This window comes from Maylandia zebra, linkage group LG3 (genome assembly GCF_041146795.1).
Source record: "Maylandia zebra isolate NMK-2024a linkage group LG3, Mzebra_GT3a, whole genome shotgun sequence".
In the NCBI taxonomy this organism is placed as follows: Eukaryota; Metazoa; Chordata; class Actinopteri; order Cichliformes; family Cichlidae; genus Maylandia; species Maylandia zebra.
The window spans coordinates 19,379,670-19,614,381 of record NC_135169.1 but is presented as its reverse complement, the minus strand read 5'-3'; the positions used below and the strand labels follow the sequence as shown (position 1 = coordinate 19,614,381).

Sequence of the window (234,712 nt, the reverse complement as noted above, 5' to 3'; positions counted from 1 at the left end):
CAAAAATTTGACATTCACAGCAGTGTAATCCCAGCTCTCAGTGCGATGCTCCACGTACAAAAACACTCCATCCACAGCTCCTCCAATTTACAAAGAGTCTCTAAGCTTTCTCCATCTCCACTCCACAGGAGAACACAGGTAAGTAATTCTCTTTTTTTTTTTTTTTTTTTTTTTGCCTGTCCCGTTTGGCTCGTTTTCCATCAGAATTATTGTCTAAAGGCAAAGAAAGATGCCCAACGGATTTACTTTACCAAATTGACCATCCCAGCCTTGCCATAATGGTCTATTTGATTCACCTTTTATTGTTTATTTTATTTTCACTTGCTGAATACGGGACAGATTTGACTGGGGGAAAGAAAGGGAGAAAGAAAGAGGGAAAGAGAAACAGCTGAGAAGAGGGACGGGGGAGAAGGGCAAAAAACAAAAACCAACAGAATGGGCAGAAAAAACAAAAAAAGAAAAAGAAAATGCATATATCGATCACCTGGATCACCTGTTGAGAAAGAAAAAGGAAAACAAGCAGAAGAGAACAAGAGTAATAGAATAAACAACATCACAATGATATATGGGAATATGACAGTAAATACTAAATATTAAACATTATTGTGCAGCACATAAGATCAACAGAACACAGTGTGCTTTGAGGTAGGAGCCAAAAAGGGTGTAGTTTGTGGGTGTGATCACCCGTGTGTACACCTGTGAGCATGGACGCGCTTGTTTTTAAAAGGTTCCTTCATGTAATGATCTGCTAGAGGGTGTGGGGGGGCCACAGCCCCGTCCTCCAGGGCATGAAGCAGGTATGGAGGAGATCAAAACTCCAGACATCCAGAGGCCCCCAGAACACAAGAGACCAAGGAAGACCAACAGAGGGGCAGCCGCGCCACTGTCCCAGAAAGAGCTGAGGAGAGTCCCAGATGAGGGCTCACTCAGCAGCCGCGGAGCAGAAGCCAGGGGGAGTTGCAGTGACGCGCCCGTGAGCTCCGCCGGCAGCCAGCCGTGCCTGAGTGACCGAGCCCCAGGCCAAGAGGCCGGGGGCACCCCACCTCCGAAGTGGCCCGAGCGAGCCCCAGGCTCCAGGCCCCGACAAGCGGCCGCCAAGGAGTGAGCCGGTGTGTACCTGGACGCCCATCCCCAGGTAAGTAATTCTCACATAACAAGACTGTCTGTTTGTTATACAACAACCCAGCGCTGACTACAACTTAGATACTCTCCTGAATATTGTCTCTTAACCAGGCAGGAACGTGCAGCCCCGAAACTGAAGCTCAAAGTCCTCAAAGTCCTGATGCTGCACAAAGACGAGAACACCGGAATGTGCACACACAAAGACACACAGATAGTGAAGGGAGAGAGGGAGAGCTTGAGGAGGACAGAAAGACAGAAATGGCAAGTCAGACCTGGAGAATGACAAAAATACAATATATAAAATACTGCAAAATCATGATGCATTAAAGTGGTGTTTGTGTGGTTGAGAAAGTGAAGACACATTAATGTGTTTGCTGTGATGCAATCAAGGTCAGCCGTTCCTGCCTCCCTCATGCTCAGTGTTACCTGATAAATAGATCATGGAATGTTAGAAACCTGCAGTGACTCGTTAATCCTTGTTTCAGTTTGTTACCTGCTCGGCTCCAGAGACACATTTCACTTTGACAACAACAGTTTGGATCACTGTGTCGGAATATGGGCTCTTTATCTGTGGTAAGACCTCTTTTTATTTATTTGGTGGGGGGGGGGGGGGGGGGGGGTTGTTTTGTTTTCTATATTTATGTTTATAAAGAACTGTTCTTGGAATCATGCAGAGACCTGCAGGACTTTGTCTCATTAAGGTGACTTAAAAGAAACTCTGAGCTTTCAGTTTCAGTTATGTGCTTAAGTTACACTGATATGGAGGATTGTAATTTCAAAATAAAAGATCATAACATAACTCTAACCCTGCTGACTAATCTCACGATCATCATTCAAATAAGTGAACATCGTATCTGATGCTTCTTTAGAAAAAGAAGTGCAACCTAATTATTTTGGATGCTGGTGTTTAGTGGTGTATGAGCTGATTGATGTTCCTGGTGAGTGTTTCATTATTCACCATTAAACACTTTTCTTTATTGTATTTGCCACATAGAGATACAACACAGCTGACTGCAGCAGCAAGGTTGTTTTTTTTTTCAGATTTTCTTTCTGTCATGACAGCTACATTAAAAAAGACTCATTGACACAAACTCAGGAGCCCAGCTGTCTGAAATGACAGAAGATGAAGCAGGTTTACTGAATTTATGAAACATAATTCTAAGCTTTAACTGAGTATGGACCTGTCTGTGCTGAATTGTGACAATCATCAGTTACACAATTTTATTTTAGCTTTTTTAGTTAAGACAATTATGGTTACATTCATCAACAAGTCATCAGGTTTGTTCTGCACAGGGGCGGATCTAGAAGGGTGGCATCTCTTGCCACCCCTAGTGCCACCTTTTTGCATATGACAGTGTAGTTTATTAATATAAGATTAGCATTAGCTTAAAGCGCATTACCACGTTGAGCTTAGCTACAGTTAACACTGAATATAAATTCTAAAATTGAATGTAATGCATAGTGCAGTGCTTCTTAAACTTTTCACAATGAGTACCACCTCATAAAATATATGGCTCTTGTATCATCTTTATGACCCACATTAAAGTGATTTGGTTGTTTAGGAAGAGGGGAAAGTTTTGGGAGTGACGGCAGCGGCCCATATTGCCCATATCACAAACCGCCACAAAGTAAAATACGAATGTAAAATCAAAAGTAGTCAAAATGGCCGATAACATTTTGGATCTCAGAGGGTTAACCGAACAACTCGTGAAAAAAGTAGGTTAGAATTTTAGTTCATGACAGATTTCTGACATTTTGTGCAAATTTAAGCAACAATTTGATTTTTTTCTAACAAAAACCAGTGAAAGTGAAGTTAGTTTTGTGTTTGTAAATGAACCACACCGTGTTGTGTAGCTTTCTGGATTTTATATTTATTAATAATACAGGCTAAACAAACACACACTGTCTCATAGCATCTATTGGTGTGGAGTCTTTTTGTGTCTCAGGAAGGCAAAAAGGAAAAAAAAAAAAAAAAAAAAAAAAATTATATATATATATATATATATATATATATATATATATATATATATATATATATATATATATTAATTAGTATATTTATCATCCAAATTAAAAAGTTGCTTTTCTTTTTACAGCATGTTAGTGATGGGTTATAGTGAGGATGGCGTCACTTCTCATTGAAAGCAGAGGCAGTTTTTAATTAGATATTAATAATTAGATATATTATTTATTTATTTATTTAGACTAATAATGGTGACCTGCTTGGACCAAAGCCTCCAGGCTGATTTTTTTTTGTCCCAGTACAAGCCCGACCAGAATATATCTAAAATCATTACTCTGTTATTTAATAAGTGACGATCTAAAGTTTCATAGTAACTATTTTTAAAAAATGCATAATTGCTCACTCCACCGCAATCCTGGAGAAACGCCCCTCTCTGTAGCTTTGCTTCAGCATTTAATAGTGAGTGAGTCCTGCTCCCATGTCATTCCCTCCATGTCTCGCCTCGACCTTCATGATCCCTGCTATAAATCAAGTTTTCATTCAAATCAAACAAACATGTACTGAGTCAGCTTTTGGCTCCAACCTCTTTACACCGGCTGCTTGGCCTTGACAGCACAAGGTCCTGGACCACGTTTACACGTCTTCATAAGTTAACAGATGTGAAGTATTTTCACATACGGCCCTTAAAGCTTCTGTTAAAACGTTCCACAAAACTTGGTTTAATCAATGTGTGATGTTAAACTGAACCATCAGCTGATGGAAATGTTCATTATTAAACTCCTCGCCTTCATCTATTTGAAGTTTAACAGGTACACGTCCTTCACTCAGAACATCCTGAAAAGCAGATGCAACAGATGCTGCTGCCTTGGTTTGAAGACACCTGCATGCATACTTGGAAAATCCATCTGTACATGTCAGTAAGTGTCTCACATTATCATTATCTGCTCAATATTCACCCATATCAGCCAAATCAGCCTCAAACTGTTTGTCAGTTCCACTAATCAAAACTCTGTTTCTGGGGAAAAGTCTACTTGCTGGTTAATAACAAAGAAATAAACTGTTGGTAGATCCACTTTTTACAACGAATCATCCATCAATAAAAATCTAACTCAGTTCCAAAACAACAAATTCAACATTCATATAAAAAATCCAGCCCAGCAGGGATCAAACAGCTGATCAAACACCAGGGTTGGACACAGACTTTCTAATCTGACATCACAAAGTTATTCTGAAGCTGTAAATCTAATTAAAAACTCCCCAAAACTACTAAGAGAAAACCCTTAAAAGGTTCAATGATAGAAGAAAAATCCTTTACATGTAAAATCAACAGAGGTTCCTGATAAACAGACTAATAAATGAAGAATAACTGAACAGTTTCTGAGCCATGAGTAAAATTTCAGTGAGTATGAATCATCTCCAGGAAGTAAAAAGGGTTGGAGCTCAGCATCAGTCAGAAGAGGAAGATGAGGTGATGAAGAAGAGAGCGTTCAGTGGAAAAAGGCCAGTGAGTTCATGTAAATGCTGCCTCTGCTGTAAGAAACAGACCTAAAAGTGAACAAATGCTTCATGATTCTCATTTCTATCCACCATCTTGAACACTGACTATAAATGTGTTCACTTCATTATTGTGTGATTTGGCTTCTTCACATGTCTCCTTCAGTGCAAATAAAGGACTGTTAGAGTGTGTGCTGTGTGTTTGTCTGAAGCATGACAATCCTTTCCAACAAGTATTTCCAGCTGTTTGTCTCCACTCTGCACTTTAGTCTTTCTTCCTGTCATGTCTGTGTTTGTCCACCAGGTGTCTCCCTCAGCTCATTTTCTCCAAATCAGAAGCTTCAGATTTGTGGAGACGCTCTGCCTGCCAGACACAGCTCAGGGCAAGAAACATGTCTATCCTCCACAACCAACACGTTCTCACTCCCAACTCGTCAAACGTGTGACGCATGGTCAGGCTCCCTCTGCTGCACTTATGGACGCGCAGGGTACCCCTCTCGCGTCGGGAATTGACGTGAAGGGTCCTCCGATTGAAGAGATTGCCGGGAAGTGCCTGTTGTCGGTATATTTAGACATTTTCCAAATCACATTGTAGTGACGTATACAGAACACAATAAATTATATAATGTAAACAACTACCTGAAAAACAGGTAGAACGATACTTTTGTATGGTTTATTGCATTTACGGAGGGAGTGATGTATGCTGGGTAATGGCACAGCTAGCTACTGGGTGACTTTATTCACCCGCTTCGGCTGTTATCAGTCCATACATTAGCGTTATTAGCACAAACCAGTCCCATAGATATGGGCCATCTCCTGCTAGATTGTTCAGAAGGTTGTTCTCATCCATCCAGATGGAGGATCACTAACAGGAGCGTGGGAAGACTCCAGAATCCACTCTGGCTGGAATCCGGTGGATATGCAGTGTGTACAGGTAAGACCATTTAAACGGACAGCATTTATAGAATGACTATTAAAAGGCAGCGAGTGTCAGTAATGTTAATGTGGTTATGTTAGTAATACACCGAGTGCTAATATAACAGCTTTAAGATGCATTTGTAGATGTTATTACGTGTTTTACCGTCTTTATGGTGCTAGCTTAAAGTTACGGTGTAAACGTTAGCTTATATTGGAGGAAAGCTGTTACTGGTTAAACGATGTTAGCACAGAAATATTAGCTTCTGTCATGACTGATGAAGTTACTAGTTAATAAAGTTTTCAGTAAAGTGTTTAATCGCAGCCACAGATTGACAGCAAATATCTCGGTTAGCTTCAGTGCATCTATAATAAATATGTGCAAGTTTCAGTGCTTCGTTTAAACTGTATGATACTTATACTGACCCAGGGTCAGTGTAAAATACAATCCTAGCTGTGTGAACAAAGCCTGGCTCCTTTAATCCTGCATGACAAACCTCAGGATGCAGGTTATTATTACTCTTTCCTGCTGGCACACCTGTCACACCTGAGAGTCAGCTAGAAACTTACAGTGACGTGGACATCATGCAAAGACTGCCAGACTCTGTAATACTGCAAATGATCAGTGACTCAGGTTAACACTAAACTTTAAACGGCACCTCTGTGTCTCTGTGTGCTGAACATCTAGGATTGAGTCAGGCTGCATTGACTGTGGGACTTTAATGTGTTAAAAGCAGGTTGAAGACGGCTCAGAAACATTTGAAGATTAAAATTTAGCATTATGGCTGCTGGTGGTTTGTAAAGCCTCTACTCAGCTGTATTTTTGTTACTAATTTATGTTTGTTGTTGTTTAACACAGATTTCAGAAGAGCAAATATGCTTAATAGTTTAACTAGATTTCATTTGTCAGTGTGGGACTGCTGAGTCACCTGAAGAACTCATTTCATTCATTCTCCACATGATGTTCATTTACAGAAATGTTTCACAGGAACTGATTCCTCCCAAAGGTTGAACTAGTGTGTTTCCATAGATTACCTCTGTATGAATGTACTTCTTAAATGAAGGCAAGTGTTTGTCCTGTTTTGTTCCTCAGGTACAGTACGTGATATCAAGGGCAGGCGGTCAACACTGGGGGTAGACAAGAAGCAGACGTACATCCAAAAGGGAGCTGCAGTGAGGTCAGAGGTCAGAATCTGAAACAGCTCAGGTTTATATTTTAGAGGTTATAAAAAATCAAAATGTATTTATAAAGAAACCTTTAAATAATAGTCATAATTATGATTATTATAAGAAATATCAAACATTTAAGTGGATTTTCTGTTACACATATTGTGTTAGCCCTGCAATAAACTGGCAGCCTGTCTTTGTCCTGTATCAGCTGGGATAGGCTTCATCCTCCCGCAACCCTGAATTGGATACATTGTATTCCAATTATGTAATCTGATCATTTACAAACTCAAGGTTTATAATCAAAATGTAAGTAATAATTATAAAATGGGAAAGCAGAAATAAGTGTGACATAAATATAAATGTGTGAGCTGACATAGAGGACAGCTACATGTAGTCTGAAAAACCTTTGTTGTCAAGTTTGCTGGTATATCAGCACGAGACATTCTTACATAGAAGAGACATTAAAGTCTCTGACTCAGTGAAGCATTATTGGTCCCGTCTGTTTGGATAAATATAGTAAGTTGATGTATGTCCATTTATTGACACATTTTCTTAAGTGCTTATCCAGCTCAGGATCACAGTGGAGCTGCAGCTGGATATGTTCACTAAATAAACCTTACAAAAGTCAACAATAAACCTGCATCCATGTACGTTGTTGTCCACAGGATGAGAAAATCAAACTGGAAGACTGTGGAACATGTTAATAAATGTTTGTGTGTTTATGCCTGTGTCTTTCACAGGAGGCGCTGGAAGGTTTCCCTAATAGTTCCTGGTGAATCAAAGCAGAACCATAAAGGTTGCTGGACTGCATGATGGCCTTACCCCTGAGCAGTCATCCTGTTACAGGAGGAACCAGTTAGAAGCTGTTTTCAAAGTAGCTGAGCAGATTTCATCTCAAGTAAGCAATTAAGTGTTTGTTCGTTTGTTCTGCCACTTAAAGAGCATTTAAGGACGTCTTTCGAGTGTCCAGTTGAATTAATTCTACTGGCTCTCATGGTCATTTGTGATTATAGACATATTTTTCATGTTCATCCAGCTATTTAGTAAATTCTATCTATTTAGTAATATCCGTCAGCTATAAAATGTAATATAAATATAAAAATATCTAAATATCTGCTGTCCTTTATGTTTTAATGATGTAAGTCTGTTTACATTAGCATTCCTCACATATCAATGAGATGCTGTACAGTACAATCCTGCTGACACAGCAGAGGGATAACGACGGCTATTCAACATCGTTACACGACACATTCGAGCTGCATGATGCAGACAAAGTAACTAAATCATCTTTTTTGTGGTTTATTGTCTTCAAACCAGCAGACAAAGCTGATGGCAGAAGATGTCGGAGAAGAACTTCAGGCCGTGGACTGAAAAGGTATTTTTTTCTTGTTATCAAAAGACATTTGGAGTGGCAGCTTCTACAACTGGTTGTGCTAAAGTAAAGCTTACAGTCTAAGAAACCACAGTGTTGATATTCAGCACAAAGAGAAAAGCTCACTTGTTTGAATTTATTTACAATCATAGTTTTATAAATTCTGACTGTAAACAGCTTTTACAGCTTTGATATTGTTTGACACTCGATATCAGGTGATGGGTTTAATTTAAAGGTTTCTGTGTCCCAATGAGCCATTCACACTGATCAGTGTCAGTTTAACTGTAACACATTCATTATTTAGATTCAACAAAGAAATAACTGAATGTAAAAAAATGGCAGCCCTCAGGCAGGTTTATAGAGATATATGCATGCATTATGAAATTTATGTATCCCAGATAATTGTTATACATCTAGTCATGGCAGACCTACCTCTTCCTCCCAAGTTAACTGCAACCCAAAAGAACTAGTGGGGCTATTTACACACTCACAACCAGTGTGGGGTAAAAAGAGCCACCAAAAAGCTGTCAGCCACAGATGTGCTAGAAGAGTTAGAAACTCTACTTATGGAGAAACTTTCTAAGTCTAACAGGGGACAGGTACTCCTGCCCAAATAACATGATATAACCCCACATACAGCCCAGCCATAAAGTGAACCAAGTCATTTAGTTAAAGACAGCATGGGACCAAATGCATGTAACCAGCCTGCACCCACCTGACATTTCTTCCTCCTGAATTAAATGAATGAATGGATGAAAGTTAAATGACTACAAACCTAAAGCCACTAGTTCCCACACTGGAGCTCCCTGACACTGTGTGTTAACCGTATTTAGCTTGTATCAACAGTTGTAACAGGCTAAGCCACCTGAGACACTGCATTGAATTTGTTCCTGTCTTAATGATTTCAGCTGACTGGTTTCAGCTCAGATGTTCTGCTTTTTCCTTTCAGTAGATCAAAGCAGCTCGTGCTCCTTCTGCTTCCAATTTAGAAGAAGAAGAAGAAGAAGGCGAAGGCTTCAGCGAAGTGGCGTTCATGGTCTCAGTGAACAGTCATGGTCACACACTGCATGTGGTTTTAAAAGCAACATGTCTGTTCACCACAACAATGGAGATGTGTAATATTAGTGCAGCTACGGTTTGTTTTTGAACATCAGTTCTGTTTTCTACTTTGATCACTTAGACCAAAAAAGTGTTGTTTTCAGATTCTTTCTTTTAAATCTATAAACCACCTGTTCATTTTTTTATTACAATTAGTTTCACATGAATGTTAGTGTTTCCTTTATGATCTTTTAATGCTTACACTACACTGTACACGTCTACATTAGAGACATTTCTGTTGACTCAGAGTTGTGAAATGTTCTTTTGTTTGATGCACAATATGAAGTTCATAGTTTTCTTACAAATAAAACTCTAATGACAAACATGAACAGCTGTGCTTATTTCTGAGACATGAGTTTTTGAGTGTGTTCATATTTAGACAGTGTGCATCTGTCTGCTGAAACTGTAATGGTGAACCTGAGGTGATGGTCAACAGAAGGCAAATATAAAACAATATTGAAGTAATGTCTTTACCCTCTGCAGCGTGTGGACGCTGTGCACACAATCACCTTATTCACTGTAGTAAACGTGCACCGCTAGCTCACGTGACTGACTGTCTCCATGGTTACATCGTATATTATTAGCTATGCAAACAGCTTCCAAAGATACCGCCATAGCTCTCTGCAGCTGTAACACTTAAACACTTTGCAAATCATTTCATGTTTTTGATAGTTATGAAGACAGAATATGTTTTTAAGGTCATGCTAGGCGGTTGCTGTGGTGGTTGCTGTGGACTTGGCTGGACCGCGTCCGATTCCTGTTATTAGCTGTCCGCCGCAGGAAGGCTGCGTTCCATTTACAAGTAGTGACAGTCTGCCGCAACTCGAACTCAAACCCCGCTTTGTTCTTTAATTATAGGCCTTTTATAGCCGTTCATGACACGCACACACACACATAAAGCACTTTGCCTCACCATGAGAATGCAACTTTACCTAACCTAACCTTAAAGTATCTGATATAGGATAGAAAAATGAAGCAACCAGAGATTTAATGATGAAGACTCTGGGTTCTGTAGTTCACGTTTTACAGTCCTGAATGACTCTTTGCATATGATTTATTGAAGAGGACTTTAGAATGCACTTTACATTTAGACTGTTGCTGTTTAATTTTTTACATTGTTGCCGTGTTATGTCATGAATAAGGTTCACCTGCTGGGGGTTTGATGGATCAGCTGGACAATACAGTCAAAGACAGACTTCATTCATCATATGCAAGAATCCTAGTTGGATTTTTGTTGTCACTCGTGTTTTTGAACCAAATATTGAAAACAATTCTGACAGACTGGATACCTGGTCAGGTGTACATTACCTTGTACTCAAGCATCCCAGGACAGAGCCCTGCCCCACCATGAGCCTGGGTGGATACGTGGTTATAATATAAAAGGACCGATACTGAATATGAATATTTCATGAAAATTGAATTATAATACAAATTAGTAATAAGGGTTTCTCTGCGCCCTTATCTACACCATACTCAAAGAGCTGCGGGCAGAGAGGGTGACAGGCGAGGATGGCACTGAAGAGAACATGCTCGGTTTCTGGAGTCTCCTGGTCCTGTCAGTATTAGTAGGATGCATCTGCTGTGTCTTCTTGTGGATGCTCACCTACCTTGACTCGTTCCAGCCTGGTATGGATTTCCCAACACTGCAGACAGTGGCCCACGTCAGAGACGTTTAATATTGATTACATATGTCTGAATTGCTAACCCTAACCCTAGCTCAACAGACCACAGTGCCCTGGACTGTCAGTATTATTACATGCTGTGAACATAAGTAGCTTTGATCACAGTTTGTTGTAAAAGAGAAGGAATATTGGAAAAAAGATCAACATTGTGATATTATTTCTTCCAAACTGACCAGAAACATGCTTGTCAGACTCTCACAGCAAAGGATCAGACTCACTGTGCATGACAGCTCAGGCCAATGATGTCTGTTAGATTGTCAGCTGTTTAGTGCTTCTGTACAGTTAGGGTCACCGTCTCTATTTCAGAATAATTAATATGCGGAAAACACTAAAAGTTGATTGTCTTCCAATATTCTAGCATAATTAAAAAACTTTGACTTTAAGTACATATTATTAGTCCTAATGCCAGCATGATTCTTCATAACTCCTGCTTTGAAATACTGAACTTTAAAATTTACCTGATGAAAGATCATTTACAGTGGCACTCTGTCAGGATCATTCTGACTGTAAGATCACTGTATTAATCTGAATCCTTCTGAAATGTGCTGTGAATGAATGCTGATGCAACTCACTGTGGGAAAGCTGTTAATAAAAGGAATCTGTGACACATGCAACACATTCACAGAGGAAGAGGACACAAAGGGAGGACACGCAGAGGCTGTGTTAAAGTCAGAAATCCAAATCTTTATTAAAAAACAGGCGGCGGTTACAAACAGGAAGACAAGCAGTCCATCAAACAGTCTACAGGGTCAAACATACAGAGAATTCAAACAGCAGTAAAAAATAACTGGACACTGAAAAACATAAAGCAATGTGTGACGCAATAGAAGGAAGCAGCGCAGTATATTCACTGAATTATCATCAATTACAAAAGAGAAAAAGGACGATTTCTAAGGATCATTTTCTTAAATGCAGTTAGAGTGTGGCTGGTAAAGATGGAAACATACAGAATGTAAACTGTGTGAGTTTGTGAACTTTGTTAGTAACAAATGAGGTAAAAAAAAACAAAACAGACAAAACACAGAAAGAGGCTCTCAGTATTCATTAATAATTAGAAAGAAACATTCTGGTCGTGGATTTTTACAGTCTTAGTTCCGCTCGCTGTCATCATTATAATCATCATGATCAATGGCGAGGTCCTGAGGTGGGTGGGGCTGTCTCTGGTGATGTCACCATGAAGGAACAGCATCTGGCACGTGTTGGTGAAACATCCCAGTACACTGGTGTAGTTTCCTCTCCAGCTGTTTGACATGTGACACTTGAACATTAAGGGGAAGAAGAAGAAACAGTGTTATGTCAGGTGACCACATGGTTTCTAAAGTAACTGACAGGAAGTAACCAGGCCGTTAGAAATGGATGGCATGTGTTTAGAGTTACTGTAGTTGGGTAACTCTACTTACCAAAAGCAGCAGCACACAGATGAAGGATCAGATGCTGAATGTTGCAGGAACATGCTCATGTGTGGTGGTCATTCAGTGCTGCAGGTTAGACAGTCCAAGACTGATATGCTGCCCATCTGAGAGTTTGAAAACACACATGCAAAGATTTATTTTGTATTACAGTCAAAGTTGGATGTTCATTTTTGTCCTTTAAAAATGTTTGTGTATTTGAAAGCACTAACATTTAAGGATGACTCTAATCGTCTCTCTCTAAGAGTGTCTCCTTTAAAGGGGAGACAAGTGTATCCACTGATCCACGTCACTTTACCTGGATAATGACTCCTCCCCCCTCACTCAGAAACACTCCTAATATAACCAAGCAAATAAATAATATTGAAGATTTACTTACATCATTACAAAAACAGCAAAAACATCTCCCTTTGATTCTATTTCTCCATTCCTGCTGAACATCAGGCAACAAATATCTCAATAAATCACAGTAAAATGTAAAGCACATGTTTTCTCTGCTTTGTCTAACCTCTGCAGAGCCTCTGTCAAGAAAAACATATCTGTAAGCATAAAACAAATATACATTCATAACACGTCACTGGACAAACCTCGGTCAGTTGATTTCCTCTGTGCAGTGCAGACGAGCATCAGTCAGCGAGTGACTCTGCTGGTTCTTCTGAGGAAACACCACCGTCTCTCCACACCGTCACCATCTGTGAGCACAAACTGCTGCTCTGCCAGCATGTAGGAATCACATATCACACACACAAGGGTGAAGAAACATCAGAGCTCAACTTTGGATACTTTAGATCTAAACAGATCAAAGCAACTCTTAGTTTCAACAATCAGTGAAAAGACAAACAATGATACCAAACTGATTCTGTATGAATACAATATGGTATTTTCAATACAGGTGTCAAATTAATTTATTAAAACTAATACAGATATATGTATATTTCTTTTGATAAATTAGTTTGCTAAATTATAAGAATATATTTTTATTTTTTTTTTCATTTAACAATTGCAACTGAAAGAAATTAAATATTGAACAAAAATATATTGTCACATTCTGAGCATGCTCAGCACGCTGACAGACTTGAAGTTGCTACAGATTTTAAGAAGTGATAATTATAGGGAAGAAACTTCTCTTTTTCATCCGTTTAATCAAACATTTGATGCCTCAGCTGTCTCAGTCTATAGCGTTCTGCAACTACAACTAACCTGAAGCTTGGATTTGGCTGCAGGTGCCCCTGTACATCCTTCTCAGCAGCACACATGTGGGTACCATTTAATCACACTTCTTCCTGAGCTTTGCTTCATCACAAGACCAAAGGTGGCATCCCGTGTCACAGTCTTATCATCATCCAGAAGAAACATTTGAAGAAACATCATGGAAAAGAAACATTTACGCGCCTCCTGGTTTTGTTTTCTGATCCTGCAAAAAGACTGAGGACAACAAAGCCCAGAAAACACGAGATACACAACATCCAACATTCAGACTCAACAGCCTCCATAAATGAAGAGCACCAGGTTGGTTCAGTTATAGTAGATATGAGCATACTTCACATTACTGGGTATGAATAATAATGAGGAGGCAAACTTTGAAGATGCAGAGCATGATGTCCCACCATCAGACTGTAAACAAACATCCACCAGGCTTCTTTGTTGCCAAAATTGATGATTCTCCCATCAGGGATCAGTAGAGTGTAGAAGCAGCAGTCACTGAAATATTACCGTTTCAGATAAGAAATCTAGCACATAAAAGCCAGGGTGGGAGGGATCTCTGCAAACTGACTTACCTCTGCAAGTGTGAAGCTCAACAAAAATCTGACTCTCCAGTCACAGACAAACAAAAAACTCCAGCTGGGAGATAGAAAACGCTGTCTGGGTCTTGCTGGATGTTGCTGGTCAGAGTCCCACATTAGCAGAGTGCTTCTTGGTCCCACTGACCCATGTGGACAGCGACTGTGGAGAACTGTTCTGGAAAACAGAGAAGAGAATTAAAATGACAAAAAGCCAAACAGGATTTCCACAAAGACTATCTTGGAATCAGCAATCAAAAAAATCACTGGTTCATATTTCAATTAAATATGACCAGGTTCCTCAAATGTACGCAGTTCAGATCTGATTTAATTTAATTTCCTTCACACAGCACATTCGTCCAGGCTGACAGGTAAACATAGAATTAATCTCAGGTAACATGACTCATAGTAGAGATTCAGTAAGAAAGATTGCAGGCTCTAATATTATTACCACACAATCCAAGGACACACCAACAGCTCAGATTTGTAGAACTATTTAAACAAATGTCTTCTGAATATTCAATTCAGGTTCACAGTGGGAGGGGGGGGGGGGGGGGGGGGGGGGGGGGTCGTGGAATTTTTGAAATAAAGTCTGCAACACAGAAAGAGCTGTGATCAAGCTATTTATTACTGCACCAACACACATCAAACATCACAGTTCAGTCATGTCAGCGCTGCCACAGAAGTTGTGCTCCTCCTCCTTTATGCATTCCAAGGAAGAGGGAGGAAGTTACAAACTGATCCTACCACACTTCAACGGATCAATGGTTAAGCTGTTTTGTGCCCTTGGCCTTATCAGCACCTGTAAAGGGAGTTGTTTTCTCAAACTGCTGACGCTGAAGTAAGTTCATCTAGTTTTAGAAACTTTCACTGAACAGTCTATAACAGTGTCACAACTAAGCATATGCATAAGCACTTAAATACTTAAAATGAGAATAACAGAAAATTTCTATTACAGAGGCTAGAGCCTGTCCCAGTAGTCACAGGTAGAGCACACCTGGACAGGTCACCAGTCTGTCAGAGGACTAACACAGAGACAGACATCAGAGTAACAAATCTATTTAAAATTAATGTAAGTTTGCTGCAGCTGTATGTATGAACATGTGTTTCTGTGCTCACAGTCCACCTCTCAGGAACCTGCAGTTCACTTTTAGTCTACTTTAAACAGACCTCACAAAAGGCTGATGTGGCTGGATCAGTAGTCTGATTTAAGTACGATACCTTTGGCCAGGGATTAATCTGGTGCATCGCTTCACTGCAGTCTTACGTATTTTCCCCACACCTGAATAAAAAATACTGATATATACAAATAACAGCTTCAGCTGATGCAGCCTGACTCAATCCTAGATGTTCAGCACACAGAGACACAGAGGTGCTGTTTAAAGTTTAGTGATAACCTGAGTCACTGATCATTTGCAGTATTACAGAGTCTGGCAGTCTTTGCATGATGTCCACGTCACTGTAAGTTTCTAGCTGACTCTCAGGTGTGACAGGTGTGCCAGCAGGAAAGAGTAATAATAACCTGCATCCTGAGGTTTGTCATGCAGGATTAAAGGAGCCAGGCTTTGTTCACACAGCTAGGATTGTATTTTACACTGACCCTGGGTCAGTATAAGTATCATACAGTTTAAACGAAGCACTGAAACTTGCACATATTTATTATAGATGCACTGAAGCTAACCGAGATATTTGCTGTCAATCTGTGGCTGCGATTAAACACTTTACTGAAAACTTTATTAACTAGTAACTTCATCAGTCATGACAGAAGCTAATATTTCTGTGCTAACATCGTTTAACCAGTAACAGCTTTCCTCCAATATAAGCTAACGTTTACACCGTAACTTTAAGCTAGCACCATAAAGACGGTAAAACACGTAATAACATCTACAAATGCATCTTAAAGCTGTTATATTAGCACTCGGTGTATTACTAACATAACCACATTAACATTACTGACACTCGCTGACTTTTAATAGTCATTCTATAAATGCTGTCCGTTTAAATGGTCTTACCTGTACACACTGCATATCCACCGGATTCCAGCCAGAGTGGATTCTGGAGTCTTCCCACGCTCCTGTTAGTGATCCTCCATCTGGATGGATGAGAACAACCTTCTGAACAATCTAGCAGGAGATGGCCCATATCTATGGGACTGGTTTGTGCTAATAACGCTAATGTATGGACTGATAACAGCCGAAGCGGGTGAATAAAGTCACCCAGTCGCTAGCTGTGCCATTACCCAGCATACATCACTCCCTCCGTAAATGCAATAAACCATACAAAAGTATCGTTCTACCTGTTTTTCAGGTAGTTGTTTACATTATATAATTTATTGTGTTCTGTATACGTCACTACAAAGTGATTTGGAAAATGTCTAAATATACCGACAACAGGCACTTCCCGGCAATCTCTTCAATCGGAGGACCCTTCACGTCAATTCCCGACGCGAGAGGGGTACCCTGCGCGTCCATAAGTGCAGCAGAGGGAGCCTGACCATGCGTCACACGTTTGACGAGTTGGGAGTGAGAACGTGTTGCCACAACATACAGGCCTGTGTTATTTAGTTCAACAGTCCCCAACCTTTTTGTGTGTCACCGACCGGCTATTAAGGTGTTGTTGATAAATACAACAAAATAAAACCAGTATCGGTACAAAAAAATGTTTTCTTCTCTTGCTGCCTGGTCTGTCTGGGGCCCGGGGGTTGGGGAACACTGATTTGGTTTTTTATATTTAAATGTATAAATAAGTGAGTGTGATCAAGCTTTTCATCTCAAAAAGACATTAAATGTCATCACTGTAGATACAATAATAATAATAATAATAATATAATATCAAAAACCTCAAGGATTAATTTTTTTGTTGCATTTTAAAAGTTCAAACCTCAAAGACATTAAGTTTACAGTCATATATGATCAAGAAAACCAACAATCTTCACATTTCAGAAACTGGAACCAGCTTTAAATGTGACTAAAATAATGATAAAACAATCAATTCTCTAATCATTGACTAACTGATGAATCACTGCAGCTCCAATATATTGTTGCATTTGACAACCCACTACAGCAACTACAGAATAAAACCACTAACCAGACTGATGACAGATTTCAAACATGCTGAATATGAAGAGTAGTATCATTTAAACTCACATGATTATCAGCCATAAGAACAAATTCAGATTTATATTGATGTAAGGTATATAAATGTAAGTACAGTTTGAATCAGTGCAATATTATTTTCACACATCAATGGACCACTGAACTTCTCAGCTTCTAAAATGTAAAGCCTCATTTAGAAACTACACAAGTACATATAATGGTCAGGGATCAACATGAACCTGTCTTCTCTGTTTGACTTTAATCAACTCTGCAGTGGCTTCAACTCCATAAAGCCAAAGTCCAGCATAGAGCGGCTGAGTGAATGTGGTCTGGACTCTGTGGAGGAGAGTCATGGTTTCAGAGACGCTGTAGAAAGACAGAATACCTGCTCTGTCATCCAGGTACACTCCTACTCTGGAGGACCGAGGACCTGAGAGGACAGTGTGGACTTTGTTGTGCAGAAATTTATAACTGTCTGTGTAACAATCTAATGCCCAAGATTTGTCATTGTATCCAAATAAACATTCATCGCCCCCCCCTGCTCTGCTGATATTCTTGTATGCGACTGCTACATAAACTTCTCTCCACTCCACCTCCCAGTAACAACGTCCAGTCAGACTCTCTCTACTCAGGACCTGAGAATAATCAGTGAATCTGTCTGGATGATCAGAATAAGACTGTTGTTGATTCATAAATGTTACTTTTCTGTTCCTCTCAGATAATAACAGACGTCTGTTTGCTGTGTTTGGATCCAGTGTGATTTCACGTGAATATTTTAAGAATCCAGCTCTGGTCTTTGGCTCTGCTGGTGACAGTAAAACATCCTCTTCAGTGGCTGTCAGTGAGATGTTTGTCCATTCCTCTCTCAGAATGTCCTGTAGTTTATCTCTGGTCTCTGACACAGCTGCTGTCACATCCTCAAAGTAGCTCAGAGGACGAATATTGATGCTGGATGAGTGTGTAGACTCACTGAGTGCTGACAGTGAGGGGTAGTTGTGTAGAAACTGGTTGTGATCCTCTGTGTGTGAGAGCTGCTCCAGCTCGCCGTCTTTCCTCTTCAGCTCAGCGATCTCCTGCTCCAGCTTCTCCTGAAGCTCTTTGACTCGACTCACTTCAGTTTCCTGCTGGGATCTGACCTGCTGCTTCACATCAGAGCTTCTTTTCTGGAGGAGACGGATCAGCTCAGTGAACATCTTCTCACTGTCCTCCACTGCTTTATCAGCAGAGCCATTGATGGCCTCCACCTCCTGTTGAAGCAGCTTCACATCTTTCTCTCGCTCCTGGATTCTCTGCTGGATGTTTAGTCGTCTCACCTCGAGCTCCTTCTGCTTCTCAGTCCTTTCTGCTGCAGCTGGGACTGTTTCATGGCCTTTATGTTCATCCATCAAGCAGAGATAACAGATACTCTGCTGATCAGTACGACAGAAAATCTTCATCACCTCATCATGACGAGAGCAGATGTTCTCCTGGAGCTTCTTGGAGGGGGCCACCAGCTTGTGTTTTTTAAATGAAGGTGAATCATAGTGAGGTTGGAGGTGTTTCTCACAGTAGGAGATCAGACAGACTAAACAGGACTTGATGGCTTTCAGCTTCCTCTCAGTGCAGACATCACAGGCCACATCTTCAGGTCCAGCATAGCAGTGATCAGCTGGAGCAGCTTGGAGTCCAGTCTTCTTCAGCTGCTCCACTAAAGCTGCTAACATGGTGTTTTTCTCCAGGACAGGCCTCGGTATGAAAGTCTTCCTGCACTGAGGGCAGCTGTGGATTCCCTTCCTGTCCTCTTCATCCCAGAAACCTTTAATACAGTTCCTGCAGTAGCTGTGTCCACAGGTTGTAGTCACCGGATCCTTCAGTAGATCCAAACAGATGGAACAAGAGAAGGTTTCTCGGTCCAGCTGAACTCCTTTCTGCGCCATTTCTCCTCTCAGTGTCAGTGACTGTGTGAGTTTCTCTTCCTTATAACTGAAACTAGTCTGAGCTCTGATCTCAACAACATGTTTCTGCAGTGAATGGAGCCTGTCAGCTCTTACATGTCACCACATGTTGGTTACACCCATCTTCAAACTGCAGATCTGAAGGGGAGGGAACGAGGAAACACGTGGACAGAGAGGAGGTGCTGTGTTTAAGAGCAGGAAGAAGAGGGAGGGTTATCAGGCTGTGCTTCACTCCAGGAAGAGGAGCAGTTAGAGAGTGAAACTGTGTGTTTAACCCTTTTATTTACTGCTCACATCAACTTAAGCTTGTTAACCCTTTCTTCTATATAAATAAATCACACTTTGTGTGTTTTTCTTTCTGTGATTTGAGATCATCACATATTTATTTCATAATTTTTATATGTTATACGCACAAAAGAGCACTTTTTAAATGTTCAATGTTCAGCTGGAAATGAATGTGAAACTTTGATGATCTCAAATCACAGAAAGACACAAAGTTCTGCTCTCTAGGTGAACCAATCCTTGTCCACCTTCCTCTTGGGCAAAAAAAAAGTACTGCCTGGAGTACCCAGTGTCGATTGTCCCAAAAGAAATAAACCAACAAAACTTGAAGGTCATGTATCACACCAGGAGGGGGTTCTATACAAGCTAATTGATGCCATAAAACAGAAGTGGCCAAGTTATTTATAATCAATACTCTCCCTCTATATGACATTTGGGGCAACAGCCACCTCCACTTTTCCCCCAACTTTCTCCACCACCCCTTCCCAGTTCTTACATTCTGTAGCCTCATCTCCCACGTACACACCCAGATACTTCAACCCTCCCTTTACCACTTCAGCTCACCTGGAAGTCGTGGGAGCCCAGTAAGCCAATCACCCACCGCCAGAGCCTCACTCTTAGCCCGATTCACCTGTGCAGCTAAAAATCTGCAAAAGTTCCCAACAATTATTCCCAACTTATTCACATCTTGGTGACTCCTAACAAATACAATAATATCATCAGCATACGCAGACAAACTAAAAGACATATTGACATCAGATAAAACCAACCCAGTAATGGATGACCTCACATTGTGCAACACTGGTTTGATAGACAGAGCATACCCGACAGTGGACAGCCCAGCCTAATGCCTCTAGTTACTTTAAAAGGTTTACACAAACGACCATTTATTTTCAGTACACTTTCAATTTCCTCGTACAAAACCATAATCTTAGTGATTAAACCAGAGCAACTCAGCCAAAAGCTTTTTCTTGGTCCAGAGAAATCAGACCAGTATCATAACCCAGTGAACTGGAGACTTCCAAAACACCTCTAACTAATGACACATTGTCGACCCGGCACACAGTAAGTTTGCCCTGGATGTAACATTTGATCCATCACCATCTTCAGCCTGTTTGCCAGCACCTTTGATAGCAACTTACAAATATTTACAAATATTTTAACAAGACTTCTGATGTTTGTTTATAAACACTCCCCCACATGTCGTTACATCAGGTCCTACAGATACAGTCACTCACTTTTAATACGCAGAAGACTTTACAGGTGAAATTAAAGGTAACATCCTTATTGTTGTGGTTACTGTGTTGCTTCAGCCACTCGCAGCATTGCGATCATAAAGCTAGTAAAAAGTTCTAATAACAGCACGAAATTTAACTCTGCTCAATATAATGTTAATTTCAAAAAGGATGGTTGGATGACTTGTTGTAGAGTCTGACAATGATTCAGAATGAATGATCCCAGTTTTAATTATAATGCACATATTTTAAGATGAACCCTTCAGTTACCAAACCTGAGGCAAAGGTACTTTCCAGAGTTAAAGACGTATTTGCAGCAAAGAAAGTAAAATGTAACACGTGGAGCATTGTTTCAGTTTCTTAATATCCACATAGAGGCAATATGTTTCACTTTAAGCAATTAGAGCAGCATTATTCAGTACAGACATTAAAAAATAAAATCATCACATTGCTGACTGGAAAGTCCTTCAGGGCCTGAAGCAGCAAAGCAGCCCCAGAACAAACCTAAAAAGTTCATCTTTTGTTAGTCCACAGAACATTTTCCTAAGAGTCTTGCTGATCATAAAGGCCTGCAGTTCTTTACATGTTGTTGTCGGTTATTGTGACCTTGTAAGGAAGAGGACTCCCTTACTGCGTTTATTTATATTATATGTATAGCACTTTAGAGCACACCTTTCACTTTATTAAAAGCACCTTATCAAGAACTTTATTTAGCATTGCACTTTAAGCATGGATTTGCACACAAGAAGTTTAAATATTTATTGACTATTTATTGGGAATTTTAAAATCAGTTGGTGGCCTTGTTTCAGATCCTGCACAGCTGCTCCTCATCAAGGAATGTGGTGGTTGTCTGTCAGGAGAGAAGAATGGTGATTGAGATTGTGATTAAGGTTTACCAATAAGGAAAACTAATGCAAATGTGTGTGTGAAATCTAGGGATAAAAGTGGTGCAAATAAGTGTTTGTAAGTTAATGATTACTCACCTTTCTTGCCTGTGTCCTCTTCAAGGTGTTTGGGCAAATGTTTCCCCGGGGGTCCAGACACCATTTAAAGGTTCCGGGAGAGACCATTGGTAAAGAGAGTGTGGTGAATCTTTTTGTGCTTGGGTTTCTGGGTTTTTATAATATTGGGTTTTGTGTAACATTAAAGTGTGAAATATTTATTAATATGTAAATGTGAAGATGTATTTATGTATTTATTTATTCTTATTGATATATTGTATACTGTGGTGGAAGGTTGGGATTTAAGAATTTACCTGAGAGTGGAATAATGGTTAAGTCTGTGACAGCTGAACATATTTAAGGCTGCCAGTTGTCATTAGAGGTGGATTTTTGTGCTGTGAAGAAGCTCGACAAGTTAATTGTTTTAAGGAGAGCCATATAGCAAATAAATACTTTGTTCCACTACACTTGCCTTGGTCTGTCTCACTGTGTTTCCAGCCGCTAAGGGCTGCCCTGTTACAAAGAGGGAAAAGAAAATCACACCAGACAATATAAACCACATATTGTGGAATTTCTATCAACAACTAACAAACTAATGAAGTCAGCAGGGTCTCCATGATTGATAAAAAGATAAAGTCCAGCACAGAGCAGCTGAGTGCATATGGTCTGGACTCTGAAGAGTCATGGTTCAGCTGTAGAAAGACAAAATACCTGCCAAGTATTTTATGAATGTAACCAGTTTGAGACATTATGTGAGAAGAGCATAATAATTATCCATCCATCCGCTTCTCCTTTCCAGGGTCGCAGTGGGCACTGGAGCCTATCCCAGCTGTCATAGGGCAAGAGACAGGCTAACACATAGAGACACAGACAAACATTCACTCACAGATTCACACCTATGGGCAATTTAGATTGACCAATTAACCTATCCCCCCTATTGCATGTTTTTGGACTGTGGGAGGAAGCCGGAGTATCCGGGGAGAACCTGCACAAACACGGGGAGAACATGCAAACTCCACACAGAAAGCACCCGGCCTGATGGTGGAATTGAACTCAGGACTTTTTTGCTGTGAGGCAACAGTGCTAACCACCGTGCCACCGTGCTGACCGCATAATAATTGTTTATTTAATAATCATTAATCAATTTAATTCAATTTTTTAATAAGCAAATGAACACAACAGCAGTTGCGTCATGGTGCTTTATGCAGGCCTGGGGATCTGAAGACCATTTAAAGGTTCCTGGATGAACACTTCTTGTTTTTTAGGAATTTAACTGAATTTTTAGGATTTTACTGTACTAATAAATTATGTTCGTGTGTTTTTGTAGATTTTTATTATTTTTATTAAAAAACTTGTGGTGAAAGCACCATGAGACTCATCAGTAGCAGAGTGTGAAATGCTTCCCGTTTCCCACTTATTGATTGTAAATCTCTAAAATGGTCAGTAAATACAATCAGATGACACTGTGTTTAAAGAAGAGATTTAAGAAAGTTCAACAAATCAACCAAGTGAAAAATTCCACTTTAATTACCACAAGTCAAAGTGGACACAATTCTATCCCCAGAGACGAAACCAAGTGTTATACCAGGCAGTAAACATGTTTATTTAACCTGCAGACCGTATTATCATCAAACATTATATAGTGTTATTTACAGCGATTCTTTTCCATGTACATTATTTTCCAGTCCCCTTCAGCCTCACCACTGTTGTTATGGAGGAGCAGTGGTGATGAGCTACTGGGTCTGCTGAGCTCTAAAACTAAAACTGGTACTCGGAACCTGAAGTTTGAACAGTGGGGCAGCCACACAGCTTGTTATGTCCAGGCTAACAGTCCTCACAGCTGCAGAAAAAACAGCGAACATGTTCCCCTTGTGTGAATCTGTTGGACTGTTTCTTGTAAGTGAATTCAGTGCCTGAAGATGAACACTAACAGCTAAGTGTGATTTAATTAAGACGAACACTTACTGACTTTTGTAGATTCAGTTACTACGGCAACAGTCCCTCCTCCTCCCCCTCTGCCTGTTAGTGTTGAATTCAAAACAGCTTATCTGGCTCCCTCTGCTGGTTAAACTGTTGAACTACCACATTAACTTGTTACCAAAAAGTTGATTCTGTGACCTGTGAGGTCAGTTCCTTCATCATTAATATGCAATAATACTAATAATACCAATAATAACAACTTTTTCTAATGATTTTTCTTATCTCTATATTTAAAATATAGATATAATATGTATAATACAATATATATTACAAGTAAATAAAATAAATAAAATAAAATCATTTAAAGTAATTAAATATTTAGAATAATGATCATCTGAACCTTTGCATTAAGAAGTAAGAAGTCTTTTCATTTTTGTTGAATACCCCCGATTTAAAGCAACACTTACTGTTGGCTGCATCAGAAATTCCAGAGCATTCCTAATATTTTTGGCCAGAGGGTTTAACATGCAAAAAACAGGAATACATTTTTATTCAAAAACCCTGAGATAAAACACACTTATAGAATACAAGTAAGTTACAAAAAAAAACAGGAATACACTTTTATTCAAAACCCTGAGATAAAAGACAGTTATAGAATACAACAACTCTTTTTTTTTTTTTTTTTTTTTTAAATTCAAAACCAGAAGGTTTAACATGCGAAAAAAAAACAGGAATACATTTTTATTCAAAACCCTGAGATAAAACACACTTATAGAATACAAAAAAACTCTTTCTTTTTTTTAAAAACATGAGGTAAACATGTTAAAAGGTTACAAACAGGATACTTTTTTTTTAAAGCATACACGATTAAAAAACGAGGTAGTTTTTTTTTTTTGTTTTTTAAAAAGAAACAGAATACATGATTAAAATAAAGCAGAATTAAAAAACGAGGTAGTTTTTTTTGTTTTGTTTTTTAAAAAGAAACAGAATACGCTTTTATTCAAAACCCTGAGATAAAACACAGTTATAGAGTCAAACGGTTACAAAAACTCTTTTTTCATTTTTTTTTTTTTTTTTTAAAAACATGAGGTAAACATGTTAAAAGGTTACAAACAAACAGGATACTTTTTTTTTAAAGCATACACGATTAAAAAAATGAGGTAGGATTTTAAAAAACAGAATACACGATTAAAAATGAGGTAGGATTTTGTTTTTTGTTTTTTTTTTAAAAAGAAACAGAATACATGATTTAAAAAACAAGGTTAAATATAGGAAGCATGCAGGATAAGAATCAGCAACCTTTGTAAAACTCCGTAACCAAACGGAGTTCCCCGATTTTAACCACATCTTGCCCCACCAAATTGTCATAAGCGTCTGTGATGGCGTCAAAGACTTTCCTCACCGATTTCAGCTCATGAAGTAGGGTCTCCGCAACCATCCCGACTTTAACATCCTCAGTTTTGATGTTGCGAGCAATCAACAAACGTTGAATGGAAGGGACAAAGCGAGGAGTGAGCAGTTTCTTTCTGATGTTATAATAATTGTCGGAATAAAAATCATCCTCCAGAATTTGCAGGCACTCGTGTTGTCTCTGGCTGGGATGGTCTATCTTACATCCATTACATTCGTCGGTGCGGTGCTTGTTTATCACCAAGTTGACCAGATGATACACAGCCGTTTTCACAGTGTCGATGAATAAAGAAGACGCCCAGCCGTCCATCTCGTCGGTATGCTGCTGCCGCCTCTGGCGCTTCAGAGGCCAGTAACCGGGAGTGTCGGGTACCAGCTCGCCCTCGTCAGAAAAACAATCGGTGGAGCCGGTCTCCTCATCGCGAAGCAGGGGTGCAGAGTCCATCTCTCTCTCTGAGCTAAAAAAGGCTTTTTGATCGGACTTTTAAAACAGAAGGAAGGGGGGCGTGGTCCGGGAGGGGCGGGGATTTTCAGAAGCTGAGACATTTCCTTACTCCTACGGCATCCCTCCAGCAGCGGCAAGTTTGAAAAAGAATTGTAATATCCTTCCTCACTTGCAGCATTCTTACGACCCACTCTTTGGCTGGTATAACCATCATGCTGCGAAATAATCCGCAGTCGGGGTTGAATTTTTCCATGACAAAAATGTCAGGCGCATCAGACTCGTCAGTCGAACGCAGACTAGCTCTCATTCTCCATCTCCCCGTGGCTGTGGTTCCTGAAGACCAGACGGTTGACAAGATTGTTTTAGTCTTGATCAGCTGCTCATCGTTGAAGCGTATGCCTCCGTTCCGCGGCGGGGGAGGGGGAATAGCTTCTATTTCTTCTTCCGTAGCTTTTTCTGGAGCCGGGGGAATGTTTTCTTTATTCTCAGCGGCTGCTTTCTCCTCTTTTATTTCTGGAGCTGGGGGAATGTTTTCTTTATTCTCAGGAGCTGCTTTCTCCTCTTTTATTTCAGGAGCTGGGGGCTCATCATCTTCTTCTGGAAGTTTTTCAGCCAGGGGCTCATCATCTTCTTCTTCTTCTTCTTCTTCTTCTGTAACTGTGTCGAGAGGATGATCATCATCATCATCAGCTGATTCAACAGCTGATTCATCAGGGGAGGAAACATCCTCTACAGAGGGGGTCTTTTCTTTATCCTCATCATTCTCAACAGCAGTATCCTCTTTTTCATCAGAGGAGACAGAAGGAGGGGAAGGAGGATCTTTTTCATCATGCTCTTCTTCATCACCGAAGCCGGAAGGAGAAGGAGGAGGAGGGGGAGGAGAATCTACCTCTCTCCGGGGTCTTTTAGCGGCAACATCTTCCTCTTCAGGAATGGGAAAATCCTCATTTGCCTCTCCGATAGCCATCGCAACCAGCAGCTTCAGCACGGCCCAGTCATTGGGAGTCAGCTTCACAATGCTGCTCGATTCCGTCAAGCTTTCTCCTTCGTTCAACTGATAAAACCAGAGCTCCCCCGACTCATATTTGAATATGTAGCCCCACTTTCCACAACCCTCAGCAGGCAGAGTCCATTCTCCTCGCAAGTTTCTCGGTGCTGGAATTTGGCTGCGGAACATGAAGACGCTCTTACTTCTTCCTTCTTTCCGCGGAGTGTCGGTTGCTTCGGGTCTGGTACTGTAGACAGAGATGGGCGTATCGTTGATAATCGACGAGGCCCACTCGCTGCTGCTGCCGCCCATGCTCGAGGAGGGTTCTGCGGGAGAGCAGATTTCTTCACCGTCCAAGTAAACAGGACCGCTGGAGGGCTGCAGAAGGAAAGAATCCATCTTGTGTGTGAGACTTAGAAATTGTGACGGGGCTCCACCTCTCTGGTTTTTATTCTCCTCCCTCGCTGCAGTCCCTCCCACTAAAAACTTTTTTTCCCAACAACAGATGACGCTCTTCCGGGGGTTCACCCCTCCTTTTTCAGGATGCAATTCGACACGGTTAGCAACAGATGGCGCGCTTCCGGGGTTCGCCCCCCCCTTTCTCAGGATATAATTCGTCACGCGGGGGGTTTCCCACCCCCCTTCTCCGGATACGATTCGTCACGCTCATTACACGCTTCCGGGGGGGGAGGGGCGGGAGGTCAAAAGGTCGTGATTAGGGCCATCAATCACTTCGGATCAAATTTTGTCATAAGCTGTATGGGATTATCTCTCTAATACTTTGTTCCACTACACTTGCCTTGGTCTGTCTCACTGTGTTTCCAGCCGCTAAGGGCTGCACTGTTACAAGTGGTGTCAGGAGTGTGTCACTCATGCCACAGTGAGAAGATGATGACAAGAGGTGGAAGAAAGCCAGGCCAAGAGGAGCAGCCTGATGAAGGAGTTGGAGCTTCATCTGAGCTAGAGGCCATGGCAGCAACAAGCCCTGAGGACAAATTGGAGGAGTTAACAGGGTTGGTGAAATCTCTTATGCGGTCTCAAGCAGCCAGAGACCAAAAGTGGGAGAAGGATTTGTCACGTCAGGAGCAAAGGTGGAAAGGCATGCAGCATCAATTTCAGCAAATCCAGCTACAAGTTAACGCTGTAACTGATAAGCCTGACCCACCAGAGGCGCCAGCGCCCCCTACAACATCTGAAGAACAAGAACTTGGATTCAATGGTGAAGACATTCCAGTGGCCAGTGGGTCCAGGTCTTTAATTGAACCAAAACTTTTTCCTCTGTCACCAGAAGATGACATTGAACATTTTCTGACTACGTTTGAAAGAATGGCAAACGTGTGTCGATGGCCCAGAGATGAGTGGGCTATTCGTCTGGTTCCCCTGTTGACAGGTAGAGCCCGCACAGCCTACATTCTTATGGATTTAACAGACTCTGAGAATTATGATAAGGTGAAAGAGGCAATTCTGGCAAAATATGAGATCACTGCTGACACCTACAGACGCCGCTTCAGATCTCTGAAAGTTGAGCCAGGTGAGACGCCACGTGAACTTTATGTAAGATTGAAAGACCTGTTTTCAAGATGGATTAAACCTGAAAAATCAACTGTAGAAGAAATATCTGAGCAGATAATTCTGGAGCAGTTTTTGAGAATGGTTAATCCAGAGCTGGAGATTTGGATACGTGAGCATGACCCGAAGACTGCAAAGGAAGCAGCTAGCCTCGCAGAGGTTTTCACTTCAGCCAGAAAAGGAAGCAAGAGCACCTACTTCAGCCGGGAGACCCACTACGCCCAACCAAGTAAGTCCACTGGGGGTGAACAGGGTTCTGGTCAAGTTCAGGCTAGAAATCTTTCTAGTTCTAGGCAGCTCCCTTCCCATAGACCTCACAATGTGAAGAAATCCTTTAAGTCTTCAGTTCAGGATATTAAATGTTATCACTGTCATAACTTTGGCCATACACAACAATTTTGCCCTGCCCTTAAGTCAAAACCATCTCTTTTATGTGCAGTTCCAAGACCAGCCACAGAGCCAGTAGGAAAGGAAGCTTGTACTGTCCCTGTTTTAATTAATGGGCGTAAAGAGGAAGCTTTGCTTGACTCTGGGTGCTTCCAAACTCTTGTACACTCTAGCATAATTTCAGGAGAAAAGCTAAGTGGGGTTGGGGCTACAATAAGTTGTGTGCATGGAGACGAACACAGGTACCCCACTGCTGAGGTTTACCTGACAGTAGGAGGTCAAACCTACTTGTTAGTGGTAGCTGTTGTTCCCAGTTTGCCATATTCAGTGATACTTGGTAATGACATCCCCACTCTTTTTGATCTAATACATCAGTCGGATTATGACCCTCAAGTGAGTGCTGAGAAAGACATTCAAGGCTTAGGTGATGAATCTGGAAGCTCACTTCCTCTAGATATGACAGTTGAACCATTTAAACCCTGTCATGTAGTCACAAGAGCACAAAGTGCAAAGGAAAGGATGCAAGAACTGCCCTTTTTTGAGGAGTCTCTCGAAACGGAGCCAGGGAAGATTAGGAAGTCTAGGGCTCAGAAAAGAAGAGAAAAGTTCAAAGGCTCAGGGGAAAAAGGTACAGCATTGTTCCCTAAGCCAAATAACCAACTTGAGTTTGATGTTCCCTCAGATTTAGGTGCACTCCAAAGAAGCGACCCTACTCTAAAACCCTGGTTTGAGAAGGTAACAGAGGTAGAGGGGGCTAGTCAAGGTCAGGTAAGCTGTCTTGCAGACACTGTTTACTTGATTAAAGGAGGCATCTTGTACCAGAGAAAGGGGAAGTGCGAAGCTGTGGCACTCCCACAACAGTTCAGAGACAAAGTTACGGATTTGGGTCATTCAATTCCATGGGCAGGTCATATGGCTTTTCACAAAACACTGAATAGGATCAGCAGCCGTTTTGTTTGGCCAGGGATGTATGTCCAGGTTTCTGAGTTTTGCCGTTCCTGTGAAAAATGTCAGTTGACCTCAGGCAAAGGAGTAGCGCGAGCCCAGTTGCAACCACTGCCAATTATTGAAACACCATTTGAGAGGCTAGGCATGGATATTGTGGGCCCTTTAGAGAGGAGCTCCACAGGTCATCGCTACATATTAGTCATATGTGACTATGCAACACGGTTTCCTGAGGCCTTCCCACTCAGATCAATTAAAGCTCGTCACATTGCTAATTGTCTTCTGCAGCTTTTCTCTAGGGTAGGCATACCAAGAGAAATTCTGACGGACTGTGGAACGAACTTTCTATCCAAGTTGTTGCAGCAGGTTTATAAGCTGTTAGGGATAAAGGGACTTAAGACCACCCCGTATCACCCCCAAACGGACGGGCTAGTGGAGAGATACAACCAGACTCTCAAAAGTATGCTGCGCAAGTTTGTCTCTGACACAAGTTCTGACTGGGATCAATGGCTGCCCTACCTTCTGTTCGCCTACCGGGAGGTCCCGCAGGTTTCCACTGGCTTCTCGCCTTTTGAACTTTTATACGGTCGCCAAGTGAGAGGCCCCCTGGATCTGCTTAAGGACTGCTGGGAGGAATCCAAAGCAGAGGGCGAAAACATCGCAGCCTACGTCATCACCATGAGAGAGAGGTTGGAGAAAATGGCATCATTGATGCAAGACAACATGAAAGCTGCACAAAAACATCAAAAGACTTGGTATGATCAGAAGGCCAGGGATAGGGTCTTCCTTCCAGGTCAGAAAGTACTGTTATTGCTTCCCACTAGCGATAACAAGTTGCTGACAAAATGGCATGGACCATACGAGATCGTCAGACAAGTGAGTAAAGTCACTTATGAGCTGAATATGCCAGAAAGAGTTAAAAAATATCAGACATTTCACGTGAACTTGTTGAAGGAATTCCACAGCCGACAAGAGCCGGTCTATCAGTTACTGGTGCGTTCAGTTAAGGATGAGGAGGTGACTGAGAAGTTCTTTCCAACTAACATTCAAGTTTGTGCTTCAGTTGACCTTTCTCATTTGTCTCCTACTGAGCAGGCTGATATAAAACCACTCGTGGACCCACAGCTCTTTCGAGAGACACCAGGTTTCACATCACTGGTTCAGCATAAGATACGGGTGAAGGAGGATGCACCCGTTCGACAAAAGAGCTACAGAATTCCAGAACGGTTGGTGCCAGTGCTGCAGAAAGAAATAAAACTGATGTTGGACCTGGGAATCATTGAGGTGTCAAGTAGTGAGTGGTGCAGCCCGATTGTTTTGGTACCAAAGAAAGATGACATGTACTGAGAGATGTGTCAGCATTCTCTGCAGCATATCTGGATGACGTGGTGGTGTACAGCCAGTCCTGGGAAGAGCATGTCATTCACCTACAGAAGGTGCTACACTCCATCAGAATGGCTGGACTGACTATCAATCCCAAGAAGTGCTCCATAGCCAAGAGAGAAGTGGAGTACTTGGGCTTTGTAGTTGGCTCTGGGAAGATAAAGCCGCAGGTTGGAAAGATTGAAGCAATTCAGTCCTTCCCAGTTCCGACAACAAAAAGGAAGGTGAGAGGTTTTCTGGGTCTAGTAGGCTGGTACCGGAAATTCATACCTTCTTTTGCAGAGCGATCCACTGTACTTAATAACCTCACAAAAGGCTCAGCCCCTAACAAAGTGCGTTGGACGGAAGACTGTGAGCAAGCATTCAGAGACCTCAAGGAAGCAGTTTGCACACATCCAGTTCTACACAGTCCAGACTTCAACAAGCCATTCATCTTGCAAACTGATGCTTCGGGAGTTGGCCTTGGTGCTGTCCTTCAGCAAGAGGTGGATGGTGAAAGAAGGCCTGTGGTGTTTCTGAGTCGGAAACTACTCGACAGGGAGACGAGGTATTCGACGGTAGAGAAAGAGTGCTTGGCCATGAAATGGGCTATTGAGGCCTTGAGGTATTATCTTCTGGGACGTCACTTCACTCTGGAGACTGATCATCGTGCCCTCCAGTGGTTGAACCGCATGAGGGATGCGAATGCCCGCATTGCAGGATGGTACCTGTCTCTGCAGCCTTATGACTTTACGGTCCAGTATAGGCCGGGGAAGTCAAATGTGGTTGCTGATTATCTAGGATGACAGAGGACTGAAGCACTTCGTGCTTAAGAGAGGGAGGAGGAAATGTAAGGAAGAGGACTCCCTTACTGCATTTATTTATATTGTATTGTCTGTATAGCACTTTAGAGCACACCTTTCACTTTATTAAAAGCACCTTATCAAGCACTTTATGAGCATTGCACTTTAAGCATGGATTTGCACACAAGAAGTTTAAATATTTATTGACTATTTATTGGGAATTTTAAAATCAGTTGGTGGCCTTGTTTCAGATCCTGCACAGCTGCTCCTCATCAAGGAATGTGGTGGTTGTCTGTCAGGAGAGAAGAATGGTGATTGAGATTGTGATTAAGGTTTACCATAGTGATGGCTCGCTTGAAGCTGAAGCTCCGGTGCGTGTGTCAAATAAATCAACACACTGCTTCAGAAGCACTGTGTCGAAGCTTGATTCGCTTGGCCAGAGTCACGTGATCAGTGACGTCCGAAGCTTCATTTAGAACCTAACTGCTTCGGTATCTGATTCAATGGTTTATAAGGAAGCGAATCATTCGCGGGATTTGTGGAGTGTTTTGGTGGTGACAGATAGCGAACCACTGATCATCCACTGAGAGATTTGGAACCACCAAGGAATAGAGGAGGTTCTGTTGTGTGGGAGTATTTTGAGTTGATTTTGGTCAATCGGGTGGGTTTTCCAGCTTTGTGTTCTGGCTGTTTGCTTTTGTTTTGTGCGTGTTTATTATATCTGAAAACGGGAAAAAGGTAAAATGTCAAACATCTGCTTCCATAATATAAATAACTTTAGAAAAACTTCCACTTGACTCTTTACATGTAATGTTGTAAAAATATATATTTTATTGTTTAATTAATCTGAAAATGTTAGTCTGCCAAATGTGCAGCAACTTAATGTATTTATTCTCTTTAGCTGATAGTTTGTGGGGCCCAGGTAGACTGTATAACTGCATCTCTACCAGTTTCTCTGCACTCCAGCCTCCTCTGTGCCATGTGAAGGGATTTTCCTTAAGGCAGGAGAAATTATCTCCACGAAAAGGAACAGGTTCGGCCATCGACACTAGAACAAATTCTCTTTTTAAATAAAAATGAAAAAGGGTTACCGTCAATGCATCATGTTTTTAATTTGCAAGTTCATAAGCATTTTCCTTTTCCATTTCACAATCATTTCTACCCCCAGGTCAAAAATATGTCTGGGAAAATTTCCTTAATATAATATTATTTATAAATACACCCCTCCGGCGATTAATTGCATACCTGCATGGAGGCAAGACCTCACAGCAGAAGCCTACTCCATAATGTGTTTTACATTATTATATGTATATATATGTAACGTGGTATTTTTCAATTATTGTATTTACCAACATCAAGAAGTCACAAGCAAAGAAAGACCACACCATGGTGCATATTTAAACAAGGAGAGTTTACTGGTCAAAACTATTTATTAAACACATAAAACACATTTTCTTAACCACCAAAAAATACACGTTCAAAGCAACACAACGGAGGCCCAATATCAGACAGGATTCCACTCTGTAGAGTGGGCAATCGTAATGAAGCGGTTGGTTTTATTTTGTGGATTCAAGCTGCTCTTTGTATTTTTGGCCACCAGATGTCACCAGAGAGGACTGTGTTGAAAAGCTTCGAGTAATGAACCGTTTTTCAATACAAGCTTCAGTGCTTCAGAAAGCTTCATTTGGCCATCACTAGTGAGATGGACCAAGGCAAGCGTAGTGAAAGCAAAAAAGCATTTATTTCCTATACAGCTCTCCTTACAACAATTAATTTGTCGAGCTTCTTCACAGCACAAAAATCCATCCTCTAATGACAACTGGCAGCCTTAAATATGTTCAGCTGTCACAGACTTAACCATTATTCCACTCACAGGTAATTCTTAAATCCCAACCTTCCACCACAGTATACAATATATCAATAAGAATAAATAAATACATAAATACATTTCACATTTACATATTAATAAATATTTCACACTTTAATTTTACACCAAACCCAGTATTATAAAAACCCAGAAACCCAAGCACAAAAAGATTCACCACACTCCCTTTACCAATGGTCTCTCCCGGAACCTTTAAATGGTGTCTGGACCCCCGGGGAAACATTTGCCCAAACACCTTGAAGAGGACACAGGCAAGAAAGGTGAGTAATCATTATCTTACACTTATTTGCACCACTTTTATCCCTAGATTTCACACACACATGCATTAGTTTTCCTTACTGGTAAACTAGTGATGGGCAGATGAAGCACTGAAGCTTTTCATCCAATTGGTTCACCCCAGCACAAAGCTTCTTGAAGCTTCATTTGCTCTAGTAGGACACCTACTGGACATAAAAATATTAGTTGGCATGAATTTGAAGAGTGTGGCCTTTTGCACACAGCCTGTAAATGTCAACAACAAAAGGAGTGTGTAAAACATGTATATTGTAGTGATTAGAGCAGGGCGATATGGCCAAAAATATTTATCACGATATATATTTGAAAATTTGCGATAACGATATAACCGACGATATAATTGATGCGAGACAAAATACAACTCCACAACATTACTAGCGCAAAAAGACAACCTTCCATTTATTTTCACTTAAACAAGAAGCTGGTTTTTATGTACATTAAAGCTTTATAAAAATGTAACAGTGCAAATGCAAATTCCTTGCTGAAAGTTTAACCAAAAGGCATTTCCAGTAGAAATGGGCTGACATATCCTGAGCATAACCATGTATAATATCCACTGAAGTTAAAAAGAGGTGCTTTGCAACATTAAACTGCAGTGTGCAGTACGTATTTTTCGCACCATAAGGTGCACGGGATTATAAGGCACATTAAGCGAAACAAAGCAGTCAGATAAATCAAACTTTATTAAACTCATTCTTCTTGCTTCCTCCACTTCTGTACCATTGATTCATTAATGTTGAATTCTCTGGCAGCTGCTCTATTCCCATGTTGTTGCAGTATATGAATGACTAACCTCGTATTGTGGATGGATTATCTCAGTTGTTCTCCTGACTGAAGTTTGGTCCGTTTACAGCATCCTGCCATGCGATTGCATTTGTCTCTAACCATGAAGAACCTTCACGTTAACTTTTATAAGTGGAAAAGTGTTAGTGTTCGTCCTCCAGCTTCACTGTTTATGTTATGCTAACATAGCTGTGTCGCTAGCGATCACGTAGCACATCATTATATACCAGCTAGCCCAACTTCAGTAACCCTACAAACGTCACTGCTGTTTAGTTTCCTGTCTTCATTTATGTTGGAAGTGATAGCAGAGCTGTACGTTTGATTTTTTTCAGAAATCTCTCAGTCAGAACATGCAATATCATGCTTAGGTAACTAGCGAAACTAGCGAGCTAACTTCCACTAGCTTCCTGCTAACTTCTAACTCCGTTAAATGTAATAACTTTTGTTTTCATGGATGCCTGGAAGTTAAACTTTATAGTTACACCTGGTAAAGCAGCAATGCTGATCGTTTTATTAAAGATGAAAGAATTTAGACAGTTTTTAACTCTAAGTGATGCTGCAGTGTTGTTTGACCTGAAGAATACGGAGTTTAGGACCCAGATTACTCCCAGATTTAAGAGCATCTTAGTCCGACAAATATGACAATAACAACGGCCGCTTACATGTTCTGCAAAAAAATGTGCTTTGTTGTGTATCTGACGGACAAACACCAAACCAGTTCCACATCACGGAAGTTGCACCATTTTTACAAACCAATTCTGGTTCATCTGTTTCACTCAACAATCGGCCATGTGCGTATGAAAACAAAGGCACTGCGCATGCGCGTTTTACTCCCATTCTATCGCGATATTTCATTTTCCTATCGTTGCCTAACATTATACCGGTATTACCGTGAACGGTATAATATGGCCCAGCCCTAGTAGTGATGGCAGTATACTGTGTATATTTATACTGGCAGTATGGAAAATGATCATTTGGAAATGCTTAAAATGGAAATGATCATTTACTGTGAGGTGAGGTGTGGTTGGGGTGTGGACAGTGGTTGTGCTTTTGTAACGTTGAGGTATGGACAGCTACACACTGAGCCTCAGTCCTGCCTGTTCACATTTTATTCTGTAAAAACTAAATTTTCACTGCTTTTATGACCTTTTTAGTGGGGAGAACATAGCTAGGATTTAATGATTTAACAAATCTTTTGAATCCTTTGTCCTCCACAATGCTAAATGGCTGGGAGTCCTCAATCACCATGCTAACCAGGTCTTCATCTATTTGAGATTGTTCTCCTGAGGAAAGACAATAAAGACAAAGCACAAATATAAATATCACACACGTAACTTATTACAGCTGTATAATATTGTTATATCATTTAGTAACATTACAGCATGCTATATTATCATGGCATTTGATGGCTCACCTGGTCTTGCTCCACAATCGCTGTTCCCCTTATTCTCATGCAAAGCTCTGTAGTGCCTAAGCATGGATGAGGTGTTGTTGTTATATCCCAGCTCCCTGGCACAGAGCAAACACTTCACCTTGTACAAAAGTCAAGACAGCTTAACATAAATTGTATTGCACCATCAGTATTATGAAAATACATCTTCTGTAGAAATTTACATACCTTGTTGGGAGGAATAAGATCAAAATGTTCCCACACAGGGGAGGACATCCTCCTCTTCTTAGCTGGCTCCATTCTCTCCTGACTTTCTCTCCTCACTCTCATAAACCTCCAAACTGTCTCCAAACTCTCACTAACCGCAACTCTCCATCAAACACCCACATTTTGAATGAAGTCTGAGGGGTTTATATCGCTGTCATATCTCGCGGCAAAGTTCGAACCACTTCATGAACCAGTCACGTGTGTTACGTTTCGGTGTTGTCAGTGTTTTGCTTTTGCGGGACTGTTATGTGTTTCCTGTTTTACGTTGAAGGTCTGTTGTATCTCAGTGTGCAGTTCACCCTTTTTTGTCTCGTCAGGTCTAATTTGCCCCAGCTGTGTTTCCCTCCTGTGGTCCATTCCCTGATTGCTCCTTCTATGTATATAAGCCTTGTGTTTCAGTTTGTCATGGTCGCGATCTCTCCCCCCCGGTTGTAAATAGTTTGGTGTTTGGTGATGTAAATGTCCTGTTTTGCTTTAATGTAAATAGTTGTCGGTACTTTCGTTTTTGGGATTTTTGGTGGAGTACCTTAGTGGGTTTTTTTTGTTTGTTTTCCTGTGTTGCTAGTTGCCGGTTGCCTAGGCCGGGGTGTAACACGTGCTACAGCCGGGCAGCGAGGCGTTGGACGTCATCATTTTCAGCTCCTCCCATAACTGAAGCAAGGCATCGCGGACGCCCCCTCCATTACTCGACACAAGCTTCGAAGCCTCGATACAGAACATCACTGCACTTGTTGTTATGTCCCGGCTCAGCTCGTCTTCTTACACTTTTCCACTCTGGACTTTAATCTTGTGCTCGGCTTTCTTAATCGCACCTGTTCAAGGTAAACCGATGTTTTACTTAAACTCTGCTTTCAGCTTAAAGCTAACTTTAGTGGGTACTATGACTGTCGTGTCTGCAAGGAGTGGGTGAAATAATCGCTGGTTTGTCACAGCAGGTTGGTCCAGAGTTAAACTATTCTCAGCTATGCTGCAAAATATTACTGACGCTTTTAACTTCTAATAGCAGCCCATGCACTTTGAGTGGAAGAAGACTGTCACGATTTATGATGTTAATACATATTACAGTAGCTAAATCATAAACATTATTAATGACCAATAAATGACTGCGGGTAAAAAGTCATATACTGTTAGTCAACCCCTAAAACAAGACTATAAAATGTGATGTACTTCCAGAGTTCAGTCAGCTACAGTCACTATCATTGCTTACAATAGTGATATTACACACATAAAATATAGCTACAGTATAACATGGATAGATAGGATTTAGTGAGCTGCAGTCTATACTCCCATGATATCCCAATATCATGTAATAGAGATTTCAGACACATACTTTTATTACCGTAAGGAAATAAATCTGCAAACATAAAATCTGCTCAGAATTATTTCTGGACAACAGCTGATGTTTTAAAACTTACATTCTTCTTTCCTCAGTCTGAGGATCTTTGTTCAAAAGCAATAATAATGACAGATGTGTCTTGTACTGTAGTTTGTGTGTCGACAAAGTTGTGAAAACCCCGATCTTCCACACAGACAAAGGCTGCAGGTGATTTGCAGTTATTTCAATGTGAACTGCTCTGGCTGCTGAGAGGCCAAGAATTCATCTATGAACTATTTATGCAAATTATAGTATAGAATGTGAAGTTATACTGTTGGCTGCTGTTGTATCTCAGAATGGTTTTAACCTTATTGTAATCTGTACTGATCTGATGCCATGCATCAGCTCACCTGTGTTTGTAGTGTGCTGAAGAACAAATGCTTTTACAAGCTGATCAGACCGGAGCATCTGGTTTGACTCACTGCCATACTGCCTCTGTCTCAGCTCCAGCAAACTCTCATAATCTTGAACAAGCTGAACTATAAATTATTGATGCATGCCTCAGTCTTCACTGCTGTTTTGGTGCTTGTAACTTTTCTGTCCTAGAGATAAATACCTATACAGACGTCACTGGATTCAACTGAATTCCAACCATTTGTTTAAGCTTTTCCCACTAATGTGCTGTTTATCAGAGATGAAGACGTCAGCTGCTCCTGCAAACACAGTTGGTAAAATCTTCACTGCTGGAAAACCGTGATGATGTTTCCATGTAACAGAGGTTCAGTCAGTTTTACACAGAATTTCATTTAGAAAAGAAAAACTTAGTTTTTTTTTAAATCCAGCAACATTTGATTTTTGTCTGATTTTGCCAGATTTGACCACACTTTCCTGTTCAGAATAAATAAAAACAGATTTATGATGGTTTGTGGGGATTTCTAAAGCATGTTCCTGTAAATTATCTCTGCATGCTGCTCACTGTGTTGTATTTTTCTGATTTCAGTTTAGTTTTCAATCGTTTTAGAGATTTTTAGGTGTTGCTCAGGATTCCCCTCACTCTTGAACTTGGTAGATTTCTGTTGGTTGTTGGTGTTGTTGCTCGCAGCCACCAGCTAACATTAGTAGTTGGTCAGTATCGTAGCGGCTGACATGCTGCTGAACATGCAGCATGTCTGTGTGTTGAGACGTAACAGTTATATTTTTGTCTGCAGCCTGAATGTGAAAATGAAGAAGATCTGGATCCCCACAGATTGTTAAGAAGATGACATCATGGATTTCATGCCTTTCCTTGTGGTCCCACTGTGGACTTCAATTCTTCACTTGGATTTTGTTAAAGGTAAATAACGTTTCTATTACGTTCTAGTTCATTGGTATAGCACAGACTCTGTGTTTACCTTATTTACTGTATTTCCATGAATGTTAGCACACATTTCAATAAACCACTGCATCCATTTCACATTTTCCTACAAAGAATTGAAAGCAATGAAATGCAGCTCAATGCTTCCACAGCTTTGTATTCACAAGCTGCACGGTTTATTTCGCGGACCAAATTTAATGCTGGGATATTTTAATTTAGTCCTTGCTACTGTCATGCTTAACATAAGCATTCCTACCAGGTCATGAGTATTTGGTCTTATTTGGAACAAGTTCTGAATGTTGTGGGACAAAGATTTATTTGCTGCTTTGTACATTGTGCAGTTCTGACGTCAACCAAGTCTTTAAATTTAAGAATATTACATTTAAGGAAAAGTGGATTTGCTGGTTCTCTTGAAGTGGTTTTACTTATTATCCTTATTGCTCTTCTTTGCAGAATGTATGTGTTTCCCCACATGTACACAATATATAATTCAAGGAAGTCTAATGGGACAATACTGTGTGTGTGTGTGTGTATATGTGTGTATATGTGTATATATATATATAGATATATAGATATATAGATATATAGATATAGATAGATATATAGATATAGATAGATATATATAGATATATATATATCTATATATATCTATCTATAGATCAGCCAGTAGATGGCAGCATCTTGTTAAATCTACCTGCATGAGTTTACAGTATGATAATAATAGCTGAACTGTCTGTACAGTTGTTGTATTGTTTGAGTTTAGTATCAGGTAATTATGATGACAAATAAGAACCAGTTTCCTTATCTGCATGAACTTGGCCACCAAAACCACTTCAGGTGTTTGATGCATAATAACTTCGACATTTTTAATCACTTGTTGTGCTGCTATTTTTAAATGTGTGTGTTTTTGTTTTGTTTGTTTTTTGTGAAGATTGCACAAAGACAAAATATCAAATGTTTGTAGATGTTTATAGTGACGTTTATGCTGGAAACAAGGCAGTAACAGGCTCTGTGCTGCACTGGGTCCGCTCTGATCACATCTGAGGGCAACATTAATTTTTTTTCACATTGCGTGACTTGATTTTATATATTCAGATGTAACTAACCATATAAATGTGATGTTGATGATTTTTTCATGTGAGCTGGTGATGATATAATGTATGTTTCTTTTTATCTGTGTCAGAGGTTGTGTGTGGAGGCGTGGAAGAGATGACCCAAACGCTGGACTCACGGTGCAGAAATGAAGAGGATTTATTGGAGGGTGAGTGAACAAAGCAGGACAGATGGAGTGACTGGCTGGCTGAAAGACTGGAAGAATGGCTGGCTGACTAACTGAACATGCAGACGGAGGGACGACATGAACATCAACATCAATGACACGACAGAGAACTGGTGAAACCGAGGAACTTAAATACACAGGTTGAATGATGACAATGATTGGAAACAGGTGAGTACAGGGCTGAACATAATCTGACTAATAACACGGGAGACAAGCTGACACGGGAAAAAACAGGAAGTGAGAACATTAATGTGGCGAACTAAACTGAACATGAACAAACTGAAATCACTGGGTCAACGACCCAGGAACCCTGACAATCTGTTTTAGCACATCATCTTAAATCCAACCTGCTTTTCATCATACATGTTGAAACAATGAGAATAAGACAAATTAATCTTTAAATGTTTATTTCTGTAGAACACAACACGACTAAATAGAGTTTAGAAAAATCCACAAAGCAAACAGAGATGTTAAAACAGATGTTAAAATAGACACAGGTTATTGCAGCGGCCACAACAGCTGCAGCGTCACTGTCTCTGAGAACTGAAGGCAGTGGAGCTGCTTTATGGCAGAAATGTGTTAAACAACGAAGCATGACACAAACAATATAAACGGACATGACTCAATATCTGTGCCACTTACATCAATATATACAGATATCCATTGATCTTTGATTACTTAACTATACACCTTTCCAAAACTGTTTGTTTATAAAATCTATAATTATACACAATAAGCACATAAATATTTAATGCCCCACTTCATCCCTTGTTTATTTTAAATACAGCTCAGCTCATCCCTGAACTCATAACTGTCATGTGACAGCTGCGTGCAAGCAAGATAGGACCCAAAGTGCAGACTTATAGAGGAGGAAGGTAAATTCAAACTTAGATTTACTGCAAACACAACCAAAAAACCTAAACTGAAAACTGCAAAAACCAAACAGGCTGACAGGCAGATGACACAGCATGGTAAGATGGTAGATCGCAACACAGACAGAGGAAAACACAGGGCTCAAATACACAGAGGGAGCAATCCGTGAATGAGAGACAGGAGGGAAACACAGCTGGGGCAAATCAGGGCTAACAAGACAGGGGAAGCAAAACCTGATACATTAACATGAGACAGACTTCAAAGTAAAACAGGAAACGTAACACAGATGCGGACTTGATAAGGGGATTCACAGCAACTAAGGAACACCTGTTGGGAAGAGTGTGAGTGAATGAGTGTACAGTAGACCAGCAAACTGCCCACAGTGTATGCCAGCTTTGCCCCAGTGTGAGAGCTGGATTAGCCCTTAAAAATATTGCTTAAGAATCTGTTTTTTTTTTTATTTAGTCCATGTAAATAATTGCATATTCATCTGGACACAAACTGTCAACCTGCAAAACAGATTGTCAAAAATTAGTCTAGTTTTACCAAATACAATATATAACTGTTTCATCTACTTTCAAAAGCACTTCATCAACAGCTTTTTACAAATAAAGTTATTTTCCTGAAAGTTTTACACATTGCAAAGTCAGCCAAGTTGGAAAGGCTTGGAACGGAAAAAAGCCATTAAAGCAATACTGTCGCATTTGCTCTTCATGGATGACATCACTGTCGGAGCCAGAATGCAACACAACTGGTTTTCAACCTGCGGTTAGAGAGTCTTTCAGAAGGAGTGAATAAACTTTGGCAGGTGATATCAATCTGGATTCCTCGCTGGGAGTGTCAGCCGCAGTAACTGCATAGTTTTATTAACAGCTTTTTATAACTCAGAGTGGTAATAAGTCATTCCTTCAACTTTGCAACCATAGGGCACTGCGTGCTTCATGTAACTGAAGGAAGGGTGAATGGAAAAATGCACTGAAACATTCCTGATAAAAATCTGCTGCCATCCACCAGGACGATGAAGATGAAACCAGAGTGGATGCTTCAGCAGGACGATGATCCCAAATAGGATTTGAAGACAGTTTGTGTGGAAGAATGGGCCAAAATCACACCCAAGTAATGCACCCACTAGTTTCTCTATAGAGGAGCAGGTTAAATACTTTTCTTAAACTCTTTTATGTTTTACGTCTATGTTTTAATTTCTTTGCATGTTTGGATTGGAATGGTTGTTACTGACATCTGGTTAGAATTTCATGTCAGTAGAACCTTTAGAAATATATTTACTTACAAACTTGGTGTTCAATGCTTATTTTACCTGCTGTATAAATGTAAACTATTTCAAGATCTCTTTTTTGGAAGTAGCTCCACTGTGGTCTGTACTGCTTCAATGACAGCAGATTAAATGTGGAAAAAACAGGCAATAAATAACACCTTCATCTCTTAATCAGCTGTTTGTGAATGGATGCGTCTGTGTTTATTTAATGTGTGTGTGCTCAGAGTTCTGTGGAAGTAAAAACTACTTTAACATCTTTCCATCTTTTTTCTTTTTTTCCTTGTCATCATTAAGACTTTCTGCAGCTTCACTTTAGCTTTGATTGCTCCACTTCCAGTGTATTTCAAACAACTGGATGGGGTGGGTACAGTATACTCTGCGGTGGGGTTGGGTGGGCTGCCCCAAGTTCTGTGGGACTTGGTGGTGTTGCTATACTGTGGGCCTGGGTCTGGATGGGACTGGGCCCCCTGGGGGAGATGGCCCCAGGGAGGGGCTGCCTGGCACCTTCCTTCCCTCCCCATCCCCGACTGCCTCCCTCTTCCCACTCCACCACACCCACCCACACATGCAGGGCCTTGGGGTGCAGGTGTGTCACCAGGGTGCAGGGGAGGCATTCTGGCTGCCTGTGCCTCAATTTTATTTCACAAACTAGACATCCACATTACTCACACTCTCATAACACATACATATAGGACCTTGGGGGTGGGCACGTATGCATTCAACCTCACCTCTCAGTTTTAAATGCATGTAGACATTGAGGGTTGTCGGGAGTTTGAAAAACTACAGTGCATTTAAAACCCACTCATGTGTAGTGTCGCTGTGTGTTGTTCTACAACGCATTTAAAATCCATGTTTTAGTAGCAATAGTTGCCTTGTGATGTAATTCACCTGCAGTGACAAGTGTCGGGCTTGTTTACGTTACCTCAGCAGACAATTGAATCTATCTTTATCCTTGTCTTATCTGCACACAGTCTAACAGTCCAAACTCGCAACTGTTTAAAGCCCAAACTGGCTAAACTGGTCTTGCAGCAGCTCACAGATCAGTTTATCAAGAGAAAAGTGCATCTTTGAGTTTGTGAATCAGCCGACTGCAGGTGTGTAATTTCCTATTTTTATTTCCACATGACATCTTTATAAGCTTTTAAGCAGTCTGTTATCACTGCTTTCGCAGCTTTTGTGTGTTGCTGTACTAACAGCAGTGCGTGGAATCCTTTTTCGTTGTCCAGTATCTATTCTAGTCAACTTTTTTTACTTCATTAATGTTCAATAGTAAAAACACATAAATGGAAATGAGCAAACAACCAAAAAAGAAAAACTGGCATGTAAATGTGAATGAATTATTGTGTCCATTGCAGATGCAAATAATAAGATATTAATTCATTTTGTCCGCTCAGTCGTTACAGTCTCATAGAGAGAGGCGTCACAGACAAAACGATCAAAGAAGAGACTACAAGCACTGTTTCCATAGCAAACTGAAACCTTGACTTCAGCAGACTCCTTCAGCTTAAAAGCTCTTTAGAAAGTTTCTGTGTAGAAACTGATTGGATCTTATTATGACATATGTACCTGTATACACTAGACATGTAATCATAGTTACCTTCATAAATTGTGTGTAATCATATACACTCGTATATACCGTATTTCCCGGACTACAAAGCGCACCTGAATATTAGCCGCACAAGCTAAAATCAGGGGAAAATCCTGTTTTGTACATGCATTAGCCGCACCTGACTAAAAGCCGCAGGTGTTTCAATGTTGACTTATCATATGTAAGAGAATATGCACAAAGGGAATTGTCAGGAAAGAGATGGCTGTTTGGAGACACACCCCTTTTATTAATATTTTGAAAAACAAGTTATGGGTACATATTTGCACATGTAGTACATAACAGTAACCTACAGCACACCAGAAAATAGATTCGGCCTACCTTTTAGGCTCAGGTGCAGTGACACGGCTTTAACAAGAAGAAAAGTCAGTCATTCACCATCTTTCTCTTCTTCCTGCGCTCTAAAACCACCAAAGTCCTCTTCTCCAATGTCGGAAACGAACAGGCTCAGGATGGCTTCGTCATCCACTCTCCGCTTCTCTCCTTCGTTGTCACTTTCAAAACCAAAGAAATCCTCGTTGTCAGTGTCAGAGTCGAACACCCTCTGAAGGGCCGTGGCGGTGTCCTCCTCTTCATCATGCAGCAGTCCAGCCCTTCAAAATCCGTTGGTGATCGTGGATGTTTTCGCACTTTTCCACGCTGTCAGAATCCACCGGTGGAGTTGGGCATAACTTGCTTTTCGCAAGTTTTTCGCCGCTCGTCATCCACGACTCCCGCTGAATGCGTAGCGCTACTTTGAAGTTTGTTTTTCGCGCTACTTCGTACGGCACTACGTTGCCTGGCGGACGGACATGTGACTAACATACCACTCTTGAACCCCGATCCTTCCGCCAGGCAACGTAGTGCCGTACAACAGCGGAACAAACAAAACAAATCGTCTTATGATATGACAAAAATCATGGAAAATCCATAGAAAAGCCGCACCTGACTAAAAGCCGCAGGGTTCAAAGCTTGTGCAAAAAGTAGCGGCTTATAGCCCGACAATTACGGTACTATGCATGCTCACAATGAAGTGTTTATATATGGAGTCACTGTGTTAAGCATTTAACCTGCATGTTCAAATCACATGACCCATATATTTAGGTCATATATATCTCCCAGTATGTTACAAAAAATTTGTGCCACTTGTTGTATGACCAAATGTTGATTAATACTAGAGATGGACCGATCCGATATTACGTATCGGTATCGGTCCGATACTGACCTAAATTACTGGATCGGATATCGGAGAAAAATAAAAAATTTAATCCGATCCATTAAATATCACGAAAGCACCTCACAAAACTTGCAACACGCCGTAACTCACCTCAGAACGTTAGCACGTCGGAGCAGTATGCATCAGGTGATAGAGCGGCTGTGGCATGCGGGACCTGTCGGTGGTCTGGATAGCATGTGGAGCTTCGCTAGCAACCCGGCATTTCATCTCCGACAAAGTTATCCCCGAGAGAAGTAAAGCAAGTGTGTAAGTCCATCTCTGAATGTTTGTAAAGCATTCCTGCGTTAAGCTTACCAAACGATATATGGAGCGACTGCTTCTTCTGGCTGCTACTTCAATCATGAAACTGCTTAACGATCAGCTGATCGGCTTTTCTGTCGCGAGTCCGTCTCTCTGGTTTGTTTTTGGCCCACTTTGCACCAGAAAGAGGAAACCATCGGCTGAACAACAGCAGCACGTTTAAGCTTGATCAGCTGTTGTTAGAATTTATTTATTATTACTTTCTACTCGAGGATCTTTTTCTACGTAGCTGACGGCTGGTAACTGTGCAGGGGCGGATCTAGCAAAGTTTAGCCAGGGGGGCCGATAGGGCATTAACAGGGAAAAGGGGGCACAAAGACATACTTTTCTTTCTTATTCTCATTTAAAATGTCTAGCTTTTAATAAATAATTATCTGACACCCAAAGTTTTAATTTGATGTAAAATGAATAGAAGTCCATTACTGTATATAGTGACTATTAAGTCTAATATATATACCCTAGTAAGCTATAGTACTTTTTCCTTTGGGAAGGTACCATCTGTGCAGTCTGCAATTTTGTTGAAGAAAGATGTTGAATCTATTTAATATTTCTTGAAAAATAATTGATTTCTGTGCATTTTTTTTCACACTGCATCAAATTAAGGTTGATTACGTTGATTAAGCATCATGAGGTGGAGCGTGAGGGGTGGTTCCCTATTTTTTATTTATTTATTTTTGTTGTTGCTGGGAGTTGGAACCCTATTAGTTAGGCTGCTTAATATTTACGCTAAGTACTCTTTAAAATACCAGAATAGGGAGGATGGTGTAGGTTTAAGTTTATTAGATTGATCAGTATTGCTGAACTATGAAATATTTTTTTTTTGCATATAGGTATAACAGAATAGCTTTAGTGTAGTTGTTGTTTTAAACTTGAGTATGAACTTATACAAAATGCAGCAAGATATTTAAAAAAAAAACAGTTTTGTTGATTAAAAAACATTATATCGGATTCATATCGGTATCGGCAGATATCCAAATTTATGATATCGGTATCTGTATCGGACATAAAAAAGTGGTATCGTGCCATCTCTAATTAATACTGCTTAAAAATGTAACCCTTTATGACCTACTGTCACTAGTCCAACAAATGGTTAATTCAACTTGGTACTGCTAAGGTATGTGCATATGACCCTTCTTGGCATGCAGCTGCATCTACAGTAACTGTACAGTAGAAGCACGCAGTGGTTCGAGATGGCTGTGCAGCAGAAGCAGGCAGCGGGGTTTGACTGGACTGCTTCATGGCGTGGGCCGCTCTTTAGTTGGCTGTACAACAGAGGCATGCCGTTGTTTGGATGGCTGCCAAGCAAGGGCCTGCAACCTTCTCAAGTAGCTATAGGGAAAAACATAAGCCCCTTGAACACCTATAAGAAAAAAAAACAACCCTTACTCAGCATGGATAGCAGCTTATGTCCAGCATGCGTGCCCAAGGAAAGTGTTAGATGGATTAACTGCCTTTCTGTAGACTTTCAGACTCACTTTGGCCATGAAACTGTCAAACGGGCCAAATGCAGTGATGGATGAGAGATTGTTCTGCAAGAAGTTATGGTGTCATTTTGTCATGTATATCATAAGTGGAAGATGAAGAGGGAAAAAAAGAGGATGAAATGATACAGGAGGGTGATCCCTGTTCCTATATAAGATGAGTCTGATATGCATTGTCTCTCTCTCTCTTCTTTCTGCTGCTTCTTTCCTGTCTGTCTTTTGTGTGTGTTTGTGCTTTAAGGCTCGACACCCTGGGGTTGCTTCGCTTTTTGGTTGCTTGCTTTCTATGTGTTATTTCCGCTTTTAAATGTACTGTTCTGCTGTTCGTATGATGATGTTTACTAAACTCTGTTCTAAGAATTCTGCTCTTTTCCAGAGGATCATTTTGAGTGATTTGATTGTAATTGGATCTGAAAAGTTGGACCTCCACAGCGTTGGTGGGATAAGGTTATCATATTGGCTTCAAAATTTGCGACCTGACAAAACCGACAAAAATATTAACTCGCTCAGTGAAACAGGAACTGAATGAGAGCAGAAAAACAAGAGGGCAGACTTTTGAGCTCATGTTTAAGGGTTCATATGTTTGTAATGCAGCCTTCTGTTTGCACTGCTTATCCTGTGAGTGTTTATACGGCTGTTTTGTTGTAACTTGTTGTAAATGTCTGGTTCTGTCAAACTGTCATCAACTCACTGACAGCAGCAGTTTCAGCTTTGACAGTCATATTTTAATTTAAGTTCCTGCTTCTAGTTTCAACAATGTCAATTCTTTCCCCTCACTTTATCCTGCCTATCTGCCTCTGTATGTTTGAGTCTTCCTCTTGGTGAACTCTAACATAAACACAGGTTGTGTTATTTATTAAGTAGAGTCATTAAAATGTGCTGGATACAATGGTCTAATGGCATTGATTTAAATTTGTAGATATTTTTGAGCAGGAGTGGTTCTGTTTGGGTGTTGCTGTGAATTTGGAGTGAAAAAACAAACAGAAGATTTCAAAATTAACTGGAATGACATCTGACTTGATTAAGCTAAAAATAATACAAATGATGGACGGATACCTATGAGGGGCCGTACAAGCCAAAATTCATTCTTTCACTCTCACACACATATACTTTATACTTGCATTCCTACATTTTGTTCTCATTTACATGCATTCAATATGCATTTAATCTCACAAATAATATATGTATGTAAGAAGAGAATGCATACATGCCTGAAGAAAATATATGTATGCAAGAGAATAATGTATGTGAATGAAAGAGTGTAGTGGAAACGGAAGCAGTTTAATGAAAACGGAAGAAGAAAAGCTGAATTTGAGTGAACAAAATTCATTGCTGCGTGCAAAAAATATGTGATGTGTTGATGAATCGAGCAGGTATTTGAAGTTTACACAGCGTCATTATCGCATGAAAATATCTTAAAAGTTTATTTTGTGACCCAGAAAGAGTAATATTTCAAACTCCGCCACTCTGTGTTCCTCCACCACTGCCTCGTTTGAGTTTTGGACGAAATGGATTCTGGGATATTGCATTTCGTCATTTCGAGCTGATTGGAGACCAAAACAGGTAATCAGATAGTTTTGCATCCAAGTCTGTGGTTGGCTGGTTTTGTGGCAAAAGTTGAAGTTTCTTCTCCCCCCCTCCATGCTCTCAGACACTTGAAAGTGACCCGCGTGTGCTTCTCAGCCAATCACAGCGGTACAGACACCCAGCCTTCCGTTTCCACTATACTCTTTCATTCACATACATTATTCTCTTGCATACATATATTTTCTTCAGGCATGTATGCATTCTCTTCTTATATACATATATTATTTGTGAGATTAAATACATATTGCATGCATGTAAATGAGAGCAAAATGTAGGAATGTATAAATGAAAATGCATGTATGTTAGAGTGCAAATGTGTAAATATGTAGATTAAAATACATGTATAAGAGAGCACAAAATTGCAATGTGTGTGTTAAATATGTGTAAACATGAGAATAAAAATATCTAAATATTTAAATTTTAATAAAACTATGTGAGAGTGAAAGTATATGTGTGTGAAAGAAGAATGTATGTGTGTGAGAGAGAAAGAATGAAATTTGGCTTGTACGGCCCCTCATAGGTACCTCTGACATAGATAAACTTCTACAAAAAATACAACTATGAATAGTTGCAATGTCATGTAGGTAATTTGCAGTAATAAATCTGTCTGGCTTTTTTTATTTGACCTCATCACAGTTTAAGGTGCCAAACTTGCCATTGTTTTAACCCCACCTGACCAGTTTATTCAAACAAAAGTGCAAATTTGTGAGATTTTGATGAAGTTTGAATGTATCCCAACTGCAGATTCCTTGAGTTCGTAGATCAGCTGACTGTAGGTGTGTAATGTCACATTTTGTTTCCACCAGACATCTGTGACCTTCTAGCACTCACCTCAACATCTCAAAAGTACTGTTTCAGTAAGAATCCCGGATCATAGTTTTGCCACTTTTGTTCATTTCTTCATTAGTCACAGATGATTTTCTTACAACATGTACCAGTTTTCTTCCTTTACTTAAGACTGAACAGGGGTAACAGGGGGAGAGAAGCTGCAGAGAGGCATGTAAGACTGCAACTCAGCCTCCTGGTCCCAAATCTGGATAGTCATATTTTGGGGGGTTTAATAAATTTGTCCATGTTTCTAGAAATGAGAGCTGCTCCATCCAAAGTGGGATGGATGCCGTCTCTCCTAACAAGACCAGGTTTACTCCAGAAGGTTTGCCAATAGGGCTTTGGAGTTGACGTCACACATCTATGAAGCCCACATCGTTTCTGGGACACCACTCAGACAGACAGCAATTTAAGGAGAACATGTGACTAAACATGTCGCTCCTGGTCTGATTGGGGAGGGGACCAGAGAAAACTACAGAGTCCGACATTGTTTTGGCAAAGTTGCACACCGATTCAATATTGATTTTAGTGACCTCCGATTGGCGTAGCCAGGTGTCATTACTGCCAACGTGAATTATGATTTTACTGAATTTACGTTAAATAAATAACGTAAATTCAGTAATAAAATAAAATAAATAAAAACACTATTTCATGTCTGTCAAACCCTGTCATCTTTGGCATTTTTCATAGGATCAACCAAGGGAATGTTGACAAATGATGTATTTTGACAGTCTGCTAGTAACAAAGCAACTAAAGAAACATATTAAAATTGGTTCTTCACTCAGAAAAATAAAGGTGCCAACTGGAACCAAAAGTGGTTCTTTAGACTGATGCCATAAAACAAGTGGTTCCCAAACTTTTTTTGCTAGCTCCCCCTTTGTTTTACAAGAAAAATGTTCGTGCCCCCCCCCTCCTGCGCGTGCACGCGCACAAACACATCCTCCAACCACACACACCCTTATTTTGCTCCATTGCGGTTTATTTCACACCTCAAACATTTAGTAAACAATTAAGCAAATACAAGTAATCTGCAATAAATTACAGGTAATAATGAAATAAACTACTAACTCTTTTATGCTGCGTTCACACCTACGCAGGTGTTTTTGAAAACGCAGCTGTTTCGTCCTCACGTAAACGGCGTTTCGAGTCACAGAAAACGGAGATTTATTAAATCTCTTTTTTTGCGTTTACTTGTGGACGAGGAATACAGAGTTGGTCACGCAACGTCAAAGGTATGTGCCTTTTTTTCACGTCATGCTGTGCGCCACGTTATTGTTTACATGAGATGAATTGCAGATAGAGACAAAATACTGTAAATCTGACTATCTTTGGTTTTACACGCTTATATATACACATGCAGTTACTGTCCCTCCATTAACAAAGGCAGAGGCGTCACGGTGTGATTAGTTGTTTTTTTTTCCTGTGTAATAATATTCAACATTGCAATCAAATCAAAAAATGCCTCTGTGTGCAAAATGGGTCGAAAAACATAAATGACTGTGAGATACTGTTAGTCTGGGATTTAGACAGGGGGAACAAATCATGGCAGGATCAGCCTGATCTTATTTGTATCCCACTGTGACTTTACTGTATAAAGCGCTAACATCTCCAAAATGTCAGGAGTAGTTAGTCATTACAACGAGTGTTTGAACTAAAAATCAAGAATGTGGGATTCTGTTTGTCCGTGATTTGAAGAGCCCAGCGAAAACCAATTCTGCAGGGGAGACCTACCTCGGCACTTGTGCAGGTGAAACCAAAGGGCAGACATGCTTCACCATATTTTCTAGTCTTTGGCTTAGAATGAAGTTGGTTTGGAAACATATTCAGCCATGCTTCATCTCCTGCTTTGCGTTTCTGTGGCCGCCCCGTGCAAGCAGTGTCCTGGATGATTGAGAATGCATCGAGACACATAGCCATTTATTATTGGTTTATTGTAATTTTCGCAGGTGAACTACAAGGTCGTCGAGACCATTCCCCACACCAGAAACATAAACTACAGTCTTTTTATACTGCAGACACTTTACTCACTTACAGTTGTTTATTCACCTTTCAGTCACTTTAATTGTAAAACTGTGTAATTTGAGCATATACTGTATATTCTGTGTATTTATTATCTCACTCTTATTGCCTGTTTATGTCATGTCCTTATCTTCAACGCCATGCTGCTCTGTTGTATGTTAATTGCCCCTTGGGGATAAATAAAGTCTTTGTGATTCTGATTCTGATCCTGACTTCCATCCAATTGTAATTCAATCTAATTGTTTTTCTCCCTCCTCTTCCTCATTTTGTTGGAGCTGTGAACAGAATTAGTGTGAATCTGAATTAATTTGTGCAAACAAGAAAAATCTACAGCTTTTCAGTCAGAGGTGGTCTTGTGATTTAAGCGGGGTAGAGTAGATTTATGTGTTGATGCTTCCTGCTTCAGCTCTACGACTGGCTGCTGAGTGATATTTACACCCTGGCTGGATTACAAACTTTAACCACGTGCTGAACTTTGGCCCAGCGTTGATGCGACTTGTTAGTATAATGAACTCTAAGCTAAAAATAGAACAAAATCCTCTAAAAATAACTATGACAACGTCATCTTCAGGTGCTCATTTTAACATTCTTATATTAACAGGATTTCAACATTCACGTCAATCATTCACATAGATATAACTTACCACGTCCTGGTATCTTTCCGTTGTATAGTTCTTGGTGCAAAGGTTATCACGTCATCCAAATCAGTTGGTTGTTTTCTGAACAGACCCAATTCAACGCGTCTTTATAAACACCGGATCTTTATGATAATGTGGCGATACTAAGCTAAAAATCACAAGTATTTATTTGCCTTAAATTTGCCACTTTATTGTCAAAATTGTGTATTTTATTCTCGCAATTTTACCTTCCAGGCTTTGCCGCTGATTGTTTTCTACCTTCAGTGGTAGATCTAATAGTGTAAACTATTAGATCAAGGCGCATAGAGACCACTTTGATTTTGTTGTGTAATGTTCATTAACAATGAACAAAATTATAAACATTTACAAAGATATCAAAGCGAATTTCTAGATGTTGAGCCCACAGCCTCAAACTGGAGCTGTGGGACTTCATAAACTGGACCAACAAGAAGAAAATGATTTAAAATTAAGAAGAGAGCAGGTATTTTTGCGGTTACAAGTATTTCCAAACAGTTTTTCTGAAGAGTATTACGCACGTGGCATGGCGCGTTGTGACGTGTATAAAAGAGCCATCTGAGAGCCGCTCAGCAATCGCTTCGAAGAAAAGAGACCGAGTCGCTCTGTCAGTCTCTGCACCTGTTACTATGTGCGGGTACAGCTCGCTCTGTAGGGAGTCTTCTTGCACCTTTCTACTCGTGACTTTAATCCTGTGATCTGCCTTCATCTTAATCACACCTGTTCAAGGTAAACCGACCTTTTACTTCAACTCTAAGCTCAGCTTAAGGCTAAAACTTTGACTCTTAAATGCCGTAAAAATCTGCAACACGTTCTCACTCCCAACTCGTCAAACGTGTGACGCATGGTCAGGCTCCCTCTGCTGCACTTATGGACGCGCAGGGTACCCCTCTCGCGTCGGGAATTGACGTGAAGGGTCCTCCGATTGAAGAGATTGCCGGGAAGTGCCTGTTGTCGGTATATTTAGACATTTTCCAAATCACATTGTAGTGACGTATACAGAACACAATAAATTATATAATGTAAACAACTACCTGAAAAACAGGTAGAACGATACTTTTGTATGGTTTATTGCATTTACGGAGGGAGTGATGTATGCTGGGTAATGGCACAGCTAGCTACTGGGTGACTTTATTCACCCGCTTCGGCTGTTATCAGTCCATACATTAGCGTTATTAGCACAAACCAGTCCCATAGATATGGGCCATCTCCTGCTAGATTGTTCAGAAGGTTGTTCTCATCCATCCAGATGGAGGATCACTAACAGGAGCGTGGAAGACTCCAGAATCCACTCTGGCTGGAATCCGGTGGATATGCAGTGTGTACAGGTAAGACCATTTAAACGGACAGCATTTATAGAATGACTATTAAAAGGCAGCGAGTGTCAGTAATGTTAATGTGGTTATGTTAGTAATACACCGAGTGCTAATATAACAGCTTTAAGATGCATTTGTAGATGTTATTACGTGTTTTACCGTCTTTATGGTGCTAGCTTAAAGTTACGGTGTAAACGTTAGCTTATATTGGAGGAAAGCTGTTACTGGTTAAACGATGTTAGCACAGAAATATTAGCTTCTGTCATGACTGATGAAGTTACTAGTTAATAAAGTTTTCAGTAAAGTGTTTAATCGCAGCCACAGATTGACAGCAAATATCTCGGTTAGCTTCAGTGCATCTATAATAAATATGTGCAAGTTTCAGTGCTTCGTTTAAACTGTATGATACTTATACTGACCCAGGGTCAGTGTAAAATACAATCCTAGCTGTGTGAACAAAGCCTGGCTCCTTTAATCCTGCATGACAAACCTCAGGATGCAGGTTATTATTACTCTTTCCTGCTGGCACACCTGTCACACCTGAGAGTCAGCTAGAAACTTACAGTGACGTGGACATCATGCAAAGACTGCCAGACTCTGTAATACTGCAAATGATCAGTGACTCAGGTTAACACTAAACTTTAAACGGCACCTCTGTGTCTCTGTGTGCTGAACATCTAGGATTGAGTCAGGCTGCATTGACTGTGGGACTTTAATGTGTTAAAAGCAGGTTGAAGACGGCTCAGAAACATTTGAAGATTAAAATTTAGCATTATGGCTGCTGGTGGTTTGTAAAGCCTCTACTCAGCTGTATTTTTGTTACTAATTTATGTTTGTTGTTGTTTAACACAGATTTCAGAAGAGCAAATATGCTTAATAGTTTAACTAGATTTCATTTGTCAGTGTGGGACTGCTGAGTCACCTGAAGAACTCATTTCATTCATTCTCCACATGATGTTCATTTACAGAAATGTTTCACAGGAACTGATTCCTCCCAAAGGTTGAACTAGTGTGTTTCCATAGATTACCTCTGTATGAATGTACTTCTTAAATGAAGGCAAGTGTTTGTCCTGTTTTGTTCCTCAGGTACAGTACGTGATATCAAGGGCAGGCGGTCAACACTGGGGGTAGACAAGAAGCAGACGTACATCCAAAAGGGAGCTGCAGTGAGGTCAGAGGTCAGAATCTGAAACAGCTCAGGTTTATATTTTAGAGGTTATAAAAAATCAAAATGTATTTATAAAGAAACCTTTAAATAATAGTCATAATTATGATTATTATAAGAAATATCAAACATTTAAGTGGATTTTCTGTTACACATATTGTGTTAGCCCTGCAATAAACTGGCAGCCTGTCTTTGTCCTGTATCAGCTGGGATAGGCTTCATCCTCCCGCAACCCTGAATTGGATACATTGTATTCCAATTATGTAATCTGATCATTTACAAACTCAAGGTTTATAATCAAAATGTAAGTAATAATTATAAAATGGGAAAGCAGAAATAAGTGTGACATAAATATAAATGTGTGAGCTGACATAGAGGACAGCTACATGTAGTCTGAAAAACCTTTGTTGTCAAGTTTGCTGGTATATCAGCACGAGACATTCTTACATAGAAGAGACATTAAAGTCTCTGACTCAGTGAAGCATTATTGGTCCCGTCTGTTTGGATAAATATAGTAAGTTGATGTATGTCCATTTATTGACACATTTTCTTAAGTGCTTATCCAGCTCAGGATCACAGTGGAGCTGCAGCTGGATATGTTCACTAAATAAACCTTACAAAAGTCAACAATAAACCTGCATCCATGTACGTTGTTGTCCACAGGATGAGAAAATCAAACTGGAAGACTGTGGAACATGTTAATAAATGTTTGTGTGTTTATGCCTGTGTCTTTCACAGGAGGCGCTGGAAGGTTTCCCTAATAGTTCCTGGTGAATCAAAGCAGAACCATAAAGGTTGCTGGACTGCATGATGGCCTTACCCCTGAGCAGTCATCCTGTTACAGGAGGAACCAGTTAGAAGCTGTTTTCAAAGTAGCTGAGCAGATTTCATCTCAAGTAAGCAATTAAGTGTTTGTTCGTTTGTTCTGCCACTTAAAGAGCATTTAAGGACGTCTTTCGAGTGTCCAGTTGAATTAATTCTACTGGCTCTCATGGTCATTTGTGATTATAGACATATTTTTCATGTTCATCCAGCTATTTAGTAAATTCTATCTATTTAGTAATATCCGTCAGCTATAAAATGTAATATAAATATAAAAATATCTAAATATCTGCTGTCCTTTATGTTTTAATGATGTAAGTCTGTTTACATTAGCATTCCTCACATATCAATGAGATGCTGTACAGTACAATCCTGCTGACACAGCAGAGGGATAACGACGGCTATTCAACATCGTTACACGACACATTCGAGCTGCATGATGCAGACAAAGTAACTAAATCATCTTTTTTGTGGTTTATTGTCTTCAAACCAGCAGACAAAGCTGATGGCAGAAGATGTCGGAGAAGAACTTCAGGCCGTGGACTGAAAAGGTATTTTTTTCTTGTTATCAAAAGACATTTGGAGTGGCAGCTTCTACAACTGGTTGTGCTAAAGTAAAGCTTACAGTCTAAGAAACCACAGTGTTGATATTCAGCACAAAGAGAAAAGCTCACTTGTTTGAATTTATTTACAATCATAGTTTTATAAATTCTGACTGTAAACAGCTTTTACAGCTTTGATATTGTTTGACACTCGATATCAGGTGATGGGTTTAATTTAAAGGTTTCTGTGTCCCAATGAGCCATTCACACTGATCAGTGTCAGTTTAACTGTAACACATTCATTATTTAGATTCAACAAAGAAATAACTGAATGTAAAAAAATGGCAGCCCTCAGGCAGGTTTATAGAGATATATGCATGCATTATGAAATTTATGTATCCCAGATAATTGTTATACATCTAGTCATGGCAGACCTACCTCTTCCTCCCAAGTTAACTGCAACCCAAAAGAACTAGTGGGGCTATTTACACACTCACAACCAGTGTGGGGTAAAAAGAGCCACCAAAAAGCTGTCAGCCACAGATGTGCTAGAAGAGTTAGAAACTCTACTTATGGAGAAACTTTCTAAGTCTAACAGGGGACAGGTACTCCTGCCCAAATAACATGATATAACCCCACATACAGCCCAGCCATAAAGTGAACCAAGTCATTTAGTTAAAGACAGCATGGGACCAAATGCATGTAACCAGCCTGCACCCACCTGACATTTCTTCCTCCTGAATTAAATGAATGAATGGATGAAAGTTAAATGACTACAAACCTAAAGCCACTAGTTCCCACACTGGAGCTCCCTGACACTGTGTGTTAACCGTATTTAGCTTGTATCAACAGTTGTAACAGGCTAAGCCACCTGAGACACTGCATTGAATTTGTTCCTGTCTTAATGATTTCAGCTGACTGGTTTCAGCTCAGATGTTCTGCTTTTTCCTTTCAGTAGATCAAAGCAGCTCGTGCTCCTTCTGCTTCCAATTTAGAAGAAGAAGAAGAAGAAGGCGAAGGCTTCAGCGAAGTGGCGTTCATGGTCTCAGTGAACAGTCATGGTCACACACTGCATGTGGTTTTAAAAGCAACATGTCTGTTCACCACAACAATGGAGATGTGTAATATTAGTGCAGCTATGGTTTGTTTTTGAACATCAGTTCTGTTTTCTACTTTGATCACTTAGACCAAAAAAGTGTTGTTTTCAGATTCTTTCTTTTAAATCTATAAACCACCTGTTCATTTTTTTATTACAATTAGTTTCACATGAATGTTAGTGTTTCCTTTATGATCTTTTAATGCTTACACTACACTGTACACGTCTACATTAGAGACATTTCTGTTGACTCAGAGTTGTGAAATGTTCTTTTGTTTGATGCACAATATGAAGTTCATAGTTTTCTTACAAATAAAACTCTAATGACAAACATGAACAGCTGTGCTTATTTCTGAGACATGAGTTTTTGAGTGTGTTCATATTTAGACAGTGTGCATCTGTCTGCTGAAACTGTAATGGTGAACCTGAGGTGATGGTCAACAGAAGGCAAATATAAAACAATATTGAAGTAATGTCTTTACCCTCTGCAGCGTGTGGACGCTGTGCACACAATCACCTTATTCACTGTAGTAAACGTGCACCGCTAGCTCACGTGACTGACTGTCTCCATGGTTACATCGTATATTATTAGCTATGCAAACAGCTTCCAAAGATACCGCCATAGCTCTCTGCAGCTGTAACACTTAAACACTTTGCAAATCATTTCATGTTTTTGATAGTTATGAAGACAGAATATGTTTTTAAGGTCATGCTAGGCGGTTGCTGTGGTGGTTGCTGTGGACTTGGCTGGACCGCGTCCGATTCCTGTTATTAGCTGTCCGCCGCAGGAAGGCTGCGTTCCATTTACAAGTAGTGACAGTCTGCCGCAACTCGAACTCAAACCCCGCTTTGTTCTTTAATTATAGGCCTTTTATAGCCGTTCATGACACGCACACACACACATAAAGCACTTTGCCTCACCATGAGAATGCAACTTTACCTAACCTAACCTTAAAGTATCTGATATAGGATAGAAAAATGAAGCAACCAGAGATTTAATGATGAAGACTCTGGGTTCTGTAGTTCACGTTTTACAGTCCTGAATGACTCTTTGCATATGATTTATTGAAGAGGACTTTAGAATGCACTTTACATTTAGACTGTTGCTGTTTAATTTTTTACATTGTTGCCGTGTTATGTCATGAATAAGGTTCACCTGCTGGGGGTTTGATGGATCAGCTGGACAATACAGTCAAAGACAGACTTCATTCATCATATGCAAGAATCCTAGTTGGATTTTTGTTGTCACTCGTGTTTTTGAACCAAATATTGAAAACAATTCTGACAGACTGGATACCTGGTCAGGTGTACATTACCTTGTACTCAAGCATCCCAGGACAGAGCCCTGCCCCACCATGAGCCTGGGTGGATACGTGGTTATAATATAAAAGGACCGATACTGAATATGAATATTTCATGAAAATTGAATTATAATACAAATTAGTAATAAGGGTTTCTCTGCGCCCTTATCTACACCATACTCAAAGAGCTGCGGGCAGAGAGGGTGACAGGCGAGGATGGCACTGAAGAGAACATGCTCGGTTTCTGGAGTCTCCTGGTCCTGTCAGTATTAGTAGGATGCATCTGCTGTGTCTTCTTGTGGATGCTCACCTACCTTGACTCGTTCCAGCCTGGTATGGATTTCCCAACACTGCAGACAGTGGCCCACGTCAGAGACGTTTAATATTGATTACATATGTCTGAATTGCTAACCCTAACCCTAGCTCAACAGACCACAGTGCCCTGGACTGTCAGTATTATTACATGCTGTGAACATAAGTAGCTTTGATCACAGTTTGTTGTAAAAGAGAAGGAATATTGGAAAAAAGATCAACATTGTGATATTATTTCTTCCAAACTGACCAGAAACATGCTTGTCAGACTCTCACAGCAAAGGATCAGACTCACTGTGCATGACGGCTCAGGCCAATGATGTCTGTTAGATTGTCAGCTGTTTAGTGCTTCTGTACAGTTAGGGTCACCGTCTCTATTTCAGAATAATTAATATGCGGAAAACACTAAAAGTTGATTGTCTTCCAATATTCTAGCATAATTAAAAAACTTTGACTTTAAGTACATATTATTAGTCCTAATGCCAGCATGATTCTTCATAACTCCTGCTTTGAAATACTGAACTTTAAAATTTACCTGATGAAAGATCATTTACAGTGGCACTCTGTCAGGATCATTCTGACTGTAAGATCACTGTATTAATCTGAATCCTTCTGAAATGTGCTGTGAATGAATGCTGATGCAACTCACTGTGGGAAAGCTGTTAATAAAAGGAATCTGTGACACATGCAACACATTCACAGAGGAAGAGGACACAAAGGGAGGACACGCAGAGGCTGTGTTAAAGTCAGAAATCCAAATCTTTATTAAAAAACAGGCGGCGGTTACAAACAGGAAGACAAGCAGTCCATCAAACAGTCTACAGGGTCAAACATACAGAGAATTCAAACAGCAGTAAAAAATAACTGGACACTGAAAAACATAAAGCAATGTGTGACGCAATAGAAGGAAGCAGCGCAGTATATTCACTGAATTATCATCAATTACAAAAGAGAAAAAGGACGATTTCTAAGGATCATTTTCTTAAATGCAGTTAGAGTGTGGCTGGTAAAGATGGAAACATACAGAATGTAAACTGTGTGAGTTTGTGAACTTTGTTAGTAACAAATGAGGTAAAAAAAAACAAAACAGACAAAACACAGAAAGAGGCTCTCAGTATTCATTAATAATTAGAAAGAAACATTCTGGTCGTGGATTTTTACAGTCTTAGTTCCGCTCGCTGTCATCATTATAATCATCATGATCAATGGCGAGGTCCTGAGGTGGGTGGGGCTGTCTCTGGTGATGTCACCATGAAGGAACAGCATCTGGCACGTGTTGGTGAAACATCCCAGTACACTGGTGTAGTTTCCTCTCCAGCTGTTTGACATGTGACACTTGAACATTAAGGGGAAGAAGAAGAAACAGTGTTATGTCAGGTGACCACATGGTTTCTAAAGTAACTGACAGGAAGTAACCAGGCCGTTAGAAATGGATGGCATGTGTTTAGAGTTACTGTAGTTGGGTAACTCTACTTACCAAAAGCAGCAGCACACAGATGAAGGATCAGATGCTGAATGTTGCAGGAACATGCTCATGTGTGGTGGTCATTCAGTGCTGCAGGTTAGACAGTCCAAGACTGATATGCTGCCCATCTGAGAGTTTGAAAACACACATGCAAAGATTTATTTTGTATTACAGTCAAAGTTGGATGTTCATTTTTGTCCTTTAAAAATGTTTGTGTATTTGAAAGCACTAACATTTAAGGATGACTCTAATCGTCTCTCTCTAAGAGTGTCTCCTTTAAAGGGGAGACAAGTGTATCCACTGATCCACGTCACTTTACCTGGATAATGACTCCTCCCCCCTCACTCAGAAACACTCCTAATATAACCAAGCAAATAAATAATATTGAAGATTTACTTACATCATTACAAAAACAGCAAAAACATCTCCCTTTGATTCTATTTCTCCATTCCTGCTGAACATCAGGCAACAAATATCTCAATAAATCACAGTAAAATGTAAAGCACATGTTTTCTCTGCTTTGTCTAACCTCTGCAGAGCCTCTGTCAAGAAAAACATATCTGTAAGCATAAAACAAATATACATTCATAACACGTCACTGGACAAACCTCGGTCAGTTGATTTCCTCTGTGCAGTGCAGACGAGCATCAGTCAGCGAGTGACTCTGCTGGTTCTTCTGAGGAAACACCACCGTCTCTCCACACCGTCACCATCTGTGAGCACAAACTGCTGCTCTGCCAGCATGTAGGAATCACATATCACACACACAAGGGTGAAGAAACATCAGAGCTCAACTTTGGATACTTTAGATCTAAACAGATCAAAGCAACTCTTAGTTTCAACAATCAGTGAAAAGACAAACAATGATACCAAACTGATTCTGTATGAATACAATATGGTATTTTCAATACAGGTGTCAAATTAATTTATTAAAACTAATACAGATATATGTATATTTCTTTTGATAAATTAGTTTGCTAAATTATAAGAATATATTTTTATTTTTTTTTTCATTTAACAATTGCAACTGAAAGAAATTAAATATTGAACAAAAATATATTGTCACATTCTGAGCATGCTCAGCACGCTGACAGACTTGAAGTTGCTACAGATTTTAAGAAGTGATAATTATAGGGAAGAAACTTCTCTTTTTCATCCGTTTAATCAAACATTTGATGCCTCAGCTGTCTCAGTCTATAGCGTTCTGCAACTACAACTAACCTGAAGCTTGGATTTGGCTGCAGGTGCCCCTGTACATCCTTCTCAGCAGCACACATGTGGGTACCATTTAATCACACTTCTTCCTGAGCTTTGCTTCATCACAAGACCAAAGGTGGCATCCCGTGTCACAGTCTTATCATCATCCAGAAGAAACATTTGAAGAAACATCATGGAAAAGAAACATTTACGCGCCTCCTGGTTTTGTTTTCTGATCCTGCAAAAAGACTGAGGACAACAAAGCCCAGAAAACACGAGATACACAACATCCAACATTCAGACTCAACAGCCTCCATAAATGAAGAGCACCAGGTTGGTTCAGTTATAGTAGATATGAGCATACTTCACATTACTGGGTATGAATAATAATGAGGAGGCAAACTTTGAAGATGCAGAGCATGATGTCCCACCATCAGACTGTAAACAAACATCCACCAGGCTTCTTTGTTGCCAAAATTGATGATTCTCCCATCAGGGATCAGTAGAGTGTAGAAGCAGCAGTCACTGAAATATTACCGTTTCAGATAAGAAATCTAGCACATAAAAGCCAGGGTGGGAGGGATCTCTGCAAACTGACTTACCTCTGCAAGTGTGAAGCTCAACAAAAATCTGACTCTCCAGTCACAGACAAACAAAAAACTCCAGCTGGGAGATAGAAAACGCTGTCTGGGTCTTGCTGGATGTTGCTGGTCAGAGTCCCACATTAGCAGAGTGCTTCTTGGTCCCACTGACCCATGTGGACAGCGACTGTGGAGAACTGTTCTGGAAAACAGAGAAGAGAATTAAAATGACAAAAAGCCAAACAGGATTTCCACAAAGACTATCTTGGAATCAGCAATCAAAAAAATCACTGGTTCATATTTCAATTAAATATGACCAGGTTCCTCAAATGTACGCAGTTCAGATCTGATTTAATTTAATTTCCTTCACACAGCACATTCGTCCAGGCTGACAGGTAAACATAGAATTAATCTCAGGTAACATGACTCATAGTAGAGATTCAGTAAGAAAGATTGCAGGCTCTAATATTATTACCACACAATCCAAGGACACACCAACAGCTCAGATTTGTAGAACTATTTAAACAAATGTCTTCTGAATATTCAATTCAGGTTCACAGTGGGAGGGGGGGGGGGGGGGGGGGGGGGGGGGGGGTCGTGGAATTTTTGAAATAAAGTCTGCAACACAGAAAGAGCTGTGATCAAGCTATTTATTACTGCACCAACACACATCAAACATCACAGTTCAGTCATGTCAGCGCTGCCACAGAAGTTGTGCTCCTCCTCCTTTATGCATTCCAAGGAAGAGGGAGGAAGTTACAAACTGATCCTACCACACTTCAACGGATCAATGGTTAAGCTGTTTTGTGCCCTTGGCCTTATCAGCACCTGTAAAGGGAGTTGTTTTCTCAAACTGCTGACGCTGAAGTAAGTTCATCTAGTTTTAGAAACTTTCACTGAACAGTCTATAACAGTGTCACAACTAAGCATATGCATAAGCACTTAAATACTTAAAATGAGAATAACAGAAAATTTCTATTACAGAGGCTAGAGCCTGTCCCAGTAGTCACAGGTAGAGCACACCTGGACAGGTCACCAGTCTGTCAGAGGACTAACACAGAGACAGACATCAGAGTAACAAATCTATTTAAAATTAATGTAAGTTTGCTGCAGCTGTATGTATGAACATGTGTTTCTGTGCTCACAGTCCACCTCTCAGGAACCTGCAGTTCACTTTTAGTCTACTTTAAACAGACCTCACAAAAGGCTGATGTGGCTGGATCAGTAGTCTGATTTAAGTACGATACCTTTGGCCAGGGATTAATCTGGTGCATCGCTTCACTGCAGTCTTACGTATTTTCCCCACACCTGAATAAAAAATACTGATATATACAAATAACAGCTTCAGCTGATGCAGCCTGACTCAATCCTAGATGTTCAGCACACAGAGACACAGAGGTGCTGTTTAAAGTTTAGTGATAACCTGAGTCACTGATCATTTGCAGTATTACAGAGTCTGGCAGTCTTTGCATGATGTCCACGTCACTGTAAGTTTCTAGCTGACTCTCAGGTGTGACAGGTGTGCCAGCAGGAAAGAGTAATAATAACCTGCATCCTGAGGTTTGTCATGCAGGATTAAAGGAGCCAGGCTTTGTTCACACAGCTAGGATTGTATTTTACACTGACCCTGGGTCAGTATAAGTATCATACAGTTTAAACGAAGCACTGAAACTTGCACATATTTATTATAGATGCACTGAAGCTAACCGAGATATTTGCTGTCAATCTGTGGCTGCGATTAAACACTTTACTGAAAACTTTATTAACTAGTAACTTCATCAGTCATGACAGAAGCTAATATTTCTGTGCTAACATCGTTTAACCAGTAACAGCTTTCCTCCAATATAAGCTAACGTTTACACCGTAACTTTAAGCTAGCACCATAAAGACGGTAAAACACGTAATAACATCTACAAATGCATCTTAAAGCTGTTATATTAGCACTCGGTGTATTACTAACATAACCACATTAACATTACTGACACTCGCTGACTTTTAATAGTCATTCTATAAATGCTGTCCGTTTAAATGGTCTTACCTGTACACACTGCATATCCACCGGATTCCAGCCAGAGTGGATTCTGGAGTCTTCCCACGCTCCTGTTAGTGATCCTCCATCTGGATGGATGAGAACAACCTTCTGAACAATCTAGCAGGAGATGGCCCATATCTATGGGACTGGTTTGTGCTAATAACGCTAATGTATGGACTGATAACAGCCGAAGCGGGTGAATAAAGTCACCCAGTCGCTAGCTGTGCCATTACCCAGCATACATCACTCCCTCCGTAAATGCAATAAACCATACAAAAGTATCGTTCTACCTGTTTTTCAGGTAGTTGTTTACATTATATAATTTATTGTGTTCTGTATACGTCACTACAAAGTGATTTGGAAAATGTCTAAATATACCGACAACAGGCACTTCCCGGCAATCTCTTCAATCGGAGGACCCTTCACGTCAATTCCCGACGCGAGAGGGGTACCCTGCGCGTCCATAAGTGCAGCAGAGGGAGCCTGACCATGCGTCACACGTTTGACGAGTTGGGAGTGAGAACGTGTTGAAATCTGACATCGATCGGATACCAAATAAATGCACTATTATCGAAACCTTTACCTTTTAATAGCATCTTACCTGGTTGGAGGACTGTGCCCGGATCTCTGATCTGGATACATCATCAAAATACTAAATGTAAAAACATTTTAATGAGCATTAAATACAAAAACTTGTAAACAAAGCCGAAATTTTTCAGCTGAAATCTAATTAGAATAAATTCATCTGCAAGTGTGTTGCCTCTTAACCTGGTTAGACTGACACACTGACTGCGTGGCACGAGTGGGCATCCACGCTGAGTGCCAATAATATGAAGTGTATCCTGTAGTTGTGGCTGCAATCCTCATTGAAGTGTGTGAGAATAATGACAACATCATTGTTAACAGGTATCAGCACCTGTGTCATTTCTTACAGTGTTGAGCACTGTAAGAAAAAACCCTAAACTCTAGTAAAAACCTTGCAGCAGGATTCGTCAGCACGTTACTGTAAAACTTCAACCTCACTGTAATTTATTTAACAGTTTTACTGTGTTTTTTTTTTTTTTTACATGAAACTACTCAGATTTCTACAGTATCTACTGATGCTATAGATTTTTACAGTAGGGAACAAATTATTTAAACCCCCACTGATTTTGGAAGATCGGCCACTAACACAGAAATGATTATGATTTCAGTGGTAGGTTTATTTGAACAGTGAGAGACAGAACAGCAACAAAAAAAGAAAACAATTCAGAAAAAGTCATTTCAAAAAAGTTACTTACAACTTACAAAATCACCATGGGCTCAAATATTTTTCCCTGACTGTATTAACAGATTCTCTAATAATTTGGTCTTAAAAACACTGATAGTATTTCCACAACATTATATATTATTAGTTGAAGCAGTGGGAGCTGGGACTACATGATCATCAGTGTGTGTGCACAAAAAGGTGGCAAACAAGCTTCCTCAAATATTTTCATATAACATACTACAAATACTAGTAGAATTTTTATTTCAAACAAAAAACAAATATCTGCACTAACAGTAAATACTTTTTTATTGCTTTATTACCAAATTCTGCCAAGGCCAAATATTCAGAATCTATATCAGTCCATCGCTACATGAAAAAAAAAAGCAGGAAGTCATACTGTGAACATTTCAGAAACAAACCAACAGGGTGAACGTCAAAAATAGCACAAAGTGATTGTTGACACCAGGTCCAGATCTGCAACAGGGTCAAAGAATGACTGCAAGTGTAATAGAACCAAGAGAGACATCGGCTATCAACACACACGTATCTCTGTCTGTCTGTCTTATTAAAAAGCTGAAGGTAAAAGATTTGGTTTGAAAGGTTCTCTGTTGGTTGTCTCATTTCCACAGAAGATTCCCATTAATGCCCAGCTGTCTTTATATAACTGTCCTGTTACAGGGTTATGGGGGAAATGACTGTAAAAGGTTTGCACTCACCATGAGCAGCATTTCTCCTGTGAAGTTTAACGCCTGTAGTTTTATTTTTAATAAAGGCCAAATATCATTATATAAAGAAAGTGTAATGTCTTCTGAAGACATGATTGGCCCGTCTGTGTTGAGATTTAACAGAATTCATTGTGTCTTCAGTCTCTGTGTGTAATGAGGAAGAAGCTCTGGATCCCCACAGACTGTGAATAAGATGTCAGTGTGGATTTCATGCCTTTCCTCGTGGCCTCACTGTGGACTCTGATCATCTACCTGAGTTCAGTTAAAGGTAAATAATGTGTTTCTATTACAGACTCTACTTTTAGACCATTTTAGCCAACAATATTTAACTAATGCTAAAGTCACCTGCAGGCCTTGAGCCATTCTTTGCATGTTATATATTTTTATTTATGATTTAGAAATGGAGGTGTCCAATTATAGCAGGTCTGCCAAGACCATCACGTTAAAACGCTGCAGTTTCAGAAGAAGCAGAAATCAGCAAACAAAGACAATTTCACATTTCTCTCTGCTTAACGTGCAAGTTCAGTTGTGAAATACTGACTTGCTCAATATATGTTTTATCATGTTTTTATCTCAAGAAGTAAAATGTTATCTTAAAGTCAGTCTTCAATATAATTTGTTTTCATATTTATCAAACCTCAGTGGGAGTGAATGTTTGATGTGAATGTTGAAAAGCTTTTAATGTCGTGCTCACAGTTTAACTGGACCAGGTTGAAGCTGAGTTAGTCACCGAACTTAAAGGTTAAATCAGTGCGGTGTTAGCACAAAGCAGACAACTTACCAAAGAACCGATTTCAAACTGTTTCCTTCGACACTTTGTTACAAATTGTTTGTTCCCATTTCTTTGGTTGAGCCTATAAAAAAATAACAAAGCTCAAACACGTTGACGGACATAAAAATGTTTTTGCACAAACAAGATCATTCCCAAATAGCTATCAGCTGAAAACTGGGGCTATCTCAGCACGGAGGCCAGTGTGTGCTTAAACTATCTACAGCAGATGAACAGTATCTGAAAGTCACGTCCTTAAGAAATAGGAAAAATCAAAACAAAACAAAGGTCTGACACAGGATCTGACAGATTCATCTGGCCAGTTCATCAGAAATGGTCTCAGCTTTGGTTCAGATCAGTGTGTTTGAGGAGCTCAGTAATGAGTATCTGCAGCCATCTGTAGGAGGGTGGAGGCTATGTCATGGAGTTCAGCTGTATTTCATGGAGATCTTGTCGAACTGATGAATTATGAACAAAGAAAAGTAACATCACATTTTGATCCACCATGCTGTACCATCTGAAAAACAAGGACTAGAAAGTGAGACCATGTTTCTCCCATGCTGATTTCTCTTTATTGGCTCCTGTTTTAAATCCAGACTTGAATTGAAAATCCTTCTAATCACATACAAGGTCTCGAATAATCAGAGATTAGTCAAAACGAGAGTAAAATGTGGAATTATACTGTGGTGGAAGAACATGAAAAACTATCGTGTGGGAGGCTGTCAGAAAGACTGTTTGTTGTGCTTCACAGTTCTGATGTTGTATAAAGTTGTGAGTGTGTCTGCTCCTCTGTCTCCTCAACAGGATCATTTGTAGTGGATGTGACACAGAGCTCTTATCAGGCAGAGGAGAACCACAACATCACACTGGAGTGGACGTTCACCACCAAACCAGACACGCCCATCTCAGCACTGAAGATCCGCTGTAGACTGATTACTGATCAGAAACCCTCAACTCTGTATTATCTTTATTATGGTGTCGAGTTCTCAGAGGTTCAGGATGAAGAGTTTTCAGGACGAGTCCAGAGTGACAAAGACGCCCTCAGAGAAGGACGAATCAGACTCCAGCTGTCCAGACTCAGGACTGAGGACTCGGGTCTGTACCTGTGTGAGGTGGACACAGGTTATGGCCGCGGGTACAGCAGCTGCAGAGTCACCGTCTCTGGTAAGACAATTCATTTATACACAGTGTTGGGGAGTAACGGAATACATGTACCGTCGTTACGTATTTAAAATACAAAATATGAGTAACTGTATTCCGTTACAGTTACCGTTTAAAAAGGTGGTATTCAGAATACAGTTACTTTGTTGAAATAAATGGATTACACTGCGGTACTTTCCTGTTTCATTTTGTCGCGGGTCAGGACTGTTTGGGTTTTGTTTGACAGCTACGTTCTGTTGTTCCAGGCGGCAGTATAAAAAAACAAAAACTGCCAATTTCATAGATTTTTATTTGATTGTTTTGTTTGTTTTTCTTTTTTCCAGATACAGATTTTGCTAAAACCTCAACAACAGAGACGTCACTGCAAAATCCAGCTCCTCAGAAAAAGACTCCAACAAATGGTGAGAAAATGCTCCAACTTTTCTCTGCATCTCTGCATCTTGAGTATTTTTAGGTCCATTTGTGGTGACTATGTTTATTTCTTTATTCATCAACAGCAGGTCGATCTTGGGTCCCTGTGGTGATTGTTGTCATCACCGTACCATTAATTTTGGCTCTCGCTGGTTTTGCTGCATATTTCTCTCTCCACATCTTGCAGAAACTTAAAGTAAGAAACAAACAAACACAAACATGTTGTTGCTTCTTGCACCGTCAGACTGACTCATTATTCTACTTCTTTCAGCAGAAGCATCCAGAGGATGACGAGACACAAAAACAACCACTATCAGTGTAGCTGCTGTACTCAAAGGAGCGTTGGTGTTAATGGAGCTGAGAGCAATTTATCTTTCCTGAATCTTCACATTTATGTTGGATTCAAACCATCAACCACAGGGTGACACTCGGGCCCAGCAGCACTGAGATCATCATAAGGTCACTCCTACAAAAGGATGTGAGATTGACTTGAACTTTGACCCCAGCTGAAGACTCGAGCCTCATCCAGCTTATTTATTGAGCTCATTTTCAGACAAACAAAGTGACGTACAAGAAAACCCAGAGTGGAAGATCAGAAGATCTAAACAGGAAATATTTCTTACAGACGTCTTCAGTCAGAGTTGCTGCTGTCAGACTCTGGAGGATCTGCTTGGAAACAGCAGTGAAACTGATGGATTTCCTCCTTCAGTACAAAACTGTGAAGTTCAGCCTGGAGAAGAAACACTCCTCTGCCTCACTGTCAGCATGTTTAATGAATTTACTTACTGGTTGTTTGTTTGTTTGTTAAAGGTGAACTTAAACCTTTCAGTGAGACCTCAAAGTGTCTCTGAGGGACTGATTAAAGGGTTACAATCTTCCCTGATCATCACTGTGCTGGGCTGACATAGATCATTCCCAAACAAGCAGTCTTTTCCATTCCATTTGCATTCATTACAGATGACAGTGGATATTTCCAGCACAGTTCATGTGGAAAGTTCGGGGGGAGTCACCTGAAAATTGTGTTGGTGACACAGAAGACTGGAAAAGCACCAACAAGTTTTAAAGTAGTAGAAAGAGAATTTATGGAGCTCATAAGGAGAACTCCTTTGTTTTACTGACCTCACTGCATGAAAGCAGACTTTGTTACCACAGCTGATGAGCTCTGATTGTTTTTTGTTTTCTTTCATCTTTACTGTCTGAGAGAACCTGAGCTATAAGCTGATTACTTTAAACACCCTTCGTTAATCATCTGCTGCACTTTATAAACATCCAAAACAATGTGATTTACATCTCTGGATTTTTAATGCTACAAATAATTCATTAAATTTAATGTTAAACTTCCTGCTGGTCAGGACTCGATGTTCAGTCTGTAAAGTTTAGTCTGATTTGTGATCATGTTTTCAGTTTAGTGCTGAGAGTTGCGAGTGTAAAAGTGTTCCAACAGTGTTATTTATTAATTTTTGTTAAATCTTTGGTCCATTTTTAAGTTTTAAGTTTTACATTTACAGTGTCTTCACTGTGTTGCTGAACAGACAAACAGGAACTTTAATGCTCCATGTTCATTATGTGTCACTGTAATTAAGTAGAGATGTCTTTTACTACCGAATGTAAGATAGAAGATGTAAGAAATTGTAAAATTAAATGAGAGATGATAAAAGCTTCACTTGTTTTACTGGAGATGAAATGTTGATCCATCCATCCATCTTCATCCGCTTTATCCGAGGCCGGGTCGCGGGGGCAGCAGCCTAAGCAAAGAGGCCCAGACCTCCCTCTCCCCAGCCACCTCCTCCAGCTTGTCCGGGGGAACACCAAGGCGTTCCCAGGCCAGCCGAGAGATATAATCTCTCCAGCGTGTCCTGGGTCTGCCCCGGGGCCTCCTCCCGGTGGGACATGCCTGGAACACCTCACCCAGGAGGCGCCCAGGGGGCATCCTTGTCAGATGCCCGAACCACCTCAGCTGGCTCCTTTCGATGTGGAGCAGCAGCTGCTCTACTCTGAGCCCCTCCCGGATGGCCGAACTTCTCAACCTATCTCTAAGGGAGAGGCCAGCCACCCTTCGGAGGAAGCTGAAATGTTGATGTTCACCTTAATTCTGACTCATCTTTTCAGTGCAATACCAGAGCTGGACACTAGAGGCCACCTTCTGATTTCTGTTTTAAAGCAGTAAACGTTGTCACTGATTTGTTCCACACATGAGTGTGAGTCTACGCTTCCTACGTACAAACACATCTCTGCAGCCTCTGTGACTGCTGCAGTCAGTGGGAGTTATTGTTAATGTCCTGCAGGCCTGTAGGGGGCGACAAACAGACTTTAAAGGTAGCTACAGCCCTCGAGGCCTCGACCCCTGAGCTACAGTGATCAACTTCCTTTTAAAGTGTTTTGAATGAGTGTTTTGTCCATCACCATCAACAGATACAGCAGTCCCCTGTCAATCAGAAGTTAAGCCTACCGTAAAGCAAGCCTGTCCTCATGCTCTTTACTCTAATGGGACTATCGTTACCAACTGAAGGTCATGTTGTATCAAATGCTCCTTTTATCTGTTGCTCATGAGGAAAATAAATTATCAGACAGAAACTAATTCAAAAAACAAAAAAACAAAACTCCCCTGTGAAAACTGTCCTCTCAGGTCCTCGGTCCTCCAGAGTAGGAGTGTACCTGGACCACAGAGCAGGTATTCTGTCTTTCTACAGCGTCTCTGAAACCATGACTCTCCTCCACAGAGTCCAGACCACATTCACTCAGCCGCTCTATGCTGGACTTTGTCTTTTATACCACAAAGTCACTGCAAAGTTGATTAAAGTCAAGTAGACCTTTGAGCTTCCAGTTTTTGGTTCTTGTCTATCTTTGCTGTTGAGAGCTCACTGTTGTGCTGTTTCTTCTCTGCACAGAGATCACGTTATAGCTGCGAGTTTGACATCTTATGATTCATTGTCTGCAGTTACCTGTAAATTTAGCTTGAATTGTATTCAAATCAATGCAGCACTTTTCTCTGTTGAATCTTTGTGAACAGATCAGAGTGACATGTGAGAAATTTATTTCAAAACAGTTTCCACTAGACACCAAAGTAAGTAAACAAAGTAATTATCATAAACATAATCAAGCAATAATTCAACAGTTTTAGGGTTTCATTGCTTAAACGACAATAACACTGGAACTTTATTTATTTTTATTTCTTAAAGATTTGGATTTTATAGGTGGCCAGTCTTATGTAGTTTAAATAGAACAAACTACATATTATGTATGTTGTTCTAGTTTCTGAATTGGCAGGATTTCTCTTCCTTTCTGTTGTTTATTTACTTCCTTTACATAGAAGAAAATATTGTTTTAATACAAGAAAACCTGCACAAAAAGTAGTTCATGTCTCTCAGTCAGTCCAGTGTGTGACGTCTCATGAACTGAGTAAGATCGATGGAGGGGAGTTTGTGGCAGAAATTAACTGATATATTAAACGTTGTGAATAATTCTCAAACTGCTTTGACGCTGTGTTGATGAGAGTAAATCTAAGTTTCATAGTCTTTTAAAATCAATAAAATGATGAATTTTATCTTGACCTACAGAAAGCTTTCCATACAGTAGATCTGATATGATCTACTATTCAGGAAACTAGAGAGATATGGAATAAGATGGTTAGCCTGTTCTTGGTTAGAAAATGGACAACTGTGTTGTTTATATAGATAATACAAATTTATTGTGTTCTGGACATAAAATGTAAAGGATCTCTTGTATGCAATTGAAAATGAACTGGAAATTTTTAAGATGTGGTTTGATATTAATAAATTGTCCCTTAATTTCAAGGAGACTGAATTCATGCTTTTTGTGAGTAAAAAGATTATGAATAAATATGAATATTTCTACATAATTTACTTCAACTTCTGCTAGCAACACTACTGAGGTGACTATAGGTCAGGAGGTGGAGCAGGTCATCTACTCCATCTTAGCCTTCAGCTCCTGTCAAGTTAAACCGATTTTAAAACAAATGAAAATAGCCACCGGTGTATAAGGACCTCGGCCTAATAGCCAGAAATCCACCCAGGCAAAGCAGCAGTTCGGCAATCTCTAAATTAAAGCAGGACATCACTTACACTGAACAGCTGACCTCAGCAGGAATATCCCTCCCACCTTGCTTCATATCTAGGGTTAGGGTCACACCCTAATAAGTAACGGCAAGTGGTGGCTGGAGTCTACTACAAGCTTCTCCAAAGGAATAAAACAATATTTTCTTCCTACAGGGGTACAAATAACTTTAAACCTCTAAAAAATTACCAAAACGCAAGCTGAACATTTTCTGTGACCTACCGCTCCAATAGAAGGCTATGGGACCCACATACAGCTGTCATAGAAAAGTGAAAGATGCCAAATAGCACAGCTTATATGAGACATTTGCACAGCTCCAGGTTCACACAAGAGATAGACTAATTACCTGCACCTGTGCTTATTAAAGGAAAAAACCCAACTTTGTTGCTGTTGTTCTAAAGGAATAAACAATGCAAAGAAATATTTTTTAAATTGCAGTTTTCTTGGTGTGAACCTCAAAGGGTTAATGCTTGAAGTGGTTACTCTCTAAGGATGTAAGCTGTACGTAAGAGTACTGCACATGTAGCTTTGAATGATTCTTGATGAGGTATTGCTCATAGACTGTTTTAATCTGAGTATTTAGTAAAAACTCAGTAAAATAAATCAGTCAGTTCTAAAAAAAATAGTCAGTGAAAAAATTAAACACAATTTTTAACTTAAGCTGCCAAATGGCTGTTATTGGTTTAAGCACATAAATATTGGGCTTTGCTATTTAAATCCATAGTTAATGGTTAATGAGGGGTTACTGCAGTGGAGGCTTTTGAAAAACAACAACAATCTACAACAACAATCTTTATTTATAGAGCACATTTAAAAGCCTTGGGCATACCAAAGTGCTTTACATAAAACAATAAAAGGTTCAAACATTGATAACGGATAAAAAAAAATAAAAAATAACGAGTTATGTTCATAGATAAAAGCTACCAATAAGAATGACTACAGCACATGGGTAATAGCAAGATAAAAGCTGTACCACCATAATAAAAGACACCAATAGAAAGATAGGAGGGAATTAATACAAGAGGTCAATAGGTCACAGCAACCAAACAAACAAACAAACAAACCAGCAATTAAAAGGTGGAGAAGGCAAGTTTAAAAAGATATGTTTTAAGCTGTGATTTAAAAGAATGAATAGAATCAGATGCCCGGATGCCAATCGGGAGATTGTTCCACAGCACAGGTGCAACAAGAGCAAACGATCGATCACCTCTAGTCTTAAGTCGAGATCTGGGCTGAGCCAGCAGTAACTGTGATGATGACCTTAAAGCCCTAGCAGGAGCATAAGGGTTTAAAAGGTCCTTAAGGTAGCTGGGTGCAGTGTTGTTAGTAATTTTAAAAGTAAACAACAAAATTTTAAATTGAATACGATATTTGACAGGCAACCAGTGCAGATCGGCAAGGACAGGAGTAATGTGGGCAAACTTGCTGGTTTTGGTTAGAATGCGAGCTGCAGCATTCTGAAGTGTCTGTAATCTCTGTAAAAGGGAAGAGTGGAGACCACAATAAAGTGAATTACAATAGTCTAGCCTCGACGTTACAAAGGCATGGATGAGCTTTTCGAGATCTTTATGCGGGATATAGCGCCTAGCCTTAGAGATAAGACGAAGCTGGTAGAAACTAGATCTGACAACAGCAGACACTTGTTTGTCAAGTGAAAAGGAGCTGTCAAATAAGACACCCAGATTCCTGACAGTATCAGAGAGAGAACAACTAAGAAAACCAAAGGCATCCCGGAGTTTGGCACGAAGGGCATTACTACCAAAAATCATAATCTCGGTTTTCTTCTCATTAAGGATAAGAGAATTCGACAACAACCACTTCTTGGCCTCAGACATGCATTCTCGGAGGCTATTCAGAGACAGAGCAAGATCGTCGTTTAGCTCAAAATAGAGCTGGATATCATCTGCATAATAGTGATAAGCAATATGGTATTTCTCAAAGATGGCACTTAAAGGAAGCAAGTATAATGAGAAAAGGGTAGGGCCCAGCACAGATCCCTGGGGGACACCACAGCAAACAGGTGCAGCCGAGGAAGAGGATGTAGCCAGATGTACCGTAGAGAGCCGATTGGAGAGATAGGATTTAAACCAATCCAGGGCAGCGCCCTTGATGCCTACAGTGTGCTCAAGTCTCGCTAATAAGATATTATGGTCAACCATGTCAAATGCCGATGATAGATCCAAAAGCACTAAGACTGAGGGCCGTCCATTGTCAGCCATTAGTAGGAGATCATTGAAAACACGAAGCAATGCTGATTCTGTGCTGTGATGTTGTTTGAAGGCCGATTGAAATTTATCATTTATATTATTCTCATCAAGGTAGGTCTGCAGTTGGAGCAGAACCACCTTCTCAAGTATTTTAGCCAGAAAGGGAAGCTTAGAAATTGGCCTAAAATTGGCAAAATCACTAAGCTCAAGGTTCCTTTTTTTTAGAACAGGTTGGATTATGGCATGCTTGAGAGCTGAAGGTACATAGCCAGAAAGCAAGGAGAAGTTCAATATGGACAATAAACAAGGTCCAATTACACTGAAACAATCCTTAACAATACGGGATGGGAGAGCATCATGTACACAGTTAGTATTGTTCAGTTTATCAATTAGACGCTTCAGAGTGGAGAGAGAAACGGGTTCAAATTGATAAAAAGTGGCTGAACAATCAGGAGTAGACATACAATCAGTCACCAGAGGAAGAGTAGATCTAAGGGATAAAACTTTATCTAAAAAATAGTTTGAGAATTTTCCACAAAGACCCGGGGAAGACAGCAGTGGCATAGAGGGACGGGGGTTCACCACAGAGTTAAAAATTTTAAATAGAATTCGTGGATTATCACCATTAGTGGTAATAATTTTAGAGAGAAAAGCCGCTTTAGCCATTCTGGCAGCAGTTTGGAACTTCGAGCGGCTAATACGTAAAATATCATAAGAAGACTGAAGTCTATCACTCCTCCACTTCCTCTCATCACGCCGACATATACGTCGTAGGGCACGAACAGAATCATTTAACCAGCATTGTGAGAAAGTTCTAGGGCGTTTCATTTTGATGGGTGCAACAATGTTAAGAATCGAGGAACAGGTGGTAAAAAGAGTATTAGTAGATTTCTCAAGTGTGTGTGGGGAAGAACAATCCAGCATACTAAATGGGGAGTTAACAAAAGACGTAGTAAAGTTGACCACAGTATTGGCATTAATAGTGCGCGTAGGATAAAGAGGAGAGTTTAGGTATTGTCCAGTATCACCCAGGTCTACATCGAAGATGACCGGGGAATGATCAGAGAGACCAGTATTCCTGATTTCCTTAATGCAAATGTCCACATTGAATGAAAAAACCAAATCAAGGGTGTGGCCTTGAACATGGGTAGGCTCATTCACCCACTGAATAAGATTAAAAGAATCAGTCAGCACAAGAAAGTCTTTAGCCAATTGGTCATTCATACAGCAGACATGAATGTTAAAATCTCCAGAAACAATAACAGAATCATATTTAAAAAGAACGGATCCCAAAAAATCAGCAAATTCAGAGATAAACATCTTATGATATTTAGGCGGACGATAGACCACGACACACAAAGTGGTCCGAGAGCTGAACTTCAAAACTGGAATAGGTTGGAGAGGATAGCAGCCGTGCATCATGTTTATTATTGAAAACCGAGGCTAAGCCACCACCTCTACCAGTTAGCCTAGGTGAGCTAAAGAAGGCACAGTCAGGAGGTAGAAGCTCAGAGAAGGGGATGAACTCACCCAACAAACAAATTGGTGTTACTGTCCTTACAGTTGTGGCAAGAGACAGAAAACACGCTGCTGTTTGCACATATTCAGCCCAGTTTACTGAAGAACACCTCAGGCTGTCAGGTTGAAACAGTCGGTCGTGGTTTTGTAACATAAACACTGGACCTCCTCTCAGCGTCCCCGCTCTATCTGCTATTCCCAAACAGAGAGGCTCAAGTTTCTCTGTGACTGCAGCTGCCAGTTAAAGCTGACGTCACAGCCCAATTTAACAGCATTATGCTAGTAATTAGAATCAAACATGTGATAAAGGAGAGCCCTTGAGGACAAATATGCATCATGGGAACTGCTGATAATGAATGAAAAAATCTTTAGGAAAATTTATCTGAGGAGAATTTTTTTATTTTAGTCTGGCTCCAGTCCCATCTGCTATCATGAAGAAGGCGGGTGTTTAACCTAAGCTGCAGCGAGACACCGGGTGGCGATATAGACTGGCTTCATTCTTTGGGAGCTATTAGGTCATCTACGTTTTTTTACAGTCACTGGTGCAAATGAAGAGAATTTCATCTGAGTTGGTTGTAGAGGAAAGCCAGACTGTAGCCACCCTACAAAAAGAGCAAACCCTCACAAAAACATGATGACACTACACAACAAAGCAATAATTTAAAAAAAAAATGTATGACAGATGAAAACTACATGACAAAGTACTTCATTATAACAGTGACATGAAAAAAATGGCACAGAATACAAATTATGTGAATGACCATTTATGTTAAAAATGAGTGCTACACATTCCACTTGGCCAATCAGTGCCCTCTGGCTGCCTCCGAGGTCCCACAGGCTACCCCAACCCAATAGGAATTCTTCTACAGCCTGGTGGCTCCCTTCACCTCCGGTGTCCATATGGTTCAGCAGTTACCACCACAAAAGGGCACCAACCATCTTACAGCCACAGCTCAATGCAGCTTCAGTGATGAAGGTGCTGAACATGGTCCAGTCAGTCTCAATGTCCTCAGTGTCGTACAGACTCCTGTCAAAGCTCTGCCGTAGGTGAGAGTTGAAGATGCCTCTACTAAGTATTCCCAACACACCATCATTATACATTTAGGTCTGTCCAGTGTCCTCCCACGCTGCCTGATTTATCTCACCCCAGGTGGGGATCTTTTGACAGCTTAGCACCTCGCATCACTCGAGTGCATATCTGTGCCTGCTTTAGGCTAAATCCTAACACACACATACAAGTTTTTGTCTGAGCCGAGGGATCTCAGTCTTCTTGACAATATGTAATGTAAGGAACAGCTGATTTGTTCTATTTGATGGAACATGTCATGCAAGCAGAAGTGACAGAGTTTGCACCACAGTGCTCATTAGTTGTAGAAAAGCAGGTTATAGATACCACCCAATTTCATGAATTTCTTTAAAGAGGACAGTTTTTTAACATAAAAAGAAAATCACTACAACATGCAAGCATACACATTTGTGTCAGAAGAGATATAAGAAAGACAGCTATAACAAGTGTGCTAAAAGATAGTATATATTTAAAACACAGGATGAATAAAAAAATATTTAATACTCAAAAGAGCAAAGACCAAACCCTTTTATTCAGTAGTTTGAAGCAGCTGACATCATACCGCTGTGAGATAACAGCATATAGCAAGATGACAAACACATGCTAAGATGTCGCTGTTCGTTGCACCTACACACACACACACACACACACACACACACACACACACACACACACACACACACACACACACACACACACACACACACAGTGTGTCAAAAGTCATGCATGGACAGTTTATAGGTAACACTCTCAGAACAGTAGAGGACAGTAGTTTGTTATTTTGAATGTACAGAAAACTTAAACATCATCATTTATGGCACGATTAAACACAAGAAATTAACCATAAAGGCTATAAAAAAATATCACCTTTAGCCAAAAGCTCAATATTACTTTACAACAACAACGAAGACGTTACATTTTAGTTTGTACACGTTTTAAACACATTCATTGTGTTGCAGGTTATCACATTTGAATACTTTTTATAAGTTACCTTGTAATAATCACAAAATAATTTAGTGATTTTGTGTTGATTTATTTTGTCATATTAGTGATGTTGGTAGTATATCAATATGTATTATTTTGTGTATTTGATATCATGGCATATAATCCTGTAATTCTTTTACATTTTCTTTTTTTTTCTTTTCCGCCTGTTTAATTCTACTTATAACAAAGTAGTTAACATGCACACATTTAGCACACAACAACAGCAACAAAAAAATCTCCCTAATGCAAAAATAAACTTACCACATGCCCGGGCAATTACATAGAAGAGTATCACAACCACAACGGGAGCAAACGCAATGCCAGCGATGATGACATGGTTAAAGAGTGCTTTAGCTTGAGAACCTGAAAAATATATGCAAGAAGTGGCTGGAGAAACAAACCTTTTACTTAAATGCAATTAATCTGATTACATATAAATTTTCTATGTAATTTTGTAGCAAAAGTACAATGTCAAATATTATACTTCATGGAATCGGATCAAATGAAACCAAATATTCTGGTTTCTGTTTAAATATTTACTTTACTGGAATACATTCAGTTTATGCCAAGTATATTTTCCTTAATAATTATTTGAATAAATAAACTTTGCAATTGCTTTTTTTATGTTGCCTAAATATTGAAATATATTAAAATAAAAATGTATATAAAGTAGGACTATATTCAGTATAATGTGGTATCCCAACTTAAACCTTCTGTTGGTTTTGGATCACCAACTTCAACACACAGCTGGGATAACACTGAAAGTAAAATAATATTTTTTACACAAAAAGGAAAATTTGTTGTCATAACTGCTCTATTAATATTTAAAAATAAAAATACCACAATCAGAGTAAATTTAGACTTTTTGACATGTTTCTTTGAGCTGTTGAAACACTGTGAGAGATGTTTAACTACTAAAATCCTTTTCTTACTCTCATCTGTTGTTGAACTACTTGTAGTCTAACAATATAACTAAATAAGATTTGGTTAGATGTAATTGGGGAATTAGTTTTCTCCATAGGTTATCTCAGCCGTCATTCTATTCTGTTGCAGACACAGACTCGGATTCCTGTTTTCTGAAGCTGAATCTAGGAGACTATAGTTGTTTGCCCTGTAATGTAAAAAAAAAAAAAAAAAACAACTGCAAGAGCTATCGCTACAGTGAATGGCTTTTATTTTATTTTTTAATATTTAATACTAATACTTCAGTTCACAACAGCACACGCTTACAGTGGCTTATACCTAGAGCTGGGCGATATGAGATTTTTTCATATCACGATATGTTTTTTTCATTTCAGACGATAACGATATCTATCACGACATAAGCCAAATAACTATATTTGTAAGATTTAAATGTGCCGTTGCTCACAAGTAAAATGTGAAATAATCAGCAGCTTGTTTTTAAATATTTATTTCCCATAATAAGTTCAACAGGGTAGATGTACTTAAGGAACATGAGACTTTTTCAGATAAATAAAGGCAAATATTGCAAACTACACAAAAGGCAGCCGCTAAAGCGTTTAAGTTTCAAAATAGAACAAACGAAACAGACTAAATTGTCAATTCCACTTAGAAACAAAATATTAATTCTAAAAATAAATCTTAGTTTGTTTTACAGAAGAACAGACAAAACTGACTAACTTTTGTCAATATCAAATAAACTGAGAACTAAAAGGAAATTCTCAATCTCTCCTTGTTGTATAGCTGAGCTTTTCAAACAGTTTTAACAGTTACTTTAGTCTGACAAAAGCCGAATGACGAATTAGCGCTTCCAGTCAGAGACTGAGGCTACGTCCACACGTACACGGGTATTTTTGAAAACGGAGATTTTCCGTTTTCCTTTTAAAAAATAATCCCGTCCACACATAAAGGCAGAAATGAAGGAAAACGCTGCTATGAACATGCCAAAGCAGCAGGTGGAGCTAGATTCCTAACCGTGCAGAAATGTTGGCCAATCAGAAGTCTAGAAGCCTCGGTGGGAAAAAGTAAACAAAGCTGGGGCATAGAAGCAGACCCGAGTCGTATGTGTGGACGGACAGTAACTGTGTGTATATGTAAGCATTTAAACACTGCAGAGAGTAGAATTAACAGTAACAGTATTGTAGAAATTCATTTCACCGAAACAATAACATGGCGCACAGTGTGACGCATGCACCAGTTTATTGTATTTCCAGACTTGCTTTCGGCACAATTTACAGTGCACGCTACTCTGTTTTTTGTCAGACTTGAAATAGCCGAAATACCTTCACACTACAGAACTTCTATGGCTCTTCCGTTCGACAATCTCTCCGGCATTGGAACCATCATCTGGTTTTTCTTCGGTCACGCTCGGTTGAATTTTCTAGTCGGCACACTCATTTCCTCCATTACGCGCTGGCTCCATTACCCGCTGGCTGCTTCCCAAACAAACACACGTGCAGCTTGGCACTTGTGCTGTACGTAACAAGTCACGTGACGTGACGCCGCGGCTGTGATTGGTTCGGCTCTGCGCTACTTAATTTGGATTGGCTGACCTTTTTTTTTTTTTTTAAGAGGACAAGAGCGGCGAGGTCTATCGCGATAGCTTAATTTCTCTATCGAGTAAAAGTTATATCGCGATACATATCGTTATCGTTCTATCGCCCAGCTCTACTTATACCACATATTTTGTACACTGTATACTACCCCAGCCTCTATGGATCTTTCACTCAGAGCTTGTTCTTGTGCTGCCATGATTAGTGCCTCTGTGCTGTCTTTCAGTCCAGCTTTGTCCAGCCACTGGTAGGATTTCTGGATATCAGCCACCTCCTCTATCTGCCAGTGGTACATACCGTGCAGGGGCCTGTCCTTCCATGATGGTTCCTCGTCTCCCTCCTCTTTCTTGGGTTTCTGCTGCCTGAGGTATTCACTGAGCACTCGGTCAGTTGGGGCCATCTTCCCAATGTATTCAAAAAGGTTCCTGCACTTCACCTTGAAAAAACAAGATATAGCATGAATGGCAATGTTGTTTTGCCTTGTTTTGTTTAGGGAAGGGGGGGGGGGGGGGGGGGGGGGCATATGTTCTATTAACTTGTAACAACTGTGATACTTGCTTCTAATAAAAGATATTTGAAACGAAAAAAACAAAAGGAAAGCATGACAGGCACGCAAGCGTCACATTGAGATTTTCCCTTACTTATTTAGGGGGACTTCATAAGCATCTAACCCCACCCTGAATGCAGTAGGCGGAGTCTGTTTTATATAAAGAGCGAGTGAGCCTCGCAGGTCATTCATTCAGAGCAAAGCAGTCAGGGACTGATCGGACTGCAGCTTTCCAGAAAACTTTCTTCAGTCAGAAAACGGAATTTTTAATCATCGATCATGTCTCTGAACAACTTCTACTTTAAGGACTCTTCCTTTTTCTCACTCCGGACTTTTCTCCTGTGCTCGACTTTGTTCGTCTGGACTTCTGCACAAGGTTACACTGAATTTTAATCACATACTGGGGGGGGGGGTGGAAAGCTGAATTGAGTATTATCAGCTGTGCTGTGTTGTCCGTCACTAACAGTGTGACAGCTGTCAGTGAGTTACTTTAAAACCGGAAGAAGCTTAAATCGAGAAGATAGTCAGGCAGGTTCAGACTGTGTGAAGCGACTGCTCTCAGTTTACAGGTTTGTTTATAACGGACACGATGGAGATGATTTATGGCATTATTTTATGCCATTGTTTTTGTCCCTCTATTCTGAGCGCATGAGTGCAAGTGTTGCATTTTGAGGAGATAATTATTTTTGAGTGAAGAAAATTCATTTCTGCGTGCAAATAATGTATTTCAATGTTTGCTATTACACACACAGTAACAGCCCCTCTCACTTAGTTGTTGGCATTTGCTCTGCTCTGTGCTGACAGACATTAGTGGACCTGGTCTCAGTGTGTCCTTCCCGCTCTCAACATCTGTGCTCCCTGCACGCTCAACTCTTTCTGTACACGTTATAAATGCTCCACAAACCAACCAATCATAGATTTGGATGCAAAATTTCTGGTTGGCTGTTTTGGTTTCCAATCAGCTGGCTAGCTACTGAAATGATTTCAAGACGTTTAACTTTTTGTCTGTTTCCAGGTGAGGTTCTGGTGATTGGTTCAAATCTTCCAATCATCGCTGCTCCGGGTGATGATGTCATCCTGCCGTGTCACCTGGAGCCCACGTTCGATGTCCAGGGTCTGACGGTGGAGTGGTCCAAACCCAACCTGAAGCCCGACCCTTCAGATGAGTATGTTCACCTATACAGACATGGAAAGGAGGTCCCCGACATGAAGATGGCCTCGTACTTCAGGAGGACGGAGCTGTTCATGGACGACATGAAACACGGGAACATTTCACTGAAGATCCTGAACGTGTCGGAGGAAGACAACGGCAGATACAGATGTTTCATCCCCAAGCTGCGGAGCAGAGTGAAAGCTGCTGTTGTTGAACTTGTAGTCGGTGAGAAGATTTGTTTTGGTGATGTTTGGGGTTGAAAAGTCAAAGACTCTGATTTGTATTTTAAATTTTTTTTTGACTGTTTTGTCTTTTAGATCAGAACTTTGCTAAAACCTCAACAACAGAGACGCCGCTGCAAACTCCAGATCCTCAGGACACGACTCCAACAAATGGTGAGAAAACAGTCTGTTATGTTATGTTATGTTCCCCTAAAAAGGTCCAGGGGATGAGGGGGAAAGTAACAAATGGTGTCAAAGTTGGGGGGGAAAAGGAGACAGGGAGGCAAAATGCTCAACGGGTTTTATTAATGTTTCTAATAATAACCGAACTAAAAGAGATGGACAAGCTGCTATCACCTTTTAAAGGAAGAAAACAACAAAAATCAGCTGTTGGTCAATAAACTGAAAAGCAAGTTAAAAAAAAGGTTAGTTACCAACCTGCCTGTTTGGTGCCCTGGGTGAACACACCCTCTGCTTATTCTGATATTTTATTGTGAATCCTGTTGTCAGAACCATACTGAATGTAACCAGATAACCAGTTATTTTAGCTTGTGGGGAGAGGTTAATTGGAAAATCCAAATTGCCACTAGGTGTGAATGTGTGAATGAATGTGAGCGCGAATGGTTGTCTGTCCCTGTGTGTTGGCCCTGCGACAGACTGGCGACCTGTCCAGGGTGTACCCTGCCTCTCGCCCTATGACAGCTGGGATAGGCTCCAGCGCCCCCCGCGACCCTGAAAAGGATAAGCGGAAGCGAATGGATGGATGGAAATATTTTATGTAGTGTGTGTGTGTGAGAGAGAGAGTATGCAAATGGATAACAAACAGCCAATATAATTCATCATACATTGAGAATAGCAGACAAATCAACGATATACCTCTTCCAATAAATGGCAAATTAATATTGGGCTGAACACAGTCCAAAAGATTCAATAAGCCACATCAGTGTCTACTGTTTACTATCATAGCCAAGCGGCTAACTAAGGTTAACAGAAGTTTTCACTATTCCTACTAATGAATGTTATCTTGTTTCGGGATACATAATACCTACAGTTATCCAAAGACACATCTTCTTACATTCATCTTTTGCTCGTTTCTCCTCTTCTTTTCTCTACTTTTCTAAACAGACCTGATGGCTTTGATCTTTTCTTGTCCATCTTCCATCAGTAATTTTGCTGTATCAACATCCAACCCCACAACACAAATTAACAGATCTACACCTTAGTGCACAGATTCAGGTTTTTTGGGGTTTTTTTTTAACTGTTCGGGAGACACAGCACGGAGGAGACCATTGTTTGACAATCAGGACGAATAATATAATGCGCTGTTAAGAAAGAAAAAAAAATCTGTGAAACGGCGAAGCCATGAAAGGTGAAGCACGTTATAGCGGGGGACCACTGTATCCAGAAATAGATGCACACCTATACGATTTATGGTAAAGTGAGCTGCCTTGTATGTACACTCAACAAAAATATAAACGCAACACCTTTGTTACTGCTCCCATTCCCCATGGGATGGACGTAGAGACCTAAAATTCATTCCAGATACACAATATAACCATCCCTCCCAGTGGTCACAAATCAGTCCAAATGTGTGGTAGTGGGCACATCTGCTATATTGAGATAATCCATCCCACCTCACAGGTGTGCCACATCAGGATGCTGATCTGACATCATGAGTAGTGCACAGGTGTACCTCAGACTGCCCACAACAAAAGGCCACCCTGGAATGTGATGTTGTAGAAAATATAAATAAAAACTGTGATTGTCAAATCACATGAACTCATATTTTATTCATAACAAAACATAGAAAACATCAAGTGTTTAATCTGAGACGCTTCACTGTTTATTAAAAGCCATCAGTTTGAAGCTAATGGCAGCAGTTTGGACGAGAGCAAAAAACTTACTAAAAAACAGCTGGACGGATATTTTGTAACTACCTGGCAGGTTAGTAACATGAAATAAAAAGAGTTTCTTAGAGAGGCAGAGCTTCATCTGTCAGCAAAAACCTGTTTCTACTAATCGTGGAACAACTTCAGAATAAAAGTGCAAAGACTTTGAGTTCTTCACTAATATCTACTGTGTGAGATGTTTTTATCTTTAGGTGGAGGAGGACTGATCACTCCTGCTGCTGCTTTGGGTTTCTTCATCCTGCTGATCCTGGGTAGAGCAGGTGGATACTGACTTGGACAGAGGTCAGTCTCTATCAGAACACTTACATCAGATCTTACAGTTTCTGTAGTTCCATCTCTACTTTAATGTTATTAAACTTGTGATATTCAGTTGTGTTTTGTTTTCAACAGAGTGACTCGTGCTCACACACCAGAGGAGAGGCATTGATGAAGAGAGCCTCAGCATTTGGAAACCAACAGCTGGACACAGAGTCAGAAGGAGAGATCCTGCAAGCTGCTGAAGAGAAGACCTGAACATTTGTTCTGCTGCAGAAGTTTGGATTTTAGCTTTAATCTTAACACCAGTCACTCATTAGAAGCTGTGAGCTGATGTCAGAGTCAGGAATGAAAGGAAGGACACACAGATCCTGATCTGATCACAAAGACCTCTGATGTTTGTCTTTTGAGGTCAGAAACTCTGCAGCTGACCTGGAGCTACAGGCTGGTTCACCTGAAGACCTCAGAGGCTGAACACACAGAGCTCCAGCTGTGCTGTGTCCTTCCGGTGCAATACCAGAGCAAGACGCTAGAGGTCACTGTTTGATTTCTATGTCAAAACATTAAACACACTGAGACTGACTTGTTCCACACATGAGTGTGAGTCTCTGCTTCCAGCATACAAACATGTCTCTGTGTGACTGCTGCAGTCAGAGTGGGAGTTCTTACCGTGGGTGAAGGTGTTTCAGGCCTGTATAAAAGGATCCAATGATGTCACACACTCGCTTTTAAAGTGTTTTAAAACTAATCTTATGAATGAAATGAAATACATTTTATGAAAGTTTGATAAAGACGAAGACATCAGAGTTCCAAAGTAACCTGATATGTACAATCCCCATACATCGTTCCCTACATGCTGTCAGTACCATCAATGATATAGTTGTAAATAAACGGCTCTGTATAGCATTATTTTGACTTTCAGGTTTATCTGTTGAATTTAGGAAGAGATCAGAGGACAGTTGTGATATGATATTTAAATCTCTATATTTGACTATGTTGACATCACACAGTGCGCTCATCTGCCCTCATTTATCACCAATTACCCTCCAGAGGCGATATAAGCTGGAGGAGAGCAGTGTGGGTGTGGGGGAGGCTTCTGGTGGATTTCCACTGTGCTGGTCAGTGTGTGCTTCTGGTCTAGGTGTGGAAAAGGCCTGCTGTGTGTGTGTGTGTGTGTGTGTGTGTGTGTGTGTGTGTGACCAACCCCACCATGCGTGGCTTGTTGTGAATAACTCAACTGAGCAGTGGTTTTTCTTAGGTGACGGCGGCCTCCATTACTTGGTTTGGCCTGCCTGGTTATTGCTTTACCTTTAGAGCTGTTGTGTTTACAGACAGAATGAAATGCAAATGCTACCAAAAACATTTTCAGCTCCTCTTTGGTTTACATCTTACATTATCTGTACTGATCTGATGCAATATGCAATCAAGGTCAGCTGTCTCTGTGTTCGTCATGATCAGGGTTTATCTGATGAATAGACCAATGAATGTGCAGCAATAAACATTAGAAACTGATCTGACCGGAGTGTCTGGTTTGCAGTAACTTGTTAATCATTGTCTCAGTTTTTGTTTCCTGCTCGGCTCCAGCAACTCGTTTCACTTGGACAGCGACAGTTTGGATCACTGTGTCGGAGTCTGGGGTCTTTATCTGTGGTAAGTCTTCTTTTTATTTGTTTGCTTTTTCTGGGTTTTTTTTTTTGTTTGTTGTTGTTTTGTTGTTTTTTTTCAGTCAGGTGACAAACAAACAAGAACCTTAAAACAAAACATTAAAATTTGTGATGAAAGACTGGGATTGTTTCTACATGTTCCTGAATGAATTCTGAATAAAGTCAAACTGTCAGCACATACTGACAGGTTCTTTACTGTTTTGTGATTTCTAGTTCTTGGGTAAGTCATGTCTCATGACGCAGTTTGTTACTCCCGTCCTGTGTTCCCTCTGTTTAGTATCAAGTCTGTGCCTGTCGTGTGTTTCCTGTTTTATTTTGATAGTCCCTGTCCTGTGTGCAGTGAGTGTTTCATGGGCCACCATTAAACACTTTTCTTTAATGTATTTGCCAAATAAAGATAAAACACAGAGCTGACTGCAGCGGCATGTTTCTTTCTGTCATGACAGCTACATACACACAGACTACTGCTGTTTACAGAGTGGGTGGAGTCAAATCACATGGATTGTTTCGGTTTCTCCTTTGAAAATGACTCTTTAGCACAAACTCAGGAGCCAAGCTGTCTGAAAGTACTAAAGATGAAGCATGTTTACTAAAGTTACTAAACTTATTCTAAAATTAAATTGAGCATTCACCTGTCTGTGTTAAACTGTGACAATCATCAGTTAACACGACTTTTCAGCTGTTTGGGGGCAGAGTCAGTTTGGTCCTCAGAAATAATCCTTAAAGTTTGGAGGTGTTTGGTTTGTTCTGCTCTCTGTCAATCAAAGCTAGAGAGCTCGCTTTTTCTACATTCAAAAGAACATATAATATTGGCTCAAGGGGAGGGAGCACTATGCCAAAGACTTGTGGTTCATGCTGACATCTATGCTCAATGTTATATCACTTATTCCAGTAATGTTGTGTTGGTGTCTCATGGTTATTGTTCCAGCTTCCAGTTTGGATTCAGGAGACAGGATTGGATTGGATTCAGGAGTTTTAAGCCTAATCTTTCAAGATTAGGCTTAAAACTTTCCCTTTTGCTAAAGCTTATAGTTAGGGCTGGACCAGGTGACCCTGAATCGCCCATTAGTTATGCTGCAATAGACGTAGGTTGCTGGGGGATTCCCATGATGCACTGAGTATTTCTTCTTCAGTCACCTTTCTCACTCACTATGTGTTAATAAACCCTGTGCACGAGAAAATGCTAACGTCCTGTTTTAAGACCAAATGTAGAGTTTTACATTTCCGGTAGCTTTATTTTGCGGTCAATCGCTACTGCAAAGGTGGACTCCAAAATCATGTCCAAAATACAAAAACGGAAAGATCGCATTAAGTTACAAAGAGCAGAAGGTGGGAACACTCACCATTGCTGTGTCATAAAAAAAAATCAAATGATTGATTTTGATATTTGAAGAGTGTAGATTGAGTGGTTGTTTACATCACTCAACAGAAGCAGAACTGCATCACAGAATCAGAAGCACATCTCTGTATAGTGGCAGTTCTTATGATTTAAACAGGCAAATGTCCAGAACTCAAACTACAGGTGAACATTAGTGAAAGCCAGATGTTTCCCCCGTAAAGTCGATATCAGCTAGAAATTTCAAGTACACACCTACACAGCATCAACAAACCGTGAATAAAAAGCCACAGGATATAAAAAAAAATAATGAATGATTGCTGGTAAGTGTCTCTATATATTAGTATTTATGAAGGGTATGTTGTGACTTACCTTCAAGATTATACAAATACTGAGAAATGTAAAATTTGAATCCTTTCTCTCTTTTGCTCTGAGGCGCAGGACAAAAAATATTGACAAATAGATTAACATCATGTACAGATATATTCGGTAAATGCCCAAGACATCATGAGAAATGTAAAGCGCCGTTTGATTCATCCATTTGGCTGACTTGTTTTCGAAAACCCGACTGTAAACAAGGCGTGAATATCACACTAGAAACGAAGCGCCCTACAGGAGTTTCCCCACCGGAAGTATCATATGCTAAGGCGCCCAGACCTCTCTACACTGAATCATACTTGTTATTAACCTCTGTCTCTCTTCCACGGCATGTTTTTCATCCTGTTTTCCTTCTCTCACCCCAACCAGTCGCAGCAGATGGCCCCGCTCCTCCCTGAGCCTGTCCTGCAGAGGTTTCTTCCTGTTAAAAGGGAGTTTTTCCTTCCCACTGTCGCCAAAGCACTTGCTCACAGGGGGTCATATGATTGCTGGGTTTTCTCTGTATGTATAATTGTTGGGTCTACCTTACAATAGGATCTACTGTACAATATAAAGCCTTGAGGCGACTGTTGTTGTGATTTGTCGCTATATAAATAAAATTGAATTCTATTGTTTTGAATTGAATTGATTTAAATTCAGTTGAACTGAATTGAATGTGTATGCAACACAGATATAAGTGAAAAAAGAAAAAAAAAGGTGGAGTCGAAAATAAAGAAAATGCAATAAAATATGTTAAATAACTGACATGTCAGCAGACAAAAAGCGCCAAGAAACACTGTAAACAAACATACACTATCTGTTTTATAGCTTTTCTTTTTACAGTATGTTAGAAATGGATTATAGTGAGAATGACGTCACGTCACGTCACGTCTCATTGAAAGCTAGATATATTAATATATAAAGATATATTAGTTATTTATTATTTTCTTTTTTTTTTGACAATGATGGTGATCTGCCTGGACAAAAACTTCCAGGCTGATTTTTTTGTCTCAGTACAAGCCTGACCAGAATACATTTAAAATCATTGCCCTCTGTTATGTAATCAGTGATGATCTACAGGTCTCTTTACATATAAACTATTTTGAAATCGCTTAATAGCTAAACACTGAAACAGCTTCTTGAATGTGACTTCACTGGGACTGAACCTGTTTTCCTGTTATTGTTACAGAGTGGAGGAACTCATTGATCAACAGTACAGGATCTGCAGTCTGGAGATGATGTTCAGAGTAGACAGATGAAGAAACACATCACAGACAAGCTCTGAACTTAAATCCTCAAATAAATGTTCTCTTTTTCTTGTAATTGAAAGTTTTCAGAAAGCAGCACTCGTTTGCAGTGGTCACTAAAATATTTATTTGAGGTAAGATTTCTTTAATGTTGTTAAAGAATCAGAAACAGTAACATTTAGAATAAAACACATGATGTTATATTAGACTGCTGGGCTGCTTGCTGTGAGATGCAGAGAGTAACAGGAAGCTTGTTTTGCTTGTTGATTTTCAGAGTAATGAGTGATGGCTCTTCAGGAGATCAGTGTGATCTTCACACACAGACCCTCGGCCTTCTCTGCTGCTGTGCTGCTTCTGACACTCGTCCTCTGCAGAGGTGAGCAAAAACTGCTGAGCATTTAAACTCATCTATGATCAGAGCAGACACAGATCAGGGTATATGAATTATACCCTGTTTATACACTGTTTGTTTTTTGCTTTCTGTAAACAAATAAGGAACAATTTTTTAAAAGAATAAATGTGATTCTAGGCATCATGATTGTTGGAAACAAAATGTTGGAAACGTAAATCATCTTTAGCAGGAGCCAAAACAACAAGGAGCAGATTATGGCGTTCTGAATAAATGGACAAATATGACAGGCTGTGGTGGGGGCCTTGAAGTTCTTTAGATTTATAAAAGAAATGACATTTAATTTATTCTTGTGTTTCACAGTTCTGAACTTGTATAAAGTTGTGAGTGTGTCTGCTCCTCTCTGTCTCCTCAACAGGATCATTTGTAGTGGATGTGACTCAGAGCTCCTATCAGGCAGAGGAGAACCACAACATCACACTGGAGTGGACGTTCACCACCAAACCAGACACGTCCATCTCAACACTGGAGATCCTCTGTTACATGAATAATGATCATAAACACATAACTCTGTATTATCTTCGTGGTGGTGTCGAGTTCTCAGAGGATGAAGAGTTTTCAGGACGAGTCCAGAGTGACAAAGACGCCCTCAGAGAAGGACGAATCAGACTCCAGCTGTCCAGACTCAGGACTGAGGACTCGGGTCTGTACCTGTGTGAGGTGGACACAGGTTATGGCCGCGGCTACAACAGCTGCAGAGTCACCGTCTCTGGTAAGATGATTCATTTATACACATGTGATCACTGTGAGCTGTTAACGTTAATCATGGTTCAAACCTGAGATAAAATTGGTGTGTATAATTGTTACAGGGTTTCAAAGTGATGAACACAAATCTTTAGTTTCCACTTTCATAACAACAGTGTCTTTATAAATATCCTGTTTGATTGATGGAGTTTCAGACACCAGCAGCTGTAGCCCCACTTTCACTGATTTGAGTCCATGAACTGGATCTTCTTCACTCTTCTAGAGCTGATGTTTCCTTTTCGAGCATTTTTAATAGAATTACCAGAAAAACTGTGTAGTTAGAAAATTACATCCATAAACTGCATCACACAGACACACACCTGCTAATTAGTGCTGAGTACAGTAACAGACATATAGGAAGTCTATACAGAGATGATATGAAACTATCCATGGAGACCAACACTGGTTCATGTAGAAGACTGTAAACATGGTCATTTCTGCTGTAAGTTGGACTTTTTAACACAAGAGTCTTTGTGGCTTACACACACGTGAGGCTAATTCTTCATGGAGCTGCTGGTCCAGGTAACATCCCTGAAGGAGGCCTCAGAGTCTGAGTCGACCACAGAAATCCACAGTGTCCAACCTCAGTGACACTGTTACTGAGCAGCTTCATCAGGACATGTGATGAAACCAACACTGAAGAGCTACAAACTGTTTCTCTCATCACAACAGTTTGTTTGTTTTTTGGTTCTTCATTGTTGGTTTCATGTTTCAGTTTTGTTTCAGTGTTCAGTTTCCACTTGGTAGCAATAAAACTGTGTACAGAGCCGAGAGCAGCTTAATTCACTGCTACATTACATCAATTTTAAGTTAATAAAACAATTTATTAAACAATATTTTATTTTACTTTATTTTAGAATCAAAGCCTGAGAAGAATGAAACAACTCAGCAACCTGGAAATCTCCAACCACCAAATCTGAATGACGAGACCAGACGTAAAAATAAAGTCTTTACAGTTTACAAAATCATTCTTTCATTGTATTGCTTATACACAGTACAGTCAGGAGATATGGGCCAAATCTGAGAACTGGGTTAATTTACCAGAACAGAAAACACAGTTTTCTAGAAATGGATTTCGTTCAGTCTCAGACTAAAAGGAGTCCAAGACTAGGCTCGTTCTATAGAAGTGAAACTGAGTCTGTGTAGTGTTGGCTTAATGAAAGGTAATGGTCAGTGTTGGGGAGTAACGGAATACATGTACCGCCGTTACGTATTTAAAATACAAAATATGAGTAAATGTATTCCGTTACAGTTACCATTTAAAAAGGTGGTATTTAGAATACAGTTACTTTGTTGAAATAAATGGATTACACGGCGGTATTTTCCTGTTTCATATTGTCGTGGGTCAGGACTGTTTGAGTTTTGTTTGACAGCTATGTTCCTGTGTGTTTCCTGGGTGAGAGAGCGCCTTTTTGTTGTTGTTGTTGTTGTGCTAAGCTACAGAATGCTACAAGCATAGCCCTAAAGAATGTAGCCTCATAGACAGTGTAGTCCGTGTTGCAGGGAGAATGGACCGCCATACCTGTTATGTGTCTTTGAGCGCGAGGAGGGAGAAAAAGGAAGTAGAAAAGTACGAGCAGTCATCGAGCAAAAACGGGAGCTGGAAGCATGTAAATATAATAATAACCACTGCAGCCAAGAAGACTGCCTGACGAGCCCAGTTGTAAGTAAGCTATTAAGACTCAGCTGTACACTGTGTTCATGTTTTCCTCCGAAACAATAAGTTCCGTTGGAGCAGCCTTTCAACGCCTCTCTCTGTCTCTCGCTAGCAAAGTTGACCCAGACAACAAAGTAAAGCTATTTTTTGGCAACGAGCCCGACACAGAACCCGACGTATTAGCCAGAGGTCCCTTTACTACGGTTCGGAGTAACCTTCCCAACATACTGAGGTTCTGATTCAAAATGTCAAATATCAGTTTTATCCAGTTCTGGGTTTTGGGGCCTCGAGTCTTCCTGGGGCAAAAGGCCTGATGTAACCTGGAGGTCACCAGACTGTAAGTGGAGATAAATTAAATGAAACATGTAAATAAAGTCTGGTGTTCACCTCTCAGAGTAATACTGGTTATTACCTAATTCCACTTATTGTCTTTAAAATGTGCTCATTTACATCATTAACACTGAATTATGTTTTTATTGTGTTTGTAACTGTGGATTGTCTTTGTAGGCCAGGGAAGAATCGTCATGACTGTATTCATCTGTATCTCTGTGTTCCCGTGGGGATTTATGTTTTATCAGAATTGTACAGAACACGTAAGTCTGTGATTTTCTTGTAAGAGCTGTAAATGTAAAAATATCAGAACATTTAACAGATTTTTACAGTATGTGTCAGAATCATTTGCTCTGTCACAGTTTAAGTTTCTTAAACTTGTCATATTCAGTATAACTCAGTGAATCTTTCAATTTTCTTTCATTTTTAAACAGAGGAGGACTTGCTCACGCAAAACCACAAGTTCTTGATGAAGACTTTCTGGACCTCGCTCAGGTTCATGACTGTTAGCATCTCATCTCAGACTGTGAATAGAAACACATAACATCCTGATGATAAACCAGATTTGAAGTTTCCCGTTTTGATGCTGTTCAGTAAGTTGGTGCTGGGAACCAACGGAGGGAAAAACAACAACTTAAACAACAGAGAAAACTGTTGAATTCAGGGCTTCAGACCAACATCGATATCTTTCATCACATTCTGAGATAGAACAGCGGGAGAGTGACAGTCAGAGTAGTGCCTTTCTCATGGACAGAAGCCCGAAACCGTACTAATCACTACTGTCAATAAAAGCACTGCTAAAACGGCAAAGCTGACGTGTCCATCCTTGGATCCTGTGTCACACCCACATTCTCACCTGAGGTTTCAGTGACGTCATCACACCTGTCAAAAATCTGATTTCTAACAAATAGCATTAGTGCAGATCAGCCAGTAGATGGCAGCATCTTGTTAAATCTACCTGCATGAGTTTACAGTATGATAATAATAGCTGAACTGTCTGTACAGTTGTTGTATTGTTTGAGTTTAGTATCAGGTAATTATGATGACAAATAAGAACCAGTTTCCTTATCTGCATGAACTTGGCCACCAAAACCACTTCAGGTGTTTGATGCATATAGCTTTGACATTTTAAATCACTTGTTGTGCTGCTATTTTTAAATGTGTGTGTTTTTGTTTTGTTTTTTGTTTGTTTTTTGGTGGTGTGAAGATTGCACAAAGACAAAATATCAAATGTCTGTAGATACAGTACAGTTTATAGTGACGTTTATGCTGGAAACAAGGCAGTAACAGGCTCTGTGCTGCACTGGGTCCGCTCTGATCACATCTGAGGGCAACATTAATTTTTTTCCACATTGCGTGACTTGATTTTATATATTCAGATGTAACTAACCATATAAATGTGATGTTGATGATTTTTTCATGTGAGCTGGTGATGATATAATGTATGTTTCTTTTTATCTGTTTTAGCACATCATCTTAAATCCAACCTGCTTTTCATCATACATGTTGAAACGATGAGAATAAGACAAATTAATCTTTAAATGTTTATTTCTGTAGGACACAACACGACTAAATAGAGTTTAGAAAAATCCACAAAGCAAACAGAGATGTTAAAACAGATGTTAAAATAGACACAGGTTATTGCAGCGGCCACAACAGCTGCAGCGTCACTGTCTCTGAGAACTGAAGGCAGTGGAGCTGCTTTATGGCAGAAATGTGTTAAACAACGAAGCATGACACAAACAATATAAACAGACATGACTCAATATCTGTGCCACTTACATCAATATATACAGATATCCATTGATCTTTGATTACTTAACTATACACCTTTCCAAAACTGTTTGTTTATAAAATCTATAATTATACACAATAAGCACATAAATATTTAATGCCCCTCTTCATCCCTTGTTTATTTTAAATACAGCTCAGCTCATCCCTGAACTCATAACTGTTATGTGACAGCTGTGTGCAAGCAAGATAGGACCCAAAGTGCAGACTTATAGAGGAGGAAGGTAAATTCAAACTTAGATTTACTGCAAACACAACCAAAAAACCTAAACTGAAAACTGCAAAAACCAAACAGGCTGACAGGCAGAAGGAAGGAAGGGTGAATGGAAAAATGCACTGAAACATTCCTGATAAAAATCTGCTGCCATCCACCAGGACGATGAAGATGAAACCAGAGTGGATGCTTCAGCAGGACGATGATCCCAAATAGGATTTGAAGACAGTTTGTGTGGAAGAATGGGCCAAAATCACACCCAAGTAATGCACCCCACTAGTTTCTCTATAGAGGAGCAGGTTAAATACTTTTCTTAAACTCTTTTATGTTTTACGTCTATGTTTTAATTTCTTTGCATGTTTGGATTGGATTGGTTGTTACTGACATCTGGTTAGAATTTCATGTCAGTAGAACCTTTAGAAATATATTTACTTACAAACTTGGTGGCGTGTTCAATGCTTATTTTACCTGCTGTATAAATGTAAACTATTTCAAGATCTCTTTTTTGGAAGTAGCTCCACTGTGGTCTGTACTGCTTCAATGACAGCAGATTAAATGTGGAAAAACAGGCAATAAATAACACCTTCATCTCTTAATCAGCTGTTTGTGAATGGATGCATCTGTGTTTATTTAATGTGTGTGTGCTCAGAGTTCTGTGGAAGTAAAAACTACTTTAACATCTTTCCATCTTTTTTCTTTTTTTCCTTGTCATCATTAAGACTTTCTGCAGCTTCACTTTAGCTTTGATTGCTCCACTTCCAGTGTATTTCAAACAACTGGATGGGGTGGGTACAGTATACTCTGCGGTGGGGTTGGGTGGGCTGCCCCAAGTTCTGTGGGACTTGGTGGTGTTGCTACTGTGGGCCTGGGTCTGGATGGGACTGGGCCCCCTGGGGGAGATGGCCCCAGGGAGGGGCTGCCTGGCACCTTCCTTCCCTCCCCATCCCCGACTGCCTCCCTCTTCCCACTCCACCACACACCCACCCACACATGCAGGGCCTTGGGGTGCAGGTGTGTCACCAGGGTGCAGGGGAGGCATTCTGGCTGCCTGTGCCTCAATTTTATTTCACAAACTAGACATCCACATTACTCACACTCTCAGTTCGCTTATCAGCCTCGTCTCGGAACAGAGGACGCCATCATCTACCTGCTCAATCGTGTCTACACCCATCTGGACCAGCCGGCGAGCACTGTGAGGGTCATGTTTTTTGACTTTTCCAGTGCTTTCAACACCATCAGGCCGACCCTCCTGGGTGATAAGTTAGCAGCGATGCAGGTGGATGCTTCTCTGGTGTCCTGGATTGTTGATTACCTGACAGGAAGACCACAATATGTACGTCTCCCACAGTGTGTGTCTGACAAGGTGATTAGCAACACAGGGGCACCACAGGGGACTGTCCTCTCCCCCTTCCTCTTCACCCTCTACACCACAGACTTCAGCCACTGCACAGAGACCTGCCATCTTCAGAAGTTTTCTGATGACTCTGCGGTGGTTGGATGCATCAGCAGGGATGATGAGACAGAGTACCGGGCTGTGGTCGACTCCTTTGTCACGTGGTGTGAGCAGAATCATCTGCAGCTCAACGTGGCAAAGACCAAGGAACTGATCGTGGACTTCAGGAAGACCAGGAAACACTTGACCCCTGTTTCAATCCAGGGGGTCAGTGTTGACATTGTGGAGGACTATAAATACCTTGGAGTACACATTGACAATAAACTGGACTGGGCTAAAAACACCACAGCACTTTACAGGAAGGGCCAGAGTCGTCTCTATTTTTTGAGGCGACTGAGGTCCTTCAACATCTGCCAGAAAATGCTGAGGATTTTCTATGAGTCTGTGGTGGCCAGTGCGATCCTCTATGCTGTTGCATGCTGGGGGAGCAGGCTGAGGGTCGCAGATGCCAACAGACTCAATAAACTGATCCGTAAGGCCAGCAATGTTGTGGGGATGGAGCTGGACTCCCTCAAGGTGGTGTCGGAGAGGCGGATGCTGTCCAAGATAAAGACAATGTTGGATAACACCTCCCACCCACTCCATGACATGCTGGTCAGTCACAGGAGCTCGTTCAGTGGGAGACTGAGATTACCGAAAAGCACCACTGAACGACACAGGAAATCATTCCTGCCTGTGGCCATCTCCCTGTACAACGCATCCACTTAACACACTGTTTGCTGCTACAACTACACATGTTTCTTTCCAAATATTTATTTATAAGTGACTTATGTATGTATGTATATATATGTATATATTGTACTATTCTTAGTTAGCGTATTGTCTGTCTTGTCTTAATGTTGGTTTAAAATGGAGCACTGTAACAAAAAATAATTTCCCCCAGGGATCAATAAAGTATTCTGATTCTGATTCTGATTCTGATAACACATACATATAGGACCTTGGGGGTGGGCACGTATGCATTCAACCTCACCTCTCAGTTTTAAATGCATGTAGACATTGAGGGTTGTCGGGAGTTTGAAAAACTACAGTGCATTTAAAACCCACTCATGTGTAGTGTCGCTGTGTGTTGTTCTACAACGCATTTAAAATCCATGTTTTAGTAGCAATAGTTGCCTTGTGATGTAATTCACCTGCAGTGACAAGTGTCGGGCTTGTTTACTTTACCTCAGCAGACAATTGAATCTATCTTTATCCTTGTCTTATCTGCACACAGTCTAACAGTCCAAACTCGCAACTGTTTAAAGCCCAAACTGGCTAAACTGGTCTTGCAGCAGCTCACAGATCAGTTTATCAAGAGAAAAGTGCATCTTTGAGTTTGTGAATCAGCCGACTGCAGGTGTGTAATTTCCTATTTTTATTTCAACATGACATCTTTATAAGCTTTTAAGCAGTCTGTTATCACTGCTTTCGCAGCTTTTGTGTGTTGCTGTACTAACAGCAGTGCGTGGAATCCTTTTTCGTTGTCCAGTATCTATTCTAGTCAACTTTTTTTTACTTCATTAATGTTCAATAGTAAAAACACATAAATGGAAATGAGCAAACAGAACCAAAAAAGAAAAACTGGCATGTAAATGTGAATGAATTATTGTGTCCATTGCAGATGTAAATAATAAGATATTAATTCATTTTGTCCGCTCAGTCGTTACAGTCTCATAGAGAGAGGCGTCACAGACAAAACGATCAAAGAAGAGACTACAAGCACTGTTTCCATAGCAAACTGAAACCTTGACTTCAGCAGACTCCTTCAGCTTAAAAGCTCTTTAGAAAGTTTCTGTGTAGAAACTGATTGGATCTTATTATGACATATGTACCTGTATACACTAGACATGTAATCATAGTTACCTTCATAAATTGTGTGTAATCATATACACTCGTATATACTATGCATGCTGACAATGAAGTGTTTATATATGGAGTCACTGTGTTAAGCATTTAACCTGCATGTTCAAATCACATGACCCATATATTTAGGTCATATATATCTCGCAGTATGTTACAAAAAAATTGTGCCACTTGTTGTATGACCAAATGTTGATTAATACTGCTTAAAAATGTAACCCTTTATGACCTACTGTCACTAGTCCAACAAATGGTTAATTCAGCTTGGTACTGCCAAGGTATGTGCATATGACCCTTCTTGGCATGCAGCTGCATCTACAGTAACTGTACAGTAGAAGCACGCGGTGGTTCGAGATGGCTGTGCAGCAGAAGCAGGCAGCGGGGTTTGACTGGACTGCTTCATGGCGTGGGCCGCTCTTTAGTTGGCTGTACAACAGAGGCATGCCGTTGTTTGGATGGCTGCCAAGCAAGGGCCTGCAACCTTCTCAAGTAGCTATAGGGAAAAACATAAGCCCCTTGAACACCTATAAGAAAAAAAACAACCCTTACTCAGCATGGATAGCAGCTTATGTCCAGCATGCGTGCCCAAGGAAAGTGTTAGATGGATTAACTGCCTTTCTGTAGACTTTCAGACTCACTTTGGCCATGAAACTGTCAAACGGGCCAAATGCAGTGATGGATGAGAGATTGTTCTGCAAGAAGTTATGGTGTCATTTTGTCATGTATATCATAAGTGGAAGATGAAGAGGGAAAAAAAGAGGATGAAAGGATACAGGAGGGTGATCCCTGTTCCAATATAAGATGAGTCTGATATGCATTGTCTCTCTCTCTCTTCTTTCTGCTGCTTCTTTCCTGTCTGTCTTTTGTGTGTGTTTGTGCTTTAAGGCTCGACACCCTGGGGTTGCTTCGCTTTTTGGTTGCTTGCTTTCTATGTGTTATTTCCGCTTTTAAATGTACTGTTCTGCTGTTCGTATGATGATGTTTACTAAACTCTGTTCTAAGAATTCTGCTCTTTTCCAGAGGATCATTTTGAGTGATTTGATTGTAATTGGATCTGAAAAGTTGGACCTCCACAGCGTTGGTGGGATAAGGTTATCATATTGGCTTCAAAATTTGCGACCTGACAAAACCGACAAAAATATTAACTCGCTCAGTGAAACAGGAACTGAATGAGAGCAGAAAAACAAGAGGGCAGACTTTTGAGCTCATGTTTAAGGGTTCATATGTTTGTAATGCAGCCTTCTGTTTGCACTGCTTATCCTGTGAGTGTTTATACGGCTGTTTTGTTGTAACTTGTTGTAAATGTCTGGTTCTGTCAAACTGTCATCAACTCACTGACAGCAGCAGTTTCAGCTTTGACAGTCATATTTTAATTTAAGTTCCTGCTTCTAGTTTCAACAATGTCAATTCTTTCCCCTCACTTTATCCTGCCTATCTGCCTCTGTATGTTTGAGTCTTCCTCTTGGTGAACTCTAACATAAACACAGGTTGTGTTATTTATTAAGTAGAGTCATTAAAATGTGCTGGATACAATGGTCTAATGGCATTGATTTAAATTTGTAGATATTTTTGAGCAGGAGTGGTTCTGTTTGGGTGTTGCTGTGAATTTGGAGTGAAAAAACAAACAGAAGATTTCAAAATGAACTGGAATGACATCTGACTTGATTAAGCTAAAAATGATACAAATGATGGACGGATACCTATGAGGGGCCGTACAAGCCAAAATTCATTCTTTCACTCTCACACACATATACTTTATACTTGCATTCCTACATTTTGTTCTCATTTACATGCATTCAATATGCATTTAATCTCACAAATAATATATGTATGTAAGAAGAGAATGCATACATGCCTGAAGAAAATATATGTATGCAAGAGAATAATGTATGTGAATGAAAGAGTGTAGTGGAAACGGAAGCAGTTTAATGAAAACGGAAGAAGAAAAGCTGAATTTGAGTGAACAAAATTCATTGCTGCGTGCAAAAAATATGTGATGTGTTGATGAATCGAGCAGGTATTTGAAGTTTACACAGCGTCATTATCGCATGAAAATATCTTAAAAGTTTATTTTGTGACCCAGAAAGAGTAATATTTCAAACTCCGCCACTCTGTGTTCCTCCACCACTGCCTCGTTTGAGTTTTGGACGAAATGGATTCTGGGATATTGCATTTCGTCATTTCGAGCTGATTGGAGACCAAAACAGGTAATCAGATAGTTTTGCATCCAAGTCTGTGGTTGGCTGGTTTTGTGGCAAAAGTTGAAGTTTCTTCTCCCCCCTCCATGCTCTCAGACACTTGAAAGTGACCCGCGTGTGCTTCTCAGCCAATCACAGCGGTACAGACACCCAGCCTTCCGTTTCCACTATACTCTTTCATTCACATACATTATTCTCTTGCATACATATATTTTCTTCAGGCATGTATGCATTCTCTTCTTATATACATATATTATTTGTGAGATTAAATACATATTGCATGCATGTAAATGAGAGCAAAATGTAGGAATGTATAAATGAAAATGCATGTATGTTAGAGTGCAAATGTGTAAATATGTAGATTAAAATACATGTATAAGAGAGCACAAAATTGCAATGTGTGTGTTAAATATGTGTAAACATGAGAATAAAAATATCTAAATATTTAAATTTTAATAAAACTATGTGAGAGTGAAAGTATATGTGTGTGAAAGAAGAATGTATGTGTGTGAGAGAGAAAGAATGAAATTTGGCTTGTACGGCCCCTCATAGGTACCTCTGACATAGATAAACTTCTACAAAAAATACAACTATGAATAGTTGCAATGTCATGTAGGTAATTTGCAGTAATAAATCTGTCTGGCTTTTTTTATTTGACCTCATCACAGTTTAAGGTGCCAAACTTGCCATTGTTTTAACCCCACCTGACCAGTTTATTCAAACAAAAGTGCAAATTTGTGAGATTTTGATGAAGTTTGAATGTATCCCAACTGCAGATTCCTTGAGTTCGTAGATCAGCTGACTGTAGGTGTGTAATGTCACATTTTGTTTCCACCAGACATCTGTGACCTTCTAGCACTCACCTCAACATCTCAAAAGTACTGTTTCAGTAAGAATCCCGGATCATAGTTTTGCCACTTTTGTTCATTTCTTCATTAGTCACAGATGATTTTCTTACAACATGTACCAGTTTTCTTCCTTTACTTAAGACTGAACAGGGGTAACAGGGGGAGAGAAGCTGCAGAGAGGCATGTAAGACTGCAACTCAGCCTCCTGGTCCCAAATCTGGATAGTCATATTTTGGGGGGTTTAATAAATTTGTCCATGTTTCTAGAAATGAGAGCTGCTCCATCCAAAGTGGGATGGATGCCGTCTCTCCTAACAAGACCAGGTTTACTCCAGAAGGTTTGCCAATAGGGCTTTGGAGTTGACGTCACACATCTATGAAGCCCACATCGTTTCTGGGACACCACTCAGACAGACAGCAATTTAAGGAGAACATGTGGCTAAACATGTCGCTCCTGGTCTGATTGGGGAGGGGACCAGAGAAAACTACAGAGTCCGACATTGTTTTGGCAAAGTTGCACACCGATTCAATATTGATTTTAGTGACCTCCGATTGGCGTAGCCAGGTGTCATTACTGCCAACGTGAATTATGATTTTACTGAATTTACGTTAAATAAATAACGTAAATTCAGTAAAAAAATAAAATAAAATAAATAAAAACACTATTTCATGTCTGTCAAACCCTGTCATCTTTGGCATTTTTCATAGGATCAACCAAGGGAATGTTGACAAATGATGTATTTTGACAGTCTGCTAGTAACAAAGCAACTAAAGAAACATATTAAAATTGGTTCTTCACTCAGAAAAATAAAGGTGCCAACTGGAACCAAAAGTAGTTCTTTAGACTGATGCCATAAAACAAGTGGTTCCCAAACTTTTTTTGCTAGCTCCCCCTTTGTTTTACAAGAAAAATGTTCGTGCCCCCCCCCCCCCCCCCCCCCCCGCGCGTGCACGCGCACAAACACATCCTCCAACCACACACACCCTTATTTTGCTCCATTGCGGTTTATTTCACACCTCAAACATTTAGTAAACAATTAAGCAAATACAAGTAATCTGCAATAAATTACAGGTAATAATGAAATAAACTACTAACTCTTTTATGCTGCGTTCACACCTACGCAGGTGTTTTTGAAAACGCAGCTGTTTCGTCCTCACGTAAACGGCGTTTCGAGTCACAGAAAACGGAGATTTATTAAATCTCTTTTTTTTGCGTTTACTTGTGGACGAGGAATACAGAGTTGGTCACGCAACGTCAAAGGTATGTGCCTTTTTTTCACGTCATGCTGTGCGCCACGTTATTGTTTACATGAGATGAATTGCAGATAGAGACAAAATACTGTAAATCTGACTATCTTTGGTTTTTACACGCTTATATATACACATGCAGTTACTGTCCCGCCATTAACAAAGGCAGAGGCGTCACGGTGTGATTAGTTGTTTTTTTTTTCCTGTGTAATAATATTCAACATTGCAATCAAATCAAAAAATGCCTCTGTGTGCAAAATGGGTCGAAAAACATAAATGACTGTGAGATACTGTTAGTCTGGGATTTAGACAGGGGGAACAAATCATGGCAGGATCAGCCTGATCTTATTTGTATCCCACTGTGACTTTACTGTATAAAGCGCTAACATCTCCAAAATGTCAGGAGTAGTTAGTCATTACAACGAGTGTTTGAACTAAAAATCAAGAATGTGGGATTCTGTTTGTCCGTGATTTGAAGAGCCCAGCGAAAACCAATTCTGCAGGGGAGACCTACCTCGGCACTTGTGCAGGTGAAACCAAAGGGCAGACATGCTTCACCATATTTTCTAGTCTTTGGCTTAGAATGAAGTTGGTTTGGAAACATATTCAGCCATGCTTCATCTCCTGCTTTGCGTTTCTGTGGCCGCCCCGTGCAAGCAGTGTCCTGGATGATTGAGAATGCATCGAGACACATAGCCATTTATTATTGGTTTATTGTAATTTTCGTAGGTGAACTACAAGGTCGTCGAGACCATTCCCCACACCAGAAACATAAACTACAGTCTTTTTATACTGCAGACACTTTACTCACTTACAGTTGTTTATTCACCTTTCAGTCACTTTAATTGTAAAACTGTGTAATTTGTGTATATACTGTATATTCTGTGTATTTATTATCTCACTCTTATTGCCTGTTTATGTCATGTCCTTATCTTCAACGCCATGCTGCTCTGTTGTATGTTAATTGCCCCTTGGGGATAAATAAAGTCTTTGTGATTCTGATTCTGATCCTGACTTCCATCCAATTGTAATTCAATCTAATTGTTTTTCTCCCTCCTCTTCCTCATTTTGTTGGAGCTGTGAACAGAATTAGTGTGAATCTGAATTAATTTGTGCAAACAAGAAAAATCTACAGCTTTTCAGTCAGAGGTGGTCTTGTGATTTAAGCGGGATAGAGTAGATTTATGTGTTGATGCTTCCTGCTTCAGCTCTACGACTGGCTGCTGAGTGATATTTACACCCTGGCTGGATTACAAACTTTAACCACGTGCTGAACTTTGGCCCAGCGTTGATGCGACTTGTTAGTATAATGAACTCTAAGCTAAAAATAGAACAAAATCCTCTAAAAATAACTATGACAACGTCATCTTCAGGTGCTCATTTTAACATTCTTATATTAACAGGATTTCAACATTCACGTCAATCATTCACATAGATATAACTTACCACGTCCTGGTATCTTTCCGTTGTATAGTTCTTGGTGCAAAGGTTATCACGTCATCCAAATCAGTTGATTGTTTTCTGAACAGATCCAATTCAACGCATCTTTATAAACACCGGATCTTTATGATAATGTGGCGATACTAAGCTAAAAATCACAAGTATTTATTTGCCATAAATTTGCCACTTTATTGTCAAAATTGTGTATTTTATTCTCGCAATTTTATACCTTCCAAGCTTTGCCGCTGATTGTTTTCTACCTTCAGTGTTAGATCTAATAGTGTAAACTATTAGATCAAGGCGCATAGAGACCACTTTGATTTTGTTGTGTAATGTTCATTAACAATGAACAAAATTATAAACATTTACAAAGATATCAAAGCGAATTTCTAGATGTTGAGCCCACAGCCTCAAACTGGAGCTGTGGGACTTCATAAACTGGACCAACAAGAAGAAAATGATTTAAAATTAAGAAGAGAGCAGGTATTTTTGCGGTTACAAGTATTTCCAAACAGTTTTTCTGAAGAGTATTACGCACGTTGCATGGCGCGTTGTGACGTGTATAAAAGAGCCATCTGAGAGCCGCTCAGCAATCGCTTCGAAGAAAAGAGACCGAGTCGCTCTGTCAGTCTCTGCACCTGTTACTATGTGCGGGTACAGCTCGCTCTGTAAGGAGTCTTCTTGCACTTTTCTACTCGTGACTTTAATCCTGTGATCTGCCTTCGTCTTAATCACACCTGTTCAAGGTAAACCGACCTTTTACTTCAACTCTAAGCTCAGCTTAAGGCTAAAACTTTGACTCTTAAATGCCGTAAAAATCTGACATCGATCGGATACCAAATAAATGCACTATTATCGAAACCTTTACCTTTTAATAGCATCTTACCTGGTTGGAGGACTGTGCCCGGATCTCTGATCTGGATACATCATCAAAATACTAAATGTAAAAACATTTTAATGAGCATTAAATACAAAAACTTGTAAACAAAACCGAAACTTTTCAGCTGAAATCTAATTAGAATAAATTCATCTGCAAGTGTGTTGCCTCTTAACCTGGTTAGACTGACACACTGACAGCATGGCACGAGTGGGCATCCACGCTGAGTGCCGATAATATGAAGTGTATCCTGTAGTTGTGGCTGCAATCCTCATTGAAGTGTGTGAGAATAATGACAACATCATTGTTAACAGGTATCAGCACCTGTGTCATTTCTTACAGTGTTGAGCACTGTAAGAAAAAACCCTAAACTCTAGTAAAAACCTTGCAGCAGGATTCGTCAGCGCGTTACTGTAAAACTTACAGCAACCTCACTGTAATTTATTTAACAGTTTTACTGTGTTTTTTACATGAAACTACTCAGATTTCTACAGTATCTACTGATGCTATAGATTTTTACAGTAGGGAACAAATTATTTAAACCCCTGCTGATTTTGGAAGATCGGCCACTAACACAGAAATGATTATGATTTCAGTGGTAGGTTTATTTGAACAGTGAGAGACAGAACAGCAACAAAAAAAGAAAACAATTCAGAAAAAGTCATTTCAAAAAAGTTACTTACAACTTACAAAATCACCATGGGCTCAAATATTTTTCCCTGACTGTATTAACAGATTCTCTAATAATTTGGTCTTAAAAACACTGATAGTATTTCCACAAAATGATATATTATTAGTTGAAGCAGTGGGAGCTGGGACTACATGATCATCAGTGTGTGTGCACAAAAAGGTGGCAAACAAGCTTCCTCAAATATTTTCATATAACATACTACAAATACTAGTAGAATTTTTATTTCAAACAAAAAACAAATATATGCACTAACAGTAACAGTAAATACTATTTTATTGCCAAGGCCGAATATTCAGAATCTATATCAGTCCATCGCTACATGAAAAAAAAAGCAGGAAGTGATACTGTGAACATTTCAGAAACAAACCAACAGGGTGAACGTCAAAAATAGCACAAAGTGATTTGTTGACACCAGGTCCAGATCTGCAACAGGGTCAAAGAATGACTGCAAGTGTAATAGAACCAAGAGAGACATCGGCTATCAACACACACGTATCTCTGTCTGTCTGTCTTATTAAAAAGCTGAAGGTAAAAGATTTGGTGTGAAAGGTTCTCTGTTGGTTGTCTCATTTCCACAGAAGATTCCCATTAATGCCCAGCTGTCTTTAAATAACTGTCCTGTTACAGGGTTATGGGGGAAATGACTGTAAAAGGTTTGCACTCACCATGAGCAGCATTTCTCCTGTGACGTTTAACGCCTGTAGTTTTATTTTTAATAAAGGCCAAATATCATTTTATAAAGAAAGTGTAATGTCTTCTGAAGACATGATTGGCCCGTCTGTGTTGAGATTTAACAGAATTCATTGTGTCTTCAGTCTCTGTGTGTAATGAGGAAGAAGCTCTGGAGCCCCACAGACTGTGAATAAGATGTCAGTGTGGATTTCATGCCTTTCCTCGTGGCCTCACTGTGGACTCTGATCATCTACCTGAGTTCAGTTAAAGGTAAATAATGTGTTTCTATTACAGACTCTACTTTTAGACCATTTTAGCCAACAATATTTAACTAATGCTAAAGTCACCTGCAGGCCTTGAGCCATTCTTTGCATGTTATATATTTTTATTTATGATTTAGAAATGGAGGTGTCCAATAATAGCAGGTCTGCCAAGACCATCACGTTAAAACGCTGCAGTTTCAGAAGAAGCAGAAATCAGCAAACAAAGACAATTTCACATTTCTCTCTGCTTAACGTGCAAGTCCAGTTGTAAAATACTGAATTGCTGAATATATGTTTTATCATGTTTTTATCTCAAGAAGTAAAATGTTATCTTAATGTCAGTCTTCAATATAATTTGTTTTCATATTTATCAAACCTCAGTGGGAGTGAATGTTTGATGTGAATGTTGAAAAGCTTTTAATATGACAATGTCGTGCTCACAGTTTAACTGGACCAGGTTGAAGCTGAGTTAGTCACCGAACTTAAAGGTTAAATCAGTGCGGTGTTAGCACAAAGCAGACAACTTACCAAAGAACCGATTTCAAAATGTTTCTTTCGACACTTTGTTACAAATTGTTTGTTCCCATTTCTTTGGTTGATCATTCCCAGATCATTTCCAAATAGCTATCAGCTGAAAACTGGGGCTATCTCAGCACGGAGGCCAGTGTGTGCTTAAACTATCTACAGCAGATGAACAGTATCTGAAAGTCACGTCCTTAAGAAATAGGAAAAATCAAAACAAAACAAAGGTCTGACACAGGATCTGACAGATTCATCTGGCCAGTTCATCAGAAATGGTCTCAGCTTTGGTTCAGATCAGTGTGTTTGAGGAGCTCAGTAATGAGTATCTGCAGCCATCTGTAGGAGGGTGGAGGCTATGTCATGGAGTTCAGCTGTATTTCATGGAGATCTTGTCGAACTGATGAATTATGAACAAAGAAAAGTAACATCACATTTTGATCCACCATGCTGTACCATCTGAAAAACAAGGACTAGAAAGTGAGACCATGTTTCTCCCATGCTGATTTCTCTTTATTGGCTCCTGTTTTAAATCCAGACTTGAATTGAAAATCCTTCTAATCACATACAAGGTCTCGAATAATCAGAGATTAGTCAAAACGAGAGTAAAATGTGGAATTATACTGTGGTGGAAGAACATGAAAAACTATCGTGTGGGAGGCTGTCAGAAAGACTGTTTGTTGTGCTTCACAGTTCTGATGTTGTATAAAGTTGTGAGTGTGTCTGCTCCTCTGTCTCCTCAACAGGATCATTTGTAGTGGATGTGACACAGAGCTCTTATCAGGCAGAGGAGAACCACAACATCACACTGGAGTGGACGTTCACCACCAAACCAGACACGTCCATCTCAGCACTGAAGATCCGCTGTAGACTGATAACTGATCAGAAACCCTCAACTCTGTATTATCTTTATTATGGTGTCGAGTTCTCAGAGGTTCAGGATGAAGAGTTTTCCGGACGAGTCCAGAGTGACAAAGACGCCCTCAGAGAAGGACGAATCAGACTCCAGCTGTCCAGACTCAGGACTGAGGACTCGGGTCTGTACCTGTGTGAGGTGGACACAGGTTATGGCCGCGGCTACAACAGCTGCAGAGTCACCGTCTCTGGTAAGACAATTCATTTATACACATGTGATCACCTTGTATAAAAAAACAAAAACTGCTAATTTCATAGATTTTTATTTGTTTGTTTTGGTTGTTTTTCTTTTTTCCAGATACAGATTTTGCTAAAACCTCAAGAACAGAGACGTCACTGCAAAATCCAGCTCCTCAGAAAAAGACTCCAACAAATGGTGAGAAAATGCTCCAACTTTTCTCTGCATCATTCCTGCTTGAGTGTTTTTTGGTCCATTTGTGGTGACTATGTTTATTTCTTTATTCATCAACAGCAGGTCGATCTTGGGTCCCTGTGGTGATTGTTGTCATCACCGTACCATTAGTTTTGGCTCTCGCTGGTTTTGCTGCATATTTCTCTCTCCACATCTTGCAGAAACTTAAAGTAAGAAACAAACAAACAAACATGTTGTTGCTTCTTGCACCATCAGACTGACTCATTATTCTACTTCTTTCAGCAGAAGCATCCAGAGGATGACGAGACACAAAAACAACCACTATCAGTGTAGCTGCTGTACTCAAAGGAGCGTTGGTGTTAATGGAGCTGAGAGCAATTTATCTTTCCTGAATCTTCACATTTATGTTGGATTCAAACCATCAACCACAGGGAGACACTCGGGCCCAGCAGCACTGAGATCATCATAAGGTCACTCCTACAAAAGGATGTGAGATTGACTTGAACTTTGACCCCAGCTGAAGACTCGAGCTTCATCCAGCTTATTTATTGAGCTCATTTTCACACAAACAAAGTGACGTACAAGAAAACCCAGAGTGGAAGATCAGAGGATCTAAACAGGAAATATTCCTTACAGACGTCTTCAGTCAGAGTTGCTGCTGTCAGACTCTGGAGGATCTGCTTGGAAACAGCAGTGAAACTGATGGATTTCCTCCTTCAGTACAAAACTGTGAAGTTCAGCCTGGAGAAGAAACACTCCTCTGCCTCACTGTCAGCATGTTTAATGAATTTACTTACTGGTTGTTTGTTTGTTTGTTTGTTTGTTTGTTTGTTTGTTTGTTTGTTTGTTTGTTTGTTTGTTTGTTTGTTTGTTTGTTTGTTTGTTTGTTTGTTTGTTAAAGGTGAACTTAAACCTTTCAGTGAGACCTCAAAGTGTCTCTGAGGGACTAATTAAAGGGTTAAAATCCTCCCTGATCATCACTGTGCTGGGCTGACATAGATCATTCCCAAACAAGCAGTCTTTTCCATTCCATTTGCATTCATTACAGATGACAGTGGATATTTCCAGCACAGTTCATGTGGAAAGTTCGGGGGGAGTCACCTGAAAATTGTGTTGGTGACACAGAAGACTGGAAAAGCACCAACAAGTTTTAAAGTAATAGAAAGAGAATTTATGGAGCTCATAAGGAGAACTCCTTTGTTTTACTGACCTCACTGCATGAAAGCAGACTTTGTTACCACAGCTGATGAGCTCTGATTGTTTTTTGTTTTCTTTCATCTTTACTGTCTGAGAGAACCTGAGCTATAAGCTGATTACTTTAAACACCCTTCGTTAATCATCTGCTGCACTTTATAAACATCCAAAACAATGTGATTTACATCTCTGGATTTTTAAAGCTACAAATAATTCATTAAGTTTAATGTTAAACTTCCTGCTGGTCAGGACTTGATGTTCAGTCTGTAAAGTTTAGTCTGATTTGTGATCATGTTTTCAGTTTAGTGCTGAGAGTTGCGAGTGTAAAAGTGTCCAACGGTTTTATTTGTTAATTTTTATTAAATCTTTGGTCCATTTTTAAGTCTTAAAGTTTTACATTTACAGTGTCTTCACTGTGTTGCTGAACAGACAAACAGGAACTTTAATGCTCCATGTTCATTATGTGTCACTGTAATTAAGCAGAGATGTCTTTTACTACCGAATGTAAGATAGAAGATGTAAGAAATTATAAAATGAAATGAGAGATGATAAAAGCTTCACTTGTTTTACTGGAGATGAAATGTTGATGTTCACCTTAATTCTGACTCATCTTTTCAGTGCAATACCAGAGCTGGACACTAGAGGCCACCTTCTGATTTCTGTTTTAAAGCAGTAAACGTTGTCACTGATTTGTTCCACACATGAGTGTGAGTCTACGCTTCCTACGTACAAACACGTCTCTGCAGCCTCTTTGACTGCTGCAGTCAGTGGGAGTTATTGTTAATGTCCTGCAGGCCTGTAGGGGGCGACAAACAGACTTTAAAAGTAGCTACAGCCCTCGAGGCCTGGAGTTCGACACCCCTGAGCTACAGTGATCAACTTCCTTTTAAAGTGTTTTGAATGAGCGTTTTGTCCATCACCATCAACAGATACAGCAGTCCCCTGTCAATCACAAGTTAAGCAGGCCTGTCCTCATGTTCTTTACTCTAATGGGACCATCGTTACCAACTGAAGGTCATGTTGTATCAAATGCTCCTTTTATCTGTTGCTCATGAGGAAAATAAATCACCAGACAAACTAATTAAAAAAAAAAATACAGAGAAAATGACTCTTCTCTCTTTTTTAGAGTCGAGTCTTCAGGATCTAAAGTTTGGAGATCAGTGACAGAGATTTGATTTTGACAGTCTTGAGTTTGCATTCATAAACATTAAAACAAATCTTCTTAACGATGCAGAATTCACTCGGCTCCACAGCTTCAGGATAATACAGGATGGATCTGTATTAGGTTTGTTTACAGCTGGAGCTGCAGAAACCTATTTGCTGCTTTTTTCTAGACTTGGGCATCACAGTTTGATCAGAGTGTAACTCTGACTTGTTGAGATATTAGCATTACTTCTGTTACAGTCTTATTTTATATTCATGTCGCACAATGAGTACTGTATTTCCATATTACATTATTAGCCACTGTCACTGTTAGTAGCCAATCACATTAGATATCTGAGCATCCCTGACTCACTCACCTGTTGCCGTGCGCATCCAGCTCTTCGGTCACCTGACGTCCCAGCTGTCACAGGTAGGACTTGCCTACATGTAGCTGCTGCCTCAGCCTGAATTGGCTACACTTTTGTTGATTGGTGCCACTCATGTTTTGTAAAGATCATTTCCAGATTATTTCCCTGAAGCCTTCCATCGACTCCTGACATATTTTTATTTTGTGCCGTACCTTTATTATTTTACTTGGTAGTAAACAAGTGTGTTTGCAAATTTGGTGACGCTGTTTGTTCAGCATGTAACTTTGTTTTTTTACGATCTTAGCCTTACATCCATTATTGTATTTTTGCTATAAATGCTAATTGTATGATACATTGCAGGAAGTCGGGGCTGAGCGAGCAGCTGATAACTTTATAGCGAGGCCGCCGCTGCTTCTCTGGGCTACGTTTACAGAATATTCCTCTTTGCCTTGTGTTCATTTTACTTTTGCCTTTTTCTTTGTGCTTTTTGCTTTGTTTGGCCTTCTCACTGGAAGTTGGAAGTTTTAGAATAGCGGTTGAGCCTTACATGCAATATATGGAAGCCTGTTAATGTATTGAATTATTAAGTTAGATTCAGTGAAGCTGTCTGCTCTAAACTGAAGGAATTTTTTTTTTGTTTGTTCATTTGCTTTCTGAATGTTTTGATTTGTAGATTCTCTTTTGTGTGACACCACTGAAGACTGAAGGAGGCCCTTTTTCTAGCTGCAGATTACCAGTGTGTTTCTGCAGTACAGTTAACCACAGAGGATGCATTTGTTTTGGAGTTTAATTACTTTAACAACTTGTGTTTCTTTTATTCAGAAGCTGAAGGCCAAAAGTGGAGGCAACTGTGTGCCTTGGTGGTGGGACCATCTGTGCGCAGTGCTTATTTATGCACTCTTGGTTTGAGTGTGTGAAGATGAGCTGCATGTATGAGTTGGTGATCTTTCTGGACCTTCTCATCTGGTAATCCACAGCTCGGAATTGTGCATGTACAATCAGTTCATTGGTTCACTTATTTCGTATTTTAAACAGCTGTCAAAATTTTTATTTTACACTGAACCACATCTGTCTCAAGTATAACTGACCTGTGTGCCTACTGGCAGGTTTTTGTGCAGTTTTGTTTATTTATTATCTATATTATCTTTAATTATAATTTGCACAGGACATAAACGTCCAGCATTTTTCACCAGCAGTAAAACACCTGTGAGGAGTTTCCTCCACCAAAGCTTTTGTTTTATGTCAAATACAGCTTTTCTCCAATGCAATCATATTTGCTGTGTCAAAAAAAACAAAAGGGGAATAGATTTAATAATACTAGTGACTCAGTGGTTAGTAAGTGCATCAAAGCAAGAAGGTCCTGCAGAGAGATAAAGAGTGATGACATTTAACTTTAAAATTGTTTCAGTAAATGACACAGAAAGCAGCGGCCTCGATCATCTACATCAACAAGATGAAACATGTGCTGCTGTAACGTTTTCATTCCTGATGAACACAAACTCTTTCCAGTCTCACTGACCCTCACACAGTCATACAGCATGTTTACTACTAACCTGCTGACTGTGCAGAGCTTTTCCTCTCACTGTTACTGTCAGTCTGTGTTGTGTTTGTAAACTCTTTATATTGTTATAGTTTTACAGTTTTATGTTCTTTGTCTCGCTGCTGTCAACTTTAATGTTCTTGTCTGTGATTGGTCAGATGCTGCCAGCTACACCTTCATGTAAATGTGTTTGCAGCTACACTGACATCAGTGACCAGCTTAATGTCACTTCTCATCAGGAAGTGTAACTCTGACTTGAGTCTCAGTGCTGTTTCTGTTCTGTGTTTTTTCAGTTTTTGGGTTTTTGCTTATATGGTTTAAATAAGTGAATTTTCCTAAAATTCAGACATGATGACAGCCTAACATTGACCATCACTGCAGGCAGGAGGAGATTATTACTGCAGTCTAACTACAGTTTTTTGAGGATGATGTTTGTCAGAAAATCCACTTCTGCTTCACTGACTCAGCAGACTGACACACTTTTTAAATTGAATCAAACATGTTCTGGTTTTCAGAGACAATAATAATAAAAAACATTATAAAAGATGAATCATTCAAAGTCTAAGATCAATATGTTTTATATTCAGACATTCACACCAAGAATCAGTTTTTATCAACACAAACTAACAAGCATAACTCTTTAACTGATAACTTACCAAGCAGTGAAAACTAAAGTAAAACTATCAAATTTCTCAGGACTGAAGAAATGTAGACTCCACTCAGTCTCACATTCAAACCACCAAAATCTCAGTTGCAGTAATGTGGGTGGAGCAGTTCAACAACAAACTGCAGGTTGGTACCAGAGCCAAAGCTCCGTCCTACAGTCATTATGTTCTTGTACTGATCTGTGTCGTGTCCTTAAACTCGCTCTTCTGCTTTCAAGGTAAACAGCTTTTATTTAGAATCACTCTCAGTCACATTAGCAGCTGTGTAGATTATAGACTATCTCAGCTGATCAACTAGATTTAATCACATGTTGGTAAATTAATTAAATTCACTGTGAACATTTCTTCTTTGCTGTTTGATGTGTCAGTGACGACAGCTGTCAGCGAATCACTTAAACGGAGCTAAAAGGAGCTGAAAACTGTTGCCTGATGTTTCTCAGGCAAGTTCTGCACTTTTAGGAGCAACTTAATTCTGTTTAACAAAATATTTCTAGAAATTTGAGGTTTACATCTGTGTGTTGAGATTTCATGGAGTGATTAACTGTCTGCAGGCTGATTGTGAAGAGGAGACGTGTACTGACTTCAGGCTTCAGACTGTGGGCTCGTTCTCGTCCATCATCTGAGCAGTCATCATGGACTGGTTTCACTCTGTTTCTCTGTGGAATTTTATTCTCAGCTTGGGTTTTGTTAAAGGTTATTTGTTAAATAACTATAATTAACTGATGAGTAGGTTTTAAGTATTGATTCAGTTTCATTTGTTGAATATTTCCAGTGTGACTTTTTTAATGTTCACATGTAATTTATAAAGGATTTATTTCTTTAGTTTAAAAAAGCATAGCAAGTTTCCCGTGAGAGTAGAGACACTTTAACTTCCTTTAACTAAAGACCTCAGCAATCATGCATGTAAGAGGAAACAGTGAACTCCCTCAGTTCACATAAGTGGAAGTGAAAATACTGATCAAACCATAAACAGTAGTTTCCATTTTTCATGTCCACAGTGAAGAGTTTTGCTTTGTTTCTCCAGCAGCACAATCCTGAAACTGTTTCAGAGTCTCTGTGTTTCCAAACTGAGCTGATAAATGTTTACAGTAACATCTGTGTTATTAGTTGATGTTGAGCTCCATCTGCAGGAGGGACACCGTTAAAATGTCACCAGTGTTTAGTTTCTCTCACATTTATCATGTAGCAGATCTCAGTGGGAGTGGATGTTTGCTGTGGATGTTTACAGGCTGAAATAAATAAAATAAAAATAATAAAAAAAAAAAAAAAAAAATCTGATTTGTGGTTAGAAACACTTCGAGTGGGCAGTAAGACTGAAATGAAAGCTGAGCTCATAAGATCCACCTGAGCAGCCATTTTTGTTTTGTGTTTTAACTATTAATGCTTAGTTAATACTGATCATTATGGTAGTTGTAAGGATTTGTTATGATACAGCAGTGAGGATAGAGTTTAAAATCTCTCTCTATATAAATTATAACTGAATGTTTTTTTTCACATTTTCACATTTGATATAAAAAATATATTTAAATCATCATGAAGGTGTTATGTTTTCATGTAAAACAGGACATGATGTCATGTGATAGTATGTTTGGTTTTTTGTTTTTCTCGAAAAATGAACCAGAGTATTAGGAGATAAAATAATAAAATAAGGATTAAATAACAATAATAAAATCCAGAAATATTCATACTGTATCAAACACTCGCCTGATTGTTGACTTCAGTATTCCCTACAAAGGTGAGCTGTCCTGCTTCTTTCTACTTGTTAAACTGCAACTCAACACTGGAGCTGCTGTCTGCAACATCCCGTGGCTATGAAGGCGTCTCTGAAGTCTCTTTGTTGGCCTTACAGCTGATCGAGAGGAGCAGAGACACTGTTGTGTAAAAACTCAACTCTAATCTAACCATCATTCTGTGCATTGTTAGAACTGGTCTAAGATGCTGCAAGATACTCTACAGAGCTGAGTTAACATAACAATATATATGTACTAATCCTCAACCTCTGACGGTCTACTGTTGATTACAGTAAATGGACAGTGTGACTGTCCCTGAGACAGTTAAATAAAGGTGTTTGTTTTTTTATGTTTCTGTGATAGATTCATGTTTAAATTAGCTCATTTATTTGTTGGAAAATGTTAAGATTTATTGGATAAGATAATAAAAAAAGGTATAATTAATTAAAACTTGTCTAAAATATGTGGCAAAATAAGGGTTTTGTTACAAGTGTAAAGTGCTGTAAAGTTTGTCTAAGGTAGAGTTTCTAATGGTCACATGATCATAGTTTAGCTGAGAGGACAACCATGGCAATTTGGGTCTGAACAGAAGTTTTTTCTTCTGTTTCCACAGTCTCTGAAGAAGATGAGAGAGAGAAATAAACTAAATAAACATCAGTATGATGTGTGGCTATTGTTTGAAGGAGCCCTGCATCCCTGTGATTAGATTTGCAGACATGATTAAAGAAGTTATGAAGCTTTTGGTTAGAAAAAGCTGCTGAACTGATAAGAGATGAAGCACGTCTTTATTTTAGACAAACTGATTACACGTGTTGTCTTAAGCAGGATTTGCGGTCCAGCAGAGGCAACACTGTTGGCTCTGCCTTAGGGCAAAGTTACAAAAAAACTCATTTTTTTCTGAATTGTTTTTTTTATTTCCTTTTAGTTTCAATTCACATCCAGAGCAGATTTTCTTATTTCAACTTAGTTTTTATTGCTTAAAAATCTTTCATTTTTATTGGTTAAGTGCTACTTTTATTTATTTTAATTATTTTAATTTATTGTTGTATACAGGGCAAATGTCAGAGAGAAGATATAGGTAAACCAGTCGAGGTGCTACAATAAAAACACTGAAGTTGATTTCACTATAATAATCCAGGATTGTCCAGGCCGCCTGCAGTGACATTAGTTCTCAGCAGAGCTACGCCCATTCTGTGCTAAATGCGTGTCCTGGAAGAGGAAGTGAAAGTGAGTGTTTATCCCTATTGAATGTCATCTGCTTCCAGTCAAGCACAGACTAGACTAGTTCTCAGTAGAAAGACTCAGTTCTCAGTCTGAGTCATTAATGACACAGCACGTTTGTGTTGTGTCATTAATGCATTTCATGTTTCTCCATTATGAAAGTTCAGAGTCACCTACTTCACCTGACAGCTTAGCTTGTTTTTATTTGTCATCAGTCAGACACATTATAATGTCTGAGTCTTCAGTACTGAACAGAAAGTAAGACAGAGCAGATTTAGTTACATGAAGCTGAGACTTGGAGTTTCTACAGAAATAATTCAAATACAAAGTAATTTAGGTGGTGCACGACAGGCAGGAGGTCTTATGCAACAAAAATACGCTTTTTATCAATTCCCGTCATTACCTAATTCAGTATAAAATTGTACACAGGTTACATTACTCAAGGGAAGGAATTCACAAAATGTATCCAGACTGCTCTCCCTTCTGTGAAAAATGTATGACACATTATGGAAATCTGTTACATAGTTTTGCACTTCGTCCAAGGCTTCAGAGTTTTGAGTGTAACATCTTTACCTTTCTGTCTAATATTCTTAAAGTCAAGATTGATCTAAATCCAACAGTAATTACCTTTGGGATCTTTAAAGAAACACAAAGCTTTACAACATGTTCAAAAAAGTCTTATGTCATATGCACTGATCATTGCAAAGAAACTGATCCTGCAGCTTTGGAAAGGCAAAAAGGTTCCTGCACTTCACCTTGAAAAAACAAGATATACCATGAATGGCAATGTTGTTTTGCCTTGTTTTGTTTAGGGAAGGGGGGGGGGGCATATGTTCTATTAACTTGTAACAACTGTGATACTTGCTTCTAATAAAAGATATTTGAAACGAAAAAAACAAAAGGAAAGCATGACAGGCACGCAAGCGTCACATTGAGATTTTCCCTTACTTATTTAGGGGGACTTCATAAGCATCTAACCCCACCCTGAATGCAGTAGGCGGAGTCTGTTTTATATAAAGAGCGAGTGAGCCTCACAGGTCATTCATTCAGAGCGAAGCAGTCAGGGACTGATCGGACTGCAGCTTTCCAGAAAACTTTCTTCAGTCAGAAAACGGAATTTTTAATCATCGATCATGTCTCTGAACAACTTCTACTTTAAGGACTCTTCCTTTTTCTCACTCCGGACTTTTCTCCTGTGCTCGACTTTGTTCATCTGGACTTCTGCACAACAAAAAGCTGAATTGAGTATTATCAGCTGTGCTGTGTTGTCCGTCACTAACAGTGTGACAGCTGTCAGTGAGTTACTTTAAAACCGGAAGAAGCTTAAATCGAGAAGATAGTCAGGCAGGTTCTGACTGTGTGAAGCGACTGCTCTCAGTTTACAGGTTTGTTTATAACGGACACGATGGAGATGATTTATGGCATTATTTTATGCCATTGTTTTTGTCCCTCTATTCTGAGTGCATGAGTGCAAGTGTTGCATTTTGAGGAGACAATTATTTTTGAGTGAAGAAAATTCATTTCTGCGTGCAAATAATGTATTTCAATGTTTGTTATTACACACACAGTAACAGCCCCTCTCACTTAGTTGTTGGCATTTGCTCTGCTCTGTGCTGACAGACATTAGTGGACCTGGTCTCAGTGTGTCCTTCCCGCTCTCAACATCTGTGCTCCCTGCACGCTCAACTCTTTCTGTACACGTTATAAATGCTCCACAAACCAACCAATCATAGATTTGGATGCAAAATTTCTGGTTGGCTGTTTTGGTTTCCAATCAGCTGGCTAGCTACTGAAATGATTTCAGGACGTTTAACTTTTTGTCTGTTTCCAGGTGAGGTTCTGGTGATTGGTTCAAATCTTCCAATCATCGCTGCTCCGGGTGATGATGTCATCCTGCCGTGTCACCTGGAGCCCACGTTCGATGTCCAGGGTCTGACGGTGGAGTGGTCCAAACCCGACCTGAAGCCCGACCCGTCAGATGAGTACGTTCACCTATACAGACATGGAAAGGAGGTCCCCGACATGAAGATGGCCTCGTACTTCAGGAGGACGGAGCTGTTCATGGACGACATGAAACACGGGAACATTTCACTGAAGATCCTGAACGTGTCGGAGGAAGACAACGGCAGATACAGATGTTTCATCCCCAAGCTGCAGAGCAGAGTGAAAGCTGCTGTTGTTGAACTTGTAGTCGGTGAGAAGATTTGTTTTGGTGATGTTTGGGGTTGAAAAGTCAAAGACTCTGATTTGTCTTTTAATTTTTTTTTTGACTGTTTTGTCTTTTAGATCAAAACTTTGCTAAAACCTCAACAACAGAGACGCCGCTGCAAACTCCAGATCCTCAGGACACGACTCCAACAAATGGTGAGAAAACAGTCTGTTATGTTATGTTATGTTCCCCTAAAAAGGTCCAGGGGATGAGGGGGAAAGTAACAAAAGGTGTCAAAGTTGGGGGGGAAAAGGAGACAGGGAGGCAAAATGCTCAACGGGTTTTATTAATGTTTCTAATAATAACCGAACTAAAAGAGATGGACAAGCTGCTATCACCTTTTAAAGGAAGAAAACAACAAAACTCAGCTGTTGGTCAATAAACTGAAAAGCAAGTTAAAAAAAAAGGTTAGTTACCAACCTGCCTGTTTGGTGCCCTGGGTGAACACACCCTCTACTTATTCTGATATTTTATTGTGAATCCTGTTGTCAGAACCATACTGAATTTAACCAGATAAATATTTTATATAGTGTGTGTGTGTGAGAGAGAGAGTATGCAAATGGATAACAAACAGCCAATATAATTCATCATACATTGAGAATAGCAGACAAATCAACGATATACCTCTTCCAATAAATGGCTAATTAATATTGGGCTGAACACAGTCAAAAAGATTCAATAAGCCACATCAGTGTCTACTGTTTACTATCATAGCCAAGTGGCTAACTAAGGTTAACAGAAGTTTTCACTATTCCTACTAATGAATGTTATCTTGTTTCGGGATACATAATACCTGCAGTTATCCAAAGACACATCTTCTTACATTCATCTTTTGCTCGTTTCTCCTCTTCTTTTCTCTACTTTTCTAAACAGACCTGATGGCTTTGATCTTTTCTTGTCCATCTTTAATCAGTAATTTTGCTGTATCAACATCCAACCCCACAACACAAATTAACAGATCTACACCTTAGTGCACAGATTCGGGTTTTTTTTTTGTTTTTTTTAACTGTTCAGGAGACACAGCACGGAGGAGACCATTGTTTGACAATCAGGACGCAGAATATAATGCGCTGTTAAGAAAGAAAAAAAAATCTGTGAAACGGCGAAGCCATGAAAGGTGAAGCACGTTATAGCGGGGGACCACTGTATCCAGAAATAGATGCACACCTATACGATTTATGGTAAAGTGAGCTGCCTTGTATGTACATGTGTTGAAGTTTCCTTGTTCATTTTCTCTGAGGCTGAGGTTGGGGAGTGGCTTTGTAAGCATCTGGAATGTTGGTATACCAGGTCCAGTGTTATAGTATATTACCTCATCGAAAAGCTCACAGAATCCAGGCAGGACAGCTTTCAGGCTTGCATGGTAAAAATCTCCTGCCACAATTACAGCACAGTACGGGTGCGTCGTTAACTGTTTATTAATGGCTAGCTTAGCATCAGTTTGTGGTGGCACATAAACTGCTATTATTGTGATTGCTGTGAGCTCTCTTGGCAAGTAGAAGGGTCTACACCGTGGTGTCCAGGCCTCAAGAGCCAGTGTCCTGCAGGTTTTAGCTCTCACCCTGGGTCAACACACTTGAATCAAATGATTAGTTCATTACCAGGCCTCTGGAGAACGTCAAGACATGTTGAGGAAGTAATTTAGTCATTTAAATAAGCTTTGTTGGATCAAGGGCACATCTAAAACCTGCAGGGACACCGGCCCTTGAGACCTGGCGTTCAACACCTGTGGTCTACACCCTAGACCCCTACTCTGCTACCATACACTGTACCAGCATATATTCTATGTTTGGACAGCAGAGGGCAGCATTAACTGTGGTGTTGTTACACGGGTTATTGTTCACATACACTAGCAGACCTACTCCACGTTTCTTACTGGACTCTTTGTTCCTGTCCACTCTGAATGATTAGTTCATTACCAGCCAAGTCTCTGTCACAATCATAGCACAGTAATCCAAACAGCGTGAGGTGATCCACAGTTGCAGGTCATCCATCTTGTTGTTTACTGACCATGAGTTGGTGAGGAGGAGACTTATAATAGCAGGTCTGTAGGCGGTTAGTGCTTAGCTCTCAGCCCCGCTCTCTCCCCCCTCTTCTGTTTCCCATGCCTCCCTCACCTGCGCCACTTCAGATGTTGTATTGTGAAGTTGGAGTCCCTGTTCCTTTGGATCTCAGGGGGGATTGAGTGCCAGTCACTGTTGGCGAAAGTGTGCAGGTTTGTGTGATTAGAACCGTGAGCAGTTCAGTTTTACTGTACTGCTCCTGCTAATTGTGAAGTGTAAGTGAAATGAAATACACAAGATAAAAAGAAAGCTGCTAAATTGCAACTGCAACTGCTCGCGCCACGATCTTACAATTGTTATTTTTGCCACCTTTCTTTCATTTTGTGCCATGTTTCACTCTTAATATCTGTCCTACTAACACTGATATCCATATCCAACAAAGGTCGGTCTCTTTGTAGCTTCCTTTTCCTGTTCTGTTTGCCTTCATCTCCCTTAACTCCATGATGCGCTGGTACCCATAAGAAGGTGACCACAAGCCCCATCATAGTAATTCTGTATAATATTTGCTGAACGTCAATCAGAATGTCAGGTCTGCAGGTCTGAGTGACCGTCTTGCAAACTAGGCAATGATGAACTCGAGTTGGAGCATATCACAGATCTCAATGGTCTTTCATCTTCAATCCACTGGACCGTAAACTGTATTGAAACCCTTTTCCCCATGTATACTGATAAACAGTCACTAAAGCCTTTCCTTACTTTTGTGTTAAACTCAGGAACAATAAATGCTATCCCACTTTGGTTGGCTGTATTCCTTGATGCATCTGTGTATATTTTGACATAACTGTAACACTGATATGCAGTGTATGTGAGTTTAAGATAAAAGCCCTATCCGTGTTCTTTTGTTCAATAGTGTGAAATCTAATACCGCATTGGGGAGTATCCATAGTGATAGCTCTTCATAACTCTTCAATTCTCTTTTTCTTTTGCAGCAGGGTTGAAAAATTGTCTTTTATGCATGATCTTGACCATATCTTTGTAGACTTGCCCAGTGGTACTAGAGCTCACCTTTCTCTGCCCTTAAGTATTTTTAATTGCTGATAGGAGTCAACTGTACAAAAAAAGGTGGCCCCTAAGGCAGGAGATATGGCAGGACAAACCCACACAAGGTCAATTTCAGGAGGAGACCTGTCTAGGGTCGTAACACAGTCCAACTTTTCTCTGCATCATTTCTGTTTAGGTTTTTGTGTAATTGTGGTGACCTTGTCTTTTTTTTACATCAGCAGGTCAATCCAGGGTCCCTGTGGTCATCGTTGTCATCACCTTATTAATAGTTTGGGCTGGTTTTGCTGCATATTTCTCTCACCACATTTTAAAAAAACGAAAAGTAAGAAAGAAACACACAACCATGTTGTTGCTTCTTGTGTCATCAGAATGACACATCATTCAACTTCTTTCAACAGAAATATCCAGAGGATGAAGACACACAAAAACAATCACTACCAGTCTAGCTGCCTTGCTGAAAGGAATGGTAAATGGACTGGTTCTTGTATACTGCTACTCTGCTTGAGGAAACTACACACTTTAAACTTTCACCCCAGAAAAAGACTCAAGCCGCGTCCAAGTTATTTATTGAGCACTTTCACATAAATAAAGTGTTATACAAGAAATGATCCTCCCTGATCACCCACTGGACCAGCTGTCTCTGCGTTCGTCATGCTCAGGGTTTATCTGATGAATAGACCAATGAATGTGCAGCAATAAACATTAGAAACTGATCTGACTGGAGTGTCTGGTTTGCAGTAACTTGTTAATCGTTGTCTCAGTTTTTGTTTCCTGCTCGGCTCCAGCAACTCGTTTCACTTTGACAGCGACAGTTTGGATCACTGTGTCGGAGTCTGGGGTCTTTATCTGTGGTAAGTCTTCTTTTTATTTGCTTGCTTTTTCTTTTTGTTTGTTTTTTTGGGGGTTTTTTTGGTTTTTAGTTTTGTTTTTTTCAGTCAGGTGACAAACAAACAAGAACCTTATAACAAAACATTAAAATTTGTGATGAAAAACTGGGATTTTTTTCTACATGTTACTGAATGAATTCTGAATAAAGTCAAACTGTCAGCACATACTGACAGGTTCTTTACTGTTTTGTGATTTCTACTTCTTGGGTAAGTCATGTCTCATGACGCAGTTTGTTACTCCCGTCCTGTGTTCCCTCTGTTTAGTATCAAGTCTGTGCCTGTCGTGTGTTTCCTGTTTTATTTGATAGTCCCTGTCCTGTGTGCAGTGAGTGTTTCATGGGCCACCATTAAACACTTTTCTTTAATGTATTTGCCAAATAAAGATAAAACACAGAGCTGACTGCAGCGGCATGTTTCTTTCTGTCATGACAGCTACATACACACAGACTACTGCTGTTTACAGAGTGGGTGGAGTCAAATCACATGGATTGTTTCGGTTTCTCCTTTGAAAATGACTCTTAAGCACAAACTCAGGAGCCAAGCTGTCTGAAAGTACTAAAGATGAAGCATGTTTACTAAAGTTACTAAACTTATTCTAAAATTAAATTGAGCATTCACCTGTCTGTGTTAAACTGTGACAATCATCAGTTAACACGACTTTTCAGCTGTTTGGGGGCAGAGTCCGTTTGGTCCTCAGAAATAATCCTTAAAGTTTGGAGGTGTTTGGTTTGTTCTGCTCTCTGTCAATCAAAGCTAGAGAGCTCGCTTTTTCTACGTTCAAAAGAAAATATAATATTGGCTCAAGGGGAGGGAGCACTATGCCAAAGACTTGTGGTTCATGCTGACATTTATGCTCAATGTTATATCACTTATTCCAGTAATGTTGTGTTGGTGTCTCATGGTTATTGTTCCAGCTTCCAGTTTGGATTCAGGAGACAGGATTGGATTGGATTCAGGAGTTTTAAGCCTAATCTTTCAAGATTAGGCTTAAAACTTTCCCTTTTGCTAAAGCATATAGTTAGGGCTGGATCAGGTGACCCTGAATTGCCCCTTAGTTATGCTGCAATAGACGTAGGCTGCTGGGGGATTCCCATGATGCACTGAGTATTTCTTCTTCAGTCACCTTTCTCACTCACTGTGTGTTAATAAACCCTGTGCACGAGAAAATGCTAACTTCCTGTTTTAAGACCAAATGTAGAGTTTTACATTTCCGGTAGCTTTATTTTGCGGTCAATCGCTACTGCAAAGGTGGACTCCAAAATCATGTCCAAAATACAAAAACGGAAAGATCGCATTAAGTTACAAAGAGCAGAAGGTGGGAACACTCACCATTGCTGTGTCATAAAAAAAAAAATCAAATGATTGATTTTGATATTTGAAGAGTGTAGATTGAGTGGTTGTTTACATCACTCAACAGAAGCAGAACTGCATCACAGAATCAGAAGCACATCTCTGTATAGTGACAGTTCTTATGATTTAAACAGGCAAATGTTCAGCATTCAAACTACAGGTGAACATTAGTGAAAGCCAGATGTTTCCCCCGTAAAGTCGATATCAGCTAGAAATTTCAAGTACACACCCACATAGCATCAACAAACCGCGAATAAAAAGGAAATTAAAAAAATAAAATAAATGATTGCTGGTAAGTGTCTCTATATATTAGTATTTATGAAGGGTATGTTGTGATTTACCTTCAAGATTATATAAATACTGAGAAATGTAAAATTTGAATCCTTTCTCTCTTTTGCTCTGAGGCGCAGGACAAAAAATATTGACAAATAGATTAACATCATGTACGGATATATCCGGTAAATGCCCAAGACATCATGAGAAATGTAAATCGCCGTTTGATTCATCCATTTAGTTGACTTGTTTTCGAAAACCCGACTGTAAACAAGGCGTGAATATCACACTAGAAACGAAGCGCCCTACAGGAGTTTCCCCACCGGAAGTAGCATATGCTAAGGCACACAGACCTCTCTACACTGAATCATACTTGTTATTAATCTCTCTTCCACGGCATGTTTTTCATCCTGTTTTCCTTCTCTCACCCCAACCAGTCGCAGCAGATGGCCCCGCCCCTCCCTGAGCCTGTCCTGCAGAGGTTTCTTCCTGTTAAAAGGGAGTTTTTCCTTCCCACTGTCGCCAAAGTGCTTGCTCACAGGGGGTCATATGATTGTTGGGTTTTCTCTGTATGTATAATTGTTGGGTCTACCTTACAATAGGATCTACTGTACAATATAAAGCCTTGAGGCGACTGTTGTTGTGATTTGTCGCTATATAAATAAAATGAATTCTATTGTTTTGAATTGAATTGAATTGAATTAAATTCAATTGAACTGAATTGAATGTGTATGCAACACAGATATAAGTGAAAAAAGAAAAAAAGGTGGAGTCGAAAATAAATAAATGCAATAAAATATGTTAAATAACTGACATGTCAGCAGACAAAAAGCGCCAAGAAACACTGTAAACAAACATACACTATCTCACAGCATCTGTGGGTGTGGGGAGTTTTTGTGTCACAGGAATAAAAAAGAAACTGAAAAAATCCATTTGTCATGCATATAAAAAAAAAAAGTTGCTTGCAAATAATGGATGTGCTTCATAGCTTTTCTTTTTACAGTATGTTAGAAATGGATTATAGTGAGAATGACGTTGCTTCTCATTGAAAGCAGATGTAGTTTTTAATTAGATATTAATAATTAGATATATTAGGTTTTGTTTTTTTTGGGTTTTTTTTGGGGGGGGGGGGGGGGGGGGTTGACAATGATGGTGATCTGCCTGGACAAAAACTTCCAGGCTGATTTTTTTGTCTCAGTACAAGCCTGACCAGAATACATTTAAAATCATTGCCCTCTGTTATGTAATCAGTGATGATCTAAATGTCTCTTTACATATAAACTATTTTTAAATCGCTTAAACACTGAAACAGCTTCTTGAATGTGAAAATTTCACTGGGACTGAACCTGTTTTCCTGTTATTGTTACAGAGTGGAGGAACTCATTGATCAACAGTACAGGATCTGCAGTCTGGAGATGATGTTCAGAGTAGGCAAATGAAGAAACACATCACAGACAAGCTCTGAACTTAAAATCCTCGAAGATATTTTCTCTTTTGTTTGTTTGTTTGTACTTGAAAGTTTTTTAAGAAAGCAGCACGTATTTCCAGTGCTGACTAAAATATTTATTTGAGGTAAGATTTCTTTAATGTTGTTAAAGAATTAGAAACATTAACATTTAGAAAAAACACATGATGTAATATTAGTCTGCTGGACTTCCTGTGAGATGCAGAGAGTAACAGGAAGCTTGTTTTGCTTATTGATTTTCAGAGTAAAGAGTGATGGCTCTTCAGGAGATCAGTGAGATCTTTACACACAGACCCTCGGCCTTCTCTGCTGCTGTGCTGCTTCTAACACTCGTCCTCTGCAGAGGTGAGCAAAAACTGCTGAGCATTTAAACTCATCTATGATCAGAGCAGACACAGATCAGGGTATATGAATTATGATTATTTATATTTTGTACTGTTTACTTTTTGTTGTTTTGTGTAAACAAATAAGGAAAGATTGTTAATAAATAAATGTGATTCTAGGCATCATGATTGTTGGAAACAAAATGTTGGAAACGTAAATCATCTTTAGCAGGAGCCAAAACAACAAGGAGCAGATTATGGCGTTCTGAATAAATGGACAAATATGACAGGCTGTAGTGGGAGCCTTGAAGTTCTTTGGATTTATAAAAGAAATGTGATTCTAGGCATCATGATTGTTGGAAACTTCTCAAATCTTTAGGATGAACCAGAACCACCAGGACCAGATTGTGGAGTTATGAATGAATGAATATAGCAGGCTGTGTTGTGGGGGCCTTGAAGCTCTTTGGATTATAACAGAAATGATGCTTCGTTTATTCCTGTGTTTTACTGTCTGATCTTGTACTAAGTTGTGAGTGTGTCTGCTCCTCTCTGTCTCCTCAACAGGATCATTTGTAGTGGATGTGACACAGAGCTCCTATCAGGCAGAGGAGAACCACAACATCACACTGGAGTGGACGTTCACCACCAAACCAGACACGCCCATCTCAGCACTGGAGATCCTCTGTTACATGAATAATGATCATAAACACATAACTCTGTATTATCTGCTTGATGGTGTCGAGTTCTCAGAGGATGAAGAGTTTTCAGGACGAGTCCAGAGTGACAAAGACGCCCTCAGAGAAGGACGAATCAGACTCCAGCTGTCCAGACTCAGGACTGAGGACTCGGGTCTGTACCTGTGTGAGGTGGACACAGGTTATGGCCGCGGCTACAACAGCTGCAGAGTCACGGTCTCTGGTAAGACAATTCATTTATACAAGTGATCACTGGGAGCTGTTAACGTTAATCATGGTTCAAACCTGAGATAAAATTGGTGTGTATAATTGTTACAGGCTTTCAAAGTGATGAACACAAATCTTTAGCTTCCACTTTCATAACAACAGTGTCTTTATAAATATCCTGTTTGATTGATGGAGTTTCAGACACCAGCAGCTGTAGCCCCACTTTCACTGACTCGAGTCCATGAACTGGATCTCCTTCAGTGTTCGAGAGCTGATGTTTCCTTTTGGAGCATTTTAATAGAATTACCAGAAAAACTGTGTAGTTAGAAAATTACATCCATAAACTGCATCACACAGACACACACCTGCTAATTAGTGCTGAGTACAGTAACAGACATATAGGAAGTCTACACAGAGATGATATGAAACTATCCATGGAGACCAACACTGGTTGATGTAGAAGACTGTAAACATGGTCATTTCTGCTTTAAGTTGGACTTTTTAACACAAGAGTCTTTGTGGCTTACACACACGTGAGGCTAATTCTTCATGAAGCTGCTGGTCCAGGTAACATCCCTGAAGGAGGCCTCAGAGTCTGAGTCGACCACAGAAATCCACAGTGTCCAACCTCAGTGACACTGTTACTGAGCAGCTTCATCAGGACATGTGATGGCGTAGATGTAGATGGCGTGTAAGATGGCGCCGGTGTGCATGGCTCGCCGTCCACGGTTGTCGGATCCACTTTTGCTCTGCGTGTTTCTATTGTTTTTGTCACTTTTATTGAACAACGCTGACTCTCTATTGACCTACGATCGTGAAGCTCTGTTAAATATTCGACTTGCCACAGAGAATTTGGGAAGGACTAACGCTGATGGACAGGACTTTTTTCCACCTCCGCTACTATCTGGAGTACCGCATCACCTGGATTACACCCCTACCACATCTCATAAGAGGAAGCGCTTTAAACGTCGGGGAAAACGCAGCGGGCTACTCGTGAAACTGAAATCATATTTGGCTCTTTCATCTGGCAGTAACAGATTAGTTTCCGAATGCACTCTGACTGAATTCAGACCTCTGCACTGGCGTTTTGTCTCCTGTCGCTTCCTGGAACCTACTGGCACCTGGCTGGTACCTGTTGTCGGCTTGGCTGAAGAGATCCAGCATCCCCGCCTTCTCTTACCTCATCTTCGCTGCAGTGGAGCAAATCCGCGGAATCTTCGGCAACTGAAACAGGTTCCCTGGATGGCTGTCACCGGTCTGACGGACCCTACCAGGTTTGCCCTTGTTAACGCTAGGTCGCTAGCAAATAAAACGTTCATTTTGAAGGATTTCTTCACCTCTCATAATCTGGATTTCCTCTGTGTGACAGAAACCTGGCTAAGTGACGGTGAGTTAAGCTCTTTCTCAGAACTATTACCGCCAAATTGTTCGTATTTTAACTCACCAAGGACTACGGGCCGAGGTGGAGGAGTGGCCACAGTTTATAAATCTACTTTTCATTGTCGCCAGCTGTCACCTGTCACTTTCTCCAGTTTTGAACTGAATATGTTTGAGCTTGGTAGCAGTCATCCTGTTCTTTGTGCGGTGATCTACCGTCCACCAAAATATAATAGGAACTTTGTTAATGACTTCTCTGAGTTCTTGGCTGAAATAATGCCAAAGTATGACAAGGTTTTAATCTTGGGTGATATGAATATTCATGTGTGTTGTCCTACTAAACCATTGGCAAAGGACTTTTTAAACCTACTTAATGCTTTTAATGTTTTGCAGTCTGTCACTGGTCCCACTCATAAATATGGACACACTCTGGATCTGGTTTTGTCTTATGGTTTACCTGTTTATAATCTTCAAATTTATGATGTCGTCTTTTCTGATCATATGCCTGTATTGTTTGAAACTTCTCTTCCCTGTAATATCACTACCTGTGGCCCTCCTACTGCTTCTCGCATGTTTAAACCATCAAGTGCCGTCCAGTTCTCTACCGCCTTTAATAAGGCCTTAAATGTTGACTCAGAGCTCTCAGTCTGTGCCGACACTGAGGTGCTGACTGCAAAATTCTTATCTACTTGTCAAATCATTCTGGATACTGTTGCTCCTCTGAAGGTCAGGCGGCCTAAATTGAAGTCTGAGCCGTGGCTGAACGACATCACTCGGGCTGCTCGAAGAGAGTGCAGAAAAGCAGAACGCAAATGGGAAAAAAGACAAGCTACAAGTGTCTTATGATATCTTAAGAGATAGCTGGCATAGATATCAGAAAATTGTCAAGAACCAGAAATCCGCCTATTTTGCAGGTGTTATTAATGACAACTGCCATAAGCCCCGTGTCTTATTTAGTATTTTAAGCTCTGTTCTTAACCCTCCCCAATCCTACTGTATAGAAGCTTCTGCTGAAACTTGTGAAGCTTTTTTAAATTTCTTTGTGGAGAAGATTTTATCTATTAGAGCACATATTTTACTCCCTTCTTATGACCCTTCTGTTATTTTTACGCCTTTAGCAATTTTTAGCCATTTTGAACCTGTGTCTCTATTTAAACTGGGTAAAATTGTCACCCAAATCAAGTCTGGCTCTCCCAGTGATGTTCTTCCCCCTCGCTTTTTTAAAGAAGTTTGGGGCACTATTGGACCTTATATTCAAAGGCTTATAAACAGCAGCCTGACTTTAGGCCATGTACCTGCAATTTTTAAACAGGCAGTGGTCCAGCCTCTGCTGAAACGCCCTGGCTTGGATGCCTCTTTGTTGAGTAATTTCAGACCTATTTCAAAGCTGCCTTTTGTTTCTAAAATTTTAGAAAAAGAAGTGTGCTCACAGCTGCAGGCTTTTTTAGAGAGTCAAAACATTTTTGAGGTATTTCAATCTGGTTTTAAAGCACTTCACAGCACAGAGACTGCACTTTTGAGAGTTTTTAATGATATCTTATTAACTGCTGACTCTGGGAAGTCTGTCTTACTTGTGCTTTTGGATCTCACAGCAGCTTTTGATACAGTAGATCACAATATTTTGATTTATCGTCTAGCACATCATGTTGGAATTAGAGGCACTGCCTTGGAGTGGTTTAAATCATACCTCTCTGATAGAAGTTTTTCAGTCTCACTTGGTAAATTTCATTCATCTTCCGCCCCCCTCCCATGTGGTGTACCTCAAGGATCCATCCTTGGGCCCCTTCTTTTTAGTATTTATTTACTTCCCCTTGGCCATATTATTAAAAAACATAAAGTCTCATTTCATTTTTATGCAGATGATTGTCAAATTTATCTACCGATGAAACACAATGACCTTAACCCCCTCAGGCCTATTTTAGAATGTCTTAAGGATATCAGAGCATGGTTGGCTCTGAATTTTTTAAACTTTAACGAAAAGAAGACTGAAGTCATTATATTTGGGCCGAATGGACCTGGTGTCCCTCCATCTGACTTGGGTCCTCTTACATCGTGTGTCAAATCAATTGTCACCAACCTTGGAGTAAAATTTGACACAGCTCTTAAAATGGACAAACAAGTAAATACAGTGGTGAGAAAAAGCTTTTTTCAGTTGAGGCAGCTCTCTAAAGTAAAACCTTTTATTTCTTTTTGTGACTTGGAGAGAGTTTTGCACGCATTTGTGACCACTCGCCTTGATTATTGTAATGGACTTTATATTGGTATTGATCAGGCCTCACTATCACGCTTGCAAATGGTCCAGAATGCTGCTGCTCGCCTGTTGACAGGGACACGCAAACGTGAGCACATTACCCCTGTTCTTGCCTCCTTACACTGGTTGCCTGTCCATTTTAGAATTCATTTTAAAATTTTATTGCTTGCTTTTAAAGTTTTAAATGGCCTGGCTCCGTCTTACCTGTCAGACCTTTTACACCAATACACTCCACAAAGGTCTCTCAGATCATCTGACCAGTCACTCCTTGCTGTCCCCATGTCGAGACTTAAACACAGAGGAGACCGAGCTTTCGCTGTTGTGGCCCCCAAACTATGGAACAAACTGCCCCTCCATATTAGGCAGGCCCCAATACTTGAAATGTTTAAATCACTTTTAAAAACACACTTTTTTTCAAAGGCCTTCTAGGAGTGTTATCAGAGCCAGTTTGTAGTCAGTTTTTAGTCAGCTGTTGGTCATTCTTAATCTTTTTACTTTGTTAATCTTATTCATTGTATATCTTATTGTTTATTCTACTCATGTTGATTTATTTTTATCTTCTTTTTCAATTATATATTTGTTTTGTTTATTGATTTCATTGTATGCTTAAAGTATGGTTTTAACTGCTATCTCTGTTTTATTATTGGAAAGCACTTTGGTCAACTTTGTTGTTTTTAAAAGTGCTATATAAATAAAGTTGGATTGGATTGGATTGGATGTGAGGAAACCAACACTGAAGAGCTACAAACTGTTTCTCTCATCACAACATTGTTTTTGTTTTTGGGTTCTTCATTGTTGGTTTCATGTTTCAGTTTTGTAAGTTTCCACTTGGTAGAAATAAAACTGTGAGCAACTTAATTCACTGTCATAACATTAGATCATTTTCCAATTTATTACAAAGAATTTTTTATTTTATTTCAGAATCAAGGCCTGGGAAGACAGAAACAACTCAGCAACCTGGAAGTCTCCAACCACCAGAGCTGAAGGAAGAGACCAAAGGTAAAAACAAAATAACTTTACAGTTTACAAAATCACTCATTCATTATATTGTTTATACACAGTTCAGTCAGGAGATATGGGCCAAATCTGAGAACTGTATTAATTTACCAGAACAGAAAACACTCCCATCCAGTTTTCTAGAAATGGATTTAGTTCAGTCTTAAAATAAAGAGAGTCTAAGACTAGGCCTTCATAAGTGAAACTGAGTCTATATGAATAACAAAGTAAAATCCTCCCATAAACCTGCAGCTCTTTCAGGTAAACATACTGAGGTTCTGCTTCAAAATGTCAAATATCAGTTTTATCCAGTTCTGGGTTTTGGGGGCTCGAGTCTTTCCTGGCTGTCATTGGGCAAAAGGCCCGATGTAAGCTGGAGGTCACCAGACTGTAAGTGGAGATAAATGAAATTCTCTGTGCATCAGAAACATGTAAATAAAGTCTGGTGTTCACCTCCCAGAGTAATACTGCTTATTTAATGGTTAATTCCACTTCCTGTTTTTAAAATGTGCTCGTTTACATCATTAACTGAATTATGTGTTTACTGTTTTTTGCACCTTAGGAATTTCTTTGTCAGGCCGGCTAGCAATCGTCGGGGCTGTATTCATCTGTATCTCTCTGATCTCATGGGGATTTATGTTTTATCAGAATTGCAAAGAACACGTAAGTCTGTCAGAAAAAAAAGTATTGTCTTTTAAAAACAAATGTTTACAGTTTGTGTCAGAATCATTTGCTCTGTGACATTTTAAAGTCTCTTAAACTTTTCATATTCAGTATAACTCAGTGAGTCTTTGGATTTTCTTTCAATTTCAAACAGAGTTCTTGATGAAGACGTTGTCAGCATATGGACCTTCTAGTTCAGTTTCATGACAACAGCTGGAAACTGCAGATCTCAGACTTTGAACAGAAACTCTTCATAACATCATGATTATAAACCAGATTTGAAGTTTCCAATTCGATGCTGTTCAGTTGGCGTCAAGAACAAACAGAGGGAAAAACAACACAAACAACACAAAAAAGATTTAAATTCAGGACTTCAGTCCAATATTGAAATCCTTCAACTCATCTGAACTATAAATATCCTGAGGTGTTAAAATAAAAACAGGATGAATTGAATTTGAGGTAAAACACAAAACAGCATTAACAGGATGGAGCTTCATGTTTTGTGTTAACATTGTTTAATACACTCTTGTTGGCACTTTTGTTGACAGTAAAACGGTTTCTCTACTTTTTATTTGTCATGTGTGCTAAAAAAGCAAAGTAAGAAAACTAGTTGGACTGATATTTACACTCGTTTTAATGCAACATCAAAGCAGCAGAAACCTCAGTGAGAAGAACTCTGACTCACATAAAGATTCATCAGTTTGTGACATTCAGAATACAACTAATCACCAAAGCTGCAGATTCTGTGTTATTAATGTGTGTTTTATGGGAGAAACTGGATTTTCTTCTTAGATTTTCCAGTGTCAGCTCATCAGTGAACTGTTCCTCTCACAAAGACTCCAAGACCTCGGTCAGGTTTATGTTCCCAATCCAAAGTTTTTCCCAGAATAGAGCTGCTCTCAGCTGCAGCTGATCCATCTCCTGTGTCTAACCCTCGATCAGAGTCCAGTGTTGAAATACTCCTGTTCTTGTCGTTGTATATAAATCTTTGTTCTATTTTTTTCTCTTTTTAAAAAATGTTTACTTTTGTTCTGTTGTCTGAATTTGTCATCACTCGGATGTGTCCGTGTGTTTATTTCTGAGTAACTCTGTAAGTTTGTCTTTCACTGTTCAGATCTGCCTCTTGTGTGCTGTATCTCTGCACTGCACACACCTGTGACAACAACTCAGTGTGAAACACCTGGTTAAACGATGGACATGGAAATATTATCATTTATGCAAAACTATATATAATATATTTTGAATATGTAAACAAAATTAATATAAAGAATTTAAATTGAATTCAACTGAATTCTGTGTCAAGAAGTTTTTACATCACATGAACATTTAAATATCACAACTCTGACTTCCTGTAACTCGTCCTCCAGTCTGGAATAAATACGACCAATGACAGACTTAAATCAGATTTACACTATGAAGGCTGATGGGGTGATGTCATAACTCCAGTGTGTCGGCTGAATGGACACCCAACACTGTGAACATGTTAACTTGAGAACGAGGAGATGTAGCATTCTCTGACTGATACCACAGGTGTATCTGTGAGGCTGAGGTGTAGCACTGACAGCTGTCAGTAATGTTTGTAAAACACTGCTGTCCTCCTACATGGGAGCAGCACAGACACAGGCTGTATCCCAATTCAGGGTCTGCAGCCTTAAAGGCCGCATTTTAAGGCCGATTACGTCACAGCGACGCGACGAAGGCTGTCCCAATTCGAAGGCTGCTCGAAATGCGTCCTTCATTTCCCTGAATTTTAAGGACGTGGCGGTGTAGACTTCGTGGCCCAACATATCCCAGAATGCATAGCGCGGCGGTGGGTGTGGATAATTTTGCCGAAAAAATAAACGGCAGATGAGGGGCGCCCAAAGAGTAAACTTTAAGTAAGTACTGGATATGCACTTATTTATGTGCAAATGTTTAATAACGAAGAACATTAAAACATTACTGTTGGCCACATGCCGGCAAAGTTATGTGACATTAGTGACATTTGTACTAACTTGGTTTTAAAGCCTTTACTTTAAAATACACGCCGTTCAATAGCTGAGCTTAATCTTACAGAGAATGATCAAAGCTCATGTAGAAAGAAACAAACAAATGAACAGATTTTCTCCTTCATTTCTGTCAAACAAAGCTGTATGACACGTTTCTAGCTGTTAGTATCATGGTTGCTAGGCAACCTGGGCAGCGCAACGGAGGCTAGACCGTCCCATTTCACAAGCCTCGCACTTCCGGCCTTAGCGGCCCTTGAGGATCGTTGAGACTGCGTACTTTAAGGCTGCAGACCCTGAACTGGGATACAGCCACAGTCACAGGATAAAAGATGGATGTGGGATGATATTTATAGGTTTATATGAGAGTTTGAAGCTGACTTGGATTTAAAGAGGTTGGATGTGAGGAATTAGAAGCAGACCTAAAGCATCCTGACTTTATTGACTTATTTTGATTCTAGAGCCCATAATTTGCAAAATAAACAATTATAAATTTCAAAAATTTTATATAGCAGCACCTGGAGATCATGAAGTCACCTGGAAAGTTTATAATGAGGTCATAGTGAGATCGAGGCTCATTCTGTCATAGACTTCAATATAATCTGGTCTGTTTTTCAAGATAAAAGAGTCTCCCCCTGCTGGTCATTAAAACAAATCCAGGTTTAACCTTTCAGAGCTGAGTTCAGTCTTTAACAGTGTAACAATGAAACAGACTGAAGAAATAAATCAAAACTTCAATTTCCTTCTAGAAATGTGTCCATGGTAGGAACTGAACACATTTCAGAGTTCCCACCATAAAGGCATATGCTAAAAAATATTACTATTAGTATTTTTTTTCCAATACCACATACACAAAGGTGAAATTAATGTGAACCCCGGACGAACTGCAAACGAACAGATACAGAAAAAGATTATTTATGTGAATATGAATTTAATCAGATTTCTGAGGAAAGTTTACACAACATGACACTGAAAAAAGGTTTTACCAGAAAACTAACTTTCATGAGGCTCAGATTCACGCATGCACAGATCACCAAGTCCTCCACAAGAAGTTCTGATGTTTGTTTATAAACACTCCCCCACGTGGCTGAGAAAACACAGTCGTTACATCAGCTCCCATGGATACGTTCACTCACTTTTAATACACAGAACCTGACATTACAGGTAACATTCTCAGATTTTCATTAATGTGTTTCATTTATTCTGTGCAACAGTGTCATTGTTTTCTCTGTGGAGTGGAAAGTTTACATCATTATGAATATCAGAATGTAGTACGAAGGGAAATAAGTGTGCAGTGCTGAGCTTGAAACTTTAAAGTTTTCTGTTTGGTGACAGAGGCTGTTTTGACCTGTTTATTAAACACATAAACTTGAACACATGACCTGCCAGGACCAGGTTATGTCCCGAGCTCCGGTTTAAAAATGACTGGATAAATCCACATTGTTAGGTCTGTACTCGCAGACCTCGCTAACTCAGAGACTTATCCCCGTGAACAAAGCAAGACACTCAGAGCTCAGTCCATTTTAACTTGAAAAGGAAGCCAGTCCAGTCAGGATCCCAGAGCTTTAAGCTCCTCACCTGATCCCAGACAACTTCAACTGCAGCCTTCCCTCGCAGCCTGTTATTCAGTAAAAACAGTTAGAGAAACACCCCATTGTAAAACCCTTATGGTGTGTTGTAAAAGCTAAGGCACTGTGTTTGTGTGTATGCATGCATATGTGAGAATGTGAGTGCGTGTATGTGTGTTTGTATACGTGACTTCCTGGTTACACGCGTTTTAAAAACATCTAACAACACCAAAGGGTTATCTCCCTTCACCCCGTATATGGTTTAACCCCTTTAACGGTCTATAAAAGGCACAGTTGAGCCCATAAATGACAGGAAGTGAACATGCCTTACCTACGGTGGCCCTGAGAGGCCAAACAGACTGCAACTTCAGAAAACACTTGCAAAAAGAAAAACACTGCAAAAAGAAAAATGCTGCAAAAAGAAAAATGCTGAGTGATACCAGTTGCAAAGAATTTTGGATCCACCTCCACCATCCAGAAAATCAACAACTGCAAATCATAGCATGCTGGGGGGAAAGCAAAAAGAAGTCAACTAGTATGTGTGTGTTTAGACAGATTTGAAACAAAGTAAGTTCCAAGGCACGTTGAGTCCAGCGGGAAGCTGAATTACAGTTTTCAAAGACCTGACACGGTGCTTTGACAACTTGGCAATCCTGTAAAATGTTTGTCACAATAAGAATCCCCCCCTACATTACACAAATCAAGACTTAGATATAGATAAAAGTATAAAGTGTCTATACATTTGGCTTGGTACATTATTAAGTAAAACAACAGGACCTGTTTAAAACAAAAATTGTCTTAATTCAGTTGCTTTCTACATGCTAAGTACAAGGAGAGACTTGGGTCCTTGAAAATATTGCCTGAAAGAAAGCATGAATGCTGAAATCACAGTTAGAATTTGCATAGACTGACTGCATGTTCAGGGACCTTTTACCCAAAGATTAATAAGGTTGCGCATGACCCTCAGACACACAAGGTGCATATAGTCCAGCACAAAACCTGAGACTAACTCCACTCCCAGCTCATTCAGAGGTGACACCCCAGCATGGTGCTCTTTGTATGCTATAGCACGAAAAGTCAAACTGTACTTTGATTACTCCAGGCAGTAACAAACAATAAAACCACACAACCCTTGCTGCTACGCACTAAACTGTCTGACAGCAAAATTAAATCAATATACAGATATTAATAACATATTAATGTAATAATCTGACTTTTATAAGCAGCCATAGTCAGCAAATTCATAATGAAAGCAACAAACAGCTCATGTTTTGATGAAACTGCAAACCCTCCTGGCCATTAATCACATAAGATGTACATGCAGGAAACAAAGGCTGATAAAGGAGCACAAAATTAAGACATAAAACGAACTACAATAACAGGTTGTATGCACAAATAAGGCATCAGTGAACACTTAAAAATCTTTAGAATTACAGCTAAATAAAAAAAATGTTTTCTTCAAATAAATGTGGAGATTCTAGCTAAATATATATCACAGAAGGAATTCTGGTAAACATTAACACAGCTTAAAAACAGAGGGCCACAGCATGAATGAACCTTAAAATGAAACTGAAAAATAATATTGAAACTGAAGTAAATGTACTGAAAAGGTTTGTATTGAAAGTGAAAAAAATTGATACTGAAAAAAGATTAAATGAAAATGTGTTTTACAACCAAGTTTTCACACTTACATCTTTTTTATTCACCTACAATTCTTTTAAATCCATCACAGTGTGATGTTAAACTGAACCATCACCTGATGGAAATGTTTATTATTAAACTTCATCTGTTTGAAGTTTAACAGGTACACGTCCCTCACTCAGAACAGAAAAGCAGATGCAACAGACGCTCCTGCCTTGGTTTGAAGACGCCTGCATTCATACTTAGAAAATCCATCTGTACATGTCAGTAAGTGTCTCACATTATCATCATCTTCATTGTCTCCATAAACTAAGCAGAACAGCAGGAGACGCAGACCCGTGTTCGCGCCTGGTTCTGGTCTCCCGCATTGGCGTATCTGAACCTCTTGATGTAGCAGAAGATGAGCCAGACGATGGAGATGATCATCAGCACAATGAAGAAGATCGATACGAACACCACCGACGTCCTGCTCACGTACTTCTGCAGGTTCCTCGTCCCGATGGTGATCGTCATGGTGACCCTCACATTTCGTTCCAACAGCGATACGATCTCGCGGCCTTTTGGCTCCGGGATCATGATGGCGACGACCTCGCTCGCACCTGAAGATGAGGACAGGTGAGAAGCACTTTGATGGTCACTGTACTTTTGACATGAGCTATAGAAATAAATATTGATTGATTGATTGATTGATTTCATCATTTTGGCCTAAAATATTTGTCAATTAAAAAAAAAGGAGTAGAACTCCATGAGCAACAACCACCAATTACTAGGAACAGGAATAGGTTTCAAATATCAAGATGAATAAAAAATAAATCTACATTATTGAAGCAAGGATATTTAGTGGGCTTATATTTAAAAATCCAAAACACTTCCCTTTGGTTAAGTCCCCTTTCTCTGTCACTAGTATGGCTTTGTAATGTAGTTCATGTGGCTCTAATCCAGCGGTCCCCAAACAACTCACGGACCAGTACCGGTTCGTGAGTTGTTTGGTAGCGGGCCGTGAAAGTTGAGGCTGGATTTAAAGCAAACCAACCACTCAGGGCTTTTTCCCCCTTCCTGAATTCATGGCATCTAAATGTGGGTGTGTAGGCCTGCCAGGGATCCCTGAAGGAGTTTCCAGCTGTCAGAGAAACAGCTGTTACTTCACTCAGCAGCAGAGCGACTCAAAAGAACACCACTTACGGTGCTACGGAGCAGTCAGCCCTGTTATGCAACTCAGCGCTAAGTCGTGACCAACATCAAACGTCACATGGAGTTTCTCTGGACATAATCGAATGACAGGAGCCTGTTTTCCATAATCAGTCACTGTGGATGCAGCGGGGCTGGGAATCCCTGATCCACACGACTGTTTCTGTCAGAGAGGCACTGTGTGGATGACGGCCACTGACAGCATCGTTTAACAAATGGAAATAAACTGATAAAGAAGCATCACAGACCTTCAGTCAGCAGCTCTGAGAATATCTCTGATTTCTATCTCTTCCAACCCAGTGGATGCAAATAAAAGGTCAAAAAATTACTACTTTCTTGTTAAGAAGTCATATATATATATATATATATATATATATATATATATATATATATATATATATATATATGCATTTTGCATTCTTCACCAAATAACTTTTCATGTCCGTCTTTATATAGTCTTTAATAAAGACACAATTAAAATTATGACATTGTCAGGAACTTTTATTTAAAGAAAACAAAATAAAAATCTTTTTACAACATTATAAAATACTCTGACAAAAATAATGATCTTTGCTGTTACTATAAAAAAACAAGGACTGCCTAAATTGAAATCATAAACACACTGCAAGCTCACTGACACACAGAGAGAAAAAAATTAGGCCCTTCTCTCTTTACCTGTTTATAGTCACTCATATTCTACTTCCAGATAGTAAATCTAGATCTCGGCTACAAGCCCGACATGAACCTGATGTATTAGCCAGAGGTCCCTTCACTACGGTTCAGAGGACCTGTTTTATATACGTGCTGAATAGTTTTCTATACAAGATGACTGCAAAAAGTGCAGCCTTACCTAATGTCCACCCTACTGTTACTCATTTTATATCAAGATTATATCAAAATCTAGTTGGTATTGCTAAGCCGAATAACCTTAAGTAAAAGTAATAAACCAGAGCACTAGTACATTCATGTAGTTCTAAAAGCCATGCTATTAAGTAATCCAACATACTGTATTCACATTACGTTACTCTGATTGAGTAACATAATGGAATACGATACAAAATACATTGTGTGGCTTGTATTCTGTAATCTGTAGTGGAATACATTTTAAAAGTAACCTTCCCAACACTGTTAATGGGTGCACGTCTCTCAGAACATCCTCAAAAGCAGATGCAACAGATGCTCCTGCCTTGGTTTTAAGACACCTGCATGCATACTTAGTAAATCCATCTGTACATGTCAGTAATATCTCACATTATCATTATCTGCACAATATTCACCCATATCAGCCAAATCAGCCTGAAACTGTTTGTTGATTACACTAATCAAAACTCTGTTTCTGGCAAAAAGTCTTCTTGCTGGTTTATGAAGAGTGTAAGTATCCTCCCCCTTTAAACAATGTTTCACCTCCGGTTTGGCAGCGTTACACCTGCTGATTCCCCTGCAGCAATGTGAAGCTTATTCACACTGCCCAAACCCACCGAGTGAGCAGAGTCATGATATCATTTATGTCATATGTTTTCCACGATCGCTATGAGACACAAATGGTCAGACTGTAAGTGTTAACACATCTTCGTATTTCATTCCCATCACACAAACACTAAGCAGTGCACGCCTGTTAAATTTGATGCTTCCCACACCAATGTGCAACACACTCGCTGTGATCTAGGGAATTGTGCATCACATCGTCAGTTGTGTTACACTTTATTCTGCTTCAGCTGGAAGCTGATGAAGGCCATTCAGGGAATGTGTTGTTAACTCAAACTGGAAACGTAAGGCTGGAAACCGGTTTCAGAAATCCTCTGGATCGTACCATGTACCATGTGTTTTTACACTTCCCACAATGCTCACTCTTTTGCTGCTTGTCCAGCTGCTTCACCCTCAGCTCACTTCTCTCCTCCTCCAGCAGCTACTAAAATAGGGAAGGTATGCTGAGATGATGCTTGCTGGCTGTGACAACCAGCCTCCCTTGAACACACTGCTGCACCCCTCCCTGCAGCCGAGCCACAAACTACACTCCCCCAGAGACAGAATTAACCAGCATTGATAAAAGAACAATTATCAAGGAAACACATTTCCTGGCTGTCTTTGCTTGTTATCAGCTCCCAACACACACTATTGATACATTTCCACACATGAGCGGTGTGGACACAGACCTCTCTACATTACCTGGGAACACTGGGTTGTGTTTAAGATCAAAACACAAACAAGGTTTATTTGACAGTTTCAACAATTTACTGGGCAAATTCACATCCAGGACAGAGAAATCCCTGCCTCTGTCACACAAAAAGAGGACAGTATATTTAATCATAACATTGAATCATAATACCAAAGAAATAAACTGTTGGTAGATCCACTTTTTACACTTGAATCCTCCATCAGTGAAAATCGAACTCAATTCCAATAAAACAAATTCAACATTCATATAAAACAATCCAACCCAGCAGGGATCAAACATCTGATCAAACACCAGGGTTGGACACAGACTTTCTAATCTGACATCACAAAGTTATTCTGAAGCTGTAAATCTAATTAAAAACTCCCCAAAACTACTAAGAGAAAACTCTTAAAAGGTTCAGTGATAGAAGGAAAATCCTTTGCATATAAAATCAACAGAGGTTCCTGATAAACAGATTAATAAATGAGGAATAGCTGAACAGTTTCTGTGACATGAGTGAAATTTCAGTGAATATGAATCATCTCCAGGAGGTAAAAAGGGTTGGAGCTCAGCAGCAGTCAGAAGAGGAAGATGAGGTGATGAAGAAGACAGTGTTGACTTGTTAAGTCTAAATGAGACAATTTCTTGCCCCAACACACCAACAGGTGAGACCAAAACTGAGTCAAACCAATGTCTGGTGTCAGTGTGTCTATGTTCTACATTTAATTTATACCCGACACCAACTTAACCTGTACACACATCTACATTTTCCACTCAACTATTTCTCAGTGTCCATAGTAAAGCAGTCCCCAGTGTGAGTGCTTCACCCTGCCCAGTCAGAGTGGCAGCAAAACAGTGCCTCCACAGATGGGAGAATTGTGAAAGTGGGGAAACACAACTTTAAAATTATATAAAAATACACTGCTCAGCAAAAAGTGGTTCCTCTAGTCTAAACTATGCAATTTCCAAATAAGGAGAATCTGGGGACAGTTTGCATATAAGACCGTGCCAAACCTCCTTGGACTGACATAAAACTAGATGACTCAACACTTCCCTTATAACAGAAATACCTCGTCAGTTGGACTTTTTCCATGACGTTTGTATTAAGAAATTAAGATAAACATTGTCCATGTCACCTTTGATCCCCATGACCTTCTACCGCTCGTCCATTGAGAGCCTGCTAACCTACTGCATGACAGTATGGTACAGCAGCTGCACTAAGGCGGATAGAGTGAGGCTTCAGAGTGTGGTCAAGACAGCACAAAAGGTCATCGGCTGCCCTCTCCCCTCCCCTGATGGACAGTTATTCCTCCCGCTGCCTCAGCAGAGCAGCAGACATCATCAAGGACAGCTCCCACCCTGGTTTCAACATGTTCAACCTGCTACAGGTGCATCAGCACAAAAACCCAAAGACTCAAAAACACTTTCTTCCCTAAAGCTATAACCACCCTGAACTCACACATGCACCGATAACACAGCCCCCCCAATTTTTTTCTTCCCATTTCATCTATGAACCACCACTGTGCAATAACCCAACTGTATATACACAACACTATTTATTACATATTACTTTTTTAAAACCGGCTTATATATTTGTACATTTTATATATATATTTTCCCTCTGTTAATGCTTTCCATATGTATATAGTGCTGCAGAACTGTGCCCCCCCAGCATGTTTGCACTGAGTAGGAGATGCTCTGTATCTCATTATACAACCGCATAGTGACAATAAAGGCATTCTATTCTATTCACCCCAGCAGCAAACTACCCAACTCAGAAAAGCTAAGCAAAGCCTCCTTCACAGAGGGAGGAAATCGAGTTAGATGCGCATTTATTTGGGTGAATAAAGCAGAGCATCATCTACCTGAGTGAGGCATGGTGATGGTGTCGTTCGTGTTGGTGGAGCCCACATTAAAGATGACCACCGCAGAGGCGTTGTGGGCTGCAGCGTGGCGGATCTTGTCCTTGTAGGTGCAGTTGCCCCGGGCTATGAGCGCCACCCAGGCCCCGGCCTGAGCGGGCACCGCGAAGCGGGTGTTGGGGTCGCAGGCCTGGCGGTCGAGCGGTGCTGCGGGCAGGACCAACACCCCCTTGGCGTCCCGCTTCGGAGAGTGCTCGCCATATCGCCCGCACTCCGTCTTCTCGGTGCGCAGCTCCGAGGTGGCCGGGTCCACGTAGGTGATGTTGACGAAGGCGGTGTACCACTCCTCCCGCTCGGCCACGGTGAAGTCCAGGCACAGCAGGTGGACGAAGCAGAAGGAGAGCAGCCACGTAGAGAGGGCCAGGCTGCGGCAGGCCGCCACCAGCAAGCCCGGGGCCATGACGAGCCTCCCCGGGGTGAGAGCGAGCTGTGTGTCGGTAGGTCGGAGGAGCCCGGTAGCTTCAACGCTGGAGCCTCCTACTCCACCATGCTACAAGGCAAAACCACCAGGAGCGTGTTTAACTCGCTTATACTCCCCTTTTTTCACACGGAAGAAAAAAAATCTGTTTTTAGCCGCTCCCCTCCTCTACTCTCAGGCTACCTAGCAGCAGACGCCTGTTAGCAGTCTCCATTTCCAGCCTCCACCGTTAACTCGATGAGAAACACCCACGAAAAAACTCCTAAATGCGCACAACTGAAAGGAGAAATCACCACAGGAGTGACGCGACGTGACCCCGCTGAGGTGAAGCACCAGGCGGCGGGCTGTTGTGCCAAAATTGAAAATTTTCTGTGTTACAAGTTAAGACCCAAGATTTGTCATTCCACCCAAATCCACATTCATCAGAGCTCCCTGCTCTGCTGATATTCTTGTATGCAACTGCGACATAAACTTCTCTCCCTCTCCACTCCACCTCCCAGTAACAACGTCCACTCAGACTCTCTCTATTCAGGACCTGATAACATCCAGTGAATCTGTCTGGATGATCAGAATAAGACTGTTGCTGATTCATAAATGTTACTTTTCTGTTCCCCTCAGATAATAACAGACGTCTGTTTGCTGTGTTTGGATCCAGTGTGATTTCATGTGAATATTTTAAGAATCCAGCTCTGGTCTTTGGCTCTGCTGGTGACAGTAAAACATCCTCTTCAGTGACTGTCAGTGAGATGTTTGTCCATTCCTCTCTCAGGATGTCCTGTAGTTTATCTCTGGTCTCTGACACAGCTGCTGTCACATCCTCAAAGTAGCTCAGAGGACGAATATTGATGCTGGATGAGTGTGTAGACTCACTGAGTGCTGACAGTGAGGGGTAGTTGTGTAGAAACTGGTTGTGATCCTCTGTGTGTGAGAGCTGCTCCAGCTCGCCGTCTTTCCTCTTCAGCTCAGCGATCTCCTGCTCCAGCTTCTCCTGAAGCTCTTTGACTCGACTCACTTCAGTTTCCTGCTGGGATCTGACCTGCTGCTTCACATCAGAGCTTCTTTTCTGGAGGAGACGGATCAGCTCAGTGAACATCTTCTCACTGTCCTCCACTGCTTTATCAGCAGAGCCATTGATGGCCTCCACCTCCTGTTGAAGCAGCTTCACATCTTTCTCTCGCTCCTGGATTCTCTGCTGGATGTTTAGTCGTCTCACCTCGAGCTCCTTCTGCTTCTCAGTCCTTTCTGCTGCAGCTGGGACTGTTTCATGGCCTTTATGTTCATCCATTGTGCAGCGATAACAGATACTCTGCTGATCAGTACGACAGAAAATCTTCATCACCTCATCATGACGAGAGCAGATGTTCTCCTGGAGCTTCTTGGAGGGGGTCACCAGCTTGTGTTTCTCACAGTAGGAGATCAGACACACCAGACAGGACTTGATGGCTTTCAGCTTCCTCCCAGTGCAGACATCACAGGCCACATCTTCAGGTCCAGCATAGCAGTGATCAGCTGGAGCAGCTTGGAGTCCAGTCTTCTTCAGCTGCTCCACTAAAGCTGCTAACATGGTGTTTTTCTCCAGGACAGGCCTCGGTGTGAAAGTCTTCCTGCACTGAGGGCAGCTGTGGATTCCCTTCCTGTCCTCTTCATCCCAGAAACTTTTAATACAGTTCCTGCAGTAGCTGTGTCCACAGGCTGTAGTCACCGGATCCTTCAGTAGATCCAAACAGATGGAACAAGAGAAGGTTTCTTGGTCCAGCTGAACTCCTTTCTGCGCCATTTCTCCTCTCAGTGTCAGTGACTGTGTGAGTTTCTCTTCCTTATAACTGAAACTAGTCTGAGCTCTGATCTCAACAACATGTTTCTGCAGTGAATGGAGCCTGTCAGCTCTTACACGTCACCACATGTTGGTCATCGGCAAACTGCAGATCTGAAGGGGAGGGAACGAGGAAACACATGGACAGAGAGGAGGTGCTGTGTTTAAGAGCAGGAAGAAGAGGGAGGTTATCAGGCTGTGCTTCACTCCAGGAAGAGGAGCAGTTAGAGAGCGATACTGTGTGTTTAACCCTTTTATTTACTGCTCACTTGAACTTAAGCTTGTTAACCCTTTCTTCTATATAAATAAATCACACTTTGTGTGTTTTTCTTTCTGTGATTTGAGATCATCACATTTTTATTTCATAATTTTTACATGTTATACGCACAAAAGAGCACTTTTTAAATATTCAATGTTCAGCTGGAAATGAATGTGAAACTTTGGTGATGATCTCAAATCACAGAAAGACACAAAGTTCTGCTCTCTAGGTGAACCAATCCTTGTCCACCTTCCTCTTGGGCAAAAAAAAAGTACTGCCTGGAGTACCCAGTGTTGATTGTCCCAAAAGAAATAAACCAACAAAACTTGAAGGTCATGTATCACACCAGGAGGGGGTTCTATACAAGCTAATTGATGCCATAAACAGAAGTGGCCAAGTTATTTATAATCAACACTCTCCCTCTATGACATTTGGGGCAACAGCCACCTCCACTTTTCCAATTTTCCCCCAACTTTCTCCACCACCCCTTCCCAGTTCTTACATTCTGTATCCTCATCTCCCACGTACACACCCAGATACTTCAACCCTCCCCTTTACCACTTTAGCTCACCTGGAAGTCGTGGGAGCCCAGTAAGCCAATCACCCACCGCCAGAGCCTCACTCTTAGCCCGATTCACCTGTGCAGCTAAAAATCTGCAAAAGTTCCCAACAATTATTCCCAACTTATTCACATCTTGGTGACTCCTAACAAATACAATAATATCATCAGCATATGCAGACAAACTAAAAGACATATTGACATCAGAGGCAGCACGGTGGCACGGTGGTTAGCACTGTTGCCGCACAGCAAGAAGGTCCTGAGTTCAATTCCAACATCAGGCCGGGGTCTTTCTGTGTGGAGTTTGTGTGGGTTCCCTCCGGTTACTGCGGCTTCCTCCCGCTGTCCAAAGACATGCAGTTTGTGGGGATAGGTTAATTGGATAATCCAAATTGTCACTAGGTGTGAGTGTGAATAGTTGTCTGTCTCTGTGTGTTGGCCCTGTGACAGACTGGCGACCTGTCCAGGGTGTACCCCGCCTCTCACCCTATGACAGCTGGGATAGGCTCTAGTGCCCCCCGCGACCCTGAAAAGGATAAGCGGAAGCAAATGGATGGATATTGACATCAGATAAAACCAACCCAGTAATGTATGACCTCACATTGTGCAACACTGGTTTGATAGACAGAGCATATAACATACCTGACAGTGGACAGCCCAGCCTAATGCCTCTAGTTAATTTAAAAGGTTTCCACAAATGACCATTTATTTTCAGTACACTTTCAATTTCCTCATACAAAACCATAATCTTAGCGATTAAACCAGAGCCGAGACCAAACCTTTCTAGCACACTCCAGAGGTAACGATGCTCAACTCAGCCAAAAGCTTTTTCTTGGTCCAGAGAAATCAGATCAGTATCATAACCCAGTGAACTGGAGACTTCCAAAACACCTCTAACTAATGACACATTGTCGACCCGGCACACAGTAAGTTTGCCCTGGATGTAAAATTTGATCCATCACCATCTTCAGCCTGTTTGCCAGCACCTTTGATAGCAACTTACAAATATTAACATTATTAATCCCCTCTACGAAGCGAGAAAAACGTGCAGTGTGTTAAGCTTGAAACTTTAGTTTTCTGTTTGGTGACAGAGGCTCTTTTGACCCGTTTATTAAACACATGCAGGTGAACACATGACCTGCCAGGACCAGGTTATGTTCGATTTAAAATCGAGTGAATAAATCCACATTTTCACTGATTCTTTCGCATACAAGTTTTTTAGTACGATCGATCTTATAATGTGACTAAAGCTGCTTCCACGGGCTGTGTGACGTTTAACATGTAAACGTATCCAGTTTAAAGTGTCAGAACTCCTGACTGCTGTGAGAGCGGTGCTTCTTCCAGGTTGTAGTAACTGTGTTGCTTCAGCCACTCGCAACATTGCGATCATAAAGCTAGTAAAGTAGTTCTAATAACAGCACGAAATTTAACTCTACTCAATATAATGTTAATTTCAAAAAGGATGGTTGGATGACTTGTTGTAGAGTCTGACAATGATTCAGAATGAATGATCCCAGCTTTAATTATAATGCACATATTTTAAGATGAACCCTTTAGTTATCAAACCTGAGGCAAAGGTGCTTTCCAGAGTTAAAGACGTATGTAATGTAACACGTGGAGCATTGTTTCAGTTTCTTAATATCCACATAGAGGCAATATGTTTCACGTTAAGCAATTAGAGTAGCATTATTCAGTACAGACATTAAAAAATAAAATCATCACATTGCTGACTGGAAAGTCCTTCAGGTCCTGAAGCAGCAAAGCAGCCCCAGAACAAACCTAAAAAGTTCATCTTTTGTTAGTCCACAGAACATTTTCCTAAGAGTCTTGCTGATCATCATAAAGGCCTGCAGTTCTTTACATGTTGTTGTCGGATATTGTGACCTCCTGGATGAGTCATTAATGCGCTCTTGGGTTAGTTTTTGTAGGCCGAACACGTCTGTGAACATTCACCACTGTTCCATTTTTTTCTCCATTAGTGCATAATGACTGTCACTGTGTTGCACCGGAGTCCCAAAACCTGAGAAATTACTTTTTTAGACTGAAAGATGTTTGTGTTATTTTTTAAGCTCTTTTAGCACAGGTTGGATTGTCTGCTGCAAAACTGTGTTTTCAAATTGGCTTCCCAATATTAAAAATAGGTAACAGTAAAAAAAAAAAAAAAAAAGCAAAAAAACCCAACAACCTGGAGACATGTTAGATTAAAATATTTTTTGGGTATTTAATATAATTTAATAAATTCAGCACAGACAACATTATTCTGTTGTGATGATCCAGGAAGATTAAGTGTGGTTGATCAAAGTACACGTGTGTTTTATTGTTTCAGGAAGCAGAAGACAGATGAAGAAGGAAGTGCACGAGAGGCTGAAGCTCTGAACAATTCCTAAATGAGTCTTTTTCTTTTTTTCCTTCATGTTTAAGATTTGTTTCTTTAAACCGTTTTAATTGATTGAACACATGAGACAGTGTAAGTTATGTGAATGTGATGATCACATTGTTCTGGTCGTCACTTTAATTTCTCTACATTTAAAAACAAAAACAGTCCATTAAGAACGACTTCAGATCAAACCTGAAACCATCGATCAGAAAATAAGTTACAGGTTCATCTGCAGCTCAGCCATAGAAACTATTGTGCTGCCCTGAACTCATGACATGTGTTTAACATGTTAAACTTCAAGCATTTAATTATGTTACAGTGAATCAAATATTTATTGTTGTCATTTTATTCTCAAACACTAAAATAGTGTTTATATCTCCGTGTTGACAAACAGCATGCGTATATGTATTTTAAATGGTGGGATATGATGTAATAATATTACATGTATGTAACATGTTTTTGTATTTTTGGAAATACATGTATTTTTATAAATGTACTTTTTTCTTGTGTGAGTTCATGCCTACATTAGAAATGTGTGCAGTGTAAGACATGTAGGCACTGGGGGTTCCTGTTTGTGTGCACACATACTCTGTTACTCATCCATGCTTACTGTACTTTACTTACTTGATAATAAAAACATGTTCTTGTAAATTATGTAAATCATAAATAAACTGTTTTCTAAGTTATGACCTCATCTTGTCTCCCGTTGCTTCTCACTGCGTATGAGCCAGTCTATCACAGTATGTGTATCTATGTAAAAGCATGTTGGACATTGTGTGCCGATATCCAGTTGGTGCAGCACTGCTGTACAAGCATTCGGATCACTTGAAATATTAATATAGTTTAACTACCAGCAGGTTAATGTAGAATATAGTTTTACCTGCTAACTGCACTCAGAGATCTAAATCAGCAGGTAAAACTGAAGCACCAAAATATGCAGTCTGCTCTTTGTGTGGAGAAGATGGAACAAATGCATCTCTTCATTATCATTGGGACATCACAAGGCTTTGTGTGTCATCAGTCATCAGTAGAAGGACTGAACACTGCTGTCGTATATATTCATCTTCTAACTATTCAGGCATGTTAGAAATGCATTGTTGGTATAATCACAACCTTTAAAATAAAATAGGCAACAAATAAACAGTTGACTGCAGCTGCATACCTTTCATACTATATCTCTTACAGTCAAAGATATGGTTGCTTTACAATCTGTGGGATCAACACAGCCTTTCGAAATATTTATAATGTAGTCTGCAATCTTTTTCCCAATGACAAATGCTTCAGTGGTGATACAGAAAAACAATAAGTAGAATATAGTGCAGGATATATTTTATATTAAATAGAATATTCTGTTCTATATATTGTCTTTCATGCCAAAACTTGCTAGTCCACCATTGATATAGAAGTTAGTTTATATGAATTTGATGGTTTCTTCATCATAACCTCATTCTCCTTCAGCTTGCTCGAGGCTATAGTTGGTGCAACTTGGAGAAGTAGCTGCTCCAAATAGGTGTACCTGCATCCAGTAGATAGCGAAGTGAGTTTTGAGAAGAATCTGACTGACATAAAGATTCATCAGTTTGTGACATTCAGAATACAATTAATCACCACAGCTGCAGATTCTGTGTTATTAATTGTGTTTTATGAGAGAAACTAGATTTTGTTTGTTTTTTTAGATTTTTCAATGCCAACTCATCAGAGAACTGTCCTCTCACAAAGACTCCAACATCTTGGTCAGGTTTGTGTTCCCAATCCAAAGTTTTTCCCAGGATAGAGCTGCTCTCACCTGCAGTTGTTTGTATTTTTGTGTATAATTCTGCTATGTTCTCTTTTATTCTCTTTATAAAATACTTCTGCTCTGTTGCCTGGATTTGTGCACTCCACACAGCTGTGACAACAACTCAGTATGAAAGCTCTGGGTTAAGTGATTCAACATGGAGATGTGGTGCCATTTAAAGAATTAGCATTTTACTGTATCTTTAAATAAACTGTTTTCTAAGAAACTGAACTTGGGGGAAGAAAAAGAAAGGGTCAGAAGACAAATTTCTGCTGCTAAGAGAAGATGTGCAGCTTTATAATCTTATCATAACTACAGCACAATATACAGCCCAAAATATTATAAAAAGCTGTCATCCTCTCAGTCTACACTCACATTTATGACCTGTCAGAGGTAAGAATCACGCTGATCACAACTGATGATCCAACATTTAACTAAATGTTAGTTTGTAAAAATAAATTGTATCAGCATGAAGTTAACAAGCAGGTCTGATGAACTATTACAGTGCAAACAAATCAGCACTTTCACCACCAACTAACACCTGCAGTCACATTTGCTGCCCCCTACTGTCACTCAGTAATAACTGCAGGAAGAAGAAGGTCTAAATGTTAATGAAACCAGCACAGAGTCACGAGCAGAGAGGTCCTTGAAGCTGCAGATCAGACTGTAAAGATGAATTGTTGAGGAGGAAGAAGCAGATGTGAAGTTTACCTGAAACCTTCAGACTGAACACACAGAACTCCAGCTGTGAGCTGCTCATCAAACTCAACACGTTTGACTAAATACTGATACAGGGTTAGTGCATGAACATTGAAGATGTGCACACAGTCAATAACAACAACTCTAAGACGGCGCTGGCGCTCATCATTGCTATCGGGTTGCATTCCGACTGCTTTTAAACATGCGGTTGTGCAACATGTCATTAAGAAAAGAGACCTTAACCACAAAGACTTTGCAAATTATAGGCCGATCTCTAAATTACATTTTATAGCAACAATTTTAGAAAAAGTAGTTCTTCAGCAATTACAGGCCTATCTAGATGCTAATCACATTAGCAACAGATTTCAGTCTGGGAGTAAACCACATCATAGTACAGAAACTGCTCTGCTGAGAGTTTTTAATGACCTTTTAATTGTGGATTCAGGGCGCCCTGTGGTCTTGGTTTTACTGGATTTGTCTTCAGCCTTTGATGTAGTGGACCACAGCGTTCTTCTAACAAGACTAGAATACTTAGTAGGCATTAAAGGGAACGCCCTTGAATGGTTTAAATCGTATCTTTTGGAAAGGTTCTTTTCTGTTACAATGGGGAACTACTCTTCCTCTGTTACCCCTTTTCGTTGTGGTGTGCCCCAGGGGTCTGTTCTTGGCCCTATGTTCTCATTGTACATGCTACCCTTTTATATATAAATGAGAAAAAAGAACAAAGAAAATGCCACTACTTGAAATTTTATTTGCTTCATTCCAAAAAAAGGCAGTTTTCTTTGTGAAATCGTTTTTAGTGTGTTCTCAGTAGACATTTGATGTGAATATGTACTTTTTTGATACTATATTTGACTATATTTGACAAATATAACATTTCTTTTCATCTTTATGCTGATGTCTTCTCTTTGGCTCTCGGCGAAGGCAGTCGCACTTTTTTCCTCTCCTCCTTCCCCTTATCTTCCTTCCTTAGCCTCTTGTCTCCTTGTCCTGTCTCGTGTGCATTACTTTCCCTGGAACAGTCTCTCAGAGTCGTTCTCTAAAACCTAAAAGAGAATTATGGATTTGATCAACTGGTCTCTGAATGCTATTGACACCCTTTTCTCAACGAGAAGTCTGGGCTCAGGAGAGCCCGAGTGCCCTGGAGGGACTTTCCTTGCCGGATACACGATGGACGGGTGACAGAAATGGAGGATCGTGTGCCTGGCGGGACTGTCGATCGAGGACGCTGAAGATATCTACCTATTTGGAGCCATGATAACAGGGTTCTTGCTGATCGGAGCTGGCTTGGCCCTGGCTTATTGGAGAATTAAGACAGCAGAACCAGCTGTTCAAACCCCCCCAAGGCTGCCAGGGGGATTGAAACGATGGGACGAGGCGCGACTTCTCAGAACGGGCTCAAAAGCAGCATGGTTAAGACCTTGGAGACACTTACAGCTGCCATGAAGACTCAAAATAACACCTCCGAGCGTATACTGGGTTACATCAAGGAGAGGCCTGCTCAAAATGACACCTTTGAGCGAAAGTTGGATCACATCAGAGAACAGCTCACTGCAGTTGTGAGTTCTCAGAATCGGCTCTCTGAGCAAAAGAATGACAACACCACGGAACGGAAGTTTGATACCATCATGGGGAGGCTCGCGTTTCTCCAATGGGAGATTGAGAGACCAGTGTCGGAGTGTTAAAGAACAGCTTTGAAATTCTCCTGAGCTGCTCGCATAAAAGAAAAATCAACAACATCAACATCATAATGCAGATACCTCCTCGGCGCCAGCTGTGGGGTCAAGGCTGAGCCGAACAAAAACACCCTGATAACGACTGTTCTTCCCATTCCATGCAAGGCCACTTGGGTTGGCAGACTGTTTACTTAGGCTGATATAGGGCGGAGGACACTGTCTCAGCTGAACTAAGGACACATGTGTTCTATTCCACTGCGGGGCAACCTGCATGTGGCCAGTAAAGCCTTGAGTCATTCATTCATTCATGATCCATCCATCCATTCGCTTCCGCTTATCCTTTTTCAGGGTCGCGGGGGGCGCTGGAGCCTATCCCAGCTGTCATAGGGCGAGAGGCGGGGTACACCCTGGACAGGTCGCCAGGCTGTCGCAGGGCAAACATACAGGGACAGACAACCATTCACACTCACATTCATTCGCACATTCACACCTAGTGACAATTTGGATTATCCAATTAACCTATCCCCACAAGCTGCATGTCTTTGGACGGTGGGAGGAAGCCGGAGTACCCGGAGGGAACCCACGCAAACACGGGGAGAACATGCAAACTCCACACAGAAAGACCCCAGCCTGATGTTGGAATTGAACTCAGGACCTTCTTGCTGTGCGGCAACAGTGCTAACCACCGTGCCACCGTGCTGCCCATTCCTTCATGATATTCAAATCTGTTTTTGTTTGACCGACGATACCCCGTCTTCACTACGCTGCTTTCTCGATTGTATGAGGGAGGTTAAAGGCTGGTTATCGAGTAACTCCCTTTTTCTAAATGAAAAGAAAACAGAAATTATTGTCTTTGAGACACATCCCTTGGGGACAATTAGCCAATATATTTGGGCCCTTTGCTACCTCCCTCTCTGATACAGTACGTAACTTGGGTGTTCTTTTGGACCTCCTTTGGACCCCCTAGCTTTTACCTTTATATTATAAAGTTATCAAATTTGTTGATTCTGTGTCAGGAAGACTTTACATCATGTGATCAAGAACAAATGAAAAGTTTCTCTGAGTCTGAAGGAGACCAATGTTGATACGACTGATGGATGAAACACTTCCTGTGTGTGGTGCAGCAGAAACTGACAGCACATAAAAAAAGGTCTCATCAAACAGCATTACTGCAGACCAGCCAGTAGATGGCAGCGATCTCCTAAACCAAGATCTGCTTCACACATCAGCACTTTGATTATTTATATTTTTTGCTGTAGATTGTTTTATGGTAACCGTGTGTTCATAATATACTGAAGAGATGTTCATGATGTCTGTATCATTTCAGAATTATGATTTTATTTTTCACATGTTTAAAAACAGCTGCTGATTATGTTCAGCTGTTCTGTCACATCTGTCTGCTGAATGAACTTCAGCTGCTGATGTTGATGAGGACCGACTCACCAACGAATAACTTAATTCTGAGAGCTGATGTTTGCCTTTCAGCTGAATCAGACAGCTGACTAATTCATAAACAGATGTTTCTGTTTCTGTAAATAAATTGTTGTTTTCTGAGTTTGAGCCTCTTCCCGTCTCTCGTTGCTCTTCAGGTTGAGCCTGGCTGTGACAGTATGTCAGTACATCCATCATGTTGGACAACATGTGTATCATAATCAGTGATTGTCTTTTCTTCTATCATTATTCTGTAATGAATGCATAGCGACATGAGACTTATCATCACTTTGACTTACAGGTTGAACTATTGACCTTAGGGCAAAGTCAGAGGTCTAATGTGACATGATATTTTAAATCTTGTTACCGTACTTTCTAAATGACTATTAACTCTTTCTAAATGTTGAAAGAGTTACACAGCACACTCTTTTTTAAGTTTTAATGTTTTTCTGTTGAAACCATTTTGAGCTCCTCTTTGGTTTACACATGATCTGTCCTGACCTGATGCAATAGGTGAAGCTGTCCTTGTGTTTGAAGTGCTCAGTGTTTACTGATAAACCAATAAATGTGCAGCAATGACCTTTAGAAACTCATCAGACCAGAATTTCTCTTTTGCAGTGACACATTAATCCTTGTCTCAGTCTTACCTGCTCAGCTCCAGCGTCTAACTTCACTTTGACAGTGACAGTTTGGATCACTGTGTCAGAGTCTGGGATCTTCATCTGTGGTGAGTCTTCTTTTATTTGTTTGTATTTTTGTTTTTGTGTCAGAGAACCCAACAGACACGAACCTTCTAACAAAGCACTAAAAAATGTGGTGAAACAAATGTCTCTGTTAGTCGTCACAAAGTTCCCAGAAAGCACCAAATTTAGAAGCAAAGCGTGAGAAAAGCTGCATCTATTTTTGTAAGGAACTGTTTTTGGAGCAAGACTTGACTTGAAACTCTGAACTTTCAGTATTAAGTTAACTTCAAAATGAAAGATCATAACTTAACCTTACTGACCAATCAAATCTTAGTTAAAGATGATAATTTAATTTACTGAACATTGTATTTGCTGATTCTTTAGGGAAAAAAAGGTATAAACTACTTTTGGAGGTGTTTGGTTGATTTTAAGCTTCAGAGTCATCGGGTTTGTTCTGCACTCTGTCAATCAGAGCCAGAGAGCTAGCTTTTTCTAGTCAAAGGAAAATCTTGTAGTGCTGAAGGGCAGAGGGCACTAGACTCGTGGTTCACTCTGACCTTCATGTGTAGAGTTACAGTGTTATAACACTTATTGTTCATTTGTAATATGATTTGTGTGGTACTGAGTGTGGCCACCATGACTGAGACTGCCGTGCCAGTTGATGAGCTCTGGTTAGAAGTATTGAGTCACTGAGATTCAAGTAGTGTTGCATAATGAACATGTGCTACTGAGTATGTGTCTGTGAGCTGACAGCAATGATAATAATGTCACCTATGCAAACACTAGTGCATTCCTAATGCAGTGATGTGATGTTAATGATGACTTTTAGTCAGTATAGTGCATCTGGCTTCAGTCACTTTACAGTATAAATTAAATTTAAGCTCATTAATCTGGCAAAACCGTGACCACAGCATAATGGTAAGAAATACTAAAATATACTGTATTTTAAAAAAGGCATCAGAAAAGTGCACTAAAGGGTTTGCCACTTTGCAGAAAAGCAGGACTCAATTGCAGGACTTCTTTAGCAGAGACAGTGAATTATTTACTGTGAAAATGGTGCAAAAACAATCGTTCCAAAAACATGACGTCCACAGAAGTGTAATCCCAGCTCTCAGTGCGATGCTCCACACACAAAAGCACTCGCTCCACAGCTTCTCCGAAAGAGCTTCTGAGCTCCCTCCAGCTCTGCTGCATAGGAGAACACAGGTAGGTAATCGCCACATAGAGTACATCATAGGGACATCACAACAATCCAGCACTGACTGCAACTTAGATACTCTCCTACATAGTGGCTCTTGACAAGATCATCAAAGGCAGGAACATGCAGACCAGAAACTGAACTCAAAGTCCTGACATTGCACAAAGACGAGAACATCAGAATGTGCACACACACACAGATGGCGGAGGGAGAGCTTGAGGAGGACAGAAAGACAGAAATGGCAAGTCAGACCTGGAGAATGACAAAAATAGATAACAATATATAAAATATATAAAAAACTATATATATATATAAAAAAAACAAAAATCATGATACATTAAAGTGATGTTAGTGTGCTTGAGAAAGTGAGAACACATTAATGTGTTTGTTGTGGTGCAATCAAGGTCAGCTGTCGCTGTGTCCTTCAAGGTCAGTGTTTATCTGATAAATAGATGAAGGAATGTCAGAAACCTGCAGTGACTCGTTAATCCTTGTTTCAGTTCGTTTCCTGCTCGGCTCCAGCGTCTCATTTCACTTTGACAGCGACAGTTTGGATCACTGTGTCAGAGTCTGTGGTCTTGTTTTATTTGCTTGTTTTTTTCTTTTTATCTGGAATTTCTTTCTACATCTTACTGAATAAACTGAATAAAATCAGTCTTTTTTTTCTTTGTCCATGAGCACATACAAGATGACAAATGTCTTTAACAGTTGTTAAAAGCTCAGAAACAAAGTGTGAGAAAACCTGTATTTATGTTTATAAAGAACTGTTCTTGGAATCATGCAGAGACCTGCACTTAAAGCAGGACTTTGTCTCATCAAGGTGACTTAAAAGAAACTCTGAGCTTTCAGTTTTAGTCATGTGCTTAAGTTACACTGATATGAATCAGCTTAATTTCAAAATAAAAGATCATAACGTAATCTCAGTTAAAGATGATCATTTAAACAAGTGAACACTGTATCCGATGCTTCTTTAGAAAAATAAGTGTAACCTAATTATTTGGATATTAGTGTTTAGTTTGGGATGAGCTGATCGATGTTCCTGGTGAGTGTTTAATGATCCACCATTAAACACCTTTCTTTATTGTATTTGCCAAATAAAGATAAAACACTTTCTTTCTGTCATGACACCTACATCCCCACAGACTGCTGCTGATAAGTCTGCTATTTACAGAGTGGGTGGAGTCAACTCATATGAATCGTTTCAGTTTCTCCTTTGAAAATGACTCATTGGCACAAACTCAAGAGCCCAGCTGTCTGAAATGACAGAAGATGAAGCAGGTTTACTGAATTTGCAAAACATAATTCTAAGATTAAACTGAGTATTAACCTGTCTGTGTTGAATTGTAAAAATCTTCAATTAACACGATTTTTTAGTTTTTTTAGTTAACACTATTCAGGAAAAAAAAATCCTGAAAGTTTAGAGGTGTTTGGTTAAATTCATCATTAAGACATCAGGTTTGTTCTGCACAGGAGCGGATGTAGAAAGAATGGAATGATCATGTGTGGAAAAATGATCTCTTGCAACCCCTATTTCTGTAACCAATATGTCTACTCATCAAAGAATGAGTGAAGCAATATGGATAACAGCAGAGGACAATTTATTTAGGGTCTGATGGCACCATCTGTGTCCAGCACTTTAAAGGATTGATGGACTGGATCACATACGTCCTTAACATACCCTCTTAAACATTAGCTTGACACTGATACATCAAAGGAAACTTAACCGACTCTAGTGTTTCAACCTGAACAACTTAAAACTTCCCTGGGATACAATGTAAACAAAGACAAAAAGAAGAAGAAAAAAAAAATATTTTCATCAATGGCCACTTCTAACCAGGCGACAAGTGAATATATTATGTAAAGAGTCTCTTTCTCAGTCCTGGGGTTGTAACACCACAACCTCCTCAGTCCATAATCAGAGAGTGTCTATTTGACAATAACCAAAATGTCTTTGGATAGTCTTTGTGAATGCAACCCCCCCCCCCCCCCCAAAAAAAAAAAACCCAATGGTGTTAGCTGGCCAGCAAAATAAAGAGAGTGTATGGCACTGAGTGCAGGCGTGTTTGTGAGTACTTCGGTCCAAATAATTGAGGTCCAGATGGATGGATGAATGGCAGCCGCCAATCCTTTAATGGCAACAGCGAGACAGCACGTCAATGAGACAGCACAGCAGTAAGGCAGCACAGCAGCGAGGCATCTGGCAGGAGAATGAACAATAGTCTTCTTTTAAGGCTACTGCAGGAGATATTCCCCACTAGCTCACCCAAGCTTGCTCTCTGGCACAGCTACAAGCCATGTGAGCTCATAGCCCCTCCCGCTAGGATGTACTACCACAGTCGACTGTTGCAAAGCAGCCGCAAACCAATAGCAATAAAAAAAACTCAAAATCATTGAAGAACATTTTATAACTGAACACCCAATATAGATATATACATATATACTGAAAATCACACAATATCAGATAACCAAATTAACACTGTGTTACATTTCCACCCTATTTTTGCATATGACAGTGTTGTTTATTAAAATAAGATATTTAAACGTTGAGCCTAGTTACAGTTAACACTGAATATAAATTCTAAAACTTAAATTTCTTCCTGTTAAAAGGGAGTTTTTTTTTAAATTATTGAAATAGGTTGCTTGAAATTAATGGATGTGTTTTACAACTTTTGTTTTTACAATATATATGTGATGGGTGAGGATGATGTCACTACTCATTGAAAGAAGAGGCAGTTTTTAATTATCCATCCATCTTCTTCTGCTTATCCAGGGTCGCGGGGCAGCAGCCCAACCACCTAAGTAAAAGCCATTTGGGTTAAATTACCCAAGAGTGTTTTACAAACCACAAACCTTTGAGACTAAAAAACTAAACAAAGCAGAATTGGAATAAAAACTCATCAAGTGGTCATGACTTCCTCTGCTAAACTAAATAGTTTGTCATGACATTGCACATCAACTGATGCAATAAAAGAGGAAATGCAGACACCACCCAGTCTCACATTTACTCAAATCCCAGTAGCAGTCACATGGGGGGAGTAGTTCAACAACAAACTGCAGGTTGGTACCAGAGTCAAAGCTCCGTCCTACAGTCATTATGTTCTTGTACTGATCTGTGTCGTGTCTTTAAACTCGCTCTTCCGCTTTCAAGGTAAACAGCGTAATGTTCCCACAATGAAGGTCTAGGGGTGTGTGTGGGGGCTGGTAACAAATGGGTCCAGAACGGAATGGAAGGAAAACAGTCAGAGGTTTTTAGTAAATAAAATATTTTTTATTATAGATAATCTTAAGGTCCAGCCAGCAACGCCGTTTTTCCAACACCACAAGAAAAAGAAAAAGGTTGCAACAACAAAGAACACAACAACCAAACAAAAAACGAGCGAGCTTCAAAAGCAAAAGGGCAGCTGACTCCTGCTGGGGAATCAAAAAGAAACACTCATTGCATTATAGGGTATTGCCATGATGCATTGAGTGTCACCTCTTACACCCACCATGTGCATATACGCCTCTCTGCATCTGATTATTATGTATTATTAATCCCTGGCTCTCTTCCATAGTGTGTCTTTGTCCAGTCTTCCTCCCCTCACCCAAACCGGTTATTGTAGGCTCTTTACCTTAAAATATAAAGAGCCTTGAGGCGACTATTGCTGTGCATATTCTGATAAAGGACAGAGTATCATAAAACATATTTTGTAAAAATGAAGATGTCACTCCCAAGTGTCACTCTCAGCCTCAAGTGACACTTGGAAATGTTTGAAATACTGAGCAGAACACTTCCTTAATCCTTTGAATGCCGTTGCTTATTGTTTCTGCTGATTGACAAGTTTTATTGACAAAAACCACCTGAAGCATGCACATTGTCATGCAGAGCTTTTTAGTGTTTCTCTCACACCCTTTTCTGCTTGTTCTCATTCCATCACTGTCATGAGTACGTCTGAACAATGGGACACACACCACGAGGAGGAACTTCCAGGGGCCCACAGGCCCACCCTGTTACTAGCAGCAGGTAGCTTTACTGCTGCTCAGGCCCACAAGCCCACACTACTCACATTAAGCAGCAACACTCCCCCATGCTTCTACAACTCCACATGATAGGATCTCTTCCGACACCTAGGACACAATCTGGAGACACCAGAGAAAACCACCCTCCCACATCCAGTTCATCCCCAGCTTATATGACCTCAGAGAGGTGATTGCTGACTGGGCCCAGGTAGTAAATGAGGCCAATGAACAGCAGCTGTGTCCTGGGGAGAGAGAAGAGTGACAGGGAGGGTGGAGCAAGAGAGGAGGAGGCGGAGAGAGACCACACTCCCATAAGGGCAATTTCAAGAAGAGGTCCTGCTAGGGCCATAACATTTAGAATCACTTTTAGTCACATTAGCAGCTGTGTAGATTATAGACTATTGAGGTTTATTTTAAGTAGAAATCAAGTATGATTGTTTAATCAAAGAAAAAGTGGTCTTATCAAAAAATTAACATTTCAGTCTGTATGTTGAGATTTAATGGAGTTACTAACTCTTTGCAGGCTGAGTGTGAAGAGGACACAGAAACCAACCAAATCAAGATGTTTCACTCTTCAGACCGTGACTTTGTTCTCATCCATCCTCTGTGTGCATCGTGGGCTTCTTACTCTGTTTCCTTGTGGATTCTTATCCTCTGTTTCGTTTTAGTCAAAGGTAAATAAAATCTGTTTCTACCAAACTCTTCTTGAGTCTTACATAATTCTCTTTAACTGATGATTATATTTTAGGCATTGATTCACTTTGACGTATTAAAAATGTTTCCAATGTGACTTTTTACAATGCTCACATATAGTTTAGAAACCATCTGTTTGTCTTCAATAAGGAGGAGACAGTGTGTCAGGTTACAGCAAGTTTCCTGTAACCACGAGTACAGACAAATTAACTTCCCCTTGACTCTGTCCTTGTGATATATTCAAGACTTAAACACGTGTTGTGAGATAATAATTAAATGCACAGATTGGTGACAGTGTTTGGAACCATAAGGCAACAAAATAGAAAAATAAACTAGGCTCTGCCTGTGAATCACCTCTCTTCCTCCTTCCATCTCTTCATCTCATCTAGCACTCTCCACTTGCTGTCCATCTGAGAACAAGGTGCAATTTGCTATGGCATTAAACTATTATTTAATTATCCACACTTAACAACTCTTGCACCTAATCCATAATAAATTAATGATAGAAATATATATTATATAACCAAAAAATTGCGTTTATTATTGTTTTTATACTTGAATACCTCTGCAATACAACAACTGGTATGCTCCTTTTGTCACGGTTTCCTCCTCATCTCCTTAGATAGCATATCTAGATAATGCATATACACGCATATTTAGTTTTTATGTTTATGAGTTTTTAGTGAAATATAAGCCCTCCAGAAAAAAGGGTAAGTCCTGTAACTAACTTTAAATCCAAATATGTTCCCTAAAACGGTGACAGAGCTACAGACCCATGACAGCCTTACACAGGTAGCCAGCAGCTATGACCAGCACTACTTGTGCAGTTAATAAAAAGACAGGTAATGTTTGTCGCGCTGTTGCACACACAGCACGCTCGTTTGTTTCAGTTCGTCAGTTGTCACAAGACAACTTACCAACCTGTACATAATAACCTCCTGTATGCTGTACACCTACTTACTGGTTTTTGTTGCATGAGCCGGCATCCCCCAATTTTATTGTGTTTCTCATACAGGCCCGCACCACATTTTCTTGTTAGTAACGGTAAGTGCGTTGAAATGATAGAAATATTAATTAGTTAGATTACTAGTTACTGAAAAAACAATGCCGTTATTCTCATCATCCCAGCATACTTAATAAAATGTTTGTTGCTGTATGGAAATGTCATATGATTTCCACTGCAATCGAAATGAACATGTAATCTATCATTTTGTCCACATGATCCCAGACAGGAAACAAGACTTTAACAAACAGCCGAGGGAATCTCCTTTTTTGTGTTGTTGTTGTTGTTATTTTATTTTTTTTTATTTACACAAAAATATCGTCTACTTCTACTGTTTTCTTATGTTACCTTGCAGGAAAATCTCATCTGGTGTGTCCATCTCAGGTTGTAGCCATGCTGGGTGATGATGTTGTTCTTCCATGTCAGCTTAAATTTGCTGTTGATACTAACGCTGAGACTGTGAACTGGATCAAACCTGGTGTGGACCCAGATGTCGTCCATCTTCATAAAGATGGACGGCTGGTGTTTGAGAACCAAAACCCATCTTATCACTTTCGTACACGAGTATTTGTGGATGAACTGATCAAAGGAAATGTCTCGCTTAAAATATTCAATGTCAAACTCTCTGATGAAGGAACGTACAGATGCTCCATTCCCTGGATACGTGAAGAAGCTTCCATTGTTCTCACTGTTGGTGAGTCAAAACATTTAAATAAACCGGATTTAAAGTATAAAGAAGCTGTATGATAGGTGGAAAAGAGTTAGCAATGCCTTCTTTGCTCTTATCAGGGTCAGCATCTACACCCGTCATAAAGGTGATGTCAAATATCAGCAGCAGGATGGTGTTACAGTGTGAGTCTGCAGGCTGGTATCCAGAGCCTGAGCTGCTGTGGTTGGACGGTGATGGAAACCTCCTCTCTGCTGGACCTACAGAGACCCTCAGAGGTCCTGATGACCTCTATACTGTCAGCAGCAGAGTGACCGTGGAGAACAGACACAGCAACAACATCACCTGCAGAGTCCAACAGAGGAACACCAACCAGAGCAGAGAGACACACATACATGTTCCAGGTAATAATGACTCACATTCAGAAACAATCTATTCCATTATTTTGACTTTAAAATGTTTGTCACTTTCATTTTTCCCTCTAGTGGTAAAATCACACACACTTCCTCTAATCCAGTGTATGATGGTTTGTTTTGTCCTTTAAGGTGAACACATCAGTGACTCTACATTAATTAGCTGTATCGGCGTTGGAGCAGCTTTCTTGATGTGTATTATAGTGATGTTTGTTACATGGAAACTGAAGGAGAAGCAAAGTGGTGAGTCAGAAATTCTTTTTTTTATTGTCAATGTTATCTGCAATAAGAAATCAATACACTGTAGGAGTAAATTTATATGTCATTTGATACAGGGGAACAGAGGAACACCAAACAGAGCACAGAGACACACATAGATGTTCCAGGTAATAATAACTCACATGTAAGGGAAAAAAATCTCTGTATTGCTTGATTTTTGATCTATTCATGACCAGTTTTAGATTTTGTTTTTACTTTTTATCTTGTCAGACAATATAACCATGCATATTATATCCACTGTTCACTGTATCATTCATGCTGTAGTGGTTATGTATATTTGCTGGACAATTTTGTTTTTATGTAAGATTAGATTTTCCTTTTACTCACTTTATCAAACTCACTTTATCAAACTTTATATGAGAACATCCAGTTTCTGTGACACTACACTGTCAGTATCCTCATGTGTCAGCTCATACTTAGAACCTTAATGTTTCATGGGGATTTCTTCTGTACTGAAAATACTGGGATAACCTTTCAACCCTTTAAACTTTGAAGGTAAAATTTAAGTATCGATGATTCATTTTTGTGATTTAAACTAATGCTGATCTGTGTTTTCAAATTTAAAAATCATCTAGTCAACATATTTTACAATACTAGGAAAACCTCATATAAGGATTTAAAAACAAAAGGAAAAATGACTGAAGAGGAGCCCCTGGCAGACCCATCAAGGACTATATTTAAAACTGACTCAGAACTTCATTATAGTTTCAGACATGTGTTTTTTATTTCAGTAAAAATGAAATAATACTGTTTTACTTTTCTCTTACTCATGTTTTTTTCTCTTAATCATATTTATGATTATTATTAAAAAGCTATTTACACTTAATTCCCAGATTACAGCAAACAAAATCCAAGTGTAGTAAATATTTATATGAATGGTAACTGTGTCATTTATCTGTATTTGTAGACCACATGAACGATGGAAGTGAACAGACAGAAGAAGAAAATAATGACATAACTCTCTTTGATAACAACCAGACGGTAACATCAACACAGGGACTGCTGGAAAGTGAGAAAAGGTGGTACGAGTCGTTTCAAAGATTTGACTGAATGACCAGGAATGACTTTTTCAGTTATGGCTCCTGACCCTGTTAAGATGACCCCTCACTGCCTGTTTTATAAAATAGTTAAAAAATCATTTTTTATTCCTTTGCTTTTAACTTTGAATGAGTGATGTCTTCTCACCTTGTATTTATTGTTGTTTATATTGTTTTGCATTTCAGTGTTTTGTATATCACTTTGTTGATTTCTGATGTTTTAAAATCAGTGCTCTATTCTCTAATTTGACTGAATTTATTTTCTTAGTGTTTATATAATCGTACCACTTCTCCCTGTGTGATATGCTGGTCATTTTTTGTGCGCATCAAAACAAGTTGGTTTTGCACTTGAAACCTTTTTTTTTCTACAACCAGTTGTGATTGTTGCTGCTTGTAGATCTGTCCACGAATCATGTGTAATTCATAAACAATTAACAAGTAGAAATACCAAGCAGCAGAGAATCAAATATCATTTAGGATCTTAAACAGTCGGCAAGAGTGAAGGAGAGAGGAGCGAGCAGCAGCAGGACATAACTGTTAACAAACATAACTCACACGAACCTGTAAGGCAAGGCAAGTTTATTTGTATCGCACAATTCAACAACAAGGTGATTCAAAGTGCTTTACAGAGACATTAGAAACAAAAACAAATAAAAAGCATGATTTAAAATTGATTAAAACAAGCAAACAAACTAACTAACTAATTAACAAACAAACAAACAAACAAACAAACAAACAAACAAACAAACAAACAAACAAACAAAACAGTATATAAAATCAAAACAGATAAAATCAGAACAGTAGATAAAATCAGTAGTTAAATGTAAGTTTTGAAATTTAAGCTTAAAGTGTGGATTTGGTGCTTTATTCAAATGCAGCTGAGAACAGGTGAGTCTTCAACCTGGATTTAAATAAACTGAGTGTTTCAGCTGATCTGAGGCTTTCTGGGAGTTTGTTCCAGATATAAGGAGCATAAAAGCTGAATGCAGCTTCTCCGTGTCTGGTTCTGACTCTGGGAACTGATAAAAGACCGGATCCAGATGACCTGAGGGATCTGGAAGGTTCATACTGGGTCAGGAGGTCACTGATGTATTTTGGTCCTAAACCATTCAGAGCTTTATAGGCCAGCATCAGAACTTTAAAGTCTATCCTCTGACAGACAGGCAGCCAGTGTAAAGACCTCAGAGCTGGACTGATGTGGTCCACTTTTTTGGTCTTAGTGAGGACTCGAGCAGCAGAGTTCTGAATGAGCTGTAGTTGTCTGACTGATTTTTTAGGTAGACCTGTAAAGATGCTGTTACAGTAATCAAGCCTACTAAAGATGAATGCATGGACTAGTTTTTCCAGATCCTGTTGAGACATCAGATCTTTTATCCTTGAAATATTCTTGAGGTGATAGTAAGCTGACTTTGTTATTGTCTTAATGTGTTTTTCTAAGTTTAGGTCTGCATCCATCACTACACCCAAATTTCTCGCCTGGTTTGTGGTTTTTAGGTGTATAGATTGAAGTTCTCTGGTGACCTGTAATCATTTTTCTTTGGCGCCAAAGACTATTACCTCAGTTTTGTTTTTGTTTAGCTGGAGAAAATTGTGGCACAGCCAGTCATTAATTTCCTCAATGCATTTACCAAGAGCCTGTACAGGGCCTCGGTCTCCTGGTGACATTGTGATATATATTTGTGTGACATCTGCATAGCTGTGGTAGTTTATTTTGTTGTTCTTTATAATCTGTGCCAGTGGGAGCATGTAAATAGGGAACAATACTGCAGTAACACAGTAATACACGTATTTATCACATATTAAACTAAAGTAGAGGAAGCCTCAATGTAAACTATCAATCAGGAGTCACAAGTTGATCTTCAGCTTTGGAAACTTTTGTTTTTTTTTATCTCTGAACTGAAAAAATCATCATGTTTGATGATTTTGCACACAGAATACAACAAATTTATCATGTGGAATTTCAAGTACTGAGGTGTGTTAAACAGAATTCAGTATTTACTGTTAAACTACTGTAACTGCATTGATTTTTAACCCAGAATAGTTATTATATCCACCTGCAGACTGATGAAAGGAGTGAAATGTGTTTAAAAATTGTTCTCTAGATATCATAATCTTATGTGATGTTAAATGACATGTTGTTCCTTTTTGTTCACCCTGAAGATTCAGCAAGCTTCTTTGTGTAATTCATATTTTGTTTTTGCTTTCATCACCTCCAGATGACCATGAGATTTAAAAAGGTGCTCACTGTACGCAGGGTTTTTACCCATTTAGAGTCACTCAAAGTCTTTACTGCAGGGGTTTATTCATCCTGACAAACTAGAGCTTACCACTAGAGGGAGCTACATATCAATCTTTTCTGCTGCCTGCTGCTCAGCATAAAGGAAACACAATCTAAAGACGATGTGACTGCTGTCAGTAGATATGCTCGTGTTTGTGATTGGTCAGATGTTGCCAACTCCATTGCTTCACATGAATGTGCTATTACCTGGTTGGCAAACCCTCGGTTGACTTATTGAGTCCTCGTGTCCTGATCATTTAACGCAATTATATACACAACTTAATCAAAAATATACATATATATATATATATATATATATATATATATATATATATATATATATATATATATATATATATATATATATATATATACATAACTTAATCAAAAATAAAGACATCTGCAGCTTTAATTTGAAAAATAATAGTTGTCTTTCAATTTTTATATGTAGCTTTTAAAACTAAACCCAAGTTTTGTCATTTTAAAAAAGGAAATTGATCTGTCACATTTACATTTTATGGAAGAAAGTGTTAAATATTTAGGAATTCTGTTCATATGTCAATAAATTTATTCTTTAAAAAATTTCCTGTTATGCGGTTTTAAAAACTTTTAAAAACACAAATTCTGTATGACATTTGTAAAATATACATAAAATCAAAACACAAATCTATCTATCTATCTGCCTATCTATCGATATATATATATGTGTGTGTGTGTGTGTGTGTGTGTGTGTGTGTGTGTGTGTTTTACAAGTGCTTCTTCGTGAGATACACTGAAATGGAAAAACCCTTTAAGTAACATAAAACTGGGCTATGGAGGAGTGTTTGAGTCAGATGAAACTGATGCTTCCTCCTCTGTATGTGACTTTGTGCAGACTGGACTCAGCTGGTGAAGCAGAGAGAGATCTCTCCAGAATATCCAATCAGAGCTATTTTATACAAAATTAAGGTGTCATTTATCCCTCAGGTGTCTCGGGGTTTAAGGCTCTTTTTTCATGCACACACTACAACAATAATTTTCTTACCATACTATCACACGCTGAAAATAAGGACACCTATTTTCAAATGCTGTATATAGACTACTGTTCAGCACTCAACACTGTAATCCCAAACAGACTGGTGGGAAAGCTTTCCACTCTTGGACTTACACCTCCCTCTGTCACTGGGTCCTGCACTTCCTCACAGGCAGACCTCAGGCAATCAGAGTTGGTACAAGGACATCAGGTACAAAGATAATGAGCACAGGGACTGTCCAAGGCTGTGTGCTCAGTCCACTCCTGTACACCCTCTTCACCTATGACTGCGTCCAGCAAACACCACAGGAGTGTGAAAGCAACGTCAACCGCACTAAAAAAAACAGCTTCTATCCACAGGCCGTCAGGCTACTGAATCACTGACTTATTATCAAACTGTGATTATCTTTAACCTGTAAATCTGCAATTTTGTTTATTTATATACAACATAATACAACATAAACTATTATATTATGTTATGTTTTATTATATTACCACTGTGACACTGTTGCAACTACTTGCACTTTAAACTCTGACTATACCCACACATAAGCTACAAACATAAGCACCTTTTTTACTTTATTTATTATTTTCTGTGCTCAAAATTAAGTTCATTCTTTATTTTAGTTAGTTGTTTTTTTGTTGTATGAAGGGAAATTAATTCTTACTTGTAAAGTAAGAACTTCATTGCCATGTGTAACCACTTGTGTTTTGTGGTGTATATGACAATAAACTTGTTGAATCTTGAATCAACATCTTCATGGGAAAAACTCATCACCTTGCTCCTTCTTCTTTATTAACATGGTGACTTCTCAGATTTCTTGGATTTTTCCTCACATCTACTATGAAGTAGCTCCTCACTGAGATAATGTGGCCACATTGAACATTCTCACAGTTATGTGCCAAAAGAACTTCTAAAGACAACAAAGATATAACATTTACAATAAGTAGTCCATCTCTTACTGTGTTTTGTCTGTTGCAGACAATAATCAATCGTCAATCAAGCTTTTTTTAAACAGCCCCTTTTGAACATTTTTTAAAAACAGAGTATTGACTGAACCAATGTGACAAGGTTAATAAAAAGAAACTTCTTTGTCTCTAACACCTACACAACAAAGTGACGATAAAAAAGGTATTGTGGATAAAAACTGTGGTTAATCTCTTGAGTACAGTTTTTATGCTTGAGTCAGTTAGAGGTCATTGTTTCAGTGGTTTAACAAACAACATTCCTGATTATTATTATATTCAAATATTAAGTACTAGCTCTGTTTATATTAGAATGGTTCAGTCTTAATAGAAACAAGCATATTTCAGGTTTTAATAGTATTTACACTGTGAATTAAGTTACATCTGCTTGTTAACACACAGACATGAAACTCTTATTTTTAGATCAGACTGAACTTTTACTTCCATTTCACTTGATAAGTATTAACAAATAAACCTCAATGAAGGCATTAAACGATGACAAAGAACAGTTGCTCCTTTTGAATGTAGAACTTGTCTGAGAAAAAACGTGTTTAAGTTTTTCATTGTCAAAGTTACTGACAGCTGTCATCAATATGAGGGCATCGCAACATAAACCTGTTTACCTTGAAGCATCCAGACCATGAAAGCTTAACACGAGAGACAGTCCGAATGAAACAGTGTAAGAGACGAATGGTACCGCCCACCTGTTAAAATAAAAAAATAATCATGAAAACTATTTGTATGTTTTTTTCTTGTGACTTTCAGTGTGTTTCATCTTCTGTTTTGTCATCAAACTGCAGGCAGCCCGTCCAGTATATAGATATTTATTGCAAAATAACAGCATATGATACTGTTCTCACTTTTTAGTGTGACCTCTGTTTCTGAACATGCAGAGCTTCTCCATATCAAAACTGTAGAAGTCACTTTAACATTCATGCAGGACTGCAGAGAGTGATCACTCAGGAAATAGTGCTGCTTGGACTTCATGCAGTTCATGTCTGAGAAAACAGCTTACATAGGTATTTGGATCCAAGGATGGACTGGACTCTGAACTTTGGGACTTTCAAAAACCTTTCTGTGCACACAAATGTCTTCAACTACATGTAACATCTCCCTCGCTCACTCACAACACGCTGATAGCTTTGCACAGATGCTCAAATGCTCAGTGTGAAAGAAATGTGTGCAAATCATTTGATGAATTAATCACAGTTGTGGATCATATCGTACGCATTTGCAACCCTTTGAGACATATTTCTCTCAATACTAAAAGCAGACATGTTTGTGTTCACTTTAATATCAGAATGGCAGATTTACCACACCACAGCTAAATCCGGGAACAGAGAAATGACCCAGATATCATCAGATCTGATGCCTGTTAACAGAAGTATGTGCAAACCTAAGAGCTGTGGAGCAAGAGTCTGAAGCAGTTGGGAAAAAATGTGGTTGGAAAACGAGAAGTGAATGTGCGAGTACACAGCTGAACATAATCTGGCTAATGACACAAGACGAGCTGACACAGGAAAAGCAGGAAGTGAGCACATGGAAGTGGCAAAATAAAATGAACATGAACAAAACTGAAAACACTGGGTCACCGACCCAGGAACCCTGACAGTCATTAAGTTGACCTAATGGTTTCAGATTTGTTGGGTTGTTGACATTACTCCACTCTACACCCATATAAATCATATTCTTTTCTATCAGCAGATCTTAAAATGAAGCTGCACTGTGAGTCCCGAGGATCTTGTGGAAATGGTGTCACTTCCATTCTCAGATTGAACAGGTTCAACCACAACAACGTTTACTGCTTCCGCTTTAAATCAACTCTCTTGGTTTTATATGTTCCTGTTAGAAAAAGCTACTGAACTGAGGAGAGTCAGTGCACATGCCCTTATTTGAGATGCACACCAGCCTAATTTTGGCATATTATGAAGTGAAACCAAATGCTAAAGTGCAGACTGTAAACAGCAGCAGAAACAGGATGTTTGTATTATTTGAGCTTCTGTTGAGCAAATTGATGTTGTCATTGGGAATTCATTCATTTACAGTTTTTCTCGATTGCTTAAACCACGGACTGCCATTTGGCTTTTCTACCTTTAAAACCCGGAGAGCAGCCAAATGGCTTTTAGCTAAGCTTTAGCTTCAGGCAAGTGGAAGCTAAATTGGCTAGTCATTCATATGTATATTAGGTTGTTAGCTGGGAATTCTGGAGGGAGGGGAGTGGGGGTGGGGGAGCTGCTAAAAGCGGTGAGCTTCCTTTTGTGTTTCATCTTGATGCATTCTCAATCATCCAGGGAAATAAATCTCCAAAAGTCACCAACTTGGAGTGTTTCAGTTTGCCATCTTAGGGAGAAATCAACACACATGGGTGTATGTCCTTTGTTGCTGAGATTTATTGATAAAAACAGTACAAAAAATCAACCATTTGTACACATATTTACAAATAATTATAAAAAGTGAGTGAGTACATTTCAACATTTTCAGCAATCACTCACAATCCTGGCACTGCCATGGTATCTGTAGTCTGTATTTACCACATGTGTATCTGTTGCAGTGAACACATCGCACAGTGGCATGATTGTTCTTGCAATTGTGTTTGACCTGACACATGGCTCTTTTTCCAGGGCTAGGTGTGGAGGGTTGTGTCAAAGGCAACTGTTCTTTTCTTGCCTTCTTCGCAGCTACATGAGAGTGAGCTAACTCCCTTGCAAGCGCCACCAGGAAGTCCACCCGTCTTTCCTTCGTCCCGGAGCATGCTTGATACAGCACATGTGCATTCAGTGCTGCCATGTCAATCATGTTATAAAACACGGCAACTGGCCAGCGCCGTGTTCCTCTGCGGACAGTGTACTCCCGAACCATCTGGTCCATCACATCCACGCCACACTTTGTTTTGTTGTAAAGGGTGACAGTGTTTGGCTTCCTTTTGGTAGTGTTATCAGTCTGAACCACGCCGTGCATGCTGCTAAGAATATAGACTGTCTTCTTCCGTTTGGCCGCATACACCGTCAGCGTGGCAGCAGAGGTTGAAAACACCTAAGAAATAAGATAAATTGTTATTTCCATAGCACTTTTACACACAATGAAACACATAAACATAGAACCACAAAAGACCTGCAACATACCTGAGTGGTGAATTCATTGCGATCTGTCTGTCTAGTGGATTGAGGAATTTCCCTGCGAATCTTGTTGACTGTGCCGAGGATGGTGGTTTTCCGTCTAAGAAGTTTTTGCGCAAGTGAAAGCGATGTGAAAAAATTGTCCGTGGTAACATTTCTGCCCTTGTCTAGGAATGGTTCCATCAGCCTCATTACTACATTTTCAGAAAGTCTCTCCCCAGTGGGACGACTGGGGTCCTTGCCAAGATATGGGAAGACATTGCAAATGTACTTGGATTTTAGGTCGCAAGCCACCCAAAACTTGATCCCAAACTTGTCCGGCTTACTTGCAATATACTGCAGGAAACTGCACCGAGTCTTTGATGGGAAAAGCTGTTCATCAACGGTGATATGTAGACCAGGGTTGTAGCACGTGATGCAGTTGGTGACAAATGATCCCCACAAACTGGAAATTGCAGCGAACTTATCAGTCTTTGCTCGATCACTGCGGGTGGACTTGTCATCAAAGCGTAGGTGTTGCATGATTTCTTGGAAGCGGTTTCGTGCCATAGTTCCAATTATCTGTGGGTTTCCCAGGTTTGCTGACCAGCAGTCATTTAGAGATGGAACCCTGGTAACCCCCCGCAAGATGACAATTGCAATAAATGCCATTAGTTCAGGGAGGTCCATGAACCAATGAACATGGTCCGTTTGCTGTGCATGTTGAACAGTCCATTCTTGAATGCTACGAAGCATGTCAAGAGTGATGAAACACAGGAAGCTCCGAAGGCGACTCGTGATATTTCTCCTGGCCTTAGCCGTTGGCTCTCCATCTGCAGCGTACGCTTCTATTGGGGTGAAAGGGAGACAGGTCCCCACCTGTTCTTCACGCCACACTGTGCCATCTTTCGCTGTCTCAGTCCCCAAACAAGCTCTCTTTTTAGGTGCAGAAGCAGTCTCCTCATCTGCAGTGTGAACAAATTCAAATTGTGAGCAATGGGAAGGTCCAGTATCTCCTCCTCTGTATCAGAATAATGTCTGAAATATCTTACTTACAAACTACATCCACTTACTTATTTGAAATGAAATAGGAAATAACATGAAATGCAACTAACCGGAAGACTGATCAGACAGCTCTGAGTCCGAATCCGGCTGAACTTGTAGGTCTTCTCCATCCGAGTCACAAGGGTCGACTTCCCTCAGGATCATTTCCAAGGCCTGCTGAGTGGTGAGTCTTCTCTGCATTTTCTTTCCTTGGAGAGGAGGTCCGTACACCACAGAATTCTTCAGGGCAATGAAGGATTAGGCTAAGTGTAGTGAGATTGTATCATATATATAGGGCTTGGCTTCCTGATCAATGCTCCACTACCAAAAGGAAGCCAAGCCCTGCCACCCTTTACAACAAAACAAGGTGTGATCACAGGGCTTGGCTTCCTTTTGGTAGTGGACAATTGATCAGGAAGCCAAGCCAAGGTAAATGCAGACTACAGATACCATGGCAGTGCCAGGATTGTGAGTGATTGCTGAAAATGTTGAAATGTACTCACTCACTTTTTATAATTATTTGTAAAAATGTGTACAAATGGTTGATTTTTTGTACTGTTTTTATCAATAAATGTCAGCAACAAAGGACATACACCCATGTGTGTTGATTTCTCCCTAAGATGGCAAACTGAAACACTCCAAGTTGGTGACTTTTGGAGATTTGTTTCCCTGGATGATTGAGAATGCATCAAGATGAAACACAAAAGGAAGCTCACCGCTTTTAGCAGCTCCCCCACCCCCTCATCCACACACCCCCACTCCCCTCCCTCCAGAATTCCCAGGTAACAACCCAATTTACATATGAATGACTAGCCAATTTAGCTTCCACTTGCCTGAAGCTAAAGCTTAGCTAAAAGCCTACCAGCCATTTGGCTGGTGGCGGGTTTTAAAGGTAGAAAGGTAGAAGCCTGGGACTGCCAGTGTTAAACACTATAACCAGGCCTCTAAACTAAAATTTAAAAACCGTAACGCTATTGGTCAAAAAGCTCACCCATTTCCCTGAACTATAAACACTATTCCCTGCTTTGACACATGACTCAAATTTGGTGAACTGTTACTGCAAAACTCTACACACAAATCCCTACATTTTACAGTGCTTACACCATGTAGTCATTTAGAAAGCACTAGCATGCAATAATGTTAACTTAAGTCAGCATAGCTTGAGCTCAATTAGCACACAATTAACCAGGTGGAAACACTAGGAGTCAAAATTTAGCACACACCAATCAGAACCTGCGATGGATAGATAAAAGGGCCAAAGTCAGCTCATTCAGGTTTGAAACAATGGATCCAAAGAGATGCAAAGGAAGAGGACGTGGTGAAGGAGGAGGACGTGGTGGTGGAGGAGGTGGAGGTGGAGAACGACGGCGACAAGGAAGGGGAAGAGCAAGGGCACGAAGACAGTCAGTCTCGGATGAAATTCAAGCCACTTTAGTTGACCATGTCCTTGTCCATGGGATGACTATGAGGGAGGCTGGGCAACGAGTACAACCAAATTTGAGTCGCTTCACTGTTGCCTCCATCATCAGAACCGTCAGGGAGGAAAACAGGTAGGTGTACTTGCAGTAAGACTGCTTTGTACAGTAACGTTTAAGTTACTGAACTTATGTGTCTTGAGTTTCAGTATGTTTCCATTATTTTCCTGTAAAATGAATCTGTGACAGTTACAGTAATGAGTGCTTCTATTTTTGTAGGACACAGAGACGACCACCTGGTGGAGGCAGGTTAAGGCTTTTGTCGGAGGAGCAAGAGAGGGAACTTGTAAACATGGTAATTGCAAATAATGTAATCCGCCTGCAAGAGATTCAAAGGAGAATGATTGAGGATGATCATCTTTTTCGAGGCATAAATGCCATCAGCCTCTCCACAATTGACCACATCCTCCGAAAGAATCAATTCCGGATGAAACAGGCATACCGAGTCCCTTTCGAACGAAACTCTGACAGAGTGAAAAACCAACGTGTGGAATATGTTCAGGTATGAGTTTTGATACTGTATAAAGTATTGTGTACCATCACAGCATGGCAGTTTATGCTGCCATTTCAGCACTCTTGCACTGTGGTTCAGGGTACCGATTGACTCTACTGTGTTATGTGTTTTGCAGAGAATCTTTGAGATTGAAGGACGGCCTGTTCCCCATGAAATAATCTTTGTGGATGAGGCAGGTTTTAACCTGACCAAAAGAAGGAGGAACATAATTGGCCATCAGGCTATTGTAAATGTCCCTGGTCAGCGTGGGGGGAATGTCACTATGTGCGCAGCCATCAGCCAACGAGGGGTACTCCACCGCCATGCCGTACTAGGACCCTATAACACTATGCTTCTCCTTGCTTTTCTTGATGGTTTAAGACAACATATGTTCCAGCTGGACTACAGGGAACCAGCACAGCCAGAGCAGCCTCACTACGTTGTTGTGTGGGATAACGTCAGCTTCCATCGCGCTGCTCTGGTTCGTGACTGGTTTACCAATAACCCAAGGTTTTCTAATATCTTTCTGCCTGCATACTCTCCCTTTCTAAACCCGATAGAGGCGTTATTTTCGGCATGGCGGTGGAAAGTGTATGACCGAGAACCTTATGTCCGTGTTCACCTCCTTCAGGCCATGGAAGAGGCCTGCCTAGACATATCAGTAGATGCATGCCAGGGGTGGATCAGGCATGCAAGAGGATTTTACCCCCGCTGCCTGGCTGGGGCCAATATAGCCTGTGATGTGGATGAGATTCTCTGGCCTGACCCAGACCAAAGACAAGATGCTGAGGTGGGATAATGTTTCTGGTGTGTGTTGTACTGTATAGTACATGAATGACAATGTGCCACTGTACATTGGTTGCGTCTTTTGTGTTTATCATGTGACAAGGGTTTTGAAGGGGAGAACCATAAGCAACCTAATTGTTTTGGAACTATTGTTTTGAATTAATTGTACCAGTGTGCAAAACTCTGTTGTAGTGTGTGTGTTTTTGAGGGCTTGTGTTTGATGTCTGAGGGGAAAGTTTGGTTTTTCAGCAGGAGTGAATAGTTTTGAGTGTAGAGCTTCATTTTGACCTGGAAATAGGATGTTTGGGGAATTGAGTGAGATGTTATGGATTTGTGTTTACTGTTGTGAGGATATGAGGCGTAGTTTCAAGAAATGTGTTTTAGCAATCGAGAAAAACTGTAAAAAAGCAGAAATGACCCACGAAGTGGGTCAATAATGAGGAAATACCAGACACCGCTCAGTCGCACTTTCAAACCGCTTGAATCCTGGTTGCAATAATGTGGGTGGAGCAGTTCAACAACAAACTGCAGGTTGGTACCAAAGTCAAAGCTCCGTCCTACAGTCATTATGTTCTTGTACTGATCTGTGTCGTGTCCTTAAACTCGCTCTTCTGCTTTCAAGGTAAACAGCTTTTATTTAGAATCACTCTCAGTCACATTAGCAGCTGTGTAGATTATAGACTATCACAGCTGAGCAACTAGATTTAATCACATGTTGGTAAATTAATTAAATTCACTGTGAACATTTCTTCTTTGCTGTTTGATGTGTCAGTGACGACAGCTGTCAGCGAATCACTTAAACGGAGCTAAAAGGAGCTGAAAACCTGATGTTTCTCAGGCAAGTTCTGCACTTTTAGGAGCAACTTAATTCTGTTTAACACTGACATTGAATTTTATTTTCAAAAATATTTCCAAAAATATGAATTTCATGTGTGTGTGTTGAGATTTCATGGAGTGATTAACTGTCTGCAGGCTGATTGTGAAGAGGAGACGTGTACTGACTTCAGGCTTCAGACTGTGGGCTCGTTCTCGTCCATCATCTGAGCAGTCATCATGGACTGGTTTCACTCTGTTTCTCTGTGGAATTTTATTCTCAGCTTGGGTTTTGTTAAAGGTAAATAAGTATGTTTTTAACAGACTCTACTTTGAGATCATTTTAGATAAAAAATAATTAACTGATGAGTAGGTTTAAAACATTGAGTCAGTTTTGTGTTGAAATGTTTCCAATGGGACTTTTTTAATGCTCACATGTAATTTAGAAACCATTTATTTCTTTAGTTAAAAAAAAAAAGCGAAGCAAGTTTCTTGTGGCGACGAGTAGATCCAGTTTCACTTTCTTAAAAAAAACCTAAGCAAACATGAATGTGTAAAAGGACATATTTAGTACAGTGAACTCCATCAGCATGCACACTGCAGCAGAAGTGAAAATCAAACCATAAACAGTAGTTTCCGTTTATCCGCTTTCTTTCTCCAGCAGCACAATCCTGAAACAGTTTCAGAGTCTCTGTTTCCAAACTGAGCTGATAAATGTTTACAGTAACATCTGTGTTATTAGTTGATGTTGAGCTCCATCTGCAGGAGGGACACCGTTAAACTGTCATCAGTGTTTAGTTTCTCTCACATTTATCATGGAGCAGATCTCAGTGGGAGTGGATGTTTGCTGTGGATGTTTACAGGCTGAAATCCTTCTAATGTGACACGTTTTCAGTTCTCACATGTAAATTACAACCATCCAGTTTCTTCTTCATGATTTCAAAACCTCTCAGTGAATCAAGTTTTCTGTGAGCTGTTTAAATTGACTTTAGATTTTGGTGGATGGTCAAACTGTGGCTGCTTAACTGTGCTGACTGCAGAGATACTGAATAAGTCTGATCAACAGATTCATGATGAAAGTCATGGAAACAAAATCATCATCAGTTATCTTGGTCAGTACTGAGATCACCTTCATTTCAGCAGAAACTGATCCAAGAACAATGAAACACAATAATTGTTTTATTAAGTTGATCTTGTTTTAATAAGTAACTAATAATGAACTCTATTAATGGCACAGCCTTAATAAAGGCGTCCTGCAGCACAGCTCTCTGATGGTTTCATTATTTCCTTCATGCTGAGGAAAAATCATTGTTTCCATGTTTGTCACAGCAGAACTTCATCAGATTGTTGTTGTTGATTTTTTGTGATTATTTGTTTGATCTTTTTGAACAAACCAACCAACGAAGCAGTGATTTTTGTCAGCGTTGTCTCTGACTCACTGTGAAAGGAGTTGTGATGTTGTCTAAAGTTGTGAGTGTGTCTGCTCCTCTCTGTCTCCTCAACAGGATCATTTGTAGTGGATGTGACACAGAGCTCTTATCAGGCAGAGGAGAACCACAACATCACACTGGAGTGGACGTTCACCACCAAACCAGACACGCCCATCTCAGCACTGAACATCCTCTGTTACATGAATAATGATCATAAACACATAACTCTGTATTATCTGCTTGATGGTGTCGAGTTCTCAGAGTTTCAGGATGAAGAGTTTTCAGGACGAGTCCAGAGTGACAAAGACGCCCTCAGAGAAGGACGAATCAGACTCCAGCTGTCCAGACTCAGGACTGAGGACTCGGGTCTGTACCTGTGTGAGGTGGACACAGGTTATGGCCGCGGCTACAACAGCTGCAGAGTCACAGTCTCTGGTAAGATGATTCATTTATACAAGTGATCACTGTGAGCTGTTAAACTGTATCAAGGTTGGATCCTGAGAATTATGAAAAACAAAAGCTCTCTTTAGATAGTTTTTATGAAAGTGGAAACTGTGTCTTTATAAATATCCTGTTTGATTGATGGAGTTTCAGACACCAGCAGCTGTAGCCCCACTTTCACTGACTCGAACATGAACTGGATCTTCTTCACTGTTCTAGAGCTGATGTTTCCTTTTGGAGCATTTTTAATAGAATTACCAGAAAAACTGTTAGAAAATTACATCCATAAACTGCATCACACAGACACACACCTGCTAATTAGTGCTGAGTACAGTAACAGACATATAGGAAGTCTACACAGAGATGATATGAAACTATCCATGGAGACCAACACTGGTTGATGTAGAAGACTGTAAACATGATCATTTCTGCTGTAAGTTGGACTTTTTAACACAAGAGTCTTTGTGGCTTACACACACGTGAGGCTAATTCTTCATGGAGCTGCTGGTCCAGGTAACATCCCTGAAGGAGGCCTCAGAGTCTGAGTCGACCACAGAAATCCACAGTGTCCAACCTCAGTGACACTGTTACTGAGCAGCTTCATCAGGACATGTGAGGAAACCAACACTGAAGAGCTACAAACTGTTTCTCTCATCACAACAGTTTGTTTGTTTTTTGGTTCTTCATTGTTGGTTTCATGTTTCAGTTTTGTAAGTATAAGATAAGATAACCTTTATTAGTCCCACACGTGGGAAATTTGTTTTGTCACAGCAGGAAGTGGACAGTGCAAAAGTTATGAGGCAAAAATTAGAATACAATAAGAATAAATACAGTACACAACTGTACAGAATAGAATAAAATAAAATACTATATACAGTAGAATAAAATAAAAATAAATATACAATAAGATAAAAATAGAATACAAATACAAATACTATATACAACTGAGTAAAAATACAACGATGACAGAAAGGATTATTGCACTTAGTATTATTGCATATGTATGGATGTGTGTGCTTGATCAGTTAAAGTCTTTATTATGGAGTCTGACAGCAGTGGGGAGGAAAGACCTGCGAAATCTCTCCGTCCCACACCGTGGGTGCCGCAGTCTCCCACTGAAGGAGCTGCTCAGTGCTGTCACAGTCTGCTGCATGGGGTGGGAGATGTTGTCCAACAGGGATGACAGCTTAGCCGCCGTTCTCCTGTCACTCACCACCTCCACTGGGTCCAGAGGGCATCCTAGAACAGAGCTGGCCCTTCGGATCACCCTGTTCAGTCTCTTCCTGTCCCCAGCAGAGATGCTGCCGCCCCAGCAGACCACACCATAAAAGATAGCAGAAGCCACAACAGAGTCATAGAAGGTCTTCAGGAGTGGGCCCTCCACTCCAAACGACCTGAGTCTCCGCAGCAGGTACAGCCTGCTCTGCCCTTTCCTGTAGAGGGCGTCTGAGTTATGAGTCCAGTCCAGTCTATTGTTCAGATGAACACCAAGGTACCTGTAGCTGTCCACAGCCTCAATGTCCATACCCTGGATGTTCAGTGGTTGCAGTGGAGGATGCTTGTGCCTGCAGAAGTCTACCACCAGTTCCTTGGTTTTACTGGCGTTGATCTGGAGGTAGCTTCCACATGGTAGCAATAAAACTGTCAGGGTCCTGGGTCTCCTGACCCAGCGTTTTAGTTCTTTGTGTTTCTTTTTGTATTATTGTATCTGTTTGATTTATTTTATGGTTTCTGGTTTTGATCCCCCTCGCCCTTCACGTCTGTGTCCCCTCTGTTCTGTGTAAGTTGTGTCTGCATGTTTCAGGTTCCCTCTGTGTCTTTTGGTTCATTTAGTCCCCTGCCTTACTGGTTGTCTCTGTGTCTCAACAGTGTCTAGTTCGTGTCTGTGTCATACTTCCTGTTTTACTTTGAAGGTCCGTGTCTTATGTGAATGTGTCCTGCTTTGCTTGTCTCGTCAGTCCTAATTTCCCCCAGCTGTGCTCTCCTTCTGTGTCTCATTCTCCTCATTACTTCCCAGTGTATTTAGTCCCTGTGTTTCTCTGAGTCAGTGTTGCGTTGTACACTCAACAAGCTGTGTGTGTTTTGTCTCCGTGTTGCCAGTGTTTTGTTTCCAGTTCAGTATTTCGGCTTCAGTGTTTTAGTCCACCAGTGTTTTTGTTTGTCTTTTTGGGAGTTTAAGTCAATAAGAGGTTTTCCAGCAATAAAGCTCCGCTTTAAGTTGTACTTCTATGTCTGAGTCCTGCATTTTGGATCCACCACTCCTGCTTGCCTGCCTGCCACACAGCCATCCATGACAAAAACTGTGTGAGCAACTTAATTCACTGTTATAATATTAGATCAGTTTTCAATTTATTACAAAGTATTTTTATTTTATTTTATTTCAGAATCAAGACCTGGGAAGACAGAAACCACTCAGCAACCTGGAAGTCTCCAACCACCAGAGCTGAAGGAAGAGACCAAAGGTAAAAACAAAATAACTTTACAGTTTAAAAAAATCACTCATTCATTATATTGTTTATATACAGTACAGTCAGGAGATATGGGCCAAATTTGAGAACTGAGTTAATTTACCAGAACAGAAAACACTCTCATCCAGTTTTTTTAGAAATGGATTTAGTTCAGTCTCAGACTAAAGAGAGTCTAAGACTAGGCTCGCTCTATAGAAGTGAAACTGAGTCTGTGTAGTGTTGGCTTAATGAAAGGTAATGGTAGGTAGGAAATGAAACATCAGGCTAACAATACAGTTTTCATCTTAGATCTACTTTGAAAATCTGGAAAACAACAAAATAAAATCCTCCCATAAACCTGCAGCTCTTTCAGGTAAACATACTGAGGTTCTGCTTCAAAATGTCAAATATCAGTTTTATACAGTTCTGGGTTTTGGGGCCTCGAGTCTTTCCTGGCTGTCATTGGGCAAAAGGCCCAATGTAACCTGGAGGTCACCAGACTGTAAGTGGAGATAAATGAAATTCTCTGTGCATCAGAAACATGTAAATAAAGTCTGGTGTTCACCTCTCACAGTAATACTGGTTATTTAATGGTTAATTCCATTTCCTGTTTTTAAAATGTGCTCGTTTACATCATTAACACTAAATTGTGTTTTTACTGTTTTTTGCACCTTAGGAATTTCTTTCTCAGGCTGGCTAGCAATCGTCGGGGCTGTATTCATCTGTATCTCTCTGATCTCATGGGGATTTATGTTTTATCAGAATTGCAAAGAACACGTAAGTCTGTCAGGAAAAAAAAGTATTGTCTTTTAAAAACAAATGTTTACAGTTTGTGTCAGAATCATTTGCTCTGTGACATTTTAAAGTCTCTTAAACTTTTCATATTCAGTATAACTCAGTGAGTCTTTGGATTTTCTTTCAATTTCAAACAGAGTTCTTGATGAAGACGTTGTCAGCATATGGACCTTCTAGTTCAGTTTCATGACAACAGCTGGAAACTGCAGATCTCAGACTTTGAACAGAAACTCTTCATAACATCGTGATTATAAACCAGATTTGAAGTTTCCAGTTCGATGCTGTTCAGTTGGCGTCAAGAACCAACAGAGGGAAAAACAACACAAACAACACAAAGATTTAAATTCAGGACTTCAGTCCAATATTGAAATCCTTCAACTCATCTGAACTATAAATATCCTGAGGTGTTAAAATAAAAACAGGATGAATTGAATTTGAGGTAAAACACAAAACAGCATTAACAGGATGAAGCTTCATGTTTTGTGTTAACATTGTTTAATACACTCTTGTTGGCACTTTTGTTGACAGTAAAACGGTTTCTCTACTTTTTATTTGTTCATGTGTGCTAAAAAAGCAAAGTAAGAAAAGTAGTTGGACTGATATTTACACTCGTGTCTCGTTTTAATGCAACATCAAAACAGCAGAAACCTCAGTGAGAAGAACTCTGACTCACATAAAGATTCATCAGTTTGTGACATTCAGAATACAACTAATCACCAAAGCTGCAGATTCTGTGTTATTAATGTGTGTTTTATGGGAGAAACTGGATTTTCTTCTTAGATTTTCCAGTGTCAGCTCATCAGTGAACTGTTCCTCTCACAAAGACTCCAAGACCTCGGTCAGGTTTATGTTCCCAATCCAAAGTTTTTCCCAGAATAGAGCTGCTCTCAGCTGCAGCTGATCCATGTCCTGTGTCTAACCCTCGATCAGAGTCCAGTGTAGAAATACTCCTGTTCTTGTCGTATATAAATCTTTGTTCTATTTTTTTCTCTTTTTAAAATGTTTACTTTTGCTCTGTTGCCTGAATTTGTCATCACTCGGATGTGTCCGTGTATTTATTTCTGAGTAACTCTGTAAGTTTGTCTTTCACTGTTCAGATCTGCCTCTTGTGTACTGAGCCCTCTCCTGTACTCACTCTACACCTATGACTGCACAGCCACTGACAACTCCAACATCATTGTGAAGTTTGCGGACGACACTACAGTGGTGGGTCTTATCACCAACGGTGATGAGACGGCTTACAGGGAGGAGGTCAGCGCCCTGACCCACTGGTGTCAAGACAACCATCTCACCCTCAACGTCGCAAAGACAAAGGAGGTGCAGAGAAGTACACACCCCCATCACCATCAACGGCGCTGCTGTGGAGAGAGTGAGCAGCTTCCGGTTCCTTGGTGTACATCTGGCTGAGGATCTCACGTGGTCAGTACAAAGCAGTGAAGAAGGCGCAGCAGCACCTCTTCTTTCTCAGGAGACTGAAAAGATTCGGCATGAGCCCCCGCATCCTCAGGACCTTCTATCACTGTGCCATTGAGAGCATCCTCACTGGATGCATCACCACCTGGTATGGCAACAGCACCGCCTACAACTGCAAAGCTCACACTGTACAGTAATGCCGCTGTTTTGCACATATTCAACTCTGTATATTTTTATATATTTTATTTTTTTATTTTTTATTATTTAATTTGTAAAAATGTGTACACACACACACACACACACACACACACACGTACGTAGAAAAACATTTAGTATACACATCCAGAAATGCATACACTATTATATATATTTATTAGTTTCAGGTTGGCCATTCTTGTATTTTGCTCGTTTGTGTTGTTGTGTTTTGCACATCTCTGTTGCTTGTGGGGCTCGCACACAAGAATTTCACTCGCATGTGCTGTGCCAGTGTGCCTGCACATGTGATGTGACAATAAAAGTGATTTGATTTGTTTGTGTGCTGTATCTCTGCACTGCACACAGCTGTGACAACTCAGTGTGAAACACCTGGTTAAACAATGGACATGGAAATATTATCATTTATGCAAAACTATATATAATATATTTTGAATATGTAAACAAAATTAATATAAAAGAATTTAAATTGAATTCAACTGAATTCTGTGTCAAGAAGTTTTTACATCACATGAACATTTAAATATCACAACTCTGACTTCCTGTAACTCGTCCTCCAGTCTAGAATAAATACGACCAATGACAGACTTAAATCAGATTTACACCATGAAGGCTGATGGGGTGATGTCATAACTCCAGTGGGTCGGCTGAATGGACACCCAACACTGTGAACATGTTAACTTGAGAACGAGGCGATGTAGCATCCGCTGACTGATACCACAGGTGTATCTGTGAGGCTGAGGTGTAGCACTGACAGCTGTCAGTAATGTTTGTAAAACACTGCTGTCCTCCTACATGGGAGCAGCACAGACACAGGCTGTATCCCAATTCAGGGTCTGCAGCCTTAAAGGCCGCATTTTAAGGCCGATTACGTCACAGCGACGCAACGAAGGCTGTCCCAATTCGAAGGCTGCTCGAAATGCGGCCCTCAAATGCGTCCTTCATTTCCCTGAATTTTAAGGATGTGGCGGTGTAGACTTCGTGGCCCAACATATCCCAGAATGCATAGCGCGGCGGTGGGTGTGGATAATTTTGCCAAAAAAATAAACGGCGGATGAGGGGCGCCTGAAGAGTAAACTTTAAGTAAGTACTGGATATGCACTTATTTATGTGCAAATGTTTAAAAACGAAGAACATTAAAACATTACTGTTGGCCACATGTCGGCAAAGTTATGTGACATTAGTGACGTTTGTACTAACTTGGTTTTAAAGCCTTTAAAATATACGCCGTTCAACAGCTGAGCTTAATCTTACAGAGAATGATCAAAGCTCATGTAGAAAGAAACAAACAAATGAACAGATTTTCTCCTTCATTTCTGTCAAACAAAGCTGTATGAAACGTTTCTAGCTGTTAGTATCATGGTTGCTAGGCAACCTGGGCAGCGCAACGGAGGCTAGACCGTCCCATTTCACAAGCCTCGCACTTCCGGCCTTAGCGGCCCTTGAGGATCGTTGAGACTGCGTACTTTAAGGCTGCAGACCCTGAATTGGGATACAGCCACAGTCACAGGATAAAAGATGGATGTGAGATGATATTTATAGGTTTATATGAGAGTTTGAAGCTGACTTGGATTTAAAGAGGTTGGATGTGAGGAATTAGAAGCAGACCTAAAGCATCCTGACTTTATTGACTTATTTTGATTCTAGAGCCCATAATTTGCAAAATAAACAATTACAAATGTCAAATTTTTTATATAGCAGCACCTGGAGATCATGAAGTCACCTGGAAAGTTTATAATGAGGTCATAGTGAGATCGAGGGTCATTCTGTCATAGACTTCAATATAATCTGGTCTGTTTTTCAAGATAAAGGAGTCTCCCCCTGCTGGTCATTAAAACAAATCCAGGTTTAACCTTTCAGAGCTGAGTTCAGTCTTTAACAGTGTAACAATGAAACAGACTGAAGAAATAAATCAAAACTTCAATTTCCTTCTAGAAATGTGTCCATGGTAGGAACTGAACACATTTCAGAGTTCCCACCATAAAGGCATATGCTAAAAAATATTACTATTAGTATTTTTTTTCCAATACCACATACACAAAGGTGAAATTAATGTGAACCCCGGACGAACTGCAAACGAACAGATACAGAAAAAGATTATTTATGTGAATATGAATTTAATCAGATTTCTGAGGAAAGTTTACACAACATGACACTGAAAAAAGGTTTTACCAGAAAACTAACTTTCATGAGGCTCAGATTCACGCATGCGCAGATCACCAAGTCCTCCACAAGAAGTTCTGATGTTTGTTTATAAACACTCCCCCACGTGGCTGAGAAAACACAGTCGTTACATCAGTTCCCATGGATACGTTCACTCACTTTTAATACACAGAACCTGACATTACAGGTAACATTCTCAGATTTTCATTAATGTGTTTCATTTATTCTGTGCAACAGTGTCATTGTTTTCTCTGTGGAGTGGAAAGTTTACATCATTATGAATATCAGAATGTAGTACGAAGGGAAATAAGCGTGCAGTGCTGAGCTTGAAACTTTAAAGTTTTCTGTTTGGTGACAGAGGCTGTTTTGACCTGTTTATTAAACACATGACCTGCCAGGACCAGGTTATGTCTGGATAAATGACTGGATAAATCCACATTGTTAGGTCTGTACTCGCAGACCTCGCTAACTCAGAGACTTATCCCCGTGAACAAAGCAAGACACTCAGAGCTCAGTCCATTTTAACTTGAAAAGGAAGCCAGTCCAGTCAGGATCCCAGAGCTTTAAGCTCCTCACCTGATCCCAGACAACTTCAACTCCAGCCTGTTATTCAGTAAAAACAGTTAGAGAAACACCCCATTGTAAAACCCTTATGGTGTGTTGTAAAAGCTAAGGCACTGTGTTTGTGTGTATGCATGCATATGTGAGAATGTGAGTGCGTGTATGTGTGTTTGTATACGTGACTTCCTGGTTACACGCGTTTTAAAAACATCTAACAACACCAAAGGGTTATCTCCCTTCACCCCGTATATGGTTTAACCCCTTTAACGGTCTTTACAAGGCACAGTTGAGCCCATAAATGACAGGAAGTGAACATGCCTTACCTACGGTGGCCCTGAGAGGCCAAACGGACTGCAACTTCAGAAAACACTTGCAAAAAGAAAAATGCTGCAAAAAGAAAAATGCTGAGTGATACCAGTTGCAAAGAATTTTGGATCCACCTCCACCATCCAGAAAATCAACAACTGCAAATCATAGCATGCTGGGGGGAAAGCAAAAAGAAGTGAACTAGTATGTGTGTGTTTAGACAGATTTGAAACAAAGTAAGTTCCAAGGCACGTTGAGTCCAGCGGGAAGCTGAATTACAGTTTTCAAAGACCTGACACGGTGCTTTGACAACTTGGCAATCCTGTAAAATGTTTGTCACAATAAGAATCCCCCCCTACATTACACAAATCAAGACTTAGATATAGATAAAAGTATAAAGTGTCTATACATTTGGCTTGGTACATTATTAAGTAAAACAACAGGACCTGTTTAAAACAAAAATTGTCTTAATTCAGTTGCTTTCTACATGCTAAGTACAAGGAGAGACTTGGGTCCTTGAAAATATTGCCTGAAAGAAAGCATGAATGCTGAAATCACAGTTAGAATTTGCATAGACTGTCTGCATGTTCAGGGACCTTTTACCCAAAGATTAATAAGGTTGCGCATGACCCTCAGACACACAAGGTGCATATAGTCCAGCACAAAACCTGAGACTAACTCCACTCCCAGCTCATTCAGAGGTGACACCCCAGCATGGTGCTCTTTGTATGCTATAGCACGAAAAGTCAAACTGTACTTTGATTACTCCAGGCAGTAACAAACAATAAAACCACACAACCCTTGCTGCTACGCACTAAACTGTCTGACAGCAAAATTAAATCAATATACAGATATTAATAACATACTATTGTAATAATCTGACTTTTATAAGCAGCCATAGTCAGCAAATTCATAATGAAAGCAACAAACAGCTCATGTTTTGATGAAACTGCAAACCCTCCTGGCCATTAATCACATAAGATGTACATGCAGGAAACAAAGGCTGATAAAGGAGCACAAAATTAAGACAAATCCAAGACATAAAACGAACTACAATAACAGGTTGTATGCACAAATAAGGCATCAGTGAACACTTAAAAATCTTTAGAATTACAGCTAAATAAAAAAAATGTTTTCTTCAAATAAATGTGGAGATTCTAGCTAAATATATATCACAGAAGGAATTCTGGTAAACATTAACACAGCTTAAAAACAGAGGGCCACAGCATGAATGAACCTTAAAATGAAACTGAAAAATAATATTGAAACTGAAGTAAATGTACTGAAAAGGTTTGTATTGAAAGTGAAAAAAATTGATACTGAAAAAAGATTAAATGAAAATGTGTTTTACAACCAAGTTTTCACACTTACATCTTTTTTATTCACCTACAATTCTTTTAAATCCATCACAGTGTGATGTTAAACTGAACCATCACCTGATGGAAATGTTTATTATTAAACTTCATCTGTTTGAAGTTTAACAGGTACACGTCCCTCACTCAGAACAGAAAAGCAGATGCAACAGACGCTCCTGCCTTGGTTTGAAGACGCCTGCATTCATACTTAGAAAATCCATCTGTACATGTCAGTAAGTGTCTCACATTATCATCATCTTCATTGTCTCCATAAACTAAGCAGAACAGCAGGAGACGCAGACCCGTGTTCGCGCCTGGTTCTGGTCTCCCGCATTGGTGTATCTGAACCTCTGGATGTAGCAGAAGATGAGCCAGACGATGGAGATGATCATCAGCACAATGAAGAAGATCGATACGAACACCACCGACGTCCTGCTCACGTACTTCTGCAGGTTCCTCGTCCCGATGGTGATCGTCATGGTGACCCTCACATTTCGTTCCAACAGCGATACGATCTCGCGGCCTTTTGGCTCCGGGATCATGATGGCGACGACCTCGCTCGCACCTGAAGATGAGGACAGGTGAGAAGCACTTTGATGGTCACTGTACTTTTGACATGAGCTATAGAAATAAATATTGATTGATTGATTGATTGATGTCATCATTTTGGCCTAAAATATTTGTCAATTAAAAAAAAGGAGTAGAACTCCATGAGCAACAACCACCAATTACTAGGAACAGGAATAGGTTTCAAATATCAAGATGAATAAAAAATAAATCTACATTATTGAAGCAAGGATATTTAGTGGGCTTATATTTAAAAATCCAAAACACTTCCCTTTGGTTAAGTCCCCTTTCTCTGTCACTAGTATGGCTTTGTAATGTAGTTCATGTGGCTCTAATCCAGCGGTCCCCAAACAACTCACGGACAGTACCGGCCCGTGAGTTGTTTGGTAGCGGGCCGTGAAAGTTGAGGCTGGATTTAAAGCAAACCAACCACTCAGGGCTTTTTCCCCCCTTCCTGAATTCATGGCATCTAAATGTGGGTGCCACAAACGATTATTTTGATAATCGACTAGTCACCGATTATTTTTGCGACTAATCAGATCATCATCCATTGGACATAAAACGTTCAGCTTATTGCACCAGCAGCATCTGCTCTTATATAACTATCATTAGCTTACAGCTTTAAGTGTTTAAGGTATGTGCTAACTAAAAAAAGATGATAGTTTATTAAATTTTAATGAAATTTGCAGATTGTTTCGGTGAAGTTTAATAAACTCCTTGCTATCTAAAATATAACAGGACACCGGAGTATATTCTCGAGCATCTCACACTTCTGATAATCAGCTGTCTGCTTGACGTTTATTCAGCTGTGTAAAAACTATAACTTTAATCTCAGCCAAACCGATTTACTCAGGAACAAATAAAATACTAAAAAAAGGCAAACAATAACATTTTAAGTTATCTAAGTGACTCATATATCATGTTTAACCTGAGCAGCAAAAGATGGCGGTGTGTTTGAAAACAATTTGCCGGGAGTCCGGTGTTCTCACGGCTCTAGTGACCTTGCCCCCGGCTAGCTATCGAGCTAGTGGGTAACAGACGTCTCCGAAAACATCGGAGCGCTTTTGAAAGTATGTGGTGTCTTGATAAACTGAGCAGATATTTGAGGTTTACACAGCTACATTCTCACCTGAAAATATGTTAAACGTTTATTTTGTGACCCAGAAAGAATAATAAGAGTAATATTAAAACTAACTAGCTGCCGCCATTTTTGGAAACTGAGCTGGGCTGCGCTATGAATTCTGGGACACAGCTTCTTCTTCTTCTTCTTCTTCGGGGTTTAACGGCAGCTGGCATCCTTGTATATGCAGTGCTGCCATCTTCTGTTTCAGTCCATTATTACACTCTTAAATCCTACTACTTATTCCTGCGTCTTTTGTGATCTTACAAAGCTTCAAACGACGCCTCGACTATTAAATTAGTCGTCGACGATTTTGATAGTCGACGTAATCGTGACTAGTCGACTAATCGTAGCAGCCCTAGTGTAGGCCTGCCAGGGATCCCTGAAGGAGTTTCCAGCTGTCAGAGAAACAGCTGTTACTTCACTCAGCAGCAGAGCGACTCAAAAGAACACCACTTACGGTGCTACAGAGCAGTCAGCCCTGTTATGTAACTCAGCGCTAAGTCGTGACCAACGTCAAACGTCACATGGAGTTTCTCTGGACATAATCGAATGACAGGAGCCTGTTTTCCATAATCAGTCACTGTGGATGCAGCGGGGCTGGGAATCCCTGATCCACACGACTGTTTCTGTCAGAGAGGCACTGTGTGGATGACGGCCACTGACAGCATCGTTTAACAAATGGAAATAAACTGATAAAGAAGTATCACAGACCTTCAGTCAGCAACTCTGAGAATATCTCTGATTTCTATCTCTTCCAATTCTATTTCTGGGAAAAAGTCTTCTTGCTGGTTATGAAGAGTGTATCCTTCCCCTTTAAACAATGTTTCACCTCCGGTTTGGCAGCGTTACACCTGCTGATTCCCCTGCAGGAATGTGAAGCTTATTCACACTGCCCAAACCCACCGAGTGAGCAGAGTCATGATATCATTTATGTCATATGTTTTCCACGATCGCTATGAGACACAAATGGTCAGACTGTAAGTGTTAACACATCTTCTTATTTCATTCCCATCACACAAACACTAAGCAGTGCACGCCTGTTAAATTTGATGCTTCCCACACCAATGTGCAACACACTCGCTGTGATCTAGGGAATTGTGCATCACATCATCAGTTGTGTTACACTTTATTCTGCTTCAGCTGGAAGCTGATGAAGGCCATTCAGGGAATGTGTTGTTAACTCAAACTGGAAACGTAAGGCTGGAAACCTGTTTCAGAAATCCTCTGGATCGTACCATGTACCATGTGTTTTTACACTTCCCACAATGCTCACTCTTGTGCTGCTTGTCCAGCTGCTTCACCCTCAGCTCACTTCTCTCCTCCTCCAGCAGCTACTAAAATAGGGAAGGTATGCTGAGATGATGCTTGCTGGCTGTGACAACCAGCCTCCCTTGAACACACTGCTGCACCCCTCCCCTGCAGCCAAGCCACAAACTACACTCCCCCAGAGACAGAATTAACCAGCATTGATAAAAGAACAATTATCAAGGAAACACATTTCCTGGGTGTCTTTGCTTGTTATCAGCTCCCAACACACACTATTGATACATTTCCACACATGAGTGTTGTGAACACAGACCTCTCTACATTACCTGGGAACACTGGGTTATGTTTTAAATCACAAAACACAAACAAGGTTTATTTGACAGTTTCAACAATTTACTGGGCAAATTCACATCCAGGACAGAGAAATCCCTGCCTCTGTCACACAAAAAGAGGACAGTATATTTAATCATAACATTGAATCATAATACCAAAGAAATAAACTGTTGGTAGATCCACTTTTTACACTTGAATCCTCCATCAGTGAAAATCGAACTCAATTCCAAAACAACAAATTCAACATTCATATAAAAAATCCAACCCTGCAGGGATCAAACATCTGATCAAACACCAGGGTTGGACACAGACTTTCTAATCTGACATCACAAAGTTATTCTGAAGCTGTAAATCTAATTAAAAACTCCCCAAAACTACTAAGAGAAAACTCTTAAAAGGTTCAATGATACAAGGAAAATCCTTTGCATATAAAATCAACAGAGGTTCCTGATAAACAGACTAATAAATGAAGAATAACTGAACAGTTTCTGTGACATGAGTGAAATTTCAGTGAATATGAATCATCTCCAGGAGGTAAAAAGGGTTGGAGCTCAGCATCAGTCAGAAGAGGAAGATGAGGTGATGAAGAAGAGAGTGTTGACTTGTTAAGTCTAAATGAGACAATTTCTTGCCCCAACACACCAACAGGTGAGACCAAAACTGAGTCAAACCAATGTCTGGTGTCAGTGTGTCTATGTTCTACATTTAATTTATACCCGACACCAACTTAACCTGTACACACATCTACATTTTCCACTCAACTATTTCTCAGTGTCCATAGTAAAGCAGTCCCCAGTGTGAGTGCTTCACCCTGCCCAGTCAGAGTGGCAGCAAAACAGTGCCTCCACAGATGGGAGAATTGTGAAAGTGGGGAAACACAACTTTAAAATTATATAAAAATACACTGCTCAGCAAAAAGTGGTTCCTCTAGTCTAAACTATGCAATTTCCAAATAAGGAGAATCTGGGGACAGTTTGCATATAACACCTCCTTGGACATAAAACTAGATGACTCAACACATCCCTTATAACAGAAATACCTCGTCAGTTGGACTTTTTCCATGACGTTTGTATTAAGAAATTAAGATAAACATTGTCCACGTCACCTTTAATCCCCATGACCTTCTACCAGTCGTCCATTGAGAGCCTGCTAACCTACTGCATGACAGTATGGTACGGCAGCTGCACTAAGGCGGATAGAGTGAGGCTTCAGAGTGTGGTCAAGACAGCACAAAAGATCATCGGCTGCCCTCTCCCCTCCCTGATGGACAGTTATTCCTCCCGCTGCCTCAGCAGAGCAGGAGACATCATCAAGGACAGCTCCCACCCTGGTTTCAACATGTTCAGCCTGCTACAGGTGCATCAGCACAAAAACCCACAGACTCAAAAACACTTTCTTCCCTAAAGCTATAACCACCCTGAACTCACACATGCACCGATAACACAGCCCCCCCAATTTTTTTCTTCCCATTTCCTCTAAGAACCACCACTGTGCAATACCAATCCTTTTTTTTTTTTTTTTTTTTTTTTTTTTTCTAAATGACATCAGAAACAGCAGTATGCGACATTACGTGATGGCAGAGCTTCAGTTCATCCTTTGTCATTTTTTTTTTTTTTTTTTTTTTTAATAAATAGGACAGGGGGAATGAATGAGAGAGAGAGGGGGAGAGAAAGAAAGAAAACCAAAGGGGAGAAGAGACGGTGAGAAGGGGGGGGAAGAGAGACAAAAAAAAAAAAAAAAAACTCCTGGGTCACCTGTATGGAGAAAAAAAACAAACAAACAAACAAACAAAAACAAACAGAGGAGACAGCAAACAACAAAGAGCAACATAATAATAGAGAAAACAAAGCACCATACCATCACAATAAACTAGCTAGTCATAGATATCAGTATTTACTAAGTAATAAACGATATTGTGCAGCACGCAAGATAGACAGCGCACAGTGTGCTTTGAGGCAGCAGCCAAGAAAGCTTTAGTCCGCGTCTGTGAATACCCATGTGTGCATACCTGTGTGGATCAGCATGCTTGCATTCCAAAGGTTTCTCCATGTAATGATCTGCTAGGGAGTGTGGGGGGGCCACAGCCCCGTCCTCCAGGGTGTGAAGCGGGTATGGAGGAGATCAAAACTCCAGACATCCAGAGGCCCCCAGAACACAAGAGACCATGGAAGACCAACAGAGGGGCAGCCGCGCCACTGTCCCAGTAAGAGCTGAGGAGAGTCCCAGATGAGGGCTCGCCCAGCAGCCGCGGAGCAGAAGTCAGGGGGAGTTGCAGTGACGCGCCCGTGAGCTCCGCCGGCCCCCAGCTGCGCCTGAGTGACCGAGCCCTAGGCCGAGAGGCCGGGGGCACCCCACCTCCAAAGGGGCCCGAGCGAGCCCCAGGCCCCAGGCCCCGACAAGCGGCCGCCAAGGAGTGAGCCGGTGTGTACCCGGACGCCCACCCCCAGACACAAAGAACCACCAACACACCGACACCTGAGGGAGTCCGCCACCGGCAGGGGAAGTGGTGGTGGGTGGAGATAGGCCTCCAAACCTTGGAGGGCCTGAGGTGTCCCCAGAGAGGTGGCGTCTGGTACCCAACCTGACATATAGACACAGACATACGGGCACACACAGACACAAACATCCATTCCCACCCTCATGCTCTCATATGCACTCACTCCACACACAACCAACGTGGAGACAGACATAAAGAGACGCTGTACACACAATCACACTCCCCAAGCGTACTCTACAAACCGGGTCTAGGTACCCTTGCCCCTGGAGGGGGGAATTGCACCCAGACCCAGGTGGTGTTACCCTTTTCCCTGCGGTGGGGAGAGGCAGACCACCCCGACTCCGCAGCAGCAGGGAGGCCCCACACCCCAGACCGCAGTCGGACGGCCAACTCCTCCTACTAGCCCTCCCGCTCCAGCAGGCCGCAGAGAATGGGGGTGGGAGAAGACTCCAAACCTCCCTCCACCCGCTCATTGTAGTGTTGATGCATATGTGTTCTAAGGTGCAATTAAAACCCAGGAGGGCATGGAGCTACCTGCCAAGGAGCAGCAGGTAAGCGCATGGTCCCTCCTGCTAACCCTCAATGACTAAGTGTATTTAAAATTGAGAGGTGGGCAACGACGTCAGGGGTGAGGTATACACCCTGATGGTGATTTGGACTCCGTGATTGTGCCCACCCCCAAGATCCTATATGTATGTGTAATGAGAGTGTGAATAATGTGAATGTCTAAGTTGTGGGATAAAATTGAGGCAGAGGCAGCCAGAAGGGGACAGGGGGGGGGGTAGCCTCCTCTGCACCCTGGTGACATACCCCCACTCCAAGGCCCTGCATGTGTGGGTGGTTGTGGAGGAGCGGGAAGAGGGAGGCAGCTGGAGATGGGGAGGGAAGGAAGGGAGGGGCAGGTAACCCCTCCCTGGGGCCAGCTCCCCCGCTGACCCCAGTAGGCACTCCCACCCTCCGCGACCCGCCAGGGAAGGGGGGCCCAGGCCCATCAGACCGGGGCCCAGTGCAGTAGCGCCCCCCGGCTCCACAGAGCCCTGGACAGTCCACCCAACCCCACCACAGAGAAAACTGCACCCACCCCACCAACCACACATCTTCCAGACTACATAAGACGGTAAACGCCCAGGCTGAGATCTTCCTCCACCTCTCCTGTGCAATACCAATCCTATGTATATATATATTTTCCCCCTGTTAATGCTTTCCATATGTATATAGTGCTGCAGAACTTTGCCTCCCCCCAGCATGTTTGCACTGAGTAGGAGATGCTCTGTATGTCATTATTGTGACTATACGGTTGTATAAAGGCATTCTATTCTATTCACCCCAGCAGCAAACTACCCAACTTAGAAAAGCTCTACAAAGCCTCCTTCACAGAGGGAGGAAATCGAGTTAACTGCGCATTTATTGGGGTGAATAAAGCAGAGCATCATCTACCTGAGTGAGGCATGGTGATGGTGTCGTTCGTGTTGGTGGAGCCCACATTAAAGATGACCACCGCAGAGGCGTTGTGGGCTGCAGCGTGGCGGATCTTGTCCTTGTAGGTGCAGTTGCCCCGGGCTATGAGCGCCACCCAGGCCCCGGCCTGAGCGGGCACCGCGAAGCGGGTGTTGGGGTCGCAGGCCTGGCGGTCGAGCGGTGCTGCGGGCAGGACCAACACCCCCTTGGCGTCCCGCTTCGGAGAGTGCTCGCCATATCGCCCGCACTCCGTCTTCTCGGTGCGCAGCTCCGAGGTGGCCGGGTCCACGTAGGTGATGTTGACGAAGGCGGTGTACCACTCCTCCCGCTCGGCCACGGTGAAGTCCAGGCACAGCAGGTGGACGAAGCAGAAGGAGAGCAGCCACGTAGAGGGCCAGGCTGCGGCAGGCCGCCACCAGCGAGCCCGGGGCCATGACGAGCCTCCCCGGGGTGAGAGCGAGCTGTGTGTCGGTAGGTCGGAGGAGCCCGGTAGCTTCAACGCTGGAGCCTCCTACTCCACCATGCTACAAGGCAAAACCACCAGGAGCGTGTTTAACTCGCTTATACTCCCCTTTGTTCACACCAAAGAAAAAAAGGCTGTTTTTAGCCGCTCCCCTCCTCTACTCTCAGGCTACCTAGCAGCAGACGCCTGTTAGCAGTCTCCATTTCCAGCCTCCACCGTTAACTCGATGAGAAACACCCACGAAAAACTCCTAAATGCGCACAACTGAAAAGAGAAATCACCACAGGAGTGACGCGACGTGAGCCCACCGAAGTGAAGCACCAGGCGGTTGGCTGTTGTGCCAAAATTGAAAATTTTCTGTGTTACAAGTTAAGACCTAAGATTTGTCATTCCACCCAAATCCACATTCATCAGAGCTCCCTGCTCTCCTGATATTTTTGTATGCAACTGCGACATAAACTTCTCCCCCTCTCCACTCCACCTCCCAGTAACAACGTCCACTCAGACTCTCTCTATTCAGGACCTGAAGCCATCCAGTGAATCTGTCTGGATGATCAGAATAAGACTGTTGCTGATTCATAAATGTTACTTTTCTGTTCCCCTCAGATAATAACAGATGTGTGTTTGCTGTGTTTGGATCCAGTGTGATTTCATGTGAATATTTTAAGAATCCAGCTCTGGTCTTTGGCTCTGGTGGTGACAGTAAAACATCCTCTTCAGTGACTGTCAGTGAGATGTTTGTCCATTCCTCTCTCAGAATGTCCTGTAGTCTATCTCTGGTCTCTGACACAGCTGCTGTCACATCCTCAAAGTAGCTCAGAGGACGAATATTGATGCTGGATGAGTGTGTAGACTCACTGAGTGCTGACAGTGAGGGGTAGTTGTGTAGAAACTGGTTGTGATCCTCTGTGTGTGAGAGCTGCTCCAGCTCGCCGTCTTTCCTCTTCAGCTCAGCGATCTCCTGCTCCAGCTTCTCCTGAAGCTCTTTGACTCGACTCACTTCAGTTTCCTGCTGGGATCTGACCTGCTGCTTCACATCAGAGCTTCTTTTCTGGATGAGACGGATCAGCTCAGTGAACATCTTCTCACTGTCCTCCACTGCTTTATCAGCAGAGCCATTGATGGCCTCCACCTCCTGTTGAAGCAGCTTCACATCTTTCTCTCGCTCCTGGATTCTCTGCTGGATGTTTAGTCGTCTCACCTCGAGGTCCTTCTGCTTCTCAGTCCTTTCTGCTGCAGCTGGGACTGTTTCATGGCCTTTATGTTCATCAATTGTGCAGAGATAACAGATACTCTGCTGATCAGTACGACAGAAAATCTTCATCACCTCATCATGACGAGAGCAGATGTTCTCCTGGAGCTTCTTGGAGGGGGCCACCAGCTTGTGTTTTTCAAAGGCAGGAGACTCCAAATGAAGCTGAATGTGTTTATCACAGTAGGAGATCAGACACACCAGACAGGACTTGATGGCTTTCCCCTTCCTCCCAGTGCAGACATCACAGGCCACATCTTCAGGTCCAGCATAGCAGTGATCAGCTGGAGCAGCTTGGAGTCCAGTCTTCTTCAGCTGCTCCACTAAAGCTGCTAACATGGTGTTTTTCTCCAGGACAGGCCTCGGTATGAAAGTCTTCCTGCACTGAGGGCAGCTGTGGATTCCCTTCCTGTCCTCTTCATCCCAGAAACCTTTAATACAGTTCCTGCAGTAGCTGTGTCCACAGGGAATAGTAACCGGATCCTTCAGTAGATCCAAACAGATGGAACAAGAGAAGGTTTCTCGGTCCAGCTGAACTCCTTTATGCGCCATTTCTCCTCTCAGTGTCAGTGACTGTGTGAGTTTCTCTTCCTTATAACTGAAACTAGTCTGAGCTCTGATCTCAACAACATGTTTCTGCAGTGAATGGAGCCTGTCAGCTCTTACATGTCACATGTCACATGTTGGTTACACCCATCGGCAAACTGCAGATCTGAAGGGGAGGGAACGAGGAAACACGTGGACAGAGAGGAGGTGCTGTGTTTAAGAGCAGGAAGAAGAGGGAGGTTATCAGGCTGTGCTTCACTCCAGGAAGAGGAGCAGTTAGAGAGCGATACTGTGTGTTTAACCCTTTTATTTACTGCTCACTTCAACTTAAGCTTGTTAACACTTTCTTCTATATAAATAAATAAATCACACTTTGTGTGTTTTTCTTTCTGTGATTTGAGATCATCACATTTTTATTTTATAATTTTTACATGTTATACGCACAAAAGAGCACTTTTTAAATGTTCAATGTTCAGCTGGAAATGAATGTGAAACTTTGGTGATGATCTCAAATCACAGAAAGACACAAAGTTCTGCTCTCTAGGTGAACCAATCCTTGTCCACCTTCCTCTTGGGCAAAAAAAAAGTACTGCCTGGAGTACCCAGTGTTGATTGTCCCAAAAGAAATAAACCAACAAAACTTGAAGGTCATGTATCACACCAGGAGGGGGTTCTATACAAGCTAATTGATGCCATAAACAGAAGTGGCCAAGTTATTTATAATCAACACGCTCCCTCTATATGACATTTGGGGCAACAGCCACCTCCACTTTTCCAATTTTCCCCCAACTTTCTCCACCACCCCTTCCCAGTTCTTACATTCTGTAGCCTCATCTCCCACGTACACACCCAGATACTTCAACCCTCCCCTTTACCACTTCAGCTCACCTGGAAGTAGCCCAATTCACCTGTGCAGCTAAAAATCTGCAAAAGTTCCCAACAATTATTCCCAACTTATTCACATCTTGGTGACTCCTAACAAATACAATAATATCATCAGCATACGCAGACAAACTAAAAGACATATTGACATCAGATAAAACCAACCCAGTAATGGATGACCTCACATTGTGCAACACTGGTTTGATAGACAGAGCATACCCGACAGTGGACAGCCCAGCCTAATGCCTCTAGTTAATTTAAAAGGTTTACACAAACGACCATTTATTTTCAGTACATTTTCAATTTCCTCGTACAAAACCATAATCTTAGCGATTAAACCAGAGCCGAGACCAAACCTTTCTAGCACACTCCAGAGGTAACGATGCTCAACTCAGCCAAAAGCTTTTTCTTGGTCCAGAGAAATCAGATCAGTATCATAACCCAGTGAACTGGAGACTTCCAAAACACCTCTAACTAATGACACATTGTCGACAATAGACCTACACAGCACACAGTAAGTTTGCCCTGGATGTAAAATTTGATCCATCACCATCTTCAGCCTGTTTGCCAGCACCTTTGATAGCAACTTACAAATATTAACATTATTAATCCCCTCTATGAAGCGAGAAAAACGTGCAGTGTGTTAAGCTTGAAACTTTAGTTTTCCCTTTGGTGACAGAGGCTCTTTTGACCCGTTTATTAAACACATGAAGGTGAATACATGACCTGCCAGGACCAGGTTATGTTCGATTTAAAATCGAGTGAATAAATCCACATTTTCACTGATTCTTTTGTATACAAGTTTTTTAGTACGATCGATCTTATAATGTGACTAAAGCTGCTTCCACGGGCTGTGTGACGTTTAACATGTAAACGTATCCAGTTTAAAGTGTCAGAACTCCTGACTGCTGTGAGAGCGGTGCTTCTTCCAGGTTGTAGTAACTGTGTTGCTTCAGCCACTCGCAACATTGCGATCATAAAGCTAGTAAAGTAGTTCTAATAACAGCTCGAAATTTAACTCTACTCAATATAATGTTAATTTCAAAAAGGATGGTTGGATGACTTGTTGTAGAGTCTGACAATGATTCAGAATGAATGATCCCAGTTTTAATTATAATGCACATATTTTAAGATGAACCCTTCAGTTATCAAACCTGAGGCAAAGGTACTTTCCAGAGTTAAAGATGTATTTGCAGCAAAGAAAGTAAAATGTAACACGTGGAGCATTGTTTCAGTTTCTTAATATCCACATAGAGACAATATGTTTCACTTTAAGCAATTACTGTAGCATTATTCAGTACAGACATTAAAAAATAAAATCATCACATTGCTGACTGGAAAGTCCTCCAGGGCCTGAAGCAGCAAAGCAGCCCCAGAACAAACCTAAAAAGTTCATCTTTTGTTAGTCCACAGAACATTTTCCTAAGAGTCTTGCTGATCATCATAAAGGCCTGCAGTTCTTTACATGTTGTTGTCGGATATTGTGACCTCCTGGATGAGTCATTAATGCGCTCTCGGGGTAGTTTTTGTAGGCCGAACACGTCTGTGAACATTCACCACTGTTCCAATTTTTTCTCCACTAGTACATAATGACTGTCACTGTGTTGCACCGGAGTCCCAAAACCTGAGAAATTACTTTTTTAGACTGAAAGATGTTTGTGTTATTTTTTAAGCTCTTTTAGCACAGGTTGGATTGTCTGCTGCAAAACTGTGTTTTCAAATTGGCTTCCCAATATTAAAAATAGGTAACAGTAAAAAAGAAAAAAAAAAAACCAACAACCTGGAGACATGTTAGATTAAAATATTGTTTGGGTATTTAATATAATTTAATAAATTCAACACAGACAACATTATTCTGTTGTGATGATCCAGGAAGATTAAGTGTGGTTGATCAAAGTACACGTGTGTTTTATTGTTTCAGGAAGCAGAAGACAGATGAAGAAGGACGTGCACGAGAGGCTGAAGCTCAGCATGCTCTTTCTGTGTTGACCCTCAGTCTCCATTGTTGTTTTCCTGCTTCTAAAACTTCTCTCATGCAGAGGTAACATTTATAGCAGCACATTTGAGGTTTTCTGTAAACCTTTAAACGAATTTAAGGAGGACTTGACTATTTCACAATTTCATTTCTATCTTTATGCGACAAACTGAGAAGCCATATAAAATTCAGTGCTCATTTACATATCTGACACGGCCTTCCAGATTGTTCCCAGAGCATCAGTGAAATATCGGATCTGTTTCAGGTTATTTTCAGGGAGGACCTCTGCAGCAAGTGGTGGCTCTCCTGGGTGATGATGTTGTTTTACCCTGTTCTCTGGAACGTCCTGTGGATGCTTCATAGCTGCAGCTGGAGTGGGCGAGAACTCACCTGACACCAGGATTTATCTACATGTGGGAGAAAAATAAAGAAAATGTGGACGACAAGCAGCCGTCATATGTTGGAAGAACCTCACTGTCCTTTTATAAACCGGAGCATGGAAACATCTCACTGACTCTCTCTAAAGTACAGCTGTCTGATCAAGGACCGTACAGATGTCTCATTCCAAAGCTGGGTCAAAGGTCACATGTACACCTTATTGTAGGTAAGTGGATATCTTTGTAGTACAAATACATAATAAAGTCAGTTTATGGTCCTGACTGCACATTTCTAAATGTACAATACAGTGTTCCCTCCTTTATCGTGGGAGTTACGTTCTAAAACTAACCTGCAATAGGTGAAATCCGTGAAGTAGCCAGCTTTATTTTTTAATATTATTATAGATGTTTTAAGGCTGTAAAATCCCTCACTACACACTTTATACACTTTTCGCAAGCAGGCATGAACATTTTCACACTTTTTTCTCTCGTTTAAACACTTTCAAAGTTCAAACCTTTGTAGAAAAATAAGTCCAGTATTATAGAGCGAAACCAAAGGAACCCATGTTGCCTTTGACGGTGCAAGACGTTTCATCGACACTGTTGTGTTCGTTTGGGAGAAAACTTACAAACATACTGTACAGCATTTCAGAGTAACACTGCTGACAATAGAAGACTTATGTAAATTTGACAAGCTGAACGCTTTCTGTACTGACAGGAGACACGGCACGAGATTGATTGACAATGGTCTACAGCCAATCAAGACGCAGAACACAATGCACGGTAAAAACAAACAAAAAAAAAAAAAAAAAGCACCATGCAAAATTGCACAAAAAAAACCCGCGAAACAGCGATACCGCTAAAGGTGAACTGCGTTATAGCGACGGACCACTGTATTTCATACTTCTGGTCTTCTTGCTTCGGTGTATCTAAATGTTTGACTGGTGTCACACATGCAGTGGGTGAATACATTTTTCCTTCCTCAGCTTCAGCATCTACACCCGTCATGAAGGTGATGTCAAATGTCAGCAGCAGGGTGGTGTTACAGTGTGAGTCTGCAGGCTGGTATCCAGAGCCTGAGCTGCTGTGGTTGGACGGTGAGGGAAACCTCCTCTCTGCTGGACCTACAGAGACCCTCAGAGGTCCTGATGACCTCTATACTGTCAGCAGCAGAGTGACTGTGGACAGTGTTGGGAAGGTTACTTTTAAAATGTATTCCATTACAGATTACAGAATACATGCCCCAAAATGTATTCTGTAACGTATTCCGTTACGTTACTCAATGACAGTAACGTATTCTGAATACTTTGGATTACTTAATATATTATCATGCTTTTTACAACAACGTGAATGTACTATTGCTGTGTGATTTATTACTATTACTGAAGGTCCGCGACTCCAAACTGTAGTAAAGGGACCTCTGACTAATACGGTGGGGTCCCTGTCGGCTCGTAGCCGAAAACTAGCTTTACTTTGTTGTGTGGGTCAAGTTTGCTAGCGAGAGACAGAGAGAGGCGTTGAAAGGCTGCTCCAACGGAAATTATTGTTTTCGGAGGAAAACACGAACACGGTGTACAGTCGAGTCTTAACAGCTTACTTACAACTGGGCTCGTCAGGCACTCTTCTTGGCTGCAGTGGTTATTATTATATTTACATGCTTCCAGCTCCCGTTTTTCCTCGATGACAACTCGTACTTTTCCACTCCCCTTTTTCTCCCTCCTCGCGCTCACAGACCCATAACGTGTATGGCAGTCCATTCTCCCTGCAACACGGACTACACTGCCCATGATGCTACATTCTTTAGAGCTATGCTTGTAGCATTCTGCCTGTTAGCTTAGCACAACAACAACAACAACGAAAAGGCGCTCTCTCACCCAGGAAACACACAGTCGCAGAGAGAGAGAGAGCGTCGCCCTGTAACCATGGCAACCGTAACGCTGCCGCCTGGAACAACAGAACGTAGCTGTCAAACAAAACCCAAACAGTCCTGACCCGCGACAATATGAAACAGGAAAGTACCGCAGTGTAATCCATTTATTTCAACAAAGTAACTGTATTCTGAATACCACCTTTTTAAACGGTAACTGTAACAGAATACAGTTACTCATATTTTGTATTTTAAATACGTAACGGCGGTACATGTATTCCGTTACTCCCCAACACTGACTGTGGAGAAGAGACACAGCAACAACATCACCTGCATAGTCCAACAGAGGAACACCAACCAGAGCAGAGAGATACACAGACATGTTCCAGGTAATAATGACTCACATTCAGAAACAAACTATTTCATTATTTCTATCATTTCTGTTTTAGGTTTTAAAATATTTTTGCTTTCTTCTTGAAAGTGATGTCATCAGGGAATCTGGATTCATTGTCTTTACCATCATTTTTTTTTCTCGCATGGTTTTTCTTGTCGTGGTTTTTCTGTGGAAGTTGAAACAAACCCAAAGTGGTAAGAATTTTATTTTATGTACTGTAATAAAGCAGAGTCTGAAACTTAGGTTTGCATTTAATTCAGCAGGTAGCTGCTGAATTTGTAAGAATCTGTAGGTTTGCTCAAAAAAAGAAGTGGACAGTCTCGAATTTTATGGCAGTTTCATTTTAATAAACAGAGAGAGAATTACAACCAAAACTACAGACATAAAAAAACATTACATAAAAGATATAAATGATCTTGCCAGTTATTGACTGACATAAGTGTTTGATCCACGAATAAAGCATGACCTAGTATTTGGACACTTGCTGGTGAGTACAGCGCTAAGACATTTGTTGTAGTTGGTTACCAGGGCCGTGCAGATATATTTGAAGGGGCAGGTGGTCAACCGCCCTCTGCACGTGCCTGTTGGCTACCACGTTTGCAAACATCTCAACTGCCTCGTTTGAGTTTTGGACGAAATGCATTCTGGGATATTTGCCTGGGTTTGGCTACAGTGGCTAGCGAGCCAATCGGAACAGCCAATCGGAATTTTTTCATCCAAGTCTGTGATTGGTTGGTTTTGTGGCACAAATATAACACTGTACAGAAAGAGTTGAATGTGCAGGAGCAGAGATGTTGAGGGTGCGAGCAACACATTGCGAGCGGGTCCGCAGAGATCTGAGAAAGAGCAAATGCAAAACCTGAGCGAGAGGGGCTGTTATTGTGTGTGTATATGGATAAGAGCAAACACCGAAATACATTTTTTGCACGCAGCAATGATTTCTGTTCACTCAAATTTAGCTTTTCTTCACTCAAAATAAATTTCTCCTCAAAATGCAACACTTTGTAAATGTTTTTTTACAGGGGCTCAAAATAGTGGCACAAAAATAACGCCATATTTATTGGCTTTATTGAGGATTATTTGTTAATAGATATCAAGTAAAATGGAAGTAAAAGTTCAGTCTGATCTTAAAATATGAGTTTCATGTCTGTGCGTTGAGATTTAACGGCATTATTTACTGGTTATCTCACTCCTGAACCACACCCTCCTCTCCTGTTTGTCTCCTGGGGCCCGTTCTTCGTACGTCGCTTACTACATCCAAGATCAAATGACACATCCAAGATCAAATCATCGCGCTAACCGTGAGCTCGCTAATCCGGTTCCCCGAACACACCTGCTGTTGACGATTACTACAGCTGGACGCAGTAATGTGACATCACTGGGTGTCGTAAAAGGGGCTACGCATCGATAGTAGAAACATTGATCGGCAACCCTCTGATTGGTCGGCGAAAATGTCGACGGAGCGCGCTCGGCTCGGTATTTTTCGGCAGCAGAGCAAGAACTCTTGAGTGAGGGATTTCAGGAGTTTCAGAGTTTAATCAGAACGCAAGGGAACACTGCAAAGGCTGCAAAAGCAAGGAGCGAGGGCTGGCAGGAAGTTGCTGACAAATTAAACTCGTAAGTAATTTAATAATAACAATAATAATGGAGTGGATTTATATAGCGCTTTTCAAGGCACCCAAAGCGCTGTACAATGCCACTATTCAGTCACTCTCACATTCACACACTGGGGGAGGCAGCTACAGTTGTAGCCACAGCTGCCCTGGGGCAGACTGACAGAAGCCAGGCTGCCATATCGCGCCATCGGCCCCTCTGGCCAACACCAGTAGGCGGTAGGGTAGATTTATTATATTACACTATATTATCCAATATTATATTACATTATATTATAATATGTTATATTTTATCCTCTGTCACATTAGAGCCACGACAGGACCCACTAGAACATGGGAACAGGTAAAAGTGAAATATAAGAATATTCTACAGAATGGTAATATTTATCACTTATATTGCTTTTAGTCTCTTGGAAAGAGACCCTGGAATAATCTGTTTGTTTATAACAGCAACCAAGAAAAGGGCAGAGCAAACAAAGACAGGTGGTGGTACTGCACCCCCTCGTCAACAAGTTGGTTAAGTAAATAATACCCTCACGGGAAAATCGATATCTCTCTATGAGCACACTGTCGCGCTGAGCTAAAGGATCCTGTCTGTCCCGCAATATACGCTGGATTCTGAGGACTCTCCTTATCAATCTTGCACCTTCCGCAATGGGTGGCTCGCGTATACGGACAGGACATGGCTGCAACAGGCTTCCCAAATCCACCTTCGCTTTTATAGCCGTGGTCTCTCATCTTGATTACACGAAGTAATTTACAATTGCTACTCTGAAATATGAATTAAATCTGTAATAATCACATACATGTAATAGAATGTTAATAGTTCATTTCCCTTTTTTAGGAAATGACCTGTGTGAAATCAATAAATGGATCAGGTGCTGCATTGTCTTTAGTTACATTGATGTTATTTATTTATGGTGAAACAGTGGTGGAATATCGCTGTTGCTTTCGTATGAATGACGCGGACATACCTGCGTGGCCGCGATCTAATCCTGTTTACATAAAGTAAACCTGCTCCCGAGCAGGTTTACGCTTACGGCTCTGTTGCTATGACAGCAAGTCCCGGATGAGCTTCGGGGAACCGACTGATCCAGGATCACGCGAAATCGTCAACAATCTAATCCGGCTAACCTACTTAGCGAGGTACGAAGAACGGGCCCCTGGTTTAGTTGTCCAATCTGACACAGATGCACTTTTATACCTGTGTCCTGTGGCTGTGTGGTTGGACATTTGCGTGACGTGTTTTTATTTTTCTTTCTTCTTTAGAGTACCAGAGTCTCTGAATGCCTCCATTTGAAAGCGGGTTGCTGCCGACCCTCCATGGAGGGGTTTCCCTCTGGATTTTCATCCTCTGCTTCAGTTTTATTAAAGGTAAATGAATTTCTTTTTATCAGACTCTACTTTGAGTTCATTTTGTATTTAACTGGTAAGTAATACTAACAACCATTTTCCCCATTGAAATGTTTCCAGTATTATTTTTCTAATGATTACATAAAATTTAACAACCCTCCCATTTTCTAAACAACCAACGAGACTGTCAGGTTACATCAGAGACTCAAGGGAAGTAGGTTGCATTTTTATGCAGTGCACAAAAGGAAGACTAGATGTCTGTAAACACCTGATGACTATGTTAAACACAGCAGTAGTTTGTGTTTCCTCATTGTTCATGTCCACAGTGAAGAGTTCTGCTTTGTTTCTCCAGCAGCACAATCCCGAAACAGTTTCAGAGTCTCTGTGTTTCCAAACTGAGCTGATAAATGTTTACAGTAACATCTGTGTTATTAGTTGATGTTGAGCTCCATCTGCAGGAGGGACACCGTTAAAATGTCATCAGTGTTTAGTTTCTCTCACATTTATCATGGAGCAGATCTCAGTGGGAGTAGATGTTTGCTGTGGATGTTTACAGGCTAAAATCCTTCTAATGTGACATGTTTTCAGAGCTCACATGTAAATTACAACCATCCAGTTTCTTCTTCATGATTTCAAAACATCTCGGTGAATCAAGTTTCCTGTGAGCTGTTTAAATTGACTTTAGATTTTGGTGGATGATCAAACTGTGGCTGCTTAACTGTGCTGACTGCAGAGATACTGAATAAGTCTGATCAACAGATTCATGATGAAAGTCATGGAAACAAAATCATCATCACAGTTATCTTGGTCATCTTCATTTCACTGACTGTGGAAACAAAGTGGATTTATTCAAGTTTAAGTAGCTCATCAGTTGAAAATCAACATTTTTTGTTTAAAAATAGCTGATAACTATTCGCTGATAGCTGCCAACATCTGCGAACAAATATAATTCTATGAAGTTGTTCTATATAGTGTGTAAATGTTAATATAGAGCATTATTAAATTTATTGCTAATGCAATCGTATGGAACATTGACTTCTAAAGGAAATTTTAGATGGCACTCGTCATCAGAAAGGTTGCGGACTCCTGGTCTACAAGGACTGGGTCACTGTCCTCGTGTGGACATTAGAGGAACTGCAGCTGTGGATTTTATGTGAAGCAAATATAAAAGTATTAATTTCACATTAACCTTAATATCTCTAAAAATCAGCTTTAAATGAATTAATTCCCTTTAAAATATAAATAATTCAAATTCAGTGTTTAGTGGCACATATTTTTACTGTGACACATGCTGTAGGTGTGGCTTGTTTCCATCAGTGGCTCTGGAAACACCTTTATGTTGTAAGCACACAAGTTGTCATGGGGATGCGGCCCCATTTGTGAGACTGCTGTATTATTACTTAGTATTCATTTATATGTAAAGTTTGTTCTTATTTCAGAACCACAGGCGACAGAAACAACTCAAGCAGAAAAGAAAGAAAGAAAAGCCTGAATTCTTCATAACTTTTATAAACATTATGATCATGCACTCACTATGTCGTTATGTACAGTACAGATAGACCGGGTGATAAATTCGCAGCTGTATGTTTTCACAGTAAGGTAAAACAGTTTATCAGACATGGATTAATCCTAGTCCCAGACTAAAAGGAGCACTAGGATTATTCCACATGTGTGTAAGTCTAACAGAGACAAAGTTTATTTTCTTCTAAGTTTTATAAAAGCTGTAAATATAAGATAATCAGAGCACTTTAAACAGATTTTAGTTTTATTTGTGTCACAGTTTTGAAGTTTGTTAAACTTGTAATATTCAGAATAATGCTGAATTTTAAATTGTCTTTCAGTGTTTAAACAGAGTGACTCCTCCTCACACACAGAAGTGTTGATGGTTTGATGAAGAAGGTTTAAACGTTAATGAAAGCAACACAAAGTCAGGAGCAGAGAGGTCCTTGAAGCTGCAGATCAGACTGTAAAGATTAATTGTTGAGGAGGAAGAAGCAGATGTGAAGTTTTCAGAGTGACAACAGTATAAATGTGGGAGGAGAAGGAAGGACGAGAGCAGCCTGATGTGAACAGACGGAGCTCTGATGTTTGTCACAAACTGTGCAGCCGACCTGGAGCTACAGGCTGGTTTACCTGAAACCTTCAGACTGAACACACAGAGCTCCAGCTGTGAGCTGCTCATCAAACTCAACACGTTTGACTAAATACTGAACGATAGACTCTGATCCAGGGTCAGTGTTTAACATTGCACATGTGCACAATGTCAATGACAAAAAGTTTCAATTTTGTGTTTTGGAAAATGTTTTATTGGTGAGTAGGGCTGCCACTAACAATTATTTTGATAGTCGACTAGTCACCGATTATTTTTGCGATTAATCGACTAATCAGATCATCATCCATTGGACGTAAAACGTACAGCTTATTGCACCAGCATGCATCTGCTCTTATGTAACTTAGCTTACAGCTTTAAGTGTTTAAGGTATGTGCTAACTAAAAAAAAGACAAGATGATAGTTTATTAAACTTTTAATGAAATTTTCAGATTGTCTCTGTCAGGGACCCTGGGTCTGAGCGACCCAGGCCGCTAAATTTGGACACAGGTATGAAACCAGATGCTGCTTCTTCTTCTTCTTTGGGGTTTAACAGCTGGCATCCCTGGACATGCAGTGCTGCCCTCTTCTGTTTCAGTTGGTTATTACACTCTTAAATCCTACTACTTATTCTTTCGTCTTTCAGGATTTTACAAAGCTTCAAATGACAAATTAAATTAGTTGTCGACATTTTTAATAGTCGACTAATTGTGGCAGCCCTATTGGTGAATATGTTTTTTTTGGACTACAGTGTTTAAATATATGTTATATTCTAAACTATGCAATATATTTAACCTTGTTAATATAAAGTAATTAAATTAGTTGATCCTTTATGTTTCTGTGAGACTGAAGGAGACAAACTTTGAAGTCACTGATGCTTGAAATACTTCCCATGGGTGGTGCAGCAGATACTGGACAGCACATAAAATGTTCTGAGAACTTCAGGGGTCTCATCAAACAGCATAACTGCAGATCAGCCAGTAGATGGCAGCAATCTCCTAAATCAAGACCTGCTTCCACCAACTTTGATTTTTATTATGATTTCTAAATGGTTTATATTTTGTGCTGTAGATTGTTTTATGGTAACAGTGTATTCATAACAAATTGAAGAGATGTTCATGCTGTCTGTATTATTTCATTTTTTTATTTTATTTATTATTTAAGTTTTTTTTTCTTCACGTTTCACATCAGCTGCTGATTACTGACAGACATCCAGCTGTTCTGTCACATCTGTTTACTGAATGAACTTCAGCTTCTGATGAGAATGGGCAAGGATTTCAGTCTCTAGATGTGCAAAGCTGGTAGAGACATACCCCAAAAGACTGGCAGCTGTAATTGCAGCAAAAGGTGGTTCTTCAAAGTATTGACTCAGGGGGCTGAATAATTATGCACACCCCACTTTGCAGTTATTTATTTGTAAAAAATGTTTGGAATCATGTATGATTTTTGTTCCACTTCTCACGTGTGCACCACTTTGTGTTGGTCTTTCATGTGGAATTCCAATAAAATTGATTCATGTTTGTGGCTGTAATGTGACAAAATGTGGAAAAGTTAAAGGGGGCCGAATACTTTTGCAAGCCACTGTAGGCTTTCTTGACTTGACTTGACTTCCTTACAGCCAGACCTCAGTCAGTCAGAGTTGGTACAATGACATCAGGTACAAAGATGGTGAGCACAGCGACTCCCCAAGGCTGTGTGCTCAGTCCACTCTTGTACACGCTCTTCACCAGGATCCCCAATTATACATCAGCGGGATTCTGGTGGAGAGGGTGAAGACCTTCAATATATTTACAGAAGACCAATTATGAGCTATTGAGCCATCGGCACCCGGGGGCCAACCCCCTGAACTTATAATAGCGTATAATGAACTGTTCCTTGAGCTGCTGTCTTGTTGGTGGACATTTGGTTTTGGACTGTTCCCTGTGCTCCTGTGCCCTTGATGGATATTTTGTTTTGGACCCTGGACCCCAAAGGTTTAATATGAAGTTTATTACACAAAGATGTTTTAGTGCTTTAGTGCATTGAGTTTTTAAGACTACAAAGCTCTTTATCTGAATGCCAACGAGATGTGGAGTCACCGCCGTCTTCCACCCGGGAACAGCTGAACTGTGAACTTTTGTGCTGTCGCTCCCGCGTCGACCTTCTGATCTCTATGGACACTGCCTCGTTGGACTCCAGCATTTTTTTGTTTTGAACTGTTTTTGTATATTTCTGGACTCAGTTTTGGAAAGCTGTTGGCTTTCAGCCCTGATCGTGTCCGTGCCGTCGGGTGAGAAAGGCGACATCTCACTGATTCTGATGTTTTGGCGGGTCCACGCTTTGTGTTTACGCCCTTTTTGCACTGATTCTATCATGAACTAGCTCTGTGCAGGCAGATAAGGACCCAAATGCAAAACTCATGAGCATGAGTCCAAAACTGAGAAGAAGGTCGACACGGGAGCGACAGCACAAAAGTTCACTGAACTTTTGTTCAGTGAACTGCAGTTTCAGACACTCCTACAGCATATGACAGTTTTTTGTTTTTGTTTTTTTTAAATACGTTTTATTTTTTAAACACGTGTTTTCAAAATTGGAGTTCAAGTTATTTTTACTTCCAACAGTGTTAACATACTACACAGGTCATGAACAAGATTTTTTTTAATTTTCATTGTAAGTGGGCTAAAGCAGTTAATTAAAAGTAGTCTAACATAAATGTAAATGCTGTAATTTGATTATTTCAATAAACCGTGCAACCTGGATGGATTTGATGCTGGCGTGACCACAGTGCACACGTCTGCTGTTGCTCACAGTGGTCCTAGGGACCGCTCAGGGAGCTTGTGTATTCGCTCAGATACATGAAAAATTAGAGGGAACATTACCTGGGCTCCCTCTTTACTCTGGCAACTGGTACAAAGATAACAGCGCACAGTCGTCATCAACAGTGTGTGATACAACTGCACATTCAATTCTCCATCTTGGGATTATTTTCTTTTGCTGAGGCATGCACTGTGCAGCGATTTGGGACCTGGAGTAACAATGGAGTTGCGGTATTTGTCCACATCAATTTTGAGGAAATTCATTAAGCTGTTTTCTAACTCTGTTAGACTATACTACACGCTACTATGTCACTGGTGATTACAACACAGCTTCAGTTATTCTGTTTCATGACACGGGGCACAAACCCAGTAAACCTCAGTCCCAGAGCCGCAAACAGGAGGTGTGGGACTTTAGCAACTGGATAAACCAGAAGAGATCTGGGAATGTTTTTGTTGTGTCCTCATGGCGACCAATGACACGCCCCAAAATTACGCATGACGTCTTAATAAGATCGTCTCCCTGACAACCACTTAGCAGTCGCGTTTAGGAGCGGAGGAAGTCCGAGTCGCCCCGTCAGTCTCTGCTAGTGATGGGCAGATGAAGCTTCATGAAGCACTGAAGCTTTTCATCCAATTGGTTCACCCCAGCGCAAAGCTTCTTGAAGCTTCATTTGCTCTAGTAGGACACCTACTGGACGTAAAAATATTAGTTGGCATGAATTTGAAGAGTGTGGCCTTTTGCACACAGCCTGTAAATGTCAACAACAAAAGGAGTGTGTAAAACATGTATATTGTAGTGATGGCAGTATACTGTGTATATTTATACTGGCAGTATGGAAAATGATTATTTGGAAATGCTTAAAATGGAAATGATCATTTACTGTGAGGTGAGGTGTGGTTGGGGTGTGGACAGTGGTTGTGCTTTTGTAACGTTGAGGTATGGACAGCTACACACTGAGGCCTCAGTCCTGCCTGTTCACATTTTATTCTGTAAAAACCAAATTTTCACTGCTTTTATGACCTTTCTAGTGGGGAGAACATAGCTAAGATTTAATGATTTAACAAATCTTTTGAATCCTTTGTCCTCGACAATGCTAAATGGCTGGAAGTCCTCAATCACCATGCTAACCAGGTCTTCATCTATTTGAGATTGTCTTTATTGTCTTTCCTCAGGAGAACAAAGCACAAATATAAATATCACACACGTAACTTATAACAGTTGTATAATATTGTTATATCATTTAGTAACATTACAGCATGCTATATTATCATTGCATTTGATGGCTCACCTGGTCTTGCTCCACAATCGGTGTTCCCCTTATTCTCATGCAAAGCTCTGTAGTGCCTAAGCATGGATGAGGTGTTGTTGTTATATCCCAGCTCCCTGGCACATAGCAAACACTTCACCTTGTACAACAGTAAAGACAGCTTAACATAAATTGTATTGCACCATCAGTATTATGAAAATACATCTTCTGTAGAAATTTACATACCTTTGTTGGGAGGAATAAGATCAAAATGTTCCCACACAGGGGAGGACATCCTCCTCTTCTTAGCTGGCTCCATTCTCTCCTGACTTTCTCTCCTCACTCTCATAAACCTCCAAACTGTCTCCAAACTCTCACTAACAACTCTCCATCAAACACCCACATTTTGAATGAAGTCTGAGGGGTTTATATCGCTGTCATATCTCGCGGCAAAGTTCGAACCACTTCATGAACCAGTCACGTGTGTTACGTTTCGGTGTTGTCAGTGTTTTGCTTTTGCGGGACTGTTATGTGTTTCCTGTTTTACGTTGAAGGTCTGTTGTATCTCAGTGTGTTCAGTTCACCCTTTTTTGTCTCGTCAGGCCTAATTTGCCCCAGCTGTGTTTCCCTCCTGTGGTCCATTCCCTGATTGCTCCTTCTATGTATATAAGCCTTGTGTTTCAGTTTGTCATGGTCGCGACTCGCGATCTCTCCCCCCGGTTGTAAATAGTTTGGTGATGTAAATAAATGTCCTATTTTGCTTTGATGTAAATAGTTGTCGGTACTTTCGTTTTTGGGATTTTTGGTGGAGTACCTTAGTGGTTTTTTTGTTTGTTTGTTTTCCTGTGTTGCTAGTTGCCGGTTGCTAGGCCGGGGTGTAACACGTGGTACAGCCGGGCAGCGAGGCGTTGGACGTCATCATTTTCAGCTCCTCCCATAACTGAAGCAAGGCATCGCGGAAACGCCCCCTCCATTACTCGACACAAGCTTCGAAGCCTCGATACAGAACATCACTGCACTTGTTGTTATGTCCCGGCTCAGCTCGTCTTCTTACACGTTTCCACTCTGGACTTTAATCTTGTGCTCGGCTTTCTTAATCGCACCTGTTCAAGGTAAACCGATGTTTTACTTAAACTCTGCTTTCAGCTTAAAGCTAACTTTAGTGGGTACTATGACTGTCGTGTCTGCAAGGAGTGGGTGAAATAATCGCTGGTTTGTCACAGCAGGTTGGTCCAGAGTTAAACTATTCTCAGCTATGCTGCAAAATATTACTGACGCCTTTAACTTCTAATAGCAGCCCATGCACTTTGAGTGGAAGAAGACTGTCACGATTTATGATGTTAATACATATTACAGTAGCTAAATCATAAACATTATTAATGACCAATAAATGATTTATGGTTTCCACTGCGGGTAAAAAGTCATATACTGTTAGTCAACCCCTAAAACAAGACTATAAAATGTGATGTACTTCCAGAGTTCAGTCAGCTACAGTCACTATCATTGCTTACAATAGTGATATTACACACATAAAATATAGCTACAGTATAACATGGATAGACAGGATTTAGTGAGCTGCAGTCTATACTCCCATGATATCCCAATATCATGTAATAGAGATTTCAGACACATATTTTTATTACCGTAAGGAAATAAATCTGCAAACATAAAATCTGCTCAGAATTATTTCTGGACAACAGCTGATGTCTTCAAACTTACATTCTTCTTTCCTCAGTCTGAGGATTTTTGTTCAAGAGCAATAATAATGACAGATGTGTCTTGTAGTGTAGATTGCGTGTCGACAAAGTTGTAAAAACCCCGATCTTCCAGACAGGCTGCAGGTCATTTGCAGTTATTTCAATGTGAACTGCTCTGGGAGAATCACCCCAGAGACTCGTGCTGAATGTAGAGCACAGAAACTAAAGTAATGATACCAAACTTGATATGATACGATTAATGTTCGGCTCATTCTGTCCGACTGAAGCATTTTTTTTTTTCTCTGCTGAGAGGCCAAGAATTCATCTATGAACTATTTATGCAAATTATAGTATAAAATGTGAAGTTATACTGTTGGCTGCTGTTGCTCTGTTATTGGTATCTCAGAATGGTTTTAACCTTATTGTAATCTGTACTGATCTGATGCCATGCATCAGATCACCTGTGTTTGTAGTGTGCTGAAGAACAAATGCTTTTACAAGCTGATCAGACCGGAGCGTCTGGTTTGACTCACTGCCATACTGCCTCTGTCTCAGCTCCAGCAAACTCTCATAATCTTGAACAAGCTGAACTATAAATTATTGATGCATGCCTCAGTCTTCACTGCTGTTTTGGTGCTTGTAACTTTTCTGTCCTAGAGATAAATATCTATACAGACGTCACTGGATTCAACTGAATTCCAACCATTTGTTTAAGCTTTTCCCACTAATGTGCTGTTTATCAGAGATGAAGACGTCAGCTGCTCCTGCAAACACAGTTGGTAAAATCTTCTCTGCTGGAAAACCGTGATGATGTTTCCATGTAACAGAGGTTCAGTCAGTTTTACACAGAATTTCATTTAGAAAAGAAAAACTTAGTTTTTTTTAATCCAGCAACATTTGATTTTTGTCTGATTTTGCCAGATTTGACCACACTTTCCTGTTCAGAATAAATAAAAACAGATTTATGATGGTTTGTGGGGATTTCTAAAGCATGTTCCTGTAAATTATCTCTGCATGCTGCTCACTGTGTTGTATTTTTCTGATTTCAGTTTAGTTTTCAATCGTTTTAGAGATTTTTAGGTGTTGCTCAGGATTCCCCTCACTCTTGAACTTAGTAGATTTCTGTTGGTTGTTGGTGTTGTTGCTCGCAGCCACCAGCTAACATTAGTAGTTGGTCAGTATCGTAGCGGCTGACATGCTGCTGAACATGCAGCATGTCTGTGTGTTGAGACGTAACAATTATATTTTTGTCTGCAGCCTGAATGTGAAGATGAAGAAGAAGATCTGGATCCCCACAGATTGTTAAGAAGATGACATCATGGATTTCATGCCTTTCCTTGTGGTCCCACTGTGGACTTCAATTCTTCACTTGGATTTTGTTAAAGGTAAATAACGTTTCTATTACGTTCTAGTTCATTGGTATAGCACAGACTCTGTGTTTACCTTATTTACTGTATTTCCATGAATGTTGGCACACATTTCAATAAACCACTGCATCCATTTCACATTTTCCTACAAAGAATTGAAAGCAATGAAATGCAGCTCAATACTTCCACAGCTTTGTATTCACAAGCTGCACGGTTTATTTCGCAGACCAAATTTAATGCTGGGATATTTTAATTTAGTCCTTGCTACTGTCTTGCTTAACATAAGCATTCCTACCAGGTCATGAGTATTTGGTCTTATTTGGAACAAGTTCTGAATGTTGTGGGACAAAGATTTATTTGCTGCTTTGTACATTGTGCAGTTCTGACGTCAACCAAGTCTTTAAATTTAAGAATATTACATTTGAGGAAAAGTGGATTTGCTGGTTCTCTTGAAGTGGTTTTACTTATTAACCTTATTGCTCTTCTTTGCAGAATGTATGTGTTTCCCCACACTTACACAATATATAATTCAAGGAAGTCTAATGGGACAATACTGCGTGTGTACGTATGTGTGTGTATATATATTCTATTGGTCAAATATGTGTGATTCCCAAATATTATCAATTTTGTTTGTACTCAGTTTCAATGTTGATTTATTATAGTCAAACCAAGTTTGTATCCTCAGCAAACAATAAGATTTTCAATTAGTTTGAAATTTCACATGTATGTCAGTAATGTACAATATGGACAGGAGCATGTCAGGAAAAAAAACTTCTGATGTTGTATAAAGTTGTGAGTGTGTCTGCTCCTCTCTGTCTCAACAGGATCATTTGTAGTGGATGTGACACAGAGCTCCTATCAGGCAGAGGAGAACCACAACATCACACTGGAGTGGACGTTCACCACCAAACCAGACACGTCCATCTCAGCACTGAAGATCCGCTGTAGCCTGATAACTGATCAGAAACCCTTAACTCTGTATTTTCTTCGTGATGGTGTCGAGTTCTCAGAGGTTCAGGATGAAGAGTTTTCAGGACGAGTCCAGAGTGACAAAGACGCCCTCAGAGAAGGACGACTCAGACTCCAGCTGTCCAGACTCAGGACTGAGGACTCGGGTCTGTACCTGTGTGAGGTGGACACAGGTTATGGCTGCAGCTACAACAGCTGCAGACTCACCGTCTCTGGTAAGAGGATTCATTTATACACATGTGATCACTGAACTTGAGATAAGAATGTATATGTAAATATTACGCCAAATAAACAGAAGATTATTGGTTTCATTTTACAGCTGTACCAGGGGTTATATTTCTTTGTTCTTTGTTTACATTGACTCGTTATCATGTGCTTGAATCTGATGGTAATTAGTGTGAATGCTTTATTATCTTTATTATTATTATTATATATTTTTTAAATGGTTTCTTTGAACTCTACAGCTTTTGTCTTTAATTAGTTTAAAACAAGAGTTGGGCACAAGTTTGAATTTATTTTGATCTTCAGTAAACAAACTGTACAAAGACTCAAAGATCATCAGTTTGATCTGTGGGAAAATAAGCATCTTCTTGTTACTTGTCACTGCAAGTTTGTGCCATGTGTCTGTCACTGTGTAAGGAACTTAAAATGTGACGATAATTTAAAAAGAAATTCACATCCTGTTGAACTTTTTATTGACTTTTGATAAACTGAATGCTATTTGATTAAAGACATTAGTACCAACTTGACATTTCAATGTCGTTCTGTGGTTCAAACATCAAACTGCAAACACTCTGGTTCTTACATCATATATTTTTATCAACTGATTATGACTCTAATGATTTTTGTGTTTGTCTAGATGCAAACTTTGCTGAAACCTCGACAATGGAAACGCTGCTGCTTTCCCAAAGCCTCCACACTCCAGATCCTAAGGACGTGACATATGGTGAGAAGACGGTCTAACTTTTTTCTGCGTCATCCCTGTTTGGGGTTTTGTGTATTTGTAGTGACCTTCTTTTGTTTTCTACATCAGCAGATCGATCCAGGGTCCCCGTGGTCGTCGCTGTCATCACCTTATTATCAGTTGTGGCTCTCGCTGGTTTTGCTGCATTTTTCTCTCGCCACATTTTTCAGAAGCTAAAAGTAAGAAACAAACAAACACAAACATGTTGTTGCTTCTTGTGTTGTCAGACTGACTCAGTACTCTACATTTTTCAACAGAAGCATCCAGAGGATGAGACACAAAAACAACCACTACAAGTCTAGCTGCTTTACTCAAAGTAATAATGGTCTTAATGGAGCTGAGAGTGTTAGAGATTTATCTTTGCTGGATCTTCGCAGTCAGGTCAGGGATTCAAACCAGCAACCACACTCAGGTCCAGCAATAAATTTAATTTATTTTTTTGAATTTAATGTAATCTACCCTACAACTTTGTGGACCGGGGAGCTAAATACCAGATTCCTCCAAACTTCAAGAATTTTCTATGCATCATTTTTGTTTGGTTGAGTTTTTGTGATAATCATTTTTTTTAAATATGTTTTTAGTTGGTTTATTTACTGACTGACAACCTGGCTTATTCACCTTCTATTGAACAGAAGCATTTAGAAGATGAAGATTTTTCTGGATTTATTGCTTTTGTTTGTCTGTATAAACTTTGTTGTGCCATCAGTGTGGTCATCACATCATAATGTTTTATTACTGTTGTTGTATTTTATTTATTTATGCCTGATGGTAGTCCAATTTTTTTTTTTTTTTTTTTTTTAAGTGTTGTTTTTTTTTTTTTTTGTTATTGTACTGAATGAAAGTTCTGTTTGTAGTTTTTGTACATCTGTTGTGTTTCAGGGATATTAAAATGCACTACAGGCTTTTTCAACTGATTCCAATTCTAAATCAGAATCAGAATACTTTATTAACCCTTTAGAGCCGATCGGAGCGGGAACGCTCTGTTATGCGTAACTATTTTTAAATCCCGGTAGCACTGCAACCACGTAAGCTAGCGCAAAAATCTTTTTTGCATATGAAACCGGAGGAGTTGTACTTACATATTGTGCCATCAGCTTGTCCTAGGTCACGGTTTCCTTCCACATAAAGCTTTGCAAAAACTGCATAAAAAGCGCTTGCAGGAACAAAAACATAATATTCCAGAAACACACTTTGCTGGTCCGATCAGCTGTTCAAAACACTTCCTACGTTGGAATAGACGTCAGCGCGAACTTTTGCATTTCCGCCATTACCTGGCCGAAACCGGAAGTGACGTCATTTTCGCGGAAATGTAGTCTTTTTTGCGATCAGGGCCTCAGGGCTTATACTGCTCTTTTTAAAAGTTATCTTTGACTTTATGACTTTCTGTGTCGTTTCTGGGATGCTTAGGACTCATATTGCACTGCTGGAAATAGTTTATTTTGATGCATATGCTGCTTTTTTGCAAATTTGCAGTATAATATTTATTTTCGTTTTTCCTGCAGTGTATAAAAATTGGTGTATTTCAAAAATAAAACTATGAAGACACTCAAAATAAATTTCCTGTGGTGGGAAACTATTTTGTGCAACTTTTTTGTATTTACAGTTTTGAGGGATAAGTCTCTTAAATTTCTCTAACTACAAATATATGTTAAAAAATCAAAAACGATTTTCAATTTTTTTGTAGTTTATTGCACTTTTTTGCAATTTATGTAATTACTATGCACTTAATGAATACATATTATTAAAATCTGGGCTATAATGGTTGTATTGATGTATAGCAACTTGAAATGCTCCCAAAAATGGTTCCACAGCATGTAAAAATATAATATAAGCTCTGGCGGACTTGGTTCTATGGTAGGTCTTAAAGGGTTAATCCCAAAGGAAATTATGGGTTACAGCATGTGAGTTAACTAAAGTGCTTGAACTGTTCAGATTAAAGTGCTGGATGAACATCAAATCTGCATACATGCTACTACTGCACATTCACCGTGTGTGTGTGTGTGCTCTCCCCCCCCCCCCCCCCTCCTTTTTTTGCACAAGTTGAGGAGCGTGTCAGGTTACATTTCCCTGTGTGTTAAACTTGTATAACTGTGAATGTGACAAATAAAGAACCTTGGAATCTCACTTGTGGTTAGTAACACTTTGAGTTGTCAGTAAGTTGTTTTGGTTTCTTTTTCTTTGGTCAGAAGTTTTCAAAAACACAAGTTACACAAAATGTTGTATCACCAGAACACCACACAGCCAATCAGTAACAAGAAAAATTATGATAATAAAAAATGGAACACAGCTATTCTAAGTTAAAGCCACGGAATAACATCGGTTTTAAGATATGTTTCAAAATCAGCCAACAAGGGGCCAGCCTAACCTGGGCAGGGAGATCATCAGTTTGATGCGATGACTGAAAAGACTCAATGATGCTGGTTCTCAGTCTGGTTTTAGGGACAGACAGGGGCAGCTGGTCCATGGACCAAAATGGTGGAAATATGCATATTTGACTCCAAAGTTCATCACTAATGGAGTACCATATGGCTGCAGTGGGCCCAGGTCCAAGAGAGAAGCAGCTCACACACGGAAACCACCGGGTCTGAGCACAATAACTTTAGTTTTACTTTCATTGAAAATAAAAAAATAATTAAGGCCATCTGTGCTTTGATGTCTTTTAGACAGTCCAATAGTGTTTTCAGGAAGCTGACATTATTTCTCTTTTAGGCGTATATAATGTGAGGGTTCTGAATCTTTCTGAAATGTTAAAACCAACAAAATGGAGACATAACTTTCTTAGCAGCACCTTTACTCTCCACACACATCAACTACAACAATACTTTCTGTGCACAGCCCCCATGAGACTTCACTCACCACTCAGGAGTCAGAAAATCAATGAAACAGGTGATTGCAGAAAAACCAACGAGGTAGAGTCAACACATACTGAAATTGAAAATACATGAACACTCTTATATGTATATTTGAGTGTTCATGATGCAAATGGGTATATAACTATACTCCTCATAGACACCTCTGTGCGTTGTTTCCAAGCTCCTAAGACCACATTCAATAAACACACATCCATTCACAAATAGATGATTTTCTTTCTTTCTTTTTTTTTTTGCCTGTCCCGTTTGGCTCTTTTGCCATCAGAATTGTTGTCTAAAGGCAAAGAAAGATGCCCAACGGATTTACTTTACCAAACTGACCATCCCAGCCTTGCCGTAATGGTCCATTTGATTCCCCTTTTATTGTTTATTTTATTTTCACTTACTGAATACGGGACAGACTTGACTGGGGGAAAGAAGGGGAGAAAGAAAGAGGGAAAGAGAAACAGCTGAGAAGAGGGACGGGGGAGAAGGGCAAAAGACAAAAACCAACAGAACGGGCAGAGAAAAAAAAATGCATATATCAATCACCTGGATCACCTGCTGAGAAAGAAAAAAGAAAGCAAGCAGAAGAGAACAAGAGTAATAGAATAAACAACATCACAATGATATATGGGAATATGACAGTAAATACTAAATATTAAACATTATCGTGCAGCACGTAAGATCAACAGAACACAGTGTGCTTTGAGGTAGGAGCCAAAAAGGGTGTAGTTTGTGGGTGTGATCACCCGTGTGTACACCTGTGAGCATGGACGCGCTTGTTTTTTGTTTTTTTAAAAGGTTCCTTCATGTAATAATCTGCTAGAGGGTGTGGGGGGGCCACAGCCCCGTCCTCCAGGGCGTGAAGCAGGTGTGGAGGAGATCAAAACTCCAGACATCCAGAGGCCCCCAGAACACAAGAGACCAAGGAAGACCAACAGAGGGGCAGCTGCGCCACTGTCCCGGAAAGAGCTGAGGAGAGTCCCAGATGAGGGCTCACTCAGCAGCCGCGGAGCAGAAGCCAGGGGGAGTTGCAGTGATGCGCCCGTGAGCTCCGCCGGCAGCCAGCTGTGCCTGAGTGACCGAGCCCCAGGCCGAGAGGCCGGGGGCACCCCACCTCCGAAGTGCACTCAGAAAAATAAAGGTGCCAACTGGAATTAAAAGTGGTTCTTTAGACTGATGCCATAGAAGAACCTTTTTTGGTGCCACAAAGAACCTTTCAAACAAAAGTTCTTTGAAGAACCATTTCTTTCAGTGGTTCATTGAAGAACCTTCAAAGGTGCCCCAAAGAACCATCAAGAAATGGTTCTTTGGGGCACCTTTAAAGGTTCTTCAATGAACCACTGAAAGAAATGGTTCTTCAAAGAACCATTTTTAAAAAGATCCTTCAAATGGTTCTTTAAAAGAACCATTTTAAAGAACCTTTTTTGAGTGGTTCTTTAAAGAACCATTTTAAATCTTTCAAAATAAAATGTATCATAAATTGAATTTGAGTAGGGTAAAATAAATACAAGCACATAGACATATATTAATGGTTTATTGGCACTTTGTATTACAGAAAAAGACATTTTAATGCTAAGCACAACACCACTACTAATAATAGCATATAAGTCATTTAAACAGTAATAATTAAATATCTTTACTATAAATACATATAAATATTATACTATAGATAAAACAACAATTTTTACATTAGAAATAGCAATACTTTCATAACAGACAATTAAACAACACATTTTCATCAGCATGTTTGCATTTTCAGTAAAACTATTTCAAGAACAATCTTTTTATTTAAATTATCAATGAACTGCAGCCTTAAGTTATGTAAGTTAAGTTTAATGTGAGACTCATGGTCCTTTGTTAGTCCACACTGGGATAATTTCAGTCTCTCACCTGCACTATGCTGGCAATCTATGAGATATTTAATGCATTTGCCACTCTTTGCACAGCTACTGGTACAGGTGTAGTCAGAGTTCCCAAGTTGAGAACAAATGCCTCCAAAAAGCAAAATGTCTTTTTTAGTTCACTTGGATAGGCAACATTGTAGACATGGTACAGGGAGAAGACAATACCCATCGCCAATGAAATGTCCATTTCCCCACTGTCCAGAATCCTTTTTTGTCCATCCATCTGGACATTGACCTCAGTTGAATCACTCAAGGGCTTGCCGTCACTGCTGCTGAGTACGATTGTAGGTATCGGGCTGTGTGGATCCTGAAACAGAAATTAAATTCTTGAAATGAGGAGTATAGTTTAAATAAGTATAAACAACAGCTGTCCCAATGAAAGTATAAAACTCCTGTAAAATACTGGATTTGTTCAAGACCCCCCCCCCCCTCTCACCATACCAAAAAATATATAAATTTACCTTATTTATGACGAAGAGATGAGAGGCATTTTCTTTGAAAATAGATGGCAGGAGAAGAACAGCTGTGTTTACCATCTGACCTGAAAAATAAAGAGAAATATGTAAGTATTTTCTGGCCAATTTTGTTAATACAAAGGTGTAAAGGCCATATGAGTGCCTTTATCAGGAGTTGAATGTCTTGCAGAACATAAGCATTAGTGCAGTAAATGTATACCTAATTAACTTTTCAGTGTAATTCAGTGTAAATGTTAAGCATTTATACAAAACCCCCAGAATGTTGTTCAGTTCTGTAAGTTGCTAGCTTTAAATAATTTGAGTCCTAAAGAACTTGCAAAGCAAGTCTAGCTGCCACTGAACATTTTTTGGGATAAACATTGTGTGAATGACTGAAAATCTTCATAGAGTATTTCCTTGACTTATTCGAATAATGGTGTAATTAATCGTTTTTTTGATGAAATCCACACCTACTCTCCTTCAAAGAACTGGTGGAACTGTATAGTAACGACTCTACATATGTAACGATGCTACATATAGCATCGAGGGTATATCAGTTAAATCTTAAAGTACATCATTGCAGAGACGAGACAGGAGAAATGTCAGTCTGTGGATATTGTAAAGCAGCGGTCCCCAACCTTTTTTGCGCCACGGACCGGTTTATGCCTGACAATATTTTCATGGACTGGCCTTTAAGGTGTCGCGGATAAATACAACAAAATAAAACTAGTACCGGTACCGAAAAAAAGAAAATTTATTCATAACACACGTGAAAAGACCCAGGAAAACCGAGTAAACGATAAAAACAATAACAAAATAACGCTGAAAACCGATAAAAACCCTGAAAAACTATACATTTCACACCTGAGCCTCAACTCTCGCGGCCCGGTACCAAACGACTCACGGACCGGTACCAGTCCGAGGCCCGGGGGTTGGGGACCGCTGTTGTAAGGGACACTGTGTTTACTAATGTGCTGTATGTGAAACCTTAAAAAGTGGTATCTGAGATAGGAGTTAAAAATGTTTTTGCTCATTATTGCCAAGTGCCCTCACCTTTTCTTTCAGTGTCTGTCTGGCTCTCATCAACAGATTTTAAGCAGAGGCTTTTAAGGTTGCTGTTTGGGGCTATTGACACAAGCTTCGCTGCCAACTTACTGAATCCTCGGATTACTTTTTTGTCCACATCAGTTTTAAGTAACATGGAAGCCTCTTCAAGAAGCTAAAATAAAGGATAAACATATACATATTAGCTTTGTACCATAATATATACCATTATATAGCAAACCAGAACAATCATTATTTCACACATCAATTATCATTAGAGAAGAAATTATAATTTTGCATTTGTTTACTTTAATTCTCAAGTACACATTGCTGTGCAAAAGGGATGTTTAGACTATTCTTCCCAAAAAACTATCATTGGCATCAGATTAGTCCAAAATTATCCTGTAGCATGAAAATAAAACCAAAGAGAAAGACATAGTCAATGTGGCAATTTCTGTTAGTGTTCTGTTAGTGTACTTTTATTACTCATGAAATCTGCTGAGTCAGTCACTTTGCCTGTCCTGTAGGTACATGATTATTAGAAGTCTGTATAAATGTGCAGCACATCAGTACATATTCGTGTTTTTGCTGTGCACTATTGTTATTGTTGTTTTTTGCTGCAGTTTTTGATAAAACACTCACCACAACAGGGATAGTGAGACATGGGAATTCTTGTAGAACCTCTTCAGTAGTATGCTGAAGAATGTAGTGTGTTCTGTACTTCTGTATTTTCCTGAGGTGCGTTTGAATGACATCCACATTTGGCCTAGTTTTTTGGCACTCTTGCTTAATCACTGATACATGTTGGTCGGTGCTCCTTTCATCCTCCCCATCGTCAAGAGGATTGATATCCTGGTTATTAAAAAGTTTAGCAAATATTGAGAGAAAAAACAAATAAACAATACTTTTAACTTTTATGTACAATTTAAAATGGCAAACAAACATTGAGCATATTTAACTTTTTCAAAAGGATACAGGGCTGGATATCTGATGATCTTTTTCTTCCTGAATTTGGAACTGAGTATTTCTGTCTCCTTTTTTCAATTTCCTCTACGTCTACTAGTGGTCTTCTTTCCTTTTTAAACTTGTTCCTGAGAGACTCATGCAGAGCATCCTACAAATGATAAAAATGTAACTAATTATTCATAAATAGGTGCAACTAGGTCCTCCCTTTATGCAAGACATTTACCAGAAAACTTTGAGTGACATAAAGCTGGTAGGTTTGCTGTAATCATGTCATAACCTAATTAGTTCCTATTTACAGATCTCTTCTTTAACTCTTAGGAGTTGATCGAACACATGATATAAAGGTTTGGAGCACTTTAGATTGGCTAAATACACTATAAAAGGTAGATAAAGTATTAATGGCAATATGTCCTACAAGCATACTCGTCATGATCTTTCAGTCTATATGTTAATACCTCTACCTTTTAATAATAATGTATACTTTATTGATCCCCACAGGGAAATTTCTCTCTTTGCATTTAACCCATTCACTCAGTGAAGCAGTGGGCAGCCACTAATCAGGCGCCTGGGGAGCAGTGTGTAGGGACGGTACCTTGCTCAAGGGTACCTCAGGGTAGCCGTTCAGTTGATTCAAACCCCCGACCTTCCGATCATGGGATAACCACACTACCTACTGAGCTATCCCTGCCCTATTTTCAAATTAAATTTTTTAAATACAAAAACTACACTATCCTGATACAAAGGCAAACAGAGCTAATATAATGCTGAATTTCACACCATTCACTTGAGAATTCACAGAGAAATGAAACAATTAATTTAAAAGAGCAATTGATATTTTATTTATTGTTTGACCATACTGCACGACATCTGCCTCAAAAATCACAATACTAATACTTGTATTGTAGTGGCCACAAGGGAACAGATAACCTCTGAATATGTAGCAATGAAAATGTTAGCATGTTACACTCATTAGCCAATAATTGGGCAATTCAAAGACAATTTGTTGGACAATTGTATCAATGTTTGCTTTTCAGGAATACTTACATATCCAGAGCCATAACTCTCCTTCAAAAAAGGAAAACTCAGAAGGACAGTCCTCAGAAGGTCTACATACTGCACATGAGAGGGATACCTGCAAATTTTGAATGATGAACTTAAATTCTGATGTACATACTGTATTTTAAATGGATCAAATCTTAATTATATATAGACTTACATTGTCTCATTACTCAAGTGGTCAAACAGTGCTTGAATAAGCATGTTTTTGAGTCTGTTCTTGGTGGGTGACTTTAGTGCTGCATCTTTATTGGTCAACGCAGTGAGCACAGCTGGAGGAAACTGCACTTTGCAGTTAAACATAGGTTGGAGTGCTGACACAGTATGCTTTTCTTTGTGTTGCCTTCCACTGCAAGAAGAAGTAAGAAGTATGTTTAGAGTTTGTCACAAGACATGAATATACGTGTCCTTGTGTCCTGCATCAGGAATATCCGCATATTTAAAACGTACAATAACAGCTGCTGAACTACAGAAACAGAATCATAACAGAGAGTAAGAGTGGCTGTGACATTTCAATTTGAAAGTAAATGGGTGTGTGATGCACATCAACGCTGGAGAAACAGAACAGGGCTTGCGTCAACCCCTTGCCCCCCACCCTCCAACACCATAAACCTAGGGGAGGGGAAACACTGGATTGTATGAATGTACAATTCAGTGAATCAACCAGTCAACTTAAGACTCACTCTTTCAGCTTCTCTACAGCAGACAAAAATTTCACTTGGTCTTTCACTTTTGGAAAAAGACGCTCACTCATTCTTTCAGTCATCTGCAGAAGTGTCGATCCATCGATTTCATTGTCTGTGGCACAGAAAAACAATAAGACACGATCAAAACAGAAATGAGCATGTCGAAGATAAAGAATAAAAATATTATAAAACATTACTAAAAAAACAGCTATGAGTTCATTAGTGACTATAGATGATGACAGACCTGTGGAATAGCCAAAAAGTGGTTAAAATCATTTTAACAGTGGTTGACAACTCCTAACTAAAAAGTCATGGTTTAGGATGTATCTTACCTAACTTTGGTATGGACTGCCTTAAAAGGTCGGTGGATCAGTGTAATGAAGTCTTGACCATCACATCTGTATGCGTCCAAAGCATGAAAGTCTACCTCATCCCCAGGCTTGAATATCAACAGATCATCAGTCTCTCTGATGTGGTATGATTGAAGGTGTCTTATAAACTCCAGTGTTGTGAAAAGTCTTCCAACAAGAAACCAGTTGGCCCTGATATACACAATCAGGACTATTTTCACAAACAGTGGAATTTGCTCTGCATGCACAAGTTCCAAAATGAAGAAATCTCCAACTGCATATTTTACAGAGTTTAAAATGATGCATTTACTTGTCCAGAGTTTCTCATCCACAGTAACGGCTGTCTCCAAGTTTTGCAAACAAATCTGCAAGTTCACTGGAAGTTCTTGAAGTGATAAGTTATTAACTGCTGCTTGTGTATGATCGCTCCTGATGATCCGTTCAGGCTGCCACTCCCAGCATTGACGAAGCTGATTCCTCTTTGCCAAAGTCTGACAAATATTAATATAGTTATTGGTGATTCTTGCTACTGTCTTGAAATATTGATGTCTGGCTTCAAACCTCATGCACCAATGAGAGCGGAGTGACCCATAATCAAGGATGAGCTGAGGATAATGTAGCAGAAAATGCAGCTTGGGTGTAAACACACCAGGAAACAGATTGATGAAATCTGTCAAAAAGTAAGTGATCAGTTCATGTAGATTACTAATCCAGTCAGTGCTGATGGTTGGAGCAAGAATAATCTCTCCTATTTCTCGAACCAAAAGATAAAGCTGCCAAAACTTGTTACCCTTTTCAATCCTGGAGCCTATGACGAAAGGCAGAGTCCTAAATAATGTCCATTTCTCAACAGCAGTTCCAGAGATATTTCCATCCAGTGCTACCTTCTCAGATATTAGAGCAGGTTTGGAGGTGCAGTCATTCTGTCCAAAACTAAAAGTCCTTATGCTGTCATTCACCTCTTGGATAGTAACGGTTTTGTCCTCGTGCAAGGCTTTTACAACAGACTTCAAAACAAGAGGAATGACCCCCTCAAGAAAATCATGTATTACATCAGGTGGGAATGCATTTGTGGTATCAAAATATGACAGCTTGTTGAAGGCACATGGGCCAGTTACACCATACACTGACCTACAGTGGGGGTCATCTTCAACACATTGCAGATGGTATGCATGAACAGTCTTTGTTCTAAGAACACAATCTCCCTCACTAATGATCCTAGACAGGTCCTTGTAATGACACATACAAAACCTGCATATTCTACCATTACTGAATGAGCAGCTAAAACCTGCAAGTGTGTGAGAGGTTAGGTTGTCTGCAGATATTGTGGCCAGACCACCTTTGATGCAGTACTGTCTGTCTTCAAATTTTAATCGTAATCCACGTTCTTGCAAAACCTGTAGGTCACAAATTAATGGTTCTAATATTTTCTCAAATCCATATGTTTTCACCAATCTATGTTTGACAAGTATCAACAGATGAATATGTCTTAAAACAGATCTGTCTTTTGGTGGAATATTTCCCAAAGTAAAATAAAATGCAGACACTTTATGTAGACGTTTCTTTGATCCTAATGGATTAGCAACTTCAAATTCATCACTGTACAACTGAATTCTCAAATGTGGGTTGTCTGTGTTAAAAAAATCACTTTCTTTGTAAATTTTCCCATCACTAAAATCTGTTAAGGTTTCAGGAGCACGGGATTCTGGCCTAAAAATTTGTCTTAAAATGTTAGGATCATTACATATTAATTCTAAGACTTTTAGAAGTGGCATATACTGAAAAGTGTCCTGTTTCCCAGTAAAAGGATCTATCCCCAGGATACATTCAACAGGTTCAATAGTTGATATGTGTTGCTGACTGCACTGAAGCAATGTTCTACCAAACTATTGTCATCAATATAATGGAAACTTGATATATCAAAATTAAGAGTCTGCAAACATTTAGAAAATATCTCCCTATAGTTTTCAATAAAATACTTGAAAAGTGACTCTACTTCAATAAGAACAAATGTTTGAACTTTTCTATTTACAATACTTTTCTCTTGAAGATTCAAGGAAAACAATGCCAGTTGTTTTCTCACAGTCTCTGTAAAGTTCTCTACAAGTTCACTCAGAGTTCGTTCAGATGATTGGGGAAATTCAACAGTTTCCTGGATGACAGGGTCACAGTCTGGGGCAGACTCTAATCCTTGTTTCTGATATTTATGTTTCTTCCTTGTGTGATTTTTCAAAGATTTCACAGACAAAAACTTTCTGGGACAGTCTTCTAGTCTGCAGACAATGAAGAATCCACATTCACTTTCATGGTATATCTGTTGATGTTTCAGCAGTTTTTCATATGTTGGTTTTCTTGTGGAGCACTGTGGACACTGATATGGCACATCCATAGAAATGCTCACCTACAAAGACCTGTTGATAATCTGCCACTTCATTTTCCCCAAGCCAAAGAGATACTTCTCCAACAGTCCACTGCTGAGCCATGATCTGTTAAAACAAAACAAAATGCCATTACATTGTTTTATTCTGTGACATCAAAAACTTATTTATTTTTTATTCATTCATTTTCCAAGCCGCTTTATCATCATAAGGATCGGAGGGGTGCTGGAGCCTATCCCAGCTGTTTTTTTTAGGCGGGGTAGACCCTGGACAGGTTGCCAGTCCATGGCAGGGTCGTCATTCAGATATGTATGTTTGGATTGTGGGTGGAAACCCACACAGAAACAGGGAGAACATGCAAACTCCACACAAAAAGGCACCCGGTTGACCCCGGGAATTGAACAGAGTCTTTCTAGCTGTGAGGCAGCAGCGCTAACCACTATACCACCGTTTATTCTAACTTTTAAGCCTTCTTCAGATAAATATTGATTATTTTATGCTTTCGATTATCTGGTCTTGTTAGTATAATGACCTCTTTTTTGCCTAATATATGATGTTGGATAAATGAAATGTACATAAAAAAAATTTAACTATAATAAAAACGGACATTATCTTGGTAACATCAAATGACTGGAGCATAATTTGTCAACTACTCTGAAAATAAGTTATACAGTAACAGTCAAAGACAACTTCTCATGTGTCACATTTCTGTTTATTCAAAACACTTATGCATTGCTGTATTTTATACAGCTACTCCACAATTCAAAGTACAGGCTACTGAATTTCTGAGTTTCTAGACCAGACACAGAGCTCACACAACAGGCTTCAGGCGCCATTTTGGTGACTTTAACCATATTATTAATTTTAATATCTGTCTAGCTGACATTAGTTTATGTACGCAGCACGCAATATAGCCACATATTTTTCCAGGCCAAATTAATTGGGAGCACCTTCACTTAATTGTAACAGTGGTTTTGTTAGGAAAACAGTTCTTTATACCAGATACTAAACTGCGTTAACGTCAAAGGCTAACGTATCTAACCATTACTTAGCACAACATTAACAGCAAGCTACAATGACGAGTAACAAAAACAAAACAATAAAAAGGTTTTATGAAAATGTTTTACCTTTTCCAACAGTCCAGGAATCCAGAATCCTTTAAAGACCAGCAGGTACTGAAGACTGTTATCCACTGGCAACGTCCGAGAGAAAGTTTTCTTTCCGTTAGAAAGTTCAAGGCTCGCGCGATCTGTGTGCGCATGCGCATCCCTACAGTTGCCCCCCCCCCCTTTGGTTGTACTACGTGTTCTAACGTCTCTCTCTCTCCCTGTCATTTATTTGGCTTGACACATATAATAATAAATTGCGCAGTGATAAACAAGTACTCAGATCACATGTGCAATTATTATTTACTTATATTATTTTATAATTTGACTTTACATACTGCTGGGTGGTTTGTAAAGTTCACAGTAACTAGTATTATCATTATGATATATATATATATATATATATATATATATATATAGAGAGAGAGAGAGAGAGAGAGAGAGAGAGAGAGAGAGCGCGAGAGAGAGAGAGAGCGCGAGAGAGAGAGAGAGCAAGAGAGAGAGAGAGAGAGCAAGAGAGAGAGAGAGAGAGAGAGATCTGATATAGATCAGTATCTGAATCTGTCTAATATCCCCCGAATGGATTGTTAATTTATAAATTCACCATATTCATAAACGGCTTAATAATAAATTCTATATTCTGTTACCACATTATTTGTGATCAGTGGGTTTGCAGGGTGGGTGCTGGGGGTCTTCAGGCTTTGGCACCCACCCCTGCCATCAGAATATTTTTAAGCAAGTGTTTCTAACTTTAATTTGAATATTCAGTATCCCACCATCTGCCCCCCCCCCCCCCCCCCCCCCCCCCCCGCACACAAACAAAACACACAGTATAATTTAAACCCTCATTAAAGTGAATATTATTTATGCCATTTTACACCAACAAACTCAGATAGCTAAGGATGAAGAACCTTTTGTTCTTTAAAGAACCATTTGTAATAGCTGAAGAACCATCCACAAAATAAAAAGGTTCTTTGACGTATGATGGTTCTTTAAAGAACCATGAAGACATCTGAAGAACCATTTAAGAACCATAATTTTTCTGAGTGTGGCCCGAGCGAGCCCCAGGCTCCAGGCCCCGATAAGCGGCCGCCAAGGAGTGAGCCGGTGTGTACCTGGACGCCCATCTCCGGACACAAAGAACCACCAACGCACCGATGTCTGAGGGGGTCCGCCACTGGCAGGGGAAGTGGTGGTAGGGGGAGATAGGCCTCCAAACCTTGGAGGGGCTGAGATGTCCCCAGAGAGGTGGCGCCTGACACCCAACCTGACATATAGACACAGACATACAGGCACACACAGATACAAACATCCATTCCCACCCTCATGCTCTCATATGCACTTACTCCACACTCAACCAACGTGGAGACAGACATAAAGAGACGTTGTACACACGATCACACTCCCCAAGCGTACTCTACAAACCGGGTCTAGGTGCCCCCGCCCCTGGAGGGGGGAACTGCACCCAGACCCAGGTGGTGTTTCCCTTTTCCCTGCGGTGGGGGGAGGCAGACCGCCCCGACTCCGCAGCAGCAGGAAGGCTCCACACTCCAGACCGCAGTCGGACGGCCAACTCCTCCTCCTAGTCCTAGCCCCCCTGCTCCAGCAGGTCGCAGAGAATGGGGGTGAGAGAAGACTCCAAACCTCCCTCCACCCGCTCATTGTAGTGTTGGTGTATGTGTGTTCTAAGGTGCATTTAAAACCCAGGAGGGCATGGAGCTACCTGCCAGAGAGCAGCAGGTAAGCGCATGGTCCCTCCTGCTAGCCCTCAATGTCTACGTGTATTTAAAATTGAGAGGTGGGCAACGATGCCAGGGGTGGGGTGTACACCCTGATGGTACTTTGGACTCCGTGTATCGTGCCCACCCCCAAGATCCTGTATGTGTAATGAGAGTGTGAGTAATGTGAATGTCTAAGTTGTGGGATAAAATTGAGGCAGAGGCAGCCAGAAGGGGACAGAGGACAAATAGATGATTAAGGAATGAAGGTGCTGTTTCAAGAATGCCTGTTTGTCCACATTTCACCTGCTTTCATTGAAGTTGTGTAGACCACAGTGGAGCTACTTCTTTGTGAGCCAAAAAAATAAGATGTAGAAATATTTTACATCACTTTATGTAACCCAGACTGTCTATTTATCTTTATTAGGCTAATGTTTAAACTGTTCACATGCTGGTGACTTGTTTCAGTTAGTGGTGTTAAAACCTCTTGAAATTTTATTTTTGTACTGCATGACTTATATGAAGTATAGTCTAACCATCTGTAACAGATATACACACACAACAGGGATTTGTTTGATCCTGTTCAACCAGTTTCAGCTACTTTGTCAAAACAAGACTGGGCGATGCTGACACGACGAGCCATTTCTCACAGAACTTCCTAACACAGAATCATTTGAAAAAAAAACTGAAAAACTGAAAACAAAACATTTTAGTAGCAAATAAATTAGTAGGGGAGACCGGGGATAGTTGTAACGTGGGTCAGTTGTAACACTTCCAATTTCTCCAATCAGGGCTAAGTTTCAAATGATGTGACTCATCCTGTGCATGCCCAACTCAGTTCTGCTATCACATGTGAAAAATCAGCACATTTTGTCAAACACAATTTAACACGAAATAAAGTAATTTGTATGCCAAAAAGTAAGTTTTTCTACTTTTTTTCAATTTCTAATAGCATCATCTGCTTTGCAGTTAAACTCATCAAACCTAAATTGTGTTATTTGTATGTCTATGGGGATATATTCTGTGTAAGTCTTTAGTGCTAATGTTTTAGCTGTTGGCTGTAATGTTAGCTAGTTCATGGCTATAGGAGTCTGGGTCAGTTGTAACAGCAACAGTCTGGGTTAGTTGTAACAATAATGCAGATGTTACAACTTACCACACTATTACTTTAACTTATATTAAACAAGTTTGTGAACGACATCAGCAGAGAGAGGTTCACTGGTCGCATTTGTATATGCAGTTAATGCCATTGGCAACACAATTCCTCCACTGTTTGTGTTCCCACACATACATTATGCAGACCACTGTGTCAGAGATGGACCAGTAGGAAGTACTGGTAGTGGAAATAAATCAGGATGGGTGCAAGAAACAGATTTCCTCATCTTTCTGAAGCACTTTGCAAACCACACCAAGGTAAGCCATGACAAAAACTAATGGAATTGCGATGCTGGTGAACAACTACATTTTTTCAGCTTCATTGTTATGTTCAAAATTGGTGCAAGAGTTGTAGGTTATAATGCCCACTGATCCAATGAGGCCAAACTCAAGGAAGACCAGCCAAAATTAATGAAATATTCAGTTGCAGAAATTCCATAATTTGTCTTTTTTGGGAGGTTGGAATATGTTCAACAGTTAGATTTCTGCATTCTGTCACACACACACACAGCTACATAAATGGATGTAAGTGCATTCATGTGTTGAATAAACAAAGATTACATGTTAATGTTTTGTTAGTACCCCTATTTCATTGTGTTACATTTCACCCCAGGATATGTTACAACTAACCCAGACTATGGGGTTAATTGTAACCTTTCACTCTTTGTGTTTGAGACCATACCATGCAATGGGTAATTGTGCTGCAGAGAAAATAGCTGCACTATTTAATAGCTGAGACATGTAAATACTTTGCATTACATTTTGAATCCACTACCTTAAAAGAGCTCCAATTTACAGACAGAAATGTCAAAAATGTTACAACTATCCCTGGTCTTCCCTACATGTAACATGGTAACAACATAATGATATAACACTCTGACACCTCTGTTATTGACAACGAAAGAGTGTGTTTACAAAATGTCAAATCTTTGAGCTTGGATGAGACTAAAAGTGCAATATGCAGTAAAAAAACAAACAAAAAAAAAACGGTCTGAAGATAGTTCAGGTTGATAAGTTGGAGAAATGAGGTATTGAGACAGCAGCTCTGTGTATTCGTTCTCTTAAGGTTTCAGGGAAACTGGCCTTTAGCTCCATTAGGACAACATAAGATGTCCACCTGTTAACTTCAGTCCTCAAACTGAATGAGAAGATCCTCATGCTCAGACCTTCTTCATCAAGTTCTTTGCACTGGTGTGTGAGGATGAGTCATTCTGTATGAAACAAATCTTTAGGAAAAAGAACCATCATGCAATGTTTTTTAACACATGTGAGCACTGAAAACATTAGAAAAGTGTTAAGTTTGTGTGTCTTCCGAGACAGTCATTAAAAACGGTCACAATAAAAATCATTCAGACCTAAACTCTTCTCTAATATCGACATGTTACAACTTCAGAGTCAGCGCCATCAAATCAGTTTTAAAGAATTTAGAGAGAAACATGTTAATGCAGTGTATGGACGGCACACTGGCACACTGAAAAGGAAACAAATATTTTGATGTGTTCACCTGTTGCTCAGGTGTGGAAGAAAGCACATCATGTTTTTGTCATGGATGTGCATGGCTGTGCATTCCCATGCTCTGAATCAAGAGATAAGACCTGTAGATTTTTCCCAACACATCAACATCCAGACAAGAAGACAAGAGTAGCTGGGTGAGCAATTACAGACATGCAATCTACAGGCTATTAGATCTATTAATAAAATTTGGAGGACCCAAATCACTGGAGGCAGGTCGAACAAAGAACAAGTGAGATTTTAGAAGTGTAGAAGGCCAGAAAACAACAAATGCACAAAAGAAGAAGCACAAACAGGAGCCTCAGTTAAATTGACAGAAGGAGCCAAAAAGACATCAAGACAAAGACGTGGAGCATAACTGCATAAGAAACAGAAGGCGGAGTCACAAATAAACCAGGAAGTAAAAACAGGGAAGCCACTACCCAGACTCCAAACCTGAAGTCTGTAATGACAAAAACATTATTTCAGAAAAGTTCAGGAATGTCACTCAGTGAGGTGGGGATCAGTTTAGCATACACCTTGGTGACTTATGAAGGTGTGTGTATTTGTTTGTTTTTGTTTCCTGGAAACAGGAGAATTCAACACTATTGTCACCATGGTGAAATAACAACAACACTTAGCACATAGCCCCACCCCTCATATTTATGTCTGAGCCATTCTTAAAAGGTTTTGCTTTTACTTTTAATTGGGACATGGTCATTTCACTGACATTTTCAAAACACATGGTTTTTTGACTAAAGGAGACCAATGTGATCAACAATATGGAGGACCACAAGAGCCACGCACATCGAAATGGAAAGAATTCTGTGCTTAATAATTAATTGTAGAATAAATTCTGCATTTGTAAATTCATTTTCGAATTCCAATTTAATAAACTGATTTTCAAAATGCTTTTTAAAATGGTAATGCAGCACCTGGTCCATGAGATGTGGAAAGTGGTGAGGGGCTCTGAACAAGCAGAATGACAAGGCCATTTGTTCCTTGGACTCTGAAGATAAGGGAAACTACCAAGAGCCCTTGATTAATCCAGCATTATGAAATTCACTCTGGCACAGCTGGCTGCTGGCAGAGCCCGCAGGCATGTCACTGCAAACCCCTCTGACCTCTGCTCGGTGGTTCCTGGGTAACCCCTCATCTGGGGCTCTTCCCAGGAGGGTGGCATGGTTACCGTTTGGTGGTCCTCCTTGGGTTCTCGTACTCTGGGGCCTCTGGATGTCTGGGGCCTGGATCTCCTCCATACCTGCTTCATGTCCTCAGGGACAGGGCTATGGCTCCCCTCCCCTACCTTGAGGAGATTGCGAACCTGGAGAATTGGTGTCAGGAGAACAATCTCTTCCTAAACGTCAGCAAGACCAAGGAGCTCATGGACTAAAGTCTCTGTTACTGTAGTGAGTGCTGCTCTTCAATTTTAACCTCTAATCTGTTGCAATAACGTTTTAAACAAAAATATTTAATAACAAAGTCAGCTGCAGTTTGAACAAAAACACAATGATGCTGATGTTCACCATAAAAACATCATACAGGCAGAACTCTGCAGACTTTAGCGAGACAGTAAAACATCACAATAAAGTTTAGTAAAAAAAAAAAATGTTTCTGTAGTTTCATGTGGTTGAAACAAAAGTCCAGAAAGTCAGTTTCTGCTTCAGTGACCCAGCAGACTAACAGTTAATCCAACAATGAAGCTTTTCTTTAAAGTGCTGAGAATCAAATATGGTTAGGTTTTAAGACACATGAAAAATCAACAAATAAAATCATAGTTTAAGATCTATATGTTTTATATTCAGACATTCAACCAGAGACAAATCATTAATGACCAAACAAGTTTTTTATCATTTGTGATGTGATTCACTTTGCTTTCAGTTCAAGTTTCAAAAGAGTGTTTTTACCACAACAAACCTTAAACAAAGAAGCACCATTTTAAAAAAAAGAACAACCAAGCAGTCATTAGTTCCTGTATTTAACTAGTTGTTTTTCATGACATTGTGAAAAGGCTAATGCAAAGAGGAAATGTAGACTCTGCCCAGTCTCACTTTCAAACCGCTCGATCTATTAAACTAACTTTCATCTCAGTTTAAGTTACCAATGAGTGTTTTTACCAACCACAAACCTTTGCAACAAAAAAACCCCCAGAATAATCAAATAGTCATCATTAGTTCATGTTTTAAACTCGAGTTGTTTTTCATGACATTGCACATCAGCTGACGAAAAGAATGACAAAATTACTCTGCTCAGTTTCACTTTCAAACCACTCAATTCCCAGTTGAAGGTGGAGGAATTCAACAACAAACTGCAGGTTGGTACCAGAGTCAAAGCTCCGTCCCACACTCATTATGTTCTTGTACTGATCTGTGTCGTGTCCTTAAACTCGCTCTTCTGCTTTCAAGGTAAACAGCTTTTATTTAGAATCACTCTCAGTCACATTAGCAGCTGTGTCGATTATAGACTATCACAGCTGATCAACTAGATTTGATTCACATGTTGGTAAATTAATTAAATTCACTGTGAACTTTTTGAAACTGTTTGAAATTGTAGCTTAAAATGAGTGACTTCTTTCTTTTAAATTTAACGCCTTTACTGTGGTTTATTTTCAGTAAAAATCAAGTATGATCGTATAATCAAAGTAAAAGTTCAGTCTAATCTAAAAACACAAGTTTTATATGTGTGTGTTGAGATTTCATGGAGTTATTATGTCTGCAGGCTGATTGTGAAGAGGAGACAGAAACCAGCCAAATCAAGATGTTTCACTCTTCAGACTGTGATTTTGCTCTCGTCCATCCTCTGTGTGCATCGTGGGCTTCTTACTCTGTTTCTCTGTGGATTTTTATCCTCTGTTTCGTTTTAGTCAAAGGTAAATAAATCTGTTTCTGTGAGACTCTACTTT

The 234,712-nt window shown here is 40.2% G+C and overlaps 12 protein-coding genes, 4 long non-coding RNA genes and 2 pseudogenes across 31 annotated transcripts; 10 read left to right on the top strand and 8 right to left on the bottom strand.

Annotated features, from left to right (window-relative positions):
• Window positions 1-6,650: 6,650 nt before the first annotated feature.
• LOC143415166 (uncharacterized) lies at window positions 6,651-9,457 on the top strand. 2 transcript variants are annotated; one of them, XR_013095802.1, is made up of 4 exons: window positions 6,651-6,679; window positions 7,405-7,562; window positions 7,982-8,039; window positions 8,986-9,457. It is a non-coding gene; the product is annotated as an uncharacterized LOC143415166 (long non-coding RNA). The 2 variants fall into 2 exon arrangements; XR_013095801.1 differs by lacking the exon at window positions 6,651-6,679 and having other exon boundaries at window positions 7,208-7,562.
• A 2,022-nt stretch (window positions 9,458-11,479) lies between these two features.
• LOC143415163 (uncharacterized) lies at window positions 11,480-16,544 on the bottom strand. 5 transcript variants are annotated; one of them, XR_013095797.1, is made up of 8 exons: window positions 16,391-16,544; window positions 16,019-16,098; window positions 14,004-14,184; window positions 13,426-13,650; window positions 12,813-12,938; window positions 12,438-12,561; window positions 12,217-12,332; window positions 11,480-12,074 (listed from the first exon to the last, which is right to left on the bottom strand). It is a non-coding gene; the product is annotated as an uncharacterized LOC143415163 (long non-coding RNA). The 5 variants fall into 5 exon arrangements; XR_013095796.1 differs by lacking the exon at window positions 16,391-16,544 and adding an exon at window positions 15,228-15,288 and having other exon boundaries at window positions 16,019-16,365; XR_013095791.1 differs by lacking the exon at window positions 16,391-16,544 and having other exon boundaries at window positions 16,019-16,365.
• Window positions 16,545-16,832: 288 nt separating this feature from the next.
• LOC112432937 (tripartite motif-containing protein 16-like) lies at window positions 16,833-19,105 on the bottom strand. Its single transcript, XM_076880632.1, has one exon. The coding sequence runs from the start codon at window positions 19,015-19,017 to the stop codon at window positions 17,323-17,325; it is 1,695 nt and encodes a 564-aa protein (XP_076736747.1). The 5' UTR covers window positions 19,018-19,105; the 3' UTR covers window positions 16,833-17,322.
• A 17,973-nt stretch (window positions 19,106-37,078) lies between these two features.
• On the top strand, window positions 37,079-132,302 carry LOC106676523 (butyrophilin-like protein 2). Its single transcript, XM_076882149.1, has 17 exons — window positions 37,079-38,589; window positions 39,794-39,871; window positions 105,478-105,604; window positions 106,863-107,222; window positions 107,330-107,407; window positions 107,504-107,613; window positions 116,548-116,557; window positions 117,097-117,459; window positions 117,552-117,629; window positions 120,758-120,861; window positions 120,938-121,390; window positions 124,419-124,621; window positions 124,758-124,859; window positions 125,402-125,755; window positions 130,289-130,366; window positions 130,926-131,026; window positions 131,181-132,302. Exons 3-11 carry the CDS (start codon window positions 105,547-105,549, stop codon window positions 120,983-120,985), a joined length of 1,209 nt encoding a protein of 402 aa, XP_076738264.1. The 5' UTR covers window positions 37,079-38,589; window positions 39,794-39,871; window positions 105,478-105,546; the 3' UTR covers window positions 120,986-121,390; window positions 124,419-124,621; window positions 124,758-124,859; window positions 125,402-125,755; window positions 130,289-130,366; window positions 130,926-131,026; window positions 131,181-132,302.
• LOC143415157 (uncharacterized) lies at window positions 52,540-56,997 on the top strand. 2 transcript variants are annotated; one of them, XR_013095785.1, is made up of 5 exons: window positions 52,540-53,053; window positions 54,128-54,219; window positions 54,945-55,102; window positions 55,525-55,579; window positions 56,526-56,997. It is a non-coding gene; the product is annotated as an uncharacterized LOC143415157 (long non-coding RNA). The 2 variants fall into 2 exon arrangements; XR_013095783.1 differs by having other exon boundaries at window positions 55,522-55,579.
• On the bottom strand, window positions 59,020-64,077 carry LOC143415154 (uncharacterized). Of its 5 annotated transcripts, none has more exons than XR_013095782.1 (8): window positions 63,933-64,077; window positions 63,561-63,640; window positions 61,544-61,724; window positions 60,966-61,190; window positions 60,353-60,478; window positions 59,978-60,101; window positions 59,757-59,872; window positions 59,020-59,614 (listed from the first exon to the last, which is right to left on the bottom strand). It is a non-coding gene; the product is annotated as an uncharacterized LOC143415154 (long non-coding RNA). The 5 variants fall into 5 exon arrangements; XR_013095781.1 differs by lacking the exon at window positions 63,933-64,077 and adding an exon at window positions 62,770-62,830 and having other exon boundaries at window positions 63,561-63,907; XR_013095773.1 differs by lacking the exon at window positions 63,933-64,077 and having other exon boundaries at window positions 63,561-63,907.
• LOC106676521 (uncharacterized) lies at window positions 80,988-84,575 on the top strand. Its single transcript, XM_076882150.1, has 4 exons — window positions 80,988-81,154; window positions 81,794-82,156; window positions 82,249-82,541; window positions 84,453-84,575. Exons 1-4 carry the CDS (start codon window positions 81,058-81,060, stop codon window positions 84,573-84,575), a joined length of 876 nt encoding a protein of 291 aa, XP_076738265.1. The 5' UTR covers window positions 80,988-81,057.
• Window positions 85,858-94,631, top strand: LOC112429860 (uncharacterized). The gene is made up of 7 exons (XM_076880685.1): window positions 85,858-85,967; window positions 88,864-89,055; window positions 89,196-89,297; window positions 89,689-90,042; window positions 90,932-91,009; window positions 92,239-92,324; window positions 92,496-94,631. Exons 3-7 carry the CDS (start codon window positions 89,207-89,209, stop codon window positions 92,529-92,531), a joined length of 645 nt encoding a protein of 214 aa, XP_076736800.1. The 5' UTR covers window positions 85,858-85,967; window positions 88,864-89,055; window positions 89,196-89,206; the 3' UTR covers window positions 92,532-94,631.
• LOC112432939 (uncharacterized) lies at window positions 103,820-216,770 on the top strand. Of its 5 annotated transcripts, none has more exons than XM_076880673.1 (6): window positions 103,820-103,840; window positions 212,604-212,731; window positions 213,538-213,897; window positions 214,542-214,628; window positions 214,716-214,825; window positions 214,904-216,770. In XM_076880673.1, the coding sequence occupies exons 2-6, from the start codon at window positions 212,665-212,667 to the stop codon at window positions 214,946-214,948; spliced, it is 669 nt and encodes a 222-aa protein (XP_076736788.1). In that variant the 5' UTR covers window positions 103,820-103,840; window positions 212,604-212,664; the 3' UTR covers window positions 214,949-216,770. The 5 variants fall into 5 exon arrangements, with proteins under 5 accessions (XP_076736788.1, XP_076736796.1, XP_076736786.1 ...); XM_076880681.1 differs by lacking the exon at window positions 103,820-103,840 and adding an exon at window positions 210,660-210,761 and having other exon boundaries at window positions 214,719-214,825; XM_076880671.1 differs by lacking the exon at window positions 103,820-103,840 and adding an exon at window positions 210,660-210,761.
• On the bottom strand, window positions 133,929-142,183 carry LOC112430649 (RING finger protein 150-like). The gene is made up of 2 exons (XM_076880667.1): window positions 141,429-142,183; window positions 133,929-136,819 (listed from the first exon to the last, which is right to left on the bottom strand). Exons 1-2 carry the CDS (start codon window positions 141,883-141,885, stop codon window positions 136,530-136,532), a joined length of 747 nt encoding a protein of 248 aa, XP_076736782.1. The 5' UTR covers window positions 141,886-142,183; the 3' UTR covers window positions 133,929-136,529.
• On the bottom strand, window positions 142,193-143,811 carry LOC112431330 (tripartite motif-containing protein 16-like). The gene has a single exon (XM_076880648.1). The coding sequence runs from the start codon at window positions 143,678-143,680 to the stop codon at window positions 142,193-142,195; it is 1,488 nt and encodes a 495-aa protein (XP_076736763.1). The 5' UTR covers window positions 143,681-143,811.
• Window positions 150,755-162,479, top strand: LOC143416686 (butyrophilin subfamily 1 member A1-like). The gene is made up of 4 exons (XM_076882148.1): window positions 150,755-150,857; window positions 160,426-160,764; window positions 160,860-161,141; window positions 162,337-162,479. The coding sequence occupies exons 1-4, from the start codon at window positions 150,755-150,757 to the stop codon at window positions 162,477-162,479; spliced, it is 867 nt and encodes a 288-aa protein (XP_076738263.1).
• LOC112432936 (programmed cell death 1 ligand 1-like) lies at window positions 174,591-181,175 on the top strand. The gene is made up of 5 exons (XM_076880695.1): window positions 174,591-174,729; window positions 175,934-176,293; window positions 178,684-178,761; window positions 179,423-179,523; window positions 179,679-181,175. The coding sequence occupies exons 1-5, from the start codon at window positions 174,669-174,671 to the stop codon at window positions 179,685-179,687; spliced, it is 609 nt and encodes a 202-aa protein (XP_076736810.1). The 5' UTR covers window positions 174,591-174,668; the 3' UTR covers window positions 179,688-181,175.
• Window positions 183,265-193,504, bottom strand: LOC112432940 (RING finger protein 150-like). The gene is given in 3 exon segments (XM_024801332.2): window positions 183,265-186,117; window positions 192,776-193,188; window positions 193,190-193,504. Coding segments are annotated over 3 exon segments (744 nt in total). The 5' UTR covers window positions 193,231-193,504; the 3' UTR covers window positions 183,265-185,827.
• LOC112432847 (tripartite motif-containing protein 16-like) lies at window positions 193,612-195,119 on the bottom strand. The gene has a single exon (XM_076880613.1). The coding sequence runs from the start codon at window positions 195,061-195,063 to the stop codon at window positions 193,636-193,638; it is 1,428 nt and encodes a 475-aa protein (XP_076736728.1). The 5' UTR covers window positions 195,064-195,119; the 3' UTR covers window positions 193,612-193,635.
• Window positions 196,322-199,717, top strand: LOC143416685 (butyrophilin subfamily 1 member A1-like; annotated as a pseudogene). The gene is made up of 3 exons (XR_013097024.1): window positions 196,322-196,370; window positions 198,180-198,518; window positions 199,278-199,717. The product of XR_013097024.1 is annotated as a butyrophilin subfamily 1 member A1-like (transcript).
• Window positions 216,771-218,947: 2,177 nt separating the features above from the next.
• Window positions 218,948-227,572, bottom strand: LOC112430587 (uncharacterized). The gene is made up of 8 exons (XM_076880607.1): window positions 227,468-227,572; window positions 226,364-226,448; window positions 223,610-223,724; window positions 223,087-223,275; window positions 222,915-223,002; window positions 220,914-221,079; window positions 219,867-219,946; window positions 218,948-219,712 (listed from the first exon to the last, which is right to left on the bottom strand). The coding sequence occupies exons 2-8, from the start codon at window positions 226,443-226,445 to the stop codon at window positions 219,410-219,412; spliced, it is 1,023 nt and encodes a 340-aa protein (XP_076736722.1). The 5' UTR covers window positions 226,446-226,448; window positions 227,468-227,572; the 3' UTR covers window positions 218,948-219,409.
• A 6,390-nt stretch (window positions 227,573-233,962) lies between these two features.
• Window positions 233,963-234,712, top strand: part of LOC143415171 (butyrophilin subfamily 1 member A1-like) — an 8,187-nt pseudogene continuing 7,437 nt past the window's right edge.

Coding starts and splice junctions, on each gene's coding strand:
- LOC112432847 (XM_076880613.1), bottom strand. CDS start 195,063: ATGGCGCATAAAGGAGTTCAGCTGGACCGAGAAACCTTCTCTTGTTCC.
- LOC112432937 (XM_076880632.1), bottom strand. CDS start 19,017: ATGGCGCAGAAAGGAGTTCAGCTGGACCGAGAAACCTTCTCTTGTTCC.
- LOC112430587 (XM_076880607.1), bottom strand. CDS start 226,445: ATGGCTCAGCAGTGGACTGTTGGAGAAGTATCTCTTTGGCTTGGGGAA. Junction 223,003..223,086: donor CACTTGAGTAATGAGACAAT/GTAAGTCTATAT, acceptor CAAAATTTGCAG/GTATCCCTCTCATGTGCAGT. Junction 219,947..220,913: donor GACAGACACTGAAAGAAAAG/GTGAGGGCACTT, acceptor TTTATTTTTCAG/GTCAGATGGTAAACACAGCT.
- LOC112429860 (XM_076880685.1), top strand. CDS start 89,207: ATGGCTCTTCAGGAGATCAGTGTGATCTTCACACACAGACCCTCGGCC. Junction 89,298..89,688: donor GACACTCGTCCTCTGCAGAG/GTGAGCAAAAAC, acceptor TCTCCTCAACAG/GATCATTTGTAGTGGATGTG. Junction 92,325..92,495: donor ATCAGAATTGTACAGAACAC/GTAAGTCTGTGA, acceptor ATTTTTAAACAG/AGGAGGACTTGCTCACGCAA.
- LOC112432936 (XM_076880695.1), top strand. CDS start 174,669: ATGGACTGGTTTCACTCTGTTTCTCTGTGGAATTTTATTCTCAGCTTG. Junction 174,730..175,933: donor CAGCTTGGGTTTTGTTAAAG/GTAAATAAGTAT, acceptor TCTCCTCAACAG/GATCATTTGTAGTGGATGTG. Junction 178,762..179,422: donor GCTGAAGGAAGAGACCAAAG/GTAAAAACAAAA, acceptor TTTGCACCTTAG/GAATTTCTTTCTCAGGCTGG.
- LOC112432939 (XM_076880673.1), top strand. CDS start 212,665: ATGGATTTCATGCCTTTCCTTGTGGTCCCACTGTGGACTTCAATTCTT. Junction 213,898..214,541: donor CTGCAGACTCACCGTCTCTG/GTAAGAGGATTC, acceptor GTGTTTGTCTAG/ATGCAAACTTTGCTGAAACC. Junction 214,826..214,903: donor ACATTTTTCAGAAGCTAAAA/GTAAGAAACAAA, acceptor ATTTTTCAACAG/AAGCATCCAGAGGATGAGAC.
- LOC106676521 (XM_076882150.1), top strand. CDS start 81,058: ATGTCTCTGAACAACTTCTACTTTAAGGACTCTTCCTTTTTCTCACTC. Junction 82,157..82,248: donor TGTTGTTGAACTTGTAGTCG/GTGAGAAGATTT, acceptor TTTGTCTTTTAG/ATCAGAACTTTGCTAAAACC. Junction 82,542..84,452: donor GAAAACAACAAAAATCAGCT/GTTGGTCAATAA, acceptor TGTTTTCAACAG/AGTGACTCGTGCTCACACAC.
- LOC106676523 (XM_076882149.1), top strand. CDS start 105,547: ATGCCTTTCCTCGTGGCCTCACTGTGGACTCTGATCATCTACCTGAGT. Junction 117,460..117,551: donor TGTTGTTGAACTTGTAGTCG/GTGAGAAGATTT, acceptor TTTGTCTTTTAG/ATCAAAACTTTGCTAAAACC. Junction 117,630..120,757: donor GGACACGACTCCAACAAATG/GTGAGAAAACAG, acceptor TTTTTACATCAG/CAGGTCAATCCAGGGTCCCT.
- LOC143416686 (XM_076882148.1), top strand. CDS start 150,755: ATGGGACGAGGCGCGACTTCTCAGAACGGGCTCAAAAGCAGCATGGTT. Junction 160,765..160,859: donor TTCCATTGTTCTCACTGTTG/GTGAGTCAAAAC, acceptor TGCTCTTATCAG/GGTCAGCATCTACACCCGTC. Junction 161,142..162,336: donor GACACACATACATGTTCCAG/GTAATAATGACT, acceptor CTGTATTTGTAG/ACCACATGAACGATGGAAGT.
- LOC112431330 (XM_076880648.1), bottom strand. CDS start 143,680: ATGGCGCAGAAAGGAGTTCAGCTGGACCAAGAAACCTTCTCTTGTTCC.
- LOC112430649 (XM_076880667.1), bottom strand. CDS start 141,885: ATGGCCCCGGGCTTGCTGGTGGCGGCCTGCCGCAGCCTGGCCCTCTCT. Junction 136,820..141,428: donor CATCACCATGCCTCACTCAG/GTAGATGATGCT, acceptor CCTCATCTTCAG/GTGCGAGCGAGGTCGTCGCC.